A 277,822-nucleotide genomic window follows, 5' to 3' on the forward strand; every position below is an offset into this window, starting at 1 on the left:
ACGAGGGGGCCAAACTTTCAGGGAAAAAGTTATTACATATTTATTTATACTTTCATCGACTTTTTACATCGTTCCTTGTAATAATCTGGAACAGAGAGGCGACGGAGCGTGGATGGAGGAATGTCACTAGTTTGTGTTTTAAAACCCACTTCACTACGAGAGCGTCATCATCGGTTCATCAATATTCAGTCCCATCAAATAAGCTACGACAAGGATTTTCTAAAATATAGACAGACATATAAAATTAGCATCTTTTTTTCAAACACTGGTGGAAGGTCTCTGGAATGACCATGGGGGGGGGTACAGGACACGCATACACAACAGCTTATACACACGGTCATCATGCTTGAACGAGACCTCATGTGAGTCTTTTTTTTTGTCTATTTGAGGTCCACATTAGAAACTACAACCACAAATGGTTCAAGAGATGCATTTTCCTTCAAAATAAAGGTCACTGACAAAGTGTTGATAGTCTGAAGGTGATTAAAAAGGACACAAGCGACGGTGGCGCCGAGCCTGGATCCACCATTGGGGGTGTGATCGGGTGAAGAGGGAACTGTTGCTGGCAGCAGGCAGATACGCTCACAAAAATGTGCATAAATCATTTATAGTGGTGATTTGTAAAAAGAAAAGACGCTAAGTCAATTTAGCTTAGCTAACCAAAGGCGTTGATCAAAGATCTGGTAATATTGATTGGCTGGCGAAAATAAGGCAACAAAAGAAAAGGAAGGACAGCGACAGAGGAAATAAAAAAGGTCTTTGGTGTTCTCCTGAACTGAGGACACAGAATTTACACAGCAGTTTCTCTGATACCGCACAACAGCTGACGCACTTCGGCTTTCCAAGAGAAAATAGTTCCCTGTGGCGGATATTGACTCTGGGATCAGGTTCACACTGACAGGACTAGTTGAATGTGTCAAAACAAAATGTTAAACGTCGTTACTTCAGAACTCCTGCACAGTGACATTCAAAATAAGAACCAAAATGCCCGACAAGTTTGATGCTGGAGTAAGAAGGAAGGACTTGTGCAACGCCGTCATGCATATCAGATCACTCAGCTTGAGCTGACACAAAGAGGGAACGAGGGCCTCCGTGTACTCTGGGCCGCAGAGCCGGTCAGAAAAGGATGCATACGCTTAAATGATTCCTGAAGAAATCCTTTCAACGCCCCCACGCTTGGAACGTTGACGCCGCGTGGTGCGTTCAAGGACCGCGCCGCATCCAGTTTGGGCCAGAGCTCGTGTCTCCTGGTGATATGACGTTTACCTGCATCGCCGTTCTGCATGGCGAGAATAGCACCACTCTGACGGATGACATCGCCTTGATCCACAGACGAGGAATCGTGGGGGGGGGGAGACGTGGGAGTTTGACCTAGTGCTGCCAGAACTCCCGGGACAAAGTGCTTCCTGTGAGTGGACACGACAGACGACATATGAAGATGTGTGGGGCTTTTCCTCAGGACTAAACCCGGAAGTCTCTTTTCTGGAGAGGGGAGGGGTCTATGTGGACTGGTCCTTCTGCAGAGCCGAGAGGTCGAGAGGAGGAGGGGCCCGGCCCCTCCACTCCTTCAGCTGCCCGTCCTTGAAGAGCAGGTTGCGGGCTGGCAGGGGGACCCCCGACTCCGCCTGTGGCTGGCTGAGAGGGTTGGAGACGCCGCTGTCCAGGTCGCAGGGCTGGACGCCGTCCTGCCAACGCAAGGACAACTGTCCACATCGATTGTCCACAAGACCACATCGGGGAGACATTAGCGGCTGAGGTTCAGCCTGGATCGAACAGTTGTTTTATTACCTGGAACGACTGAACGAAGCTCAGCACCCTCAGAGACAGTCTGCGGCTGGAGTGGAGGAGCTCTTGCAGGCTGGGAAAACAAAAGGCCGTGACTACCATATCGGCCTTTTCCACCTTTATAAAAGGTTTCGATCACGTGCTGAAGGCGCCCGGAGCTACGTCTCCTCCTTTTCTTTACCTTTCGCTGCTGCAGAGTTTGTGCGCGGCGATTTTTCGGCACACTTTGCGGTTGAGCTCCGAGCTGAAGAGGGGCATCCCGAAGCACAGCTCCAGAGGAACCCACTCGTCTTCAGAGGAGGGGGCTGGAAAAAGGGCAAAGTGGCAACACTGGAATCACCATTCTGGGTTTTTTTGCTTTTAAGCCAAAGAGTTTTCCTACTCTCTGTCTTTGCTTTGCCCTCCCCGTTGTTGTCCTCTGTCACGAGCTCGAAGGACTCCGTGCTGCCGTTGGTGTCTATGCCCCCGCCTAGATGAGTGTCCCCTTAAAGGACAAGTGGGGAACCTTGTGTCAGCATGAAGGAAGCTGAGAAGGACACAGTGAGGGAGCTCTGGGTCAGGGCTCTTACCCCGGCACTCGGTGCTGTCGCTGGGCCGGCGCCGGTGCCGGTTGTGGGAGCTGAGCATGGTGACGTAGCCACACTGACGCTTCAGGTCCACGTGTTCCTTCAGCTTCTGCAGGGCCTTGTGGGTGCACATGTTGGAGTAGGAGAACTCTGAAACCAGGAAAAGTTGAAATTATGGAACCTACAATTGGATCCCAGCAGGCAAATGCATTTAATGGAAGGACAGCTTGCATTATTCATATATATATAGAATGAAACCTTCAGAAACATGATGGAGGCAGGAAAATGTTCCGTTAAAATGAATCACCTGATTTTAGATCTTCCTCATCAAAGGGGAAAGCGATGTGCACTGTTTCTCCATGACCGTGCACGCCATGACCCTGAGCACACAAACATACCGTAGAGTTTATTTAAGAACAGAAACCACAATGTGTGTGTGTGTGTGTGTGTGTGTGGGTGTGTGTGTGGGTGGGTGTGTGGTCACCTGGATAAGCACGGCGGAATGAGTGAGGGCGTCGTTGAGCATCATCATCACGTTGGACGTAGGAACGACGCCGGGGTCGTGACCCCAGGAGGTGATCAACAGCCTGTCATAAACCTGGAAAAAGAAATCAAAAGAGGAGTCAACACTAGTGAAAGTGTCCGGGTTGCACAGCCACGGTGCACAACGTGACGGGATCAGGTCTAAACTCCAAGCTGGAAAGAGTCTGAAGAAAATCTGATGAAGAATCTGAGGGAAAAACTGCTCCTAAGCCTTAGGACCCATTTCCTGTTTAGGTGTGGTTGCTAGGATCCAGAGAGCGGCGTGTTGGCCGCGATGGTTGACACCTGGAGGGACGGCTCACCTCTACACATGGGTGAGCCATTGGCTCTCTTGGCCTGGTTACCTGGTGGCACTGAGGTTGTGTCTAGTTAGCCGACCTCTTCGTGCCTTGGCGACGAGTTAGGTACTTCGCTTTAAAGTTCAAAGTAGCTTTATTAACACCAGTGAGTCCACTATGAAAACAACTCAAGATGTACTTTATTCTTGGACATCTTGAGTTGTTTTCATAGTGGACTCACTGGCGTTAATAAAGCTACTTTGAACTTTAAAGCGTCATGTGTGGTCTAGACCTTTTCTCCTTCCTCTGAGCAGGGCTGTGGCAAAACCGTATAAAATTAGCGTTTTTAATTAATCATTCTGAAAGCACTGTTTATGTTCTGAGTGTGAGAAACAGCCAGATGCACGTTTCTGTTCACGGTGACATTTTCATCCCACTCCCCCCCACTGCTGATTTAATATACAGGGGCTTTTACATGATTCGCCCTGCTGAGCCTGGCATTATAGCTTCCTTTCTGGTTTCACTCAAAGTTTTCAGCTGACCTTTTAAATTACTTTTGCCTCTGAAGGCAGCAAAGGATTAACCAAGCTGCTGGCAACACTTTTTCCAGAGAATAACAATTCAAGAGAATAAAATCAGGTGAATTTTGCCAAGTTTAACCATTTTACACTACATATGATACAAATGTAATGATTTCTTTGATCAGTCTTGCTCCAAATTCCAAGAATGCTTTCAAAATTAAGTGGAAACTGAAGGTCCTTGATCGCACACTGCAGACACTTTGTTACTAATGAGAGGAACATTTGTTCGTTTGCTAACCTGGAATATCTCTGGTAATTTACGCAGCCTGGAACCTTTGGAGAGCAGCAGAGAGGGTGGGCCTTGGCCAGTCACGTGATACAGGTAGAGCTTGAACCAGATGGAGCTCACTTCAGGGATGGCCGGCCCAATGTGCTGCGGGGACAAAGAGGAGGGGGGGTCATGTTTGTGTGAGAGTAAACAAGCAGGGCTAATTTAATGGACATGCATCCTAGATCAATAAAGCAGGCATTCAGATAAAGAGGGGAAGAGTCGAGATTATTCTTCTGTTAGATCTCCTCCTTCAGACAAAGAAAACAAGAATGCTTTGAAAGCTGAACTGTGGCTAGCCTGAGGAGTTACTCGTCCCGCTCCTCTCCCCTCCTTCCCTGCCCATTTCCCTTGGTGTAGTTATGTTGTTGGAGGCAACTAGAGGCCCCACAAAGCATCCACACACAGCACCATAAATCAGTCTGAATGCACAACAGTGTACAGAAATAAAGCCGGTAACCCAAACATACATCTGTAAAGTAAATAAGGAAGGAGCCGACGTCCCGCTCGCCGTTCCCCCCAGTAAAACCGGCTCTGCTGGGGACTCCTACCTGAGGTGTGCAGCTGCTGATGGGTCTGATTTCATTGCTAAGCGGCGCCATGGACACCAGCAGTTTGTAGTTCTTGTTGAGGACGCGGCTGCAGGTGGCCTGGTCCAGACCCAGCAGGCTCTCACAGCGCAGCATATCCAAGGGGAACCCTGGTGTGGAGAGAAAAGGGAGAGGTTGCATGAGCAACTCCACTGACACCTGCAACTGGAAACGCTGTGTCCGCTCAGCGCTGAATGAAGTGGCCCATCACGTTTCTACGAGGGAATGACAAAAATGCGTGTGAATTCATAGGTACCTATATTTGGGATCTCGGGTCCTTGGTCCTGAGTGAGTTCTTTGTTGTAACGCAGGAAGAGGATGGTATTTTTCAGGGTCAAAGCGTGGTCAAAGTAACGCTGGGCCTCGCCTTCTGCTGTGCTCTCCACCTGCAAAGATGCCAGAGAACAAGTGAGCGAGTGATCGCGCACACGTCAGGTCTGGATGAGTTTGCCCATCGTTATCCTCTGGACCGATGCGTCCCCCCTTTTCCCGCTTCCAGTGCAGGTCTCACCTTCTCCAGCTCGGCCAGGAAGCTGTCCAGGGTCTCGTCTGACAGCTTGCCCACCTCAAACATGGTCACCGCATGGCTCTTCAGATTCTGATTGAAAGGCAAAGTCCACAGAGGACTCGAGACGGCTGCTTTATATCGATGCCTCTGTCATGCAACATCGTCCACTCACCGGAGACAGGTTCCCCATCATGAGGAAGGCTGTGAGGGTGGAGTCAAAGAGGAAGGCGATCCTCTTTGTGGGTGCAGCTGGGATGCTCAGGCTGCTTACGCTGCCTGTGTCTGCTGCAGAGACATTGCGCAACTCCATAAATGCAACGCTTTCAGAGGACAGATAATAGCTCGCAGACAAATTTGATGAGAATAGCCAGGGGTAAGGGGGTAGGACACCAGAAGAGCTGTCTTAGCAAACATAATATGTTTTAATGATGCAGTAATGCAAGAATGGACTTCAAAAATGCAACGGTGCTTTCTGAGGGATTAATTAGTATTTCTGTCTCTTCTAAAATAAGGCTCAGGAAGGGATTCTTGCCATTCAGAAGTGGTATTACTAATGTACAGAGTACTCAGAAAAGTGTATACAGCAAAGCAGACCTTGATCCTCCAGGCTGGTAGTGTCTGTGTCGGTGGCTGAGGAGCCGCCTTCCATGACAGGGCTTCCCTGTTCCCAGGACAGCAGCATCTTTTGAGGGTCCATAGTGCTCCTAACCCAGAGGAGGTAAAACAAAAGCGGTTTCATACGGTCTGAAAATGAGTTAGCGTAAGGACAGTTCCAGGAAAAGTGTGATTGTTTCCCCCTGAGCTGAAACAAGACTGAGAATCTTTAAGTAGGACATTCAATCACGAGATGGCAGATAGCTGATGCTGGGTGCTGGAGCAGGCAGCACATACTTGAGCCTGTTGACAGATGGAGCATTCTTCCAGGTCGGGTGGAGCTGGTCTGAGCTGAACACCTGACCCTTCTTCACGGCGAAGCCGAGGCGGCAGTACATGGAGACAGCATTCTGTTCCAACACAGGAGAAACCAAGTGACTTTCACCATGGTGCTACCTGAGGCACTCCACATTTCTGTATCATAGGAAGCACAGTAAGTGACTTTCAGAAGGCCTAAAGACAGTGTTACAAGAAAAAGTTCAACTCCAATCCAATGAACAATGCTCCGAGTTCCCTCACGCGTCTCAATCACCTCTGAATGCTTTCGCCTGGTGAATTATGCTTTCAGTGAGTCCTTTCAAGTGCTGCTTTTCAGTGGCAAGAATGAGACGCGGTTGAGTGAAGAGAGTTCAGCTATTTACACTGCAGGTCATAAAAGTTAGAAGGATTTTGTGTCTATGATGGAGATTTAGAAACTGCAGAAAACTGGGTCAAGCCTGAGCACCAGTTCACCAAGAACGGTACTGCTAAGCACTCTTGTGGAGCCATGGGTATAACCAGCCATGGGTGAATCTGAGCTGTGTGTGGGTGAGTGTGTGTGTGTGTGTGTGTGTGTGCGTGTGACAGAGAGAGCGTGAGAGAGAATCTACCTCTGAACACATTTTGGTCTGTGTCCTTTTTCCAGGCATTCCTCATACATTCTTTTTTTTTTAAATCAATCTTAAACTTTAGAATTGTACCTCAGTCCAATAAAGACTCACCTTCACTAAATCCAGGTCAATCTCCAGCACATTTGCAAGCTAGAAATAGGGAAAAGGGTGATAAAAGTCAGGAAAAAGGACAAACAAACAACACAGGAGCTATGATGAACTAAACTACACAAAGCAACAGTGGAAATGACAGTAAGGTTACTACGACAACACCGTGTTTTCTAGTGTCAATAATAATCCCACAGCATTCCGGTGCAGGAGCCCATTAAGGCACATTTGTAGCACTTACCTCTGCAACATTTGTCTGCTCGTCAATAGACACAAATATTTTGTATAGAAGCGTCTCGAAGTAGTCTCCCTGCACACGGTTCATGACAAAGCCTTCCAGTGGGGGGACTGAAGGACAAAAACAATGAGGACAAACAGCAAACACTCAGAAGAGGATGCGCTTTACACTGCAATCAATTCTGTTCCCTTCTTCTAATGGAATTTTAATAACTAGATTAGGCACTGCTCCACAACTGATCACTCTTTTTTCCCCCCAACTAATGACGCCAGCTTGTATTTCCCCAAGTTATAATTTAGCTCCATGCAGCGTTTAATTGTTAAAGTAATAACTCTATCTACATCACACACAAACATAAACACACACACACACACACAATGATGTACCTGAGATGCAGCTATCGTCAGATATGGGAACATCCACGTAGATAAATCCTCGGTTGTACAAACCTTGGGCAAAAAAGCAGGCAGATAATTAATCCCTGTCTCGGTAATCCACATAATTACTATAGCAACAAAATCCAATAGCATCACAGCGGCCATGTGGAGAAATCAAATTGTATCTTACGAAACAAACAATTTAGTTTCTGAACATCTTGTTGTGCAAGACAGGAAATGTATGAGCAGCAGCAGCGGGTGGAAAAAATGAAATCAATAGACTCATTAGAACAACTTGGACTCAAATTGCTCCGAGCTGCCACTTTAACTGGTGTTTGTTCCCCCTGCAGCAGCTCCAGCTCCACAGACGGAGGTTCATCACAGTCAAACCTTCCTCTAATTAATATTTAAACTGCATGCGCACAGCCTCCATCCCCCTGCTTCATCTTTCATAACGCAAGCTGATGAAAATCTATCAGCTCTGGAGTCAGCTTTGTGATTTCTTCAACTTATATCAAAATCCCTTCATTGCTGTTTAGAAATGAGAGCTTCAGACATCAGCTCAAGTGATCAAGCTACCTTACGTGCACCTGAAGTGACAGCAAAGCTTGTTCTAAGAAGCGAGAAAGTCCTCACTATGGGTGCTTTTATTGCGTCACTTGTTGTGATGACGCAATTCCACCATTTTTAAATCTAATTTATTCATCCGTATGTTGGGGAAAAACGGTAAAATAAGCGATATAATAAACTGTAATTTTAACACGCCTGTTCGTGGCTTGACACCGTCTGAGTACGTGTGACAGACACTCACTTAAGACAACGTTGTACTCCATCGATCCAGCCAGCTGGGGACCAGAATCGATCATCTTATCGATGGCTTTCTTCTCTGCCGGAGAGCAGATCTGCAGTGACACAAATCCAACGCATCAGAGCCCACGTGTGGTTGATTCCGTGGATTTTAGAACAGTTAAATGATACCATAATTAGAATTTCAGTGTGTTTTGTAGCCAGTTGAATTTGACGGCTGTTTGCTGTGTGTGAGATGACGTCTGCACGTGTAGCGTAGCAGAAGCTAATGAGATGGTCAGATGTTGAGTCTGTTTGGGAACTTTGATAAAACATCTCGGCCGAATTAGATAAAATAATAACTTGAAAGTTCCTCCAATCTGAAAAGGAAGTGATCAAATGTATCACTCACCCTGATGTCATCCTCAGTTATGAAGCCTGCCTGTGCAACCCACCACGGCTCCACCGAGATTTCCACCGGTTTGGCTGGTAGAAGGTCCCTTGCTGTCTTTCTGCGGAAGAATTTCTAAGAAAGACACAAATCATCAGGGTCAACTTTATTTATTCATATCTGTCTTTTTCAATCAATATTCTCTGTTGGTGCTCTACAGAAAACCAGAAAATGAAGCCTTGAACAACCACCAGCAGCATGAAAAACTCCCTTTTGAACAGGAAGAAACCTGTTAAAAACATGAGCGGAACCTCCTGCTGATGGCTCCTGGACATAACTGTTGGATATTTATGAAAGGCACGATGGCAAAACATTCTATTAACAATTAAGGGTCGATCTCAGCAAGAGGCAGGACTGGACCCATACACCCACACCCCAGAACAATTCTCTTATTTATGGCCATGAAGTTTTTAGCAAGTTGGTTGATGAGAAAAGAGAGAACTAGCTTACTTTGGAGGACCTGCACTGGTTCATCAGGTCAATATACTGGTTTCTTCCGATCCCAAGCAAGCGCAGGCCTGTAGATGTAGTGGAAATAAACAAGCCTCAGTAACTGGTCATCTATACTTAACCTCCAAAATGGTGATGAGGAGAGGGAACACTGCCTGTATGTAGTAATCAAGAGCCAAAACAATAATAAATGATCACGAAAAGTCCAATTTTAGCATCATTAGTGGAAATGTGTGAAAAATTCAGCCCCAGTTCCCACTGTGTCATCTTCTCCAGCCTGTGACTTGCAGCCATGGAGCAGACAGAGCAAAAGGTTCTGGGCTGGCAGCCAGAGCAGTCTAGGCCCAAATCGGATTTTTTTGGATTGAACGCAGCAGAGCCGTGCACGGGCAGAATACGTTTCACCGAGACATGGCGTGCAAAACATCCCCCCACATAAACGCCTCTCTCACATCTACCACACATTCAAAGCTCCGGTGGAGGAGAAAGACGTGCACCCTGCGTGCGTGCCAGCCTGCCGGCAGCCTTCTGTCCCCACAGCGTGAGGGTCCTGTCCTGACTGGACACAAATATAAATATCTCATCATGAGAAATGAGAAACAGGATTCAAGGAAAAAAGCAAGAAAAAGGTGATTTTCCTTATTTCCCCCCTAATAATCTGTCAAAAGTAAGATGTTTATTTAAAAACTGAAGTGGGTCCTCTGCTGTGGATGCCAGCATGTTGCTCTGCCATGTTTCTGAGGTAGCCTGGGTGCAGGAGAAGCCTCACACAAGTGTTGGTAAAAGACAAATAAAGGAGAGCAGGAAAGGCTGAAGCCTTATAAAGCTTTAGATGGCTTTCCCTGTTTGTCCCACCATTAAAGTTTAGCTTGGAGGGTTTGTTTTCAGAAGGAACAGTCGCCTCTGGTGACAAACAAGGTGACTTTTTCAAACTGCTGAAAGTCTCTCGCTGCACACACGCCTGTAAAAGGCTGTGCTAATGCACCGTGTCTGTGGTGCGAGTGCAAAAATACTATCCAATTGCAATCCCATGACAAACGCACATCCACTTTTATGCCAAGTGTAAATGACAGTGAGCGAGAACGCCAGAGTTAGGTTACAGACAACCTCGGGGAGAGAATAGAGCTGCAAGAGGTGAAACTCACAGTCAGCAGCCGTGAAGTTTGGCAGGGAGTCGTAACTCTTCTCACTGTTCATTATGTCCTGGAGGTTAAAACACACACAGATCATATCTCACATGTCACACTATATCGAACCATACACACATATCATATCACATGTCCATGAGGGAGACAGAGAAGGAAAAGGCAGAATTAACCTATTTTCTGCTTTTGCTCCTTTCTACACGCTTGCTTTTAATTTATAATAGGATTAGAGGAACTTGGCATCCAGACTGATTCCTACTCCCCGTTTTCATTAAGTGCTTAAAATGGATTAATATAACATGCAATAGCCTTCAGCAATTTAGTGGCCACAATTAAAGCTCATTCAGAGGAAAAATAAAGTGAGCTTAAAAAGCTTAAAAGAGCTCAGCATGAAGTAAAAATGGTGTTAAAATAAAACAGGATGTCTGCAACAAAATTAAAAATGGAGGCTAGCAACACAACAATGTGATTTCTAAAAGTTTGGAATATGATTTTTTTTTTTGGCATAATCAAGCAGCAAAAGAAAGGCAGCAAATGACTCATTTTTAGCAAATAAATAAATAAATGAATGAACAGATGGGCTCGGTAACATAGCTGAGTATGTCAGACGTTTGAAGAACCTCCTGCTAACGTTCAAAAAAAGAAAAGGAAAACTGACAGACTGGTTCTGCGTGAGCTCCGCTGTGTCAGCAGCAAACACACCAAGTTTATCAAACTGAGGCCAAACTGGCCACTGAGTAAGCAGCAACGCCTTTTTCTGTCCTGGGATCAGTTTCCCAGTGGAACACAGGCTTCCAAACTGCAGATCAACCTACATACAATGACTGAATATACCTATACGTTTGTTTCAAACGCCGCTGACCTTCAGTTTCTAGTGCATGACTCACTCATGCTGTTAACACTAAGCACACTGACGACATAATGACAGTACGGCTGGACAAAATGAGAGATTCACGATCATTCCATATTGATGAGCTAAAGCCCACAGCCCAATGATTAAACAGCTCAGTGGTATGAGAGAGCTATCGGTTTTTCCACTCAGGTTTATGAAAAGTTGCTTGCAGGCTTCTATTGCAAGACCTCCATCCTCATTCTGTTGTTCGATGCGGTGCTCACCTCCATTATTCCTACATAATATGAGAACGGAGTGACTCGCAGTCCTTTGACCATGATGTCAGAGAGGTGGTAGGGGTACAGCATCAGGTGGTCTCGGCTGTACTTCAGGAGCTCCTCGTAATACTTGCGCTCGTCCTTCCTCACATGGCGGACTGTTCAAGAGACACACAAAACCAGGGCAGATGTTTATGGTTTATGGTTTACATAATGGTTTACAATCCAGGTTTTTGGGGATTTTTTTTAAAGAATATTGGGTCTAATGTTGACATAGTAATAATAGAATCACATTTATAGTAAATTTAGACAAGTGCCACCAGGAACGGAGTCATAAAATTTATTTTTACGTGATTAGAGCTTAATATACCTTCTCCTTTAATGGGATAAGAGAGAAAACCAAGCCCACACAAGAACATGCAAACTCCACACTGCAAAGCAGCAAAACACTCCATATTTATGTTGCTGTTAGCTACCGCTTTTGATAAACCCAACACGACCAATTTAAAAAAAAAAAATCTTTAATTACCTTTAAAGGCCTCCAGGATGGGTATTAGCGACATCTAGTGGTGGGAACTGGGATTGAACGACCTGTATATGTGACCTCAACTATTTTTTTTCCCCAATATCAGAGAATCTATGGTGGCTTATGGTGAAGGAAATATGTTCCTATATTTTTGATTCAATGTATACATGTTAAAGAGGTGCTCGAATTTAATTGGAGAACTTGCAGGCTGGTCAATAGCAGCATTGCCTATTTATTGAAGGAACCTCTGACACACTCCAGCAGGCATAATTAATCACCCAGGCTCCCTGCACCAACATAGGGTCTAACAGTGGGTCTGAGGAGATCATCCTGGTACCTCAGCACAGTCAAGGTACCCTTTGGCACCTAAGTAGAGGTCCGTGTGGTTCTCCAAGGACAATGCCTCCCCAGATCATGGTGTGTATTGATATGCCATCCTGGAAGAGTTTCACTACTTATGTCACTTGTGTCAGCAGCACACACTTTCTCGTGCTACCAGTAGTGGCCAGTGGCAAAATCCAAAATGAGGCATTCATCATCCAGAAAGGATGTGAAGGAGGTTTGTGGCAACCACCGGCAAAACGTTGTCTTGCCCCTTTTGTCACATGTTGTCTGTCCTATTTGCATAGGACCAAATGTAACCGATTCACATTCAGCAATAAAATGTTTGAGGAGTCCAATAAAAAATGTGTCTTTGAAATAGCCATTCTCACCTAAGTTATTGCGGAATCGCAGCTGATTCCGGATGCTGTACAACAGCACATGCTTCTCATATTCACGCTGGGAGTTTCCCAAACTCTGGAAGAAAAAAAACACAGCGTATATGAAAGGTGACAAAACTAGTGAAATTTCGATTTTAAGGAGAATCTATTTGAGTATATGCAAAAGAAACAGCAAAAATATCACATGACAATTGCACTGATGGGACCTAGATATGGGAAGGAAGACTGGGTGGGATCTGAATAAGTCAGCAAAACTATTGAGAAACAACATTTATTTCCCAAGTTACTTCCCAAGAACACACAGCAGCTATTTCACCAGAGCTGCACCCGGTATTAGATGTGGATAATTCTCACTGTTATTAAATTAGATTTCTCTAATATCAGTTCCAATAAATTGGACTAGGGATGCAAGTCCCACATCTCTCCTCTTTCTTCTGGAATCTGCAGATACAGAACGTGTGTAAAGCGTTGGAACAGCACATGCATGACACTGAAATCAGTGTCAAGAGAAGAAAAACTGGAACTTGAAGCATCATCCACCCAATGCACGACTATTTGCACAAACCAGGTGACACACAGATTCTCAGGCTTAATATGACTCCGGTCCACTGTTTTCAGTGAGGACAGGCGGGTTATTGTGCTGTATTTGCAATGACCCACGTCGGCTGCAGCACACACGCGGGGGAGGGGGGAATGGCATGACCAATTTACGCTGCAGGCTATTAAATTGGTTTGTATCTTAGGTTTCAGACCCTGCTGCATGCTCTGCTCCTGGATTTAAATGCACTATCTGAGGGGAGCATCCAGCCGCTAACATCATGTGGATGCGCCTATCGCACAATCAGTCATGTGACCGCAGTGAGGTTAGGCAGGGGCGGTATAGCTTCATGGGCTCCAACGCTGATGGTCGGTAACGACTCTAAAGCCGTTATGGCTGAAAGGTAAAATCTCTGCGACCCTGACAGCTGCCTGTCAAAGACAGACGGCACTGCGGTGACATTGACACATTCCTTCTCCGCTCCACCTCCCGGGACACAGCTGTGCCCCCCCCTGTCTGTCCCCCATTAAGCCCCCGTACCTGTTTGACATTAGCTGGGAGCTTGTTCCATGGATAATTCTGCCTGATGTGAAATTCCACGTCCGTGTTCATCGCTAGCTAGCTAGCAGGCTAAAAGCCGAATCCCTCGAGACGATCAGAAACGGGCCTGTGGGCAAGTCCTCGGTGACTTCACCCTCCCGAGACCCAACAGCGGAGAAGGGTGGCCCCTGAAACTAACGAATCTTTTCTCCGCGGATAATTTTCTTTTACAATTAACGACCACTTCCTTGTTGTATTTTCGAACCACCCGTTCGTCACGCTCGTGGCTACATTCGTCACTTCCGGCGGGGGCGTGGTCATGGATGTGAATGGAAGGTGGGCAAATGAGAAGTGATGGATTCTCATGTTGTCTCATTGTCATGGCGAAGGGGGGGTTTATCATCATCTACAGCCAGCTCTGTAGACATCACCAGCCTCCTAAAATAATGGCCAGTTATTCTATTAATTAGTTTGTTATTTATTTAGGGGAGTTACACATGAGCTCTACCATAACTCTCACTCACAATTTAAGAATAAATAAATGTCACACTGGCCAATTCTGCGAATTAGTGCTTTATTTAGATGCATCGTGCTCTTTTTAAAATTCTGTTGCCATATCTCTGCTACCTCATGAATACAATGCACGATATATACAGTACAATAAATATTTGAAATTATTTGGTGAATAGTTTACATAAGGGCTTCTCATTTGTTGCCTGAAATACTAACATATATAAATATTGAGCAGGCTAGTGCAAAAATAATGCTAGTATGACCATATAATAAGATTTGATATCAAGCAATATTTAAAAATGACTCAACTTTTCATTTTGGTGTGTGGTTTTGATGCAGTTTGTCATCAGGAAATCTTGATTTATTTATGATCTAATTGACTATTTATACTCTATATGAAATGTCAATCATTTCATGGCATTTCAGAACATGCAGTAGTGACTGATTGTATGCCGAGCCCCAAATTGGTTGCAAATAAGAAGCTGTCACCCGGGTGATTAGTAGACTTAGCGTTAATAATAGCTCACAGCGGGCTCATTACAAAATTCAGGTGGATGTAGATTGGGGGGGGGGGGGGGGGGTACAGTGGAAAAATAACTCCAGGTGTTACCAAATGAAGCAAATGGAGAGACGAATACAGCAGCGGCGACAGAGATGTTGCTACATGTTTCCATCACGACCGCTGAGAATTTGTAAAAATAGATACTTATGAGTCATAAAACAGCTACTTAACAACAGGTGCTTTGCAAGTTTGACTTGCTTGTATAAAACTGTATCTTGTTTGAATGCAAATGAGATATGTTTTAATTTAAGTGCTATAGCTTCTGTAAGTTAGTTCCAAATCTAAGCCCATGGTCCTCAGCTGGAAAATGATGGACTACAGCACAGTAGAGACCACAGTATGTTATTATCAGAGCCTTTCCCCTATATAAAAGGCAACAAGAATCCATCTTCTCCTTGTTTTCCTGGTGTCCAGCAGGATTTTTTCCAATCGATTTCTGAAACTGGGACCTGAGGGAAGCTGAAGGAGATTGTGGACTGTGTCTCCTCAGGCTCTATTTCTGCCACCGTGGGGTCTGTCGCACTCTCTTTGAGGTCACTTCCACCTTTCCATGTTTCTCCACACCAGATATGGCAGCTGAATTTGTGGCTGTGCCCCAAAAAAATCTCCATTTTTATGACACAGTTGTGATTTTAAGGACAGCCTGGAGTTTTAATTATCCAATCACTTTGTTGACAGCAGTCGTTGTTTATGTTTAATGTTTGAAAAACCCCTCACCCTAACCCAAAGGCAAAAGGAAACCAAGAAATGCCTGTTCTCAGCTCAGGATGGAGTATTCTCACTATAGGAGTCAATTTTAGTTTTCATTATGGGGGAAATGTTATGACACTCATGGCAGATTTCACCAGTGCGCTAGAATCCATGAAGCAAGGAAACGGGTTCATCCAGAGGGGAATTCCAGCGCTCTTCATTGGTGGGTCCTGACTGTCAGTGACATATATGACACCTTATTAGCCTTCCCACACACAACTGGGACACCAGACATATTGTATAGGACCAATATGGAGACTGACACTGCCATGAGGAAAATGTATTATCTATAGTGTCATACAGTTAACAACACCTCATATATATCTTTAATGTTTCTAGTATTTTAAGGTTGTTTTTTTTATATCTAGTCACACAGAATTGTATGATAAATTAGCTACCTAATTAACATAGACTAGGTAAAATCTAAAACTATGTTGCAACGTGTCATAAAACTTTTGACCAATGAGAGAATATTTCATCATTACTGTACACAGGTGTGACTCAGTTATTCTGCAAGACTGGTGAAGCAAAAGCTTTTTAAAGGAGCAGCCCATGTCCAATGTGTACTGACTGGTGTTTGCTGACTGTCTTTCCATAGAAACCAGTAAGTGAGGGTCAGAGAGGCTGCGACCAGGCCGAATTATTATTCAGCTTCTATTACCAGCCAGCCCAGAGACATGGTTCATGTCAAGCTCAATATTGTATTGCACATGATTATATTTTATAATATAATCTCTCTCTCGCTCTCATATTTATACTGGTATACAGTATATACAATTCTAAAATTGAAAAGTAAATTGACCTAAAAATTTTAATGAATTAAAAAAAAAAATTAAAACAATTTAAGTGACAGGGTTTATATTCTGTTTTTGATCACTCTCCTTTTTTAATGACTTTTTTGACAATTTAAGGTAGATCCTACAGATTGGTAGATCGTTTCAAGTACAGAGCGTGTCGTAAAAAAAAAAGTTTCATAAATTCTCAAGAAAATAAATCTAGCAATATTAGTTTATATAATCTTCTTTGAAAAAAGACAGGACTGTTTAAAATGTTCTAATAACCCTAAATATCAAATATGTTTACTTGTAATACACAAGTTCCTCCACACGGCGTCACTAAGAACACAAACAGCCAAACAGAAAGTCACATCTAATCTAAATCAAATAATATCAGCAAAAGTAAGAATTATGATCATTTTATTAGAATGTCTTTAAAAACAAACAGATCACAGGAAAGCATGCACACATTCCTTACAAACTGGTCATTATCAACAGGATTTCCCTGGAAACCAGGATCAGCGATCATTCGACTATCATAAAACTGTCATTAAGAATGTGCATTTGGGGATGTTCATCTCATTCAAGGGAATAAACAGTTGATAAAGCCTAGTGGATAACGGCTGTATTTTAGAAATAACCCTACATTCAAGCAGTGTTTTGTTTTGGCCATATTTGTTCAATTCTCAAGACCAACCTGCAGTCATTCAGGACTATTTTCCTTTTAAAAGGTACCCTGAAAGATGGCACTATGGATGCTTCCCCTTGAAAAACAGTTACTTTCTATTATTTCTCATTAAGACAAAACCAAACATTAACAATAAATTGGTCCAACAAAAGTGCAATCTGATCTTTGAAGCACAAATTAATACTGAGGTTTTTATAAACTTTACAGAACAGAGATAAAACCATAGACAAGAAACACAACATTAATAAAAAATTTCAAATAAAGAAATTCCAGTGGCAAATATTCTCAGAACATGATAAAATAATAATATACCTCTATACTTTTAGAGAATAATTTAAATTTAGAACAATATCTGTATAATATACAGTGTGTACAGATCTGTAACCCTGTATCTGGCTGCTTTGATTGCCCATCTTAGCAAGACACCGAACACTGGATTACATTAATATGTCTTCCACTGAGTTTATTGTAAATATGTACAAGAGCTCCATAACTACGAAGGCATTCAAAGAAAGAAAATACATTTTGGCACAGGCACCGATTTAAATGTACAATAAAACTAGCCGCAGAAACCCACCCAGAAAAATAATGTGACTTCTCTCACCCCTCGGTGTTCTGTTCATGACAGAACAGAAAAATATCCATATAAAGTGGCTAAAAAGTGGAGTAAAATTTGGCTTAATCATTGCTGGAAGAGTAAGAGAGGGAAAGGAGGGATCTGCCTCTACAGACCTGACAGCAGGGACTACAGTGCATTTCTGTCAAATGATAATCCGCTGTTTGATGTTTTTCTTCCTGAGCGCTAAGTAAACAGGAACTGGAAATGCTACTAACAAGAAGTTTGGAGTTGGACAACTCATAATACCAACTGTTAGCTTACTGGATGGCCCAAGCTCTTGAAACAATAGTAATTTTGACAGTTTAACTGATCAATTCCAATTTATAGAAACATGGATCTCGGCCTCGAGTGATCCTCTTGTGCCAACTCTTCCTGAGACGAAGTGCCAGACCCTCGACTGACCGGACCGGCTCTGCCGTCCCTGCGGACCAGTCGGCGTCAAAACTAGAGTTTGCTGGGGATGTTCTTGCCTTTCACGGAAGTGCTAAACGATGGCGCTCCTATACCTCGTTGATGGTGCGCTCAGATGGCATGAAGTTGACGGAGTGCGACGACGACATGTAGAAGGACTGGGTCTTCCGGTTGAGACGAGCGCGCTTGCTGGCTACGCACAGGCTGCGCTTGCTGGAGGAGATGATTTCTGTGATGAACTTCTTGCAGTCCACGCAGATCTCCATGGCGACCCAGTCCTCAGTCATCTCCTTGGGCAGCTCGAGCTCGTCCTGTGAACCGGCGTCCTTGCTGCCATGCTTAGACAACCTGCGGACAGAAGGGGGGGGACTCAGAACAGAATATTTGATTTTATCAGTGCATAAAAGGGGAAGGGACTTACTTGGAAACGCTTCTGCGGAGGCTGTGTCGGCTCTGAGAGGATCCAAACGGGTGCTTGTCCTGCTCGGCAGGTGCAGGTGCTCCACTCGCCCCTTCTTTAGCTGCAGTAACGGGTCCCAACGAATAAATGGGCAATGTTGAGTAGGGTTTGGACGGCAGTCGCATCTGAGGGTACACATATATGGAGCACGGTAGGGTGTTAATGGAGGAGCAGAGGGGGCGTAAGAGGCAGCAACGATCACAAAAGATGGTTTAAAAGAAGGAGTTTGGGAAACAGCCTCTTACCTTTTTCGAGCACTGGGAGCAAACAGGCCTGGAAATGATAAAAAGAAACTGCTAAGCTTAATGTTTATTAAGAGATGATACTTTAAGTCAAAGACATTTTAATTGAATTCCCCCTTGAAGTCAAGCGGGTGATTTTTACCTTTTGCAGAACTGACAGGTGTACGACCAGGTGAAAAGAGAAAACTTCTTGTTTCGACATGAAAAGCAAAGCTGGAAAAGGAGAAAAGATGAGGAGGTGTCAGTCTGAATGTGAGACCGTGAGTGACAGCGGAGAATTGTCCTGACGGCACCTTTCCCTTCTTGAGCGCAGTGTAGATGTCTTTATACTGCTGAAACTTCTCCAGCTCGGCCTTGACCAGGACCTGTCTGATGTGCATCACCTCCTCCACGGTGAGAGCCAGGCACTGCACAGGGTAGCAGAACTCCTCCTGCAGGACCAACCAGCATCAACCAACTACATCTTATACTTCAGTCCAGGAAACTTAAACAGTGACAACTGCGAGACATGAATGAGATCTGCTGCCAAGGAGACAAACACCCGGTGAATATGGTCGTGTTAAAGATTCCAAAAATACCACTAGAGAGAGATCATTGTAAAAACCAAGAGACCAAGCATGCAGCGAGGTGATGGAGGTGAAAACAGCAGCCTTTAACGTGCTATGGATGCTCTCCATCATCAGGGAGACTCCAATGGCGTTAAAATGCATGTTAATGCAACCCACCCACGGAAGATCTGCGCACCAGCAGCCTGATGTTTTTGACCGGTTTAGAAATACTGAGCTGTTAGTTCTTGCAGAATATTTCTAGAGCGGTCCATTTTGAGTTTAGGATATAGTGGCTTGTTTTTACGCCCCCACAGAACGACGTACCGTTCCCCACGGACCGCTGGTGGGATCCACCTGACCAGCACACAGAAGGCAACAACGCATTCAAACGCATTCCACAAGCCAATGACACGTAGCATGTTAGCTTCACAATCATTTCTTCAGAGACTTAAAATTACAAGCATGGCATGAAATCTAATTTCACAATAGAAGAGCTCATAACAGGAAGTCCCATGACAGGGAAGCATCAGATGGCATCCTTTTCAAAAACTGCACTATGACACGGCATCCTTCATCCCGTGACTTCTGCCCACTTGGTCGCAGACACAATGGATCTTACACAGTGCCCTTATTAAATCCAGAAATGGACAGAGGGAACCACTTTACCTTGGAGCCGGGATCCGTCCTCAGCTGCAGCATTATAGAAAAACATTAAGCAGTGGAGATCAGATGCTCGATCATTGTCAGCAATAAGAAATCAACAGAAATACTGAATATAACACTTCAATTCATGTAAGAAATGAACATGAATAATGAACCCATCAGTGATATCTGTGCGCTAGTGTTACCTTTTCTGTTCTTTAAAAAGTGTAGTTTGTGAAAAATATCCAGATCTGACTGCCCTCTGGAGTGGTAATTCTGGTCCTGTCCACCATTAAGCAGGCCAGTAGTAAACATTGACCAATTTCTTTCTGAGTCCTCCTGTCCTGTGCCTTCAATTACATCCCTCAACCTCAGTGGAATCACAGGACTGTGCAGAGCACCAGTGACCTCATGCTAAACAAATGAGCAGTCACAGGACCAGAGGACATGCTCGAGGTGTAGTGTCATCAGTCTGAAGCTTGCTGCATTCACTTTGGCATATAGAGACTTTAACATATGGTCTGATTGCTGCACACAGTCTATTCCCACCAAAATTAAATCATGCATCATTAAAGCTTGTTGTTTTCAGCTGTACTGTATCAGTGACGTTAGCACATACGAGGCGTTTCCTTGTGATTAGAGGAATGTTGACATCATCGGGTCACTCAACAGGTCTGATGTTTGGCTGTTTAACTGGTTTTATACAGGGTTTAAGAAGTATTTTAATAAAAATGGTTTCTCTAGTGAACATACCAAAGATTTGGAGGTTTGTCTCGATGGCCGCGAAAAGGGGAGAACAACAGTAGGGGCCTCCTTCTCGATAGAATGCCGCCTCTGTGAGGACTGACGCCTGTCTGACTGAGGTGGACCGGACATGGGCAGGAAGTTTGGAGGAGCTTGAGAGAGAAATCAAACCAAAATGAACTGCGATGGACTGCGAGTTGAGCATTCAGTGCGGGCTGGAGAGCTCTTACTTCGCTTCCCTATCATGGACTCGGGTGATGTGTCATCCCTGCTGCTCCGTGTCCCGTCCTCCTGTCAGTCAGAGCACACCCAAAATTAGCCGCACGAATCACGGTTGCTAAAAATCCCTCTGGTTCACGCCTATCAAATGGAGACTGAAGCTCCATCTCAACAAAATTAAAGATTTTACAGAAGAAAGCAAAGCTGACATCAACAGTTCCACAAGTCCCACATCTCACATCAGATTCTGAGCTGTCCAGCTCCGCCAGGGTCGGTGCTTTGAGAAGCCTCTTCCTCTGGCTCAGGGGCAGCGCGCCACCTGGACTCGGGCCCGTGGTCCCACTGGCCAAGGACTGGGTACTGACGGCCAACTTCCTGGACGCATCTGGAGTGTCTGCAGATGAAATGAATGAACTTGATCTTTCCATGGAAGGCTGGAAGGTGAGCGTACATGAAGTGAGCGAGGGCAAAACTTTCCTTCTTAGCTACATTAATTTAAAAATCTTAAGATTAACATTTGATGGTTTTTACAGCGACGTCGCAAAATATGGCGACAACATTGGGCATTCATTGATGACAATCAACACTAAGAAACATAAATGGCGGAAGGTTTTGTCGATTAAAATCTTCAACTCAAAGTAAATACCCATGAGTCACTGCTCAGTGGCATTACCTGAGCTGCGGAACAGGTCCTGAGGAGTGCTGATGCTTTTTCCAGCGCCTGTAAAACAACGTAACTTGAAATAAAACCATTCACACGGATAAAACACACCCACACACAGAAACCAATGGGAGAGTTTGACTATATGAGGCATCTGGCAGAGCAGGTGTGAGTCAAAGGAGTGAGGTGCAAAAGGAAATAATTCACACATAATAATAGGAAAATGGAGGAACGCACTAAGTGAGGAGAGGAGTATTAATGCGAGGTCACGGAGATGAAGATTATTCCCCTACATCGGTCTACAGTGTGGCTGTTGTGCAAGAATGCAGAGCAACCTTTTCTTTTAGTGACATAATCATTTTTAATATTTGACGGATTATGGTGACAATGCAGGACAGACTGGCTGCAGGGATGATCGCTAATCTCACCTAAACCATAAACCTCGTCGCCATACGCTCACTGCCAGCTGCGATACCCACAAATTTATACCATTCCAATCAATCTAGACATGCAGAAAAGTGGAAAATTACAGATTAAGATAACTGTTTCACACTGTGTGAGATTCAGCGCCACTCTGGGAACTCTTTGCCATCTTAATCTGTAAAAGTCACAGTGGTGCCTCACAAACAAGACACGAAAAAAACAGAGGTGTGCCTGTGTGCTTGTGCTAGCTGTAAAATAGCCGGGGATGGGAAACTGGCTACAACAACGGGAACAATGGGTGACGACAGACGTTACCTGATGAGTCAAAACTCTGCGACATGCTAAGAGGTCGCACGACTGACAGATATGCCGAAGTTTGGAGGAGAAAAAAGAAAGAGTATGTAAAAAAAAAAAGAGAAATATGAGGAGAAAAGAGTTAAAATGGACAGTAATGATAGGGAATAGTCCAAGGTCAGAGCTAAATAATCAGTACAAAACAATAATTTTCATGCATGATTATGAAATAACTCCTCCTTGTAACCATCATTCATTTCTATTACAAAATGGCACCTGTAACAAGACTATAATTGAGTGTGGTGAATCAGATAACTATGCATTTCAGAGGGATTATCCTTCATTCTTTCATTTTCTTTAGCGGAGGATGTAACCTTTCCCTTTCACCACCACCCACATTCTCACGCTCACGCTGGACTCTACCACCGTGGTGCCTGAGACAGGTCAACTGCTTCCTGTGTAACCACAGATCATTCATTTGTGGAGTGTAACTGCATTTGTTGTGGCAAACAACTGAGCACTGAGAGCTGCTCTGATAGTAATCCTTGTTAAACATTATGACGCTTTCACGTGATTGGATCAATACAGGAAGAGGGCTGTTAGGGTAATTCTGATGGATGTGGTTGAAGGAGAGGACGTTAGTGGTTTTTGAACTCTGAAGTGCTCGGGATCATAAAGTGCAGGCGCAGGAGATAAGATTGCGTCTCTGGTAATATTGCCAGTGTAGCATTAACACCTCTGCACGTACCCAGGCGGCTCCTGCGAATCAGGTCCGGCGAGACAGGCCTCAGCTTCCTCTCGGCTTTGATGCCCTCCAGCAGGCGCTCGTGAAGGCTCTGCGGACGCGGCGGGTGGGGTTTCAGCTTACGAGCCGAGACCTGGCGGCCACAGGAGATCGTCGCCGTGAGCGAGCGAAGCCTTTTTTTTGGCAACAATGAGAATTTCCCGCTAAATGACGGTAGCAGATACTCACGGGGTTGAGGGGCGGCCGTGATCTGATGAACTCCAGAATGATCTCATGGGCGCTTTTCTTTAACCGGGGTGGGATGTCTCCGTTCACCTGAAAGGACAACGTGCACAGCCGCCCAGAATCAAGATCTCGCTGCAGTGACAGCGAGACAGTTGATCCGGTTACATACTTACCATGACTTTTCGCAGCTTATAGCGTTTGGAGCGGATGTCGTCCATCAGCATTTCGTAGGGCGTCAGCTGGTACTCGATGGGCAGCGGGTTATACTGACGCTCCTGGACCTTCTTCAGCTTGACCCCGTCACGCAGGTTGCGCATCACCTGCACCCAGAACCTGGCCTGGGGTGGATGCTTTTATCAGCGTTATTGTAGAGATTCATCACAGTTAGAGCTCATTTATGTGCTCATTTAAGGTTCCTCTCACCCAGTCTGCGTTTTGAAGCTCGTCAAGATCTTTAACAGGTTCCTTCATGTCGCCTTCCATCCGACGCAGGTTCTGAAACACACACACACGAATAAGCCGGGCCAATATGACAGAATATTGTTTCTTAGGGTTAAGGTTAATTAAGGTTAATGGGAACCTGCTCACTGGACAGTGATCCAAACGGATTTTTAAACATCATGTTTTTCTGTTTATTTCCTCAGAACAAACATGAGAAGCTGAGAGGGATGTGGAAAAACGAGAACAGTGAAAGTCATTGACCGGCGTAATTTGCAAACATGTGTGCTTTACTGTGTATGGCTCCTCATTAGCAATTATCCGTAACATCGAGCGGTAGGGCCGAGCGGCCCCTACGACTGGAGGTCTCCACCCATAAGCTGCTTAAACCGCTGTAATACGCTTTTACCGCATTCTGTACATTACATAACCATCTTTGCATGAACCACGGCTGCCTGCACGCTTGCACTGGTGTGGCTGTGGTGGGATAAAGAAACGGTAACTCAGAGGCAGTAAATATAAAAAAGATGTGGCTGCATAGACTCAACTGAATTAGAGATGAAACGAGCCCAGAAAGAGTCCAAAAATATAGACCATCTAGAGGTTTTTCACCAGCTCTGCATTTTCTCTGACTGTAACTAAATATCGTACGTAATGAACCAAATAAACGAATCTTCTTGTTTGTGTGCCCCCATGTGAGCTCGTGCCCATGTAGAATATCATTTATTTGGAGTCTGATCGGTGCCGACTGCCTAACAGGCCGCGTGTGCACAGTCGCTGCAGTTCTGGACCGTTGCTAGTTCCTATAGCGCAGATTGGTTTGCATCCCCGATTTTAATCCAACTAACTGGCTATAGGACCCAAACCCAGGCTGACACTTCCTCATAGCTGCTCCGCGTCACCAAACCTTATCATTTCCTGCAAATCTCCGAATTCCTTTCATGGGTAGTTCCGTACTGATTGATCGGCCTTGTCGGCTGTGACTCATCAGCAGGCAGTAATCAGTTACCACGGTCATTAATCACAGCCCGCTGCTGTCATATGACAGAATGTCTCACCTCTTTTGCAGTCTTGATCTTCTCTAAAAAGGTGCATAGTTCCCTGGCTTCTGCAAAGAGGGCGCGACACACAGCCTGGTAATGGTTGGGGGCGTCTGATGGGCTGGGCAGGTGTGAAGAACATATCTGAGGAAGAAGAAAGGGAGGGAACCGCCTGATATATATTATGGCTTAAATTTTAGTCAACATTGCATATAGCAGCTTCCATCTGAAACACGTGCTTGGCATATTTCAGGGAAGCTGTGTAAACCAGGATGATGAACAGCATGAACCTGATTGTCAAGTCTGAGGGACAACAGCATAACAATCCATTTAAAGCCCTGTCAACAATGGAATTTGACTACAAACCTAATAAAGCATGTCAGAGCATTAATACCATGAAAAGGAAACCAGTTGCAATTTTGCACATTCTTCTGTTGGGTTTGGGTGACACAGCAGAAATGTCACCTTCCCTGTCCGGTTTACACCTAGTAGTACATTTATGGAGCCTGAGTGTTGATATTATGGTTATTCTGCTGCCTCAGCAGTTTCCATTGTTTCTGATAAACACGAGAAAAAAGGGAAACTAGAGGATGAATTCAAGAGGGAGATCTTTGGTGGGTGGATGGCAGCTCACACGGCTTCCTCGCTTCCATCGCTCCATTTTGCACAAGTAAAGAGCAATCCCAGTCGGCACATTCAGCACCAGAACTCTGGTGCCTCGGCGACCTCAGTGAATCCGAATTCTACCCCTTAGACCTTGTTTTCATTGGTGATGAGTGAAGGGTTGTCCCAGTTCTTCATATGGTGGAAACAAAGACAAAGCAAGACCTTACACTCATATTTCTTTCATCACAGATTGAATGGTTTGCTACTGCATTTTAATATTTAGCCACGTTTTCAATTGTTCTTTCCAATGAGCTAATGCATCTGCAGCTAAATATAGCTACACCAAAGGCAAATTGACTGCAAATTCCACCAGAACCTTGGCAACTATCGCTATTGGCGACGGCATGTTGACAGTGAGGCGTCGCTTCACTACTGCGACGTAGCGGTAGTCAAGTCCCCTTTCCTGAGGGGAATGTTTTGATCCCTCAGAGTGGCACGGGGAAGGGAGGAAAACATTCAGCCTTCAGGATTCAGCCTTCATCGCCTCACCCTTATCTTAGTGACCCCCTGCAATGACCCACGTGTCCTCGGCCTGACAGCGTGGACGGAAGATCAAGGAGGTGAGTTGACCAAAAGGGCAGTGGTAGCTTGGTCTGTTGGGGACTGAGGTGAGGCGCAGAGGGTTATGGGTTCAAGCCCCAGTGCAGACAAAACACAGAAGTTGGGGGGAGGTGCCAGAACACCTTTAGAGCCCTGCTGAGGTACCCTTGACAAAGGTACCGGACCCACAAATGCTCACATAGGGCACTGCAATGAAGTGATGACTTCGCCCATATGTGCACCCCTCCAATGACCCCAAAAGGGATAAAATGGTCTAGAAGAAGACGACAAATCGTCCAATTTAACCACATCACAGCAACAGATGCTGTTTACATTCAGCAAAGTAGAAAGGAAGGACTTTGGTCACCTTTGATAAAGAAAGTAGTGCCATGAAAATACGGAGAAGGGCCTTTACAAGATGGCCTCACTTTGGTGTGGGAGCTTACCGCGAGGATGTCCCGGTAGCTGCGGACGCTGCTGACCGAGCTGCCGGTGGTGGCGAGTACAGGTTCCTCTTCCTCTTCACACTCATCCTCCTCCTCCGTGGCCTCGTAGCCTTCATCGGGGCAGGGGTCGCTCTCGGTGTCTCCGGTGTTTGTCATCAGGTCTATCAGGCGCTCCAGCGGCGGGCTCAGTTCCCGCTCTTCATTTTCTTTGAGGCCGTAATCCAGAGCTTTGTAGATCATGACCCCCAGTGAGTCAATGACCTGACGGAGAGGGACAATATAAGACTGCAGATTTTTAACATTATCGTATCATGAGATAAATCCCATTCATGTGAAGGCCATAGGAAGGGCTGTATGACAAGGAACCCACGTCACAAAGCAAGAATTGCCCACTACTTGAGGCCGAAACTGACAGGATCCTGAGATTTCTGAGAGTAAAAAACAGATGAAGTCATAGTCATGTGACCTGGGGGTAGGAAGGTCTAAGCCTACACTGGACTTTTTACCTTTTTAACCTTTAATGAACAGCTTTTCATTGCAATTTCACTTGGTTTCCAATAAGGCCATAGAACCTGATTATTATCATAATCGGAGGACAATTTAATTTTGTTGGCTAAATCCAATTCATTTTGGACCTGAACTTGGTGGGAAAGGTAATAAAGACGCTTTGAGCTAAAGTGGGACACAAACTAACTTCCCTCAAAGATCACACGTGTCAGCACACGGGAAGAGCACGCAAGTCTGGAACATGTAGTGCAACCTTGTTTCTGCTGCGATGAAATGATAACCTGGACGTCTCGCTACAGGTGCTGTGTATTGTGAGCCGTTAATGAACAGAGTGTTCTTATCCTGAGAGGAATGTTGAAAAAGGGAGGCGTCCAAATAAAGGGCTGATGGGCACGGCTGCCTGTGGTAAAGGAGTGGCGCCACGGGAGGCCACCTGACATCTCTGACGGAGGCTGAGTATCTCAGGGAAAAACCACCACAGACCAGCGAGACACAATCTGAAACACTGTCCTCCCATGTCCCCTCTATAGGGACCCTAAAGCACTCCTGTTCACCGTTCTGTAAGTGTCAGACACTACACGAGTCCCCCGACACTAACCCACTGCTCCTAATCTCTCATGACTGTGTGAGTGTGTGCTTGCGTGAGTTGTACCACTGTTTGCCAGCCAACTGTGTGCAGTTGATAATCCCGTCCTAGGACAGAGGCGGAAAAAATCCCATTCTTCTCTCTCGTTACGTAACCTTATAATCTGCATGAAAACACCCCATGGAGGGTGGAGAACGCTGCAGTTTCATTCATGGTGGACGTGGGTGCAAAGGTTCGCAGCCGACCATGAATATTAACAACAAAGGCATCATCACCCAGGGTCCAACCATTACTCTTCGGAAACATGGGCAAGTTGTCATTTAGCAGATTTTAATTAAGCACCTGAACATGGCATCTTCCCCCAGGGTCTGGCTCTGGTGACACTATTATGGGATGCTGTTCATTAAGGGAACATGGCCGCAGACATGTGACACCTTGTTTTGCCATCATACAAAGCTGAGAAGCAGGAATGAGGAAGGGCACAAATGCAGATAAACAGTTAAGCAAGAAGAAGATCCAGAAAATCTACCATACGTCTGGTTGGGAAAAACATTTGGTACATTACAGCTGAGCAAAACTCGGCACCGCCCAGGAAATCAAACGTAGCTGCAACGGCTGACACACGTTTTCCTACACCAACGGTGGGGAAGCATCAACCTCAAATATTTTTGGGGCAGATGAATCATGTAGGTGTCAAAATGTGTGTAATATGAAGTCATGCTTTTATGATTGCACCCCATCTGACCTCACAACTGGCTTTTCTCATGCCCTGCAAACAAATAGTAACACTAGGCTCTTGCCTGACATCATTTCCCAGGCCATGAAGTGCTTCAGGCGTGTTTTTTCCAACAATGGCTCCTTTCATTGTCAAGCATCTCCATCTCCCATTATGTCCAGTGACGAATAAGCAGATGAATGTGTTGCTTCTGATTGCGAATAACCTCCAGTCTCCTGCAGGAACAATGTTGTTTTATACTAAATCAAGAAACCTGCTGGACGTCCTGCTGGTCCTGCTCATGGTTTCCCCCTGTTAAAAGCAAGGTTTTCCTGTTGTGACTGATGTTGTTGAGGCCTATTTATGTGTAGGCCTCACATACGGTTTGGCTCAGAATTGTGCTCATCACAGTTTTTGGCAGAGTTCAGGGCACGGCAAAATCTGTCAGCTAAACAGTCTTTCCGCATTTGCCGCAGCACATAGCACAGACTGTTACATAACTTGGGCTAAAAGCTAGAGGTCTTCCAAGGCAGGAGCTTTCAGAAACTCCAAGGGAAAAAAAAACCTGTGTTTTTATTTATGAGCAGTGAGCTGGAAGTGGTAGTATAAAGGTCGGTGGTGGTCAGGTGGGGACATTTCTTAAGAAAAAAAACCAAAAAAACAGCATCTCAAGATAGAGATCAAAACTGGCACAAGCTGAGACAACATGCTACATGGAGCCAATATCCCTGTTTTGCTATTTATTAGCAACCAAAGTTACTTTGCTGGGGTTTTAATGCAATAACACGCTGGAATTTCCAGCGCTCAGCGACAGATTTGACAGCTGAAAGAGGAAACTCAATTCATTTGTTCGCTGATAGATTTATTCTGTGGTGTGTGTAAATGGAGCTCAATAGTCGGTGAAGTGCATTCCTGTGGATTCGCGCAGGTTGTGAAATGTGTCTGTGTCCAGAAACGGAGCCCTCAGGGGCTGCAGAACCAGACACATAGATTCTTTTAAATGAAGCCGCCACTATCAGATAGTTCAGCCGATTGACCGAATAAAAGTGGGTCAACATTGAGTCCTCGGTGACTTTTAGGCTCGTGCAGCTGTCTACGATGACTCAATATGCTTTCCTTTGACGAGCATGACATTTCCAGACCTAACTGACACAAACGGTGCGAGCAGAGGGTGAAACTTTTGAAACAGTTAGATTCCCTCTTTAGGGAATTGGCTCGTGTGCGTGCTGGGGGAAAAAATGAGCAACTGGAACCTGAACAGAACTAACTGGAAATCTGTAATAGGATGCTACGACTAATCTCAGCGTAATCTTCACCTGCCGACAAAGTGGGTCAAGCTTATTCTGAAGGTTAAAAACAGAAGGCGAACTCCTGTTTGCAACTGCATCTCGTAAGATGAAGTTAGGAGAAGATTTAGGCTCTGACTAACAAGTTTAATGGAAAGGAACTAATTAAAATGCAGTTTGATCTCACCGATGATTAGATGGGCTTCTCTGACGTAAACCAGAGGAAATGGGTCGACCCAAGCTGGCGATTAACGCCAAAAGATTCAGTTGTGGAGACATATGGAGGGGAGGCTGACTGGGACACGCACTGGTGACAGTGAATAAATGGTAGCATACAAGCCTGTTAGCTCGTAGAGGTGTGGGGTGAACATGGCTCAGAGAGCGGCCATGAATCTCCATCAATGTCCAGGCTGTTTGCCGCCTGGTGCAACAAACACATGCATACTGTGCATGATCACATGAAGGGCAAAACAAACACAGGGAAGGCTCAGGCGTGCCCTGTTGACAGAGGTCTTTTTCTCTGTACACATAATAAAGCTGCACGTGCGATTACTCCTCCTAGTTTTATATAATCACCTCAGCTTTTTAAACCTCACCCCCCCCATGATCTCTTCAAGTGGTTTAATCATTATGGTGTTTGAAGTGTTGCACCATGCACTTCATCAGTCAAGGTGCAGTCCAGCTTACAGTTGTCGGAGAGTTGAAAAGGTTTGGATGCATATGCATTAAATGTCACAGAATACAAGCGGGTGGTTGATGGTTTCAAACTGGAGGAAAGGCTGGCACAAAACTCACCTCTAGTGACGTCGGCGGTGATGTGTATGTATCTGTAGAGACAGAAGAAAGACAGAGACGGTCAGCACAGCAAACAAGATGTAGCAATGGAGGCCCTAAAGAGAGAAGACTGAAACTAAAAAGGCAGCGAAAGCATATGAGACTGTTAAATTGGCTGAAAAACACACCAGTGAATGAAATTAGTCAGCAGCTACTGCTTAAGGAAGCGATCAACACCAGCTGCTCCATAAAACCTTCCTTAACTGGAATAAAGAAGGCAACGTTTCCTTGCCTGCTGGTGCTTCCCCCCCTTTTATTTGACATCAGTTCCCTCCTTACAGGGCACACCTTAACCTTTGATGGCTAATTGTGCACCAACTGTGACTGGGGCAAAAGGGAAACGCCGCCAAGTGTAATCACAGAGGTAAAAGTACAATCAGCCAGTGCATATAAACAGGTCCTGTAATGCTAATGCCTAGTGCTAATGCTGCACTGAGCGACACAGTTCCAGGGTCGAAACGTAATTACTCGTGGAAAAAAAACGTTTAATAGGATGTTTTCCCCCCACCCAGCTTAGAAAGAGGAGGAGAAAAACATAAACAGTCATCTACCAACGTTCATCAGAGAAACACTGGGCCCTCTGTTCTGTCCTGCAAAGGGGAGAAGGCTCAGTTACTTTTCTCTCCAAGGGAAAGTCTCAAGAGTGTATTTATTGATGGATTTAGAGTAAACAGCAGCCCCGCCGCTTAGAGAAATATCAACCCCCTCTGCTGCTGTTAAGGCTGCACAGACTGAGACACGTAGGACACCCGAATAAAACTCATTTTTGTATATTTTCCCACACCGCCATCCTCCAGTCCAATGCACAAAAACAGAAGGTTGTGTTCCGATTCGAGCTAATCGAATGACGTGTTAAACGGGTTAGGCTTTTTGAATAACATTACAGTTATAAATACCAGGCGCTCTGAATTCCTCCCTACTGTAGGCATGACTCACTGAAAATCAGCCCGTCCTCCGATGCAGCATTTAGAAGCAGGGGTGAGTATTGGAGGCCAGGTTGATTTAATAGCAGCATGTGCCTCACATCAGTTCGGCCGGGTTTAATTCTGTGCCCTGTGCATAACAAAATACAAATACCTGACATTCTAGAAGTAGTCAAGAGTCCACAACGACACAAGCAGCAAAACAGGAAGAGTGTAAACGAAGGAATGTACCCACATCGTGTCTTCTCGTCCTGGACTTTTGTCTTTACTTCACGCATTAGCTCTGTGTCAGTCTTTGAGAAATTTGTATGTTTTTAAAAGAGGAAAAAACCCTTATTTGTTGAGCTACTGTTTTCCACATGGGCTCATAGGGGTAAATATAGACAGTGTCAATCATTGGATCATTCAAAAGTGACCAGGGTATTCTGATGGGCCAAAATTTAGGGCAGTCTCCCAAAATACCCGAGTCAGACGGGAGCATCACACTCCCCGTGACCTCCCGACAGACTTCCAGGCTCCGCGATCATCGCAGTCAGTCTATTTCTGGGATTTGAGGTGTTTTGGGTTTTTTTTAGCAACGTTGACTGAATGTGGCGTTCACACACCCAGTTAACACTTGTGTTGTAAACATAAGCCAGGATTATGGAGAAGGGCGCTGCAGGGCCGGTTTGAGACATAGATATGGAAGGAATGGCATGAAACAGGATGGAAGAGAAAGAAAGGGACCAATAAGCTGCAAGGAGGAAGAAGACAAGACCTGGAGTCATAGGGCATCCACACCAAAGCCTCCTCCTCCTCCTGCTCCTGCTCCTCCTCACACCCAACCTTGTCTTTTAAATATCAGTGGAATGTACTGATGTCCTCTGAAAAACATTCTACAGACCTCAAAACCAGCCCTGCTGAAAACACCTCTGCATGATGAAGGCATGATAGACAACCCACTACTCTGCTATGTCCAGATCCACCCAGGTTGCCATGGAATCCTGCAGTTTCTTCAGCAGTTAAAACAGTTATGGAGTATATACGGCTCATATTAGTTGATATAAAACAGCTTTGTTTACCAAAACACCCCCAAAATGCTCAGTATTAGTGGAATTTTGCCAAGTATTACTGTCAATCTTCTGTCGACTGAATAATCACTTAATCTATTCATCAGATCTTGGTACATATGAAACTCGGTGATGTCAAATCTCCCTCATATGTAAGCCACACGAGCACCTGCTCTCCGCCCCAGGACCCTCCACACGTCACACGGAGGTGAACAGCCATATCTGACCACCCTCTGGCTGTTGATTTTGCTGAGGTGGTTGGTTGCGGGTGGATTGATTTGGACCTGGTTGCCTCTCAGGTGCTCTGCAGCCTGGAGGCATCTCATGGTTTCATGTTTACTGTAGCAGGCGCGGCTGCATCATCACAATCATCATCATCATCATCATCATCATCATCATCACCACCATCATCATCATCTCCAGCACTCGAGAGCAGCTTTGTTAACATATGAATAAGTCCTGAAAGGTGCTTTTGGTGTAATTATAAGCGCGAACACTCCCAGACTGTAAACAACAAATAACAGCACCGGCTGCTTGGTCTGCGGGGGCCACCGCGGAGCTATGCGGGGATCTGTGATGTATTATTAATAACCGCACTGGGCGACTGTAAACAAATTCACCACATGGCTGGAAGCAGACAGCCACAACAATATGGCCTCTATGGGGATGCTCCAAAGATTTGGCCCGTGAATGGAAGGAAAACGCTTCACAGCATAAATAAACTCCAACTAAGCTATCACACAGGATGAAAGCGTGGCTAAATCCTAAGATTTGGCCGGTGTCGGTTCATTTACCTGCGCTTCCGCTACAGTGCAATTTGACAGTCCCGTCCCTCCAGATCATCACATCCCCGGCTCCCTCGATTCTCCGCGGGTAGTCGATCGCCGAGGCGCCGGCAGATTTCAGGCTCTTCCTCCGCTGGATCTGCGCTAAAGTCCGGCAGCACTGGTAACACACTGCCCACGCCTGCTCCTCGTTTATGGGCTGGTTGTACAGGTTCAGGATTTCTTCCAGGGAAACCGGCGCGGCTCCGTCGTCGGGTTCCATGTTGATGTCCCGGTTGTTCGACTCGGGTGCGAGATCCCGAACGACGGCGGAGGAATTCAGCATCTCGTCGTCGGTGCCCGGTCGCTTTGCCATGTTTCACCTCTCTACGAGGGCCACATTGTGTTACGGGGGGGAAGCAAAGCAGCAACAGATTAATATTCCAGAAACAGACTCAAGGGAAGATGTTCCGCTGTCAACAGTTTGATGAGAGAAACGGGAGCAGCAGTCTGGCAGCAGGCTGCCAGCGTTGCCTACTCCTCAATAAGGAGGGTTCCTATTGGCTGCCCAAAAAAGGTAGGTCGATGACATCACATTCTAATTTGCATATTTTTCAATATGCGTTATAATGTCGAAATTATGAGCTAGAAAAATAAACTAAAAAAACCCTACCATAAATATGTTTTGAACTGCAAATGTCTTTTTTTAGTCCATTGAAATGGGTCAATTTACAGATATAAATACTTTGTAATCCGCATAAATAATTTTTGTCCTATTTAGTTGAAGGCTAACAGCAGTTTATGAATTATATCATGACTGGGTTTGCCATTCCATGCACTTTAGCAGAGGATGGAACACTATTTTAGATGCTACAACATCCTATACAACTCACAGTATGGAATATCATGGTTTGTAGTTCATGTAAAGCACCAAGAGACAATTTTGATTGCAACAGATGCTATATAAATAAAGACTGACTGATTGATTGATCATCGATCGATTGATTTGTAGTGATATAGAGGGCAGTTGCGGAACAGCGTAACAGTTGTAACATAGAATGTTGCTTTGAATGAAATTTCCTTCGACCCTTGATCCTTAAAATGTCAAATTTCGTATTTTTGTGTGACATTAGGTGCGAAGGTGAAAAAATTGTGTGACCTCACGTCAGCCGTTCCAGTGATTTATAAAGACTAAAAGTGCCGAACTAGTCTTAAATTTTCATTGTTATGCTGATGAAACTCAGCTATATCTATCCATGAAACCAGAGGAGACAGAGCAGTTAGTGAAGCTTCAGACCTGTCTTAAAGACTTAACGTCTTGGATGTCTTCAAATTTCCTTCTGCTTAACACAGGAAAAACTGAGGTCATGGTGTTTGGTCCTGAACCTCTCAGGGATAGATTAGATCACATGATCACTCTAGATAGTATCTCATTAACATCTAGTCTCTCTGGGAGGAATCTTGGAGTAATTTTTGACCAGAATCTGTCCTGCTATGGAACCAGCTCCCTGTCCAGGTACGGGAGGCTGTCTCTATCACTATTTTAAACATTAGGCTTAAAACCTACCTCTTTGAAAAAGCTTATTGTTACTAATTCTGTAGTTCCAGTTATTATCATAGACAGACAAATTATCATACTTAGGGGGTCGTCTAATCATTAGGTTAACATCTTAGTTATGCTGCTATAGGCCGAGGCTGCCGGGGTCCAGAAACATGATCACCTGACATGCCTCTGTCACCCCACTGGGTCATGGTTTCCTCTCCTCTCCTCTCCTCTCCTCTCCTCTCCTCTCCTCTCCTCTCCTCTCCTCTCCTAGTAGATCATTGATGATGTTGTTTCTTGTATAGTTTCTCTGCCCCCCCTGTGTATTCATCAATAGGTCTAGCCATCTTTATAGCTGTATGCTGGCCTGCCGACCTCTGACCCTGCTGACCCACTCTACTCTTATACCAGCAGCTTGTAGTATTAATGTATCTCTATGTTCTCTACCTATTCTCTCCTCTACCTGTCCTCCTCCCTCTCCTGTCTCTCTCTACCCAGCCCCCATCAGCAGGAGGGTCCCCCTACATGAGCCTGGTCCTGCTCTAGGTTTCTTCCTATCAAAGGGAGTTTTTCCTTGCCACTGTTGCTTGTTGGGGGTCAGGCCCTGGGATTCTGGAAAGCGCCTAGAAACAATTTTAATTGTAACAGACGCTATATAAATAAAGATTGATTGATTGATGGCAAATTTCTTCTGTGTCCATGTGAGGGTGACGTTAATTGTGATAGGGACTTGTCTCACAGGGATGGAAAATGTACAGATTTTAGTTTATAGTAGCAGATGAAAAAAGAAACACTGAGAGAAGGTTGTTGATTATTTTCTCTATAATTACTGTGGTGATTTACACTGAAAACACTGGTGAGAGCAACACATACAACATCTGCTAAGGATGATTGTGATGATGATTGTGCAGGATTAATTCAAAATAGTTGGTTACAAGTCGTTTGGGATATCCTGTGTATCTTTATCAAACATATCTTTAGCAGTTATTAGCTGTTTCCTGTCTGTTTTAGCAACTGTATACAAACTACTTATACATCAGCTATCTATCACTATTCCCCAGAAAGTTGGACTAAAACATCTTTTGCCTCTTAAATTATGTTAGTTTTGCAATGTTTTTATCTTCTAGGAATAAAATATTTGAAAAAACATATTAAATATTGTTACTCCAAGTTTGTGTGCAACAATAGGCAGAGTAAATGGGACAACGTAAAAATCGGTCAACTTTTCCTCAGGTACAACAAAGCAGGAATAGGTTCCCAAATAATAATTATACTAATTTAAATGCACCAATTTATTGTTTGATTTTCTGTAAACACTTTATGGTCTTGAAAAAAAACCCAGAAACTAATGTTTAAAATGAAATCAGCTTCCTTTATTGTAATTCAGGGTGAATATGTGATTGAAAGACCAGATGGGACTGTCCCCCAAACATATGTGTTCAGGGAGTCTGTTTCTCTCTTTCCCTGCCTGTGTATTTCCTTCTTCTTTTTAAAGCTTTTTGGCTGAACCTGGGCACAGCCATCGAGGTGGAGCAATGAGGCTCACCATCCTTCCCATCGGGCAGCTTCCTCTGAATAGTGGAATTATCATCATTTATCTGTGTGTCCGTCACTGGTGTCACCCTTGACTGAAATTTAGGCCGCTTGGAGTCGTGACAAGTTGGGTCGTCATCGTTAGAGTCACGATTTCTTTTCTGCCCTGTTTTTAACTGGCTCTCTTGGTTCAGCTGGGGGGTTTCACACTGCGACTGCAACGTCTGTCCATTTTCCTTGCTGGCAGTGACCTCTGGCTCTTCAGAGGTAGTCCCCACCCTTCAAGACACAAATACATGACTTAAATAATTATCTGAGATCCTGCAATTTTTTCAAATGTATAAATCAAAGGTTTTAGGACTGAAATGAATGATTTTTGTGTAGACTTACTCAGTGTTTGTCAGAAAACCATGATGCAGCAGTTGAGCTGGGGTAATGCGCGTAGCAGGATCTAGGTCAAGCATTTTCTTTAGCATGTCAACAAAAAGACCAAGTCCTAGATTTTCGCTGCCTTTAGTAGGGATGTCCTGGAACAAAAAAAAATTGATTTAAAGTAGCTAATTACTCTCTAAATATATTCTTTATGCTATAGAGAAAGGGTTGTTACATTGATGTGAATAACAAATTAAAACTGGAAAAACATACGCTTAAAATGTCATCCAGAGAATCCAGAAAATGATATGCTGTTGTTCCGTGGCATTTCTAAACAGATAACAGAAAAGGAGTTAAGGACAACAAAATAAACATTCCTACCTATTAATTTGGGAAAAAATTAGAGTCCGTAAGAAATATCTTAGACAAACTACCACAGACACCTTTAGTTTCCATGATCGATTCCCTGCGCACATATATTTCTTAAAGTATTGCTTCGTATTTATTCCTCCATCCAGCATTCGATTCGGAGGTTGACCTAGTAGGTCCACAATGCTTCTCATCTGTGGGTAAAGAAAACACCACGTCACAATATTCACCAAAGAAAAGTTTGTTGCAGAAAAGTTCAAAGAAAAGAATGAAGTAAACTCCAAATACTACAAATATACTTACCATTTCATACTCATTGTCCCCATCAAACAGCGAAATCCCCAGGTGTAACTTGGCAGCCAAACAGCCCAGAGACCACATGTCGACAGCCTCTGTCAATGGAAGACCCAGAAGGACCTCTGGAGACCTATAAAAGGGTGTTAATTTGCTTTTTACAATTGGTTATTTATAGATTTCCATGATTTTAAACATTTGTAAAAATAATTACCTGCAACAGAGGACCTGTATAACTGAGCCCTGTGGTACAGTGGAGGCAACAGTGGCAATTCCAAAGTCAATAAGTTTGACTCTGAAAGGCTGCTTTTCATGGTCCACTAACATAATATTGTCCAGCTTTATATCACAGTGAGTCAGTCCCACGCTCCTCAGCGATTGAAGTGCAATTGCAAGCTTAAAGCGAATAAAACACTTTCAGAATACTTTGTCAACATTAGATCAAAGGGCTATTAATAAAAAAGGAAGTGCAGTGAGACGTACCTGTTGGACAATAGATCTGATTGCCTTTAGAGGCAGAGGACGAAAATCGTTCTCCGCCATGTAGTCAAATAGACTTTTGTCCAGGTACTCGAAGACGAAGCAGAAATATCCTCTGTCAAAAAAGGCTGCGTGAACCTGGACAATGTTGCATTTTTCTGCATCCAGTCTTTGAAGCCTTAGCAGGGCTTGTATCTAAGGAGACAAATGTCAAGGTTCACCTTAATTAAACCACATACAGGGGCAAATAGGAACAAAAGTTGTTATTACATACTTCCTGCTCTACACAATCATAGTAATGTTCCTCTTTCTTCATGACTTTGACTGCCACAGTCTTGTTGTCTCTCAACCTTATACATTTGACTACTTTGCCAAATGCACCCTCTCCCAGAATGGACTGCACCAGATAATTGGTTTGTCTGGAATAGAGGATGCTTCCAATTTCCACTATGTTCTGCTCGTATGCGGAGGGATATGGACACCAATGTTGGTAGCTATGTTAGAAGAGAGAAGAAAAAAGATTAAGAAAAGTCTTCTTTAAAAATCAAAATGGAGTACAGAAACTCTAGGGAAACACTGATCTCATGACAAGTTGGAGTCATTATAAACTATCAAGCAGCTTCAGTATCACCTTAAGCTTCCCTCACTGCACAGTGCCCCATTTACCAAAGGACTAAGCCACCCTAACAACTGTATCCAAAGATATACGATGCCTGCTATTTCTCCCCTTACACCATTAAAATAACCCATAATTTCTAGTTTTGTCGCAGAAACTTTAAGAGCCGCTTCACTCATAAAGCTGCAGTAGAACAGCAATAAAAGGGATGTACGGGACTTCCGGTTGATTTGGGGACATGGGTTACGATTATATTTTTGTAGATCTTGTCTGCCAATTTTGTCTACCTATGTCTGCGGTCACTCTATTCTCAAAATAAAATTATTTCATGCTCATTTCCAAACAACAATATCAAATTTTCACCACACCTCGTGTGTGTGTGCATTGTCATGATTTTTTGTGCATGGAGAAGGATATATAATAAAAATATAACTTGTCCAATACTCAGACACTAAAATAATCATTAGAGAGAACGTCAATCAGGTCCACCATTTTGTCAACAACCTGCAATTTCTACAAGGCCAGACATTTATTTTTAGCTAATGTAAATTTCCTTGCCAAATAATTAAATTGATCAAAACTTACCAGTGTGCCATCTTTTGTGTAGTGCTGAGTAGTTTGTTTGTTAGGATTTTACAAACCAGAATATTTCCAAGCAGAATGAAACAGCCAAAGTTATTCCTATCTTAAAACCTTCTGGCAAACATGTAATTCAAATTGTCGACCAGTTTCTGTATTACCCCAATCCTTACAAATACTGCATAAAAATTACCAATGTTAAACTCTGTCCTTTCATACCAAAGCTCAAAGTCTATAAAATGGGCTTTTATTAAAATATATTTGTCTCAAATATCAGACATGTTCAAAGATCAAAGACATGATATCCCTTTACCCACAACCCCTCTGTCACCCTTTGTCATTTTGTAAAGTACTGGTAGGTTTAACAATAGAAAACTGTAGTTTGTGTGATAGTAGACTCTCCTCTCCTCATAGACTTCAATGGAAAATGATAAAATGGAGGGAAAATCCAAATCTCAAATCCCACTCATCTTAAACCAAGGCTGTATTGTAAATAAATGCTCCTATTTTAATTTTTTGGTTGGTATTGGTTTTGGTTTTAAAGGTTTTATGGGCAAAACTTAAGGGTACATATGGGTTAAATGTAGCGTTTAATGGATCATGGTGTCATATTAACGTCAGCCGCTCAGTGGCAGGAGAGAGAGAGCAGCAACATTGTTAAGTGGAGAAGAGAGGAGCACATGCCCTTCACTGGACTGTGATTATGCAAAAACAATATCGGACTCCATAGCATTCTCTGGTCCCCTCAACTGTCTGGCCAGCGAAGAAATGTTTAGTCTCATGTCGTCGCTTTGTCGCTCGCTGTCATCGTGGTGCCTCGAAAACCAGGTGGCCTTTATAGACAATTGGAACAGTTTTTGGGGAAAACCTGGTCTGATTAGGTGAGGCGGTGTCCATCCCACACGGGATGGTGCTTCTCTCATTTCTAGTAATCTGGCTAATTTTATTAGACCCAAAGTGACCTGACAATCCAGGGTCCAGACCAGGATACAGAGTTGTAGTCTTACACACCTCTCTGCTGCTTCCATAGAACCCTCATCCACCAACAGTAACATATTTAACACTATAGAGGTAGTCTCTGTTCCACGGTTAAAAGTTCACCAAGCACAGAGCAGGGGAGCGGTCAATCACCATAATCTTATTAAAATTAATACCAAAGCACAAATAGAATACACTAACAGCACAATTAAGTGTGGACTGTTAAATATTAGATTTCTTTTGTGTAAATCTCTGGTAGTGCACGACCTGATAGTGGATCATCACATTGATTTATTTTGTCTTACTGAGACCTGGCTTCAGGAGGAGGAGTATGTTAGCTTAAATGAATCTACTCCTCCTACCCATCTTAATTATCATATTCCTCGTGTTACTGGTCGAGGGGGAGGAGTGGCAGCGATCTATCACTCCAAGTTATTAATTAATCCTAGACCAAAACATGGCTCCAGTAAATTTGAAAGCCTGACTCTTGGCATCACCCATCTGAACTGGAAGGCAGAAAAGCCACTTCTGTTTGTAGTTGTATATCGGCCCCCTGCTGGGCCACATTCAGAGTTCCTGTCTGAGTTCTCTGACTTCTTATCTGACTTGGTCCTCAGAACAGATAAAGTCCTTATTATTGGAGACTTTAATATACATATAGACGTTATGGCTTCATTTCATTACTTGAGTCAGTTGGTTTCCTCCAGGAGATATACCAATCAACTCATAACTTCAACCACACCCTAGATCTAGTTCTGACTTATGGTGTTGAGGTAGAACATGTGTCAGTGTTCCCTCAGAACCCACTCCTGTCTGATCATTCTTTGATCACTTTTACATTTATGATTAAGGATTCTTCTATGCTCAGAGCACAGTCTTACTATAGCAGATGTCTTTCAGATAATGCTGTAGCTAAGTTTAAGGAAGTGATCCCTGTGCTGATCCCAGGACCACCGTGTTTTTCCCCAGGGATAAATCATTATAATCTTAGCCCTGCCGAGGTCGACTCTGTGGCTGAAGGTGCAACAACCACGTAACTCTTCTTCCCTTAGTGGTGAAGACTTCATGAGCTTCTTCACTGATAATGTTCTAGCTATCAGAGAGAAAGCTAACCAGGCCATTCCAACAACTGGACCATCACCAGATGTGCTGACTGTGGGAACATAAAGGGTCTCCAATAAGCCCTTAAACTCCTTCACTCCTATATATTTTTCTGAGGCATCTTCACTAATTCATAAATCCAAGTACACCACGTGTCTTTTAGATCCCATCCCAACACACCTGTTGAAGGATATTTTACTAATTAATAGGCAGCTCTATTATGGACCAGATCAATGGTTCTTTAGTGTCAGGTTATGTACCCCGGTCCTACAAGGTGGCAGTGATTAAGCCGTTGCTCAAAAAACCATCACTGGATCCTGATGTATTAGCAAATTACAGGCCAATATCCAACCTTCCTTTTATCTCTAAAGTTCTTGAGAAGGTGGCGGTGATTCAGTTACTGCAGCACCTGCAGAGGAACAGTCTGTTTGAGATGTTTCAGTCAGGCTTTAGAGCTCATCCCAGCACAGAAACAGGACTTCTTAAAGTTACTAATGATCTTCTTATAGCTTCAGATCATGGACTGGTTTCTATGCTGGTTCTGCTGGACCTCAGTACTGCTTTTGATACAGTTGATCACAGCATCCTGTTACAGAGACTGGAACATGTGATTGGGATCAAAGGGACAGCACTAGACTGGTTTAGATCATATTTATCTGATAGATACCAGTTTGCTCATGTCCATGGTGTTCCCTCCTCATACAGTAGGGTGAGCCATGGAGTTCCTCAAGGTTCTGTACTTGGACCAATCCTCTTCACCTTGTACATGCTTCCCTTAGGGAACATTATTCGGCAGCATGGGATCAATTTTCATTGTTATGCTGATGACACTCAGCTTTATTTATCCATGAAACCAGAGGAGACAGAGAAGTTAGTGAAGCTTCAGACCTGTCTTAAAGACATAAAGTCCTGGATGTCTTCAAATTTCCTCCTCCTTAACTCAGGAAAAACTGAGGTCATGGTGTTTGGTCCTGAACCTCTCAGGGATAGATTAGATCACATGATCACTCTAGATGGTATCTCATTAACATCTAGTCTCTCTGTGAGGAATCTAGGAGTAACCTTGACCAAAATCTCTCCTTCAACTCACACATTAAGTTAGTCTCTAGAAGTGCCTTTCTTCACCTGAGAAACATCACAAAGATCAGGAAGCTGCTGACGCGGCATGATGCTGAAAAGTTAGTCCATGCATTTGTTACTTCCAGGCTGGACTATTGTAATTCTTGATTATCAGGGTGTCCAAACAACTCTTTAAGAAGCCTCCAGCTGATCCAAAATGCTGCAGCCAGAGTTCTGACAGGTATTGACAAAAGAGATCACCTAACTCCTGTACTGGCGTCTCTTCATTGGCTGCCCATTAAATTTAGAATAATTTTTAAAACCCTTCTTTTGACCTATAAGGCCCTCAGAGGCCTAGCTCCATCCTACCTGGAGGAGCTAATGATACCTTATCAGCCCAATAGACCGCTCCGTTCTCAGAATTCTGGTCTCCTCTCCTCTCCTCTCTCCTCTCCTCTCCTCTCCTCTCCTCTCCTCTCCTCTCCTCTCCTCTCCTCTCTCTCTCTCTCTCTATCTCTCTCTCTCTCTCTCTCTCTCTCTCTCTCTCTCTCTCTCTCTCTCTCTCTCTATCTCTCTCTCTCTCTCTCTCTCTCTCTCTACCCAGCCCCACCATCAGCAGGAGGGTCCCCCTACATGAGCCTGGTCCTGCTCAAGGTTTCTTTCTGTTAAAGGGGAGTTTTTCCTTGCCACTGTTGCTTGTTGGGGGTCAGGCCCTGGGATTCTGGAAAGCGCCTAGAAACAATTTTAATTGTAACAGATGCTATATAAATAAAGATTGATTGATTGATGGCAAATTTCTTCTGTGTCCATGTGAGGGTGACATTAATTGTGATAGGGACTTGTCTCACAGGGATGGAAAATGTACAGATTTTAGTTTTTAGCAGTTTTTCAGTAGATGAAAAAAGAAACACTGAGAGAAGGTGGCTGATTATTTTCTGTATAATTACTATGGTGATTTACACTGAAAACACTGGTGAGAGCAACACATACATACAGAAATAATTCATATTTTTTATGTTTCATCTCTTTGTGTTATGGCTCACACAACGGGTAAAGATTGTCAAATGCGATTGCTTATTTCAGCGTGACAGTGATAAAACAATTTAAAATAATTTGAATTTTGATTTCACTCTGAAAGGCGTAGATTCACCTTTGCGCATGAGCGGTGCATCCCTGACTGTCCGCATGTAATAATGAATATAATTCATTTATTAAATCAACTTTTTTTTTATTTTTTATTTTTAGAAAATATGGTTTATTTCCGGTTTTTTTGGAAATAGCTCTACACATTACGTTTAAGGTGTTTTAAAATGGATTTGGTTTGCAGTTTCACTGTTCATAAGAAATGACAACAATCGCTCCCACAACAGTTTAATAGCAATTTTAATTCATTCAAGAAAATCGTGGCAGATCACAGGGTTTCAAATGTTTTCCACTGTAGGCTCGCTGTAACCCATTCCAACTCCTGACAAGCAACAGGTTTCACAAGCAGAAATGTGAGGTCAAACATTGCCACCAACAGCTTTGCCCTCCAATATCCGGAAGTATTCACAGGAAGTTCTTATGTTCAGTGGGTTTTTAAAGATGTTGCTGTGGTCCGTATATAAGCCCTCAATACGCCATTCATAAGGAAAATGCCGGAAAATGAATAATTAATACTGACGTATTCAATTAGTAAAGCATGTCTACGGCGCCATCTGCTGGTCAAATAATAATCTGACATAGAACAAACCTGAATCACCTCTTGAATTTACTTTTAGTGCAGTTCATCTGTTTCGATGTGTTCCACACAGGCAATATTTATGTACGGCCATCTTCTCGCAATGTGTGGCTGGATTGTCACAAACACTAAAACAAACCCATACTGTTTTGTACATGCAAAACAACACGCGAATGAAACACCGTCCTTGTAAACTGAACATAAACATACACCATTGGAGGGTTCCGATGAAGACAAATTGTAGGCACAAGCAGGTGTGTTAAACTCTTTATCTTGCGAAGGCTGGAAAATACAGTCTTCCTGCAGCTCTTCTAGCTGCAAACCTCTAAATCTCCATTTCTAAACAGCACTTTAGGGTCTTAAAACCACACAAACTGAGGTAATTGGCTCCCGTACTAGTGATCATATACAATTGAATGCATATACAGTACTTGCACAATTATTAAGCAGGTTCATCATGGAGGGCCCACACGCGCACCACACACGCACACAGTGCAGATAATGACTCCTTCGTTTCTGCTCTTCTTAAAATTGGCATATCACAGTATAGCACATGCCGTAGGGAAAGCCCTGTGGAGTTTGAGAACACGGTTCTGGAGCCACGTTCAGCTTCAGGCATGCATTTGCAATGGCACAAAAAGATGCAGCATCCCAAGACGTTTGGGCAGGAAACATATGCAGGTGCTTGCACTGCAAGTCCATGTCGGCGCACAGCTCGCCAAAGTCAAAAGCAAACAGCATCCACGGGTTTTTCCAGTAGATTCCCATCTTCTGCTGAACAGCGCACAGCTCTGGTCGTCTATCACCTCCTCGGCACAGTCTTGGCTTGTGTCCATCTCTGCTCAGACACATTCCATCGGTTCGGGATCTCCAGCGGCGCTCAGCCCGACGGTCTGGACGTCCTTAGACACAGCGCCAGCCTCCTTTGATGCCCTCCGTTTAGAGTCACGGGTGGTTTGCTGTGAAACGATGTGAGATTTTGCTTTTTTTGTTGTTGTTGTAACGAGTGTGTCATTTAAATGCCAGAACAGGGGACAGAGAGTGAGTGGGCAGAGGTGTCAGATGAGCCCTGACTCAGCTGAAGCTCGATTTTCAGCTCAACATTAAAAAAATAAAGCTGTATGGATGCAGGATGGAGTTGTAAAAGCCTAAAGCGAACAGGGAACAAAATGGTTTTATACTGAATTTCACTCTTTACCCCCAAATACGATTAACTTAAAATAAAAATCCAATTCGTTCAGAATAGTTATTTTATTTTATTCTATATTATCTCAGAATTCTCAAAAATCTCCCAAAATCTCTAAATTCTTGTAAGTGCCAAATTTTCTCCCTTAACGGTCATGACGCCATAAATTATTCTAAAATTAAGAGGCAGAAGTGTGACCTTAATCGTCCCAAAAGATCCTATATCCTAAGAACTAATAGTAGGCCATGCATTAATACATCTTTAAGACCCCTTTGACAGTACATTTTTTTAACATCAGATCATTTTTATTATCTAATTGGCTTAATTTTAGCTTTATATCATATGGATTGGGACTACTTTTTCCATCCGCCGCCTGTACCCTCAACTCAATAAAACCCATATTTTACTCAGTCTGACCTGTCCACCTAGAATATATAAGCATATTAATATTTCCTGCAGTATCGTGTGTAAGCACATCTCCTAAAACCTGGCTTCACCCACCTCAGTCAGAGATCGCCTTGGTCTCCTCTGGGGGTTGGAGCTGGAGGATGTGAGCGGCTGCTTCCCGCACTGGGTGCCGGTGGTCACCATCCTCTTCTCCCTCAGACTGCTCTCCAAAGCTTTACCTTATAAACCACAGTTCACCGACACTTGAAACACACACGGGCTGTTGTGCACTCTGCACTGGATGGTGATGGAGAGGACGCAGGAAGTTGACAGCTGCCTTTTCCTCTGAATATCATCGGCGTTATTTGAGCACATCTGCAGCATCGAACGTGTACTGCGAAAAGAAGATAAAAAAATAAAACAGCTCTTACCGTTTGCGAAAGATGCCTCTACGTCCGTGTTTGTGAGCCACGTCGATTCGGTTTCCCTGGTCCAGCTCTCATGGTACCTCGGCTCGATGATAGCGTCTGCCCGACTCCCTCCACAACCCATCTGGAAAAGCATCCAGGTGGAGGCGGGCGCGCCTCGACACGGCTCAGTTGGGCTCCCTACAGCCGCAGCATCCTGCTCGGATCGCCGCTGCAGCTACATCCGTGTTCGCGGCTACATCCGTGTTTGCTCCAGCCCTCCGCCCCCCTCCTCCCCCCCCCCTCCTCTCACCGCTGCTGCTGATGCTGGAGGAGGAGGAGGGAGGAAGAGGAGGCTCACAGACAACAGCTGATCTGCGCGCATCACAGACATGTGCGTCATGGGGGTGTGAAGGGGCTTCAAGGGTGGCCAACACTTTACAGCACTGTAACTTTATCTCACAAGGATTCAATTACTAATTAATGCCACATGATAATTTAGCAATGTTAGAAAGCAATAATATTGAAAGTTTATTTTAAGTATATACCAAAAGGAACTCAATATATTCATATTTCTAGATTTGATCCAATGATTCTATTTATTGACCAATAATAATCATCTCTTTACAACTCTGCTACGGGGGTTTTTACATAACAAAGCAAAAGTCCAGCATGATTCACATAGAATATCCATTTTATTCACATTTAATTTACATAGGATGTTGTTTTCAGACAGTATTTGCACATCAACCTATTGATTTTTACGGGTTCTCTAAATATATACGAGCACAGTCAGCAGACGTATTGCTTCTTTTTGCAGTGAAATGTCGCAGTATTTCACAGCGTTACAGCTCAAGGACCTGATGCTCAACATCTACACATGGACTCTTTTATATGGAGCTAAAAATCACGTCACTTTCAAAAACGGACAAACAGAAACATGGTCACTGATTTTCAAGGCTTTCAATAAATATTATATATAAGAAACAGATTTTTCTCCCCTTTCAATCCCAAAACTGGAACCACTTCTGTTACTTTAAATAAAGTCAAAAGGGGAAAAAAATGATAAAATGGATTTTCTTTGCAGAAAAGAATGAGCACGAGTCGTGTGTGGTGGAGAAGGAATGTGATGGATTCACATCTAAAAACACGAAGAGATCAACAACTTCATTGGTCAGGAACGTTTGTTCCCGAGGAGACAAGGATTTAAAGAGAAATGGAAAAAGGAAAACAGGAAGAAGCGGATGGTTTAAAAACAGCAGAAGTAGGGAATGGAAAAAAATGAAGCTTGGGTCTGTGAGGACGTCACGTCATCTGCAGCAGCAATCATCTAGACTTTAAAGTCCAGTAAGTTACAGTCGACCTTGTAGTAAACGTACGGGTAATACTCTTGCTGGCTCAGATTCAGTCCTGGGATGTCCATGGAGGCCTGCAGACACAAGAGAGAATTAGAATTACAACCAGTATAACCAGTGCTTTAAGAGGAAAACACTGATTATTCCACTGTTGGCAGGTAAATGAGGCAGCAGGAGGGCCGGCAGATGATTAAGTGATATATTCAAATATGAGAAATGTTGATGACTTTTTCTTGACCTTTGGAGGTCACAGGGAGGGTGCTGGACGTACGGGTGAAGGCAGCATGCACCCCTGAATGAGTTGCTCATCGCAGGACCCCATGTGAGCATTTTGGAGCTTGGTTCCTAGCTCAAGGGTACCTCGGCAGGGTACCCTGGCACCTTCCCCTGCTACCAGAACACACCCCATGTTTTGTCCGCACCGGGGCTCGAACCGTGAACCCTTCGCTTCTCAGCCCAGTCCCCTACAGACTGGACTTTTCGAACTTCATAGAAGGTGTCTCTCTAGTGAAAAACCTTGAAGCACCGATTATAGTGAAAACTTTATTACCATTTGGAACCCTACAACATAGACATTGACTTTAACCTGTATCACCATCCCCCCGGCAGTGGAAGCACGAGACACGGAAGGTAATCGCAGTGTGTTCCTGCAGAACTGAGCGGTTCTGCTTCCGACTTACATCAATGATGGCAGCGCTGCTGTCCAGGTGTTTGTACAGTTCATACAGCACCTCCCTCAGCTTCTTCATGTTCTTCTTGTGGGGCTGAAGCAGCATAGCCTGGAAGTTCACTGGCAGCCCGTATCTGACACGCACAAGAAAGGAAAGCAGCGATCAATATCTTAAATGTGAGGAACACCAGCATTCTCCTCTTCCCAGGCTGGCTCACCTTAACACGGACTCGACAAAGACGCGCAGTGCTTTTATATGAATCCACGCTATGAAGGCTTCGCTGAAATTTACCTTCAACCATCGAACCAAAGGCCCCTGCAGAGACAGAAGTTTTAATATCATTAGCAACGACTGCTGCGTCCTTAAAATAAGAGCTACATTTCTGTCCAAAGTACAGAGTTAAAACAGATTAAAAAGCACACATACAAACTGCTTCTTCTTGTCTGTGGACAAACGTGTCATCTCCTCTTTGTCTGCTTTCATCTCCACCTCATTGTACTGGAAATCACGCACCATGAACCTAGACACAGAGATCAACAGACGCTGAAGCACACACACATATGAAACGAGCTATCTAAACGCGCAGACAAAGAGATCCCGCTGGAGTGCTAATTGGAGAGGCGGACAAGGGCCGGGGATATCGTGTTTATTATGGAATACTTTTCAGAGCGTAACAAGCGCGTTGCATTGTAGTTAAATCTTCAGCAGGAAGCATGCGTCAATCATTACGTGACACTGCTAATTATGGCAGGACAGGCCAACAAGACAAACAAACAGAGCAGGGAAATAAATAGCATTTCCATCCCTTTAAATATTAAATAAAATATCACTTTACTTGTTTTCTCTGGCCTGGTGCCTGAAGTCGTCTATAGCCTTCCTGAAGAGCGTGACACTGAACAGGCCGCTGTCGTTGTCTTCGAACAGCAGCCTGGTGGAGACGTGAGGAGACCAGGCGTCAAAAACACACATTTAATAGGGACGATATGGGATGAATGTGAAACAAAGAAAAAACGAAAATCTAAAATAAGAAAGAAATTGTCTCTGGCCTTGCTGCACTGGCCAAAAATATTTCCCGCATAGCGATAATGTCCAGATAATAATGTGATAATGTGACACATGAGGTCCATACGTCTGACAGAGCTACAGGTTGCTAGGCTGCCACACTGCACTGAGCAGACATCACGCCTCAACTCATCTTGTCACGTTAGTAAAAAGGTCAACTGCTTTGCATAAAGATGGGTATAATTTTCCAATCTTTTAACAGGTCAAGCATAAAGTACTTTTAATTGTAGCCACAAAGATAAGAGGAAAAAATGTCATCATGGCAAAAGAAAAAACATAGATATGGTTTTTTTAAATACATCATTTTTACCAAAACAACAGTGCTTATCAGAATATTCTCAGGGCTATTTTAGGCCGGGTCCTTTCCTTGACCTTTTAACCTTTGGATCATGAAACGTATAAACAATAGCAATGTAACATGCACAATATTCAGTGTCCACCGGTTTTATGTTGAAGAACCAATGTGTATGATTTGGCGACATCTAGTGAAATACAAATTCTATTAGTTAAATGTGCCCTGAACACCTTCCAATTTCAAGAATGGAATTTATTTGGCATTTTACATTACAAAAGTGACTGATAATAACTGAGGAGTAATATTACACACAGCTGGAGACGTCTGCCAGGACTCTGAAGTGCATGAATCTAAGTTTAAAATTTGCAACCAAGGTTTAAAGTTTCCTCTCTGGAGACTTTTATAACTTAAATTTCCTTCTTCCTGATACCACTGGCAATTTGGGAAGTCCTCCAGTGGCTCCTGCAGCAAAACACCCACTCATCACAGCGCTGGCACCCTCGTGATTCATGTTTGAAATGGTGATTTTCAGATCCAGCGAGAATCAGGAGGCTACCATCAAACTTCTGCAACAGCAGAAGCTTCTTTGTGGTTTTGGATCCCCCCCTCCCCCCTCTGATGGACACCCTTTTTTGTTTACAGAGCAGTGGAAAAGATATTTTAATTTAATAAGGTTACTTTAATCACAATGTCCGTAAACAGCATAAATATTATCCTTCCAAAAGAGTGGATTTATCGGCCTTCCAATACAAAGGCCCCATTCACACATGCAGCCTATCCCAGCATTTTATATGGAAAGGGTCATGTGTGAATAATAGCCATGGAAGATTTTCTGGAAAATTTGCACTGGAAACGTCCCATGTCAAGACCGCACTACGCAGGAAAAAAACGTACAAATCAAAATGATCCTCATAACATCAGCCAAAGACTATATAACCTGAGCGCCCCCTGTATGGTTGATTAATCCTAAATGTAACAAATGTGAAGATGGAGTAATCCTTACTTAGTGGACCGTGGCACCACCATTTCTGCCAGGGTTTCATACGTCTTCTGCCAGTCCGCGTAATTTGTTCTATGGCGGAGGAACAATAAAGTTTATGATGAGTCTGATTAGTTTAGTTTATTTATTAAGAAAATACACTTCTGCTGCTGAGCTGTTGCACTATTATTCATTTGAATGTCTTTTTAAAAAACGACTTACTTTGGGACGACCACCAGCATGGTAATCAGGTACTCTGAGTCCAGCACAAAGTCCTCTTTCTTCACTATATCTGCCAAACTCCGGGTCAACAAGCTCCCCCTAAAGATACAAGTGTTCAGAGCTAGTAATGCATAAGGCCTATTTTTATAGCACATGGAGCTGCATACAGCCAATATCACGCATCTATGTTCTGGAAGGAAGAATTTTCTGATGTTCTGTATTAAAATGCAAGCGAGCATACAGGAAGTAGATAAAACACAACAGATCCAAGAGATTCTATCCATCATGTGGAAGTATTCCCATAACTCACGCATTTTTCCTCTCCAGGTTCTGCAGGTTTCCCTTTAAGTTGTTGTAGGCCGAAGCTCTGGCCTTCAGGTCACAGTCGATCTGAGAGGCTTGCTAAAAAAAAGAAGAGATAACCAGATAAAATATCAATTAAAAGCAGAGAAGCCGGCGAAATAGTGGAGGAATGCATGCGTGTTTATGCATAGACATGCTATAAATACCTTGGAGATGATTTCAGAGATGTTTTTCAGTGACTGCTTAATTGGATATTTGGCCATGTCCCACTGAAATCTGGTAATATAAGTAACCAGGTCAACTGTAAACACAGACCAAGAATGCGCATTAGTATTTACGAAAGCTGTCTACACAATTAACATTGAAACTCGTAGCTTGGTAAACACAGGGAGGAATGATACTGATAACCTCCGTTAGCAAGGAGGTTCTCCTGGACTTTGTCTCGGCTGTCCTCTAGAACATCAGCCATGTACTGAGCCACTTTCTTCACCACACTGAAAAAGAAAGCAGAGTAAAGAGAGGGTTCTAGGTGCTCACGTCCCTCACGACAGACATTTTATCCCTCATAGAATCTTACAGCAACCAAATGGATGCAGATGTTGACAGTTCATAAAGTTACCTTTCCACAAATGCATCCAGTTTAGCCAGTTCATCTGAGAGCCCTACTAACACATCCAGTGTCCCAACCTAAAATGAAAACGAAACACATCAAAACATTGAGCAGGGATTCCCTGTGGTTACCATCAAACAGAGAATGATTCACCTTAAGATCAGGGATGTTGAACTTGTTGTTAACAGAAAGGTTGTTGGATCGTGTGGTGGCCATCATCAGCTTGTCCCAGGTCTGCTGACATGTCTTCTCTCCAGGAGCAGAGATTAACCAGAATTCTGTCATGGCTGCTGGGAAGAAGCTTTTTCCACTTTGATGTGAAGAAATCACTGACGGTGTGGTGACAAAAGGAGGATTGAGACGGCTGTACAGCGGCAACACAATCTTATTTAGATCTAATAACACGTGAAAACTATCCAAAAGTAAACAAAATAGAGGGCTGATTGTTATCTGAACAAAATATATCTTATATCTTCACGCTGAAATATAGACTTTAAGCACTGCTGAACAAAAGAAAATGTACTATTAAATATATGTCAAAGTTATACTTTTTCCATGTACAGATTAGTAATATGTCACTTTAATTTTAAAACCTCAAAGGCCAATAATAATTTAAATGTTCCTATAATAGAAATTATGTTGTTTTACATTAGTCAACATTGTGCATATCTAAATAAAAAAAAGAGCTACTACAAATTCCAAAAAGTTTACAGTGTTCATATTTATTTTTTACATGAGGGGTACTTTTCCCACTGAAATACCCAGTTGTCCCTTTTTCTAATTTAGACATTTCTGTATCTGTGGATGGACATTAATCATGAGTGTGGACACTCACATGTCCATGTCTGACGAATGACTGTCACATGACCAGTTTCTGTTCTCGAAAAGAATTGAATACTAAATTCTAGCTCTGCGTTCATTATTACGGACGCGGATCTACCGTGGCTTCTCGTTAGGTTTGATTTTCTTTCTGTTGACTAAAAATACGAAGAGGCAACAAAATAAACTGATTGCAACGAGTGGTTAAATTCCCTGTTAGCTTGCTTGAGACAACAGCTTGTTTGCATTGCCATCTCACAATGTCACGACTACAACAATCGGTATAATATCGTACTCACCAACGGGATTAACGACTCCGACACCTGGCAAAAGCGATTTAATTCAATTAAATATTTGCAGCATCCATTCATCTAATAATAATTTCAGTAATAGGTTGTTGGATTTTTTTTGACTCAATGGTCCTACAAACGACAGGCTAACTTGGTCAGCTGATCAGGACCTTCGTTTTGCGCATGCGCATAGTCTAATGCTGCCTTCACGGACCAATGACTGCTGGTGTATTCCAGGGCACGAAATGACTTGGACCTTACTGACAATACATATTTGCTCACCTAAATTTCAGTAGTACGCTGATTTTCAGACAGCTATGGAAACATTTCAGCATTTTAAATGACTGTGCTATTTTATAAAGCACTGGGTAAGGCCATATGATTTTGTTTTTCATTTACTTGACAAAATGTGGCGTTAAGATCAGTGCTTGCCTTTGCAAGCAAAACATGAAAGCAGTTTTCATTAAAGAAGCTGAAAATGTCTTTTTCGTACACTCAAATACCTAAACTTTACAGTAAATAAAAAAGAAGAGGAATTCTGAAGTGGCAGAAAATGCATATGACCCTAAAGAGGTAAAATAAAAGCACAATTCCATAATACAAACCATAATACAAATAAACAAATGTCACAAAATACTGAGGAATGTATATCCAGCAGAAGTCAGTGTTTAATCTGTTGCAAACCCTGGCAAAATAGCTGCTTTCATGGGATTCAATCACGATCGTGGGTGTCAGTGCAGCTAACAACTTATTACCACTTTCCTGTAAGTGTACTATGTGAAATAGCCTAGAGTAACAGCTACATCTCAGCTGTCTTCTGTATGTTCTCGCTTGTGAGAGCAAGTTATCCATCAATGGAAAGTTTACGGTTACGTAACGCCAGAGACTTATCGGTCCGTCTGTGTCCACCCGGAAATACATATTTGGTGTGAGCGCACAGGATTTGTGAAAGCTCATTGGCGGAAGTAGCGACATGGCCCCGCCCACTAACCGTTGGTTGCCTTCTCCACTTCCCCTCACGGCTCAGTAGTTCTCCACCCATCAGCCGAAGAAGAAGAAGAAGACGACGACGTGAATCCAGCGACACTTGTCCGCTTAACTGAACATATGGCAAAAACGGGCCGTCTTCTTTCTTATATTGTTGTCCCCACTACTCTTTAAAAATTCCGCCGAAAAAGAGAAGACGATTTTCCAAAACATTCTGGCCGTTATCTCACGTAAGTAAAACGCAATGCACGGGTCGAGTTCCTTGGGTTCAGCAGGCGGACGTAACATGGCGGGCTAGTCTTTGCCGCACATAACGGCGCGATTGAATGATTCCAGTATTTTATGACGTGCTGTTAATAAAAATATGCGCGGATTTTAAAGCTACGTGGTTGTCTCATTCTGGGGTTTACGTGCATCTTATTTTAGAGCCGAGTTTGGTGGGTTTATTATCAAAATACAGCAATGTTGCTAACGTGTTCCTTCGACATGCTACATTCGTCTTGCCTAACATTAGCTGTTCTGTGTGTGGCTGCCATGGCGTTTCATATATCAATGTCCATGTTTTTTATTTTTAAATTCTTTTTACATTTAAAACACACACATTCTTACGGTGGCGTATATAGCAATGATATAACCTGTCAGCCGGAGACGTCGTTTCTACTAGAACACCTGGAAAGGTTTGTCGATATTAAGGTTTAAAAGAGGTACTCGTGACGTAATAGCTCAGCCATAAATCAAACAATACGTATTTAACGGGGTTTAAACTTAAGACACGTCAACAGAAGTTGCCAAACATATTGATCCATTAAAGTTTTTGCTCCGGCAGCAACTGTGTGGATGTACTTGTGTATAACTTTATAACGATGGGTTGGTAGTGACAACCTTTGACACGCTATTTGTCAGCTTGTGATCATCTATCCATATGATTTCTGTTGTTAGATAAATAATGATTTGTGTGTCTTTTGTATTTCAGGGCTCCCCAGTCTCTGCACAGGTGTATGAGCGCTATCCGGTGGGCCTAGGGGCGGCTCTTTACAGGGAGCACTTTGACTTCAACGCTGAGCCGCCTTGGGATCCTAGCTGATAGTGGGACAGGTCCATCTCCTGACTTGTCCATGTAAGTCACACAGAGTTCCTTGTGCACGGCTCGCTCTTCAGAAATGCACACAACTATGCCAAAGTCCAGGATCAGTGTTTTGGTTAACAAACTGGCGTTATGCAACGTTGATGTGTTTTAGTACATAGGGTGTTTTCAGTGTCATTTGGGCAAATGTGCAAAATCATTTTCAATGTCTTTTTAAATTAGGAGTCAAAGTTATTGCGTTTGTAATAATATCTGTTATGTCGATTAAGAAAAGTGACATTTTGTGATGCCCCCATCTTCACGCTTTATTGAAGATGTTCAAATTTCAATTAACCAGGTTCATAATTGTATCCAAGAACAAAATGGCACTAAGTTACGTGCTCAAATCAATGTAAAATCCCTGGCAGTTAACGGCCCTTCTCTCCTCTCTTTTCCAGTTTGTTGCATACCGGCAGGACCCCTTTGGCTCAGTCGTGACTTTTGAACTCGTTCTTTATGATTGTCGGCTTAGCGGAATACGGTTGAGATGAAAGGACTCACTGACAAACCCAACTACACTATTGAACTCCTTGAGGGAGGAGTAACTCTTGAAGATGTAATTGATGGACACATCTGTGAACAGACTCTGGTCAGTTTGGCAACACATTTTTAAAATCAGGTTCCAGTGAAATATTACCCAAATTATCTTCTCTTGATCAAATTTGGATGTACCTGTTGTTCCCCCCTGACATTTTTCCCCCCCATGCCTATCAGGTGGATAAGACTGCCTTTGTGGTGGGAGACCTGGGTGCGCTGATGCGTCAGCATGTGTGCTGGCAGAGCGTCTCGCCACTGCTCCAGCCCTATTTCCCAGTCAAGTGCAACAGTAGCCCTGCTGTGATTGAGGTGCTGGCCTCCTTGGGTCTGGGCTTTGTTTGTGTCAACAAGGTACATTTTTAACTTCCTACAATTAAGTAATCATTAACACATGCTGCACAGTGCTTCATCCTGTTATGAAAGCACAATTACAGTCACTCATTTAATTGCTTTTCAGATTAACTCTCACCTTTTCCAGTTATGCAACAGATTTGTTGCTTTTTTTGTTCGCTGTGTTTCGGGGTTTAGACACTCTGTTAATTTCTGTTTTTTATACCTAGGCTGAAATGAGTTTGGTGCTGGAGCACGGTGTTCCACCGGAAGCCATCATCTTGTCAGGTGTTTGCAAGCAGCAGGCGCACATCAAGTATGCAGCCAAGAACAACATTCAACACCTTGTGTGTGAAAACAAGGCCGAGCTGATCAAGATTTCCCGCCTGCACCCAAATGCAAAGTAAGGATTTTTGAGCGCTATTACTTTTTTTTTTTTAAAAGTTCTTTCACCCTGTACCTTTTGATTGCAGGTAAATTGGGTGTCTCATATTTTTGGGTAGAATGTGCCTTTAAGTTGGCGTCTCATTCCTGTTTTGATTGCTATTAGGTTACTGCTGCAGTTGTCCACCCAAGCCCATGCCGCAGAGACCAGCATGACCTTCGGCTTCTCTCTGAAGAGCGCTCGACACCTGCTTGAAGCAGCCAAGGAACTGGAACTCCAGGTGGTGGGTGTGTCCTTCCACATTCCCAGCTCCTGCCAAGACCTGCAAGAGGCCTACACCCACGCGCTGTCAGATGCTCGCTGTGTGTTTGACATGGGGGTATGTCAACAGATTGGGGTTCCAAAATTATGACTTTGCGCCAGATTTCCTTTAGGTTCATGATCTGATTGGACTTTCTTTGGGACTATTTGTTTAATGTTGCTGTTTAGGTGGATCTGGGCTTTAACATGAACCTTCTGGATATTGGTAGTGGATTTACTGGTTCAGAGTTCCAGCTCAGACAGGTATGGTTTCAGCTTGTCTTGTGGTTCTTGTATGTTTTTCTCTGAAAGTGGTAATATCACTAACAGAGTGTCAGTTTTATTTAGCAGTTTTTCGCATTTTATTCTCTTCTTTGATCATTAATTACGCAATGCATGACCATACATACTGGGCCTGCCTCTATTTTTGATATTTTAAGTGTAGGCTTTTATTTCAAAATAATTCAATATCTGAATATCCAAAATTGAACAGAATTTCGTTTTGAAAACATTCTAAAGCCTATTTTATGTGATCGCAGGTGGAGTCTGCACTCAAGCCTCTGCTAGACGCGTACTTCAGCCCACTGTCTGGTGTGCAAGTGTTGGCCCAACCAGGGAACTTCTACGTGGCCTCGGCTTTCTGTCTGGCCATCGCTGTCATCGGCAAAAAGATGGTGAACCACCACTGGGACAACTTGGCTCAAGGTGATTTCTCTGACTCAATGTTTTTCTTTGATCCATCACAAAATACTCCATTTCTGGATTTCTGACCCGGTGTTTTCATACAGGTGAGAACAATGAAGGTACCGAGTTCCTGTACTACATGAATGAAGGTGTTTATGGCCCATTCAGCTGCAAGCTGCTGGGAAATTCCATCTCTGCCCCATCAGTGCACAAGGTCAGTAGATCATCCCGATTCAGCCCCGTTCACACGCTCCTGAAGCATCAGATGGCGCTTCTCTTTTCAATATGGAAATGGGTCACGCATTTAGAGAAGCAGGGTCGGACTTGGGTTAGTATATGTATAATCGAGGACTGAATTTGGTTCCTGGTCTTTTCATATGCAGCCGAGGCTTTTGAAGCTGCAGGATCTTTAGGCACAGGCCGCGGGTGTCTGTTAAAATGCATTCCCTCTTAGGCTGGGCACATCTCCCCTGTCATTGAAAGACTAATAAATGAAAAGCCACCGGTATTTACATCCCACTACTGCGCAGCACCTTTGCACTAAGGAACCAGGATTGCTTTTACTAATGAAATGAGCCAACTGTGATAATAGGGGAAAGTGGTGTCTTCTGTCTGCACAGCGAGAAGGGCCTGGAAATCAGAATGGCACTATAAAAGAACTCAGGGGCACCCAAATTAGAGCAGACTGAAAATCCTCGGCCATGTATGGAGACCATCGCGTTGGTAGTTGATGTACATATCAGAGCGATGCTGGTAGATTGGTAATCGTTTGTCACTGTCGGCTGATGGCGACGCCTCGGTTTGTGTTGGTGGGGCAGATCAAACTAGAGCGATGGCTTCAGGGTAAGATCGTTTAAACGGCAGCTCCCCAGGCCGGCTGGGTCCTGTGACTGCATTCCTATATTAACTTGTTGCAAAAGTGCTTTGTGGCTTCCACGTGGTTGGAGATGACTTGACGATAGAGGAAATGTCCGTGGGTGGCGTATTCCTTATTTAGCTTGCCACTGCTGTGAAGAAAAGTCCAATCAGTAACGCTTCTTTGTTTCTTCTGTCCAGCATGTGCTTTCTGCTGAGGAGGCGCTGTACCCCAGCAGCTTGTGGGGTCCATCCTTGGACCAGTTGGATCATGTGGTGGAGCGCTGCCTCCTCCCTGAGCTCAGTGTCGGAGACTGGCTTCTATTCCCAAACATGGGAGCCTGTGGCTTGGAGGATTTCAATTCCCTCCAGCTGCCCGTCTATTACACGGTCTCCACCTCTGACTGGTAGGTCTGGTCCGTGTCAGCATGCCAGCAAAGCAGATGTATGAAGAATTTGGAGAGAACTCATTCCTGTCCTTGGTGTTTCCCACAGGTTTGAGATGCAGGAGGCTGGAGTAGCACTGGATAATGCCATGAAGAATTTCTCCATGGTTCAGTATAGTGCATAACTACCTTCTGGCCCCATCCTGGCTTACATTGCACAGCTCCTCCTCGGCCTCTGCTTTCATCTGCTTTGTGAAAGGAGAGGTCAGGCGAGTTAGCCAGGACCGGGGCTTAAATGTAGTCAACATTCCAGCCGTCTTGAGAAATGCCGTGCTCAGTTATTCCTCCCAGGAATTCGATCTTTTTATACCTCTGAATTGGATATAACCCTGGCCGTCACAAAGTTACTATTGAAGGTTTTCATTTCTGCTCCTCCCTCTGGACTGTAAAAAAGAAATCTGTCAGCTATAAAAGAACTCCGGATCAAATGACATTATGCAACAAAATGGACGACTCATTGGAGATGGGCCCCCGTGTCTCGGGGGTAGTTTGTTTCCTAAATCAAATTCAGTTTACAGAAAAAGTCTAATGAAATCATTTCTTTTCGATCAGTCATCTGTCATGTAAATCCTGTGTCTTTTCACAACAAATACATTTAGTCTGTAGAGGATTTAAGTGTCATATGGAATCTGTACTTTAAACTGCTCACTGTTCATCGTTTCTAATTGCAACATGATGTCACCTCCATACATTTTTATTTATTGGCCTCAGATCCTAGCGGGGCGTCTTCAGAGCCCCTCCTTTAGGTGGGCTCTCCCCAGGTGTTTTGCTCTGACCTGTCCAACAGTGTTTCCCTGATAACGTACTGAAGCGTTTCCTAATGCTCCACAGAAACTGCTGTGATTCCACTTCCTGACCTCACAGGTCTCCCAAAAAAAAGCACGATGCATCGTGGTGCACGCCCTGCTTTGAATAAAATGAAGTGAATCTGGGTTAAAAACAAAAAACAACATTGTTTTGGGCAAAATAAAAACCACATTTACCAATGCAGCTCTGGATTTTGAGATCTTTGATATGTTCTTACTTTTTATATATTCTAACCTGTGTTCAGTTATAATTTGGACCATTAGGAGCTTCTAAATTTCTAGAGGAAATGCTGACTTGGTTGTTTAAATAGCTCTGTATCAGCGCACACAACAGTAACAGGCCAGACTTTTCACGTCTCTGACGTTGTGAAGAGACGTAACGCAGTCGTGTACAGCAACATTTGAAGCGTCAACCAATGCAAACACCACCTAACAAAGGTGCAGTTTTTGAAGTTTTGTGCCCTTGTGTAACAAATGATTAATGTATTAATTACCTGCTTATCTAAGGCATCAATGGACCATAGCCTGTTTTTTGACTGTAAATTGTGCTTGTTAAAGTAATGAAAGTGATTAATTTAATACACTTCTGACCAAAATGCTCTTGCGTGTGTGTGTGTCTTTTTTTCTTTGCCCACTTGGTTGGTGGAATTCAATATTTTTTGATCTGAAATCAAAATTTCTTAAAGAGGCTAAACATATGTGAAAGTGTGTTCAAGTGTGAGGTTATAAGTCAAGTAACCACTTGGCGACATGACTTAACACATGATTGTGGTAATTAGGCAATTGGCCGTGTTGCTTAGCCTGAGAGGCTCTTTTAATCATAGCTGAGATGGGATATGAATGGAGGCTTTGACTGCAGATGTCTCTTTCACTCCATGTTTGAGAGCATGTTTAAAGACATGTTACATGATAGCAGTGGCAAGAAAAGCGGCCACTACCCTTTATAGGGCAGATGTTCCTGAAAACTGTCCAGTATCAGAATCCTACAGTTGCTCCTGATGCATGGTGGTTTACAAAGTATGGCGAAGTTAGCACCAACCACCTGAGTTAGCTCCATCGTTAAGTTTTTAGGCCTTACTCGATTGATGTGTGAGTAATGACATTTTCTTAATCAAATATGACTAACAAAATTTAGGCCTGTGGAAATTGGACCCCTTGATCATGTTTGGCAACTGTGGATGGTCTGGGAACGTTCAGCGCTAACTCGCGCACCAAATCAAATTATATACTCCTGCAAATAAATTTATCAGAAAGTATACATAGCTGTCACTGGCAAATTTACTCACTTTCCTGAGATTAGTTGCCGTGCTAACTGTTATTCTTGGGAAAGGTCAAGGCCACAATTCCAGCACTTCCTCGCTTGAGCGTAGGTGAGATAGCATGCTAGTGCTATAAACGTTATAGCCAAGTGTACATTATTCAGTTGGAGATTTAAGAGTTTAAGAAGCAATTACATATTTGATATCGCAAAACACAGAAACCAACAGTTAGCATACGCTAGAATGTGGTAGTAGCTGGTCAGTTTGTTTTTTGTTCTCTGCCATGGAGGTTATGTGGCAGTTAGTGGTTGACTGCCTGTTAGCAACAAAAATGTTGATAATGGGCCAGAGAACAGAGGAGTTCCGTTATGGCAGTGTTCCGTGTTCCTGAGGGACAGGGACTTGTGACATTCCGAATCCAAATGGGTTTGATCAAAAGCAACCTTCGTAATGTTGTATTGCTACTGCCTATATATAAATATATATACAAACTATACTACAAAACCAATACTGGTTAACTTGTAGTGATTTGTAAGTTCAACAACCTCCACAAGAGGGCGATTTAGAAGCTTCTCTCCGAGTGCTTTTCTAGTTTAAATTGCTTTAGTCTTGAACACCAAGCTAGCTAAAAGAGCAATTTTAGTTCCCCTCAATTATCAAAATGATGTCATTTTTAACTGGCTGAAAAATGTAGCATGATGTGACGTCACGACACAAGGACCGCCCATTTAGCCCATTTTTGAGACGCCTCATTGGTTAACCTTGGTCACATATCACGTGACCGTCTGGGGGCCTCGCAGTAGCCACGCCCCCATACCTAGCTATTCATTGTAGATCCCAGACGCTCTCTAAAGAACCACTTATTGCAGGAGATTTCAAAACAGGATCATCAGTTGGATCCGGCGGCACTCCGCAACCATGGATAACAGTCCTGGTAAAAGAAGAAAAACTTTTTTTCAGCTTTTAGTCACCAAAGACTCCCATTGGTCAGTTTGTGCGCTATGCAAATGAGGTCGGCTACGTCAGATCCTGAACTTAAGCGCCATTTTTTTCCTCAAAAGGGGAAGAAAGGGACAAAAGCAAGAGCAAAAAAAAAAAAAAACCAGAACTTCTATTGATGGCCCGCTGGTAACCGCGCACGCATTTGACAACATTCTTCACACCGCGGTGCGGGGACGGGATGTTGCCGGCGCTGGCGTGAGGATCCGCGGGCGCCACTGGGAGCGGACGCAGCTTACCGACGCACAGTTGAGGGCCGGAGGAAGTGGGGAAAACGTTGTTTGAGGGGGGGCACGGCGACGGCGAACGTTACCCGAGCTGCAGATCGGACGCGGTAAGATCCCGTGGTGCAGGTGTGCGCGGTTGGAGGCGGCGGCGACGTCGGGTTTGTCCCGGCGTTTGGCTGTCAGCATGGTGGGTGGTGGGGGGTGGGAGGAAGGCGTTTTTAATGAGGGCAGGAGTCACAGCAACTCCCTGGGTGGCATCGGTGCCAAAGGGGCCGGGGTGTGCACGCTTTTCTTGAAACAATTCAACATCGTGCAACTCCAGAAGTTTGTGTGAGCAGGAGGGTTGTTATTAACGTGCTGCACATCACTGCTGTGTTACTACATACTTACTACACGAGCCTCACTTCGCTCCCAGCAGGTTGGTTTGATAGGAAACTGGAGCCTTTCTGTTGCCTTTGGAAGAACTGCTGCTGGGTTGTTGGTGCGAACCCGCTGCACCCAGGAGGACTCAGGAGTGCTTCACTTTCTGTGTTTGATATCTGGCTCCAGCAGCCTGGTCCAGGACGCATGTTCCCTGGGTTTGAGGAGTTAACAACCTCCTGAGTGGCACTGAAGGGGGCCTGCTGGGCGTCTGCAGCCAGAGCTGCACCCTAAAGAGCCTCCTAAGAACATCAGTGCAGACTTTTCAACTAGAAATCAACAGTTTTGTCGCTTGATTCTTGGATTCGTACCAGTGCCGATGCCTTCTCCGATCCCATGAACTGGTGCCTCAGATAAACGGGATAAAAATGTGTTTTAAAAACTGTTTTTCATCAATCAGATCTGTCTACATTTCCAGGCAGTTTGTGGTGACTGTTGTCTTTTCTACAGGGATTTTTAATAATGTATCAGCTTCCTGTTGGAAACATTGAGAAGATCCGAAAGGCGCGCAAAGCTGTGAAAAACATCCTAAGCGAGATCGGTCTGGAGGACTGTCAAAACCTGCAAAAGGTACGCTGGTTTTAGAATGAGGAAGCCATTCTCTCCATTCCTCCCCGTTCTGGTGATGCTGTTTGGGTCTTGGGTGGGGGGTTGGAGTCGGAACCACCTGCTGTCTGAACTCTGATACACATCCAGGCCTCCCATGAGGATCGCTGTTTTTCTACTCACGGCTAACATGCTAACAGCGTCTGCTGCTTGCCTCGTGCACGGGCGGCCGGAGGAGCCTTCCTTTCCTAACTCGACTTGCTTGTGATTTTACGCTGCAGGAACTCAAGAAAAACTTGGAGAAAATCTCGGACGAAGATGAGGCGTTCGCTGAAACCAACTGGTACGACTTCACCCATGGATATGGTGGCAGACTGCACAAAAAAGTGAGGCTTGACGTTTTACTCCCCCACGGTGATACCGAGTTGATACCGGGTTGATTAACAATCGCTGTTTTGAATGTCCTCTGTTCAGTGGCCTTATCGATCTCAGTCCCTGTGCTGCAACGTTTGCAAGTACTCCTCGCAAAGCATCCACAACTTCAGGAACCACGTCTCGCGCTGCCACGCGGACATGCACGCGCTGTGCTCGCTGGCGTCCTGCTCCCAGTGCGTCTTTATCGGCCACCCCAGGATCGTCAAGAAGCACATCTTCTTCTTCCACAGTTCGCCCGCCGTCAGCGCGCCGGCGCGGAGGGAATGCTACAAGTGTCGAAAGTGCGCGTTCCCGAGCGCTTCTGTCTTCAACATGAAGAAGCACATCATCCTCAAACACTTGGAACATTTAGCAGAGCAGTATATCGGGTACAGACTGAACGAGCAGGGCAAAACCACCACCAAGATCTACTGCTGCAAGGTGTGCCGGGTGAACACTGGAACCCTCGACCAAATGCTGCACCACATGCTGGTCGAGCCCTCGCACTACTCGGTCAACGCGCAAGTTCAGAGTTTGATCTGCGAGAACAAGAATTACACCATCAAATCGGTGGCTAACGGGAACAACCTGTTTGTGACCTTTCCAAGCATCGCTCCGAAAACGCAGACACCTCAGATATTCAGCGGCAAGTCGTTGGTCTTGCCCAGCAACGGCCAAGCTGCGGGGACTGTTTTAGCCTTACAGCAGGTATCGGGAGCCACAAACAGCGCGACCCTCATCTGTACCCCCGGAACCAACCAAGCATTTCTTCCCCCCCAAGCATCGGCGCTGGTGCAGCTAGCCAGCGCAGAGGCTAAAGGTCTGCTCCGGCCTGGCGCCACCATCGCTCTCCAAAGTGCTTTGCCCCACGGGCCGTCCGTGGTCCAGCTTCCCACTGTGTCCAACGTGACTATAAAACAGGCGCCGGTGACCCTGACGCCGCAGCAGACTCTGAAACCGCAGAACGTTCTCCTCCCGTCGGCGTTGCAAGCTAACGTTGCAGCTGGACCTGCAACCGTGCCGAAGCCCGGCGTGGTCGCAAACAACGCGGCCAATCTCAAAGGGACCATGCTGACGTCGCAGTCTCTGCTGAGTCACCTGATCCCGACCGGTAACAGGGTGAACGGCCTGCCCACGTACACTTTTGCACCTCTGCAAGTCGCCGTGCCTACCTCTCCGAGTCCCCCCGTCAAAGCCGCCGAGCAGATCAACCCCAGCACACAAGCCAAGAAGTGGATTACCTGTCCTTTCTGCAACGAACTTTTCCCCTCTAACGTCTTCGACTTGCACGCAGAAGTCGCCCACCAGACAAAATCCAAAGCGTCCAGTTCGGAAAACGTGGCCGCGCGGGCGGCGTTTTTAAAGAAAATGCCAGACAAGACGATGAAATGCCTGACTTGCAAAATTCTGGTCTCGGAGAAGAGCATCTTCCAACACCTGCTGCACGGTCTGAGCTGTTTGCACTGCTCGGCGTTGTTCTTCTCAATCAAACAGCTCGTGGAGCACATAAAGCAGCACAATCCGACGAGCAAGGCGTACTGTGATTTTCTGAGGCAGAAGTACAAGATCCACTCGAAAAACGTGGGCGGGATCCTGTTCCCCCGCATCGATTTCCAGACCTCGGCGCCCAAAGAGATCCTGGGAGACGTGGAGGTCAATCTCGCCCTGGTAACCAATTCCCTGGAGCTGATGTACTTCAAGCTGCAGGCCATCGTCCAGCCGGAGATCTGCGCTGCTGCTGTCAAGATCAACAGTTCCTTCTGTCCCTTTTGTGACGAAAAGTTCCAGAACGAATCCAAACACATCGAGCACCTGAAACAGAAGCACTTCGTGGCCCCCACTATTCACGCCATCCTCAAGACCGAAGCCTTCAAATGCATATACTGCAACGGCGTGTACACGGGGAAGGTCACGCAGCAGGCCGTGATGCTCCACATTCAGCGTTGCCGTTGCTCCCCGAAGCCGTCGCAGCCGCCCAAAGTTGTCGCGGCGCCGCCGCAGCCGCAGCTGAAGCCGGTTCAGCCGCCCAGTCAGCCTTCTGGGCTTTATTTCCTCCAAGTGCCGCAAGGGATGACCGTCAAACAGACGCTGGTGTCGGCCCCCGTGATCCCAAAGGCGCAGCCCACGGAGACGGAAGCGGAGCGGCAGTCGAAGAGGAGGCTGGAGGCGGCGTTGAAGCAGGCCATCGAAGCCAACGCGCGGGAGCGAGAACACAAGGCCGCCATGCGTAAGAGGCGGGAGCAGGAGAAGGTCGGGGCTCCGCTGGAACCGGTGGTCCCCGTCGAGCCCCCGGTGAAGCTGCTGGCGGAGCCCAGCCAGCAGGACTCTCGCAGCAGTGAGGAGCGCAAAGACTTCATCTCCAAGTACTTCAACCTGAACCCGTACGTGACCCGAGTGGAGAGCGAGGAGCTGTGCAAGAGGTTGTCCCTCACCAAAGCGGAGCTGGTGGCCCTTTTCAGCAAGAAGCGCAGCAGGTGCATGAAGAGCCTCAAAAGGAACACGGCTGCCGTCCTCCTCGGCTTCAGCATGACGGAACTGGGCAGGGTCAAGCACAATCTCTTCGTCCCGGAACAGCACCCCGCTGACAGCTCGCCAACGGAACTCGCGGAGAAAGGCGGCGACGGCCCGGAACGGATGGAGAACGAAAATGAGAGGGGCGGCGAAGGGGAACAGGTGGAATGACTCCGTAGCCTCCTGAATGTAGAAGCTAAGAAAATGCAAATATTTATGTCCCCAGAATATAACGGACGTCAGATATGGCCTTTCTGTTCAGTTACTAGCAACGTTCCACCTGCGGCTCACTAAATATTCTCTAATGTACACATCAAGCGTGAGGGCAGTTTCTCCATGTAGCCTTTAGTTCATATAAGAGGTGAATAGAAAAGGTCCAGAGTTAATTTACATGTTAGCACAATGCTATGTTCTGATGCTACTTGAGAACAATATAAAGATGCAGAGTTATTGTTTCAGAAACTATGGTGTCGGACTGTTGAGGCAGGGTTGCATCTCAGTGGCTGGAGCTGCTTTCTTCTCTTTTGCACCGTTTATTTAAACCTAACCTCCAGTTTTTGTGTATTCGGAACTGTTGCCACCTTCGCCGTTTCTTCCACAAATTGGTTTTTACACACTTGAAGCTGTTTACTTGTTTGTCATGTTTACCTGCCCACGTCACCCCTTCCTTCACAGTTCCAACTCCCGCAGTGTCACGCCTCATATTGGAAGTTTGTTTTTCTCTTTAAGCTTCAGTTGTGACATTCACATTATTTGTTTTGCAGAATTAAAAAATTTGAAACCTCTCATGTCCTTGCATGAGCCTTTATATTGTCAGATTTGTGCCATTGTGAGGTCTAAATATTCACTCTGACTCTTGGAAATTTACCCAGAGAGACCCAACATATGATATTTAGCTGACTGTACACCGTCTGTTCTCCTGACAGCTATTTGTTTTTGTACTAAACATGTATTTTCTATAATTACTAGAGGGGAAACATTTTGGGAGAAATACACATTCTAATTATGTCCAAAGCCTTTGTGTTGTACAAAATAAAGTGGTTTTCTTTTATGGCAGCGTTTCTTTTCTTCAAGGATTTATTTGATATTTGTTGAAAGTAACAGGTGTGTTTCCTGCCTTAAATTTGGAAAATGTGAAAATTATAAATAACATGCGGAAAAACGTCATTTAATCAGACCCCCGAACAAATGTGTATTAATCTAGTCATTAAGTGCCTGTAGTACCATAATGTGGCCACACGATGGCGCTAACCCCATCTTTCCTATTAAAACATTATCTGGAATAAAATATGATTAGTAACAGGCAAGGTGATTGTGCAGTTGTGTTTAACAACTTTTTTCCAATGGTTTCAGAGGTTTCTGACAAAAAAAATACTTTGCTGGTAAAATAAACCAAAATCATGGCTTTGTTTTTAGCTGATCTAGGATGGATGGCCCGCTGTAGTTGTTGGTCTGGATCGCCTTCAGCTTCCTTAAGTACTCTGTGGGGAGTCCATTCTGCTCTGCTCCCATACACACCACCTAAATTAAAGATGCTTTTAGGCACACTCACATTGACTTTGGTGTCTTGTTTGAAAAGCAGCATTTACGCACCATTTTGTAATCGGGAGAAGGGAGACAAGCGTGGAAATTGTTGATCTGATAAGTCCTGCAGACTATAATTCCTTTATCGGTTTCCACTGACACCTCCAGTGGAGAATATAGTCCCCGGTCCACACCTTCCTGGCTGAAACCACAAAAATAATCATTCAGTGTTAGTTTAAAGGAAAATGTTAACATCTTCTGTCTGCTTCTCTGTCTCACTTGTCCAGGCTGGTGAGGTTTTCGTTGCTCAAAGTCCAAATGACCCCCCAAACTTCTGCCCCAGGGTGGAACTCAATGGTGGCAACTCCACCGTGCCACATGTGTTCTGCATGTTCGGCCCATAGGCCAAATTTCAGCTCATAGTCCTGCACAAACGCGCACAAAGGCTAAATGAAAACACAAAGTACTGGAACGAACCAGACTGAGGGGAAAAAAGACCAAACCATCCCTTTGATACATCTCAATATGCTTTAGGTTGTGACATCACGTTCACATCATTCATAACAATCGCATTGGAGAGTAATAGAAAAGTTTAAGAGTGGCACAAAAAGTTAAGGAATAACTACATATGCAACAACCAGTCTGAACCAGAAGACATTAAAATAAAATGTTTAAAAATCACCTTTAGGCGTCCGGTAGTGACAAATGATGCCGACGGGTTGGCCAATTCCAGCCTTTCCTTTAACAGGTTGCTCCCAAAAGCGAAGTACATGAAGCGGCCGCGGTCGGACATGTTGCTCCGTCACTCTGCGGGAACAGCTGATCTTTAAACGGCCGCTTCTGAGCACGCGGAAACAGCCAAGCGACATGTCAATGAACCACGGGGATGCGCGTGCGCCCCTTTGAAGTCCGACTTCCGTCACATCTCGCGACACTAGAAGGGTTTTTGAATCACCTTTTTTCCTTTGCTCATACAAAACTGGAGAACGAGCATTAAATAAGTAGAGAAGGTGCTTTTTTTCCCCAACTTTTACGGAAGCGTCGTTTGAAAGTATCTCGCAACATTTGTAGCTGACGCGATATTTAACTTACCAATTAAAACAGAAACCGAAAAACGAGCGCAGGAGGGAGGGATGTACCGATGCTCCCGCTTGTTCGTCCTCGACTTTGTGGAAAAACAAATCAAAGCTATTTTGAATGTAAACAGTGCAGGCGGGGACAAGAGACGCGTGTATTTCAAATTATTATTAATTGTCAAATTATCATAAATTCTCGTTTTTAACTCCACCTGCTCGCTTTTCTTCTTCTACGACAAAGAATCGCGCGTGCGCCCCCAGTGGACAGAAGCGGAATCGCACCAAAACAACCGCCACACTCCAGCGCACGTTTGGAGTAAACGCCATATAACCATTTACATCATATCAACTCCAAAAATGAAACGATTCTTCCCCTGGTTTCTGCTTTGGTATCGGGAGCCAAACCTTTGTTTGAAATACTGTACATGAAAAACAAAAAGTAATCATTTCTGGGTCGGTAGCAACATGATTCTCCGCATCTATTTTCTTTGCTTGTGCAACAGACTTAAATGCGCATTGATGGTAAAATACCAAAACATGACCATTTATTTACGTGTTTCCAAGGTCTGTATGTAGATTATTCACATTTAAAGCATTTAATTCAAATGTCTGTTACTTGAAATAAGTTCCACAAAAAACCTTTTTCTCCACATTTTTAATATAAAGATTTTGAACCATCATTAAAAAAAAAAAAGTAAGCAATGCTGCAAGAGCACAGTCAAAGGACTTTAATGTCAAAAAAACAGAACAAAAAAAAATGTACAAACAATGGGAGGCGAGACAGCACAAGTGAAGCCCATCGATTATCTCCGCGGGCCTCCCCGGCCTCGACCCCTTCCTCTGCCACGACCTCTGCCTCTGCCACGCCCACGGCCAGCCACTGTCAACAGACAGGTGATTGAATTATAACAATTATATAACAATTATAAACATTCAATTAAAAGTGTCACAATATTAACCAACTTAGTTGGCAGCATGAACCAAGCCAACCAAATCAGACATAAATCAGTGAAAGGAAGGACCAGATGCTTTTTAGGGTATTCCACCTAGCCAGTCCATCTGCTTTAAGCACAACTAAAATGCCAGTGTTTTTTGGTACTACACATCCCATCCATGAAAAGAAAAGGACCTATAAATACCAGAGCAAGCCATTCACGGTGAACACAATGTTGCATTATAATCATCTGTTTGGCTGAACATCTAACAAGGTACTTTTGTCTTGTTACAATTCCAACATTTTACATAATAGGGCCAACCATATTGACCAACACATTTAAAATATGAACACTTTGACCAGTCATTTTGTCATTCCTCAATGCTTAGAGAATTCTTACCCGCTTCCCTCTTTTTGGACTTGACCTTTGGCTCGATGTCCACGAGCAATGTGTCCAAAGGCAGACTGTCAGGCAGGATAAAGTAGCGAATATTGTTGCCCCGGATGCTCAGGGATTCCAGCTGTGTCGGCTCCCTGTTTTTCGGGGTCATCTTCACAGCCTTCAGGTGGGTATTCATGCTTACATCGACACCTGCATGACAAGAGGTAAATGAAATGTGTCTCATTTATTCTAGAAAATGTAAAAATGTCTGAGTCCCTATGATATATAACCATTGTCAGCAAGGTCGCATCAAGATCTGGTCAATTCAATTAATTATAGATGAATGACTCAAAGTTAACTTGATTTAAAAAATAGACACCAGTAGAGTGGAGTTCCCTTTCCCCATAAATAAGCTAATTAAGTGCATCAACGCTGCAGGATGCATCAATGTTGCACAATGTAGTGGAAACTTCACATCTAGCTGTGTTTGCAACCAACTGATAAATCTAAGAACACAAAAATCATCACATTTGAGCAGAAAAGAAACACTATTTACTTGTTCCCTGTATAAAAGAATCTTCTAAAGAGTGGGTAAATACATATAAATAAGGAAACTTTTCATTTTAATATGCAAAAGTTTAATATTGACTTTATTAGTCGATGCAACCTTACCTGTGATTGTGCCATGGACCTGTGTGCCATTCTTCAGCTCAATAGTCACCGTCTCATGGCTGAGTTTCATCAAAAACCTGTGTATAAAAAAATAAATAATAATAAATAACGAAATAGTGTGAAGCTTTTCACCTTTATCCTCACTTTGCAAAGAATTCTGTTTAACATTGTTTTGTGTTTTTAATGATCGATCCATCATCAGGCAGCTAGCTTAATCGCTTAGCTAAGGTAAGCTAGCGACTCAGCTATAACACCAAAACAACAACTACTAATATTGCTTAATGTTTGTCGTGACCGGGGACTGAGAAATAAACAAGTAAAATGTTTTATTAAATCGCTAATGGTCACCAAGAATAACTTTGTAAAGGTTAAAAAAGCAACATATCTGGTTTCTTGTGTTTCTACACTCAAATGCGTATGGGAAAACCTGCAATACTATTCAATAAAGAAAAAATCTAAACTGCAAACGGTATGTATATTTAGTTATTTACGATATCTGGCGTAAAAATGATCATAAACTATTGACTCTATTCATTCATTTGGCCTCTTCCCGCCTCAACGTCCTCTCGGCGTTTTACATCTATGTCCATCCAACAGAATGGCATGGTTTTTAACCATCGCGAATTGAACGATTCAATTAATTGGTCATGTTGGCTTCTACTCACCTTACTAGTTTCATGATGGCGAGAGATTTTATGGACAAATCTTCCACCAAAGAGAAAAATTACAGCGCCCAAACAAAACCGTAGGCCGCTGTTGTATGAGAATAGTTTCTGTCGCACTGATTATACGTCACCATCTCTAGTGAGCGCTTTTACTAACAGCGCCATCTACGGCGAGGAGGCGAACAGCAGTAGCGTTTCCCTTTTGAGGGTTACCAATAACAACGCAATGTAATATACTCTTGTTTATAACATCAGTAACTATCATGCCTGCACATAATAGTCGTTGCATCATTCAGGCATTAATACTGACATAAATCTTAAAATCAAACCTTTCAGGAAAATGTCAAAGTTGCACACTTGCAGGTCTTTTTATTTAGGGGAAACGTTGCACTGAGACGCCACTTACAGATTTGGCCACACATCAATCCTGATATGGCCCAACCAGGAATGTATCAAGTATTCTTTACGAGAGTGCAATTACATTTCTTAAAATGCTCCAACTGTTGAGGGGCTGTTGAAATATAAATCTGATCGATGGAGTACACACTGGCAATGGACAATATTTAAATCTAGAAATAAAGTAAAAATATTGATTTAAAACACCAGACTTAGTTCTTGAAGGACAAATGTGTGAATAACTGGGCGCAGATATACTGAACATGGTATTCAAGAAGCAACAAATTTCTCCGGGATGTTCAAAGTTCCATCCGGAGACCAAAAAGGTTCATTTCAGGGCACTAAACATAAGCTTGAGAATGGTCCACGTCTCTTGTATTAAATTTAGAAATCTGAGAAATGAATAATTGATTGCACATCACATTGTGAATTATTGGCTGCTTTCGGAAAGCTAGGGGAGTCGATTCTATGACATTCCCCTTCAATAGAATAGGTTTGCGTTTGGCCTGTTATGAAGCTCTGAAGTGATTATTCTATTATTATCAATGATTATTCTCACAAAGGCCTCCCAGCAACAACACGCATGTCATAAACCAGGCAGTGTTTTAATATTATGTAAACATTACAGTTGGCCAATGTTGAAGGACAAAACCACAAAAACATTCAGAGAAAAGTACAAATGTCAGTAACTTAGACGAAGAGTAAAATAAAATGGGCATGACGTCTGGGGACAGGAAGTAAAAATAATAATAATAATAATGTGCATGTAGAACAAGGTAAAGTGGTGTTGTCCCTTAACTTTGACCGATAATCTTTAAAATGTTGGGAGAGTATTTAATCTTTTCATGATTTTTCAACCATGTTTGTTGCATCATCCATTAGCAGACATTGTTAGTATGTAAAAAAAAATAAAAAAAATCTTAAAACCAGATCATCAGAATATCAGAATATCTTGCCTAAGAGTAGAATAACTAAAACCTTCCAAATATTGATTAAATGCTGTCAGTAAATTATGAATAATCATCTGCTCACTAAATAAATAATACATTTATGAAAGGCTTAATAAATACAAAACAATAAATACAAACGTGAGCAAAATAAAAAGGCACAAAGACCCGACAATTATGGCCTCGATGTTTTGAACAACAATGACGACAGCAGCAATCATGACCAAGGTCATGTGACTGCCAGCGTTTTGTTTTTCTGTCTGTTACCAGAATAACTCAGAAAGTTCTGACTGGATTGTAATGAAATTTTCAGGAAACGTTGATAGCGGGTCCAGGAAGTGCTCCTTACATTACAGTGATGTTCAAGATTCCACTTTGACCTTCAAGCAACCTGCTTTATTATTACCTGCTGAAAAAAACCTGTTTGGCAGAGGTCTGCACATTTGTGCATCTTTGTTGTTGTTGTCATTGTTCCCATCAATTATTAGTATATCATAAGCCTTCTGTTAAATAAATGTTAAAACAAGTCTTGAGTATACCTGATAAAAAGGGAGCCAGCAGGTTTTACTGTGATTCCATCAATGTGATTGAATTTCAGTGATGGAAAAAGCCCAATCGTTCATATGAACCGTTCGGTGTTCTGCGAGTCTGGAGGTTTTTGCACATTCTAACTGAGCCGGTGCAGATCAAATGAACAAAAGCTCATCCCTGAGGAAGAGAATAAGCAACAAATGAAAACCAGGAAGGGAGCAGGTCACTCGGCAACAAGCCCCCATGTTTCTCATCGTCTCATAGCTGGGACTGACTCAGAGAAGGTGTCTTCCTTCTTTACAGCCTGATAAAGGGGGGAAATATCAGTAGTGTTGGGCTTTAAAAAAAAAGCAGGCACAGCATCCGTTAAGATCAATAAAAAATGTTAAATTAGGCCCTCTGATTGTACAGTACGCTAAACAAAGTTACAGATATCCCCATGTCCGTCTTTCTGTCGGTGCTAAAAATGGATTGTGTTTACTGGGTTTGGACAAATCTAGATTTTAGTGTCATCAGCACCAAAACATTCATGATGAACTGAGAAGACAAGTACAAGAGAGGGAAGACAAATGAAATAAATAAATGAAATGTGCAGCATTTTATGATATCAGTAGCTTTCCTAACAATGTACTTGATTTTGACACTCATTCGGTTGAGTTAAGATAGTTGTGTCTGTTTGCAGATCAGACGAAAGCACTTAAAATGTGTATGACATCATGTAACACACTGGACAAGAACCTGCCGTTTGTCCTCTTTAGATGCAATATACACACACAGTTAACACTTCTCCAGCTTCATCTTTCATCAAAGCATTGCTCCTCGCGCCTCAGTTCTTTTTCTTCTAATACTCTCTTGCCCCCCCCTTCACCTACAGTCCCTGTCAGACCAGGTGTACTTGTTCCTCCCACTCTTCAGGGGACCGCTCCCCCTCCAGCTGAGGGTTGAATGCTAAATCTCGTTCTGTGGCGGTGGCAGTGTGCGCAGGACTGTTTCCGCAATGGGGGTGTGAATGTGTGTGTGTGTACGCTTCGTCCAGCGACAGTTCAGCAACACATCTTCCTTCTCCACCCTCTTCCACGGCCTTTTTGTTTTCCAGGTCCAGACTGCTGGGCCTTGAAGTCTTTGGACCCTCCACACTCAGAGCACCTGGACAGGGACTTGAAGACCCCGTGTCTGCTTCTGGCTCACCCTCCAGGGGCTGCCAGATTGGGACAGGGGTCACCTCCCTGGAGGCCTGGCTCTTGGACTCACCTTCAGTGTGTGTGTCGGGGGACGAGTCGCTTTCTGTTGTGGGCGGTGAAGGGATCAGGGCAAGGCTCTGAGGGTTGTTTTGGGGGTTGATGTTGTTGTTAAACCAGGCCATGATGTTGTCCAACAGCTGGGCGCTAGCTGCGGGGTCCAAGGATTCCAAACTCTGAGGGTCATTGGGGGAGAAAGGACCCCCCCGCGGGATCACAGGTGAAAGCAGATGCTCCGGCTCGAGCTCTGGAGACAGGAGGCACAACTGGGCAGGAGGCTGTAGGTCTGGTTGGGATGGCCGTTTGAGACCGTAGGCAGCAGGACGCCCCTGAGGGTTAGAGCTACTGTGTTCCTGTAAGTGGCTGTAAGAGCTGTCTGGTTTAGCAGTCCTGTCACACACAGCTGCATGCTCCTGCATATACGAACTTGGTTGGGCTAGATTTTGATTGCGGTCCGCCTCGACCATGTAACCAGTGGCATGACGGTAACCTTGCTCTTTGCTGGAAAAGCAAGGATCGGTGATGGCGAGGTGATCGAGCGCGTAAGGACTGCTCTGTGCATTCTCTTCTGGTCTATGGCTGCAGTTGCTGTAAGCAGGTTCGATATTATAAGGGCCAGCTGGTGTGCTGTGCACGTGGTGGGAGCAGCGCTGCACTTGTGCATGTGAATCCAGGTCATTAGTAGTGGTTATGTTCCCTAATTTCATAAGGCTGTCCCCAAGCTCCAGCAGCTCTGCGCTGAGAGTGGGAGGTGGCGGTGGGAGTGAAGTGGAGCGAGGGGACTGGTAATTGGAGTCTGTTCTGTTAGGGGGTCGAGGAGGATCAGAGAGAGAGGTTGTGAAAGAGGCGCCTCTGGCTCCTGCAGGAATGTCTGTGGCGAGCGAATGCAACGGAACGTCACCCAGGTGTCCCAGGTGACCCGATCTCTCATGTCCTCGGTCCACTCCACGCTCCAGCTCCACTCTCCCCTCCAGCCCTCTAACCAGGCAGTCGTCCAGACCCTGGTCTCGGCGTGACTCCTGAAGCGACAGCTGAATGGCCAGGAGGATATTTGGATCATCTTCATCCAGTGAACCTAGTGCTCGCCTGCGGCCTTCTCCTCTCTCCGGAGCTTCTGGAATAAAAGCCCACATGTTCAGGATAATGAAGGCAATTCTCCACCTAAAATCTGATACTCCAGTGCAAACCGTTTTCTTTTGTCTGGCAGTTTTCAACATTGTCCACACCTGTGTTGTCACTCCGCCTGCTGGTCTCTGGGGTGTTGCTGCTGCTTCTAAGGCTGTGCAGACTCAGCATGTCTCCTCTGCGGCGTGGCCGGTGCCTGCGACGGTACTCCTGCATCAAAACAAGTTTGGTTACTGAGAACAGCTCATTAAAGCTGCTTTACAGGTGCGGTTGCTATCCTTTAACAACACGAAACCTTTTGTCTGCTTCACAAAGCCTGAATTTCTTTGGTGTAATGTTAGACGAAGCAGGTTAGCACCAAACAAAGCTCTGGAAGCTACCAATGAAGTGCTTAGTGGAGTGGAAACCTTCCCTTCTGTCTTTAGTACAACTTCACTTGTCCGCTAGATTTACTGGAATATGCTGGAATCCAGCTCCACAATCCCTGAATGAGTTTAACCATCTTGAGATTTAAGCTTCTGAAGCAACTGCAGCCTATTACCTGTGACTGCCTGTCTCTTTCTCCTGCGCCCAGTACAGAATGGCGACTTCCCATCTTAGGACACAAGCCAGAGACATGGATTAGATATGAGGTCACAACGAGGGAAATTATTATTATTGGGTTTTAAGGGTTATTACTTCTAATCGATTCTTACCTCAGGAGAGGCAAATCCCAGGTATTCCCAGTCCCATGATCCACCAGGATAACTAAAGCAAAGGTCACAATGAAAAAAAGACCTTGCAGCAAAATATCTGATGTTGAAGTTCACATCAAAGTGATGTGTTCGTACTTTCTGCGTGGAGGTTCTGGAGAGTCGTTGGGAGCGACGCCACGGGCCACTGATGCTAGGAATTCCTGTCTCTTCTGTTGCACCAGGCGAGCGGCGCTGATTATCTTGTGGCACGGTGTTCTCAAGTACGGCCGGTTGACCTTCTGCGCCAGGTCCTCCACGACCATCTCTAGGTCGGTCTGTGGGAGGGGAAAAAGAGGACTGTGAATGGAAACTGAAAATGACCTGAAATTATTGTATTTACTACTAAATCCCTAAACAGTTAAGACCATTTTAGTCTGTGAAAACAAAATGGACCCGTGCAATATTTTTTGCATGTTTTGGCTCTGTTCTTTGTACTTTTGGCTTTAGCTTTAGATCTGTGTGAGCTATTTAATGCTGAAGTCTCTAGATGTCACTGGGAGGGCTTGTAAGCTCTTGGTCCTGCAGCAGATTGATAAATGCCATTGATATGCACTGGATTACCTGCATTAGCTCAAATATCTCTTTCTGAGTGCTGCCTTGCTGCAAGAAGAAGCCATAGGGGTAAGAGCACTTGAGGATACGTCGCGTCTTCAGCAGCTCACAAACACCATCCTCAATAAACCGCGTGTCCGGAGGAGTAGCTTCACCTGGACCAAACAAGAGTCAAGCCGCAAAGTTAGCAGAGCCAAAATGACCGTACTGTTATTAACAGGACTGTGCAGACCAGTGCTAAGCTCCGTACTGTATGTGAGAGACCTACGGCAAATGAAGGCTCTGCTCAGCTGTTCCATCTTCTCCTTGGCTGTTTTTAGCAGTTTCTGCTCCAGCTAGTTCATCAACACATGATGATCAGATATCTGGTTTTGATATGCAACTGAAAATGCTTTTCTAGAATCCAGCTGTGAAATATGGACGGAATACCTCATAACTGTGTTCATGGTTCTTGAAGCGAGTATAATAGTGCATGAAACGGTCCAGCTCCTGAAAACTTTTGTGCTTCTTTTCTGCCTATAATTACATTACAGTGTATGTATGAAAAAAACAAGTCCACGTTAAAGTAATGACAATGTTTGTTTTTCCCCAGTGTGGTTAGGGTAATTGTGATGATACCTCTTCGGTCATCTCCTTGGATTGCTCTTCTAGCTGCTGGATGACTTCATAGCGAGTACAGCGGTAATAGCCACCTGTTGAGGAGCTATGCTTCTTCCACTCTTCCAGGCAGATCCAGCAGAAGTCATACTTGCACTGCACCGAGACAGAGCAGATTCATATCAATGAATAATGAATTAGGCCCAGGAACAGATTTTCAAAAAATAACTACTGGTACATAAATAAAACATGTAGCTAAGAGAAACTACTGGACTGTTGGTACCTTGGCACACTGCATATGGTTGCAGCCCTCATTCTTCTGAATGGGTGACTTGCAGTTGGCACATGGTTTGGAGTTGGTCAGCAGCCAGAGGCAGTTAGCTGCATCTTCATAGGCCTCGCCAACACCTGCCACTGTGGGAAAACATGCAAGATAACCATCTCATAACATAATTACACACTTAACTGCCCCAGCGCATGGTTACAGTCTTTAATATCTTAAAGAAATGCTTTTAATCTAATTTACTGAGCCGCAACTAAAACTAAATGGAAATAAATCAGGACAACATCAGACATACACTCCTCAGGTTTCATCTCTTTGACTTTCTGGAGCCAGTTTCTCCACGTCTGACAGTCACAAGGTTCATGGGCTTCACCAAGGCACTCCCTGGGAGGGGGAACAATTATAAAGAAAATAAGATGAACTTAGACCCTCGTGCCAGTGACAGAGGCAATAAAATGTTTTACATCATCCAGCAGGAGGCATAATTAATTAGCTATTAAATACAATAACAACAAATCATCAGCTGTACCAGCAGAAGAGGTGACCTTTGCCACAATCGACGGCTGGGGACGGCAGCAGGGGGAAACTCTGGGGGTCACTGTCACCAGGGCCTGGTCGGGTTAGTCGCACCGCCCGCTCACATCGTGCTGCGGGACACCATCGAATGGCAGGATTGTTCTCTACAAAAGCCTGAAAAAAGAGGAAATACAAAGAGGCAAACACAACAATTAAAACTGCACAAATTAAAAAATAAATATGGAGTTCTTTTAGCTAAAACCACCGACAGCAGCATGAGCTTTTTACCTTGATGTCAAATTGCAAATAGCGTTGGTCCATCTCTCTGGAAACCACGCTCTCAATCACGTGCACTGGCACCAACTGATAGCACTCGTAGGCTGGGCAGAAGATATTATGAGCATCACCTTCCTGAATCTTGACGTTGAGGAACCCCTCCCAGCATGCTCTGCAGAACTCGTGTCCACAGGACATGTCCACTGGATCTTCAAACACCGAGATAGAGCAGAGACAGATTCCACACTGGAGGCAGAAAAACAAATGACAGAATAGTCACAATAATCCAAATCTAATGAAACATTGATTCAGCTTTGACATTTAAAGATTGTAGATATCTTCCTATGATCTTGAGTTGATACTAAAATTGATTAGCGCTTTGCAGGCAAATGTGTATCACCCACATTACTGTCTGTTGTTTGACAAGAGGCATAATCAATGCAAGCAAGCTGGACTTTTAACTCAACTGTCATCCTCAAATAAGGAATTAATCCAGAAATAAAGAGATAAATCAAATGGTGATCTGTTGAACTTGCAACCAGACGTGTCTTTTTATATGAAAAGACAAACAGTCCGTGCAAAAGCAGCTAAAGGATATGATGTTGTGAGGCAGGGCCGCAGCATGTCTGAAAGATTTAATTTTCAGATAAACAGAGGACATTTCAACTGTAATATCTAATAAATACAGCCGTAGGCTGTAGGAAGAACAAAAGCTCAGAGAGGGGAATGCATCCCCAGCTCCTCACCATGGACAGGCCTTCCTCCCCAGGTGTGAGGCAGCTGTCGGTTGGAGAAGTGAGTGTGAGAGTCAGAGGTGACCGCGGCGTCTTGGGGGTGCGAGGCGAAGGCAGCGTGTCCCAAGCGTTGTACCCGCAGGGCGGCGGGGGGGGGGCATCGCCACGCCTGAACGCTGGCAGCAGCCATCTGCATCCAACATCCAGGCTTCCAGGAGCTTTTCCCTGTCCCAATCTAAGAAAAAAAAGAGACACAGTTTAAGAGACTTTACTACGACAGTTAAAATAATGGTGTGAATAGCAGATTCTCTGAGCAGGCCTACACCCACCATGTGCTCGGAGCAGGGCCTCAGCAGTGAAGAGGGGCGCTTGCAGCATGTCTGCCGTCTCTACAATCAGCATGTCCTTTAGCCTGCGCAGGTCCTGAAGCTTGAGCCCCTCGTAAGGCTGAGACAGAGCGAGGTTAATGTTAGAGTGATAAGGAGCAATCATAAAATATGCAACTGGTTATCAATCAGATAATTTAAGAATGGTGACTCATACGTGGAGCCACTGTAATCAGCCAGATCCATCTAGAAAGATTACTCTGTTTAACATTTCATTCCTCATAAATATCAACACTGCTGTGTAGTAGTATTAACTCTAAATAACTCTAAATGCAAAGGGAATCCAGACAAAACTCTACCATCGACCTATTTATTCCTATCTATTTTTTCATGCTAATGTCAATTAGCCTGCTTTATCAGTTGTTTAACCAAAAACCACACCAGGATTTTCTTGTTTCTGATGTAACTGGAAGGACCAAAACCAGTCATCCATTGCAGTGTAAACAGGCGTGACCTGGTGTAAACAGTTCATTTGGAACAACTACTGTATGGCATCACAACACCGCCAGTCAATAATAACTGCCATTACACAAAAGAAATAAAGAGTTAAACGTTGAACATCCTCGAAATACCGAGATGAAGATCCCTTGAAGGACAACAACAAGCAAATAATGCAGCTTAAATGGGTCAGCAGGAAACCCCCAATTTTGTAACTGTGGTCTCACCTCCTTGTATTGCAGCAGGGTGCTTTCACTGTGTGTGTCTGCGTTTGACTGCCGACAGGATGAGGAGGAAAAAACCATCTGTGACTCCAGGCTCAGGGCCAGCTCAGTGTGGTGATGGCGTTCGGCATGGTCACACGGCGTCAGCTTTTCCTCATCCTCAACGAAAAGGTCTGCTTCGCTCTGAATCAGCAGCTAGATGGGAAGGCGGGGAATAAATGAACTCAAGGAATGTGAGGGGAAAACCTGAAACGGGCCCCACATGCTAAGTTGTAGACAAAAAAACCCAGGAAGCAACATTTTGTTTCATTTCCCTTCGATTCAGAAAGTCGATTTTTCTTGCAAATGCAAACACAGTAAAAGGCTTCACAAGCAAAGGAGGACGGGCCGCTTAGATGTAACAGTCATCAAACACAAAACAGGCACTGTTGATGCAAGAACTGGTCTGATATTGTCAGGCAGGTTTTGCTGGAAGAAACACGGTTGGCCGATCCAACTGATAAGTCTCCAGAAACAGCTCATCCCGATAGCGGAGGACACGGCTCCACGCGCTTTCTCTCACCTCCACACATATCTTCATGCCCGCGGCAGCAGCATAGTGCATGCAGGTGCTGTTGTGATTGTCGGTGGCGTTGACATTGGCCTTCTCATACTGGCCTCCCTCCAGTCTGGCACCCGTCCAGCTCAGGATCATCTGGTAATAGACAAACACCAATATACACCAATGTCAGCCTTACCAAGAACGTTGCTTCTGAGAGGAATACACCAGCTTTGGGCATGGAGGTTCTTTCTCCGTGCGCCGGTACCTGCAGACACTCTGCACGACGCTGCTCGTCCCTCTGGGGTCGGGCCAGTCGCGGTGACAGCGCTCCTTCTGACAACAGCAGTATCTGCGGTCCTTGGCACAGCACGTGGAGGCACGTTTCGTTGTGCACATTACGCTTGTTGGGATTCCCCTCTTTACTGAACAGGAAAGACCTGTGTGATGCAGATAATAAAGAAGAGGTTAACAGAATAACAACGTAAGGAGCTCAGAGTTTAAGGAGGAAATCGCATTAACAAAGAAGCTTAATTCTTAACTGCCTCTGATTGGGGCTACTGTTCGACCCATTTGCCTTGCCACGCTGAGCTCATTCTTCTGGGCGACAGTTTCGCCAAAAACCAACACATAAATATGGCGACACCTCAGGTATTTTTACAACACCGTAACATATTATTAAGAACCCCTGAAGTCTGGAGGTTCTAAACACCAGTAATGTGTTACGGTGTTGTAAAAATGTCGCATCATGTGTTTTTTGAAGGTTACATTTATCTTTGTAGAATAAAATCATCACCAAGACCAGGATGTAACCTTGCAGTTGCACTGATTTGCTGATATTTTGGAATATGAAACCCCCTCCTTTTCTGCTTTGGACATGGCAACAGCAGCAGCAGACAACGCTGACGCCTGAATGCCTATTGTCCATTCTTTAACCTATTCTTCCAGTGTTGTCCTGCTCTTCTGCTTTTGACCTCCTTGACAGCACAAGCCCCCTGCAGCCTCCTACTAATGATAGTGCACAGTCAATTCCCTGGCACAGCAATAATCGCTAATTATTCCCCTTTACCACAACCCTCACTGCCACCCCCACAACACAGCCCCGTGTTCAGGATGTATTGGTTTAATATCAGCGTATAAGGAGTAAAAGGCTAATGCACGCCACATGCTTAGTGCAGCTGTACAGTTCCAAAAGCAGCTGAACCAATCCTGATGATTCACAAAGCCAGCAACCTTCAAGGAAGGATGAGTAAAATAAGCTAGTTTGAGGAGTTCGACCCAAATGAAACAAAATGTCCTGTAGCCGGAAGACAATCCACAACAGAACAGGATGTTGTTTGGAAATGTCTAGTCCTATTTAAACAGGAAATCAATTGTTCACAGCTATTTACATATTTCCCTAATTGGCTTTGTGATTTCCGTAAAGGAAGGACTGCACTTCCTGACCTGTGACGACGCTGCACAAACAGACCCATTTCTGATTTCACATTAAGATGCACATTGGGAAGAGGCAGAAAACAGACTGCCTTCTGCAAGTATTTCAAGAATGTAAGGACTCTCCAACTGCTTGTGTCCAACTGAGCTGCTGGAACAAAGAAGCATTTCTTCTGATAAGTATCAGGAGCAGCAGGGCTGTCCAGCCTTCGTGGGGAAAGACATAAATAGAAAACCATTATTGACTGTTATGTTCACTCATCCTGACTCATTAGGCAGGTGAAGACAACGCCACCCCTTCCTCCAAAAAACATGAACAGGCACAGCTAAAGGGCCGACTCTTTTTTAAATACACTTCTCTGAGTCGCTGTAATACTGAGGGGAAAAAAAATCAGGCAAATAACAGAAAATGTTGAGTCGGAGGTCGTAAAGCTAATGAGTCACCGAGTCAGCTGTCGTGGTCACGGCCAGCCACCTGATTATCCCTGCGGGGGGTAAATTACACACTCGCACTTTGATCTTTGTTCTGTCGCTCACATGATGTTAAGACTCCGGAGCTTTCCTACACTGTTAAAACGGAACGGAGGAAGGAAATGCTCGCAGGTTACAGATGGCGTACAGCTGACAACGGTAAACAACGTACCAAAAAAAGACTGAAAGGAGCCTTTGTTCACAATCGTCTTACGGAAAAGCCAAACTTGGAGAAGAGTGTTGTCTACCTGAGCAGACGTGTCATCGCGTGGCGGCAGATGTAGTGTAGCGCCGTGTTGTGCTGGTACTGCTCGCCGTATGATGCATTTGGGTCCAGGCCTTCCCTGAACTGTGGATTTCCTTCATACAACTGCCAGGCCAGGCCCTCGTCGCCCCCCACCAGGGCCTTACGGAATTTAGTGGCTGTGTTGCCCATGGCTTCGAGCTTGATAAAGGCAGCAGCGGTGGCCCTTCAACCCGTCAAGTCCGTGCCCCCCCCCCCTTCTCCTCCTCGCCTGTTCACTACAGGTCACGACCTACAGCAACATGGTCCAACCTTTGCGTACCTGTAAATTATAAAAGGAGAACTTCATGTTAGAGGAAGGAAATTGGTGCATTAGAAAAGTTTCAAGAAAAAAAATAATGACACCTAATTGGAGCATTTTTAGGAATGTGAAGAAGTGCGGAGGGGGGGAAGGGGTGGAGTAAAAGAGCAGTTCAATCAATCAGAGCAGTAGAAAAGGGGAAAAAGCAAAAAGAGATGATTCTAAACAAGACAGATGAGGGTATTGATGTTCAATCAATCAATCTGTGAGCCAGTTGATAAAAGCATGGTCAATATTACCACAGCCGGCCACTGGGAGTGACTTATGAGGAATTTGAATATTTTATGCTGTTTACAATCCATAGTTTGATTGTCTGCCGCAAGAGATACTCCAGATTGAGCGGATGTTAAATCACATAGCAATGAAACACTTTACCAGAGCTTCCTGACTGCTACGGGCGATGTTTGAGGGTACGTCTCTGTGGAAGGGCCGCTGATGGAGGCAGCAGATTCTGGATACAGATGGCTGAGGGCTGGACAATTAACAAAGGCCCTCTTCGGCCCACTGGAAAACGTTGGTGCTTGCCAGTATAGTCGCTGTTTTGGAAATGTTCACTGTTGTGATCACTTCTTTAGATGCGCACCCACGTGTTCAGTGCCGCCAACTACTGGCCTGGAATGTGTACTACAGTCTATGGATGGTCGGAGATCACTTTTGCTACCCGGCCGTCTGGATGGAGACCTGTTTTACAGCAAACTCTGAATAATTCTTTGTGTAAACTATGTCTCAAATCCTTAATCATCATATCGTTGTTTGATTTCTGCAGGAGGCGCTTCAACGACTACGCTTTTTAGTGCCAATGGACCTTAACCTGCAGGGCTTCCTCACAGCCGAGGCTAACCTACCAGAAAACAGCACTAAAACAATGTCCTAATTTAAGCCTCAGTTCTTAATCTCCCTTGTAAATGTCGACAAGTAGCGGTGTAATTACTTTAAGAAAAAGGAACCGATGAGTGGAATTAAAGCACAAACCTGTGAAACGTTGCACCTGAATCATCATTTGAGTTTGCCTACTTCACATGCCCCATCTGTCACCTTTCTAAGCACACATTGACATAAACACACACCATTACATGCTGTAATAAGCCTTTGTGCAGCTGCATGTGTGTGTTGGGGACTTGAGGGTGTCATTACAGTCTTCATTCTGCAGCCATCTGTCTGGCCCCTCACAAAGAGCTTCTTTTAGCCTGGCTACAGTTGGCCACTGGCTGGCCAGGCCCAGCAACATTTGAATAGCATGGCTGGCTGCCTCCCATTTCTACGTGGGGGCAGAGAGGGACATAGTCATGGAAAACGCACACAGACAGACACCTCCAGGAGCACAGAAGCTGCCACCACAGGCAAATACAAGCCAACAGCTTCTCTTTTTTCCACCATCTCCTCCTGTGGCTATTCATATAGTGGGACTGTGTGGTTTAAGTATATCTGAAGGGGTGGCGGCGAAGGGTTGTTTCTATAGTTAATAGGTCAGTGCGTCTGCTTGGTACTCTGTTTTATGCACACTGGCTTATTTCCAGTTCACTTCACTTCTGAGTAGCACAGCAACTCACTGTTTCTCATACTAAATAAGGACAGCAAGTTTGGACGCAGACAAACTTTGGAATTCCATGAATTGCAAGTCTTGCTATTTGTAATTCTGTGTGCCTCTGCAACACAAGGCGCACAGGATACAATCCAGTTTGCAAAGATATACACTGTTTTTGAAGGTTTTTTTTTAACAGCTACAATTCAATATTCAGGACGGGCAAAGGTGATACAGGTTTTTCCCTTTTCCAACCATACATTTGTCCACTTGTCCCATTATATTATCCATAAATTCAACCTGGTATTGATGTAGATTCATACCACTGGTTACCATTACATGCCTCTAGCGCTGGTATTCCCCATTTTTGGAGATGTGGCAATACTGACTCACAAGAGTGAGATGAATGTTGTCTGATGAGTCTTGGTGACAGGAATTCAGGCCGTATCATGTGATTTCCTTGCTTAGCCTTTTAGTGTAAACGTTCACATTACATTTACATCTACAGGAACAGAATGTCAGGTAACAATTCTTGTCCGATTACACCGTCTGGTTCCCCCAAGCATGAAATGCATGAGAATCTATTTGCCGAATGATGTGATTGTAATTCCAAAGCGATAAATGGTGATGGGGACCCTTCAGCATGCTAATATTTGACCTTTTCCAGTAGACCCATTATACCCCAGACCAAATGATTGCCAAAGAGGGTTGACAAACGGAAAACTGGCAGAATCTTGGCAAAGCCGAGATGAGATAAGAGACGGCACCAATTGAAACACTATCAGCAGAAAGATGCATTATCGTTGCTCTTACGCTTTTCCCACCGGTCGCGGGGTTTCCATCAACCCTTTTCTCAATAAACTGCTTTTTATTTTCTTCTTTAAAATGGCGATACGTGTAAAAACAAGGTGGCTGCAACCCAACACTTTAACGGGCCACTACAGCATCGGCACGGCACCACGGTCAACGCTGCACACATGAAATACCCCAACTCTCGACCTTAGAGAAGCAATTTTACTGGGGTCTGGAGAGGTGAACTCAAATGTACCTTAAAATAAATCCAGGCACTCTGCACCATTTTAAACAACGTTCATCACAAAGATTAAAGGTTCCTTTTTTTTTGGTTTCACCACTTCTGCACATGACAGAAAGCCTTTTAATGGTCCTGTGACCTGCCACATGTGCAGCACGGATCACATTCTAAAAAGAAAGAAACCCTTACAGAACTGTAGATGATTTACAACTGTGAAAATAGCCAAAGCGCTGTGGCTGATTACTTTACAGAATTGCCACTGGCTGATAGACATCAAGAAAAACCCTTCAGTCATGGTTTGGGTGGATCACATTGGTGTGTAAACAGAGAAGTCAGGTTGTCAGAAAACACAAAACTTCATGCGACCAGACAGACAGAAGTTAGTTACTAGTGCAAAACGAGCTAGTTGACAGCAGATTAGACAAATATCCAGGTCAGAGCTCTTAAAATGTGTCAGCATGAAATGGAGCACCAAACAAACAGCGGTCGACTTCTTTCTACACATTTCTCTCCATGCGGCCCCCCTGGTTAAAGCTCCTTTGTTTAGCACACTGACAGAATGAATACACAACCCAACTCGAAAGGGAAATCTCAGTAGGTGTGCGGCTTCGCTTTCGGACGTGCTCTTTTACCTCTGATGTGACCGTGTTGCCGCGGCTGCCCGGGAGAACGTTAACACCCTTAGTTGCCTACCTTCGCCGAAGCTAGCCTGCCGACACTCTTTTAGGTTTACATCAGCGCGTTTTGTTAGCTTCAACTACCTCCCCACTAACAGAAAAACATGGAATCGCGTTTGGACTTACGCGTTCTGTTCACTTGGTCTCTTGCAACACATTGGGGAACCTTCGTAAATGGAGGGTCATCGTATCGCTGTCATTCGCATCTCTCGCCGCGGTCCAAATGAACCATTCTCCCTACCAGCAGCGCCCGGCAGGAGACGATAAAGATGTTGCTGCTGGGAGCGTAGGAGAAGCCTCAACTGTATCGCTTCATGTTGTGGCTGCCAAAGACGGACTGCGCATGCTCAGTACCAGCTCTTGCCTGATTGGTCCGACGCAAGATCGCTGCAGTCCCGAGGCGGAAGCGGATATGCGCGTTATAACATGTTTCCTCCAGTGGGTGGCGCTGTGTGGGGGCACCATCTGTGGTCCTTAATAGGCGGCCTCACGGTTGTCTGCGTCGTTTTCTTATCATATTTGAACACACATTATTTAATAACTTTGATCCTGAAACATTTCCCAATCCGATAAAATGTTTTTTATTCAGAAAAAAGCAATAAACAAGTAAGATAGTTCAGTTTCGCTTGCAGCAAACTCTCTTTGTTGGACAGCTAACTTTCACATTCATCTTTCTGGGAGCAAATGCCCATCTTGCAGGCCTCGCACAAAGAAGATTCATGTGGTTTGCTCCACCCCCTTCCGGAGTTGTCTGAATGGCCCCCATCATCGTCATCATCATCCTCATCATAGATATTCTTCCGTATTTTGCTGAACAGTCTTTGCAAGGTGCTTCTAACCACGTCCTCAGAAAAGCCCGGTAGCTCAAAGGTATCTTGGCAACGGCGGCAAGACTGTCCTAAGGGACGCATGATGACAATTCCTCGTTCACCCCTAAGTCGGTAGTGGAACAACACCGTCACTCGTGCTGAGGGCCAAGTCTTTCTACAGGAGCCACATTCAAAGCTGAGAAAAGAGAGGACGGTAGCATTAGAGAGGAGCAGTGTGATTTACATGTGTTTACATACATTTCATAGGAAAAATCAAGTTTTTTTTCTAAAAAGTGCCACCCACAAATTCCAATACTGCCTAGAGTGTCATTAATGTTTTTACACTGTACTGAAAATTAGTTAAAGCACTCTATTCTATCACCACACTTTCTGTTATGAAGTTGCAGTGCTTCAATACAAATATTTATCAGACTATTTTGTTTATTTGGGGGTGGGGGTTGTGGGGTGAGAAATTTGCAAAATGACTGTTAAACTGTAATTTTACAAGGCCATAAAAATGAAACAGGAAGAACTCAGAGGGCACATAAAAGGATATGGCAACAGTGAACTCTTCAGACCTGTTCATTGCACTCTTTATCAGATATCTTCAGGAGTTTAGAAACATACATACTTTCCATATACACTGGAGCAGAATATCTTCCAGCCTCTTCGCCTCTCAGCAGAATCGAGTTTGTTTGTCAGACTTGTGTAGTTAAAGTTCAGTCTCCACTGGTCTCCATAATCCAGCTCATCATCTTGGTCTAGAAGCTCGTTAAATATGTCCAGCCACAATCCAGGAACCCAGTCTGTAGGAGTGGGGAGAATAATAAATTAGATGAATTTGTGGATCTTTCGGGAGTAGCCTACTGTCTTTAAAAACAAATAAACAAACACACACACACACACCCTTCTTTCATTCCAATGCTGACAATAGTATATAAAATAACATAAAATAAATCTTCGTATTTAAAATGCATTTTACCTGAAGACCCAGTCATGTTGCTTGTTATGTTGTCAAAGAGGAATGAAAGTGGCTGAGAGAGGGACGGTGTTGTTTTGCAAGTAAATGATGTGGGGAAAACGAAACTTAAAATCGAGCCAGCGTGAGTCAGGTGATGTCACAAAATGTAGTTGTTTTATTTTTTTCGGAGGGGATTTTATTTTTTCCCCACTCTCCGGAGATGATTCTCCCAACTTGTGTACTAACCAGATGGCGGTACTAAAGAGAAGGCCAGTCTTTCAATTTCTGAAACAGCTCTTTTAATATTCATCATGGCACGTTTATATCATTATTATAACGTAATACATGCACTGAAATGCAGAGTGCACCTCAGCCCGTTAGGGGGCAGTATAACACATCTGATGGGTCACCAAAAGTCCCAGTTTTGTTTTGTTTGTCATGCCAGTAATGAAATGATGGGAATGTGCAGCAAATCTAAATATGTTGTTTAACTTGTGTCACGAACAGCTAGAAGTCTTGACATAGAAGTGACAAACAGGCGTGAACAAAGGTTCAGCTGTCTTGTCAGATTTTGTCATTGGTGACATTCCTCAAAGATTTGACGACAAGTTGCTTTCAAAACACATCCCTTTGTCAGCTCTGAACATAGTTGAAGGGATTTTCATACAGAAAGTACCCCCCTTGTAATCATTATTGTCATTTTATGGCTGCTGTAATTATAGCATCAGAATAACACCTCCTGGCTCTGTCTCGTCACACACACACACACACACCCTTCTTTCATTCCAATGCTGACAATAGTATATAAAATAACATAAAATAAATCTTCGTATTTAAAATGCATTTTACCTGAAGACCCAGTCATGTTGCTTGTTATGTTGTCAAAGAGGAATGAAAGTGGCTGAGAGAGGGACGGTGTTGTTTTGCAAGTAAATGATGTGGGGAAAACGAAACTTAAAATCGAGCCAGCGTGAGTCAGGTGATGTCACAAAATGTAGTTGTTTTATTTTTTTCGGAGGGGATTTTATTTTTTCCCCACTCTCCGGAGATGATTCTCCCAACTTGTGTACTAACCAGATGGCGGTACTAAAGAGAAGGCCAGTCTTTCAATTTCTGAAACAGCTCTTTTAATATTCATCATGGCACGTTTATATCATTATTATAACGTAATACATGCACTGAAATGCAGAGTGCACCTCAGCCCGTTAGGGGGCAGTATAACACATCTGATGGGTCACCAAAAGTCCCAGTTTTGTTTTGTTTGTCATGCCAGTAATGAAATGATGGGAATGTGCAGCAAATCTAAATAATATGTTGTTTAACTTGTGTCACGAACAGCTAGAAGTCTTGACATAGAAGTGACAAACAGGCGTGAACAAAGGTTCAGCTGTCTTGTCAGATTTTGTCATTGGTGACATTCCTCAAAGATTTGACGACAAGTTGCTTTCAAAACACATCCCTTTGTCAGCTCTGAACATAGTTGAAGGGATTTTCATACAGAAAGTACCCCCCTTGTAATCATTATTGTCATTTTATGGCTGCTGTAATTATAGCATCAGAATAACACCTCCTGGCTCTGTCTCGTCACACACACACACACACCCACACACACACACACACACACACACTGCTATGTGGACTTTGTTCCTGCCTGACACAGAACATTAAAGTAATACAGATTGTAGAGTCTGATGGGGTTTACATGACGCAACTATAGACTAATGAGGAAACGCACATGTTTAAGAATGCTCATACAGGTTTGTCAGGCTCCTCAGACTTTGAGAGGTGTAATTCCTTATCCAGCCACAAACCTCTAGCAACGCAATGCCATTTTGCTTATTGTACACAGATTAATACATCCCTACTTAAACACCATAATAATTTTCATTACAGTAGATTGAAGGTGGTTATGAACATATGCAGTGTTGTGTCACTTGTGGGTATGGCCACCCATGAATATACTGTATATTTCCCATACCTCCACACACACCCATGCACAACGACCTCATAACCTGGATATCGCAGGAATTTGTGTGTGTGTATTTTCTCCAGTCACAGGGGTGTAAAGATGACCTCAAAGCTCCAGGCTCTGCACAGTCACCTTATACTCAGGTGTGACATTACAGGCTGAGAAATATACGGGTGGAAAACTCCCAGTGCCACAGTAATGCAGGCTGGAAACAACCCCTATTGATCCAAATGTGGCCCTTTTGTTGAATACTTTGTACTACTGGCTTTTTGTTTATGATATTAGAAGTTATGATAGGAAATGATAATAAAGTCGACCCCCAGGCATCCCCAATGTCATGACAACGGAAAAACAGCTCATTCCTTCCAGTGCTTAGCAGATAACACCCAGATATGCCTTCCCTTAGGCCTTAAGATTCTACTGATGGCTTCTAAGAAGCATGACTGCAAGGCTTCTGGCCTCCCTTCATGGCTTCCTGTCAAGTTCAGGATTCCACTGTTTGTTTGTATCATTTAAATCATTTAAATCATTTAAATGTCTTGCACCATCATACGTGCCTGAACTCCTTCGGGTTTACACTCCAGCTGGAGCAGATAAGCTGCTCTTGGACATCCCAAACATGTTTGCCTTAAATCAGAAGGGATTTTATACAGTTGGATTGCTATATCAGTATATTTTACTGTTTTCTTGCATTGTACAGCACTTTGGTGAACTGTGTTTCTCCCTGGCACCTTAAGAGTAAATCGGTTGACTCTGCAAATACTATCCCTACGCCATTGCGGGTGCTTTCAATTCCGTGTCAATAAAGTTTTTTTGAAGCATCGCAGGAAACTGTGAACTTCGCTGCCGGCCCCATTGAAAGGCCAAGCAACCTGAACCCTGTCTGTGCTCGTACACCTGTTTAACGGCTGCCAGGTGACTCAGAGAGGGAGGAGCCTGAGGGGGGAGAGAGAGAGGGGGAGAGAGGGAGGGCAAGCAAGAGGTAGGTAGAGAAAGAGGAATGAAAGAGGGTGTGGTGACATGCCTTCAGCGCATTCCTTGGAGCGGCCGCACCTAGAGTTTGAGTGTCTGTGTACCTGCTAATGTTTGTTGTAGGGCTTCTTTTGTATATACGAAGACATATTTTTGATTTGATACAGGTCACACACACAAACACACACAGCGTTCATATTTGTCACTGCATGGTTACGATGCGTTCAGTTACTTTTAATTTCCTGTCGCATTTAGAGTCGCACATTTGTATGATTTAGGAACTCCCGTGAGCAAATCCGGAGCTCGGGGACTTAGAGCAACAATTTTCTGGTGCACGAGCACCAGAGCACACACACTCAAACAGGAGGCACACCCTTCAGGAACAGGACTGAACACACAGACAGAAGTGTGTGCTTATGAGAGAGCTTCGATCAGAAGGTCACGAAACAGGGTGTGTGCCATCAGATAGAGATGTTCAGGACAACAGATAGAGACGTTCAGGACAAAGGGCAACGCATATAATGTGCAAACATGCATTGAGGAGGTCAAGTGACGCATAAAAATCAAAAAGATTGACTAAAAGAGGCTAAACTTGTATAAAGGCATAACCTTTAGGTTGCTCGCTTAGACTAGTGTTAAACATTTGGATTTAATAAAGAACATGCTGTGTAATGAGAGCTTGGCCTCTTGACCCTCATCTACCTGTATGGCCAACATGGAGGAGACAAGCCTGAGTCAAAATGTCAGAAGAAAGGAAACACACAGCCTCCAGCAAGGACATTTTTCCATGAAGAAAGAGAGGAAAAAGAGATGATAGTCAACAAAATGTGTTTTTCCTGGAATGGAAGGGCAGCTGACTCATTTGCACAATATTCCTGTGGGGTTTCTCCGGAGAAACCAACGTGTAATTCATGTCAATAAATCATCAACCATTGCCGGTTTCTTTTTGGGTGAACCAGTTCAAGCACAGTTGAAGAAAATTTGCAAAACGACGTGAACTTGTGCGTTCAAGGTGCCAGAAGCGCGAAGCCAAAACCAACTAAAGCTATGACAGACTCGGGCAAAACTCGCTGAAACAGCACATTTTCAATCTTAACACAAAAAAAAAAAAAAAAAAATTCTAGCACTTTTAAACTATGCCATCGGAATTCAACTACCAATGGCCTTCTCCTTGCAGTGATGAGGAGTTTTGGGAGGAGTCACAGCGGTGGGAAAGCCCTGCCCCGGAGGAGCTGCTCCGTCCGTCCGCGCAAGTTAACGCTCCGTGCTGCTCCACAGCCGCGGCTCCCGAGGTCCTCACACCGCCGACACGACCGCTCCACCCGGGCCCCGGCGTCCGTGCGCCTTCCCCGCCTTCGCTGGATCAGATAGTGCGATCTGCGGACCCCGACCTGGAGTTTAGCGGACGCGATCCGGAGAATGTAAAAGTGCAACGGGAAGGAAGACGCACATCGGAGCTTTTTCCCCCCGTTGCTACATAAGACGAGAGCAAAGAAGGGTGGAAAGTCCGGAGGTACGGAATGGAACTACAGACCAACTTCTGCGAGTACACTTGGGAACAAAGGAACCCTTGTACAGAGGCTCTATTCTATTCTATTCTATTCTATTCTATTCTATTCTATTCTATTCTATTAACTAAAAGTTTCCTATCTCTAAGTATTGTTTCTTAGTTTTGTGGTTAACCTTCCCCATGGAGATGTCTATAAAAAAATTGTTCATCCAGGTGAGTGACCTGAGCAGTGCTGTTATAACAGGGTAACAAACACATGCTGAACGACACCTGCGTGGGCTGTCACCAGCCAAATAACATTTGTCCTGAGCTGTCGCTGTGGCTGTATTGTATGAGAAACTGCAGGTGATGAATGCCTGAGGCAGGTTTACAAGCACGACTGGGTAATGCACTGGTGGAACATTGCTGTGTGTAGCGCAGACGCAGCAATTTAGAGATAATGTCTAGGAGCTTGGTCTTCTCATCAGCCTGACACACCTGTAGCACCAAGTAGCATCAGATAATGTTGATTTCAACAGCTAATAGCTCAGAAGCTCCACCAGATGCAGACTTCTCCTCTGTTCCTTCAAAATGACTCACTGGGTCGAAATGGTCCAACATGTGGTTAGAATTTCAGGGGAAAGCTTGTAGTGCCAGCTTCTCTGTGCCTGTGCTTCTCATTGGAGATCCATCCTGTCACACTACCCACATGGCTGCATGGCTGCCCACGGCAGCTGCATGTGCACTCCCCATGTAGGAGAGAGGGGCCGAGAAGAAACTTCACTTTGCATTTATTGCTGGGATTTCCAATGCTGGTAGGACAGATGAGGACAGAGATTGTTTTTGTTGTCTTGGTCGTGCTGCTGCGGCGAGCAAATTAACAACACACAGTGTGAGTGGTCACATTGGGTGTCTCCCGTGCGCTATACATTAACCCAACCTTGAGATGTCTGTCGTGCCAGGCCACAGAGGGACGCGCCATGTTTGCTCTTGTACTTGTTTGTGCATTAATCTGACAGAAGTGGTATTTAACAGTTGTGACAGGAGCAGCAGGAGATTACTGGCTCGTCTCTCCAAACCTGTTTTTAGTTTCTGCTGTCGCCACTTTATTCGTGACAATTTAAGGAAGAACGTGAAGCAAGGCAGAGGGGACCAATCATAGCCTTTTATCTAACGAGGCGCGGTCAGATGATTCCAGATTGAAGTAATCTTTGAGCTAATTTCCAGAGAATTTCATTTCAGATTCCCATGGCGAGGCAGATAGTCCTTTTACTGCCCTCGGCCCTTTCGCTATTCCTCCTCTCCGACGCGAGGGTGCAGAGGCAAAGACGCTCACATGCCTTGTGAGCAAACACTGACTACATCTGAATATTCGGAGAGGTGCACCCGATGGTTTATTGTCTCAAACTGGTTTTGCTAATTGTGAAGCTAATGCAGGATAGTTTCATGCACAAAGCCTCACGACTGATAGAGGAACCGGTCGGGGGGGGGGGGGGGGGGGGGGGGGCATGGAAAGATGGTGAAAGATCCTGGTGATCATGAGGCATCTACAGTTGGATGTGCGCTGCTGTTGCTATAACAGCAAACAAGGCAGCAGGATTTGTTTAACTATGCAACAGTCAGCGAGGCGAGCTGCAGGAAAACCGCCGCTGCCTCTTTTTCACTAACCTTCGGTTGCTCCAGCAGGCGGGCGCACGTATCAGTTTACTGGCGTTCTCTGAGGTCGTCAGGTGTAAATGTTAGAAACTCATTTTGGAGCCGATCTGGCCCTGAGCTGCGAGATTTGCTTAACAAAAGAACAAAACCAAATGAGGCCGATGAAAGTACTGACGATCCACCCATTCTGTAAACCTGGCAGGATCGGGAGTATTCCACACGCGCTCTTAAATGTGGAACTTATAATTGTGAACAGTGTGCCACAGAGGCTGAGATTGCTAGAAGAAACGGCGGAAACAGGATGTCAGCCATTTTGTCAGCAGATGAATCACCACAGACCAGTATGCTGTGGGTTCTCTGCAGACTTGACCAGACTGGGTTCCCTGGTGACTCACCAGGCCTCTGCGTGCTTCTCCCAGTGAGTTGGAACTTGTACTCTTTCCTATCGGAATCAATCTCTGGGACCAAAAAAAAAAAAAAAAAAAACCAAACCAAAAAAACACATCACTTTTCTTCAGGTACAACCTTGCAGACACACCCACACAGAATTCCGTTGTGACACCACACACACGCAGAGACACACACACCCCGATCATGAAATCATGAAATCGATCAAATAAATTACGTAAGACTGGCTGATAAGGGTGGAAAAGCCACACAATTATTATACCACATTGTGCAAACGGAGCCTTCAATGCGTCAGAGAATCCATCCTGTCGTCCTCTGTGGGGATTGTAACGAAAACTGAGCGAATCTGCTGCGAAATGGAACCCACCCCGGGGGCGTTTGATCTCCGCAGCGATAGCCTGCCTGGATGTCACAAAATCATGAAAGGGTTCCAACCCCTCATTGTCCGGTGAACAGAATGGACTGCTGTGTTTCTATCTTACAAATATTCCTTTTTTTAAAAAAAAGAATGCGTTAATGAGTAATTAATGATAGAAACGCTAGCAAAGAAGACAACGATTCCATGTCAGGTTTTGTCTTTCAACTGAAATGAAACTTGGTGTGTAAATATTTACTTTACATCAATCTTTGCTCATAATTGACATCGGCATACGTCTATATACAAAAACCCTGTTCTGTTGTCCTTTTGCTCTACATCTGTCTACATTCTTTTTCACATGTTTCTGCATCTTAAGGAGCTCTGATAGAACTATTGCCTCGAAGGGAATTCTTTTTAGGCGGGTGGAACTGTTATATCTGTGCAGACTTCTCCATTAGGAGGAGAGGTGAGCTTGTAAAACTCACTATGCAGACTTTGACCCGACAACAATAAAGCCTTTGTTGTCGCTCTTCGCTCTTCCTCTCACCACCCTGAAGAACACTCAGCCAAAACACAATAGAGTAGCAGTTTCCTATTTAGTTGTACTTATAGAACAATATGACAAGTGTAGGATTAGGAGTAGGAGTAGGACAGACGGGCTTGCTTGCATCCACACGGATTTCTCACATGCTCTGACATGCGTGTGCACCCGGGCCGACACAGAACAGTACACACAGTCGTTAGACTTGACTTCCAACTCAACCACAGCTCGCTGCTGTTTACAGAGACGTAGAGAATTTATAACCTTTTCCCCGTTCACTCAACTCGTCTCCCTGATACTCCTTTTCACAGATTAGGCTGGATTTCTGACTCCACACCTCTGCAAACATGGCACATCGATCGCAGTCCTCTTCCATCGGCGACAACCCCCTCGACCCCAACTACCTCCCCCCGCATTACCGCGAGGAGTACCGCCTCGCTATCGACGCGTTGATAGAAAATGACACACAGGTAACTGTTTCAAGTCCGCTTTATGCTTGTGTGATTTGTTCACATAGGTTTTATACGTTATGTTAATTCTGGCATGTCTTCCTCCACGCCAGGGCTACTATGAATTCCTCCAGACTGAAGATGTGGTTAATTTTCTGGCGCAGCCTGAGATTGAGTTGATCAAAAACACAATTCAGACGCCCAACCTGTCGTCCAGCATGCCAGAGCTGACATATAATGAAATGGGTCAGGAGGAAGACGGCTCCTCTGATACGTATTGGCCCATTCAGTCTGACCTGGCTGCCCCGGGACTTGACTTGGGGTGGCCTCAGCACAGCTTTATAGGGAGCACAGAGGTCACCACACTGGTGAACCCGTCTGAACCAGAGATGCCGAGCATCAAGGAGCAGGCCAGGAGACTCATCAAGAGTGCGTGCCAAGTAAGTGGGGCATCAGAGTAAACGGATTAGAGTGTGGTGCATTGTGTGCTAATTTCTCCTCAATCTTTCGTGTTTGGTCTCTTGGTCAGGTCATTGCTGTGGTAATGGACACGTTCACAGATGTTGACATTTTTGCCGATCTCTTGGATGCAGCAAGACGTCACGTACCGGTTTACATTCTCCTGGACGAGCAGGATTCCTATCACTTTGTTTCTATGGTTCTCAACTGTAAAGTCAACTTAGACTCGATTCCTGTGAGTTGTCTTGCCACCTGTCCATCTACAGCTCGAGCTATTGCCCAAGCGATCTGTCCTCTAGTTGTACCACACTAACTGCACGGCTTTGGGATTTTATTTTACAGATGATGCGTGTCAGGACCGTGGCAGGAATAACTTATTATTCTCGGACAGGGAAATCGTTCAAAGGGCAGGTGAAAGACCGTTTCCTCTTGACTGACTGCAGGGCTGTACTCAGTGGCAACTACAGGTGAGACTTTGAATTCTGATCAGTAAAAACGCCAAGACCTTTCTGTCATTTCTGCTGTCAGCGTGAGTGCTTTAAAGTTGCTTTTGTAAACTATAATAATAAAACTAGAATAATGAGTTTAACATAATCTGAACACAGATTTTTATCTTCTGGGATTCGCCGTAATAACGCCATCTCTAAGGCCTATTTGGGGTTGAACGGCTTTTCTTTGCCTTCTGTGTCACTGCATTCTCATAGTCAGTCTGATCCCAGCTCGATTGTGTGGTACCTGTCTAATATTTACCATAAATTATATTCACCATTTTGCCCCATTTTCTTATAGTTTCATGTGGTCCTACGAGAAGATCCATCGCTGCATTGCCCACCTTTTCCTCGGGGAGCTGGTTACATCCTTTGATGAAGAGTTTCGAATTCTCTATGCTCAGTCAGAGCCCCTAGTGATCGATCCGTCTGGTGCACTTGCTATTGTTGACAACCACGGCTCCAATAACAGCTATGGCAGCCAGTTTGGTTTGAAGAGGACCCAGTCATTGCGTAACCCACTAGGATACCGCAGGCCGCATGAGATTACTTCCACCCTTTCCTTTGGAGACCCCGAGCGCAACCGTGCCCTGCCTTTTCGGCGGAATGACCCGTTTCGTCAGACCATTGAACCGGTATCTGGGCTCATGATTGGAAAGTATTCCCAGCAGCAGTTTCGGGTGCAGCAGTCTTACCTGGAACAGGGGCGATCGATAGTTTCCAGGCAGATGGAGCTGAGCTCCAGTGCCTACAAGCGACACAGCTACGCGGAGGGAACTCAAGAAAGTTATGCATCTTCAAGGCAATACATGAAGTGCAGGGTCATGAATAATCTGGATGAGACAGACTTCCAAAGGTAATCGACTCCTCAATACATCCAGATCTGTAGCTTATTCTCAGCATCTCGTTTCACCACATCTTTACAGGTAACATATAAACACTGTATTTTCATTACAGGGACCAGACCCAAAGTAGTCTTTACTACAATGAAGACCCTGTCTCAGGTTTGGGCCATGGACAGTATGACAGACATCGGGGTCTTCCCCCACATCTCACCACTGACCAGTATTCAGAGTCCAGTTTTCGCTCAGATCCAGAGCCTCTACCTGGAAGTTATGGAAGGGACTACTTTTCATCACAGGACCTGGGAGGACCTGAAGGGCATCGTGGACCTCCATTAGCTGGGAGATATGGAGGAGGATCCTCCCACAAGAGGCCAAGCATAGGTCAAACTTATGCCTGTCAGAGCTCACCTACGCAGCCCCACTCTCCGGAGAAGAAACAGTTTCTTAAAGAATGTGATCAAGGCAATGATCAGGATGCAGATCTGAGGCACGGCCTAAGAAACTGGAGAATCCACTCCTATCTCAGCACTTATGAGGACAGTGGAGACGAAGGTCTGCCTCAACCGATGGGCCCTGATGCCTTTGAGGATCCTCCAGTGTCTCAGCCAGTGAATACGACTGACAATTCAGGACTCAACTTTGTCGTGAATGAGCCACCGACTGTGCCTCCCAAACCCAGACCAGATGTTCTGAGACCACGTTTCGGGAAGCCTGTATTGTCTGAGAACAAAAGTAGAAACTCTCCTCCAACAACCATGGATGTGCATCCAACAGGCGGTGACTTGAAGCCATTCGTACCTGAGAAAAGAGAGAGGGAATGGACGAGGGAAATTGATAGAGAAAAAGAGAGGAGTAGAGGAAAGGATGTGGGTTTGCACATGGAGGTGAAAGAGGCTCCCGATCTCCTCTTGTCCAAGCACGAGTCGTTCCGAACGCGCATTAATCCGCTCCTTCAACGTAGCTCCCGCTTGCGATCTTCACTTATTTTCTCATCCTCCAAGGCGGAGATGCACAACAGCGGCCTGGGCCTAAAGCCTGCCTCGGAGGAAGATGAACAGTTAGACTCGGTGCGCACGTCTTCGATCGTAGCCCAAATTCTAGAGAAGCGCAGGGTTCGTGAGCCCTTTGAGTGGAGGAAGAGGGCTGAGGAAAAGAACAAGGAGCATGTCCAGGAGAAAGATGGAAAAGAAGAGAAGGAACCACAGCGAGAGAAAAATGAAGCCCAGTTTAAAGATGAGAATAAAACCAAAGAGGAGCCTCAAAAAACTCGGACCGAGATTCAATCAACCTTAGAGAAACCTGAAGACACCACCCCGTCGTCTCTCAGCAAGACTGACTCCACCCCTCAACAGTATATCAAAGATCTGATTGCCAAGAGAAAAGCCTCAAAAATGGAGGCAGAATCCTTAATGAAAGCTCCAGAACCTGCGGAAAAAAAGCCAGACATGACAAATAAACCTCTCTTGAAGTCGGGGGTGACTCCAAGCACCCCAAGTGTATCCATTCCTTCAGGAGATACTGAACCAAAGAAGGTAGACGTCTCTGCAAAACTGTCGGACCTTGCTCAAAGACATTCGGTTAGTTCTTCAAAACCGCCCATGACCACTCCAAAACCTTCTGCGAGCTACCTGAAACCTGTAGAGACAACTCAACCCAGCAAAGAAGAGACTTCATCCGAAGGCCAAAAGAAGGATATATTCAAGTCCCTGAAGCCACTTTCTTCACCCAAGATCTTCAAGAAGGCCCCCTTGAAGCTGAAAGCGCTGCATCCACGTCACGTTTCCTGTGGTGAGGAGATCCTGACCACAGACGCAACAGATGCAGAGAAGAGCGAACTTAAAAAGAACCGCACGCAAAGTTCTTCGACTTTGCCACGTGACGACTATAAGGAAGCGCACAAAATGATGGGTTCCAATACATCTATCAACACGTTGGGTGAGGGAAAGGCTGAGGGTAAGAAGCACTGGCTGAAGGGAATCTTGGGCTCCAAGGATAAAGACAAAAAATCTTCAGCAGATGATAAAGCCAGGAACATAGTTATAGAAGTCACTGATGAAACAGGCAAAAGCCAGGGTCCATCGGCTAAAGAAGCAGGATCCACCATCACTGACCAAACTACTACTAGCAACAAGACTTCGATGGGTGTGTCCGGCACCAGTCGGTACCAGTCGGCCACCAGCTCGATCATATTCAGCAGTAACCTCAGAGATGACACCAAAGTCATCCTAGAGCAGATCTCAGCTCACGGCCAGAAGAACCGAGCAGAGCTGGCAGAAACTGCCGAGGACAGAGGTGGCGACAGCGTGGGAAAAGCGTTTGAAAGGAACAACTCCATGAAAGTGAGCAGGTTTCTGCGGCCGCAGGGCAACATCCAGGAGCGGGAGGGGCTGCTGAAGAGGATCGAGAGTCTGAGAAAGGAGAAGAAAGTCTACAGCCGCTTTGAGGTAGTCTGTTGCTCTAATGAATATTTAAAATCAGTAAAAGCGGTTACTTTTGGAATAAAAATGACATGACTATAGAAATAACCCAACAGTTTTTGATATGGTCACATAGGAGTTGGGTTTAGACCCATAATGTGACAGAACTGTAGTCTCCTGTACAGTTACAGGAATAAAATAAGGATCTGCACACCTCCAAAAAGTTAGATCCCCCCCCCCCCGTTTGTTGTAATAATCTCCTAGTCTTGTTTCTCATCTTTGAAAATAACATTTTGATGACAAGCTGTACACAAATATGCTAATATGTAACCAGTTGTCATTTTAAATACCTTTTATGTTGATTACATCTTGGCGCTTTTACCAGTTAAAGTGTCGTACTGGCCTCAAAATTTCAAGATATTTCACACCGGTGTTGTCTTATTGTGTTGACAGATGGGCAATAACCTCGGCTAAAGAAGGATGGCGGAGCGACCTTTCACGCAGGAAATGATCAAAAAAAGACTCAGTGTGCCAACAACACCATCAAAGTACCTCCTAGGCTCCACAAGTCGGCCTTTCCTGGATTTTCTCACCAAGAAGTCAAACTTGAAAACACATTTAAAAATACTGAGAACTTTTTAGTCAACGGCTTTAGAATGTTGCTGTTGCCAAGACCTGGTACAACTTTTACGGTGACTTGAACGAAGAAGAGCGACTCCGCTGGTTTTATGGACATGTTTTGAGACTAGGTAGGGCCACTTGCCTATGAACAGGCTGGGCTGCACGTGACTGAACAGGAATTAGAAAGACTATAAGAAACATGGTGGATTTTGAGAGAAAGAGATGATTGTGATTGAACGTGATGGTATGTGGCATTGTTAGAACAGTGCTGTTGATGTCCTGGCCTGTGAGTGCGTGGCTGGAACTTGCCTGAAACTGAATCTTTGTGAATTCGCTGTGTGCCAATGTTCTCCCAGAGATTTGCCAAAGCTGGAAAATGACTATTCTTCAAAAGAGAACATTATGCACCTTTCTAAAGGTGTGAACACCCTTCTCAGGGCAGAAAATGTCAATAGGCATTCAAATTCCACAGATAAAAGAATGGTGTTATAAAAACAATCCTAATCTTTGTATCATGTCATGTAAATAAAAGGTGTAAATAACAACACAAGCTATTTTTCTCCACTGTAAGGAGTCATACCTACAGGAAACGTCCTCGGGCTTTTCTACTCTGGGGGACCGGAGAAGAGCCTTGCCTCCTCACATAACTGCAGAGATCTACCTACCCTGTGCAGGCCTTCTGCCTACTGTGTAAACACAATCAAATCAAAGATTTAGCGATGCGATTGTGCAAAACACATCCCAAGCTGCTTCACAGCACGGTTGGATATCAAAGTGCTGTTTCTACAGCATAAATCAAAGAGATAATGTATCATTTTACCTCAGGGTTTGTCCTTTTTCTGTACATGCAAACATCTCGGTGGTCCTCTAAAGCAGGTTGTGATCACTTTACTGTTAATGTGTATTATTGATGTAAATATGTGTTCATAACTAAAATGCCTAATTGGTATTAATTAGAAGGGGACTAATCACAGGGTTGTCGTAATATTTTTATTTTAGTATCAAATTTTGTTTGAAATATTTTCAGTGTTCTCTTGAAACGTACAACAAATACACATTGTGTGTGTATTGTGCAGTTATTGTACTTTCCCCCCATTACTGCATCTTTAAAATTGACAAGTAAAACTCATTTGAAAATATAACACAAATAATTTTATTTGTAGTGACTATAAACATTTGCATCATGCTCGATCAACAGATTCACTACGTCGATCTACAGAACTCTTAACTGACTAAACAAGTCACAAAATCTAAAATATTCTGGAGAATTGCATCAAGCAAGGCTTGTTTTGCAAAGAAAAACTGTATTCCAACTCACAGAACTCAACAATAGAACAAAAACAGTAATAACACCGGAAAGACAAGTCACAACCATAAAATACTGATTTTATCTGAACCAGTCTGACATACTTGACCTATCACCTCTGATTTGAGGACCTCCAGCTAAAGAGATGCAGTTTATTCCTCCTGAGTCTTAGCAGTTGCTTCCAGCTGCTTCACCTGTTCCAGCTCCTCATTAAGTTGGCACAACCGGGCGATTTTTGCCTGTTCTATAAACACGAGCCACAAATAATCACATATTCATGAATAAGCAAACTCTTCAAACACTTTAATGGACTTACCGACTGATAACAGCTGATTGTTTGTAGTCTCAGCACGCTTTATTTCATTTGGGAGGTTTTTTAAAGACTAGAAAAAAAGATCCATATATTTAAAGTTAAATAATACTGGGAATATTGTTATATTCATGATACAACATACAAACATGGACTCCAAAAACTTATGCTGCTCTATCAGGTCAAGAAGTTGATTTTCAAGCTTCACTCTGCAAATTAAAAAAGGCACAAAGACACAAAATTGTGTGACGTTTATAAGGTTACACTCTGAAATCTAATCCACAACAATAAAAATACCGTTGTTTCTGTAATTTTAGATGTAATTCCTGGATTTCACACTTGTACTGTTCCAGGACATCACAGTGCAACTTGCTCAGGTTCATCTGCCTGAAAAATATGCTCCTGTCAGTATCAATAAAATATGAAATTTAAAAGTACCACCTAATGCTCACAATACTTGGGCAAATCAAGGCATACACTATAAGTAATTTACAAGCAGTTTATTATGTTGTATACATTAACATGCCTATGAGGTAAACAATTAAACATAAATAAGATTGAATAAACAACATATATCAGCTTAAATATATTCAAACATTGAGTCGCCAAGGTTCTGTTTCTGTATAATTTCTGCCTTCCCAGGGTGGCAACACCATAATGATAAACCCATCAACCTTAAATATTTATTATTCTGTGGATAGGATATGGCGAAATAACGGAATACAGCGAAATGCTGCCACCTAGTGTTGGATATAAGAAACACTTGAAAAGTCTTGAGCTCGCTTTGGTTCTCTGTAAATAAGTGGGGGGAATCTAACTTACTTGGCACAATCCTGCCCGGTCTCTTCACATTGGAACTCTATCGTTTTGAACAGCTCTAAAGACAAAATTCAGTTATTAGGCTATGTGCCAACATCATATATATCAGCTATGTTATGATAGAGATGATGACTGTGTTGTGATATAGTCACATAATCTAGACAGTCAGTCTGTGCTGTTTGTTGCTTGTAGCCCAAAGCAACCCAATTTGTTGTAAGCAACTATGCATGTACCTTCTTTTTGCTTATGGATTTCTTCTAGTTGGTGAACTTTTATTTCCACTGTAAAAAATAAATAAATGAGTAACTAAACTTATTGACAACAATTCTAAGGAGAGACAATGATTATACTTGGATTTATGACTTACACGTGTGCAACTCCTCTTGCAGAGAGTCACAAGTACAAGTAAGCTCAGAAATTTCTATATCAAGATTGCTTTCACCTGAAACACAAATCAAATAAAAATGGCAAAGAGAACCACACAGCTAATTGACTGATATATCCAGATATTGTTAGTCACACGTTTGATCAGAATGGGTCATGAAGGGTGTTGCTGTTCCCAACATGACAGAGGACATATAATCATTCCTCATGCTGCCTCCATTCATCATTTTCTGCAACTTCATTTCTGAAGTAACAGGTAAGGATATACCTCACTGAAGATAGAGAAGCCTTCCGTGGGAAACGCTTATGCACATTGGGACCAGCTAGTTAAGTAATGGTTTTACATCCAGCTAATAGTGACTTACATAAACGCATATATTGTTTAAAAGGAGTGTTAGGAATTCAATATTGTCTATTCTATTCGAATCTGACGCAATTCTCTCTCATTATTCCCAATTAACTCGTACGGAAGTGCGTCTTTATTAGCATATTACAGGACTATGAGTCTTTCCATTGGTTGATTCCCTAAACTGTTTCTATCGATCTTTAAATTACAATATTTGAAAGGTTGTTACATTGTGCGTATACAGTGGATCTTTAAGAACAAATGCATATATTTTCTGAGATTATTTCTGGCAAATAATGTAAGATTACAAAATGAAAACACGTTACGACCGGAAGCGGAACAGTGTCGCACTAATTTCCCTCCTACTCTAGCCGTACTCTCTTGACATTCGTTCCTGTACAAAGTGTGACGTTACTTAATAAACTTGAAGACATACGCGTACTTTTCCATCATGAAATAATTATTCCTCTTTTCCCTCACGGTTTCATATGAATATATTTCGCTGTTGAATGGGACTCGATGATTTAACATTTAACACATAAAAAAATTCAAACATTACCTTTTTGTAGAGATCTTAATGTACACATCAATTCTTCGACTTTGGGTGCTTTATCAGTTCCATCTGACAGCAGAGTAGAATTTATTCGAGCCGTAATTTGGGGTTTTCCTTATTTGTTTCATTTGTGGTTATTGAAATAGTGACTCAAACTAACCTTCATTAAGACGGAGAATGCTTACCAGGTCTTCCATGTTGAATTCTGTTACAGAAATTAAAACGGTCACTTATTTTTGACCTCCCAAACGGAATCGCAGATTTTTAACACGTGTTAGCAAATTAGGTTATGGTGTATATTTAAGTTAACCCAATTGTTTAAATTGCAGGAATAGTTTATAATTTTTTTTGCAATAAATATAAATAGAAGTTTAATATGTTGATCACTAAAGCCAAAAGTTTCCAACATAAAAGCTATGTACTCTACTGAAACCTATGCTAGCTGGCTAATATTTGAGATAACAAAACGATTCTAAAATTAACTGTCAAATCTCTCAAATTTACTAACAAATTAAAGGTGAAGTATGAGGCAACACATTAGATGTAAAAACAGACATTTTAAGGACTTATTACCAAATATGCGTACTCTTAACTTCTTCAGCTAATGGGATGTCATTACTACTGGAATAACGGTTGTTTTTTTTTTTTTTTAATTTATTTTAAAATAGCCTACATATAAAACAAAGCGGTATCTAAGAAAAATATCCTAATATGTAGTACACCTACACTATCAAAGATAAAGATTTGTTAAACGTTTGCAGATAAGAATTTATTTACAAATTATTACCCTGTTAATGCTTGACGACGGGGTAGATGCGGTCAACGACTGGCGAAATAAAAGTGCGCAACAGATGAATTTCATCACATATATGTATACATTTCTAATGAAGTCGGGCGTCGCATACGTTTTTAACGCATTTACAACGTAATCAGCCGAACCATAAATAAACAAAACGCCAAGATACTTTTAAACGTGTCATCTTTAATGTAATGCAAAAAGCAGAGTAGGGGCATGTAGTTGCAGTTAATGCAAATGTGCAATGCAAACAGACCTACGACGCCCCAAGAATTACTTAAATAATCATCAAACTGCTAAAGTGTTCTATACACACATACCCGTTAGAACACAATAGTTAAAAAGATAATCTAAATACCGTTTATCTCCAGAACTAGAACACAGGTACAGTGTGTATTAACAGTACATACAAATAAACTGGGTCATGCAAAGTGAAAACAATTGAAACAATAGTTATTCAGTAACAATGCTTAGAGTTCGTTTTAATTCAAGTTTTGTGTCTGCTGATTTAAAACACTAACCCCTTGATATTATTTGACACTTGTGCATGAAATTTCCAAAATAACTCAAACTCAATAAATATTTAAATTAAATATTCACCATTTCCTTCACATATAAGCCTATCCATTCACAAGTTGAAACACATGGACCAAAAAAAAAAAAGCATTAGAAACTTCTTCACATGTTCTAAAGAAAATAAATACAACTTAGCAGTAATATCATGATGGAAAAAAAAAATGAAAAGGGGAATATCTTCCTCTTGAGATGTGTGTGTGTGTGTGGAGAGAGAGAGAGAGAGAGAGAGAGAGAGAACATATATAAACATGAATCAATACTTGTAATTTATACATACAACATTCAGTTTTCCATCAAAATGTCTTTATTAAGTTACTGGAAAAGCAAACTTCTGTCATCAGAGAATATCCTTTCCCAAGCTATGCAGCTGAATTTAAAAAATAATTAAAACAAAAAAAATCACTCCAGCATGCCTTTCAATGGTCTGTGGCGTACTGTGTTGTATACAGTAAACATGTAACTAGTTACAGCTGTCAAAAGCAGGCAAGAATTACTGACGGTTCTATATATGCATCACAGCAGAAGGTGGGTGTCCAGTGTTGCCATGCACACTTGCTTAACGCCAGTCAGCTGAAGAGAAAAGACGCATTTGTAGAAAGAAACAGGCGGACTGAAGGAGGTGGTTAATTTCACTCACTAGTTTTATCATCACTACAGGAACAGGTTTCCTTGGATATTGACTACAACCGTTTCACAATCTCTGCAGCAGTGAAAGGCTGATTCTCACCCAGAGCCAAACACCTTTTAAACCACATGCTGACCCAAACTGAAAGCTAGTTATTTATACTGTTTAACCATTTGTGTTAATAGAAGCAGAAAGTTAGATTAAGCAGAGTGGTGACAGTTGAGTAAATTACATATTTACATCATCTAGTCAGCAGTAGGTCTGGGTAAATTTCCTGTTTAATTTGATCAATTCAATTTTATTTACACAGCGTCCGTTACAATTAAAATTGCCTCCAGATGATTTAGAGAAACCCAGAGACTGACCCCCAACAAGCAGCTTTAGCAAGAAGCCCTCCCTTTAACAGGAAGAAGAACCGCAGGAGACCATCCTGCTGATGGCTGGCTGGGTAAAGGAGAAGGGGGGAAAACAGAAAAGGGGAAGGAAAGATGACCAAAGGTATAGCAAAAGGGAACTTTACCATCACAACCAAATGAGGCGATTGCTTTCCCATTTTGTTGTCTTGAAGTTGCACCTTTATTCCCGGGAGCGTCCCACAATAGACAGGATGTAGATGAAAATTTGGATGATATCAGTATACAGGTTGAGGGCAGCAAAAATGTATTCCTCTGGACTCAGGGACAGGTTCTTGTTGCCCAGGAGAAGCTGGGTGTCAACAGCCAAAAACTGCAAATGAAAGAAAAGCAAGAATAGGGTTGGCATATCTATAAATGTATACATAGGTGGTCTTATAATATGACGTGTCCATATTCTTTCCTTTGGTCATTTAATAAAGATTAAGTATTTTTAAGTCTCTTTGAAGGGCTTATTCCTTAAAGAGAGACAGTGCAGCACAAGCATGAAAAATAAAGCTACTCAAAAGAACAGCTGTGGTGACACCTGGTGAACCTGCAAGGAGGACAACGCCTCTGAAACTCACACAGGTGAAAAGCAGGGCCCCCAAGGATGCGTAGACAAGGTGGAGGATCTTGTTGCGGATAAAGATGCAGAGGATCGAGAAGAGGAACAGAACAATCAGGCACACAAAAAGTACGCCGTGGCAGGATGTGAAGTCATATTTGCTCTGTGGTTAAAAGACAAAAAAGTATTTTAACCAAATGCAATCTTCAAAAGTTTAAAAAGCATGAACAAAGAGCATGTGGATCCCTCAATATACAATATAACTTAATTATTTAAGTTGGTTGTGGGTGCTGACCTGAAGTGAGAAGATGACAACAGTGAAGCAGACCACTGCTGTGATGCCCACCGCCATGACGACGGTGTCTGTGTCGTAGAAGCTGGCGATCATGCCCACCATGTAGGAGAGGCTCAGCGTTAAGATGGACTGCAAGGCACAGAAACCGGTACGTGTGTGAAGTGACGCTGATGTAAATGCTGCTTGTCGTTTGCTCAAACCCTTACCAGTGCAATCAAGTTCCACGGGTGCTTACGGCGGAAGTCTCCACAGCAGCTGAGGACTATCAGAGAGACGAAGAAGACTGCATAGGAAACATAATACAGGTACGGATACTGCCGAACAAATCTCTTGGCATCGTCCACGAAGGTGAAGACGGCAACGAAGGAGAATGTGACCAGAAGCTGCACTGTGAGCACCATGAACACCTGAGGGAACGCAAGATATACTGCATAAGAACCAGTTTCAATCAATGTTCAACCAGCTAAACACGTTTTAGAAACAAGATCTTATTGACCAGCATTATAGTGACAATCATCAAATTACTAGTTTTATGCAAATATTGCATTTATGACACATTTTGCATCAATGTGCAGCCAAACAAACAACATACTTTTCTGATAAAGGCTTGCCGGATGCTTTTGTCTTCAAAACCAGAGTTGGTGAACTCGTCGTTATCATAGTAATTCGGAGGCACGTCTCCATGGTAACCAGGGCTGCCAATATTTCCTGAACAAAAGGCAATAACAGAACAACAGATGCGTTTCAACTGCAGGAACTTTGGGGAAATTTACTCAGTTTTAATCAACACAGAAATGTAGACAGGTACAGCTTACAGCGATAGATCAGGGGGAAAAAATGTCATGTAGGCAGAACTCCATAACTGCACGGAGGAGTAGGAAATCATATTCTCTTAGAATATTTCAGTGCCTCAGCCCCTTCCATGTTCACCTCCTTCCTCGTTGACATTATGATTTTTTCCTATTGGTGGCTCGCCTGGATAATGTCATGGTCAAAACTGTCATGTGACAACTACACGTAGAAGGAAACTCATGACGTCGCCGCGGGGTCCTACCCCACAGTGGAGACATGACCATCAAGAGGGCCAAGTGAGATGTTTCTGTAAAGTTTCTGCCCCCAGTATTTACCAGAAACTTCCGCAGTGGAAAAGCAGCTGAAGGTTTATGTTCATTTCTGTCCACCCTGATGGCCAAACTCTGTTGCAACTTTTTTGTGTATGAAGCCACCCTGACATCATAACTCACCCATAGGGTCGCTGGCAAAGCCTTGCTGTCCAGGTCCATGCTGGTAAGGGCCCTGAGGGTAGGGTCCCTGTGGGTAGGGCATCTGAGGGTAGGGGCCAGGTGCATAACCTGGGCCCACAGGAGGGAAGCCTGGCTGTCCATAGTCGGCTGCTGGTTGGTAAGGACCTCCGGGGCCTTGGCTGTAGTTGGGAGGAGGCACAACGAAACCTGGCTGAGGAGGACCGTAAACACTTTGATGAAGTGGGTTGGTCTCACCCATGATTGGGTATGTGTTCTTGTCCTGGGCCATGGTGCAATCCAAGGCTCAAACTGCTAACAATCTGTGAGAAGATGATAATCAGAATTTAGACTGAATTTCACAAACACACAGTCAAATTTTCAGTAAAACATTTTGCACTGCAATGAGTTTAAATGATTATTCTGGAACGCTATAAAATTTTAATTGAAGATGCAAAGAAGAATGGCTTAATGGGATTGTGGGAGAGAAATCTTGGACAATCAGGCCGCAGGGGATCAGCGGCATAAAATATAAGGCACTGCAGGATATGACTGCTGGATCAGCCACCACTCTATACTGAAGAGGCAATGACAGAGCCTTAACGTAGTGGAAGAGTTTAAATATCTAGGAGTGGTTGTTGACACTAATTTATCATTTAAAGCACACATTTTTCAAATAAAATCACAAATATTAAATTGAACTTGTCAAATTTTTATCACATTAAATCTGGTACATGTACAGGACTACAAAGTCCTCCAGGTTGGAAGGGATAACAGAGGTGACATCATCATTTGAAAAAATGACACAAGAACAATATTGAAAATGAAGGTAGGACTGCCAACTGGAAAACTTTGTTCATAGTGGTGGTGTGGAGTTTTTGGGCAGGGAAGGCTGGTGGGGCAGATCGGAGGAGTTAGCAAATACTGGGTACCTGAGCATAGTTGCCGTAGAAATATGCAGACAAATTGGATATAAACACATGTCAAAGTTGTTCACATTTCTATTGATGATAAAGCAACTGTTAGAGGCACATCTAGCAGCTAGTTGAATCGTGCTTCACTTACTGCTGCCTCAAGAATAAGGTTTCAACCATTCTTTAAATATCCAAATTTGGACATTTATGTGTAGGGAATTCTGGATTTACAAACACAGTTTTTCGTACTTTGTATTTCTTCCTATAGTTGCTGAGAGAGTTAATTAATTAATTAATCGATGTTAGTCAGAGAATGCAGCCTTAATACCATGCATGTAAAAAATGTAATAAATATGTAAAGCACCCTGAATCAAAGCTCCTGATGCTTTTATCTTCAGAGTTGTTTCAACAATAGAGCCAGCAATGGGTTGAGCTGCCTTGGCCACGCTAAAGCTAATGACTTCCCACACCTGGACATCTGCAAAGCATGACTCCACACTCACAGAAGCAAGAAACATTCCCTAATTAACGTAAAAGGTGTGAAAGGCAAATGCTCAGTTGCCTTTTTTTTAAATTTACATGAATTCCTGTGCATCCATTTGTTGACAGGTTGGATAAAATCTTTTGCAGACTGTGTGTAGCCCTACCCTTATTCTCCACCCCACTGGATTAGTTATGCAACACTGCCACTGTGTATAAAACACTGGCAAACACACACTCCAGTGTGCGATCCTGTGTGTCCTGATCCTGTCCGTCCATCATAAGGAGGATGCAGTGAAAGGACAGACACTAGATTTGGCTCTGCTTCACACTAAAAAGATAACGATCATAACAGAAAACAACCCAATCCCCTCACAGCTTTCTGAACAAAAATGATTGTGCAATGGGAGCAGAGAGGACAGTTTTTGTGAACTGCGGTTTTGTGAACTGAAAATTAGTTTCTCTTTTGGGACGTTTTCAGCATAATCAGCACAGGTTTATCATGTGAGCTGACATGAACCAGATCAATAGTTCTGCAGCCATAGCTTCACAAACAAGTCTGACCCCCGAGTGTGACAGAAACCGTGAATGCATGTGATCCCCTCCCTGTCTAATGTCCATATAAATGATCTAAGCCTGACATTCAGGAAGTATATCATGCAGAAAATGCAATCAAGCTGACCTAAACTGTGAAATGGATTCAAAGTAGGTATTGCTAAACTGTTGAAAAATACTCGGTGTTTCTATAAATGAAACAAAAAATGACGAGGATTCAAGTTTGCGTTCTAATTGAATATTAAACATCATTCGGCAATAAAATCTGTTAAGAAAAATTTGGAAAGGAGTAAATATTAGTATTCAAAGGTGTTTACTTATTTTTTGATTGTTGTCCAGCTCTTGTGTAATATACTGTTAACACAACAACAAAACTACTTATTTTACCCCCTTAAATGCCTTAAAAAGCAGTGCTCCAGCCTCAGTGCACCTTTCCATGAATTCTGGTGGTATTTATCACTAAAGGATTTGAGCTCCCTGAGCTAACCAGAGGGCCATGTAACACAACTAGGCAAGCACAATACCTTGACCAACCCATTTGCATCACACTCTGTGCATGCCTGAGCAACATTGGAAAACACCGTGACACCACAGGAACATCCGGACAAAGCAGGGAGGCCTATACCAGTGAGGGTGTTAACTTGAGGCCTCAAAACAACAGCGACAAACAGTTGACGCTTCTAGCGGAGATTCAAATGGTCTGTTGAAAGAAACTGGCAGATGTTTCACCTCCCATCCCAGAACTATAGATAACCAACTACACAAATATCTCATTCATAGTCTGCTACAGTCGGCAGTTTCAGCTAAATGAAAGTCTAAACACAAGTATAAGCACAGCAGATTCACCTGCTGGGTTCCACAAAAAGTGCTTTTTGTACGACGTGGCATAACAGATTCCTATTAAAAATATTTTTTCTTTGCATTGCCGCTTCTGTCCTTGTGTTTTTTTAATATTGGCCCCTTGTTCAGAAAGGACCGTTAGGCCTGACTATCTTGCAGGGGTTGTTATTTCCACGGCTGCAACAAATGCAATATAAATGCAATACAAATGCAATATAAATAGAAATTCAACAAGCTTGGACACAGTCTGCCTATATGTGCTACAATGAATGACAAGTTAAAAGCTCTACATGGAATAAAATTAAAAACAGCGATCCGGTCTTAACACAATCGATTTCTGGTTAGAGGTGATGCACAGCAAAAAACCAACGCAGAACCACGACTCCCACACCCATACGCCCGCAGCGGGCCTCGGCTCCACGGTCATACCCCGGCGGACAGACCTCCATCTAGGCCTCGCCAGCGCAGAAATACGGCCATCTGTTATTTTACCACAGCACCGAATAAAAGCCGATACTGCCAGCATGATGACGATCGACGATGCTGAACGCAGCCTTGCTCATCGCCATGATGGACGATGGATGCTGAGTTAAATTGATCAATTATGGATAAAGCTCACCCGCCCACAAGCCGACTCTAACAGCCGCGCCCCTCCCTCCCCAAACGCATTTATTTATCCACCTAAAGCTCACTGCACCACGCCACGGAATGTTCCGCTCACGCTGCCATGTTTTCGCATTTTAATTGTACGATTGCGCGTGGCGTGGTAGCCGCGATAGAAGCGAGCCGGCCGGGCGCGCGCCTACAGCACAGATGAATAAACCGACGGGTTCAAACGCGCCGTCGGCGCGCGCTGACACTTGCCTGGTTCCGAGCAGCTGCCGACAGAAGCTCTTCGTCGTTATCCTCCTCCTCCTCCTCTCGAAACGTCTGAGCCGGGTCGACTCGCGAGCGGATGACGACACCGCCACCGGTCGTCACGTGACGAGCGCGAGTCCCCGTTCTGTCAGCGTTTCGCGCAAACAAACAGCGACAGGTATCGCCTGCTCCTTTATAAGCGTTATAAAAGAGTCTTAAACTGACGTCACATCGACCGCTCGTGAGTGTGATGACGCCTATAGCTCAGATTTCTCTGGTTAATCTACGTATATAACATTAAAGGGGAAAAAGGATTAAGGGAATACGTTTAAAATTGAGGGAAAGAGGTTTAAAATTTTTAAAACTAATCCATGCACAAATAAAGGTCTGGCCCTTATTTAAACCAAATATTTAAAGTGTTGACATGACAAGACAAGCCAGTCTGGCCAGCTTAACTTTATTATACATGAAAGACCTACATTAAAACACGTATCTAGTTCTCCATAGAGCTAAACTCAAATGACCTCGAGTAAAAAACTTTAACATTTGACCATTTAATGTCACTGTCTGATCCCACTCCCCTAAGTTTCCCAATGCATACTCAGTATTGCATGACTGTTTTGTTATGCTATCTATGTCTTGAAATATAAACATTTGGGAAAAAATACCATATGACTAACATATAAACATAAAAATACATATGATTGATAAATTGTAGATGACTCTTAAAAGGCTTTAATTTCCAGGTTTATAACCATTGAGGTAATTTATCTGAAAAATAAAAAACAAAAAAGTGCTATGCTACATTCTACTTGATGTTGCATCAGTACATTACGAAGTTATATAAATGACAATTTTTACAAATATAAATAAATTGTCATTGTCAACAGCTATGATCTACATAGTTTCACAAACAGTCACTTGTCTTCCAGTGTGAAATTCCCCGGTCACAGGAGGAAAATATGTATTTTAAATGCCCAATGTTATCACATGGCAGCAACTACTGGCGGTAAGGCTGGCTCCGCAGCAGATTGTCCAGGTCACTCTTGTTGATAGTACCATAAGCTTGTGTGTAGCTGCCCAGTTTGGCTCGAGGGTCACCTGCAGCTGCCACGTTACAGTTGCTCTGGAAAACCTTCTTGCTAAACCTTACTGTTGGCCGAACTTGCGAGTTGGAACGTTGGTTCTGCAAGGGGGGGAGAAACAGTGATATCCTTATATTCGATTTCTAAAAAATAATCAAAAAATCGGTATTTCACCCTGCATGTTCTGTGTTGGGGCGCACTCACCAGCTGTGCAGATGTGACCTGTATCCCGGAGGTCAGGGGTGTCTCATCTTTGCGAACCAGTGGGTTGTTTTGGGTTTGGTTTAGGGCCGACGAGAAGGCACGGTTGTGGGAGGCGGGTGCCGATCGACCACGTTGCAGGATCTGGTCCATAGACTTGTGTAAAACGGAATTTTAAAAAATAACAAAACAGGTTGAAAATCACACGCATGACAAGGAACTGTCAAAGTATGTCTTTTCAAAGGGATTTTTTTTTTTTTTACACAAACATGAATTAAAAGGGGGGCGGCACGGTGGTGTGGTGGTTAGCACTGTTGCCTCACAGCAAGAAGGCCCCGGGTTCGATCCCCGGTTGGGATTGATTGGGGTCTTTCTGTGTGGAGTTTGCATGTTCTCCCTGTGCCTGTGTGGGTTCTCTCCGGTACTCCGGCTTCCTCCCACAGTTCAAAGACATGCATGATTGGGGATTAGGCTAATTGGAAACTCTAAAATTGCCCGTAGGTGTGAGTGTGAGAGAGAATGGTTGTGTGTCTATATGTGTTAGCCCTGCGATTGACTGGCGTCCAGTCCAGGCTGTACCCTGCCTCCGCCCATTGTGCTGGGATAGGCTCCAGTCCCCCCGCGACCCTCAGTGGAGGGGAAAAGTGGTAGAAAATGAATGAGTGAGAGTGAATTAAAAGGACTAATGCGTGTTGCTTACACCAGTGGCGCCCTCTGTCGGTGATGATGTTGCATTTCTATTACTGTTCTGCTCCGTTAGTCTACCATTGGCTGCAGTCGAGTTGCAGTGATGAGCTGGACCAACTGGACTCCGAACAAAGCCATCTGAATGGAAGATTAAAGATATTACTATTTTTAAAAAAATCCTTAATCAAAAATTTCTGATTTAAATAAGGCAGAATCCAATAAATGACAATTTAAAAAGCATATTTTTAGGTTAGCGCTGCAGATGATCACGCACTTGGGGCGTGTGTGATGGGATTGTATGTGAGTTTTCCAAGGCCAGGGCCAACTAACGGACTCATCCTCTCCACAGCAGGCGGGGTTGACACGTGCATGGGTCCAGCTTTAGGGATGGACGTATGTTTGTGATGTACTTTCTCTTCAAGGTCATTGTCAATGTTCCCATTTGCTGCCTCTGAACCATTTCCTTCCTTGTCTGTGGCACTGGGGTTCTCCCCACTGCTGCTGTCTTTTTTCTGGATTAGTTTGAGCATGCTCTGATTAGTCCTTCTCTCCAACATCATCTGCAAAGAATGAAAAAATCATTAAAAAAAAAAAATCATTATAAATAAATATAATCATTATAAAACATGTTTTTCAAACTAGGTCAGGGCTCTGCTTGTACCTCATAAAGCTTGTTGCGGTACTGAACAACAGATAATTGTACAGCATCGTCCACTGGCAGTATTACGTCATAGTTAAGAGCTGGCTCTTTGGCTGGATTGTGAAACCTTCAGGGACAAGAAAATGCATTCATGAATTAATGGCACATCTTCATAATGATCTTATGGGTTATCAAAACCTTGTTAGTAACATCCATATAATTGTTTTGGTTTTTAATCATCGATACCTCGACACATATGGGTGCTGGAGAGCTTGCTCAGCTGTCAGCCGCTTGTCTGGGTTGAAAACAAGCAAACCTTTCAAAAGGTCCAGAGCATCCGGGGGAACAGATGGTTGGAGAAGATCCTGTAAAGGCACTTGTGGTCTGGTGAAAGAAGAGAGATTTTTAAATAGAGCTTTCTAGTTTAAGCACTTGTGAGATCTTAAATCGCTCTTAAGGCAACACAGATGTGTAATCCATCCTTTCTTACTTCAATAACATCCTCTGAATCACCGAGGAGCCATATTCAGATCTGATTGCCATAATGTCTGAAAAATAAACATAAATTAATAAAATCACATGAAAGCTCTGTACTCAAATGAAAAGGTCAGTTGTTTTTGACTGCATCTTGTCACCTTCTGGGCTTGGGTGAGGTATGGCACTCATGATCTTTTCGATTTGGTTGATAGTGGAAGTCCCAGGAAACAGAGCTTTACCCTGAAGCATCTCTCCCAGGATGCAGCCCAGACTCCACATGTCCACACCTTTAGTGTACCTTTGGACAACAGATACTGACTCACAATTGACTTGGAAAACACCATCATCAGCCGTTTTGGATGTAACAAATGGCGACGGCACCTCGCGGATCCCAGCAGAATCTCGGGAGCTCGGTACCAGCGAGTGGCCACGTACTCCGTCAGCGCTGGATTACAGCTGTCCTCTTGGAATTGTTTAAGTGATCTGGCTAGACCAAAATCACAGAGCTTGACTACACAGTCGGTGTCTAACAGCACGTTGGATGGCTGTTTGGAATACATGAGAAAAGGATACTTATCACCGGGCCAGACAGCTGAAATCTCACACTAAGTGGCAGCTTGTTGCCTTTTAGCACGAATATTCCAAAAATATTTCAAGACTACATCTGTCTCTGCTGATGTACCTTTTGGTCCCTGTGGATAACATTTCCTGAATGCAGGTATTTAAGAGCTTTTAAAAGTTGGTACATCACATAACGTTTGTGAATGTCTTTCAGTAAAGTGCCCTTCTTTATCACGGCATGCAGGTCCGTATCTGAAAAGGAAATTAAAACAAAAATACACCAGTTACATCAAGACCTATACCATAATCTAAACAAGCCCTAACATACATAATAAACTGTTGCAATTGAACAGAATGTAGTATAATAAACTCCTCACTTTGTCAACAAAGAAATCAACCTGTCTCAAGGGTCACTGTCAATACACTTCTAAACATCCAAATCTTATGTCGACAGTTATATTTAATAATATCTTTAATATCATTTTAGTGGTTGTAAAAAGGGAACCAGGAACTCGACGGGTAAGGAACCTCTGCAGTAAGAGGACTACCAAGCAAAGCTCCTCAACATACTGCAACACATTTCCTCATGCACTTAATTACTGCTTGTACAAAGGTGGAATTTGCTGCAAAGTAAAAGAGGCCAAGTGGCTGAGCAAGTTGGCAATGCAGCCAACACACACTCACAGACACACACTCACTGCCAATTCAAGTAAGACTGCAGTCACTGTTGCCTTTACTCACCCATTTGAAGTCTGAGCATTAAACAACACTCACCCATATACTCAAAAATGAGGTAAATATCTTTATCATTCTGGGCTCTGATGACATTTAGGAGTTTGACAATGTTGGGATGATCTCCAAATTCCTGCCGGCAAAAAGATCACGTTTAGTATCAGAAACTCAAGAAAGCCCTGTCTGGTCAGGAATTTCTAGTGTTGGGTCAACACTGGGAAACAACCAGGTAAAGATTTTAACAGTAGTTATGCAAGCATGTGTGGCAGCAGAGTGCACAGAGCGCCACGTGAATGTAGGTCAGCAACAGGGAAGTGCTGCAGAACGGCCATAATGGAGAAATTCAGTGGAACAAACTTATCAAAGAAAGGAGTTAACTGTTGTGTTCTTATGGAGGGAATAAACTTACCTGGAGGAACATGATTTCCCTGAAGGTCCTCTGAAATATGAAGGAAAATAGCAGACGAATAAGAGAAACAAGCTGCCTTAAAACAGGTAAATGCCACCGTCATGTCCAGTTAAACCAGCCAAAATATAAATACATATTTGCTTGAAGTCGTGTATTTAGAGGAGGTTGCAAGTTAAAATCCTTTCAAACCGGATGTTCACGCAAGAAAAGGAAAAGGGGAAAATAATGACTAAGACTTTATTACCGGTAAGTAAATGAATGACTTGGCTGTATTAAACACACACCTGAGCATCAGTCCTGTTCCTGAAAGCATCAAAGATCTTCTTCACAGCCACAATCTCACCGGTCTTTCTATCAATCGCCTTCCAAACAATGCCGTAAGCCTGAAACAGATGGAACACTGGTGTCAAAACACCATTTTGACTGAACTCCATTAAAAATGAGGCAGTGTTGGAATACTGGTGGGATTCATTATAACATCTCAAATGTCAGGACACCTCTATGCATACTGGTAGATGCCTTTTTGGTAACCGTTCACTTATGAAAAATCTGTCCCTCTAATCCTGATTTTCCATTGTTATCCCTCCAAGGGTCTAAAGTCCTGACTATAAATATAAAGAGGTGATGATGGAAGCTGTGAAATCAAGCATAACATGAGGCATCAGAGCACACTGTTATTGTTGATAGAGCATTACTGTCACTGGAGCCAGTGTATCAGGTGCACAATGTCCTGGCATCCCTGCAGCTGTTGTCCAAGAGAAAACCCTCCAAACTTGACACGTCACTTTAAAAGAAAGAGGATGTGGCTTTTTCCGGAGCTATAAAAGTGGTTTCTGAGCTGCCGAGGGACATGGGTCAGGTGTTTTATTTTCCTCCCTCAAGCGTCTCTCCTGTCCCAAAAGGCGAGTGTAAACAGGTTCTGCAGCAGTGCAACACATATCTCTGCGGACAACAGGTTAGTTAAGTCTGACATGAGAACACGGACAGAGAGCACAAATGTTCTTCGCATGAGCAGATTGTGGTGCCAAAGTAAATAAACCCTGCAAAAAAAACAACAAAAAAACCCCTAACAAACACTGAATGCTAATTGAATTTGGTCCGTTGGAGGACTAAAGTCGCCATTAATGTTTGTATAGTTAAAGGAAGGGGCTGGGATGACATTGGTAGAGTTTTTCCGATGGCAGCATGTTTTAATTCATACCCGAAGCTTGGAAAGGGTTAGGCATAAATCCGGAGTAATTCAGGCCAAACGGGACTCACCCCTTTTCCTAATCTTTTCTTGATTTCATACTTGAGGGAAATGTGCTCCTCCACCTCTGACACTTTCGCCGATTCGTATTTGTCGCTCATTTTCCTAAATGGTTGGCACTTGTGTTCACACTGGAAGCCCCATCATTATCTTGAGAAGTTCCTCCGTATCAACGACTGTGAGTGGACCCGATCCTGCAGCGAGGTCGCGTGAAGCGGAAGTTTTCTTCTTCTTCTTTTCTTATTATTAGCGGGAGTCGTTACTCGGTGCGTGTCCAGAAGCAGCGGGATCCGTTTTCATCCAATATTTTCGCCTGTAGTCAGGTGACAGAGCCCGGCGCTCTCCCCTGAGGTTGCTCTCTGTGTCCCGGTCCTTGAATCCGACAGCAAACACAGCTTCCATAGAGTTTCACAATTTCCGTTGTCATGGCAACGAATAAGCTTCCTGCCTGTTCTTAAAGGGCCGCCGCACCAACGCTGCCATAAAGGCCCACACTTGTTAGGCGGAGGTTAAACAACCGATTACACCTGCTAATAATTGAAAGTTCTACTTTCAGTTATTACCTTAGATCACCAATAGCCAGTCAAGTGACACATATAAAACAGTGTTTTTCCTGAATTTTTCAATCTGACTAAAGGGTACATGCTAAAATACTCTGATAATCGGACATAGCTAAGAACCTACAGGTCATATAAGTGAAATTATTAGCTGTCAGTAAATGTCTGAACTGAGTTTTAAACTTTTGTTTAGTAGTTTACTGTATCTTTCTAAACAGAATGACATCCCATTGACATCGTAGTTCTATACAAATGAAATGTGAATAAAGTGATTTCATGGGTCACAGCCCTCAAACACAAGGGTCATGAGACAGGTGGTCAGGCTGATACAGTTACTCAGCTAATGCAAACAATTCCATTTAAAAACCGTTGCTACGCCCAATATTATACTCCAGATGAAACACATATGAAACTTCTTTTTCTGGAGATACAAATACTGCATTTTGTAAAAGACAGGCAGTACAGATGTATCTGGAGGCAGATTTTTTATTTTATTTCTAAAAAGGTGTTCCATGCTCTTGTTTAAAAATCCTATTATATACAACAATAAACTCTAATATGTTTTCCCTAATGGTATGTCTGAGATGAGAGATGTTTAGCTAGTAAAATAAGGACAGGGTATTTGCACTTCCATCCTGATCACTCACAACAGCAAAACCCTCAAGGAAACATTGATTTGGTACAAATTCTTTCTCAATACCATGCATTACCATTACTGGATCCAAATGATTTTTATAGCATTTATTCTGATTAGAGTGGCTAACATTCACCTACTCATAGCCTACAATTTATCAATACACATTCTACAGTACAAGTGTGTTTCAAAATTAACAGCTGGAACAATGAACAACAAATATTCATCTCACACCAAGAACAGGTAGTTACTGAATATATTTTGGGTATGAAAAAGAAAGAAAATCTATATTTATTTCAAAAATACAAAGGCTTTGGGTGAACTGGTCATTGCCAGGTATAACAATTGTATCCTGCGTCATTATAGTTGCTTTGCCCAACATAAATATAAAATTAGAACTTTTTTGATACCCTATTACAAAGTTAGAAATACACCATTTCGTCAAGAGTAAACAACCAATGATAAAGGGGACTTATCACATAGGTTTGGATAGAAATGGAGTGCCAGAACATCTCACAGCACCAGAGAGACTGACGTGGAAGGCGGCAGGCGGACTATCAAAGTGGACACACGGAGCACAGAACTGTCTCCCTTCCAACAGCCACAGAGAAAAATCAGAGTTGTCATTATAACTTAATATATATAAGAATCAGATGAGTTCCTTGTTGCACTAATGCTTTAGGAGGAGTGGAGGAAGCGGTTGAAGGCATTGTAGGCGGACTCCAGATCAAAGAGCATCTGGCGTACCTGACTGTCATCCAGCTCATCAGAGGCCGACATGCTGCTGAGGGTGGTCAACCTGGACGAATGAACAGCAGGGGCAAAATGACCGGACAAAAAGGTGTTAAAGATACTTTAGCAAAATCTATATAACAAAACAGTCTTTGTTTGGGAAATAAAGTGAGGCTTGAAAGTAAGAATCAGTATCCTTAACAATAATGTGACAATTGCTAATATTTTGATCTCAATTATTTATCCCAACAGTCTTTTATGGATCTGTGCAAATATTGGCTCACGAACTGTAAATGTACCTCAGTCACAGTTACATTTTAGTTATACGGAACATCCTTATTTTACCAGGTCTGTCTTGAATCACTCCCATTAAAATTCTGAGAATTATCTTCAATACAAATCTTTTTTAATCAGAAGTCAAGTGAACAGTAAATATTTCAGCATTCACTGAATGAGTATAATTCACTGGAAGGTATAACTGCTTACAAATTGCATGCATAGCACTGGGCACCTGGAGAGCAACAATAAACACTGAACTGGATGGCAAAATGTAACGAACCAGAGGCTGACTTTGTCCTTTGCTTCAGAATCTGGAGGCATGTTGCTCATTCTGTTCATGGTCTCCATCAGTTCCCGCAGGTCCGGTTGGATCTGGACATTAAAACCAATGTGACAACTGGATATTATTATCTGTTTAAACTTCAGCATGTGCAGTGGATTGAATGTTACCTCATCCATGGCCCTTATCTCCAGTCTCAGCTTGTCCATCACAGTAATGAATAGCTGAGAGCCACAAAAGGGGAGAGAGAATGTGAGATAAGGTTCAGATAAATATTTTCCAAATTCCACTCTCAGCAGCAAGAGACATCGTTTCTGTGTCAACGAAAAGAACTGGCAGTCCTTGGCCTGCAATGTTGGCAGTGAACCCAGCTGGCAACGTGCCGTCACTTTGCTGACCAGAGGTCAAACCAAATTAAATGAAACTGCTAAAACCACTTACTGCTTGCACTGAACACACAAATCACTTTTAGAAAAGAAATTGCTGCAACAATTTCATTATTATTCTGGCAGCAGGAAAGACATGGGGTAAAATAAAATAAAGTTACATACTGAAACTATATCAGCAATGCAGCGGTTTAGGTTGCCTTTGTCGTCCTTTATGGTGATTGGTCGATCCTCCTTGATCCTCTCCATAGCTAAAGGACAGTCAAGCTGTGAAGCAAAAAGAAAAGATGCTCTAAACCCAAACCCATAAGGGTGTAAAATCAGAGCTCCATTTTATAACTCACTCGATACTTCCTGCAAAAATCATCTATGGAGCCCACATCAGATCCCTGCACCTGTTTGAACGCAGCCTTGTACTGTACCAAGAGTCTGGAACAGGAAGCAGTGTACCTGAAAGACACGTCACATAATTCCATCTGGAGCATTAGTATTAATTTAAAACATACAATAAAAATATAATTGCAACCTACTCATTTGGTGTGACACAGTCTTTGATATAAGCTTTCTCCAGAGCCTGAAGGGTCTTGACAACAGCAAATAACTCCGCCATGTTATCGTACCTTGGGAAAATTCAGTTCTGGTGTTAACATCTCAAATGCTGATTGTATGCAATTAAAAATGATGTAGGCTGTCACTTACTTTTCTCGTTCTCTTGCATTTTTGTATAATTTCACTTCCTAAAAGAGTTAATGATCATTCATGGTGAAAGAATAGCACTTCATGCATGTCTACTTTAATCAGAAGTCTAATTTTCAATGCCAACATAAAACCCAACATAAAATCAAAGAAATAATTTAAAATAACGTACAAAACACTACTTACCTCATATAATTCAGGTTTATTAGGGGCGGCTGTGAGAGACAATGACAGCCTTTAAGAAAGCCTTATTATCTTTTACTGTTAAAAGAATTCTGCACAAATTCAATACATGAATGCAGATATTTATTGAATTTGATGTCTTACCTCCTCCCACTCCTGCAGCTGGTATCCCATGAAACATTATGTTCATATATTAGTGCTTGATCTGAAAAACAAGTGATATCCGAATAATTTGACAAAAACAAATGACATGATCATTTCTTAGTCACAAAAAATAATTTAGTAATACCTTTGAAACTGAATTTTCGTACACCAATTAAATTTACAATGACTGCAAATTGCTTCTACTCTACATATATGGTAACTAGATCATATGACAATAATAACAGTAATGACAATACTGGTGCTTATAGTAATAAATGTAATACACGTTGAAGAACAATCACCCTCACCACAAGGACGATCTTACTCAGTTAATCCCAGGTTTAATGTATATAGGCCATAAGAAAGATTTCAGGTTCAGTTGCGTCACTACATTTTAGCGAAAGCAAGTTTGTCAGTTGTTTAGGGGTAACGGGTAGTGACATTCCTAGGTGCCCGAAACAAATTTACAACTGACTTTCTTTTCAATCCAGTCTTAAGTAAAACGTTTATTTTTTTCCCCCTCTGTGTATGCTTAGTCTCTTAAGACATGTCAGCTACAACGAAATTAGCTATCAAAGCTAGCCCATAAGCGTTTCCTCCTTCGTATATGAAAACTGGGCTGGACCGGTGGGTTTATACCCGCTACATTTTATATTATTCACAATTAGCGCGGAAATACATGTGCTAAAACCCACGTTACTTAATAATCTGTCGTTAATAGGAAAAATAATAGGAGTTTTCTTACCCTCTCGGCAAATGAGATCTGACGTCAATGTAAACACTCCCTTCCGTGAGGACCAAAATACGTCAAAATATTGGTGCCCTTCATGCCTAAATGAAAAGAATAAAACACAAAATAAAGTATGTTGCTTGTATCGATACGCCAAACACGACAAGTGTTAGCGTTTCATGTTTTATTAGCTACATGGATATTCATTCTGAATCTTAAAATATGCCATATTAATTATTTCTACAGGCATATATCAGAGGCAGCGCTCTTGTTTGGCTCATCCGTCAAGGCGCCAGACTCAAACAATTGCCAATATTATGGCGAACATCTGAAGAAAAGCTCTATTTAACATAACATTTACGCTCATGTAGGTTAAAGAAGAGCTGAAAACCTTAGGAATCTTCATTTGACCTGTTCAGAAATTTACATTTTTAAAAAAAGAAAAAAAAATTGCAGTTATCAAACAAACAATATACGGCAAGTGCCGATGTTTTTGTTATCTAATAATTGTTGTTAGGTTTTCCTACATCAACCTTTTAATCTCCACCATGAAAACCTCCAAACCAACACAGAAGAAATCTGATCAAGAAAAATGTGGCGTTTGGCTTGACGCTGCGGAGCTGAAAGGAAAAGCTAAACAGGTCAGTCAATTGTCACGAATATAGCATCATATCATGTGTGTTATGGTTTGTCTGGTCGTTAAACAACAAAAATATATTAACATCTTCATATTAGTGTTTCTGAGACTGTCAAAACGGTCCTTCAATAATGATATTTTTCTGCATCCAGAAACGACTTGCTCGTCCCATTTCCAAACTGTTAAACCCTTTCCTTGGAGGTGGCGGATACAATGTCGCTGTGGCTCTTAACTTCACTCAAACCAAACTTGAAATGCCAAAAACCAGACAAAGCTCTATATCATCCTACTTCTCCCCCCAGCACAAAGGTATGTTGCATACATTTCCCATTGTGATTGTTCTCCGCAGTTAACAATTTAGGTGTAAATAACATTCTTTTATGGAATCATCCCAAAAGTTGTCAAGAAGATCTCCACTTCCGAGGAGGCGGTGACACCCCCAGCTTCGGTTTCAAATGCACATTCGCCTGCAACGCGTGGGACAAAAAGGTGTCGTGAAATTGATCTGGAGGCCAAGAACTGTGACCCTGCGTGGCTTCATACCCTGGAAGGTAAAAGTGTTGATGAAGCAGAGGTGTGGCAGGAGCAGACAGGAAATGCTCAAAACAAGAACAATGACAGGCACTTAAAAATGATCCAGTCACCACAACGTAAGCAAAGAGTTTCCATCAATTCCTTGTTGCTGGATGAGAAAGAACCTCCGCTAAGAGCATGGAGTCAGGACCCTCTTTTCACCTTCAGTGAGTGTTCGCAAGGGGAATCATATCTAAAAGAACAGAACAACATTACAGAAAAGGACCTTAGCCCATCAGAGGCCTGGGGTGCTCATCTGGATGGAGTAGCAACCACCTCCACCCAGAAATCTTTAAAACACAGCCAACCCTCTCCGCTGGATGACGACAAAGAAAACATGTTTGGCCCTTTTAGCTCCCCAAATAAACACTCAACTTATCCTTCAAATCGTAAATTTGCACCTACACCGTATATTCCAGTACACCCACAGGAGACGGTTGACTCCCAGTTCACGTGGACAAAACCCAGAAGCTCTCCTATCAAAAGAACCCATCTGTCCTGCAAAGTGATGGACGAGGACAGTCTGGCCATGCTGTTCACCCAAGACTCTGAAGGTTTCAGAGTGATGGCGCATAGAAGTACACAAGAACGGAGTCCGCTTAAGGATCAGAGTAACATCAACCCTGGGATGTCAAGAATGAGCAGTTGCAAATCCCTGCTGGAGGAGGAGGAGATGCTTTTTACTCAAGACTCTCAGGGAAATCTGGTGATCAAACACTGACAGGAACTGTGCAAACATCTTCATCCAGCGCTACAACAGTGTAACTGATTTACATGTAGCTACTTTTCACCCGTAGAGCTGTTCAGTTGTATATATTTATTATAAAAAAGACAATAATGCACAACACGTTCTACCTGATTGTCAGCGTCTAACAAGCAAGAATTATTTTAATTTTAAGTGGAAAATACAAGTTGTATTGTTCAAAATGAAGATTAAAGTTTTGTAAGGCGATAAATTGTGAATACAATCTTATTGCTGGTGACACATGCTACATAATACAAAGAAATACAGGGTGACAGGTACAGGAAGAGCTCAGAAAATTAGGGCTGTCATTAACATTTTAACATGTATCAATATAGTGAGATACTGGATTAGAAGCATTCACAGAAATGAGTAGCCATTTAAAAAAAAACCCTAATTAGTTGGTTATCTAGAGCTCCATGTATAGTATAACATGATTTATTCTTTGACATTACTGAGTGAAATACAATTTATGCTACAAGTGCTTTCGGAGGTAACTACAATATATAAAAATACACAGAAATGCTATACTTAACACTGTAATCTGGAAAGGAACATTCCTGTGTGGTCTCGAAATCATTATTAAAAATCCATCAATGACCAAATAGAATTAAAATGTATGAGGAAAACTGAAAAACACTGGGTCAGTGTGATGTATCCTGAGCTCTTCATGGGATTTTGCTTCAAAGTGCTAAAAGGATCAATCAGGACCGACTACAGCAACAACAACACCTACTGCTACTCCCCTCAGAACCTGCATACGTCTCCTTTATCCTAATGAAAGCCAGGTGGAACTATGGTGTGATAGAACAATTAGCCCGCTATCTCCGTGGGTTCTGTCACCAGTTTGGAGCCGTTCCAGACGGTCTTGAATTGTTCCGGTACAGGAAACTCTTTCTGTAGAACAGAGGAAATAATTTTCACTGGTAAAAGTATCTGGAAAACAAAAGACTGAGCTCACTCCAACACTCACAAATTCATCATCATCTTGTGGTACGAGGATGTTCATCTCAGAGCTCTTGGCGCTGACGATGTCACAGTGGAGGGACTCCTTGCTCAGGTAGACCTGGCAGCCCTCGGACTTGTTGATGGAAATGGTGGGAACTTTTCCCAAAACCTTCAGGAAAACATTCAGCAAAAAAGGTCAGGTACGCATCGCAGTCTGCACACGTTCAAAACATTCAGAAACAATCTCAAAGAACATTTCACAATTTAAAAAAAAGTCCAGGAATTTGAAACCTTAATTAATATTTTCATATCTAATGTAGGTTTTACTAGATGTGTAAAACTGTTATACACTTAGCAAACATGTATATCGTCTTAAATTACTAAAAGTCAATTTAGGAAAGTGGCGGGAAAGGACTACACTACCCAGAATCCCCAAGTATTACAGCTTCTAATTGACAGAGCCTGTTGGAATCCTGTGCAGTCAGTATTGGTAGTAATATATACACGTACAATAAAAAACTGCACTATCTGGAATCACAAAGCATTGTTGGAATTATAATTGTGATTCCGGATCAACCTCATTAAGCTGTGTAAAATATTTATCAGTTAAAGCAACTGCAGTTGCGGTTTGCATTCATGGCAGTCTTAATTCTAATAACAGAGTCTTTTTCTCACCTGTAACTGAACCGACTTTGAATTTATAATCTCCACAATCCCAACCACGTTCTCAAACACCAGTCCCAGCTTCTTACAGTTGTCTAAAACATGTGAGAGGATGCAAAGGAACATCAGAATTGGGAATCGTGGCGACATTTCTTTTGGTGTATTTTACGAGGGAGCTCACCTACAATGATGGAATTAATTTTCCCTTTAATCTGCAGGGTGCAGCTATTACAGCTAAAGATGTAAGCTACTTGTTTCAGCTCTGTCTCCTCGATCAGCAGGTCATGTTTCTGCTCAAAGTTCTCCTGCAACCAGAAGAGATGACAGATCACCCACAACAATCTGCAGAGTGTTGTCGCTCCTCTGTATTCCTGTTGACATTTCACACACCACTCTCCACTTCTTCCCCTCAAGCTCCAGCAAAGCGGGTCTTTTCTGGGTAACTGGTCGGGGAGTATTCGCAGTCTTAGGGGTCTTTGTCTTGATGGGTGTTGCTTGCACACGTAGATTGGGATTCTTGTGGGTCTTTCGGTCATCTGATATATGCTTCAGGCCTTGCGATGAAAAATACCAAACAAAAAGTTATCAGAAACATCAAATTGCATTAATCTAATTTGCTACATTCACACTATGTTTTCATCTTCTTCTTATTCCTTATCTCCTACCTTTAGTGATATCCATGCCCTGGTTTAGCTGGGCAAACAGAGCTGAATGCTGGGCCCCAGCACTGCCCATCTGGGACTGGGACTCTTCGTTAGTGAAGACAGGAGGAGGACCAGGTGGAGGAGGTGGGGGACAGGGAGCACTAGGGGCAGTGGTGATATCAGACAGAAAAGGAGGTGCAATAGGACCCTGGAAAGCCAAAGAATGTTAAATGTAAATTTAACAGTGTGCTGTGATTTGCTGCTGTGGACAAACAGCACTACTAGCTAATCGTGTAGTACCCAGAACGTCCAGCAGGGGGTAGTACTGCGTCTATAATAACTAACCTCAAAATAAAGAAGTAGTTTAATTTCCGTCAAGGGCGATTCAAGGACTTACCTTTAGAATTGACTTTGTATTGTTCCACCTAATATATACCTTGTTTAATGGTAACTTCACTCTAATAATCATTTTTGGACATGGTTGCATTAAACCCGTGAATAAAACGTTTCTTTTAAATGCATGCTCAACACATGCTGTTTCAGAAGGGTCTCTATGTACAGAAGACCTCTATCTTTGACACACAAGTGTGTATTCAACTGATGAACCAGAGACAACTGATGAACCATGCAGAGACATTAATCCACCCCCACCTCTCTGTACACTGTACACACACGCACACGATCTGAAGTCTGCAACAGTTGCCAGACACACACTTCTCATGGGGGCTAAACTGTCATTTTATGCACTTCTGGATACAGCTGATACGACTTGACCTTTGACATGATGCACATGTGCTGTGGATATAAATTAACAGTCCAGAGTGGTGATCTGTCACACTAAAAACATTTCACTGGACCACGAGCGACTGTAAAACTGACTGTTTGAACCGTCTGGCTCAATCCGGAATATTTACCAGTAATTGTACTTAATTTAAACTCCAGTTCCAGCACCTTAGCTATAAGTATTGGCTATTTATGTCATGGACATCTAGGTGAAGGTTGGACATTAAAATTAAAAAAAAGTTTAAATGAAAAGTAGGACGGACAGCAAGAATTCAGGGGTGATGGCATAAAATAATGCTTCTGGGGTTCCAATTCAGTATGTGCCTCCACGTTTCAGTCATCATATGTCAGAGCGTGTCACCAAATCCTGATCTGAGCAGCAGATGATGGTTCAGAATGAGGGACCAGTCCTGCCGTTTAGGTTACGGTGCAGTGTGTGTGTGTGTGTGTGTACAGAGCCTTTGTGGGGGTTTTTTCCAAAGAAAACCTCCATTCAAGACCCCCTGAGTACCACCTGTTAGTAGCGCACACTCCTGGCCTTGTACGCGTACAGTTGTGCTCAGCCGTTCGACAGCTGGGACAACAGCTGACACGCGCGGCTGCTTCTCCCTCTTATGTTTCTGCGTTTAGAAAACAGCTGTCCAACATCCGTTTTTCCTTACGCAGTTTAAAGTCACAAATTTGTTGGCCGAAATCATTAAAAACTGGGGGTCAGTCACTTATAATTTTATTTCAATGTACTTCAATTTATGTGAATTGGGGACATTTAGGTGTGAAAAGTAGTGCTGCAAAGCTGATTTTTCCTGTAGCTTTATGCTGCCTCTGCTCTGAGCTAACAAATCGAACTGATAACATGACAAAATGCTAACACAGCCAGAAAGACATTGCACCACATGACTGGGAGAGACTTTTTTGTGCTAAGGAACTAATTCCTTCACCGAATAAAACCTTTTGCTATCAAGAAAGGGGTTCAAGTGTGTGTTGATGGATGTGGTTTCCAGTTATCATAGTGGAATCTATTCATTCACTCATTCATGCTCTTAGGGAGTTTATCTAACCACTCTACCACTAAAAATGGAAAAAATGACATACTGTACAAATAGTCCAAATAAAAACAGTTAAATCAATAAATTGTATTGAGAGCTGTCTGAAATCTGATAAGAAAAGGGGGTGAATGACTGCTTAAAATACAAACACTGTTGGGGTTTAGCCTCTTCTTTCAGGAAGCACAATCATACTCACTGTCTTGCTCCACATCAGTCCTGTAGTGTGGTGCTCTTTGATAAACGCCTGCAACTCTGTCCAGACTGACAGGTAGGAACTCACCCAGTCTACATGGCGCCTGTCACTGGGACAAAACAGATCATTAAGATGAGAATAAATCAACCTTTAAATAATCTAAACAAATCAACTCAATCTATACAGGCTTCCTAAACAGAAGTAGAGAGAAAAGGTTGTTTAAGTGTTACTAAATTTGGCAAACTGCTTTTGTACTTTTATTCAACTTTGCGCTATGGATATGAAGTTAAGCAGTAGGGCACCATGGGAGTTGTAGTCTCATCACTAAAGACCCACAACTGAAAGTGAAAAGATGGTGCAGTTTTCAATGTGAAGACAATCTGCGCCTTTAGATACATGATTATAATTGCACAGCTTTAAAAGTAACCTTGAAGGATAATCTAATTCATCTGCGACATGTTTAATCTTTGTGAACATACGTTTCTTTATAGTCTTTCAACACTCTGTTGGTGTAAAAAGTGGCGGCATCTTTCATCTCCTTCACATAAGGACCCGGCTTTTGATTCTGCCAAAAAACAAAATGAAAGTTTATAAGTAGGCACTGATTTTAACTTAGGTGGGACAGAAACACTGTGTAGCCATGTGCCTCCCTGACAGCACTGAGAAGACCCAGAGAGGAAAATCTGTAATCTTTATCTAAATGGTCTTCAGACATAAACTTAAGGAAAGAGATCAGGTTTGATTTGGTGATGAGAAGAAACAGAAACAGATGGAGGGCGATGTCAACCACTGGAGTGTGGAAGACGTCTGTGTTTCATTTATCAGTGTGTGAGATCTGGTTGCATCTACTGTCTATTGGTGTGAACGCTTGCATTCTTCCTCACCACAGCCACCCAGCCCAGAGCTGGGATACTCTCACTGATGGCTGAAAGGTGGTTAAAGAGGCTACTGCCGCGATTCCTTTCTCTGAAGTTCTGGATCTCCTGGATATGATCCGAAATCGGCTTCAGCAAATCGTGAAGCTCCATCTGCGTGTGAAGGGGAAGAAGAGGCAGAGGAGTTAGTGTAGGAGAACGGCTGATGGAGCAACATTCTATAGGCAAGGATTGACTGGAGGGGATGACCGTTTGGGACAATCCCAGCCCGCCCCTCCTCCCAGTCCCCAGCCCATTCTAGTGGAACCTCCAGTGCTCAGCTTTAGCTCTTCTCCTGTTTCCCCTCCCCATCGTTCCATTCCTACAAACATTCCTGGGTTCACGGGGAGATCCCTCTGTCCATGTAAAGGCATATGGCTTCTCCAGTGTTTACACTTCACCTATCCCAACCCCGTGTGCATGTATCCAGGAACACGGCGTCTCATCTGCGAACCTCTGTCCAAGTTTTGTGTCCAGCGCTGAACCTAGCGCTGCGGAACATGTTTTGAGTTATCTTGATTAGCACCAAGAGCGTAAAATGATGCTCTATGGCTCATTACATGTTTTATTTAATATAGGCTCCTGCAGTTAAGAATCAGTAGGCATACAGAAATCCTCCACGGCACCATAAAAACACACTTGCTGACACAACCCAGGTCTAATGAAGCTTCTGGGTTGGATTCTGGGGTTTCTGAGAGTGACCTTGTGGACGGTGTGACCTTGAACACTCAACTGATGAGAGCTTAAATTTGACTGCAGAAAATGAAAAATAGTTTGGAACTTTTCCATCCTGACGCACAGTGAAGACAGACGCATAAACTGTTGGTGGCGAGACAGAGAAAAGTGCAGATAAGAAGGAAACCTTGTGAGCATGTTCAAAAAGAAAAATTGGCAGTGGACCCTCAAATCTAATCTATAAATATTTACGAATCGAGAAGGGGGACCAATTTTTCCATGTAGCTTTCAGCGTATTTCAAACACCAAAGCTATATTTCTGCTGCTGACAGCAGCGCTAGACTTGCGCTTATATATGGACATGATATAGACTGCAACTGTCGGCTAATACGGTTAGCATGCTACTTGTTACTGTCGCTACTGGGGTTAAAAAGTTGCTGCTCTGAAGTGAGCCGAGTTAAACCGGCTCAGCCAAACAGCTTCTGGGAGCAAATGTTTGACTATATAGATAATAAATGGACTGAGGCAGACACACATAGAATGAGTTCACAAAAGGATCAAAAGTGTCTGCTCGCATTATTTGATGGGCAGCGAATGTGCTCAGTGTGCTACAATAGCATTCACCTCCTATACAAGCAGCGGATCAAAGAGAGGGAACTGTGATGATGTGACAGGTCTTCTACTGGAATCTGGTTGAAAAGTGGGAAAAGTCTGCGCTGCAAAGTGTGTTAAAAGAGCAAAAACCAAGAGCACAGAGGCACAGGCTGACCCGAGGTTATACGAGAAAGGCTGATGTTTTTGCTCCTACTCACTTTTGTCTGAGTTTCTCTCTCTCTTTCTCTCTCTCTCTCTCACACACACACACACATAAACACACACACTTGCACACTGACAACAGGCTCAAATATAGAACATGCCCATAAAAAGTCAAAGAGCACAACAGAGCTGTGTTGCAGAGAAAGACCAGAAGTTTGTGTGCTTAAACACAATCTCTCTCTCTTTCTCTACGTGTGTTTGCATGTGTGTATGTGTACTGCTGGTCAGACTCACACACACTCTTATGTCTGATTTGTATTAAGGACTACAGATAAGGAAAGTCAGGAGTGCGTCTCTGTGTTGTTTGTGTCTGTGTGTTGTTCACAGAGGTCCATACTTTGTGTATGTATGTGTGTGTGTGTGTGTGTGTGTGTGTATGTGTGTGTGTGTGTGGTGTGTGTGTGTGTATGTGTGTGTGGTGTGTGTGGTGTGCGCATGTGTGTCTTGACCCACACGCTGTACCTTACTGAAAATACAAAAGCTCTGATTGCATTAGCTTTGGCGTGACAATGCCGGCCCTCACCAAAAGTTTATTTTTAAAGTTCTCCTTCCGAGTTTATTGGTTGGCATAGCAACTACAAATCCCACAAGTCCTGAACAGCTCCGCCAGGACCAAAAATCCACATCGGACAGTTTTTGTTGAATTAATCTAATTTTGTAGTGTCCAGTGAATTGGCACAGTATACACAGACTGCAGGGAGGAGGAAAAACATGAAATCTCCCAGTCCCATCCCATAATCACTGTAAGTAAAATACATTACTTTCTAAGGCAAGTTGCAAACAGCACTATGCGCTAAAAAGATATTTTCAGACGGGCCGACTGCAAAAACCTGCGCTCTTGCATTCCTGACAAAACCTGAGGGCTCTTGTCGTCACCTCTCAACCAATGACCTGAAAAACAGAGAGTAATCACTTCCTGACACACACACACGCGCACACACAAAGAAGGCCAACGGGATGATATCAGCTCTCTCTCCCTCTCCCTCACACACAAACACACACTCGCAGATTTCCTCCCACCCCTGTGTCTCTATACGTGAACATGCTGAGAATGTGTTGTATTAGCGTTTTCGCAGTCAAAGAGCGATGTAATCCCTCCATGAACAGCCCATCCTGCAGGGGAACACAGGAGGGGAGGCTACAGGCCGACACGCTGGACTCAGATGCCCTTTTCCATCTTCTCCTGCCGTTTGTGTCTACATAGGTTTTATTTTTCTTGTGAATAGAATCAAACCCAAATGCAAACAACATGAGCTGCTGTATGATAAATATTTTGATGTGTAACTGTGCTAAACTGGCGGCTTTAAGAAGAAAATCTAAAATGGCGGCAGGGAAAGAAGGTTCTGCTTAAGTTGTTGCGATTGGAGTTGTCCTCATGTAGTGTTCTGAGGAAGGGCCCTCACCACTGAGCTCTCGGTCCCCTTGGGAGGCTACTAGCAGCCCATTAAAGGAAACACTTCTAGTGCACAAAGCCAAGCCAAGAGGCTGGCCAGGAGGCTGATGTTTTCTCCATTTTTCTGGGGAAATCGGAGAACAAATCCGTAAACAGCCATAACAGAGACTGAGACGGGAAGAGATGGCAGCTAGTGGTGGCTCCGCAACATGAACTGGGCTGGAAACTGGAGCTGCATGCATGAAGGCCAGTGGCTGCTTTGGCAACAGGTAAAGTGGTAAAAATCACTCAATGGAACAATGTGTGACTCTCAGGTGAGACAAACAGCAGAAAAGCTACATTTAATCCCTATAATCTTCAATCGTTTGACAAAAAAAAATAAAACTGTGCATGCCAGCATGTCATACCTGTGCAGGTTCCTGGTGCGTTGTAACCATCTTTAGGAACCTTCTCTGGGTATGAAGGGCATTGCTCACCATCTCAGCCTGTGCATCACATAATAAACAGCAGTCATACAGGAGAAGTTGAGAGGATTCCTCTCAGTTTCTTTTTGATGGGAGTTTTCTGTGTTCTCTCATTCTTCTCACACTGCGTTGGCAGTGAATCTGTCATAAAAGTGAAAGTATGCACACACACACACACACACACACACACACACACACACACACACACAGGGTTATTCCCAGCCAGCTGTGTGTTTGCAGGGCCAGGGGAACCACCACGGCAGCTCATTGTCCATACAAGGAGCACTTGTGCTTTTAAAAAAAAAAAAAAAGACCTGTGTCTCTAACACACACTCCTCTGACATTTCATCCTATGCTGGAGATCTTTTCTCACTGCACAAAAAAGTGACACAACATGGTTTTGCTAATGTTTCTTAAAATCTGCTCTTTTGTAAGGAGCTGTCAAAAACAGTCAGATCATTCAGTCCCGGTGTTGAGTCTTTGCTAAACGGAGGTTCTCCACTTTCCTGAACCAGTGTCAGACAATTCTGTCTTTCGAGAAGAGAGGAGAGCGCATTATTGATCTTAATGTATTTGTAGGCTTTCGCTCTCTGAACGGCAGCTTGTAAAAAATCACGACCTGTGACTCTATCAACATTTCAACTCCCCTCCTTCTCGCTGTTGAGCTGAAAGATCAACAAATCTAACACAACTTACATGTTTCTCCACCTCGTCTCCGATGGCTTGGCTGATCTTCAGGTACTCCGTCAGGGGTCCGTTCAGGATGAGGTCGAACGCCTCCATAGCCTGGGAAAAATCTTTACACACACACAGGGACAAACTTGCAGCGTGACTCAAACGATAGCGGGATTCGGTTCTCTCTGCTCTTTTCATTTCTGAACGGAGACTTGCCTCCATCGACGCCGTTCACGCAGCCTCCGTTCGCCACGCCGCTGGACTCCTGCATGGTGACGGATAACTTTTCCAGGCGCGTCACAGTTCGCTCCAAGCGCTCCATCAAACCTTCCATGTTTACGGACCTAAAAACAAAAGCAGACGTGGTCTCTCTGCCTTTAAGCATCTTGAGCGAACAAACATTTATTACAACATATAAGGTTCACTGTAATGAATCCCACCAAATACTGCAAAGCATGTCATACATTCCACTAGTCATGTACAATGCTCGATATAATCATTTAATTATATCAGACTTCAGATGTTGCTAATTAAATTACAAACACAACTGACATATATATTAGAAATAAACTGACAGCACCCATAAGTAGCCATAGTGACCAGTTATATGCTTTACTGAGGCAACACAGGCTCATTTCCAAATTACGTGTCAACAGACTGGAATTCAATCCAGCAACCACCACACACTTACTCGCGCTAGGTCTCACACACTTGCTAATCTGACACCCCACACCTCATGTTCAACACACAATCCAGGACTGTGAGTAATCATTCGTTTAATAAAAACAAAAAAAATCCCAAGATGTCTCCCTGTCGGAAGGTCGTCTTTGGTGCCTGTGTATGATCTAAATAACTGTGTCTGTTGTGTTATGAGCTGCGAGCTGTAAACATGTCCTGATAGCCGTCATGGAGTCACCTCCCTGGAGAAACGGCTCCCAGCTGCCAGAATCCTGCTGCAGGACTCAGCTGCTATTTCTGCTCTCCAGGTCAGACATGTTCTTAAAAAAGAACCGGGTTCCTGGACAGATGATCATGCATATAAAACAAGGAGGTCTGCATGACGTAACCTCTATCCCTTCAGTTATCATTTCCCTAGATCTTATCTCTAAACGATAATCACGGGAAGAAAATCCCGAGACAGTGCTGGCTGTAATCTCCTTGACAACATGAGCGTGCCGCCAACCGCTTTTCACAAGTATCAGAGAAAGGAAACCACCAGATCAGGATAAGCCAGGGCAAAAACATCAACAAGAAGACCACATCATTTATCTTTAAAAAAGAAATTTCCTGTCTGATGGACTAAATAGATACTGATAGACTTTGAGGGGACGTCCCTCCCCAGTCACTGCAGACAGACGGTCACTGTCGTCCACTACCTCGAAACCCCCACCAACAGCTGAGGAAACACACGTGTTGCTGCAGTGGAGAGATACCACTGACCAGTGTGTGTCTGCTCAACTTTCTCTCCTGGTATCTGATCTTTGGGGGCTATATTGAGCTGGAGCCTGCCAGCTGCTGCTATGGGCCTGTTGAAAGTAGACACAATCCTGACATAATGATACAATCAGTGCATATTGAGCATGAAAATCATCTGTCTCTGTCTGTCACAATGACTTGATCAGAATCTAGAACTTGTCCTTATAGGCTCTTGCAGGCTGCAGGTGTCCTCGCACAGGTTCTCACGGATGAGCTGACTTCAACAACATGGCGTGACAGCTGACAGAACTTCCCCCCTCAAATCTGTTCGTGCTCCGTCACCCCAGAAACAAACACAGACATATCAGGAGTTAGCAAAAAGCCAAACGGTGCGTTCACGTCCCTGCTAAAGAATCCATGCAGCACCGGAAGCAGGTGACGCACATACGCGATCTCCGCAACCGTCTCCTCCACCGCCGCACATTCAAAACTATACGTTTAGAATTTAATCAGCGAGCTACGGAGGAGAAATAACTCACCCTTTTCTGTCTTTTTTGTCCTTCACTTTTTGTCGATATTTGGACTCTTGTTGTGAGTCTCCCCTCGGATGGAGTCTGCGTCCAGCTGCCTTGCGGTCCCGTCCTGCCTCCTCACGCCGTCACCAGCGACACTCTTCCGCCATGTCCTAATTAAGCAACTCGGGTGAAACGGAGCCTCAAAGCAACCAGAGACAGCGACCCGGTGTCGCAGTATGTCCTCTGAGACCGACGGGCAGTTATAGACAAAATGGCAGCCCCGGAGAGCCTAAAAATAAATGAGCATTTGACGCTGTCTTGTTGGATATGTGGGTGTATCCGATCCGAACCTGTCCCATCAGATAAACTCCCCAGGCCGAGGTTAAAAGCCTCCTTCCCATCTAAACTAAAAAAGGATAGAGTAAACGTAACATCTAATCTAATCTAGATTTAAATTACAAATACAAACTGTGAACTAAATTCTATATTTTCTCACACTTGAACTAATTTACGAAACTACGCAAGTGATCTCATGAACCTTAGCCGCCATTTTTTTAAAAGGCCGAAAGACACAATTTACGTTTTTACATTTGTAAAGAAGAAAGTGGAGAGTGTAACTGATGTTTAATGACATGTTTACTTGTAAAATATACTGTATGTCAAATCCAGGCAATTATATACATATATAACGCAGAGGAAGGCAGATTTCAAACAAGTGCTAACTGCAGCCATGAAGGCTAATGGTGTAATAATTAGAATCCTATTTTTAAGACATGTACTAACATTGCTTGTACAATATGAGGCATTGTTTTGTTGTTTCTGTCTACAGTGTGACTATTATGATTAAGATTAAAGTTCTTATTTACACTTCCTGTTTTATGTTATGTCTGTTGCTTAGGTGCTCCTCCAAGACACTCAAGAGTTGAGAAAACAGAGAAATCTTAACATTCTTCATACCATAACTTTTTTAATTATTGCCAGCATTAATCATTGATGAAATGGGCCCCAGGAAACTTTATTTGCCTGAATTGTATGAGCTGTGGGTTTTGGCTGTAAGGTGAGAGCCCATTCTGTGTTCGATGAGTCATGGAAGAATGCCATTCATCATATGGCACATGTGACAGACAAGAGATAGGAAAGCTCTAAATTCTATATGATTTAATGATTTAAATGGACCCTTTTGTGATAACAGCACATTTCATACCAGAACTGTTTCATTGTGTTTCCTGACAACCGCAGCAGATGTCTTTGTATTCAAGATAGGAAGTTTAACAGTGGCTGTGCAGGTAAACATCAGACAATCCATGAAGCAATCATCTCGATGAAGCCTGTAAAACAATGATCTTTTCTATATCTTATGCCTGTTTTTCAGAGCCAAGCAACAAAATATAAATAACTGACTTCAGCCTGATGATTTTTGAAGCTCGTGTCCATTCCTATCAATCCATGTTTGGATAGCATATAAATGGACTAAACCATTGTAAGAAAACCTGCAGTCTGTGGCAGGATTAACCTTCGAGAAAACAAATGTCACAGAGTCATATAGAACGTTTTATTTCATATTTGAATAAATGATTATGAAATTCTGAAGGTTTATTATCAACAGGACCTTTGCATTTATTTCATAACAATTTACATGCCTTCATCTAGCGACAATGAAAAGCTTCCTTAGAAATATTTTTGTCTTTTTTTTTTTCATATTTCCCTTGTAAGAAATAATTCAAGTATAAAACAATCCCAACAGTGTAAAATAGCCCATCTGATGAATATTAAGCAGACAAAGAACAACTACGGAAACCTTGATGACGACTATACATTCTATTGGAGAAAGCAGCATTCTTCCTTGTTTTTTATGACATTTATTATCATTGTTTTCCTCTCTTCTAAACACAGAAGAGGCAGAGTACAACCTGCAAACATGGCTGCATTTAAAGTCTCCCCTATAAAAAGCATGAAGGCATTAAGCAAATATGTAATGTCGAAAATTTAGAAATAAAGAAAAGTACAGTGCACATAACATAATCTTAAATAACAACATTGTTGGTTGAGTATGTTAATGATAATCATAATAAAATAATAATATAACTACTAAAGCTAATCAATAACTTATATATGCCTTGAGATGAGTACATAATATTAATACAGTACCGCCACTAAGTCTCTACTCTCAGAGCGTCAACATGGTCAACCCTCAAAAATAAATATCTTAAATAGATTTCTCTCTTTTTTTCTTTTTTTTCTCCCTATTTAAATAGCAGTATAATTGAAAGGCACACAGACCAACATAACACCAAGAGTCAACCCCCCCTCGGCTCTCTCTCTCCACCCCACCTGTTGGTCTTGACAGACATGAGGCAGGCCAGTTGTTGGGGTGGCTTAGGTGTGTGTGTGTGTGTGTGTGTGTGTGTGTACCTGACACCAGACTAGAACAGTACAAAGGTGGAAGTGCTGACAGCTGCAGGCCTGAATGGCTGCAGGGGTGTGTGTGTTTGGGGGGGGTCCCTCTGCCATGGGGCTCTGTGTAAGTCAGTTCCCAAATGGGCCCAGCCAGGGATTAAAATGTGACAGCTCAACAAACGAGCACGAGCGATGCGTTCTTTCCAGAGTGATCTGTCTGTGTGGTGCTCTGGAGCAGCTCTGCCCCCCCCCCACCAACAGCAGCTGTTCGTGCTTTCTTTCTCTCTTTTTTTCTGTCCATCCCGGAGCCACAGAGAAACACAAGTGTGCTGCTTTTGTGTTTGACTGCTAAATGTGCAACTCTGGACGCATGTGTCGCACATGCGAGCGAAGCGACGTGGCAAAGCAGTTTCTCATTGTCTGGAGCCATTTTCACCCCCACCCCTCCCTCCTTTTATCAGTGCATTTGTTTTGTTTGCCAAGTCCCTCTTTAGTCCAAGGTTCGAGTCAGACTGAATAACATTGTCAGTTTTTTTTGTTTCTTTTCTCTGTCCCGGTGAGTTGCGAGCTTTGCACAGGTCAAGAGGTCGAGACACAGCATAAAAAGAGGGGACATTCAGCATCAGGAAGGTTAAAAAAAAGTAGTACTTCAAATATGTGTGACATGACGAGTTGCAACTCTGACTTCCTGACAGAGGTCACATAGCTAACACTTTGGAAAGGTTCCATTTCCCTGATCGTCAGAAAATATTCCAAAAGATGCACTTGAAAAGACAAAAAGAGCCCCAAAAATGTAACAGAAACAATAATAAATATTAATATTATAAGGTCATCAAAGAACCCCAAATGCTTGTAGAAACACAAGTTAAAAAATGAAACAAACAAAAAAAAAGAACATTTCCTAAAGACAGCAATATGACTCAAAAGTCTTAGTTGAACATCTACAGCAAACACAGGGATTAGTTCCTGCATTTTGTCTCTAAAAATAATAACTATACTACAATAATAATATAATAATTAATAATAGTATAAAGTTATAACAAGAGGAAATCACTTTCATTATTTGTTCTGTGAATTTTTTATATTTTCTAGCTTTTTGGTTGAAGCACAGCAAGTTGGAAAGTTACTGTAAAAGTTTCCAACCTCACCATCATCATCACAACCACCACCACCACCACCATCATCATCATCATCATCACCTCTTTAAAGGTACTCTGCCTCTGAGCTGCTGACACACCCATCCATACGGATCCCTCTTCTTTCTTTCCTTTCACTGTTCACGACCGGACGCCGCGGCCAGGCTCGGCCCTCTGGGGTGCCGCGTGTCTGGGCTGGTGCAGCGGCTGCTATTGCATGCGGTCAGTCTGCAGCTGCTGCGGCTGGTACTGACCGAAGGCTGCCGCTGCGGCCGCGGCCGAACCCGGAGCAGCTGTGGCTAAAGGCTGCTGGACCGCATAGCCGTAGCCAGTCGCGGCCACATAGCCGTAGCGGCGGGGGATGCGGCGTAGGGGTACTGCTCATAAGCAGCAGCGGCCGCAGCACTCGCGGCAGCTGCAGAATACTGAGCGTATGCAGCCCCGGTGTAGTCGATGTAGGGGGAGGAGGCCGTGGCGGGTGCAGTGGGCGCAGGTTGCACATGAGGGATGACCACGCTGGGCTGTACGAAGGCTTGAGGGTACACATAGTGGGCTGGGATGCTGCAAAACACACATATGAGAAGTTAGTTCCATTCAGACCCTCCAAAAATTCAAATCTATCGCTTTCAAGGTCCCGTCCTCACGGCCCGAGACTGACGCCCCACTGAAGAAGACAGGAAGTGCCTACTGGTGCTGACCAGACCAACATAGGGTTGCCAAAATAGAAATATTACAGTGAAAATAAAACTGGAAAATAGTCGAACGGAACGGAATATGCACCCAAATGCTTTGCTTTGATGACGGGTGACTGCTTCATGGATACTGATCTGCTTTTGACTTGATTGTTCAGTCTAAATGGGGGGGGGGGGGCAGTAAAAGAGAGGTGGCAGGGGCCTGTAACCTGCTATTGGTTTTGATGGTTACACGTGGATGTGGCAACAACGCCATCCTGCTCGCTGCTGTGGAGCAAGAGGCATGGGGAGGAGTCGGCGAGGCTTACAGTGTCCGTGTTGGGGGTGGGGGGACATGAGCCAAGGGAAGCATTGTGAAAATGTCACGGCCACTTTGACAGCTGGACAGTTTTCAAAAAGCGACACTGCTGGCCACTTCCCCCTCTGTGTCGGCACAATGAGCCAGGGAGGTAGAGCGGGAGGGGGTGGGGGGGACTAGGCTCCGCAGCCAGAGGGATGTTTTCATTAAATAAACAATTATGAACAATGAGCACATTCTGCCCTGCATGACATAGCCTTACACCCCCCCCCCCCACACACACACACAGACTCTATAAGGTCTGGAAACTGCAAGCATCAGGGGATTTTCTTCTTTTTTAAACGTCGCCCCGCTGATTTAGAAGAACCTTCCCGGCTTTAGGTCTCTGGAGTGTCTGATTAACCCTCCCCCCACTCTAGAGACAAAAGCTGAGTCTGATGAGGCCTGATTGGAACATACAGGTGTTGAAAAATCTAAATAAATTAAAACAACTGAAATATACATAAAGGACTGTGAGAGCGGAGGTGCAGAAATTGTGAAAGCCGGGATCTATCGTGGCAACCCTATTGTGAGCACTCCATTGTCCAATCCAACCCCACATTTCAACCCAAAACAGTGCACAAGAAAAACAAACAAGAGCAAGCCACCAGAGAGGAAGAAATATATTTTAAAATAATGATGACTGGTTACAAAAGAAGCAACAGGAGAACGACAAAAAAGGACAAAACGCACACACGAACACACTCGCGCGCACACATGCACAGGGGAGACAAATTTCAAATTGAATGTTGTTTTCTCTAAGAGTTTTTCCCAACGGTGATGGGAAACTCCCCGTCCAGACGCTCTTGGCTGAGACAACACAGCTGAAGCCAGCACGGATTCGAAGTACGCCACCTCCGAATGTGGATGGAGAAGAATCCCCCAAACGACATCATGCACGTGGCAAAAACGTGCAAACGCAATAATAAATGCATTAATCCGTCCATGTATGTGGAAAGTATTTTTAAAAGTAAATTTGACTGTATCCAACGCTCTCGATGGTCCTTTCTTAATTCTTAATAGTGGGTATAACTAGGCTGTTATCAACCACACACGCACACACACACACACACACACAAACGCACACACACACATGCACACTAGGTGACCTAGAATCATAAAATCTGCCTCTCTTTAGCCCCGATCCTCTGAGAGAAGGGGAGATCTGGCCTCTCCGCCACTTGTTATCTGAATCCTGGAATGTTGTGTTCACACAGTCCAGTGGTCAGTGAAGTTCAGGGCTAAATAAAGGTTCCTCTCCATCGTGTGACGTGTCTGCAAAGTCCAACGGCAGGAAGACGTGTGAAATCAACCGGCCTTTGATGGAGTTTCTGTTTTGTTTCCTAGTCATCATTAAAGGACAGTTTGCCCAGAAATCACCTCAAAACTCTACGATCTACAACTACGAGTTCATGAAAACACATTTCTGGAGGTACATAGCTGCAGGAACTGAGAAACATTTTAGGTTGGAATCCACAGCTAAACTGGAGAGCATCAGTGACGTGTGAAGCTACACAAAATAGCATTATTGCCCTGTTCTTGTATTTTGTTAAGACTCAATCAGAACTATATAACTGGACAGTATTAGTGATAAACTGACAACATTAAGCTTTTTCACTGCTACTTGTATAGAATGAAGAATGAGACTAGTTCAAATATACGTCTGTTCATGCAGCTCTAACCCTGATTACATGGCCCCTGCTCTTACATGACAGATAGAGATGGTCCTCTCACGAGACCCCCGTCCTGCCCCCACAGCTCACCAGTGTTGCCTGCGACTGCAGTGTCAGCATTCAGGGCTTTGTGCGGCACAATGGGGGCAATTGTTTCCCCTAACACCTCGAGCCCATGTGACGAAAGCACATAGAGAATGGGAGCGAGACAGACATCCTGACATCTGCCTGTGTCGCCTCAGAGACATGCAAACAGACAAACACTGTAGGGACACGGGATCGCTCCACAAATCGAAGTCCGCTCGCAGGGATGCACGTGTGTGACTGACGGTACATGATTTCACACATAATTGTAAAATAGTCACTTTACTAATGCTGAGAGCGTGGGCGGTTATTTTGCAGCGATAAAATAAGAAAATGGGGTAAAGGTGAGGTGTTGGGAGGGGAGCAAAATAAAGTCACACAGAAAATTCACCACTCACTCCAACAAGACAGGCCAGGAAAAGAAACGAAACAAACAAAAATTTGCTCCTTTCTTAGAAAAGTTAATTATCTTCTCAGAAAAGGGAAATAAAAAAAAGAAAAAAAAACACCTCAAAATTTCAATCAATTAGCTTTTTTTCTTTGGTCATTAGAGTAAGAAAGCACACGGTTTAGCTAACAACACCACTTCATAACCACACAAAGCTCTAAACTCTATTAAAGTACAATAAAACAAAATCAAACCCCACGTACATGCTTCTATAATCACCATTTTGAGAGCTTGTATGTGTGTGCGAGTCTACAGGTAATTCCTTTCTCTGATCTGTGACTATGTTCGCGGAGCTACTCCACCAACCAGCACTGTTAGCTTAACCGAGAGCGAGCCTGTCGAACCAGAGAAAGATAGACAACATTGAGTCAGACTGGAAGGTTCCATCATTGTCCACTTAGCACAAACACACAAATAACTATAAACACTGGCGCACGCACTGCCATCAACTAGCGAGCCTAGACAGGGCAGTTTGACTGGCTGCGGTGGACAACGCTGCACACAACCTAACGTCCACCTGCTATCAGCCGTTATCTATGTTAAAACAGCTGAACTCTAAACTGAAAAAAAAACAACCTGAACGATACAGAAATGTCACTAACGGTACTTACCCATAAGGCCTCTGGATGAAAGCAGGGTGAATCTGGGGAATGCCGAAGGTAAAACCTGCAAATAAGGAAAAGGTTGAAGTCAGATCTTTCATTCGTGACCTCCAACCATATTCTTAGGTCACAATACAAACAAACCAGAATTAATGGAGCATACTCATACTCTTATGGTTTGGCAGGGGTGGCTGCATTAGTGCTTTTATAAAGGACCTTGTCTTTACCTGGCTGCATCACCCGCGGCTTGGCCCCCAGGTAGGCCAGGTTGACGTTGGCCTTCCGGCCGTCAATGATCGGGTTTGGGTCTTTGCAGGCGCGGTCGGCGGCCGAGCGGTCTGCCATTGTCACCTGAGAGAGGCGAAGGAACGCAGAGAGTGAGACCCCTGTAGTTAGACAGTTTGAAGAATGGAAGTGTGACACGTGGTGGCGTTTCAGGCTTTTCTCGCTCCTTTTACAGACTTCCCTGAGCGTTGGCCCAGATCTCAGTTTACATATCAGAAAGAGCTTTACATCATCTGTTGACAATGTGTCACAGTTAACTTTGAGGAGGTCATCGGGGCCTCTTTAGCCGTTGCTGCCATGTCAGCTCATCCAAAACTGTTACTGACACAAGTTAAAACACGTTGACAGATACTGAGAGAATTGCATCGCAACTAATGTCAAAACCAAGAAAAGATGAATGAGTGTTTAAACATTATACTGCTAAAGAAAAGCTTTCTTTGGGGGAAAAAGAAACAGAATCTGTGTTTCATGCTGAGTTGCAGCAACGAGCTGAAGCTGTTAACAGCTTTTGGCTAAACAAAACCAATGAAACCAGTGTAGAAACCAGTGAGGTTTTTTCTTTCAGCCCACCAGACCTGTCAATGCGAGTGAGGTCAGCGCACAATCAAACGTGTCAGGGCGCATACCAGACGTTATATGTCGGCGGGGTAGCGGCAGGGCTAAATGAGGCTTGACTAAACGCCAGCATCCCGAGAAAATGCAATTAATCGTGATGGTGGAAGGGCGAACGGGGCTTTAACAGAAGGCGCGTGGTTCCAGGGTTTCCGCCTACACGTGCGTAAAAAAGCGCTTTCTGCGTAAAAGCGGGAGACTCGGCGTTCAGCGCAGGGTACTTACGAAGCCGTAACCCCTCGACTTGCCGGTCTGTCTGTCGGTGATGACCACCGCTTCTTCAATCTCACCAAACACCTCAAAATATTTCCTGAGACTTGAATCTGTGGTGTGGTAAGGAAGACCCCCGACAAAGATCTTGGTGTAGGTCGTGTCCTTCTGCGTGGTGTGCATCGTTAGTGCAAATCACAATAAACAACGTGGAAAAAAAGAGGAATAGTGCAATGTCTCCTTATCAGTGGATACTTTGGATGAAGGGAGCGGAGCTGGCTCTGGAACTTTTCCCAGAAGAAACAGAACAAAAAGTCGACAAGAAAAATGAAGCCTTGAGGTAGATGGATCTTCCGACACTTTAGAGGAGAGTCTGGAGCGGATTTTTCCCAGAGCGACCATCAGGTGTTCCCAGCTCTTCTTGGTGAGTCTGCTCTCTAACTAAAATAGATTTTGGGTCCCATTCCTTAAAGCCATTCGTTTAACTCCACCCAGTTGTTCAGTCCACCTCTGCTCCGCCCACCGGCGCGCAAACAGCTGGAAAAGCTGCAGCTACAGTGTGAAACCCTAGAGATCCCCAGGAAGGTCCAGCTTTAGACGGGTAGACTGGTCTCCAAATAAACCCCCTGAAATGATTCCTTTTTAAACAAATAGCAACATATTAAGATTATTTTTTTTACATTGTGTAAGAATACGCGTATTTATTGACCATACGAATATATTTAACGTATTGTACAATCGTTTTGTTGTACTTAACAGTGCGCATCAACTTCTTTTTGAATAAAAATGTCCTTGAGCATTAGTGTGACGTGTTAGACTTAAAACAACGCATTCCTATACATCGCAAATACGATTCCATACATTCACAGTACAAAGCAGAGTAAATCTGCACATTTTTACTGCACATCAAGCATGATTTCAGAGTTACACAGCTGGTTCTTGTCTCAGCCCAATGACAGACGTGCACCAGCAGCAGTGAGCAGACAGACAGACAGACAGACAGACAGACAGACAGACGACAGACAGACAGACAGGTGCAGCTCTCAGACAGGCAGTAGTCCACCCATAGAGGACGCGGCGGGAGTTGGACACGTTCCTCTCGGCGTGCCCGCACATAAGGCGTACGTCGGGAATGAATTAAACTCCAAATTTAACAACGTGAATCTCCTAATTTCTTTCTGTGGCCACCAATATGCCTCGATTAAATACTGTGAGTTACAAATGCGCCGTGCGTAAAGATTTACGCGCGGCGAAGATGAAACCCATCAACTCCCCAAGACACTGTCTCTGAACATCTAATATTCTACAGTAATGCCTCTTTTCACCTGGCTGACTGATGAGCTGAGGCCCCACCTGACAGGTCGGTGAGTGTTTGACCTCCAGTAAGATGAAAAGTACCTGGAGTCAGTCTTGGCGACTCCAGATCCATCTGGGTGCCAGCGTTGCCCCACGTGAGCGCACGCCATTTTTCAGAGAGGCAAGACATCCATGAAGCTCAAAGCACCCCCCCCCCCACCCAGCACTTTCCATGATCTGATGTTCTTGTAAACGAGCAGCAGAGGAATCACAAAGAAACGCAACCCGATAGAATCGCCTTTCTGTTTTATTCATGCCGGCACACGCGCCTTTAAGTCGGTCTGTCTGGCCACAAAAAGGTGCGTGTTATCGAATTTCCAAGGCTCAACAATAAGGATCAGCTCAGGTTGCCCTTCTGCTCACCAACAGGCTGACTGATCTTATTTCTATATATTAATGGCTGAACTTGGGCCGTGGATTACACACGAATGGGTCCAATCCGGATCCTATGGAATTTGGGCATATTTATCAGTAACAAAAAGTCTGAGAGCTTGTAAATCGCAACCTTGCACCTGACAGAAAGAGAAAAGGGCCAATGTTTGACTGTGGAACAGCTTAACACAGCTCTGTCGCACGTTCCACCGATCATATAGATGCGTGCATGGATCAAATCAATGAAATCAAAGAGGATAAATGGTTTAGGTGCTAGTAAATGACAAAGCAGAAGGAGATCGAACAGGTAATGAACTTTATTGGTCAAATAATGACCTTTTTTATAGGGCTCAGTGCCGTCTGAAAGTGATCAGTTCAATAACGCTGAAACAGCGCCATCTACTGACCATAATAGATATACCTCTAAGAGATCAGTTAAAATAGTATTGACCTATTTAAAAAAAATACGTTTTTACCCATTAACACACACCTATATAAATCGAACTCCAAGCAATGAAGCATTTAATGCATTATCGTGATGTATGTTGAACAACTTCACTGTCTGCTGTAAATAATTTACTTTCTCTTGTCTGTCATGATTAGATGTTAAACTGTTTCTTTGTCCTCTGGACTCAGACATCATTCATCAGCTCCACCACCTGGGTCAACTCTTCCTCCTCTCCATCACTATCCTCACTCCCTCCCTGAGACCTTCCCATCTCTCCCTGCTCTTTACGCTCTCTGACATCGGGTGAACTCCCTCCCACGCGCTCCTCGCCCTCGGCCTCTTCGCGTTCGATCTGGCTGAAGGACGTTACGTCTAAAAGGTCCGGAGAGATGCGCTCGTCTGTCCATGCCACAGGCGCGTTGGTCGCGTCCTCGTCAGCGTCAGAGATGATGGTGGGGGCGGGGACACGCACACGGGCTGACTTGGCCCTTAGACGGGTCTTTATCTCATTTTCTCTTAACTACGAGAGAGAAACAGAAAGATGAAAACAAGTCGATTCCAGAGCGGGTGCACACAAGCGCACGCAATACCTTGCGTCTCTCCTCCACAAGTCTCATCTTTTCCTCGCACTTTTCTCTGCTGGGGAGGCTTTGTTTTCTGGCGGCCTTCAGGGACTCCAGTCTTGCTGGAGGTCTTCGTCTGACCGCCTCTCCGTCATCTAACTAAGGCAGGACAAAACAACATAAAGAGCCACAATCTTAAACACTTCAACGATAGCTAATATATTTGTAGGCTCCAGCTTTGTGTAGCAGGTACCTACCATGATACTGTAGGCCTCTCCTGCAACACTGTCCCTCTGTCCCACTGGTATGATCCCCTCGTTCTCCAGCTCCTCCAGGATCTCACTGGACTGCAGCTGGATGTCTGAACAATAGACAAAAGCATAAACTTTGAGTGCACTACATTTTTCATTTTTTAACTTTTATTCGGGGCGAATAAACTCACCATCTTGCCTGTTTCTGTCGAGCACACCGTCCGTGACACTTGTTAAATTAGGTTTTCCTGGGACGACTCCAGGTAACGCCGAGACGTGTCCATCCTCTATCACCACCCCGCTGTCCGCTGTGCCCTTTGAGACGGCCGAATCCCCGCGGCCGTCGAGTTTAAATCCTGTCTCATCCTAACAAACTTGCAGCATTAATACAGCAACACTGTTTAATGTATAACTCTATAATGCCATGGTGATATCTTTGTTGTTATCAACTCAGTAGCTCAGTAACAATAATCACTGACAACAAGACAAAGATTATACATTAAAGTGTATTAACATTTTAACAATGTACTTACAATAAGAATGTTTGCAATAATCTTTACTTGATTGAGTTTTTACTGTTACATTTTTGTAGAAATATTACGATTGTGGATGTTAATTTGAAATCAATTGTTGTTAATTAAAACGTTTTCAGTAAACGGAAGTAACACAGTCATAGGTGACTGCACCGGAAGTGACAAAATATTTAAAATTCTGACCAAAAGTAAGATAAATTCGCTGTTTTTGTATAAAACTGTAATTGCATGTTCAAATATTTCTACCGTGGTGACATGGTGTATTTTGATTGAAAATTCTTTAAAAAGATTCGCAAAAAAACAACTTCTGGAGGGGACTAATTGTGAAGGTGACACAGATTGCACTTGGAACAACTCTTCTAAATGTTTAAATCAAGATTAAAGCGTTATTATAAATGTATTGTATTGTTTGTTTGTTTTTTAAACTGTCGAGCAGAATAGACTGCATTTATTTCCAGCTGACTTGTTTTTAAAGGCCCCAATATTTCATGATTTTAGCTGTGTCAGCGCCTACCTCGGACCCCTTCACGTCCGCGGCTCTCAGAGCTTGTACGGAAGTCTCGGAGGACCAGCTGCACCCCATGTCCGCTAGCATTAACGTCGTCAAAGTCCATAAAAGTCACACATATATCCGAATCAATCACACGTCTGCGAAATTATTCCAAGGTATCTAGTGAGGCCCGCATTCCTTTAAAGGCAGTTTCTACGGAGCCGGTGCGTAGCTAAGGCCCGTTGCTACAATAAATCTGACCCGGTCAGAGATGACAGGCCGGAACAAGTGGCGAGGGACGGATAACACAAACTTCACCCCGCACCGCTCGGTTTAAGTCATTACGGGAACACTAAATCACATCAGGGTAGTTTTAGAGTTTTTCAAGACAATTATTGGATGTCACTTCCCTTTTATGTCATTAGTTGGTAGATTTGAGATGAACTGAATTCCAATTGAATGCAACTTTATTTATACAGCGTGCGATTACAATCGAGATCGCCTAGAGGTGAACACAAATCCAATTAATGAAACTGACAGAACAAGTGGAAAGTTTATTTGTTTTTATAGTTTTATTGATGTAATTACCCATGGTATTTATTTTATCACTCATCCAATAATCATGGCTTTAAAATTAAACTGACTTCCTCAACATCCAAAGTCACCCTTGTCCATTTAAACACGCAATAGAAAAATATATACTTATTACTTTGTACAATACTGGTTTTGGTCCAAACAAAAGTGGATCAGAAAAGCCAATATACCTTTAGTCATTAAAGGCTCTCCAATTTGCATTTAAGCTACTTTTAAATGGATTTGGGCAACTTTGAATATAGGAACTTACATAATAAATTCTAAAGAGAAAAATGCTGAATGCAGAGTTGGTAACACAAAAATTCAACTGCACAGATTAAAAAAAAAAAAATCACTATTTACAGGTTTTTGTGATAATATTGAAAGGCCAATTAAGAGAGCGATAAAGAGGAAGAGGCAAAGAGAGGAGAGTATAAGGTCTGCAGAGGAGAGAGGAAAGAAGAGAGAGACAACAGGGCACAGAAGCAGTAGTGGAACGAATCAGAGGGCAAAACATGTAACAGTTGAACATTAGAATTTACAAAGTCCTATTGGGAGATGAACAAGGGCGTCCATCCTCCGCAGTGCACCGATACGTTTTTTCCCCTCTCCCATTCCCACCCTCTTTCCTTCCTCCCTAGGGGTTTTTTTGTTTGTTTTAAACATTCATTTGCTCGCTGGCCTGTGGTGGTGCCAGTTAGCATCCCAGTCGTTCACTTTCCATACAGGCGACACACGACCTCAGCATGTACAAAGTTCCAAACACACCTTAAGTCTGTACATAAGAGGAGAAAAAGAAAAAAAACATCACAAGCACGCTGCATTCACCACAGACCGTTGCACGCTCACCTCTGTACATACAGCAAACCGCACAGACACCGTGGATACATCTCCAGTCCTGTTTTCAGGATGAACACTGGAGATCTGCCGCCCCATCTCACAGACGCTCTGCATAAACTGCTCACCCACACTATTAAGATTTTGTGTACACACGCATCCTCAGTTTTGCCTTTTTATTACAAAAAGTCACGCCTCGCTTCTACTAGACATCTGCCGGTGTGAAAAATAGATCTGACTGCCCTGCTTGCTGCCCATGGTGTTCTTCTGAGGGTCCATATTTGTGATTCAGCTAGTTGTTATTCAGTTTGGTCTTTCAAATTTATTTTCATGGAAACGTCCAGTGGGGTGTTATCATACATGAACGACTTGAGTCAATGTGAAAAACTCTGAATATTCAGTAAAGCTAACAGCTAAAACAAGCCCAGCTCTTCACCGTGAACATAAGGTGGTCTCCACCCTAGAGCCTCCTTTACATGTCCAAATATTTCTTTGTCTATTTGTCCAGTTGACACCTTCGGAGGACGTCTTCAGGGAGAGATAAGTCACAATCGAGTCCGTTATTTCAGTCTGCTACACACAGTGTTACTTCCGCCGTCTCACAGCCATCTTGATCTTGCGCCCAGCTATCGCTTGCTGTCCAGCTGGAGGGGCAGTAAAAGACTTTGTCGAACTGGAAGAAAGAAGTTCGCCATCATTACAGTCACGGAGTGCTGAAAAACTTGCTAACATTGCAGCAAAAGTGCACAAATATGCCCAACCTACCCGATATTGAAGGAGGGGGCTTGTGCAAAGTTGAATCCAGGCCCAGCGGCTCCAGTCTGGGGTGGGATGGCTGGGTTGGCAGGGGGGGCAGGAGATGCAGCTCCTCCCGCACCGAAAGTAAAAACACCTGAAGTGTTGTTCGTGGCTCCAAATCCACTGGCTCCAAACTGGAAGCCTCCGCCTGTTGAACACAACACATCGATGCCTAAACAAGGATGCAGATGAAAATAAACGCAACTGTGACAGATGCCCACCTGCTGATGAATTAGCATTTGCCCCAAATGCAGGGGTGGAGTTGGCCTGCTGTCCAAAGACAGGAGTGGGATTGGGATTAGGATTGGCTCCAAAAGTGGGGGGGGATTGGGAAGGCGGTGCTGTGAAAGGAGATCCAAATGAGCCGAAAGAAGGAGCCTGACTGGCCCCGAATCCACCAGATGGCGCTGAACTGAATGTAAATGGGGATGAAGCTGCAGATGGAGCTGAAAGAGGAAACAAAAGGTGTAAATACCAAAGAGGCGACAGCGGAATGACTCTTCAAACGCTTCGGACTGCAAACCTGAGGATGAGGTCACAGAGGGAGCAACTGCTCCGAAGCCAAAAGCTGGAGCAGCAGCAGGAGGAGCAGCAGCAGCGTTGGCAGAAGCACCAAACATGAAGGGCTGCGCCGGAGCCGGAGCCGCCGTAGAATTGGGTGGGGCGGCAGATGGAGCTGAAGGCTGGCTGTCCTGACTCTTGCCAAAGACGAAGGCGGTCTTTGCTGGAGGACCGTCGCCGGAGCTCGTCGCCGTCTGACCAAACACGAAGGTGCTGGAAGCTGCCGATGGAGCTGGAGCCTGACTGGAGGCGGTGCTGCTACCAAACAGACTCGGGGTTGTGATGGAGGAAGAGGACGCCACGGCGGCGGCGGCGGCAGCGGTTGTGGTGGCGGCGGCGGCGACCGAGTTTGTCGGATTACCAAACACAAAAGAAAATGCTGGTTTTGGAGCAGTCGAAGAATCTGTTGGGGGAGGGGGGTTACAACATTTGATTATGGTGCGTTCAGCAGCCTAACAATACACGTGCAAAAATGAGAACAGAGCCAGAAATGTTCTCCCACCTGGGGCACTTTGTCCAAAGGTAAAGGCAGCTTTTGGAGGTTCCGTGGCGGTCGTTTCACTCGTGTCTGCCGCCTTGCCAAATGAAAAAACGGGCGGAGGTTGTTCCGCTGGAGCACTGGGCTTCCCGAAGGTAAAACCTCCTTTAGCGGCCGGTGCTGGTGCTGCGTTCACATCTTTGTTAGCGCCGCCGAAAACAAAACCCGATGGAGCCGGGGACTGGGCGGCCTCCTTTTCCTCCGGCTTCCCAAAGGTAAAGGTGGGAGCGGCTGGCTCCTTCGTCGGTAACGACCCAAAAACAGAGCTCGCCTGTGGGGCTGGAGCTGCTGGTGACTCGCCCAATCTGGCAAACACGGAGGCTTTGGTGGCCGCTGTGGTGGTGGTGGCAGTTGCATTGGCATCTGACACGCTGTCATTTGTTGTCACACCGTCGCTCTTTTCTTGAGGAGCAGCAGCAGCAGGAGCTGCACTGGTCGATGACGTGGTGGCGTGTGGGGGTTTGTCGTCAGGTTTAGTCGCTCCGAAGCTGAAGCCGCTCTTAATTTCCGCGTTCGATGAGCCTGTTCCAAACACGATTCCACCGCTATTTCCAAACTTGAACCCAGAGGCTGCGGCCGGTTCGGATGTTTTGTCATCGCTTGAAGCAGTTCCGAATTTAAAGCCCTCGGACGAGCCGGCAAATTTGAACCCCGAAGAGGCAGCGCTGTCTTGAGAAGCGGTTTCTGATGAAGCGCTTCCGAAGGGTACTCCAAATTTGAATCCCGTCGGTGCTGCAGAGGAGTCTCCGAATGATCCCCCGAACTTGAAACCTTCAGACGCTGAACCAGTGATGATCTCTGTTGTTCCAAATTTAAAACCTCCAGAGTTTGAGGTAGAGGAGCCAAAAGTGGAGGATGATGAAGCCCCTCCAGCTGGTAAAACACACAAAAACAAGAAACAAATAAATGATTAGGTCAGTCTAAGGCACTAGCTCGGGCTAACGCTGCTATTAAGGGACTTTACTTTTCCCTTTGGGATCCACTTGAGCTCCAGGTTTGGGTGTCTGACAGGCGACACACTCCACATCAGCAGCCTTGTTCTGCACAAGACAGACGTCACAATCCCAGGAACCCTCTGGCTTCTTGAATGCCTCCCCGAACCCCAAAACCGGAGCACTGCTGGCTGGTGTCGAGGCCCCCGCTGCGGCCTCTGTGGTCGCCCCTGTTTCAGAAATGATAGGAAGCAAATGGGAGTACCGCTTGTTGAAACACAGCCTCAACACCACAAAGATGAGCCATTACCTGGTTTAGTGTTCATGCAGGCCACACACTTTGTGGCCTCTGCTTTGTTCTCCACCATACACGTGTCACATTCCCATGCACCTTCGGCCTTTTTGAACTTGTCTCCAAATCCCGCAAAGCCTGTAGAAACGGGGGGTGCAGGGGCGGCTTCAGCTTTAATGGCTGAGAAGGCAGACGGGATAGTCAGTGAGGTTTTCAGCCCCGTTCCTGGTTTGGCTGTTTCACAGGCCACACATTTTACTGCATCAGCTTTATTCCTAACTAGACATGTGTCACAGTCCCAGGTCCCCACAGGTTTGGCGAACACTGCGGCGAATCCTGCGGTTGTTGTTGAGGTCGTGCTGCTGCTCTCCAGCCCGACTGAGGTGGCGGTTGATGGTTTATTGTCCAGTTGTGTGGATGAGGAGGAATTAGGCTGAGGAGTCATACAGCAAACACACTTTTTGTCTGATGGTTTGTTCTGCACTAAGCAGGCGTCGCAGGTCCACCCTGGGGGTGGTTTGAACAGATCACCGAACCCTGCTGAAGAACTGAGGGCAGAGGTGGTTGTGATGGCGGTGGTGGGGGGCGGCGAGGCAGTGGTCTGCTGTGGAGCGTCGTCCGGGCAAGGGCCCGTCTGAACCGCAGAGGTGAAGCCTGCACGGACAACAGAGAACCAATTTTAAATAAAGAAGGATCAAAATAACATCAATATGTCGTTTTACTGCATCTAACCAGGTGTTTTAAGAAGATCCAGCACGCTGCCCTGCTTCAGGGTCTTGGCTGGTTTAAAAAGACCATCAGATTCTACTGTGCTTTTGCAGGGCGCTGACTTCACTGGAAAAATCCCAAAACAAAACAGGCTTTTTAAGACCACAAGACTGCAGAACTGTTATTTCTGATCAAATGAAATCTAAAGATCATATAAATCTCACAGAATTTTACTTTAACTTGAGGCTAATAGGGAATTGATGAGAAGTATCACCTGCCACTTTGGAATTGGCCAGTTTTCCATTAGACATGGAAGGACCCTTTGCTACAGGTGCACTAAAGGTAAATCCAGCCTACGTAGGAAACAAAATTGTTATGCATGTTAATATTGTGAGGACAATCCCACATTATCACTTGGCGTAACCCACAGGTACGTGTGCACTTACGGACGGAGAAATAGGAGTGCTAGCAGGAGCTGCTTTCACAATCGGAGAAGAGAATGTAAAAGGTACAGAGGGAGAAGATGAAGCTGCAGGTGTCTCCTGAAGAAGAATGGGAACGACAGTCAGACCGGTGAGAGTATCGGCATCAAAGGAGCATTCTAAAAGCTTCTAATCACTGAATCAGTGCTCGACATTTTAAGCAATAACTGAAGAAGCATATGTAATACATACAAACTTAGCACCGGCGCTGCAACGAATGACACAATTCAACTGACCACATGTGCTCGACATAGACCTCCAGCTATCGGAAGACTTAAACATAATAAATGTACGCACTGTCAAACAATATGTGACATTTCTTCAAGTGATGGCTGCTCCCAGTAGGAGCATTATTACATCTCACTGTTATTACTTAATCAAAGTTTCTTGTTACATGCAACGCCAGGTTCTGCCAGTCTCCCTCAAGTTCTTATTATGTCAAACCTATTCTGTAATGCAGATGAGGATGGTGGTACTACCGCTTAACACCAGAAGAGGGCAGCAGAATTTCAGGGCTGATATGCAGACACCTGCTGTACGTCTTTAACAAGATAGTGACCTAATTCAGAGAATTAACAAGAAGGTGAACACAGACCATCATAGTGAGCACTTCCTTTACAGGAGTAACTGTGATGCTTGAGGAGTTGCCGATGGCCGAAGCTGGTAGAGGGGAGGTGAAGCTGAAGGTGGGCAAAGCGGAGGTGCTGATGGGAAGGGAAACGGTTGGAAGGTCCGGCAACTCGGGCTGCTGAAATCGATATCAAGACGGGTTTACTCTCAAGTCCCAGGCAACAAAACCTAATAAATACCTCTGAACATGATGTGGAGCACACTTTTTCTCCTGATCCTGAGACAATACTTAAGTGCATCACTACATATTTCTTTCCACTATTTTTATTCAAAGGTGTTTATATGTATTTTTTGTAATCAAAGTTTTTTTTTTTGAGATGCAGAAACTTCACCCCGTCTTCTTCGTGCCGTTTCATGGACACGCGTGCAGAGGATCGCTCTCGTTTCATCTTGCCACCTCCGAAAGTCACGCTGTTGGCGGCAGGCGTGCTGGATAAAGGATAGGCCGGGGCGCTGTACCCCATTGTGCTGCCACAGGAGATTAAAAATATTGTTTGTTACTCAATAAAACTGGTGGGACTGTGGTGAAAATCCAAACTGAACATTTCTGACACCTCACTAACATAACCCTCTCACCTTTGAGATGGTCGAGGGGATATTTCAGGTAGTTGTGGTGATTGTCTTGTAGGCTAAAAAGGATGGTAAGGAAGACATCGGGTCAGTGTGAAGCTCCACCTCAGTGTGTTGTAGTTAAGGAACGACGCTATAAGAGCACCGTGTTTCTAACCGTCTCCGCTGGGGCCTTGTCCAGAGGCCTGCCTCCTCCTCCAGGAGTCAAAGTGGGTCTAAAGGACATGGAGCGGTTTCTTGCCGTGGCTGCTACAGAAGGAACTAGCAATTTTTGAACAGGTGGGAGGTTGGTGTCCATCTGATGTTTAAGAAAACAAACACATCAGAATCCACAAAGTCAACAGCTGCATACAAGCAAAGACCAAACGCTCACATCCACAGAACAAGCAACATGTTCTTTCCCTGCTGGATAAAACAGAGAAAACCCTCATTTGGAGACAGCTGCATCCACCACAACTGCACCTGTCCCACACATCACGGGCCAGTGGCCAGGACGTTGGGACACGCTCAGTTCCCACTCAACTGTAACCTAAACGTGTGTCCTGTCCATAACCTTCCCCCCATTTCACCAAGTCTTAACCTGGAAACAGACCTTTGAAGGGGTGAGAATCATTCAGAATGTCCTCACTTTTCTAGCAAAATTCACTTTGGTTCTCGCTGGGTAGCATGTACCAGAACAAACAGGAACACACTTAAACACACACACACTGACAGGAAGATAAGCCACAACAAATGCTGCTGGGCTTGCACAAAGACATGACTGTAATACCGATGGCCTCTACCCAGTGAGGCAGGTGTGGACTTCTGTTAACGTGGACGCGTTGTGAAAAGACTTGCACATTGGTACTCACGCGTTTCTTTTTTGCCTGTGAACGGGGCACATCTGGAATCATGCTGTCTAACGTCTGCAAGGGGAAAAAGTGATGTGAGACGCCGCCGTTATCGCAATCAAGATGTGCTACGCAAGATTCTCTCTGTCATTGTGTAGTTAGTGAATACTGCCATGTTTGTGATGCGATTACATGCGCTTATATTGGAAAATGAGCTCTTACTGTGGACAGAGGAGATGAAGCAGATGCTGGGATTCTCCTGGCATCCTGCAGAAGAAAAACGCAGTTTTCATTTAAGCAGACAAGTCAGCGGCAAATCTAAAAGAAATATAGGACAGAGTGGTGTGTGTGTGTGTGTGCTCACAGCAAGAGGACTTGACATGCGCTCCAAAGACTGGAGGATGCGTCTGGCTGTGGCACTGGTCACTCCACAGGGCTGAACACCAGCAGGCTTGGCCTTGATCTGTCTCCTCACTGGGGGCTACAGGTCAGAATAAACCTTAATTCAGCGCTGTGCCATCTGAACGGGTCATTTCTTTAAAGGATACCACACAAGACGAGATAACCAGTGGGCTCCGGACCGGTTATAGCCATAATATTAACATAGTGCACATATCCACACTTGAGATCATGCTGTTGGCTCACGCTGCAGGTGCTTTCAAGAATTTAGAACAGTTTAAAAATACCTGGTATGGTGTTCCAGGGCGATTACGGGAGCTCCTGGCTGCAGCGGCGCCGCCGTATGTCGTCTTCCCTGGGTAGAAGGATGAATCTCCCAGCTGACTGGAGTTCAGCACCGTGTTGTTAAAGGATGTCTAAACACCAAACGGGAAGAAAAGTTTTAGCAACTCAAAACAACAGACTTGCACACGTGTGAGCTACACTCTTCCTTACATTAGAGGATGTTCCAAACACTGACAGGTTGAAAGAAGGCCTTTTCAGACTGGACTGGGATGGCTGAGGCCCAGTGTGGCTTCTGTCCATCTCTGGAGACCAAAGCTGGGGAAGTGATGCAGTCTTTGATGTGGGAACATCTACAGGAAAGAGAATTAACCAGAAATAGGATGAAAAATGCATACGAGACTAAAATTCTAAGAATGGGGCACATAGAAATGTGACAATAAGGTTAGGGCAAACTTTAATTACCTTTGTCAGATGCTCGGGAGGAGAAGCCACTAGTTGTGGAGATGTTATCGTCTTCATGCTGTGAGAGGTTGTCCTTGATTTCTTTGATCAAGGAGAAGCCTGTTGTGAACGGGCCAGGAGCTGAGGAGGTGGAGGGCGGTGAGAAGAGGCTGTTGGAAGGGCCCAGGCTCGGGGATGCCGCATCCAGCGGGGTCAAGTGGAGGTGGGAGCGATTCAACGGAGGGCGGGAGAGAACAAACTCATGAAAATTCAGGGAGGCTCGGCTGGTTGTGGGTTCTAGGGTGGATACAAATTGGTGTTTAGAGCAATGCAGGTATATAGATGATTTAACCCTTCACATTTTTGATTAGACCAAACATTATTCACCTGTGTTACTGGTGCTTGGCTCTGGGGAGTCGCGTCCATCAACAGGGGGGGCTTCTTCGTTCCCATTAGGAGGCTGCGGTGGTGATGGTGAGAGCTGGCAGTTTTGATCTCTTCCCTCTTCAGTCCCTCCTCCTTCGGGACCGTCTTCATTCTTAAAGTATTTTTGTAGCCAGGAAGGAACGATGCTCTTAACTGTGTCCGTCACTCGACTGATGAGGCCAGACTGCTGCTGGGGGAAGACAGAACAGGAAGGATAAAGTGACTAAACTCACAGCAAGAACACGTGACCTGATGAGACATTCCCCACCACCTTTAAACAGACAGAAAGACTTCATACCAATATGCAAACACGCATCACTTAAATAAAACGTTTACATGCAGACCTGAAATATTCCTAGAACAGACTCACAGTTCACTGCACAAAGCATTTGTTCTTCAACTGCAACACAAACACACCCCCAGCCAAGACAAAACAGAACTGGGTCATAGGCTGCGTTTGCAGCCTGTAAAGCAGAGCAACTGGCCCGCTCCGCTGTTAGCTTTCAACTGGTGGAACATGGGAAATTCACGCACCATGAAAGTTTAGAACAAAATCAGAAGGGATGCAAAAAAGCCTGTATTTCTAAAACCTGTGAGCGCCTGTGGAAAAGAACACAGTTAAGGTTTATGCTTCTTGCAGCTCCACCTGCAGGATTCTCCATAAGCAACGTTCTTCAGAACATGCTAACAGATGTTAGCATTAAGACCAAGCACAGGCCTGGAAGGTTTTCTTTAGCGTTGAAATATTTAAGGAAATCGAAGAACTGCAGATTGTCAAATCATTTACTTTTCTCCTCTTTAACTTCTTCCGAATGATTGTTTAACATTAAGCCTAGGTTTTGGGTTTGAGGCTAAATTCCGTCTTGTTATTAAAATAAAAACTAGCCTTGTAGCATTTTAAAGAGGGAAAGCAAACACCTCAGAGGGTTTTAACCACTGCTAAACTTAAACGGGTCGTTTAACGTTAACCAACCAAGATGTGCAGCACTATGTTGTCAAGAGCAACCATCCCAACCACCAGTCTGGGCTCTTCCATGAGAGTAGAATGAATTCACTGGTGGTCCAATACACCATGAATGAATGGACCCAACACTTAATGTGATCATACATGGCGTGTCAGAGGATCACACCACTGGAAAGGCCTAATCATTCAACCTGCCTTTACCACTGGAACGCCCTAAGCTGAAAAACAAGTGGACAGAAGTCATTTAAACCTTTCACCCGCTCCATAAATGAAGAGCTGCTTGATTGCAGGCGGATGTGGAGTGGAAGCACGGCACAAGAACGCCATCCAACCCATTCAGAGGAATGGAGGACAAATCTCTCAACAACAGGATTAAGAAGCTATTAAGATCTGACAAACAGCATGTTCACTGGCTTCAATCAAATGAAGTGCTTGAATACCAGAGACACTTGCTGTTTCCCCCCTTTGTGCTCACCTCCAACCAGCAAAACACTCAAGACGTATATTTTGATTGGCCCTTTTGCTTTCATGTCCAGATCACCCACAAAATATCCACCAACAAAATGCAGGTGTTTTTTTTTTAAAAGAATGGGATCACAATGTAATATGCAGTATTAGTTTGCAAACTCGGGTAATCAGCATTCCTTGAAAATATGGCAAAATATCTCACATTTATGCATATATATTCATCTAAAAGTCAAGCTGTGGCAGTGCAAATGTTCCAGAGTGATGTGGGTGGAAATCTAAGCAATTTACCCGCAGTTCCTAATGGAAATGACAAGAAATTGCCTCATTTAATCTATCTACAAGTGTCAAATCCCGTCCTAAAACAATTCCCATCGACCTCTATGACAATTAAAAACGATGCTGAATAAAAGGGTGCGATTTTATGTGACCAAGACACGTCTTGGCAATTGCTGAGATAATGGATTCATCTTGAAGTTAAGTGTTAGTTAAATAGCAAGAGGGAGCCAGGCAACCATGTGGGTTCCCTACAGGCAATGTTTCCTGCGCAATCCAACTGGCCGCGATTTGGCTAACGTGGGGCTAGACTAAGGTCGCTAATAATTCCACCCTTCAAGACAACAGGACAAAAATATTAAATTGATGGCACTATCGCGTATGACACGGACGAAATACAGGAGCAGGTGATCATGTCACCTTAGTCGAAGCCAATGTAATACCTTCAAAGTTCAGACAACAATGAGTTGATCCACACTGCTAGCCTTTCAGTAAGCTTTAGCTGTGTGAGCTAACACTCATTAGCTTTCCGCTAAGTGGCTAACAGCTAAAGGGTTACTAATGTGGCTCATGTTTACCATTTCAAGGTGTCCTGCGTACTTCTATCGATAATTCAATAGGGGTTAACTAGTAAAATCGACTTGTTGTGCTCTCATATGACCTGTCAAGTTCGTTAAATTCCACTAAGTTATATGCTAGGTTGCTTGTTCACTACCATTTTAAAAACAAGCTAGTCGCGCGTGGAGGCCACGAGCGCTAACGGCAGGCCATGAAATGTCTTCAACAAAGCAAAAACAACGACGAAGCGATTGTGGCATTTTATCCAACGTAACTCCATCGACTCGTACTTAAATCATAAAATCTGCTAGTGAATTTACCTGTTTATTCTTGGCGTAAGGTTTAGTAGCGATATGATATCTCCTGCTTCTGATTTTCCCTCCACCCGTGGCCGCCATCGCGCTTTCATCTGAGTGTCTGTCGGGTTTCAGCGCCGGATAGCTGTCATCCAAGACAGCGGCAGTCGCCGAGGGATCATGGGAAATGTAGTTTCTTACCGCAACAAAGGCAGGAGGCTGGACCCGAGTACAGAAGAGAGTAGATCTCTGAACTTTCTGTTTAGTACATTGTGCTTTCTTGAGGACCTCTTAATAAACATTTGGTAACCTGCGTGTTTTACTCTAACGTCAAAATTATTTAATTTTGAAATTTGGGACGCAAAAGCTATGATTTCACCATTTTATTGCTTTTAAGGTCCGAGATAAGGCCCGACACCATCCTATTATCTATCAGGCACAAAGCAATAGATTAGTACCGTAGTTATTTAGATAACAGGACCAAGTGTCCAATATATTCATTACAATTTTTGTGTAAGTAATTTAAATGAAAAACAAACAAAATTTAAGTCCCTATGCAAACATCTTTATTAAGTATACAAAAACAAGCAAACTAAAACACATAAAATCACACAGTAAAATTAGTATTGCATTAAAGGCTACAATTGATTTTTTAAAAGTGTTTGTAGTCTGACATTTCAAGCATAGCAAAGAATGAAAACAATTAAATTTTTGAGCAAGGAAAGTATTAAAGCATCCTTATAAATGAATTGGCAACAACATAAGATTGGTCGACACAACAAAAACATCAACCTAAATTAAATGGAATTTAATTGCCACAACCCCAAAAAAATGATTATCTTCCATGTTTGAATGAATAATAGCAGAGTTGTACACAGCACACCTCTTATTACAATGACAAAAACGATGTGCATTTCAAGAATGTCCAAACTAAGACTTAAACATCAAGGCTCAGCAATCTAGTGTGTCTCTGTGGAAACATGATCAGGCAATAAGGTTTGACAACAACAAAAAGAATTTGGGAGTGTACTGGTACATAAAAATGTAATCACTGACCTTCACTTCACCTGCTTGGTGTTTTAGGTCAGTTAGTGTCACCCTTTTAAAAATCAAAAATTGAAGGATGGAACAACACTACATTTTTATTTGTATTTACCTTCAGTATCTCCACAGTTGCTTTTCTGTTGTGGGATTTATTTCCGTCTTGTCCACCCAAACACGTTTGGCTCTTTCCCTCCTGAGCTGTATGGCAACCTCCCAGTCCCAGTGTTTACTGTATATCATACATACCTGACACAGGTGAGTTTGCATTTTAGACACCTTCCCCCCACACCCACCCCCACTTATGTGCAGTGCCAAATGAAAAAAAAACAAAAACTTAAGGGTGTAGTGTTGAGCACACAATGTTCGGTCGTGCAGTGCAAAAACAGGTTAGTATAAATATATCAAAAGGTGATGAGGACTGTAAATCCAACTACAGTGCAAGGTCTTAAAATTATTAAAAACACTGGGTGAGTTACAATGCTGGGGCTAGCGGGCCAGCTTTTACAGTGCAAACGTTGCCATCTCTCCAAATTCTAATGCAAAGTTCTCACCTGTTTAGTTGTCACTTTAAAGTTGACAATATTCAGAAGACAATTTATACACTTGTTATGCAGCATTTAAAAAAAAAATCAGATAATTCTTCAAAGAATCCGTACCCACGTTATTAAAGCCTATTTGTGCTTTGCTTCAGACTCTGACAGACAATAGGTCAGTTTGAGAGGCGTAATATAACTAATTATGTCTGTGTTCTGCTTTCAAACACCAATTACTCTGTAGAAGAAAGCAGCATATACTATTGTTGTTATGGAGGCTGATAGAGGTTACTCAGTTTGTTGACTGACGCTTCTCCCCACAGCTTAAAGCAGATCTGTTCCTCCTCCTATGTTTTGTGGGCTGCACGTTGCTCTCCGAATCCTGCTGAGCTATGGAGGAAAAAAAAAAATACCACATTGATGTTAAACAGAGAGCAGCATTTACAGGAAGCTCTCCAGCTTGTCTTGACACTAACCTGCAACGTATTTCCTGGCAACTCTACATGAGGCGACAACACTGTGGTCATCACAGTCCTCGCTTTGGGCGTAACAGGTCTGCAAACACACAGATTTTTCAATGCCTGCTTTTTCCCTATAAAAACTCTTTAAGTGCAGCATTTTTTTGGACTGACTATTAAAACACAAATAAAGTAACAGCGACTTACCTTCATTTTGTTTTGCTCATACCACACCATTCCATATAAACATAGAAGTGTGATGAGTGCCTAAAATGTAATACACAATATGATACCCATTATTTTGTGAACATAGAGATTTCAGATGAGGCAATTTTCTACTTACGAGGCAGAGCAGCCACAGGAGGACGGAGCGAATTTGAGTCTTGGAAAATAAATCGTGACCAAATTTCACACAAGCAAGAGCCTCAAGGAAAGCAATGGCCCTGAAATGTAAAATTACAAGAGATCAATTAGTGGATGGAATGAATTGTTTGGTAGTAGTTTATTTGGTAGTGGCGCCCCCTAAAGGAAAACCGGGGGTCACTGCAACGGGCTTCTCCATCGATTCATTCTATTTTATGCAGTTCATATGTTCTCATCTTTACTGGAAATCAGGCTCATTATTCTGCTACGACAGGTGTGTTCATGGTTTAAAGGGTAAATACAAAGGTTAGATTTAAGAACAGACTTGGTGTCTGTACCTCTGACTCGTTACCATGGAAACTGAAGCAGACCCAGCACATTGGCAGTTTTAGGTATGAGATTAGGTCAGTAGGACCATGTGAATCCAATTTTGAATTTTATAAACCACTTTACATTCATTGATAAATATAGAATTATACCTGTATTTGGGCCATTTCTTTAAATATTTTTGGGCTAAATGTACAATGTTATTTGAACTAGCATGATGCTGTTTTTGTTTCAGTTTCATCACAAATATGTTTGTGTTTGGGGGATAAGAGCAAATACAATATATATTAAACATATATAACATAAAACATATAAAAAAGTTATTTAAAAATGCAATAGATAACTATTATAATGCTAATAAAACAGGTTGTGGACCAGGTATAAATCACAGATGTCACAAACTTACCCAAACACCCAGCACTGTGTCCCCACTCGTTTACACTGAGTGTCTGTAAGGTACGCATAATATTGTCTGGAATGGGATGAACAAAGAAATATGCACTAGTCACACAAAATCTTCACATTCTGAACAGACTTAAATGCCAAACAAATTTCAAAACAGCATCCAAAACAATGGAATAAATGATACCTTACAATAATGGCACTGTATGTATATCAAGTATACCACCTTCATTGGTAATAAGTATGGCGTAAATTTGGCATACCGTACAGTTGGTGCTGTAATGACTCCAATGAGCAGGATACGACACCAGCTGAGAGGGTGAGAGGCCTGGAAGATGAAGATGTGCTTCAGGAAGAATGTGTTCAACTCAGTCAGCTGAAAAAATGAAGCATAAAATACAGACAGAAATAAAATAATGTCTTGGGCAACAGATATAATTTCATTCATTGTCTTAAAAAGATAACAATATATTTTGTTACAATCCTATAAATTGTGTGTGTGTGTGTGTGTGTGTAGCAATACAATACCTGCCAAAGGATCATAAAGAGATAGATCCCAGCTACCCTCTGAGAGGAGGACTTTGGATCCAACCAGCGCACATACGTCCAGCTTGCTGGCGTGAACTGGAGCACGACTCGCTTTATTTTTCCTGTTGTGGAATGGATTTCCCTGGGGAGAGCATGCACACTTTTGAGGATTGTCCAAAAGAGAAACTACAGGAGTACCCAGAAACATGCTTCTCTATAACATAAAAGAAAATTTATGTTAAAAGTGAGTCTCACTGACTTAATGCTTGCCCAGCTGTAGGTTCTCATCTCCAGGAATCGACAGACGGTCATGCCCAGCCAGATGCCACCTCCATTACACAACAGTATATCCAATATTACCTGATCCCACCAGCACTCTGCAAAGTTTGGCAGCAGGTGCATGAAGAACAACTGTGAAAACAAAGGAAATGCATGTGTTCCAAGTGGTATGTCACCAAATGGCAGAAATCGAAAGAAAAAGCTTTCAGATCAATTTAAGCAGATTGTTTGGGCTAAATTTCTCAACAACTGCTTGTCTCAAACATGCATAATACCTCAGTGAGTTCCCATGTGATGCTGATAGTCCAGCAGAGGCCGTAGCTACGAATGAGCAGAGCCTTCATGGCCCAGCCTCCAAAGTGGCCGAAGGCAAATATGTCAAAATGGCTCAAGATCCGCTCCCATGTTATCACTGTGCAGTTCACAGCATATTCCTGGAAAATTGAAGGTTGATTGGTGCCTAAAATGTTGACTGGTGAGTTAGAAAATCAAGCAGAACAAAGAGAGAGCCATTCTGACCATCACATCAGCTTCTCTTGTAGCGTAGCGCAAAGTTGGGTCCAACCAGTACATCAGAGTCTTTACTTGGTCCCAGTTGAGAAAAATGAGAAAGACAAGAAATAAGAAGTACATGACACTCAGTCCTAGGAGGAGAAAGCAAAGAAAGTGACGTTAAAAAAAAAGAATTAATGCAGTTTATTTCACTATCAATTCAAAGTTCCAAGTTGTAATTGAACACTCACCAAACACCATTCTCCACACAGCAGGATGAGGTCTGGTAAATGGTCCTGATGAGGGCACAATGAATGAATTTGTACTACATTGATAGTGAAAAGAGCTAAATTTAATGACACCAACATTCATGAAGTTTAAACTCACTCTAACTACCGGAAAATGTTAGAAACATCACACTTTCCTTAATCCTACAAATAAAAGCTGTTTTTTTTTTTGTATAATCACCCAAATAATAATTTGCCAATGTGACTAATTACTTTGTCGAAAGAATGAAACGGGAACCATCAATGAAAACCGCTCGCACATCTTTGCATTAAGTATTTGCAACTTCAGCTGCTTTAACTTGAATAAACACGATGACAGTGATCATGATAGCAGCACCTCCAATTCTTTCTCTTACCATTCGGAAAAGCCAGGACACTGATGACCAAAAAGAAGGAGACAACCACCAAAAGACCAACTCGGAGGTTATTGTCAGAGTTCTCATCATTCCTGCAATATTAAAAACAATGGAGAGCTTGTATTCCCAACTACTGACCTCCGAGTTTCCTATTCAGTGCGTAGCATGGCACTTTAATACTTTCAACTTTTAAAGTGTGTGGAATTCATTACTTTGAGAGGAAACAGTAATTTACCTGGCAAAGGCAAAGTACATGAGGCTGAGCACGGTCACTGTCAGGAGCGTGATAGTGTGAGGTTTGTAGAAGAACTCGATACTGATGTCGTCCACTTGTTGCTCGTTTATCATTCGGAAGTGTAACTTGTGGCTGACAATATCCTTCCTAGATGTTGAAGGACTCGCTGTAGCTGCCATGTCACCCCTGGAGGAAACCTTCCTGATTTAAACTAAAAATATTAAAACTTAAAATTGTCAAAAAGGGGAAAATGATGCAGGGAGTTCACCGGGAACGAAACCTGGAAGGTGGACTAAACCATAGCGCTAATGGTCAACGTTCCATTTTTGAAAATACATTCTATTTTTTCCCAAAAATAACAACACAAATCCTCAGTAAGTATAAATCTATCTTTTTAACGTATCATAATATGGATGTTTTGAATACGAATAAATATGTATTTTGGACGAGTGACCCCCATAAAATGTCTTACTGTGGTACCGCCCGTAGTAGCACTTCCGCTAAGTCCCTCCATTAATACACACGTGAAGCAGATTGACATTGATGACAGCGAGGTCTTGAGAATTAATTGATTTGATCAACCAGTTGTGAGTATCGAATAAACGTCAAACGTAATATAATAACCCTAACATTTATGCCGGATAACGTTTTCTATTGTTAACGCATGATATAGCAAAGCAACTCAAGCTAGCCTCCAAGTGAGCACTGTCAACTATCTGCATTATTTTGTATCATTACAGTGATACAGAGGTCATATTGTTCTACACACAATTAACTAAATTAGCTAGAAGATAATATGTTGATATATTATTACCCCACAAAATTACTGTAAACGAAAGCTATGTAGTGTATTAAGTCATATTGTGTGTACTTCATATATAAGTCTAATTTATAGTAACTCATTCATTATTTGCCAACAAACATCCTTAGAAACATCAACAGATAAACTTGAGCTTATATTGGTAACATTGTGACTCCAGTTGTGTTGATAATGTCAGTTGTTTTGATGATTTTAGTAATCTAAAGAGAAGCTATTGTTTACATCAGATTGTGAATCTTTTTAAATTGAAAATAATATGCAATTTCTCTGAAATCTCAAGAATCTTTCTCACAGAATCAGCATGGCTTCACCCTGCATGCAGCTCTGTTTGCAGTGCAGAAGATTTCTCCTCTCAAAGCCGGTGGCCAGTGGCTGGCTCTATCACACCACAGTTTCAAATTCCTCTGCAAAAGTCCTTCATGGATCCCTGGTTGTCAGGTGGACTCACAAAACAACTCAGACACGACATCAATGGATGCAACAGATTCTATGTTTCAGTGGTTTTGCTGTCAGACATCTATCAACGGATACTAAAGGGAAGGAAGGTGTTGAAGAATTGTCAATAACTGATTTTGTATCATACAAGAGTCCTCTGTTACCAGTCAGAGATGCTGTTCCTGTTAGCCAGGTGCCTTTAGGTAAGTATTGGTCCGGTGTTTACCATAAAGAAAGTAATTAGAATTCAGATTTAAATTATTACTAGTGAGTTAAACAAATAATACATCTATATTTGCATTTTTCTTACCAGATCTGGATACACCAGAATATTCTGCATTAGAAGTTATTGATGATGATGAGGCACTCGGTATAGCTGTTCCTCCTCCCTTGCCTCCATCCTCCACCTCTCTTCGAGACTATGTTGACCATTCTGAAACGCTCAGCAAACTGGTAGAACTGGGTAATAGTTCTGTATATTAAGCTGAATCGTCGTATATCATGGCCTGATGATGCTTTTTGGATTTGTACATTAGTGATCATTCTCTTAATGCAGGTGTAAATCTGTGGAAACTTGAGCAAAGGCCCAATGTGGGTTCCATGTTGCTGAAGCTCAATTTTGACACAGATGTGGCTCCGAAGCTATTATTTCTCAAAGACATTGGAGTGGATGGATCCCGATTTGGCTATATCATCACACACAATCCTTTCCTTCTGACGGAGAACCTGGTTAATCTGCAGGCCAGGTAAATGTTAGATGGCTATATTTTATTATAATTTAGGCTAAAAAAACCCACAAAACAACATACACTGATAATGGCCATTAGCTTTCTTCTAACAATGTTCTCTTCATTGTTCTTTGCAAAGGGTGAACTATCTCAAGTCAAAGAATTTCAGTGCTGAGATTGTTGCCTCCATGGTGTCCAGAGCTCCATATCTGCTTAACTTCAGTGTGAAGAGGCTGGACAACAGACTTGGCTTCTTTCAGAATCAGCTCAGCCTGAGTGCCTTGAATGTAAATGACTCTTACCCCACATTGTGAGTCCTTCAATTAAGGAAAAACAAACAAAAAACTAAAAGTTTTATCTTGTCAGACACGGGACGTTGTAAGTCGTCTGCCCAGACTACTGTGTGGAAGTTTGGAGCCCATTAAGGAAAATCTAAAGGTAGGAGACGCCAGAAAATAGAGTTAAAAATAGAGGAGAAGGCATTGAGCGCATTTCTTTTTTGGTAAATGTCATTCACAGGTGTGTGAAATAGAGTTTGGCTTCAAGAAAAATGAGATCCAACACATGGTCACTGTTGTCCCAAAGGTGCTAACTGCTAATAAAAGGAAGCTGACACAGATATTTGACTACATCCACAATACCATGAAAGTTCCCCACCACTTAATTGCCAAGTTCCCGCAGGTATCTTTATTTTAAAAAAATAAATATTTAATTTGCACTCAATCTGAGCATATTGTGTATCTAAATATTTTCTATACTATTTACTCCTACAGGTCCTAAATTCCAAGTTCTTGCGTATCAGAGAGCGACACTTGTTCCTCGAGTACCTTAGAAAGGCTCAATATGATCCTGCCCTGCCCAACTACATCTCTCTGGACCGTTTAGTGTCTTTGCCTGATGAGACTTTTTGTACAGATGTGGCCTCGGCCACAGTGGAAGATTTTTATTTGTTCCAAAAAACGCTTTGATTCACAGTGAAAATTAGAAACCTTGGCCTCAGTTGGTCAAAAACATACACATAAATGTACATATATTTGCAAATGTGTCATTACTGTTGTAAATGTGATGTTTTAATAAAAATAAAACATGTAATGTATATCAATAATTTTTATGGATTTCTATACTTCCTGTTGATAGGTCTGCACTGGTTAACAAATATTAAAGCTGTGCACTGAATTAACTTATAATGCAATAAGAGGTGTATATAAAATGTGTTGGAAAAGAATGATAAACTAAGAATTGCCTGGATTCTAGTAAGAATTTTAAAATTGTATTTTTACAACCCACCAAGTTTTGTGTCACTGAACTCAACATTGGTAGCAATTGAGCATCTCGACATACAAAAAAGATATCACTCCACAGCAAGGTTTGTAATGTTCAAAATAATCGAAAGTTACCGAAAAGCCGATTAATAAATGAATGGAGGGTATCTAACTGCATTATTTAAATGTACTGGAGGCAAGAGTAAAAAGATTTAATGTCTGATCGTTGGTTGTAAATACGCATTTTTGACGTTTTGATGAGAAAAAAAACAACTTAATATTTACAATAATTAAGGGTGGAATTACGCAACTCCAGCCTTCAAGTCGTCTACCCACAATGCATCACGGTCGTTCCCAGTAAAGATGGCGTCGAGGGCACCGGGTAACTGAATAATGCTCTTTTCTAATATTTCCTGTATATTTAGATAGTGAACATGATTCTGACGGCTAATGAGTTACATTTTTAAACAACAATATACTTGATATCGTGGCTTATTGATATTTGTCCGGCTGATTGCACTTTTGTGAACCTGACTTGTGTGTCCTTTAATGTCCCTGTGCTAACCAATGCTAAAGGTAGTTAGCGTCAACATTCTGACATGTCATTCGCTTTTCTGCTGTTCACACTTTATTAAATGGTTAAATATTGGACGTTACCTTAATGATGTTTGGCTCTTATACACGTAACCTGACAGTAATGTCTCATGTGAATAACAGAATATGTCAGGTGAGGACAAATGCATTTAAAATCCTATCGTGTCATATTAAACAACATATTTCGCATACACATATTCTCTTTCTGAAATGGGACTGAAGGTACATGAATTCAGCTGATTTTCATGTTGTCTGTAGTTATTTGGTCAACTGCATGAGGAAGTGTTTATGTATCTTTTCCCCAACTCAGTTGCAGATAATCTCGATGCTCCCAAGAAGAGTTTTTAATGCATTTTTCTTCTCTTGTCGTGTTTACAGTTGCGTCAGGCCGACTCCTGCTTGGATTCCGCAAATGGTATTACAACATGTGCGGCTTCAATAAACTTGGTAAGCTCCAACAATAATTATGTGTTGACAACAAAGGGTCAGGCCTTTTGAAACGACTGCTTAAAAGATCCCCAAAATGGAAGCGTCTTCCAATCCCTCACTGTTGTGCGTGTTTTTGTTAAGGTCTGATGCGAGATGACACAGTTTATGAAGATGCCGATGTAAAGGAGGCCCTGAGAAGGCTTCCAGAAGACCAGTTCAATGACAGGTTGTTCAGGATCCAGAGATCCCTGGATCTTTCCATGAAGCAACAAATTCTGCCCAAAGACCAGTGGACAAAATATGAAGAGGTTTGATATTGCTGTTGGACTATTTTCTAATTATAAACCTCTTTACTTTATAACCTGCTGTGTATCATCATGTATATCATCTTGAGATTAATTTTATAAATATCCTGTATACTATGTTATTCATAACAAACAAATTTTCTTTGGCTCTCGCCAGTCTAATCTGAATCATCCAACAGTTAAGCAAAGGTCATGCAAAGAGTTTGGAATTTGCACTTGATTTAACTAATTAGCATTTGTATATCACCTCCTTCCGCATCCTTCAAAATGCCGATAACTCGGTCCAACATTTTATGCTTACGCTGTCGGAGGCATTTTGTGTAAACAGTTAGGATGAATTTTAACTGATTTATTTATTCAAATTTTAAGGCAAATGTAAAATTAAATACACAACTATTGTTTAGCACTAAAATCAACCTGTCTACCTCAAGGAATCTAGAATAATCTTAATTGTCTCTCTGTTCAGTTGATAAATCCCAATTTTCTTCCATGTTTTTGCCAGGACGTCCGCTACCTGTCACCATACCTGGATGAGGTCATCCGAGAGAGAAAAGAGAAAGAGGAGTGGATGAAGAAATAGATTATTCCTAGTCAAAAGTGTCGGTCCTTGTGTTTGGTGGTGCATGGACAAAACCATGTTGTAATATTTAAAAATAATAATGTGATCCGTTTAACACCGTGCCCAATAAACAAATGTAAATTTTGGAAAACCTGTAAGTGTGTCCCTTTTTAAGTGTGATAAAATGGCCATCTTTTATCAATCAGTTTTATTGAAATTGTAAAATTCAAAGCTTTACAAAGCTTCTGTGATACCTTCATGGTTATTTGGAACATTTTGAATATAGGCACAACAGCACTTACTATCTTGTTTATAAAGTTATAGTATCTTTACTGACAACCTGTTCAGCTTATGTAGCAAACTCCAAAAATAGATTAAAAAAAACCCAACAACTCTTGCTTATAATCATTCCAGTCTATATAAATATAAATGCATTAAGCTCTTTGATGAATTCATCCACTTGATGCAGCAACAGGAAGTCGTGTTAGCTATCTTTATGAGCCTGTGACCTTCTGTTGTCCACATCTGTGATGGTTTCTATCAAGCCACCAACAACGCTGTTAAATGCTTTCAGCATCGACACTCCCAGTTCATTGCTGGTTTCACTGATGTCTGGGTCATATGCTCCTGTGAGTGGTGTGCACACCTCCACCCTCCCTCTTCCAGCTCCCTCCAGGATGCCCTTGAGCTGCTCTCTGACCTCCTCAAACAGCTCCCTGTTGTACTGCAGGAGCACAGAATCCTCCGGTGGGTAAGTGACATCCTCGGAGTAGCACTCGGGAGGAACTGGTACCTCTACGTGCTTCAGCTTCGGAAAGCCTGCGGACAGTACGGAGAATAACCTCTTCAGGGCTGCTGAGCTCAGCGGGTTTCCCAGGAGTTTCAGCTCCTCAAGCCCCTGACAGAAACTCAGGGCACTAATGAAGGCGTCCATGTTCTCGTCCTTTATGTTGCACTCTTCAAGAGTCAGGCCGGCCAGCGTGGACGAGCAACGGCTGAGCAGCTTGTGGAAACAGGTGGAGAAGGAGCTGAAGATGTCGTGGCCGCTGATGTCCAAGCGGACCAGAGCCTCGCTGTGGAGGCTGTTGGAGAGGTAGGTCATGTCAAGACGGTTCAGGCGACAGTTGGCCAGCTCCAAGCACTGCAGCGCAGTGTTAAGAGGACTGCGTAAGGAAAACAAAGGAAGGAAGATACGTTATGTGCTGAAAAACACCTGTAGGAAGTTGTAATCTGCACGTGTAGCTACTCGCCTCAGCAGTCTGCGCAACTGTCCAGTTAGAGTGGAGAAACCAATATAGAGCTCTGTTAGGTTGCTGAGTCGGGCTAGCAGATTTCCAATGGTGACCAGCAGATCATCATCTGAACCCAGCCTCCTCACATCCAGGGCTCCAGCCGGCAGGGTCAAAGACCGCAACGCGGGGAAGTCCACCCGGGAGAGCAGCACCTCCAGGTGTGCCGCTTCCAGGGGGACGTTGTGCACCACCTCCAGCTTCGAAATTGATTCAGGTTTTGCCAGACGCAGAATGTAGAACAGGTTCTTGAGAGCGAGCGAGTCGGCGCGGAAACTGACGAAGCGAAGCTTCAGTGGACAGTAGGGCATGAGGAGGAAGACCTGAGTCACCAGGTCGTAGTTACGACCTGTGATGAAGCCGTTGAACCGGACATCGATAGCCGTTTCAAAGGCGGACTCAGACACATCGCTGGCTTGCATGGCCGCGACGGTCTCATAGCACATTTGGGTCAGGAACTGGGTCCTCCCCCAGCGACCTAGGGTCGACTGGCACGGGCAGACTTGGTGCTCGATATCCTTCAGAGTGGTCAGGTCCACCACATGCAGGCACTTGGCATAGGTCCATGGAGGAGACAACACATAATCCTTTAGAAGACAAGATGAAATTAGTTTAAGGTGCTCGGATAGTTCTGATCATAGTAAACAAAGAAAGTAATGGATGCTGCTGCTGATTAAGAAGGCCTTTTTTTAGACATTTAAAGTACCTTTAAGCCAGTCAAAATGGCTGTCAGACACAGCCGGCAGGTACGGGAGGTCAGATCCATGTGACAATCTGATGTCTCTCCCAGGAGATTCTGAAGGTTCAGCTCAGGTAGAGGCCAAGCCTGGACCAGGTCATGCAGCAAGTTAGTCTGCTCGTGGAGGTAGCAGGCCTTGAAGAGAAGTGGGTAGAGATTAAATGACACCCAGTGGAGATTCTCCCGAGCACTGGTGCCAGATTGGACGAAGCCCTCGGCAGCAAGGAATCGCAGCGACTTCATGTTTCCGTCAGCTCGGAGTAGCGTGAGTCCCGCATCTGCTGTCTGTTTGCCTCAGTCAAGCCTGCTGCAGGGTACAGGAGGTCTCTGGTAGGTACGAGTTAGAAGGTTATTTATAGAAACAGCTGTCTCACACCCTTCGTCCAGGACAGTTTCTATTTACAAACACTGCCTGAGATTATTGGGGACATTTTGTATTTCAGCACCAGGAAAACCTGGCAACATGCAGAGGCCTCTTGAGGTCTCTGTGCAGGAACTGTTTCTACAGCATAGAGTTTAACGCCAATTTCTATAGGAAATATCTAAACAAGCCAATGGGAGACACGCATTTGAAACAACTTTATGCACAAAGTGGAATAGACACTTCTGACAGGCTTTTGTGAGCCTCCTAACAACCCAAACCAAATTAAACTACCAATCCATATAGATTCAATAATAAAATTAGTATCTGGGCCTAATACATTGCAGTTAATTATTTCTACCAATAGATGGCGCCCAATGACAACAATAGATAACCAGATGAGCCGTTTGGTTACTACAGCACTTCCATCTGGTTGGCTATTTTGTAGCATGCTGAGGTTTATCAGATCTTCCCAACCAAAAATTCATTCAAACATTTTCTGAAAAATCTACCAAAAGACATAAAGCTCCGCATGGTAATGAAGCCTCTTCCCCATAATCATGAAACAGTCATTGACTTGCGGGCGTTACTAAGACATTATCATGTGTGGAAAATCTCCAATTTGGTGAAACGGGAGCCACGGGCAATGATTCTAATGTGCTGTGCAGATAAGATGTGGCATACGGACCAGTGGGGGGGGGGGGGGGAGCCATGAAAATCATTTTGTTCTGATATTTTCATGACAGTCAGCTCCTGAATGGACCTGACCTTCTGAGGTCGTTGGAAGATAAGAAAATAAACACTGACTAAAGGTTGTAGCAACTAACCCTCTTCCCCATAATCATGAAACGGTTATTGACTTGCTTGACTTGTGGTGAAATATCGTTAATTGCATTATTATATTATTGCTATTCTAATAAAAGTAGAAGAGAGTAGTTTCGTATGTAATACAAGAAGGATTAAAAGTGGGAAAGTGGAGAGTGGGAACGGGTCTGTGTGTGAGCATGTTCAGTAAGGAGGACAAAACAATAATGTGTGATGTCTGCTTAGGTTTGGCTAATCACGCCTGTGCGCCTCTGAGTATGCTGAGAACCGCTCCAAGGTAGTCAAAGAAGCCTCAGCATCCACATGGCCTTGGACATGTGTGATACGGTACCGTGGTAAAAAAAAAGTGTAGCCAAAACATGAGCAATGTGACTCGGGGAGCATAAACTGGCCCCCGCCTGTGTGAGTAGTGTAGCTGATGCCGTCTATGTAACTAAGATACGCCTCCTGCTGTGTAACCATGTCTGTATTTTAATCAAAAGAGACAGGAGTAGAGTGGGAGTCTCCGGGTCAGATCGGAGGGCGACTCTCCAAGGTGAAAAGGTACTTCGAAGTTTGGTCTCAACTTGTGTGGTGAACTTTGTTGGTGCGCCTGCCTGAATACACTTCTGAGGACTCGAGTAAGGATTCGACGACAATTTGGTGACCCCCGACGTGATCTGCTCCAGACGAGAGTAGGACAGGCGCACACGTCAAAGGTCCGGATCGACCGGTCCTCGGCATCATTCTGAAAGGGCCCGACTAAAAGGTGAGCACTGCCTGTCAAATCGAAAGTGCTGGATGATGTCAAGTGAACCGCGTTGATCGCTAAAATTTGAAAACGAGTAAAGAGAGGCGTTTGGCCGTTTTGAACAAAAAGTAACCACAAGTTGACAAAATTTGGTGGACCGACAGATAGCGGTCTGAAAACAAGGTAGACGTTGCATCCGCCGTGGTGAACGGTCGAATCATGGCTGAGATACAGCAGAATGGGGGCGAGGGGCCCCATGATGGTTGGCTCTCAAAACTGTTTAAACGACAGATGGCCACAACAACGGCTGGTGAAAAGGAGGACATGGTAAAAAAGCAAAAAAAGTTTCAGGACAAGTACGGAGTCAGATTCGCAGGGCAAGGAGATGAGGGAAAGGCCTTACAAATAATGTTGAATATCGTAGCTGAAAATAAAAGGGAGAATGACAAGTATGACGCGGAATTGGCGAGTGCAAGTATGTGGAAAAAGCGGAATTTAAGGGATAAAATGAAAGACGCGGATGAAATGATGTGCATGGCGCAACACCTACGTGATGCTGCAGTTTATGAAACGCACCCTCACAATCAACAGACTATGAGCGCTAAGAAAGAGGAAACGAACGCACCAAGCGCACCTCCACGTTATGACGTAGGGGGGCAAGCACTGTACCCGGTGTTGGCAGGAGCAAATATCGTCGTGGTCGGAGGAGAGTTGCAGTTTGAAGAAGGAGCAGTAGGTGGCGGCAGAGGACCGGGGATAGAAAAGGCAATGGCCAAGTTGATGGTGAGAGAATCGGGACAGGCTGCGGCCTGGTCTCCACATAACCCGTTCGCACTGCGCCCCCTGCAGGATGGTGGACAGGGCGACGGTTGGCTGGCTGCGCAGTGGAGGATGCTAGATGAACAACAAAAACTGCCGGGCATGGTGGAAGACATGAACCGTCGGTTAGCTAGGATTGAGAACATGTTGGTGAGGACCAGGGACGAGGGCGGAGCTAAGACACGGAGGAAACTCAGGTGTAGATGTAGGGAGGAGGATGAGAGTGAGAGTGAGGATGAGGAAGAAGGCACTGGAGGCAGAGTGAAGGCATGTGACGGGCTGACGCTCAACTGGGAGCCGCCCCCACGGCAGGCGGCCCCCACACTAACACTGGCGCCACTTTCGTGGAACCCCCCACAGGATAAGGCCACGAGTCAATCAGAAGCTCCAGCCCCTCCCCCCCAGGGAGTTGGACCTGTAACCAGGTCACGAACGGAAGGAGCTGTCGGAGGACAGTATCCCCCGGTGGCCGCGCCAGGAGGGGGAGCCCCTCAGTATATACCATGGAAACTATATGATTTAACAGCCCTGCGGAACGAGCTGCCTCCGCTTCCCGATGGAGCATCGCCGTGGATAGCAGCCTTCAAGGCACTGACAATGGGCGTGCCCTTGGTACTGGGGTATGTCCGCATGGTTGTAGATGCATGTGTTGGATTAGAGAAGCTTGCCTTAGTGGAGCAGACGGCGGGCACTGCAGTGCGAGGGGGCAACAGAGCACCAGACAATGCACCATTCGCAGACCACGCCAGCGCTTTCTGCGACGCTATGAGATTACACTTCCCAATTAGCACGGCTGCCATCGAAGGTTTTGGCCATCGCTGGAGGAATGACGGTTCCATGACTCCAGAGTCTTGGCTGCATGAGGCCCACCAGAAATGGTTAAAGATGACGGGTGAGGCCCCAGTTGATGGTACCCCTGTGATGATGATGCTCAAAGACAAACTATTGAATAACGTCCCACGACCAGTAAAAGAAAAACTTTTAGATAATCCTCTAGTGGCTGGCGCACCGTGGCCCCAGTGGTCACAGTGTCTGATCACCCTGCTACAGAAACACTGGGAAAAGACACAGCAGCAGGTGCAATCACAACAAGCATCGGCTAACACCTTAGTGCAGATTCAGCTAGAACAGGCTAAAAAAACAGGCAAAAAGAACCCAGGAAGTGAGAATCCTACAACTCAGGCCTCACTAAGGGTGGCCCTCCAGGATGTGGTGCAGCAGGCCCCACCCTCAAACAATCAATGGGGACAAAACCGTTGGAGGCGACGGGGAGGACGAGGAGGCCCACGTCCGGGTGACAGGTGTAACAGCTGCGGTAGGTTCGGGCACTGGGCGAGGGAGTGCAGGGTTCGTGGGAGTCCCGGGAGTGGGGGTCCAAGAGACTCACAGGGGGAAAGGATGGTACTACGTTATTACAGCATCAGTCTTGACAGGAGCAGAAATAATTATGGGTTTTACTGATATGGGAGACCGGGCAATGGGCAAGTGCTACTTATTGGTCATAGTAGACGCCTGCTCTGGATGGCCCGAGGCGTATCCTCGGAGGATGCGGCAGCAATAAAGAAAGCATTGGTGAACCATTTCATACCAACACACTGGTTCCCTAGAACAATCCGGTCCGACAATGGATCTCATTTTAAGAACAAACACCTTAGAGAAGTAGAGACTGCAATGGGAATCAAACACAAATTTGGCACAGTTTACCACCCTCAATCACAAGGGAAGGTGGAACGAATGAACTCTAGCATCAAGACCATCATGAAGGAAACGGGACTAAACTGGGTGGAAGCCCTCCTGTTGGCCCTCATGACAATTAGGCACACTGTAAATAGTTCCAGTTTGAAGGAAGGGGCGACACCTGGTTCCACCTCTCGCAGTGGGCCAAGGTACCGAAAACCGCAGACGTGAAAGGGAGCAGCAAGGGGTCTGCGACGTCAGAAACCCCCAACGCGCAACAGGTGAAGTGCTAGTAACCTCTCCCTGCAACGGCAACGATGGACGCGATGGAGCTGGAACCCCGCTGGAAGAGGAGGAGGTGGAGGAACATCTGGACCCAGAATCAACATCAGGACGACGCTCATCGGGATGAACGCCGAAGTGGAGACGACCGTCTCGCGGATGCTGGTCGAATGGTTTATGGACAATATGCATGTCTGCTTTGCTTTGGTTTGCTTTGCTTTGGGCTGTTGCAATCTTTGCATCTATAGTGATATATGTAGCTGTGCATAGGTGTGGAATGCTAACTCAGAAGAACAGATCATTGATGGAGTGGAAAGGGTTGATTTTTTCTATACTTACTTCCTTAGCTGTTTTACAGCTATTATTGTTACGTGTGGCTGCTGTTGTATCCCATGTATCCGAGCTTTGTGTGTACGCTTTATTACTGCTACTGTAGAAAAGGGATCCACCGATCCCAAGATGATAATGCCTCTCCTGTCGGCCTCTGAAGAAGGAGAAGAAGAGGACGGACAACGAGAAGAATGGATGTGATCTCTACTTAGAGATCAACGGGGGGAATGTGGTGAAATATCATTAATTGCATTATTATATTATTGCTATTCTAATAAAAGTAGAAGAGAGTAGTTTTGTATGTAATACGAGAAGGATTAAAAGTGGGAAAAGTGGAAAGTGGGAATGTGGAAAGTGGGAACGGGTCTGTGTGTGAGCATGTTTAGTAAGGAGGACAGAAACAATAATGTGTGATGTCTGCTTCGGTTAGGCTAGTCAGGCCTGTGAGTATGCTGAGAATGTAGTCAAAGAAGCCTCAGCATCCACATGGCCTTGGACATGTGTGATACGGTACCGTGGTAAAAAAAATGTGTAGCCAAAACATGAGCAATGTGACTCGGGGAGCATAAACTGGCCCCCGCCTGTGTGAGTAGTGTAGCTGATGCCGTCTATGTAACTAAGATACGCCTCCTGCTGTGTAACCATGTCTGTATTTTAATAAAAAGAGACAACGCAGGGGTAGAGTGGGAGTCTCCGGGTCAGCGCGGCAGAGTACGTGTTTGATCGGGGGGCGACTCTCCAAGGTGAAAAGGTACTTCGAAGTCTGGTCTCAACTTGTGGTGAACTTTGTTGGTGCGCCTGCCTGAATACACTTCTGAGGACTCGAGGAAGGATTCGACGACAGAGACACGCATTTGAAACAACTTTGTGCACAAAGTGGAATAGACACTTCTGACAGGCTTTTGTGAGCCTCCTAACAACCCAAACCAAATTAAACTACCAAGCCATATAAATTCAATAATAAAATTAGTATCTGGGCCTAATACATTGCAGTTAATTATTTCTACCAATAGATGGCGCCCAATGACAACAATAGATAACCAGATGAGCCGTTTGGTTACTACAGCACTTCCATCTGGTTGGCTATTTTGTAGCATGCTGAGGTTTATCAGATCTTCCCAACCAAAAATTCATTCAAACATTTTCTGAAAAATCTACCAAAAGACATAAAGCTCCGCATGGTAATGAAGCCTCTTCCCCATAATCATGAAACAGTCATTGACTTGCGGGCGTTACTAAGACATTATCATGTGTGGAAAATCTCCAATTTGGTGAAACGGGAGCCACGGGCAATGATTCTAATGTGCTGTGCAGATAAGATGTGGCATACGGACCAGTATGGGGGGGGGGAGCCATGAAAATCATTTTGTTCTGATATTTTCATGACAGTCAGCTCCTGAATGGACCTGACCTTCTGAGGTCGTTGGAAGATAAGAAAATAAACACTGACTAAAGGTTGTAGCAACTTGTTGTCCAGCACACCAGCGAAGCCGGGGTCCTTGTGCAAGCATGTGCGCGCTGCTGCGGCTGTATGTCCTTGTCACAACATGTTTGTCATGCGCCCTGTTATGTTCTGGTGCAGTGACAGCATCAGTTAGCTGCCTGAGAGACATCAGGGATCATGTTCGCAGCGCCACCAGCGAGAGGGGCCCAAGACACGGAGCCAGCCACGGGGCTCCGGGAGGAGATACTGTCAGGGAGTTTAGGGTGGCAACATATGGTTTCTGACAGAGGAGCGCCTGACTGTGGCCAGGCGGGAGCCAGAGAAGGACTGGTTCCTGATTGGAGTGACAACTGTCAGTGTGTGTGTGTTTGTGTGTGTGTTGGTCGGGTTTAACTGTGTATGTGAAGTCATTTGAGGTTTTCATCACATTGTGGGCCCAATCACGATGACAGCCACAGAAGGAAAATTTCAGTATAACCTGAGGTCGATTTAGTTAAAGTAGATTGATTTCAGTGTGCAGAAAACTGTGTGTGTGTGTGTGTTTTGTTAAACAGTCCATATCGGATACCAAACTACATATTCTCCAAGCAAAGTGAGGACATTTTTTGAACTGGAGGAAATTTGTCGAGTCTTCTTAACCTCAAATAACCTTTGAGGATCAAGAGGTTTTAAGGTTGAGGTTAGAATTGGGTTTTTACACAGGTTTAAGGGTCATGGGGAATGCATTAGGTTATTACAGTAGGTCTATGAAAGTCTTCACAATGATAGAGGTACAAGAATGTGTGTGTGTGTGTGTGTGTGTGTGTGTATTTGCTCCATATTGAGCACCCAAATATTCTACTAAACTGAGGACATTTTTCCCCAAGTGGGACCATTTTGCTGGTCCTCATAACTTCAAAGGACTGTTTAAGGATTAAGTCCTGTTTTAAAGTTCAGGTTAGAATTGGGTTGAGTGGACGGTTATGTTTAAGGAATTATTTAGGTTTAGGTTAGGGAACTGGGTAATGTTTATGAAAGTCAAGGATGTGTGTGCAAAACCACTCTCTTTACTTGCAAATGAGAGAAAATCAAAGCTATTAGGTATTTATTTTACATCCACTTTTACAACACTTTCAACATTTTAGGAGTAACTTGTAATTTCACTTTCATAGAAAATGAAATACAAGCAAATGAATCAGGAGTGAATAATGAACAATATCATGGAATGATGCTGTAAAACTTTTTAGTGCCTTTCACAAGTTGACGATTCTTTGACCCGACCTTTAACTGTAAAGTTTGTGGTTATTTCATACAAACTTGCATCTTTTTCATGCTTGTAGAAAGAGGTGGCTGGATCAGTCGCTGAGGCAGAACTCTTGAAAATGAAATAAAAGTCACAAGGCTCCCAGCATGGAAACACACAGCCGACAGCTGCGGCACAATGTTTTCCTATTTACACTTACAGACATTTAATTTATTGTTTTTTAGCATGTTGCGTTGCAGACTTCGCAGCGCTGTCTCCAACAGGTAGAGCCTGGTGATAATAGCCACACATTTACAAGTCAAAATATTTGATTCCATGAATTTATATATGCAACAGAAAAAAAGAAAAGAAAAAAGATATCTGTCTCATCTTTCAGTCTGTTGGAGCAATAGTTAAACTTTCAATTCAAGGCCAAAGGTTTTTTTTTCTTTCTTTAGAATCATCATCACAGCCTGCTTTAAAGATGAAATGTGACATCTGAGGCGAAGGCGCACGCAGGAAGAAAAAGACACATCCATCAAATTAACACACAGTAATGTCTTCCTGGTCTGGTTCCCAGCATCAGTGATTTATCAATGCAAAGCTAATAGCATCAATATGAATCTAACTAAAAATCAATATTTCATTACCTAATTGTTAGTGGGAATGAAGAAGGATGATTGTGAGGAGACGGCGGTGGAGAGCATCTGGAGTTCACAGAGACATCTGGAGGACAAACTCAAACAGGAAGTGCACGCTGGGTGACACCAGCGAGGAAGAAACGAGCACGTGTGCGCTGAAGGCAGGAGCGCCGCTGCTTCCACTTGAAATTCCCCTTCGATTTTTAAATCCAATCAGATCAGACGCGCAGTTCCCTGAACCGTCTCTGGGAAAGATTTCTTTACGTTCCCAACACAGGAATTAAGAAATCAGTGTTTTATAAAAAAACAGAGGAAATAACAGACAGACAGGTATTAAAAACAGGTCCCCCGTCGTAACCCATCTAAAGGAAATATGAAACAAGAAAGCTAAGAGCAATTTTGAACAAAGTAAAATAAAAAAAACAAAAAACACACAATGCTACACGACTTTCTACAAATATGTGTCAGACTTCAGCTTCAGTAGGCGACGGATGCTCAAATAGAATGTTTACGTGTTATTTCCTGAGCTGAACCGTGTTACCAGGGTTGTGTGTGTGTGTGTGTGTGTGTGTGTGTGTGTATTCTTTATGTCCCTGCGTCAAAGGAAATGAATTAAGCGGAGGTATGAATGCTTCTGCTCAACACATCAGTCAGGAGGAGGCCTCTTTGCTTTATGGTGCAAAGAGAGCAAGCTCAGCAGCTTCAGCGGAAAACAGCAACGAAAACTCATACATCTGCTCGCAAATTTGTAAAGACGCCTCTTTGCTGTGCCCGGTGCATGAAAATACATCAGCGGCTTTGATTTGTTTTAGATATCAATGTAATTATTTAAGAAAAGAATGAGAACAGTGAGCCGATGGTGGGAATTCAGTGTGATCTTGAACTGCGATTTTGTCTAATTCAGCATCTTCCTGCATTAAAAAAGGGCTTATTGTGCTTCCTTCAGCAGTTCCTGTGAAGGTGAGGAAGATTCCTGCTGTGATGAGTTCTTAAAGTCAGGGACACATAATGGAGGCAGTGACATTAAAGAAAGTATCAGAGCATCCTTCTCTGGTCTCTAAAACATATTCCGGAACTATAAATAGACTTAAAGGGACGGACCTTCCCTCTGAAAACGCTCACGCTTGGGTTCAGAGGACGAGGAGAATTCATTGTAGAACTCACTCCCACGTACTCCCCAAGCTTCTCTTCTCCTGGTAAACATGAAAATGAACAAGCTGCGGCACCTTTCAACACATCTTTGTTTCTTTAAATCAACAGGAAGTGCAAAAGATTCAAAATGGATTCCACAGGGGGAAGAAATGGTTGCCAAAACCGCCTGACCGAGATGGAGCCTGATTCTAAGTAACAACATGAAAGGTTCTCCACATTACTCTCTGTCTCCCAAGTGTCATCGAGTTCACGTCGAAACCATAAACGCCCCGAACAGTTCCGGGCCAGCAGGGCAGCAGTGGTGACAAGATGTAAGTTCAAGGCACGTCTGACTCTTCTGGCTCTCAGATGTTTGCATTCCACCACGGTAGGAGTAAGTATAACACAAGTTGCATGTAAAAGTTGCCTCTAACTGGGGGTTTGTGTTCCGCTGGCGGCTTTTAAAGCTAAATATTCCTACTTTTCAGCCGTTTCTATACGAGCGAGGCCACGGCTTCGTGTCAAATGTTGAATTGATAACGATATATGTGAGATGTGAGCAGGTTCCCGGTTCATTTCTGGGCTCTGATGACCAGTCGAGCTGCTGAGCTGGGCTCCAGAACCACCACGACCCTAATTAGGATTAATCGGCAGTGAAAACACGATGAATGAACGGAGTTAATAAGATAAGCCCGAGTTAACAGTAACCAATCACAATCCTGTCGGGTTCGATGTCCCCAAATTTAGTTAGAAAGTTCCTCGCTGACATTACAGAGCCCCTGCTGCAGAACCCACCACCCTATGCAGCAGTTGGAGAGAAGACTCTTAGGTAAGGTCTTATTTGTCCTGTCAAAGGTCTCATGGCGCGCTGACACCCGTTAATGTTTGTGTAATTAATGAAATGGCTCTTTACGGGCTTTGACTCAGCAGCGGCGAGCATTAAAGAGGGGTTTGGGTTTAATTACTGCAGAGCAGAGAACATGGAAACAAGGTCCAGGAACTGGGAAGAAGCCAGACTGCTCCACCGTGGAGCACTAATAACACGTCACGCTGACAGAGACGAGCCTCCTCTCTACCTTGTTGTATCGATCTCCCATCTCACTGTTAATAGTGCTGTTAAACAGCTCTCGGCTCTTTACTGTCTCCAGGCCCACTTAACAATAAAGCTCCCTCTTATCTTTTCAAAAGCCTCAGAGGTGTTCAGACGGCCGAGAGGGGCGTAAACTGCTGCCGCTGGAGTTATAGAGCCACCCGTCTGCCTTTAAAGCCTCTATGAAAAACATTTTTTTTCTCCTGTGGGGGTCAATGAAAACATTCTTATATTATAAAGCTTGGTTTATATTTTAAAGAATTAATGCGATAAATAAAGTGGGTTCGCGTGACTTGAATGGATCAAAACCTGCCCTTTGTATGCGGCACCACTCAGGGAAGAACTGGGAGAACTGGGAGTAATTTGCCACAATTTTTAGAGTCTTGTCGCAAAGCTGAAAGGCGCTGCGTCTGCCTGCCCCGAGCATGCTGGGATATGAAAGAGAAAAGCTGTTTTTTGTTATTACAGGAGGGCGTTTTTGAAACTGACTTGATAGTCTGAGCGTGGCTCCTCTTTTTTCCTTTCCTGGGCAGGAAAAACAACATTTGAGGAACCAAACAAGAGTGTAAACGTGATGTTTGCTGCGTTTGATTCCGCCGACGCCTCAGGAAGGATTCTCTGTCTTTGGTGGTGTGGCTTTGAGAAGAGGCTTCTCAAAGGCCTGCGCTGTTTTTTTTTCCTCTCCCGCTTTCCTTTCTTGTCGCAAGACAACATTTTATTTCTACTGATATTAGTCGGTTTGAAGACGTAGACGCTCGCTTCACGCCAGAAGATGCATTTCAGGCTGTTTCGCTGCTCACTGCCAGACTAATTTACTGCAGTTGTTGTTAAACCCAGTTTGGATGGTTGCAGGTCGCTTTTTTAATATCTGTTTTCCCCCCTGCTGTCCACTGAATAAATATTTGTCTTCAGTAGATGTGCTAAAAACTACTTTTTGGTCTGTATTATAATGACTGAAAAAAACAGAATAACAACTTTTTTGTGGGTCAATTTTTCCAGCTTAACTCAAAATCTGATGTGAAAGCTGTGTTAGTGCTGCTCATGTCCTGCCTGTTAGCCACCATAATCAAATACTCTTAAACATTTTTAATTGCAGTACTATTATTAATCTCATGTATTTATTTTTTGCTTCAGGACTATATTGACACCATTTTTAATTTCTCGGGATACTGTCTCACTGGACAAACTTACTCTTGCAACCCCTCTTCAGCCTCATTGAGAAACACCAAACCCTTCATTCATTCATTCATTCATTCATTCATTCATTCATTCATTCATTCATTCATTCATTCATTCATTCATTCATTCATTCAAAGGAAGCGTTTCAGTCCTGCACAGTGATCTATCCTGTCTACTGGTATGAAATACCTTGAACTGGCTTTGGTTCAACCTACATGGACCAACCAGTAAATTTAACCAATGAATTATGTGATATAAAATGTTAACACAATTATAGAAGTCAGATCTACAGCGTTCGCTCGAGTCCAGTGTGTAAAACAATATTTCTGGCCCAGCTGGGCTGTGCTGCTGAACTGGTTTTCAGGTGTTCCACCATAAAATGACACCCCCCCCCCCCCCGCCCCACACACACACACCCCCGTTATTTATCACCCCGGCGAGTTCCGGCTGTGAAACGCAGGTGCTCCGACTGTGCTCGTGCAGTGTTTCCAAATGATTCATAATCTCTGCTGAGTCGGCGCTTTACCTGAACACGGACATTTTTCACCAGAAATGTGCAGGATAACGGCTCTGTCCTGAATCAGGGCTTTGCTGAAAGTGGCAATCACGTTGCAGGATTAGTCCTCCTAATTTGCAGAAGGACATGAGTCCTCCTTAAGCAGGAGAACGGTGCATTTATGGAATCTTCTCATTTCTTTGGATTTGACTGAGCCTTAATTAAAAGAGCAGAAGATCTGAAAATCTGCGCAAAACTTCACCTCTTCACGACACCTCTTGATGAAAGGTGCTCATTCACATTTCTTGTGCAACAATTCCAGGTTCTCCTGATCGTGCACACATGTGACGCTGGTGCTGATGTAAAAACGACACCGTCACAGGTTGTTTCCATGTCACCCTCAGATCAGATCACTACCACCACTTCGCCGATGGGCTGCAGCGGCAGGGCTACCAGTAGGCTTACTGGTTTAACAGCAGGGACCAGCATCAGGAAATCAGATTACCAAAGTGTGTAACTGATTCGTAACTGTCTTTTGTCAAGGGTGTAATAAATAAGCCATGCAGCCCCATAAACTCAACTATATTCTTGTCTTGTGTCATAAGCTCAACTATATTCCAGGATATCACATGTGTGCACAATATGGAGGAGGACACCAAGAAATACTCTGCGTCCATAAAGCTTTGCTGTTGTTGCAGCATTCATGGATGAGAGTTTTGTGTCCTGAAGCCATGGCAACGTGTCCTAACATCCATACTCATCCTGCCATCAAGAAAGGAAACACTGGTGCCAAGCCAGCTTACAATCACAATACGATGCACAACGAACACAGAAAAGCCTCGGGGAGGCGGAAGAAATCTTCAAAATGATAGTTTAGCTGATGTAGCTACTGGGGTAGCACAGATACAGTACTTGCAAGTCAATACATACACTTTTTTTTTGTTGCTATTTATCAAACTTTTAAATTCAGCATGGACTCCACAAGGTCCTGATTATCTTCAAAGTTTCACCTACACCTGAAAGTAGTGTTGACATGTAGTTTCATGTCAAATTCTTCACATATAACGACGGTAAAGATGTAAATTGGGACTATCAAATGCATCATTTTCTCAAAGCTTTAAAAGTGGAATTGCACATTCAGTTATTTTGAGTGATTTTTTTTTTTTGGCGGGTTATTAATATTCTTTTTATCCATGTCTCCATCCCGCAATCTAAAATGTAAAAAGTGCGGATCAAAAGATGGCCTGACAAGTCTCCCGCTAGCTTCCTGTGTCTATCAACAACAACAAAAACAGGATACATAAAAAATGATCTAGAGTGCCTTCATTCTGTGCACTCGAATTAATACTTGATCCCTTCAAATATATATATATATAAAAACACCACAAAAACAGTGGTGATCCTGTAAGAGGTGACTGATATTCAAATGTTTAGACTGCTAAACAAAGATGAGTATGCTCTTTGATCAAGATGCCCGGATGCACATTTGTGAACAGAGCGACACGTTGTTTTAATGCAACATTCATCAGAGTCCCCCGATGATGACTGGCGTCCATCTGTCGTAGTGATTCCGGCTGTAAAATCCCACATGACCTCACGTCCTGTGGAGCACATAGTCATACAGGGACTCAGCACATTACAGTCAAATGATATTTACAGTCTGCTTTATGTCCTGCGCTGGTTCCAATCTCTCTGCAGCCTCCTTTCAATTGTCTCCAGCTTAATTGCTTTACTGCCCCCCGAATATCCTCCTCTCCAACTCTCCCATTCTCTCTCTCACTCTCTCTGTCACACACACACACACACACACAGACACACACACACACGGTATCTGGCCTTGAGTTAGGCAGGGCAGCTGCAAAAGGCCTCACTGACGCATCCTGACGAGAAGTGACAGCTCTCTGTATCACTCGCTGACAATGACAGCTGACAGATGGATACCTCACACACACACACACACACACACACACACACACACCATTGCAGGGAGAGAGGGAGAGGAAGAGAGAGGGGGAGGGACAGAGGAAAAGATGATTCTCCTGCATTATCCTCTCGCTGCGGCGTGAGCACGCAGTAGGAGCTCGTGTCATGCCAACGCACAGCTCTCATGATCTCAGACACAATCAGATGTATGCAAACACCCACGCACGGCGAGAATAAACTGGAGTCATGACAATCAGAGGCAAAAGGCCAAAGGAATGACCTCGATATTGGAGAATAAGCTTGTGTTTTTACTGATCCCTGTGGGTGGTGACTGCTAAAGGAATCAGACGAGCTTTGCCCACTGTACTGCTTTTACGATGCTTTAATGTGTTTGGAACAACTCAAAAGACCAAATGAACAAAGGCGAAAGCATGCTCTTCTTCTTCCTTCACGCTTTCACCAGCTTTTTTCCCACATCGTCTCCAACGTGACTTGTGAATGTAAAGATATACAGTATATCGTTGTCAGCTCAGTGGAGTCAGAAGCATTGGCAAGTTGCCTTTCAAGAATGCTGTCAAGCTGCGTGAGGTTGACATGTTCTTCTGCATTAATGTTGTTTTTAAAAAAAAAAAAATTAAGTAAATTGCGCTCGCTGCTTTAAATATTTTATTGTCATCAGTAGAACAGTCTTTTGCAGTAATTTGTGATTTTAAATAGTGGAAATCAAATTTTTTATTATTTACTGATTCACAATCACAACAAACACACATTGTCAGAGATGAGGACTAATCTACATTTCCTTATGGCTCTTCATGAAATCATAGTTACCAAGCCTCTCCTCTCCTCTCCTCTCCTCTCCTCTCCTCTCCTCTCCTCTCCTCTCCTCTCCTCCCCTCTTCTCTCCTCTCCTCTCCTCTCCTCTCCTCCCCTCTCTTCAGTTTGTAAGTCATTGTTTGATGTCATTAACACCTTTTTCCTTGTATAGTTCTGTGCCCCCCCTCTCTTTCTGTCTCTCTCCCTGTATCTACCTACAGGTATCTCTGACCCCACTAAACAGCACAGTCTTCTTCACAAAGGATAAAACATTTGCATGAATGATGTATGTGTCTGTTCTTGCCCTCTTTTTTCCATACATCCAGCACTAGGGACCCCCCTCAAATATGAGCCTGGTCCTGCTGGAGGTTTCTTCGTGTTTAAAGGGGAATTTTTTCTGTCACTCTTGCTTGTTTGAGGGTTGTTTGGGTTTCTGTAAAGCAACTACAGACAATGTTGATTTTAAGAGACAGTCTATAGATAAAGATGAACTGAATTTATTAACATTGAGAATTTGTTAGTAATTCAAAAAAGTTCAATAAAAAAACTTAAAATCTTCATGTTTTGATCTAAATTCCTTTGGAATTTTACTGAAAACTCATAAGTTGATAATCATGTCTTAAATATAGAAGATGAAGCATTTGATCTCTGAACTCTACCACCAATTAGACTGGATTTTTGTCTATGAGTGCAGCAGCAGGCTGCTGGTAAGTTCACCGGTTTAACAGCAGGAACCGCGATTATTAAATAAATAGTGGAGATGAAAGAAAACACCGTGACAGTAAAGAATCACCAGAGAAAGCCAGGACAGCAGGGAAAAACCAAAATGGACACCTGGAGAATGCATGGCAAGAGCAGGCGCTTGTTCTTCAATCTGAAGAAAAAAGCACACCTTAAAAGTGCCCCGCTCTCCCTTCACAGCATCACGTGAAATTAAAAGTTTAAATCTGCCAGCGTGACTGCTGTAGACTCCCGTGTACTTTGCAAAATCAAATTTCACACCCCTCTAAGAGGCGCGTGGGGAGACGTTGGTGTTCAGGAGCAACATTTGATTGTAAGTTGGCACACTGGGAACATCTGTGCTGAGTCTGATTGAACTAATAAGCCCATGCCTGAAACCTTAAGTGACACTCTAAAATAGCAACAGTGTCAACACTCAAATGGCTGCCTCCACACCAAGGCGATGATGACATGAGTATTGTGTATAAGAGGTGAAGAGTATGGTAATGTTGTCAGTGCAGCCTGAGGCCTCTGAGCCATCATACAGCCAAAACAAGAACCCTGGTAATGCGCTGTCTCGTTACTGGCTGCCACGTATTCTGTCAGTCTTCCTAATGCCAGGCTGCTGCTCTGATTACTTCCTCTCCACTTCTTGCATCCCTCGCAGACTGTTTGACCTTTTAGAATTATGAAAAGTGATATTTATTTGTTTTTTCTAAAACAAACAAACCTAAAATCTTAAAACTCAGAGAAAGTGACAGCTGGACTCTCTTGTGATCATCATAATGGCAGATTCTCATTTACACGGTTGCTAAAGGCAATGCATTTTTATCAGAGGACCAAGTGTGATGGGTTCGAATGCCAGCCAGGAGGACCTAAAACCTCGCAACTATCTGCATCCACAAAGAGGCTCTCATGTGCGATCACATTAGAGGCTCAGCTCTGTGAAACCTGTTTTGACTGTCACCACAAAGGATGCAAGAACACACGAGCTGGAACTGAGCTCACAATTATGTTCATATTATCATACAAGATACAGTGTAGTCTCTCTCCAACTAGTGAACTAATGCTCTTCATCCTTGGTATTGGCTGTTGTCGCAGCATTGGTCAACTTTGTATAATATTATCCATTCTCATGTACTTACTTCTTATCTATAACATTTAATCATGAAATGGAGCATATGTGATACAGTTTTAAGTGGGTGGTGGTGTGCAACTCCATGCCAATTTAACATCCGACACAAAAAACTGCAGTTTTCATGGATGTGGTACAATGGGGGATGCATGCAATGACCTGACTTGGTCCTCACCCCCATTAAAGGCTGCGCCACTGATTCACTATAACATCCCACATTTTTGCCTCCCTTTGGGGTGAGAGTAACGAGACTTGGGGATGAAGAAACAGTCTGAGTTACAGTACTAGGGCATCTGGATGTGGTAAGGTACCTGTACACATATGCTCTAGGGCCTGAGAGTGCAGTCGATAGCAGTTGGGCAGGGGTGTTTATAAGTAACTTCCGACAAGACCATGACGGTATCACACACTGGTTGACCAGGCAGAGCGATTGTAGAGAAGTATTTTTATTCTTATCTCTGGGGTCCTGTTGATCCAACGTTCCATAGTCCACTCCAATGCCATAGAGACTGAGCTATTCCGTGCTGACACTCTGAAAGGGCCGGACCACTTCTCTAGTTAGGACAGGGAGGTCAACCCACACTAAATCACCTGGCTTATTCACTGTAGGATTCATACTAGTGCTTTCACTATGTGCTGGCTACCTCAATGTTATGTAAAACAGACTGAACCACAGCACAGTTTCCTGTAATACTAAACTAACATCATCACCTGGAGTACCAGGAGGGGCATAATAGCCAACAAGAGAGTTTCATTCTTTCATTTCGGAGAATGATGGCCCACTGTCAGTCAACACCAAGTGACCCGAGAGTATTTGCAACTCGGGGTCAGCGTTTTAATCTTGGATGGCAAACACATCCGACCTGATTGGTTGCACCCCCTGGGTGGTGTGGTGTTGGTGTCTTCAGCTGCCTCAGGATGGCAGGAAATGGAGTCAGTGTTGGCATGTTTTGGTCCTTGTCTATATTCCAATGTTCAGTCACAGGGATCAATCTCCATTGCCCTCCTGGCTCTATGATTTCAAATCAAATCATATCAAATCAAATCAAATCAAATCAAATCAAATCAAATCAATCTTTATTCATATAGCGTCTGTTACAATCAAATTGTTTCTAGGCGCTTTACAGAATCCCAGGGCCTAACCCCCAAGGGGGAGGAGGACAGGTAGAGGAGAGAATAGGTAGAGAACATAGAGATACATTAATACTACAAGCTGCTGGTATAAGAGTACAGTAGAGTGGGTCAGCAGGGTCAGAGGTCGGCAGGCCAGCATACAGCTATAAAGATGGCTAGACTTATTGATGAATACACAGGGGGGGCAGAGAAACTATACAAGAAACAACATCATCAATGATCTACTAGGAGAGGAGAGGAGAGGAGAGGAGAGGAGAGGAGAGGAGAGGAGAGGAGAGGAGAGAGAGGAGAGGAGAGGAGAGGAGAGGAGAGGAAACCATGACCCAGTGGGGTGACAGAGGCCTGTCAGGTGATCATCTTTCTGGACCCCGGCAGCCTCGGCCTATAGCAGCATAACTAAGATGTTAACCTAATAATTAGATGACTCCCTAATTATGATAATTTGTCTGTCTATGATAATAACTGGAACTACAGAATTAGTGATAATAAGCTTTTTCAAAGAGAAAGGTTTTAAGTCTAATATTAAAAGTAAAGATGGAGTCAGCCTCCCATACTTGCACAGGGAGCTGGTTCCACAGGAGGGTGGCCTGGTGGCTAAATGCTCGGCCCCCCATTCTACCTTTAAAGTTTCCGGGGGCCACAAGTAAACCAGCATTCTGAGAGCGGAGCGGTGAAGAGACGCCAGTACAGGAGTTATGTGATCTCTTTGGTCAATACCTGTCAGAACTCTAGCTGCAGCATTTTGGATCAGCTGGAGGCTTTTTACAGTTTTTTTAGACACCCCTGAAAATAAAGAATTACAATAGTCCAGCCTGGAAGTAACAAATGCATGGACTGACTTTTCAGCATTATGCCACCTTAATAGCTTCTTGATCTTTGTGATGTTTCTCAGGTGAAAAAAGGCACTTCTAGAGACTTTTTTAAAGTGTTAGTTAAAGGACAGATTTTGGTCAAAAGTAACTCCAAGATTCCTCCCAGAGAGGCTAGATGCTAATGAGATACCATCTAGAGTGATAATGTGATCTAATCTATCCCTGGGAGGTTCAGGAACAAACACCATGACCTCAGTTTTTCCTGAGTTAAGGAGAAGGAAATTTGAAGACATCCAAGACGTTAAGTCTTTAAGACAGGTCTGAAGCTTCACTAACTTCTCTGTCTCCTCTGGTTTCATGGATAAACACTGTATAGCTGAGTATCATCAGCATAACAATGAAAATTTATTCCATGCTGCATAAAAATGTTTCCTAAGGAAGCATGTACAAGGTGGGACTACTGTATGAAGAGGGAACACCATGGACATGAGCAAACTGGTATCTATCAGATAAATATGATCTAAACCAGTCTAGTGCTGTCCCTTTAATCCCAATCACATGTTCCAGTCTCTGTAACAGGATGCTGTGACCAACTGTATCAAAAGCAGTACTGAGGTCCAGCAGAACCAGCATAGAGACCAGTCCATGATCTGAAGCTATAAGAAGATCATTAGTAACTTTAAGAAGTGCTGTTTCTGTGTTGTGATGAGCTCTAAAGCCTGACTGAAACATCTCAAACAGGCTGTTTCTCTGCAGGTGCTCCAGTAACTGAGCCACCACCACCTTCTCAAGAATTGTAGAGATAAAAGGAAGGTTGGATATTGGCCTATAGTTTGCTAACACATCAGGATCCAGTGATGTTTTTTTAAGCAACGGCTCGCTGCCACCAACCTGTCACAATTGATCTGGTCCAGGATAGAACTGCCTATCATTGGTAAAATATCCTTCAACAGGTATGTTGGGATGGGATCTAAAAGACACGTGGTGGACTTGGATTTTGGAATTAGCGAAGACGCCTCAGAAAAATATATAGGAGTGAAGGAGGTTAAGGGCTTGTTGGAGAACCTGTATGTTCCCACAGTCAGCACATCTGGTGATGGTCCAGTTGTTGGGATGGCCTGGTTAGCTTTTTCTCTGATAGCTAGAACTTTGTCAGTGAAGAAGCTCATGAAGTCTTCACCACTAAGGGAAGAAGGGATACGTGGATCTAAAACACTGTGATTCTTGGTTAATTTGGTCACAGTGCTGAAAAGAAACCTGGGGTTATTCTGGTTTTCTTCAATTAAAGAATAATAATAAGCTGTTCCAGCCTTACGGAGGGCCTTTTGTAAACTACCAGTCTTTTCAGCCTACATGATTGCTATCTATTTTACAAGAATACCACTTCCTTTCTAGTCTTTGCTCTTTCTGCTTGAGGGTCATAGTGTGTGAATTATACCAGGGGGCGCACCTCCTATGATTTACTATTTTCTTTTTCAGGGGATCAACAGAATCAAGTGTGACTCTCACTGAGGCTGCTGCACCTTCAGCAAGAGATTCGATCTCGGCAGGGCTAAGATTATAATGATTGATCCCTGGAGAAGCACACGGTGGTCCTGGGATCAGCAGAGGGATCGCTTCCTTAAACTTAGCTACAGCATTATCTGAAAGACATCTGCTATAGTAAGACTGTGTTCTGAGCATAGAAGAATCCTTAATCATAAGTGTAAAAGTGATCAAAGAGTGATCTGACAGGAGTGGGTTCTGAGGGAACACTGACACATGTTCTACCTCAAAACCGTAAGTCAGAACTAGATCTAGGGTGTGGTTGAAGCTATGAGTTGATTGGTTTATCTGCTGGAGAAAACCAACTGACTCAAGTAATGAAATGAAGCCATAACGTCTATATGTATATTAAAGTCTCCAATAATAAAGACTTTATCTGTTCTGAGGACCAAGTCAGATAAGAAATCAGAGAACTCAGACAGGAACTCTGAATGTGGCCCAGGAGGGGGCCGATATACAACTACAAACAGAAGTGGCTTTTCTGTCCTCCAGTTCAGATGGGTGATGCCAAGAGTCAGGCTTTCAAATGAACTGGAGCCATGTTTTGGTCTAGGATTAATTAATAACTTGGAGTGATAGATTGCTGCCACTCCTTGACCAGTAACACGAGGAATATGATAATTAAGATGGGTAGGAGGAGTAGTTTTGTTTAAGCTAACATACTCCTCCTCCAGGTCTCAGTAAGACAGAATAAATCAATGTGATGACCCTCTATCAGGTCGTGCACTACCAGAGATTTACACAAAAGAGATCTAATATTTAACAGTCCACATTGAATTGTGCTGTTAGTGTATTCTGTTTGTGCTTTGGTATTAATTTTAATAAGTTTATGGTGATTGACCACTCCCCTGCTCTGTGCTTGGTGAACTTTTAATCGTGGAACACAGACTACCTCTATAGAGTTAAATGTGTTATTGTTGGTGGATGAGGGTTCTATGGAAACAGCAGAGAGGTGTGTAAGACCACAACTCTGTATCCTGGTCTGGCCGATGGTTTGTCAGGTCACTTTGGGGTCTAATAAATTTGGCCCAGTTACTAGAAATGAGAAAGGCACCGTGGGATGGACACCGTCTCTCCTAATCAGACCAGGTTTTCCCCAAAAACTGTTCCAATTGTCTATAAAGGCCACCTGGTTTTCGAGGCACCACGATGACAGCGAGCGACAAAGCGACGACATGAGACTAAACATTTCATCGCTGGCCAGACAGTTGAGGGGACCAGAGAATGCTATGGAGTCCGATATTGTTTTTGCGTAATCACAGTCCAGTGGAGGGCATATGTTCCTCTGTTCTCCACTTAACAATGTTGCTGCTCTCTCTCTCCTGCCACTGAGCGGCTGACGTTAATACAACACCTCGATGAGCAGTCCTTTAAACTCTACCCTAACGTTTGCCCATAAAACCCTTAAAATCAAAACCAATACTAACCAATAAATTAAAATAAGAGCATTTGTTTTCAATACAGCCTCGGTTTAAGATGAGTGGGCTTTGAGATTTGGATTTTCCCTCCATTTTGTCATTTTCCATTTAAGTCGATGGGGGAGAGGAGAGTCTACTATCACACAAACTACAGTTTTCTATTGTTAAACCTACCAGTACTTTATTGAATGACAAAGGGTGACAGAGGGGTTGTGGGTAAAGGGTTAGGGTTAACATATCTTTGGTCTTTGAACATAATAGACGGACAAATATATTTTCATAAAAGACAACTTTATAGACTTTGAGCTTTGGTATGAAAGGACAGAGTTTAACATTGGTAATTTTTATCCAGTATTTGTAAGGATTGGGATAATAGAGAAACCGGTCTACAATTTGAATTACATGTTTGCCACGAGGTTTTAAGATAGGAATAACTTTGGCTGTTTAATTCTGCTTGGAAATATTCTGGTTTGTAAAATCCTAACAAACAAACTACTCAGCACTACACAAAAGATGGCACACAGGTAAGTTTTGATCAATTCAATTCAATTTCGCATGAACATTTACATTAGCTAAAAATAAAATGTCTGGCCTTGAGATTGCAGGCTTTTGACAAAATGGTGGACCTGATTGACTTTCTCTGTAATGATTATTTTAGTGTCTGAGCATTGGACAAGCTATGTTTTTATTATATACCCTTACCCACCCTTACCCCCCCGTGGTGAAAAATTTGATATTATTGTTTGGAAATGAACATGAAATAATTTTATTTTGAGAACAGAGTGACAGCAGATATTGGTAGACAAAATTGAAGATCTACAAAAATGTCCCCAAATCAACCAGAAGTCCTGTATATCCCTATTATTGCTGTTCTACTGCAGCTTTATGAGTGAAGCGGCTCATAAAGTTTCTGCAACGAAACTAGAAATTATGGGTTATTTTAATGGTGTGAGAAGAAATATCAGGCATTGTATATCTTTGGATACAGTTGTTAGGGTGGCTTAGTCCTTTGGTAAATGGGGCACTGTGCAGTGAGGAGAAGCTTAAGGTGATCAATGATACTGAAGACGACCTTAATAAATTGCCTGTTATGCTTTATAATTAATAATGACTACAACTTGTCATGAGATAAGTGTTTCCCTAGAGTTTCTGTACTCTATTTTGATTTAAAGGGAGACGTCTCTTAATCTTTTTTCTTCTCTCTTCTAACATCAGCTACCGACATTTGAGTCCATATCCATCCGCAGACGAGCAGAACATAGTGGAAATTGGAAGCATCCTCTATTCAAGACAAACCAATTATCAGGTGCAGTCCATTCTGGGAGAAGGTGTATTTGGCAAAGTAGTCAAATGTATAAGGCTGAAAGACAAGAAGACTGTGGCAGTCAAAGTCATAAAGAAAGAAGGAAATTTCTATAATTGTGCAGAAAAGGAAGTATGTACAACAACTTTTGTTCCTATTTGCCGTTGTGTGTGGTTTGATTAAGGTGAACCTTGACATTTGTCTCCTTAGATACAAGCCCTGCTAAAGCTTAAAAGCCTGGATCCAGAAATATGCAACATTGTCCAAATTCACGCAGCCTTTTTTGACAGAGGATATTTCTGCTTCGTCTTCGAGTACCTGGACAAAAGTCTCTCTGACTTCATGAAGGAGAACAATTTTTGTCCTCTGCCTCTAAACGCAATCAGATATATTGTCCAACAGGTACGTCTCACTGCACTTCCTTTTTCATTAATAGCCCTTTGATCTAATGTTGACAAAGTATTCTGAAAGTGTTTTATTCGCTTTAAGCTTGCAATTGCACTTCAATCGCTGAGGAGCGTGGGACTGACTCACTGTGATATAAAGCTGGACAATATTATGTTAGTGGACCATGAAAAGCAGCCTTTCAGAGTCAAACTTATTGACTTTGGCCTTGCCAGGGTGGCATCCACTATACCACAGGGCTCAGTTATACAGGCCCGCTGTTACAGGTAATTATTTTTTACAAATGTTTAAATCATGGAAATCTATAAATAACCAACTGTAAAAAGCAAATTAACATCCTTTTATAGGTCTCCAGAGGTCCTTTTGGGTCTTCCGTTGACAGAGGCTGTCGACATGTGGTCTCTGGGCTGTTTGGTTGGAAGATTACACCTTGGGTATCGGCTATTTGATGGGAACAATGAGTATGACATGGTAAGTATATTTGTAGTTTACTTCATTCATTTCTTTAAACTTTTCTGCAACAAAGTTTTTTTTGGTGAATATTGTGACGTGGTGTTTTCTTTACCCACAGATGAGGAGCATTGTGGAGCTACTAGGTCAACCTCCGAATAGTATGCTGGATGCAGGAATAAATACAAAGCAATACTTTAAGAAAAGCTTGTGGGCATGGAATCGATCATGGAAACTAAAGGTATCTGTGGTAGTTTGTCTAAGATATTTCTTACGGGCTCTAATTTTTCCCAAATTAATAGGTAGGAATATTTATTTTGTTGTCCTTAACTCCTTTTCTGTTATCTGTTTAGAAATGCCACGGAACAACAGCATATCATTTTCTGGATTCTCTGGATGACATTTTAAGCGTATGTTTTTCCAGTTTTAATTTGTTATTCACATCAATGTAACAACGGTTACTCTGTAGCGTAAAGAATATATTTAATATTGAATATATGTAATTAGCTACTTTAAATCAATTTTTATTGTTCCAGGCCTTCCCTACTAAAGACAGTGAAAATCCAGGACTTGGTCTTTTTGTTGACATGTTGAAGAAAATGCTTGACCTAGATCCTGCTACGCGCATTACCCCAGCTCAACTATTGCAACATGGTTTTCTGACAAACACTGAGTAAGTCTACACAAAGATCATTCATTTCAGTCCTAAAACCTTTGATTTATACATTTGAAAAAATTGAAGGATCTCAGATAATTATTTAAGTCAAGTATTTGTTGTCTTGAAGGGTGGGGACTACCTCTGAAGAGCTAGAGGTTACTGGCTGGCAGACTTTACAGTTGCAGTGTGAAAACCCCCAGCAGAACCAAGACAGCCAGTTAAAAACAGGGCAGAAAAGAAATCGTGACTCTAAAGATGACATCCCAACTTGTCACGACTCCAAGCGGCCTAAATTTCAGTCAAGGGTGACACCAATGACGGACACACAGATAAATGCTGATAATTCCACCGTTCAGAGGAAGCTGCCTGATGGGAAGGATGGTGGGCCTCATTGCTCAACTCGATGGCCGTGCCCAGCCAAAAAGCTTTGAAAAGAAGAAGCAAATACACAGGCAGGAAAAGAGAGAAAAAGTAACTGACTCCCTGAACACAATGTATGTTTGGGGGACAGTCCCATCTGGTCTTTCAATCACATATTCACCCTGAATTACAATAAAGGAAGCTGATTTCATTATTTTAAACATTAGTTTCTGTTTTTTTCAAGACCATAAAGTGTTTACAGAAAATCAAACAACTAATTGGTGCATTCAAATTAATATAATTATTATTTGGGAACCTATTCCTGCTTTGTTGTACCTGAGGAAAAGTTGACCGATTTTTACGTTGTCCCATTTACTCTGCCTATTGTTGCGCACAAACTTGGAGTAACAATATTTAATATGTTTTTTCAAATATTTTATTCTTAGAAGATAAAAACATTGCAAAACTAACATAATTTAAGAGGCAAAAGATGTTTTAGTCCAACTTTCTGGGCAATAGTGATATAGCTGATGTATAAGTAGTTTGTATACAGTTGCTAAAACAGACAGGAAACAGCTAATAAGATAAGATAAGATATGTTTGATAAAGATACACAGGATATCCCAAACGACTTGTAACCAATTATTTTGAATTAATCCTGCACAATCATCAACACAATCATCCTTAGCAGATGTTGTATGTGTTGCTCTCACCAGTGTTTTCAGTGTAAATCACCACGGTAATTATACAGAAAATAATCAACAACCTTCTCTCAGTGTTTCTTTTTTCATCTGCTACTATAAACTAAAATTTGTACATTTTCTATCCCTGTGAGACAAGTCCCTATCACAATTAATGTCACCCTCATGTGGACACGGAAGAAATTTGCCATGGAACCTAATCACAAAAGGTCATGTTGGTGAGTGAAGAACAGATTAAATTAGCATAGTAGAAGATACGGAAACTGATTTCTGTCAAATCACAGTGTTTCACAATTATAATATGTTAATAAGTCCTTTCATTAAGGAAGCTGATTGCAGTTCACAGATGAAATCATCCGATGAGAGACACCTGGGAAAATGGTGATAAAACTCAAAATCAAAAGTTGTGCATTTGCTTCGAGCTTTATCTTCAGTTTGGCTGTTTTTTCCATTTTAATTCTCATTTGCTACTTTAACAGGAAGATGATGAGTACTTTAAAGTCATGTGGTCTTTAAAAAGCAAAATTGAACAGGCCCAACAAATGCAACCACTTTTTATGGAGCAGCAGAAAAAGTTTCCATACTTTTGCCATATGGAATTTGTATGAGTGAGGAAAGACAGCAGATTATGACAGATTTATCCCTGATTTCTTTATTTTGAAATAGAGCAACTAATACTGCAGGACCCTAAATGCAACACGATGCTAAAGCAAAACCGATAATCGCAGTTTAATAAGGCTGGAAAAAATCTTGTACACAGGTGAAGCTGTGTGGGATTTCACTATTTGTAATGATTCAGGAACAAAACACACTCAGACGGCAAAGTCACAACACGCGTAAACTGGGCAGTACGGTGTGGAACGTTATCGCACCTGTTAGAATTTGCATGATAAAGCCCATTTCTGGAAGAATCGGGCTGATACATCAGAGTAAAAGCAGAAATGCCGAGTGTAAAAAACCTTCTAGCAAAATTGTGTCTCTATTTGATTCATATTTACATCTAATTGATATAATTAGACCTGTGTGGGTAGAATCTCCTCTGCAGTGCATTTTCCTCACCCCTCCGTGATGAGTGACACACGGGGAAGAAAAGCAGACGTAGGTGTGAGCAGAACAAAGATTGTTTGCATAATCGTGCTGCCGTGGACAAATCAGTTTCACCTCAAGGTGAAACTGATTTGTACATCAGCGTTTTATATGTATCTCAAACTGTAATCGTGTGGTTTAAGGGTGAGTTTAGAATAATCATTTCATCACCATTTTCAATCATCAGTTTTAAAATGTATGATCCAATTCACACTAATAAACACATTTTGACTGTCAGTTTCTCCATTTGCCTTCTAAAATCTTCAGTACTTGAGAACTTTGTCAGCTAGTATTTCTAGGAATGGGCGGCTTCTTTATATTTTGCCAAATAGGAGAGAGTTCTGGTGTAATTTATTATTTTGTCAATGACCCCACAAAGTTTAAGCCGATCCAAAAAGCTCCCAGCCTGATTGAAAGACTGGCAGTTACCGAAAAGGGCTGCGGCGATGATGGCGATGTTAAATGGCACTTGACTGTGACAAGAAGCAAATGGAGGGGATTAACATGAGCCAGTGAGCTACAGAATGAATATATGTTCAAACCTCATTTGAAGTGGCATCTGTGACATTGCCATGCCAATTTAGAGAGAATTCAATCTGCCCGGCATCAACTCGCTGAAACCGTGATTGGACTTTTGAAGAGACCAATTTGTGAGTGCAGTCGGGCCTCTTTGTGATTATGATCCCATATCTGTATTTATTCTCAAGCTTCGGCCGTATTCTCAACTCCATCAGCACTCAAATTAGCCTTTCTTATCAAGTATTTGAGGGAAGATTAGAATATAATACAGTCTATCACTTTGAGAGGCAGGGTTAATGTTTGCCAGGATGTTTGAGAGGTTATCAGCTGTCGGTACAAATTGCTAGAAAGTTGATGAAGTCTGTGTTTCATTTGTGACCAGCAGTTAATCCAATGTACCAGATTTGTATTCTGGAATGAATTATTTTTGATAAGCCTGCCAACCCTTCTTCATCGGTTTCATGCACGTTTTCACAGTCCATAAATGTCATCGTCTTTTTTCCGTAGCGCAGATAGTTTCCAACGTCCAAACCTACCAGAGTATTTACAGTTCGTTCATCGAGAAACCCTCAGGCTTCTAAATAAAAGCTACCTTACGGACAATCCATTACTTAATGCGTTTGAGTATAACTCCTTCCTCAGCTAGCTAAATTAGCTGAGCACAGTTGGAAAGCGCTACAGACAGATGATTATCATGGTATGTTAATGGTACGTACATTATGACCACTGACAAGTGGATAACACTGATTACCTCATCATCACAGCGCCTGGAATTTATGAGGCAACAAATGAAGATTTTGTCCTCAGAGCTGATGTGTTAGAACTAGTGGCCAGGTTGTGTTGGCTGGACAACTAAGTAAGGTCATCTTTAAACTCATGAACCAGTGGAGGGGTCACGGGCGACTGAGGCTGTTTGCTGCATGTGGGGGCTGGGCGGGGCCGACTGGTCCCATCCAGTCACTGCTGGTTTTGATAGAAAGGCGTCAGAATACAAAGTGCATCAAAATCTGTTGCGTACGAAACTGATGAATCACATTTTCTAAGCAGCTGAAGCCACAGTGTTCAGGAAGTGCAGCCATGTTATCTGCTTGTAATTCCCTGAAACTACCCAGGAGTCAGATACAGCATCAGCTCCTTGTGTTTGACCAAGTACAGACAGATTTCGCCATCGAAACTTAAGCCTTGGGATAATGCCAGCTAAACTAATATCTGCATGCCAATATGTATATCCACTTTCTAAATTCATGTGTGTTGGCCTTAACAAGAGAAATAGGACCATTATTTGTGTTTGTATTGGTAAGGTTTCTAGACGAGGAGGGGGAAAAAGTAAAGGTTGTTAAGTTGAAAGTACTTTGGATGAGTTTCATCAGACGTGGCATGAAGTCCTGTGTCGTTGTCTCGTGCTTTGATTATTATGATGAATGATTATCATCTTTCTTGCTCTCACAGGGTGGCAGAGTCCAGAGCTTTTTTTTTTTTTTTTGGGAGGACTATTATCTCTCATCTGTTTGTGCAAATGGCACTTTAATGCTTCAGAAGAGATGCATCTGAATAACATTAGAATAACTGGACGTGAAAGAGGGGATTCAGTCTGGTGGGGGCACCATGTTAAAACCAGTGTGTGTGTGTGTGTGTGTGTGCAAGTGTGTGATGCGTGCAGGAGAGCTTGTGTATATCCTGTCATATGATAAATGTTCTCTCTCTTATAATCTATGTGCTTCAAAATATGATGTATGTGAGGATGAACTTTGAATTATAACCTAAAGAGTGACTCATTAATCTTCTGACTTTGGTGGGGAGCGGACCAGAGGAATCATTCTGCGTGTTTATGTTTTATGAATAATGCAATATTGTGACTGGTCAGGTGAATCTGGGCACACAAGCCAACAACAAACAGCTCTGTTCTCTGGAGCTAAACGTGAGGATGTAAGACAGTGGACATGGATTGTGTCTCAGAGCTGATCTCAGAGCTCTGCTGTTAAGTGCTATATTTTACTGATAAAGTACAGTAGAACTCATTGCTTGCAAGTCATCTGGCACCACAGTGATGTTATTAAATGCAGATTCATGAATTAAATGGATGAGTAGAGATGAAAAGATATTCCCTTAGCGTGCCTCTGGTACCTTCTTCAGTGAAACCACCAATTGCGTCCAACTACCTTCAAGAGATTTTATCAAACCTACAACATTCTATAGAAATATACACAGAAATTAACAGGAAAAACATAAAGATACACTATTTATTGTCGATATCTAGAGGCTAGTAAAAGTGCACGCTTCAGCACTAATTAAAGGAGTCTAACAAAAATCTAAATTATTGCATGTTCCTAATGCCAAATAGTAGCACAGTAAATGAGCAAAAGCAATACTATCTTATCTCTTCTATATTGCTTAAAATATTACAAATATGTAACATGTTAGTTCTTCAGATAAGGTCATTCAACCAAAGTTAAACAACAAGGTTTTTTTTTTTAAATTTGAAAATCAAAGTAGATTTTCTCTTATTTCACTCATGCGGTGTGCAACTAAATGCCTTCATCGCAGTGAAGCGCTGCTGTTACAGTCATTGCGAACAAAAAAACGCGCCTCATTAAAATTTTACAGTCATTTATGCATCTTCTGCATCAATTATTGTTTCCCGCCGGGAGCATGCGAAAAGACGGGTGGTGGTCTACTGCAGCAGTTTGGAATAGTCATTTAGGTCCGGAGGCCCCAGCGGTGTCCTCAACCTGAGTGACAAAATCCTTTTCAAAGGGAAATGTGAAGGCGTACCAAGTTATCAGGTGAGCGCAGACGCGGCGTAAGAGGTGATTTACTGAGCAGGCTACGTGTCACCGGGGCTTTCTTTGTTTCCCCGAGGTCTGATTTGAACTTAAATTGCTTCTGTGAGGACTCGACTCAGCTTCTCATTATGTTGCCCCTCCTACATCTGGAACAATAAGGCGCCTCGTGTACTGTGCTCTACTGTATCCTCAAATGTTAATGCCCTCATTCTTCACCTTGTGACCGCATATGTCACAGCATTTCATTAGGACCATAAAGCAGAGGAGAAAACATTCACACAAATCAAGTAGATTTTAGTCTGCGTACAAGTCACAGATGGCTCCTGCTATGCAAAATCCTACCTGAGGTACACACTCTTGCCGTGTTCCCACACAGTTAGTCAATTCCTCTCCTCTTTCTGTCCTTTCTCTGCTCTATCCCTCTTCCTCCTGGCTACTCATCAATACGGTCCCCTATTGGAGCTTGATCCTGCCCAGCAATTCTTCCTCTTAAAGGGAGGTTTTCCTGCTACTGTTGAATGTTAGCCTAACTAAAGGGCCTATTCACTTTCCCAATTATGAATCTACACTATATATGAGACAGGACACGTGCTATGACATCAGTGTGTGAAGTCTAAAGCAGTTCCTAAGCAGGTTTTTACTATTTCAGGAGCTGCCGCAGAGCTCTGGCACAAAAAGGCAAAGGTGGATTTGCACAATCAATATTAAATGAACCTTTGTGCCTCACGATTTCTACTCGTGCTGTCGCTGTGTGTGGGGTGTAACATGGCAGCGCTGTTTTTCCGCTGTGCAGTGTTTGCGATGGGTATGAGATGGGGTGATAATGATGTTGCCATTTAACTCTGCAGGGAAGAGAACAAATGCGTTTCTAAAATTATTACAGCAACTTCGTCTGAAAATACAAAGTGACACGTAAAAAGATGGAAAACTGAAAATACCAGAAACAGCCAGATGGTAAAAATAAACCAAAAATATCTCTAAAGATGATTTTTGCTGAGTCTGAAACCAATGCATCAAGGATCCCCCTGGTGGTAGGTTGCGATATTACTCCTTATACCTCCCTGGTGACAGTGTGGAGGTATCACTGTCTATTTCTACAGATTACCCAGCTCCTTACTCTAACCACCCCAACAAACTCCCCAACCTTAACCTAAACCCATCATACCCTTGAAATTAAAATCAGGTTCTAACCCTCAAACAGTCCCTTGAAACAGCAAAATGTACCCACATTAATCACATGTCCCCAGTTTGCAAGTAGAATGATGCTGAATGGTGCCCAATATGTCGTAAATGTGAGAACACACACACACACACACACACACAACAACGTGCAGTCTGGTGACCCACTGCTATCATGTGAAACGAGATAGAGAGGGATAAAGCAGGATGGAAAGTATACATTAACAAACTTGTAACTGCTAGCCGAATGCCTCTCGCCCTGCACGCGAGCAGCCAGACAGCCATAACCAGATACATCAAGCACACATTACATCCCTATACCCTGAGTATTTACTCTGCCATCCCGGCAGAAAGATTAGTTTAGCTGGAGAGTTGATTTATGGACGACAGAAAGTAATCCCTTCTTGTCCTGCCTGCTGTAGCCGTGCCTCCTCCTTCGCCACAGCGCTGAGCTTACACAGTCTGAAAGCCCTTGATACCGTGTTCGCCCTAAGGTGTAATGTTTGATAATATAACTACTGCTTCTGTCACCCGGACCCCCCACCCCATATGCACCCGCAGCCAAGCCTCCACCCCCCACAAATACATTACAGCTGTACAATGCTTTGAGATTTATGAGGAGGCGGTGGCGCAGGAGGGAGAGAGTTAGAGTGAGAATATGCATTGATTGAAAGCCCCAGATAGTCCCATCCAATCCCGCCCCAAAGAACATCAGTTATTTTGCATCCTGACACAGCGATTGATAACTCGTAAATGTGTGCGGGGATGACAAATGCAGATGGAAACCGACTCTGACAAAAATGATAACTGCATCGGTCTCGAGGGGGTGACGGAGGTGGAGGCGGGATGCTGCTTAAAATATTTAATAATTGATATGGAGGCAGCGAGATGCTGTTTGACCCTGGAGGAGTGTGAATGTCATCAGAAAATTGGCAAGACTTTGAAGTGAAATGCATTAATGATGCATGTGTGCGCGTGTGCACGCGTGTGTGTTTGTGTTTGCAGAGGAGGCTGAGAGGTTCGACTCTGTAATGGTCACTTTGCTCTGTTTGTCTTCGGGATTATGAATATTTTTTTTCAACTCCCCCCCAAGGCTGTGAAGTGTTCAAACAAGTTTCATGTATGCAGCCGTGTTTTTGCCCTGATTTAACAACACAGAAACTGTCTCCTCGATCGAACAATGGTGTGGCGACAGTCCTCACAGCCTCACAGAAATCTATCATTTTTGATTAAAAAAAAAAAGAGGCTCAACAGTGTTTTTTTTAATCATTACCAATGGAATGCAAAAATACTAGTGTCTGGCATTTGTCCAGCACTGTTTGTGTCATCATACTCACAAAAGAGCTTCAACGCTGCTCCTGAAACCACTTTAGAGCAGCATGATACCCCCCTTTGAGCTGAGAAGGTGACAGAGAAAGAATTTCAGCCAGGTGGAGGTATTTTAAAATAAACAAAGGTGACAAAAGTGAAGCCAGCCTTAAAATATCTGCAGCAAAAGTGTCAGGCGGAGACCTGAAAACCAATGAAAGCACTTTGTTGGTCCATAGGAAAGGACGAGATTTTTCTCTGAGTGGTCATAAATGGTCAGTATGTTTAGTCAGGCCACATTTTTAGCTTTGACTCGTTTAACTGGACTGTTTTCTTTGGACATTACAGGGCTCAACAATAGTCAATAGCAAGCTAGCAAGTTAGCAACCCACATGTAATCTGGCAAGACAATGGGCAAAGTTGCAAATTTGTATTCAACACAATTTCTCTCTGCTGTTTTCACTGTTTCCACGCTCTGACTCAGGATTGGGCGCATTATAATAATTCTTCTTTTTATGTGTCATGTAAGCCTACTGAATGTACAAAATGTAACAATTTTACATTATCTGTGCTATGTAAGTTTATCACATCGAACATTATCAAAGTCCCCTCACTTAAAAGGTTGCCCTAATGTTGATATAAAGGCGCCCCCTGTTAATACGCTTCATATCACACTGTGATACCTGACATGTGAATTTGTCTCCATATGGTGCACGGTGCACCCCTGCGGTGGACACAGTGGGACGCCGGACCTTTTTAAAGCCCCTGATCACCTCTCAAACCTTCAGCAGAATGGCCCCTCAAAAGAGTCTAATGTCTCGTTTTTGGCATTAGGACAAATCAGTTTCAGGAGTTCAGTCCTGAAGCATTTCAATCCTCTTACGTGAGTCTGATGTCTGATAAGAAACAGACAGTTAAGACGCTCCAATCAACAAAGTGCAGGAGATTACAGGGCTGTACAAAATGTCTATTCAAGGATACATTTTCACTCTATGCATTCACAGATATTGCAGCCCCACAGCTGCGGACCTCTGACCCCACTGACCCGCTTAGTTCTAGTTTTGATATCTCAGTGTATTTAATGTATTTGCATGATATATGTCTTTTCCTCTCTCTACCTGTCCTCCCCCTTCTGCTGCTTTTCTGCCCAGTGGCCATCAGCAGGAGGGTCCGCCGTATGATCCTGGTCCTGCTCAAGGTTTCTTCATGTTAAAAGGGAGTTTTTCCTCTGCACGGGTGCTTGTTGGATGTCAGGCGCTGGATTTCTGTAAAGCACCTAGAAACAATTTTGATTTTAACAACCTAGTTATGAGCCAGTGTCTTGGTCAGGGGTTCAAAGTGGGTCTCAGCTAGTATGTTTGTGTTAAGGGGAAACTGGAGAAAACACATTCAGGCACGAGAAGAGCTTCCATCCAACTTCTGGGATTTACGAGGTAACAACTGCGCCATCATAGACTCCAGATGGAAATGATCACTATGTCCTTCTGGAGAAAGAAGGAACTAAATATGTTCACTTGATAATGAGATCACTTGCAAAAAATTCTGATTAAAGCTGGACTGATGTTCCTCAGAAGTTACTTCAAGCTTTCTTTCCTAATGTGTCTGACAAGGCCTCCTACCCCCAGAAGAAGGGGTGAAGAAGCAGAGGAGAGGGAGCCGTCGGGGATGCGACGAGACGTTAAAACATTTCAAATGAAAGGTGCGTCAGAAGAGCTTGTCAGTGCATTAACGCCAAGATTAAAGGGGTCTCGGTGTCTTCTGTCGGGTTCAAGGGAGACTGCACGAGGATTTGCTCAGGCTTTTAAATACCTCTGTCGACTAAGATTCAAACAAACATTTCCACAATAATTACAAGTTGACTTTTCTTCCTCCTGGAGCAGAAGGTAAAACAGTCTCAAGTCAAACCGCCACATTGTCAGCATAAGTACCCGGTGCTGTTTATTAAAAATAAAATGGAGACCATTATTCGCTCATTAGGACACATGGCATTGAACACATAATGCTAGCATATTAATGTCCCCTCTGAGTGGAAGACGAATAAGGTATTTAGTTCAGGTATTAGTTTTGAAATGAGTGCGCCATTGCTTGTAATCCAGAATAGGCAGCCATGCCAAAGTTGGTTCTCGAAGGTATGCTGCTTATAGAGTTGACGTTTTGTACTCAATTTGCACTTTGCACTAAAAGTGTACTTGAAAAGTTACTTTTTGTACTTATTTCGTTTTTATTGTAGCTTTTTTTCTCTTTCTTAATTGTATGGGAGCCATCAGCTGTCATCTCTGTCTCCATCTCCGAGTCAGGCGCACAGAAACAGGAAGTCAGACGGCCTCCAGGCTCCACATTCTTCTGTTTATAAGTAAGTCCATAGTTCTAACGGTGCCAATAAATGTGGTATTTGTCTACAAATAAACGAAATAAGTAAGGTATGGATTACAGGTTAATAGAACTGGTGTAATAATGAATGTAAATACACTTAAAATATTGCTTTGGTTAATGTTTGTTGTCAGATGTAGTTTTGAACCTTTGTACAAAGTGAATTAACATTCACTTTGAAAAGCTTCAGCCTCTGGAAACGTTAGCATACAAATTTATACTTTTCATCTTCTTTATTTGAACATTTTGCCCACATATTCCATGTAAGTATATGATTTATGGCCTGCATGGAGTCAGAAATGTAGATTATTGCTCCACAAGGCATATATAGAAACCTTTGAGTTATATTTTGTTTTGTTTTCTTTGTCAACCAGGAGAATAACAATATTAATGTTATGTTTCAGGAAAATAAAAGTGCATATTGGGATATATCACTTGCTTTCACAGCATTTACATGAATGAAAGCAAAAAAATAAACACCAACCAAACACACGGACATATCTTTCCTGCAGTAAATAAAGAAAAGGCAGGAGGAAATAACCCAGATGATGCTAAGCTACTTACTGTAAACACTGCCCCCCCCTTTGTTGACCGACACAAGGACGTACACACGTCGTGAGGACGAGGACAAAGAGACAATGAATCAAGAGTGCACAGAAAGAAACCAAAATGGCTGAAAATTGATTTCAAGTTCTGTCAGGAGCACTGCAGAAAAAAAACCCACACACACACACACCACACACACACACACACATACAAAACAACACCTCTCACAAGCTGCCTGGAGAAAACAAAACTGTGCCATTAAAAATATAATAGGATTATCGTTTCTGTTTGTTTGTCACGGTGGATCAAGAAAATTACAGTTAAGAGAAGAGCTTAGAGCCACATTGTTATCGCCGCTTCAGAAAGCGAGGCCCAGACACGGACCATTTACATATTCATTTGCTGCTTTTGAAATTCACCTTTATAATTAGTCACCGCACAGCGCTCTCTTAGTATCAGCAAACACCTTGACACCCTGACACATCAGCTGCTGCACACTTAACACGGGCTCATCAAACAGCAGGAAAGTTACACAACAGCGATGCGTGTCGGAGTGACGTCTGAGTGGGAGGAAGAGAGATGAAAGGGAGAGGAGCACCCGGGAAGGCTAGCAGTGGCTCCCCAGGTTGTGGGAGCTGTGTTTGTTAGGTTTGTTTATTTGTTAGCATGAGGAATGAGGGGGGAAAGACAGACAAGCTGCTGCAGCGCTGGTTTAGATCCAATAATGTGTGGCTTTGTCGGGTCTTTACGGTTCACGCTGGCTTCAGAGGAAAGGCAGAACAGCTTACAGTGACACCACGGTGATGCAGTGAAAAATGCAGATTGAAATGTATATAATGCTACATTAGCCTGAGCCTGGAATCTATCTCTAAATAAGGTCAAAACCTCTTCAAAAGCATAAATCCCCCACTTAGTTACCAATATTATAATTATCAAGTCCACTCAAATGGTGGCGGATAACTATGCACATTAATGATGCACACATGCATCATTAATGCATTTCACTTCAAAGTCTTGCCAATTTTCTGATGACACTAGTCAATTAATATGCAATTTTAATCTTAATTAAGGTAAGTTAACACATGCATTTAGTGACAGTCTCACTAACTAGTGAAGCTCAGGACCATCAAGATAAACCACTTTATGTAAATCATTGGCCCCCTTGTTGGGAGGTTTGAGTTTAAGAGGACGCATAAGCAACAAACAACCAATATAAAGTTGTTTCTTCATATTTCACCTTGTGTCATGAGTGTTTTTGGCCCTGACAAAAGGAGAGCATTAGTACTTCACTGTGAATAATCTGATTTCAACACTTGAATCATCGGAAAACCCGCATTAATCCAAATCTATGGAGACCCGAAGCATGATCCTTGAGGTGCCCCTTTTGGCATCCGCTTTTGACGTTGGAAACGCGGCTGGTTCATATTGAGTAAGCCTGCGTTTGGCGAGTCTCATCTGAATTTCACAGTAAAGTGCTCTGACGCACGACATGTGGGGCTTTCTAGCTCCAACCGTAGACTATATATACACCCAACATATGCATACATTAGCGAGGTGTCAGGCCTGGCATTGATATTTATTGAACCGTTCTCACATGGAGGGACAGTACATGAGGAACGGTACCTGTCACGTCAGCTGTGTGATAAGCTGGAGGCAGAACCAGAGGGAGCGTCTTTACTGACGGCGGGAACATGTGGCGTTTTACTGCCACGCCGCCCTGTTAGAGGTCAAGGTGCAGAACATTGATTTTGTGTGTAAAATCCCTGTGAAGGAATGTTCATGTCATCCAGCGCTGAGATGAAATTTAAAAGCACTCTTTCGGGGATACGGTCACATCTGGCGGAGGCTGACAGCTGCCGCTCAAACCGCCTCCGACGGCGAGCTGCAGAGCTGACTTCCTCCGTTATGTTCCGATGATGCTCGCAGACGTGGAGCTAATGAGCGAAAGCGGCAGAAAGACACATGGCGCCAGTGTCCTCATGTGGACACGGGTCACGGTGACGCGGCGCTGATGAAGCCCGCGGCTGAAGCGGAGTCGCACAAAGTAGCTGCAGTCGGATGTGCGGCTCTGCAGCCGAACGCCGGCTGCGGGATGGAAAAGATTAAGTACGAGCAGCTGAGCGTGAAGTCTTTCAGGGCTTCCTATTGTTACCAGCAGCATCTTTTTTAATGGTAAATTTACATTCATTTGTGGAACAATAGTGTAAATCTGTGCTTTCTTCGCTGATATTCACACTTATGTAAGAGTGTGAAGCAGGGTGTCCTCGCTCTTTTAATGCACCAATAAATTTCATTTTCGTCCTGTAATTCCCTCATCAAAGGGGCGATTTCAGTTTATTTATAACACCCCCGCGTCAGGGACACCAACAGATGTGGACACTGTTTCAGCAGAATTTCCTTTCTGCAGCTTTGCACAGGTTGGACTTGTTATGTAATCTATCTAAAATAGATTGCACAGATTTGGTTAATCACACATTCTGTTATGAATGAATTTTAAACACATAAAAAAAGACCAATATCTGAAGTTGTAACCATTTCCAGCACATGACATCTTTATGTATTGATGTCATACATATTATTGATGAAAATCCAGTTTATTCAAAGGATCTAAATGAATAATGAATCAAGATGTTGACACTTTGACTTTGTTTATCTCATTTGGACTTAAAACAGTAATTGGCTGCATTTAATGTAACTTTGCTCAAAGGCCAAAACCCAAACGCTTGGAACCTGGTTGCTGGCCGTAGCGGTGCGTGAACCGAGCACTGTTCTGACATCGCATCTCAAGTCGAACCGAAAATACCTCCAATTCTATCAGCTGTCAGCCAACAAACGTGGCGCCACCTGTTCCAAGAGATTTAGCTGGGATGTCCCTGCAGTGGAAAACAGCCACTTCACCGTGAAACCAAACTTGTTTTATTCTTAGGGTCTGCACTTTCTGACATGTTTGATGTGTTTGTGCGTCTCGCTCCGGTGTGCACGTACGTCGCTAATACACCTGTGTGTGTGTGTGTGTGTACAGTAAAGGGGGGATCTCTCTGTGGTGTTGTCGTGTTGCTACATTTCTTGCTGACAGGTCTGATCAGAAAGTGATGACAGCCTATGATTGTCAAAACGCCTGCCAGTGAGTGGCAGATCAGCTTTGGCTCGGCCTTATTTTCCACTTCCCTTCCCCCTGGTTCTGTCACGTCTCTTTTCCCAGCGGCGGGGTTGGTGTGACGCGGAGAGAAGGTAAGGAGAGCGCTGTAGAGGTGGCGCGCGGAGCTCAATCACAGCGTGCCGTGTTCGGGCCGCTGTGGATGTCACGCAATAATACTCCCACGATGTGGAGAAGCGAGCCAGAGAGTGACAGTGTGGGAGTTAAACCGGGAGTTGCAGCGCTGAGTTTTGGCGAGCGCCTTGACAAACAAAGCTCTTTGCATTGTGCGCTGGACAGGTATGACAGGAGCAATATGTGAAGTTTGACTTAAAGAAGGCTGGAAAAGGTGCACAGCAGACAGGACACCTTTTATTTACAGCTTAAATTTTGCTTAAAATCAGCAAAATCTCTAGTTTAACCCAAAATATGAGGAGGTAATTGCTGTTTTTTTCCCCTCGTTTCGCCTCCATCCAGAGATCATGCTTTTAAACTAAATATAGAGGCTAAACAGATGGCAGGTTTTAATGAGAGGAAAAACTTTGGATATGTTTTTGCATTGGAAGCAAATTTCTCTAACTGACCAGTTCATTAAGCTCATCATCAATGATGGGACACAACTTGCCACCAAAACCAAAATCGGCCCCGCATCCGCTCTCTCCAGATGTGAGCAGCCTCGTGTATGATCGCATCTGTCGGGCCGTGCTTGCCTCATCAAGCTAACTCATCACATTAGCGCAGTTTAGTAGAAAGTCCACACTCGTCTCCGTTCCGCTGCTCCTCCACCGCCCTCCCGCCATTCTCTCATCACTCATTTGTGGCTGCGATCATGATGGTTGGATAACCGCTAATTAAAGACATGTCAGATGTGCGTCAGCGAGAGCGAGAAAAATAAAATCTTCATCGCAAGAGAGCCAGCGAGCGAGCTTGTGTTGCAGATCCGGGACGCAACTTACCCTCGGTGGAAATGTTAAGCAAGGCAAAAGTGACAGGCCAACATCCATCCGCCTCCTCAACTTGTCTATTTATATGTGCATTCATATTCATGAGCTATTGGACCATGTGCCATTGGATGCATTTAGCGTTATTGGAGAAACAGAATCTCAGTCCTCTTCCTGGCAACTGACAGAGAAAGATTGCAGTGCCCAAGTGACAAAGGACTGGCAGGGCTGGTACTAAATCACTGCGGTGACGCGGGCAATGAAAGCTGGATCTCATCCTTGGACTTGTAAAAATGACTTTACCCTTCACTCTGGGCATTAAGTGGATTGCTGATTCCTCTATAAACACATTCCTTAACGGTGCGTTCGAGGGGCCGTCGGAAGCAGAAGAACAGATTACGTGACGATTAGGAAGAGCACGGCTAACTTACAGGCTAACCTTTATGCGCAGAGCTGTGCGTGTTTGTGTGCTGGAGTTTCGGTCCCTTACCTGTGAATTAGCTCGTGTTGAATGAAGCTAAAATCGAAATGCAACGAATCCATCTGCACATGGAAGAACAGGAAGCAAACACCAGTAAATTGATGACGTTGCCCTGGATTGACAGCAATATTTTCAAAAATGTCAAGAGTTGCAGCTTCTAATCCAGGCGTGCACACGTGTTTTTCGAGCCCACGGCGCTCTCGCAGTTTATCACACTAATTCTGAAGCCAGGGTGATTCACAGAAATGCCAGAGGCAGAGGTTAAATAAAAATACCCCCATTATAGCCAACGCTGAGGAAATTGCGATGCTTTAAGGTGAATTCATTTGTTGGACGGGATTCATTTATAAAATGCTTGATTTATCAGATCAGAAAACCCTCTTCGGGACTAGAATTACAATTTCCTGCTTTTCTTTCGGTCTTTCCCTCCCCTCTCTCATGCCCCCAGGCCTCTCCGTGCACGCCTTTTCGTCGGTTCCTCCCTCCAGCCGCTGACAGTGGCGCTGCCTCTGCATAATGCGGATGCGGCTGCTGTAGGTCGAATGAAGCTTCCTTCGACATGTGTCAGCAGCTCGCCGAGTAGGTTTGGACTAATGATGGCGCGGCGGCCGGCCCACTGCCCCTCAGCATATGCCCACTCTCTCACATGTGTGTCAACGCGTGCGTGTGCGCGCGCAAGGGGTGGCAGGGTTCGTCATGCTGATTAAAAGAACCCCCCCTCCTCTTCATCACAAAGCCCCTCTGAAAAAGACAGCGGGGAACATGAACCACTGTCAGGTTGGCCCAGATGAGGACACAAGATCCGTGTCACCTGAATTTACCGGCCTAATATGACAGCCCAGTGGTGATCCCTTGTCTGGGACGTGTCACATTCGCAGACTTTGGGCTTATTCTCATGCAAATGATGTCAGGACTGGAGAGAATGTGAATGAGACTCGTCACATCGTCCGACGGGCTAAACCCAAGCACATGACGGTGGCTCCTCCGGGTGAAATCAACACGGATTTTTGACATTCGCACCTGGCCACCGACACTGGGAATAGTTCCAAATAATGAGGGATTTGTGCACTACTGGTACAACATATTTACCCTTTCTGAGGACCTAAATAGCACAAACCCAAACTCCAGTGGGACTATACAGCCTGTTATTAAACACCTCCCCACAACAGCTACTGAGAGCGCCGTCATTGTCATTCATTCTTCATCAAAATACACACATTAGCCACCCAAACAAATCCCTGTAGAACAATTAAAACTCAAAGAAACAAGCTGCCTTTCTACATCAATTTATTAAACAAAAAACCCGAATGATTACAGCGTCCGTTATTGAATTACGCACTCGAATCTTTCATTATTCGCGATGCTGCTGTCGCACACTTGACAGCACACCTGTGGGCTTCACGGCAATATCTAAAAAAAAGTTCGATAGATCCTTAAAGACACTTCATCTGCTCAGCAGTTTGACAGCCGTCATCATTCTCGAAAGAGCCCGCTTTGTCACTTCTCCATTCTTCAAGAGCCTCTCGCTCGGCCTGATAAATTATGTCGTCTGTATCTTCCAAAACAAGGCTCGTTCCTGACAGGTACACGATGCTCCACCGCAATGGTTTCCGACGCCTGTGGATCTCAGCGGGGACAGACGCATCAACGAGCGATCGGATTGAACTCTCTGTCCATGACGAGGGATCCCAGGAGAGCTGATACCTTCAGCTTTTCTCTCGTATGAAGCCACGAGTTGAGATACCGTCAAAAATCAAGTGTATGATAAACATTTTTTCTCTTTCTAAAGTCCCTTGCAGCGCTGCTGACAGCAGCCCTGTGTATCAATAAGACAAACACTGGGGCGAGGACTTTATTTTCCTGGAGAAATGAAACTTTGGAGCTGATATTTTGCTGCAGACACAACCAGACATACTCATGAAACATGGTGGAACATTGTTGGCAGTAGCAAAACAAGAGGTTGAGGCCAAAGGTGATGCCGCACAGTCAATTTATGTTGTGTTTGCTTGAAAGCCAATGAGTTTGAGAGAACAAGCCAAAACATTGTCTGCCTGACAAATTCATATGTGTAACCTTTGTATCCATGGGGACAACGACACTTAAAAAAGTACCAGATTCCTAATAGAGACTATTTTTAAAAGTAATTAATAAGAAGTTATTTAAGTATTATATTTTTTATATTTTATATGTACACACTTGCTTCACTGCAACTTAAAGCATCTCAGTACAATCTGGTTGAATCTTAAAAGAAATACACTGTAAAAAACAATTAAAAAATCCTATAACCTAAAGCTGCAGTGTGGGATTTCTGTCGCCCTCTCCTGGGAGCGACAGTAATTGCACACCCATACTGCCATGCCTGTCGCCCAGATTTGTTGCTATGGTTGCGCCATATTTCTGCGCTGGCTCCCAGCCGGTCCCAAAATAAGAGCCACGGTTGTATATTCTTCCATTTTTCTTCTTTTTGGTGCACATATTGCTCAACTTTCTGAGTCTTGCGCTCCCGCATGTGGTCGCCTGTCACGTGACTTTATTTAACGTGACTCTTCTGCGCATTTCTAATGGCTCTTTATTCTTCTCTGCCAAACTGAGCACACTGTGCAGCCCTGGAACTCCATTGTTTCTTGGGGAAAATGCCTCAGGCTAACGTTCAAGAGATGCGTGGGGTGGGAGCATGTCGACTTAAATACCTTCAGTGGAGACATGCCATGGCCTCTTTTATCAGGTGTCTCACTAGCAGAACTATAAAGCTTAGCTCTCCGTTAAACCAAAGTCAAATCATGCTCTTTTTTTTTTTGACGCTGTTGTATTAAGTTTTCATCCTGCCCTGGATTATGTCTCTATTTGAAATACCCTCACCCACTTGGAGTTGGTCGCCTTTTTGAATTGAGAACTTAACTTAATTTACCAGCATATGTGCCAACATGTACTATTAAGGCGCAAGAATAGAAACCTTCAGTCATTTGCTCCTTGTATAGCAATTTGGAAATTTAATCAGATTTCCAAAGTCACAATTTTGATAACAAAATATATATTAGCAGGAAAAGAACTGGACTAATTCCCATAAAAATAATTGATTGTTTACGCAGATGTTGGTACAAGTTTAATATAGGAACTTTTCATCATTTGAATGAAGATGTGGTTGACGCACGGAAAAATTTTATTTTTAATGGTGATCTTTGGAAGTGGGTCGGTCAATGTGGGGCATCCTAAATGTATCCAGAATGCCTTTTGGCTGTAGTTAATACCAATGTGATAACATGTGATTGAGAGCTAAAATAACCACACATAGCATTGAATCCTTTCTCAAAGTTGAGTCCTCTCCATGCTCACGATGACACGATGCTCTCGAGGATGTGGATTCTCAGCTAAATAACTAGCAGTGTGGCTAACTCTATGAGTAGCTCCAACTTATCCTAGTTACCCCCTGAGCAGAAGGTGCCAAAAAACATGCTATTGTTAGCTTAGCATAAGATGCCTGGGAAAGCAAGGCCAATCTTCTGCAAATTGCCCAGATTGCTAATGTCTGTGGCTCATGGCAAGAAACTCACAATGTTCTCTCAGTGGGTTCTGGACACGGTCCAGCGTGAGCTGCAGCACGTTTAAGAAGGGGAGAAATTCATGGAGATTTTAACAGGCCTGTCGTGTCCCAATTTGGCCAGCCCGAAAAATAAAGTGGTTGTGCTGGTAAAACTCGCGTAGCCTCGACGAGAAGAGAAACGTCTCCTAAAATCAAAATAAAAATGCCACTACTGGAAAAGGGAAAAATCACTGTAATACAGAGCACAGAATGCGATATTGTTATCTTTCTTTTTGTGCATTTGACTCAATTTCACACACAGAATTGCTCAGACAACACCAGTTTGTTCCAAGACATGGAGTTTATTTTACAACTGATAATAAAAGAATGCCATTTTTAATCCTGATGGAAACAAAAAACAAAACTGGAATCCATCGCTGTGTGAGAATTTCTTTTTCTCCCCCCACTGTTATGTACAGCACCTCACATCAGAGCAGATACCAGTAAAGTTCTGTCATTTGATGTAAACCACATTGAAGGACCCACTTTTCACTGAAAAATGACACTGTGGTCCAACAAGAATCTTATGTACATTTCAGCCCCGCCCGACAGCTTTTGTCTACAAAATAACATCATATAAATGCACACAGTACAAATATGTTAAACTGTTAAGAGCCAGATATGCTGACATACATGTATACATACCTGCTGATTATTGATACAATTAATCTTAAACTTCATTTTACAACTGTAGCTTCACAATAATAAAATTGGCAGGCTACTAACAGAAATACTATACATGTTGAATGGACCAAGAAATTAGATTTTACTTCAGAAAGAAATATTCTAGATATTTTGTGACATTTTCTTTCTTTTTTTTTGTTTTAATGGAAAATACAAAACAGTATCATATGGAGAGCTGCATACTGCCATGTTGATTAGAACTCAATAGGGTGATGTTTTCACTTTTACCCCATTTATGTCTTCATCAATGTACACTTATTTAAAGTGCTAAACTCATCTTAAACTTTTCTTCACATGGCAAACAATATACAAACATCTATGTCCATAACTTGTTAAACAGGGATACAAGCTCACTGTTTTTTTATTTTTTATAAAAAGAAACATGCACAAACTCATAAATAATAAGCAACGGGTGTTGAAATATAGTCCTTAAAAAAAATCTGTGATCAAAATAAAAGCATAGTCCAGTTTTAAAACAACAAATGGACTCTTCCCAAAGGCTCAGATAAGTTGCAGTGCATTAGGAAAGCAACAATCAATGACTACACAGTGCCACGGCAGCTGCACCCCATGTGGCACTTTAGTCACCGAAAATATGAGTTAATAATGTAGCTAGAAGCTTCTGCAATGTGAGGACGCGTCCTCTCTATATATGGTATGTAGTATGTATGTAGTATCAAAGCTACCATGTTGTGTGCTAACAACACTGGTGGCCCTGTCTCTAATGACAGATTGCAGCTTAGAGTTATAGTGCAACGGTAACCTGTCCTGCTTTCAGCGTTTTCTTCATTGTTTGTCAAATTCTTTCACAAAGATAAGATGGTCCTCTGGGGACTTGCCGTGTGTCTTGCAAAGGTGCAGTTTGATTGCATGTTTGCTGACAAATGTCCGATTGCACAGTCTGCACTGATGGATCGAGCCGGTGTCTTCTTCCGTCAGTCCAGAGGAGCCGAGAGTCCTATCCTCCATTCTGCCGACTGCCTGCTGCTCTAATATATCTATGGAAAGCTTTGAAAGGTCCTTCAGGGTGAACCCAAGGTGGGACTCCAAATGATGGATGTAGGAAGAGGGAGTCCTGAACTGGGAAGCACAGTCACTGCACAAAAACAGAGGTTGGCCAGAGTCAATATTTTTTAGGAATTTAGTCCCCCCTGTCCTCTTTAACTGGTACTTGACATTGGCCAGCCAATGTGAGATAGTAGTCATGGACAGACCAGTGAATTTACATATGTGGACCCTCTCTTGAGGTCCCAAGTCACTAATCACAAACTTTCCATCTGGAGTCTCCTTCAGACTCGAGGCAAACTGGGCCTGCAGTATTAGAAGGTGTTGGGGATTCCAGTTTGACTGTCTGCCTTTCCGTCTCTGAATGGGAGACAGTTCCTCCAAATTGTCATCTAAAGTACAGCCGTCCAGGTCCGATTTTTCAGAGATGGAAGAAGGAGTTGTTGACTTTGGTGTCAAACGGCCAGTTAGATTTTTGACCATGTCGGAAATATCCATCAAAGCGTTTTCCCGCAGAGCCGGAGACGACGTCTGTGAATTTTTGCAAACTGCTTTGCTGTTGTTGACTCTGTCGTTGCTGTTTGGAACAGAAACAGCCCTGGTTGTACTTGAATCTGAGTGTCTGGATTTGGTCAAATCCATGGGCTGGTCATCGTCGTCCTGGTTCTGGCTCAAAGGCTCTGCTGACTTCATGTGCACAGAGTTGGCGTTCATCTTGTAAAGCATTGCGAAGGGGTCTATGAAAGGGGTGGTCACCTTTGCAGCTTTACCCAAGTGGCTGTTCATTATGGACTGCAGGGCACTGAGAGGGCTGACAAGTGGTTGTTCGGTTGAGTGATCAGTAATGATGCTCAGGTTACTGCATCCATTGCTTAGAGGGCTTTTTGGTGACTTGGCTTCGCTCTTCATCAGGGTTTCTGATTTGCTCTCTGTCTGCTCTCCTTCTCTGCCTCTTGACTCACTCTTGATATCGACTACAGAATTTTTCGCCACCTTTGAGAGGTTTTCTAGATCGGGTGAAGACCGTCTGTCCTTTGGGTTCGGCAAAGGAGATTTTGCCAATTTGCATTTGTTGTCTGGGAATTTGTCATCCTTTTCATTCTTTGCTGAAGTTTTCCCTGTCACCTTCTCCACTAGCTCTTCCATGGCCAGAACATTGCTCCTATGGCTTGGGGGCGGGGATGGGCTGGTTGGCGAATGGATCAGAGTGCTTAAATCAGCAGACAGGACCTTTAGACTGTTGCTGCTGAACAAAGGTTGAACCTGTGCACCTGAGGGCAAGATGGACTTCAAGGATCCGTGGAGCTGATAGGCAGCGTGGATGCTGGGATATCCACCCCAGGTTGGTGTGCCTGTTTGAGCCTTGCTGATTGCACTTGAAACAGTGTTCTCTAAAGACTTTAAGATGTCCAAGCCCCCTTTGGGAGTTTCTTCCAAGTCTTCCTCTCTCAAGTATTGGTAAGATTTGGTCTTGTGTTGTTTATCAGGCTTTTCAGTTGGATCTTCTTTCTCCTCTTTTATATTTTTCTGAGGTTCCTTGGTCTCCATTTTCTCCTCCACTGCTTCTTCATTTTTCTTTTTTTCACTCTCCTCATCGGGACTGGAAGGCTGCCCTGGGGAGTTGGGCTGTGACTTCCCATTGCTTGCTGGGAGTCGTGTCGTAGTTGGTGGAAGAGGAATTGATTGGAATTTCTCCTCAATAACTGAATCGAAAACCAACTGTTTACCCTTTTTAGAGGCTGAATTGGTCACCTTAAGGAAGTGTCCTGTGACCATCATGTGCGCTGTGAGTTGCTGCAGAGTGTCGTGTGAACTTCCGCATTCCATGCATTTGAGAATTTGTGCCTTGCGTGCTTCAAACTGCCACGTGTAACTGGCACCATTCTGGTAACCGTATCGATTGTTTGGCGTGACATAAGGATTGGCCACTTTTTGGTCTTTAGGAGGTTCTCCTAAGAGTATGCCAGAGGAGATAGACTCTGGCGAGCTCGGAGACATCATGTCTTGGAATGCTCTTTTTTTGGTTGTAGGTACCAGCTTGGAGGTGAGCGCTGGCATTGGTTCTTTTAGAGGCACTTTCTGATAGTGTTTTGTTTTGATCATGTGAACACTGAGGTCTTGCAGCGATTCGAAAGAGTGCCCACAGTACATGCATTTGAGGACTTTCTGGGCATCTTCTTTGCCCTCCATCTCCATCAGGGACCTCTTCCGTGGCTTGGACCACTTCTTGCTTCTGTCATCATCAGCATCCTTGTTGTCATCGCGGTAGTGGCCCGTCTCATTCATATGCACTGTGAGGCCTACCAAAGTGTCGTAGGCTGCGCTACAGTCCTTACACCTAAACTTGCTGGCCCCTGTAAACACAGGGCCGTACAGCTTATTATTTTGCCTGTAAAGCTGGACAGTGCTGAAAAGGCTAGGCTCTGGAAGGAGTTGGTATGTGGTCTGCTGTAAGGTTTTTGCCAATGCTGCCTGGTGCCAGTCATAAGCCAGTCCGCCCGCGCTGCTTGAGCTTACACTTGTACCACTGGTGCTGTTGCTGGACACTGTTCTAGTGGTAGTACTGCTGGTGCTAATAATATTAGTGCTTGAGGCATTGGAAGTGTTGCATCTGCTCTTCAGATGAATGTTGCCTGGGCTGTGGCTGTTCAGGAAGCCATTACGAGCTTTATGATTGGTAACGTTGCCATTGCTAGCGGCATCATTGTGCCCCTGCTTATGCTTAAGCATGTCCACAGCCATGCTGGACCAGGAGGCATCAGAGATCAGGCTTGCATAGACAGCTTTCATTTGTGCCAGACTGTCTTGCACAGAGAGGCCATTGATGGACTCTGTGCTTGCCCCTAACGTCTCCTTTATCTTTTCTTGGTCGCTAATGGAGGAAGCTGCCTTAAGATCCAGCATTTGATCGCTGGTCGTACTGAGCGGGGAGGCATAGCCAGCATCGGGGTTCGTCCCATTGCTGAGGGGAGAGTTCTGGCAGCTGTAATGATCTTTTGCATCCTCTTCATCATTGAAAAGAAAATCTGCGTCTTGACCATCCAGCGAGAGGCCGTCATCTTGCAGAGGTTCCTCTTCATCAATCTTATCTTTGAAATTGTCCTCAGGTCCATAGGCTGCAAGAAAAACAGAGGAGAGAAACGGTGGCGTTAGATGAGTTGATGATTGTATTTTCTGGTACTTTAGAATGAAACCCGTCGTGCATTCACCACAGTTACTATGTAAACAATCCTACAGCATTGTGATAAGTACCAAACATTCATATATTTGAACTGGCAGTCCCCCTTAGTGCAATGAATGAAAGCATCAATTCTTAAACCAAGGTAAATAAGAGAAAAAGATGGGGGAAAAAAGGCTTCCATATGAGAGAGAGAGAACACAGAATCCTGCATGTAGCTGCAGTATCTGTTCTCCCATGGTATACAAAGCCCAGATATATTACTGACTTTGATTTGCTCAATAAGTCCAGCATGTCACATATAATATGGATTCACAAGTAAGAGATAGTGGTAGAGAGATGCCAGCTGCCTCGGGCTTGCCAAGCCACAGTTGGCTGGAGTCAACTTGGCATCGACTGTGGAAGTTCTCACAGCGTGACGCTAGGAAATGGCCAGTGGACATGACAAGCTGTGTTGTTACTGCTTACGCTCCCCGAGTACTCCCGGCTTCAAATGTGCCATTTTAAACGAACACGTGGCGTTTTACAGTATAGCGGTGGAAAATGGCCGCCGTTCCTTCTTGTCATTTTTCCGTTCACTTCTTTCATCAATAATTAAATTTATCCCCCGATGACAAAATAAATCACAGAATAAGAAAATGACTGGAAAAAATAGACTACACTGGAAATATTTAAAGGTTTACACCCGAGCCGGGAAGCAGATTAATAGGGAATATTAGAGGCAGCTTCCCCTTTTCAGTCCTCCAAAGATGCATGTCTAAAGTGCCAGAATCAGTCTCCACCGAGGAGGCAGATGTGCTGTCAGCTTCAAACAGCATGTAGCTCTCCATCCCATAATCGGAATGGACGTGATACCTGATGTTTGCGAGGTGCCAGTTACTACTGCCTGGGAAACGCTGAAGGTTCAGCAGCTGCAGCCCTCTGCTTTGTGTGCATTTAAAGGCATATTTGTGCGAGGGAAAAACAAAAAATACCCCCCCCCCCCGCAAGCACTCAAAATAAAACCTTACCCTTTCTAATTAAACCCTTCTGAAGCTTTTAATTACACAAGATGAAAACATTCACTCTACTCGACCACTAAATTAGTAGATGTTAACCCTTTTGCGACTGCAGCTGCACGGTTTCTTTCAACCTGCCCATCAAGACGAAGCTCACTGTATTGAAATAAATGCAAGACTAAACCTATTCAGAGTCAATGTGGTGGAGTTTAAGACAAAGCAGCTTAGCTGACGACGTGAGGGAAACCTGACAGCAGTACAAACGCGCGCGCGTGCACGGGTTCACGCGCCGAGACTAACACTAAATTCCCGTCCTTCCCCGCCAGCCTCCGTATGTTGCCTTGACAGGCGTCAGTGTCAGGAGTGTGTCAGTGTCAGCCCGCGGTGTCAGTGTCCACGCAAACAAGCAGCGAGAGCGGCGGGAGGGAGGGGAAGTAACAACAACAAACACAAGTCAGCTCCCCCACTCCTGGCCGAGCCTCCTCCTCTTCCTCCTTCACCATCTGTGTCAGAAAAGCTGCGGGTGCCACCGCCGGCTAATAAGGCAATCAGAGATGGAAAAGATGCTGACACGGCGGCTTTCGAGCGTCACTCAGAACAAAAGAGGAAGAGGAGAGGGAGGCAGAGAGGGATGGGGAGGGGATTAAACCGGGGTGGAGGGGGTGGGGGTGGGGGAGTGGAGGTGTCTGTTGTGGTTGTCAGTCAAAAACATAAGCCCACTTTGTGTTGTCAAGCAGCACGGGCAATAGAGAAGTTCCGAAAAGACGCGGAAAAGAGGCGCCGTCGGTGCGCCTCAGCCCGGAACACGTGAGAGAGAAGTTACAGGGCGACAAAACCGAGATCTCAGGTGAAAAAGAGAGAGAGAGTCAGGAATTCCACATTAGACATAGGTGTGGCCGATCGCTCGTGTCGGGTATCTGTCGGGGGGGGGAGCCATCTGCGTGGGGAGAGGAGCCTGTCACCATTGTTGTGCCCAGAGTCCAGGATTTCCTGCTGCAGACAGGTGACACCACAGTGGGAGTCCCTGACAACACACACACACACACACACGCACAAACACACTTAACAAAACAATTGGGAGATCTTCTTGATGGTAAAAAGGCACAGAAATGTGACAATATTGATGTAAAATTTGTGCTAAGCTGAACCCTGACTGACTACTGGACTGGTCATTTGCATATGAACGCCTGAGTTTTAGCATCAGACGACACCAATAACTGATCCAACAACAACAAATGAAATAAACTAGCATCTAAGAGGCTCTGTGAGTGAAGATAGATGGCATCTAATGGGATGTGTATGAACTTAAAACACAATAAAAAGGAAAGCCAATGAAATGAAACAGCAAAAATCCCAGTATTTTTGAATGGAACCAGTCCAAACAAATAATCCAAGTCAGATCAGTTGAGTTGCTTCCTGCAAACCCCAAACACCCCCCCCCTTCCAACCCTTCTTCATTTATTCATGTTGTCTCGTTGAAGAGGGCAATCCTGCCTCTCATTTGCGGCGCTAATGTCCAATTCCGCCAGCTTTCACCCAGCTGATTTACCCGGCGTGTCCGGGCGCTGCCTCTGGAGCCGGGCGCCCGGCGAAGGCTCCCTCACACCGTTTAGCGACCCTTCAAAACTGGAGCTCCGGCGTGGCAGTCTTATTTCTCTCCCCCGTTTCGCTTTGTCACCGGCCCCTCTATTCCCTGCCACTCACCTCTGATGGCTTTGGACAGGCCTGATCAGTGTGTGTCATTGACCTGTACGGTGTGCATGAGTGTGTGCGCGTTTCAGCAGAGAGAAGGCTGTAAATAAAATGACATTATTATTTCCTCTGTCCTATCATGTAGAAAAGCCAATTATGGTGATGCTTAGTATGTCAGGCAATCTATGTCTCTCCTTGCTCCCCCCTGTCCTCTTCATTCTTGCCATTTTTCCCCCTCTTTCTTGTTGCCCTGGTTTCGAGGGACCTGACAATCTCTTTAGACTTCTCTGTGGACATGGCGAGGCGCTCGTCTTTAGCCTTGACACAACTTTTCTGATTAACACTTCTTACTTCAGTCTATCTTTATACTTTCTTCTTTAGCGACGCCCAAAATGAAGCCACTGCCACTAGTTACTTAATTGACGGTTTCTGTAGCTTTGCAGAAATCCAAACCATTAAAATCTCATTGCTGTTTATAAAATGACTTGGACGCAACTCTGCACTTTGCCTCATTTAGCACGCACGATCTGAGCGTTCTAATTGAGAGCTAATGCTAATTTAACTACTGCTAATTTAAACATGCCCCCAATTCACTGCTCTGACCCGTGTCTACAGCTGGAGCTTACCTGCTCTGTCACTGTTTGATGCTGCACATTAACGAGTTGTAATAATGAAGAAATTTGAGTCAGACAGTTTTAGACTTTGATGCTCCAAAACAGGAAGAGGGACCTGCAGGAGAGGAGCCAATTCTGGTGCCATCTTCCACCCCTCTGGTTCCCCAGACGTCATGACAACTACATTTAGCCAAAAAAGATGAGGAACTCTAGAATTTTGGCTTCACCTTCGATTACTTCTTGAATTGTTACCACAGAAACCTCCTGTAATTCATAATATAACCCACATCTTATTTGGCCAGGCAAAAAAAAGCCCACCTAGCATCCCCCTGCCATGGCCCCCACCCTTCTCTAGCCCACATAGAACAGAGCACCATATGGCACAATAGCTCCAGGGCTTCTGAAAGCTTGTGTGTTGTACAAATCCACCTTCTCAGCTTCCACGATGCTTTCCGGTCGAGGAAATCAAAACAGGAGTTTGCTCCTCATGCTAGCAGCTAGCAGAGTTGGCTTTTTAAGTCCTATTTCCTGTTCATGCACAGAATTTGTGTTCCTGTCTGGATTCAATAAAGAAGACACATTAAATTAAATTACCTTTTCCTCAACTTTCGGACAGTCCTGAGGGCTTTCAAACATGTTCCAAGTAATTTGCAATTACTTGAACTCATATTATGCTAATAGCCTTTTTAAATGGGTCACATAGGCAATGCATTTTACCCCTGGCTAAGCTTCATTAGGCCACTCTGAGTACAGTATGTGTTCAACAGAGAGGGAGCAAATGATAACTGCTCGCCGAACAGATTAGAGATGAAACCAACAGCTAAAGAAAATAATTTCCAGATATCGTTCGAATTGCTTTGCAGTGGCCGTTCCTGTTTTATTTTTTTGTTTCCCCCCTGCCTCTTTTGCCCATTTCCTCATATCTCCCAGAGCCAGTTTTGACACGCCATGACAGTGACTGCGGTCTATAAATCACCCTTTTCCCTGAACTGTCAGTGCCTGCTTGCTCTGAGATGAAACAACAGCCATTAGCTCATCGGCACTACCGACTCCAGCCCCCTTTTCTGCTTGGCTTTCCTGCCAAAGCCCCCACACCCAGCAATCGAACGCAGTTCAGTGCTTTTCAAACCATCTGGTTTGTTTTCAGGCAAAGTACGATATAGAATCGCTAACGCTAATTAAAGATGATATGAGTGAGATTTACGCAACCAATGCCAGGCTCTGATTCAAGGCAAACTCCATCAGGCATTTGTTAAATAGAGCCAAGCCAATATGATCACATCTTTTCATTTCATTCTGTTTTTTTAAAAGCATTCCGTCAGTTTTCCGTTTAAAGACAATTTAATGTATTTAATAACGTTCTTCGCGACATTCCCAGGAAGAGACAAGAGGTGTCACCTAAATTGAAAGAATTTTAAAGGGTCCAGGCTACCAAAGTAACATTTCTTCCCTTTATAGATGCCATCTATTGAGTTCACCTGCATTGCCACTGACAGTGGAGCTTCCTCTGACTAAACAACAGCTGCTCCCATTGCCTAGCAACAACCAGTTGATGGATGACCCCAAAGATGGATAATTACCATAAATCACTATGGTTGTGTGGAGAATAGAAGCAGAAAATCATTGAAGGCAAAAACAAGCGACAGTTTAAACCGGGATGCGTGGTGATTTGGTTAACTTTGCAGAAAAGAGTCGGTGGCTGGAAAGAGCTGGTGGGCGACCGCTAAATTCAGCAGATTTGTCTATTAGGAACGTTTTTCTTTTTTTTTTTTGCCTTTTTCTTTCCGAGGTTCTCTCTCGCGTTTCAGGCAGAATGAATGGGGGCTGTTAAATGAAACCTGATGAACTGACTAATGGGACAAAACCTGTCCTAAAGAAGCAAAGTGGGCAGCGGAAGGAAGAAAGGAAGCAGCAGAGAATGAATGACGGCAACAATGATGAGTTCAGCGCTGCGAGGAAACCGGGAAGAGGGGCCACAAAGGAAGCGTGTTTACCGTCTGAACGTACATGTATGGCGTGTACTTGTGTGTCTCTGTTTGTATACCAGTAACAAAGGGTAGGGAGGAAGAGAAAACAGCGCTGGGAATAAATAAAATGTCAGAAAAGAAGAAGACCCTGGGCCAATATGGGGTCATAACCCGAACAGCTCTGTCCAACAAAGTCTAGTTGCACAATACACTATCAATCAACCCACTCCATGCTGTCAGACCTCCCCTCAATTCAACAAGACCATCCATTTTGGGGCGAAACACCGAACAGGAAACTCGAGGACAGACAGAAAAATAGAGAGTAGCCATTGGACACAGATGTTGTGTGAACCCAATGCTAATACTTCCATAGCATGGTTACCTTTTACAGTAGGTATGAAATTCATTATCAAGTGAATCCACATTTGGGTTAAAGGTTTAAATGTATTTGTTTGTGTTTTTGGTGTCATCAGATTGTAGATTTAGTCCTAAACGTCTGCTGTATTTGTGACAAGCTTGTCACAGCTGCACGCAGCTTCAGGAAGTCTCCGCCTGGGGCGATTAGCTCAGCGCTGCAGACTGACATAGCTTCAGTCACATAAAGACTTCCTACGTACTCTCCGCAGAGTGGGAGCGCCCGCTCCTGGGACGCTCCCAGTGCACGCTCCCAGTGCACGCTGCGATGCTGCAGCTGGAGAAACACATCGAACACAATCGGGGTAGATTAGCTGCTGCTAATGCATCCTGTGGCATTTTGGGGTTGAAGGTCAGCGGCCGGGGCGGCTTTATTTTGTCGAATTCAAACGTCAAAATTGACCAAAAGTGGAAGTGAAACTTTTGTGCGGGGTCACATGGTCACCTGAGAGCAAATCGAATGACTGGCATCCCTGTGAGGTTTATGTAGACTGTCCAAGGCGAAAGCACAAGCACGCTCATGCATGCTTGAAAAAACAAGCCAAGAACCAGATATGCATCACAGGACTGAAAAAATAAAAAAGCAGGGACTCGACTTGATGAGCACAGGTCCTCGGAGACCTGACTCACATCCCTCCCCCAACATAAACAATGACAGACAAAGAAATTAGAACTTTAAAAACCATAAAGTCACTTCAGGGAAATTAATTAGATTCACAAAGCCTCCAGGCACAGGGCTGCTCAGGACAACAAAAATGTCCCTGAACATTTTAGTGCTTTTAACCGCACGCGTCTTCGGGGAAATACCGGCGGGCCATTATACTTTATGCATCGCCACATTCTCTCTCTCGTTCTGCCCGTTCCTGTGACGAGTGAGCGCCGCAGTCTGGACAGCGTCGCGCCGCTCCGTTTCAACCCTCGTTTGGCATTAAAAGCGTGATGAGCGGCATGGTGGGACAACAAAAACAAAACCAAAAATCCATGCAACACAAGCATAGCTTGCAGCACTACTCTCTGGTGTTTCCATCTGCGCTTGCGAGGAGTTCTTTTTCCACCCTTTTTCCCAACGACTGTGGTGATAAAGCGACAAAAGAAGAAATGATAGGAGGGAGGAGGGATTAGTGGCTGAAAAAGAGTCCCTGGAGAAAGTCAGTAAATTATGTGTTCTCAAAGTGGACGAGTATCAGTAACCATCTCGCTCTAATTGCAACTGTGTGTGACTATGCACGCCTGTGTGTGTGTGTGTGTGTGTGTGTGTGTGTGCGTGAGGGTGCACAATGGCTATGAACAGCTTCACAGTCAGAGGGAGAGAGACAGGAAGAGAGGAAGCAATCCTTCAACAGAGCACAATATCAGACTGCGGACAGACAACTAACGGCTGGAAGGTTCTGGAAAAAAAAAAGAAAAGAAAAAAAAAGAGAAAAGGCCTGCCTCCCTCACATTTCAGCTCCCGGTGCCGCCTCCTAAAGTGCCCTCCATCTCACACTTACACACATAAATGGCACCATAACTCCATATCCGCAATCAATCTGGGCTATGAAGACGCATCCATCTTCAGTAATGTTAATGGGAGGGTTCGGAGAGGTTGGCGGCGGAGGTGGGGGGGTGGAGGACGGGGGTAAACCAGAGGGTACGTGACTGCAGAGCTGACCTCGCAGCACTGTGAGCTAATCCGGCCTGCGCGCGCAATAAAACAGCACAGGGGTAAATGAATAAAAAGCAGGAACAGAGTTATGCCGCTGCGTGTGCTCGCGTTGACGCGCTTCGCCTCTGCGTCGGGGGGTCAGGTGTGTGTGTGTGTGTGTGCGGGGGGGTGAGAGACTGATGGCTGTCAGCTTTCATCTGGCAGAGAAAATAAATTAGGCTTATGAAGACAAATGAACAGAGGGAGTGAATGGGGGTGGAGTGGAGAGAGGAAAAGGGGGATGTTGTGAGTATGTGGCTGCGTGGATTTGGCTGTTGCCAAGAAAGAGAGTTTCTTCTCTTTATTAAAAAGGACGGGCACATAGACGGGCCCGCTGCTGGCAACAGGAGACGCTTTAGCTCCATGTACCCCCCCACCCCCCCACTCTTTCCTTTCTTTGAACTTTCTTTACAGCTTTGGCGTCGCTTCGTTTGGTTTGTTTCCTCCGCCCGTGTGTCGGCGTCAGCGTGTATCCATGTGTGTTCTATCTCTGCAGATTTGTCAGTGTCTATCCCGTGACACGCTCCCCTCGCTGCGAGTGGAGGGGCGCTCTCCGGGGGCTTTGTCACGCGGCGGTCTGTTCTGTTCCTGGGGCCTGGCGCCCCTCGTTTGATAAATGACACATGTCATTCTGTCAGCCCCTGCCATCCGGGCTGGGAGGCCCCGAGCTGATGTATGGCCGCCCAGGCTAAAGGAAATCAGGGTGTTTTGGCAGCCTACTGAGAACATGGCCCTTATAAAGGGAATGTGTGTGTGTGTGTGTGTGTGTGTGCATGTGTGTGCCTGTCTGTCCGTCATACTGACTGAATGTTTAATTGTGTGTATATGCGACTATTAGTGAGTGTCCGTGTCTCGCCGAGCGAGTATTTGTGCGTGCGTGTGCATGCTCTCAACCTGTCAAGCGGACGGGCAGAGGGAGACAAATCATCGCCATGGCCGCCCCAGCTGTTCCCCAAATTTGGTGCGAGGAGGAGAACGAAGGGGGGGGGGGGGGCGCTTGTCGTTTGAGTTTTAAACGGCTGATGCTTCCCAGAAACGGGAATGAGTGAGAGGACAAGTGGAGCTCAGCAAACACACACACACACACACACACACACACACACACACACACATGCGCCCGTGTGCTGAAGCAAATGTGTAATGTTGCAGTAGGAACCGGGCCAGCACCAGAAGGAAGCGACAGAAAACCAGAGTGGTTTTCGTGTAAACAAGCATCAGGCGTGGGGATGAAGCGTTCACACCTGAGCTCAGTAAAACGCAAAAGGCTGGCTGTGTTTTCCGACTTTACGAGAGGCGCCGCTCCTTGCAAATGTGCTGAACGTGCACGCTCCTGAAGGCCTGGATCCAGCCACGGCGGTCCCGCTAACCGTCCTGTCCAGCTGTAGCGCCGGCCCAGCCCGACGGGCTCCTTAAAAAGTGCATTTTTGCGAAGCGACTCGTCGGAACAGGACCGCTCCAGACCTCCAGAGGAATCGCCCTCATCTCTCCTTGTCCTCCTGCACACGGAGGTTTCCTCGTCCCACCTGAATGATATGAACTCTGTTTGACCCCCTTTGATTGGATGCTGGCTGAAACACCCCCCTCCAGCCTCTCCCACGGAAAAGAAGCGGGAAAAGGGGAAAAAAATAGCGTCATTAAGCTGTGAGTGATGAGTGGCAGCCATGGGTGACATCCCCCCCTTTCGTTCTTCCCCCACTAACTGCTTTCACTGTCTCTCTTTTTTCTCCCCCTTTGCCTTGGTGTTCTCTCCCTTTTTCATGTCTCTCTCCATCCCTCAACCCCTCTAGTCATTTCTCTTTCACCCCTCTGTTGTTTTGCCTCCTCTTTTTCCACTCCCCCCCTTCTTTTTTCTTCCCTGGCTCTTTTTTGTCTGCTGTCACTCTTTTTCTCCTCCTTTTTTTTCCAGCCTCTTACGCCCCTCCTCGCGCGCACACACAATAGCTCCTCGCTCGGCCCTGTCTAGCTCTCTTGCCTCGGCCGTGAAGACGCGCCGTCCCTCCATACAAAATAGATTCCAACGATCATGAGGAGGGGCTCCACGTTTTCATCTGGTCACGATTGCGGGGCTGGTGCTGCAGGCGCTATGCTAAAGTGTTAGCTTCCATCAAGACTTTTTTTAGATGGCTCATTCAAGTCGTTTGAGGACGGTCCAGCAGTGGGTGGATAAATGAACAACTCCACCTCTGCCAGCTAACTCAGACAGCTTCTCCTGGGTCACGTAGAGTAATCGTGCTGATTTTTTGGTGGAATCTGAGTGGGGGTTGATCCCAGCTTGAGAATGGGCAGCTGTATGAAAATCCGAGACAGTCCTCATTGTAGCAGTTGCTGTACACATAAAGTTGAATAGCAATTTGCTAATTGGTAAAATGAAGCAGACGCGCTTCTGGGTCAGTGGAAACTTGTTCCTGTTTTGCCTCTGCGCTGTTTCCACACCCACAAAAAACAACCAAAAATGTGACCATATTAAAATTACATATAAATAAGTGTTGACCTATAGTTTGAGACACCAAAGACGAGTAGCAGATGCTCAGGTGGGCTGCAGGTCCCCAAATACCCTGCAGCTCACATGTTGAAGCTAGCGTGTAACCGGAGTTTATTCAGCCAGAATCACAGACTCGGTGAGCTGTGTGAGTGATGTGGGAGACATTCGGGTGTACAAGAGACCCCCTGCTGTCGTCCTGGAGACAGACGACTTATAGAAAGCTTAGCCCGTACCCCCTCCCAGGGACTGTCAGTGTCTGAGACGAAACGACGGCTCAAGAAAGATTTAGGGGAATTTTTTTTCTTGCCAGGGCAGCATGTGGTGCTGCTAAATGGATCGGCATCCCGAGACATTATATCCTCTTTCAACTGCCCATCACGCCGACAACTGTTGCGTGTGTGTTTACCCCCGAGCGGATGATGGCCGGTGGGCTCCTTTTGAATGAAAGGCTCCAACAGAACCCAGCAACAAAATGCGCTTTGATTCTCCTCCTGGTCAGCTAGCTTTATGGCTAACTGATGGCTCTTGGAAATTACATGACAGTCATGTGTTTCGACTTCAAAGAGGGTGATAGGAAACCGAAAATTTCTGTGACCTTTCGAATTTTTAAATAAGCTAGAAGGGTGACTGCAGGAGGGGGTTAAAACCAGACTACTGAACACACAAAAGAAGAGGAATAGGAGAACAAGGCCAGCAGTCCTGACAGGGAATTACACTCTTTTCCAGACACCGAGTTCATGTTCTTGTAACCAGTTCACTGGCTCCTGAGCATCCGGCGAGGAAGAGCGATAGATGAGGGCAAGAGACAGGGAGGAAGATGAAAGCAAACATGAGCAGGCTGCAGGAGAATTGAGTCGGTACCAAAGAGATTGATGACAGATAGGACAATGAGAAAAGGCTTATGGAGGACGCGAAGAGGGGCCCGAAAACCATACGAGGGGGCCGAGATAAAAATGAAGAGGTGAGGGGAGGAAAGAGAGATGGCACGCCGTGCCGCTGCGGCGCGACCTTCCCCGCCGTCCACCTCCAAGGACAAAGTGTCATCTGTTAACTGTATCTATTCCCCCATGACTCATCTGCAGCGAGAAAGCATCCAAAAAAGATATTCATTGCTTCTCAGCCCACCTTATCAGTTAAACAAACACTCCTTTGGGGAAGGAAATTTCTGCCAGACTTTTGTCTAATTGCATGGTTTGGATGTGCTGAGGCCAGCAATTATCCCTCGCAATGTAGCATAAAAGAAGCTGCTTTTTTTACTCGAGTGCTGATAAAGTGAAATACTTCTGGGTACCGCTAGGAATACACACTCATTCTTCGAGCAATCGAAAATAGAATAAAATGATGCAAGTGTCCATTACAGAACTCATTCTTCTGTTGTGAACCTAAATGACTTTGCTGTTATAATATTCACTCACAACATCCTGCAGCAGTCAGAGGCTCTGATTTCTCTTTTTGTCAAGCCTTCCTGCAAAATGCCGGTATTATTATTCCCTCCCGAGATAAACAGGAGGCAACGGTGAGACCTGAGCTCAGGTTACGTTACACGGTTCCAAATTTCAATGTAATATGTCAATATGAGTCCGCTCAGATTCCCGTTTACACGAGAAAAACCTGCTGGAAAATGTATCGCTTTTCACTGTTTTCGAGAAGTAAGGCTTTCAGACGGGAATATTTTGAAAATGAGTGATGTGAACACTCGAATGCTGTAGTTTCCCTGCCAGGCCACTAGTTGGCAGTGTGTTTTGTGCCTGTGCGTCACAAAACTTTTGGTTTCTCCATTTACGGGGACTGAAAACACTATTTCTGTGTAAAGGGACGGTCGATACTTGAGATATTTGCTGTTTCCACCTGAAAATGTAAAGACTGAAAGAGAACACCCTGATTTAATGTGGATCTTCAATGTGTTTCCAACTTAATTAGGTCATTATAGGCAGTGGTAGGGATCAGATCTGTACGTCTTTAGCTAAAGTGTCTCATGTCGTTTTAATTAGTAGCCCGTTATGTTGAGGTACAAAACGGGAAGGAAAATTCTTTAATTTTCTACAAGCACAATGTTGTTACATGAGACTGAATCCTAATTGACCTCCAGCATTGTCTCTTTTTTGTGTTCACCTGGCAACACAGCAGCTTTACGTGCTGGCGTGTCTGCACCATAGGCACATGGAATTAGCAGCTAATACCACGAGGGTGAGATTAGCTGCCCTGCTGTGAATCAATGGGCAAAATAATTGCTAATATGCTAAATATTGATTAGCCCTCCTGCCGTGCTCTCATTTTGTGGCCGCGATAGAGCCGCAGCAAGGGTAAAGTGTTACTTCTCAAAAGACACACGGACAGAACAGCAGGGTTGGGGGAGGGGGGCTCAGCAGCTATTCTTAATTGACACCTGTCAGCACAATGGCAACAATCACAGCTGCTGCTGAAGAACGTCCATCCAAGGCTTGTTCATCTGTCACTTCTGATATCGCTTCTTCACGCCGCTCCTTGCCGTCTACTTCTGCTCGTCCACACTGAGGCGTCCAGAGGAAACGCAACTTTGAAGACTAGTTTGGGCCTGGAAACGCAAACGTTGCAGCTTCGGGCAAGTCTGATGGCAGCTGCAGCATCTGTCCTTAGTAGCTACAGTGCAACAATCGCAGACAGACCCTGATTCAAGCCAGTTGGAAATCCAAGATGGCCGCACGGCGTGTCGACTGTTGGCCAATTCATCTCATTTTTGTGTAATAAAATGAGTCGCACCAGCTGTATTTGGCAACTTCTACCAGTAGGCACCTTCAACTCGAACAAATTCCTCTTCAAGAATGAATAAAGGCATCATAAGATTAAAAAAATAGCAAAGCTTATTTTAAATTGTGGTTTTAGGCTAATTTGTAGATTTGTCACGTGTAATGTGACACACGCACGCACACAAAAGAAAGCAATTGTGCATGGTCTGGGTTTGTGGATTGTTGGTCAGCCCACCAGCGCTCGAACCCCCCTCAAGGCCATTAAAATCAACGGTTTCATTGTTATTATTCCTGTTTTTATTACGCAGGCATGTCGTACATTACAGCTTTTGTTGTGCAGCTGGTTTGAAATGAAGCCAAGGTTGGAAAAAAAAAAAAGAAACCCAGACACGACAAACAGGAGCAGGATGTGTTTATGAGCGTGGATGCTCATCAGCTCCATTCCCATCAAAACGACCTTGTTTTCGTTGCGTCGCCGAGGCTCCTTGCGCCACGCCCGAGTGAAACCCCAGGTTTTCCCGCTTCCTCTGATCCTCATTAGGCTCTCGGACAGTTATACCTTGCGGCTGCGGCGCCGAACGCCTTTACATCATCAGCCGGGCCTAATTCTCTCATATTTTCAATCCGAGCCTCTCGATTCCGTAAGAGCAGTCATCGATCTTCATTTGTCACTTAACCTCTACGAAGACGAGGACGCGGAATGTTAGCCGGGCGGGAGTGCGTATTAGTGCGTGTCTTTGATTTCCTGGAGGCCTCCCGCCTGCGACGCCACATGCAAATGAAACGGCGGGGGAAGCGGAGTGTGGGATCGCGAATGCATCCACGCGCTCCTTCAGTCAATGTCACCTGTTAATGACGCTTTCCACGCGCTGCCTTATCACACCATCAGCGTCACACACGGCCGGGTTGCACAAACCCCTCGCCTCTGCAGACACACATGCGGGACTTTTCACTTCTAATAACGCCTTTTCCTTGCACACGGCTCAACTGCGGCTCCTGGCGAAGGTCTTTCAACGCGAAGTTTGGCGAGCGGCTGACGTGCCCCATATCTGCAGCACAGTTACAGCCAGCGCCGCTTCTAGAAGTGTCCCTTTTTCTTTACCTATTAAGAAAACTAGCCGCGCTGCACGTGGAACTGTGGAGAGTGCGAGCACACACCCACGCTCAGACTCCAAACCTTGTTACGGGGCTGTTTGTGTCCAGCACAACATCGCTTCACATCTGTCAACCTCTGCTGTTGACTCTACACCAGAACAACCGGGGCTTCGCCTGTGAGAGGTGGCTAACACTGACTTGATTATATCGAGGCGGCTCGCAGACTTGACACCTCGCTGAATTTGTAAGCATTAATCGGAAGGGCCCTGTCACTGATCCGTCAGCTACCTGGATAATTAGGTACCGTGGCTAACGATGCTGTCGCGGAGAGGGGAAGCTCAACTTCTCCTTCCTTCAAGTCATAATTAAGAGGCTCCGTTAGCAACGAGGCAGCCATAGCAGCGGTACAGTGCTGGTGTTTGTGAGGTGTGGGTGGAGTTCAGTAAAGGCTCGCAACACAAAAGCCAGATGATTAAAATGTGGGAAACCCAAACATTTCTTTAATATGTAATATCATTTGAAGCATCTCTCAAACGACATCTGCACATCCTCCCTCCGTGGCCTGCGCTAATTCTGCCAGTCCAGATGCTGCTCTAAACGCTGTCAGGGGAGATGAGAATCCAGCAGTGGATCAAATGTTTCAGAAACTTTTAGACATCGGAGAGCGCTACCCTGCCTAATTCAACCTAACTAGCTACACAAGGACAAAGATGCTAATTCAAAACACCGCTTCATCCCCCTGTCGGGCTGTGCCTGCTCCTCCCTGTCAGTTGTGTTTAATAGCAAAGGGGTTTTATTTTCTACATATCCATATTTTTGCAGCTAGGCCTTTATAAATCCTGTGGAGTAAATTTCACATAGCATCGCACCATAATCACGCTGACATGTTGACTGATTAGTTGACAGATTCATTACTAAGTGTGTCAGTGTTTGATTTAAGATAGCGCGGCTGTCAAACTAAAAGCAGGAATAGAAACGCAGCAATGCGATTAATTATCCACCGGCGACCAAAAGTGAGACCTCGGTGTCAAAGCAAATGCAGAATTATGGCTTCTTTGTTTATCGCACACACAATATCTCACATTGCTGGTTAGCTTAGCTGTCATATGTATGTATTCTGTGTTGTTTTCTTCACATGGGGACAAGAATAGCTGCGTTTCTTTTTGTTCCGCGGCTTCTGTCAGACAGTAAAGCTGGTAAAAACTCAACTGGAAGCATTCAAGCAAAATAGTAATCAATGAATAGTGAGAAAATTGTTGCAGACACATGTTGTCTCTATTATAACCTCATGACCTCCCACACTCTTCGTCCTCTTCTACTTGATGTCAACCTGCTGTTTACCTTTCGGGGAACTACTCGAACACCTCTCCACGCAAGGCCGAAAAGAAAAGACGACAAATGACTGCAGCAAAATGCCGCCGCCGCTGCTCAGATTACACCGCGCCGAACTCAACGGCCAAGACTAACAGACGCGCTAATGAAGTTCCGAACGAAGGAACACTGACGTATTGTCACTGGTCATAAAGCAGATAGGCTGCAGCACCATTACAGGGTCTAAAATCATCACTGTGACTGATGAAACAGAGCCTGTTTCAAATGGCGTACAAAGAGCTATTGAAGCATCCCTCTCTCTCTCTCTCTCTTTTCTTTCAGTGCAACTCCAAAGTGACAAATCAAGGTTGGTGGAAATATCTGGAAATGCATGTAAAAATAGCCTTCCGTTTATAGGTGTGTGCGCCATTTCACAGAGGAAGCAGCCTCGAGCACACACACACACACACACACACACGCGCGTGCGCGCGAGCAGAAGTGTTAAGGCGTGTGGATCGCCTTTATGTCAGGAAGTGGAAACAATGAAACTGCTGTTGAGTTTGTCACAAAAACAGAAAATCTAATTAATACCAGCGTGCAAGCGAAACAGGCTGCAAAAACAGAGAGAAACAGCCCCCCCCCTCCAAACTTCTGATGCTCATTTCTCGGCCTTCACGCACGTTTCCCTCCATCCTTCACCGAAGCCTCGTGTCAATTCCGAATTACAGCCCCGCCGAGTTCAAAGTCTCTCTGTCACAACCTTGATTAGGTCTGCTTAACCTCACATTTCCATCGCCTGCTTAACATTCTACAGCTGTTTTATTCAGCTTTGGTCATTACTGTGCCAACTTCAAAGCCCCCCCCCCCCCCCCCCCCCGTCACTGGAAAACGCACGACAATCACGCACATCTCCTCGGACGTCAGGCGGACGTTCGATTCTGGACAAAAAACCAGATCGTTTCTGGCTTTTTGCTTTCATGACTGGCGCTTTTGTGGCAGCTCGACTGGGTTCGGACCGGCGTTTCCAGTGACCCAGTAGTGACTTTAGGTTTTATTTACTTGTTTATTACGCCTGAATCCCTGCCAAGGCTTCGGAATGCAAACATTTACTTCCTCCTCCCGAGAGGTCAAACAGGAGGGACCATCAAAGGTCGGCGCTCCACTTCACCCTGCAGCCGCCTGCTTCTGAGGGAGATGCCTCCCTGTGATCTCACCATGCCCCAGCACCTTCTCCCCCTCCCCCTCCTCTCGCCTTCCTCCTCCCCCCGACGGGTATTAATCGCAAACTATTTATCCTGCTTTAGAACTTTTCTTTCAATTTGTCTTTTCTTTGCTCCTGGGCAGGGGCAAAAAGTTATCCTTTGAGGGAGTCCGGCTGACGGGCGCATGCGTGTCTCCATGGTGAATGATTTACTGATGCTTATCTGGAATGAATAGATCAAAGGCAGTCACATGACAGGCGATCAATCAAGCATCAAATCAAAGATGGCAATCCCGGAGCGGAACGCAAGCTGAAAATATGCCACTTTTCTTTCTTTTCTCCCCCTTTCGTTTTTTTCCAAGCCGGCACCAGCACATCAAACACTTTAGCCTGTAAAAATGAGATAAGATGAGCTTTGTGTGGAGAACATGGAAGCTGGCAACTACAGCGGATGATCAGCTTTAAAGCGCTGCGGCTGAAGCGCATCTGAGCGCATTCATCTCTCACAGGCGGAATTGGCACCGATGCGTGACCGCGTAGAAAAACAATGATGCTGCCAGTCGAACGTGGCTCAGGCGAGCAGAAAAGCAACTTATTATGCGCCGCTGGAGAGTTGGGGAAAGTACGCGCAGCGGCGGAACCGCTGACATTATCGTCGCCGCGCGTCGAATGCGCAAAACTTCTGTTTGCGTGCACACCGTTGTTGTGTTTTCAGTTGGGGGAGGGGGTGGGGGTGTGTGTGTGTTTGTGTATGTGTGTGTTTATAGGGAGGGCCGGGGCTTACCTGATGACCGCCGCGGCGCTTGCTGCTTTCTCCTCGGCATGCTGCTGCAAGAGTTTCCACTTGACTTTTCATGCAGAGAACAAAATAGCGGACGAGCCGCGGAGGAACCGATGCAAGCAGATCAAATCACAGCCAGCAGCGTGTCCTCGGCTCTTCGGGCTGCTGCTTTAAAGTGTAGATCCCTGGCGAGGGTGGGAAAGTCTTTTTATTTTTGAATCGACGTGGGAGTGGAGCGTTGGGATCAGTCACTGCTGATCATCTTAAAATCAGTGTCCCGGTCAGAGAAAAATAAATAAATTGCGGTTCATTTAAAGCAAAAGGAGCTCGCCCGTTAACTTCTGCCGAGCACACAAACTCATCGCAGCTCGGGTCGGCGTGAAACTGGCGGAAAATCTGTGCGCAGATCTACCGAGGAGGGAGATCGGGAGAGTCGGGGCTCCTCGCCGCGTTTCCAGCAGAAAATATTTCACCAGCACTTCTTTTCCGTAGCTCTGTTCAAAGCCAAAGTCGACAAATCGGTGCTTTCCGCGTTGCACAAGAAGAAAATAATGAAAATTGAGTCCGAACTGCGCTCGGCGGCTCCAGGTGGCGGCTCCGCTCTCCGAGGCTCCGCTACGGTCTTTCGGGAGGAAATCAGGAAAAAAGAAAGGAAAGAGTGACACGTTAGTCGAGCTGGGTGTGAGTGTGTGTCAGTCTGTCAAGTGTGTGCGTGGAGAAAAGCCCGCAGCTCGCACACACACCCCGTCGCTTCCCCCCTGAAAACACCCCCGCGGATAATGAAATACTCACAGAGACGCCGTCCGTCCGATTGTCAACACGGACACTTGACGAATTTCACTGAAAGTCATCTGAAATCAGAGCCAGCGGGCCCGCCCTCTCAGCCGCAGTCTGCGGGGTATTGTTGTCCTGCTTGTCTTTTATTTATTGTTATTAGTATTTTTTTCTTTTATTCTAAGGAGCGCATCTAACGTCCTCGGGAATTCTCCGCAGTGAAATGTGCGCACGTCGGTGATGCGCCGTGCGTTCAGACAGCTTCCCCACTGATAGACAGACACATCCAGCTGCCTCTCCGGCCTCTCCTTTACTCCACCCCTCCACAAGCGTCACCCTGACAGTCAGAGCCCACCTGTCAATCTGCCGCTCTAATTGTTCGCCGCGGTGGCGCTCGTTGGAACGTGACGCGTAAAGTGCGCGTCGCCGCGATTTGCCAAACGGGATTAGACAGGTGTCTGGAAAAGTTTGCGAGTATTGTTTGCCAACGGAGGAGGTTTTAATGAGCTCTGGATTAAAACAAGTCTGCTAAATATTCGTTCCCTCCTAAATTAAAGCAAAAATACTCCACAAACTGGAACACGCAGGCTGATTGTGTCGATTTTAATAAACAGCGTAAAGTCTAAAACTAATCTGATAGCTGCGCACAGAGGATATATTCGTTTTAATAAACCCAAATTTTGCCCGGATCTCAGCTGCACTTGTGCCGACTGCCTCCAGCCAGCGTGCGGATCAGTTTTTCAGTCGGACTGAAAGTTTGCTCAGACGGGGATCTTTTCGGTGACCTCCTGAGCGGGACAAAGCAGGCTGCAGATCGATTCGTTACACCTTTTTAGTGAGCCTTCTGGTGAAGGGGAGGGGCTCTGCATGCACAAGAGGCTCCATTAATAGCTGCTCCATCCGAACTATTATCCACCCATAAAGTGTGCATATAGGACACACAACAATGTTGCCTCAAATCAGGCGAGAACCTTCTTTACTGCTCAGGAGAGCATTGGAGGAGGGACAAAAGGAGAATTTGGGTGACGTTGATTCCGAAAATGAGAGCCTTCGTCGGACTTTAGGACACCGTTCAGCGTCCCCGTCGGGCTTCGACTGCGTCTACACGATGGATTACAAACTTTGTGCCACCTTATCTGGTGAGTCCCCGCATTTACTTATTTTTTCTCGGCTGGAAAAAGTCGCTTTTACGCGCCCCCAGAAAAGACCGGCGCGTTTTCGGGCGCGGCATTTTAAACCCGCGGCGCAGACTGAGCAGAAAAGGTGCGTGAGGTCGCCTGATACGCGTTAAAGGAAACAGCAAGTACCGCCCCAACATCTGTCGATCCCCGTCCGTCAGAGCGGCCTGCCCGCTGATTGATGGAACCCACTTACGTCACCGATACTTCCGAATCCTGCGTCTGCAGCCAGACGGAAGAGTTGTTCTTCACCACCAGGAACGGGCATCACGAAAACGTGCTGAAAGCACAAGATCCCCATTTCTTCAAACACATTTTGTGTATTCTATATTATATTTTTAGTGTTCGTGGGTTGGTAGAAGACACGCACGACGCGCTGAAGGGGAAGTGATTCGGTCTTAAGGTCTCATTAAAATGACTTCAGCGTCTGTTAGAAAGTCTAATAGAAGATTCTGGCAGGAATCCTAATGTTTGGATCTTTAGGTCCGCGAGTAGAGTCGCTTCTCTCTGAAGGCTGAGCGGCCTCAGCACAGCCGAGGAGCCGGTGCAGGGTCTGATCCCGGGCCAGCAGGGGGGGACATGCACAGCACCGGCAGATCAGCGCGCACACACACACATTACGGTACTCCATTAGTCTCTGTTAATACTGTATTCATTTTCCCTAAGAACTACAAAAATCTACCAAAAAAACGAAGAAATTCTTTCTTTCTTTCTTTCTTTCTTTCTTTCTTTCTTTCTTTCTTTCTTTCTTTCTTTCTTTCTTTCTTTCTTTCTTTCTTTCTTTCTTTCCATAATTCCTATCTCTATATGTCAGAAATGCCAACAATCAGTCATAGATTAACAAAGAAAGGGATGACTCCATAAAAGTCACTTATTTTTATTAAATCTAAACTTTGCAGCCATGTTTATTCTATTTCTTATGTCATAACTGATCAGGATGCTTCCATCATAATATGGTTAATGTTCAAGGACTTGCCATCGCAGCACAAAGATCCCGACCGCCTCTGGGGCAGATGCGCTCCGTGTCCGTGTGCACAGGCAACATCTCCCCCGCCACCTTCAGCTTGTCGCCCCTCTCCCGTGCAACAGCGGCAGCGCCGCGCTGACACGCCGTCCTGTTTTCCTCGTCGTTCTGTGATGCGTGTGAGAACATCCATGTCGACGTCCAGAGTGTTTACAGATGTTTTTCTTAACTTTTCTTGGTTTTTCTTTATTTCTTTGCAGGGTCGACATCACAATCTGGGGAGAGTTCTTAACTCATCTTAACTGGATGATGGTGCAGTGTCAGCAGAGGTGAGGGACTTTATTGCACATGTCACAAATATCCTTCTCATTTCATTTGCTAAATATTCTAACTGTGATTATTTATATTTTCTATGGTTTACATATAATTATTGGAATGTGTGTGCCACTAATACTCATTTATACATTGCACATTAATGTAGCTGGATAAATTCAATAGTGGGACACAATTACAAATGTATAAAATGTTGCCTCGTGCGTGACTCAGCTGTAATACAATACTGGAAATTTCAAATTCCTGTTGAAACCCAGAAAACATTGTAAAATCCCAATAGAAGCTCTTAAAATGAATAAAACGGATTTGATGGCAGCCTCATAATTGTGTTTTGTTGAAATCCATGAGACAACTTTCTACATTAACCTTCCAAATATCCTCTGACACTAGCATGTAGCTATTGCATTAGCTTCCGTCCTCTTTCCTGCTCTCTTCAGGTGTCAGATCAGGCACATTTATCCAGATTTAATACTCAAAAATGAGCAGAAAACTGGCATCAGTGCAGTTTTCTGCCCCGCAAAAATACCCAGATCACACAACATCGATTCATATAACACAACAGCTGATAATAGTCACAAATGCACATGAGCTGCAGCCCAGACCTCTCTCGAGGGTCTGTGGTGTTTCCTCTACCATCGGTCGCGTTGGATTCTGCCACAGACTCCTGAACTTGTCTGCAAGTTCACATCTGGCGCGACGAGAGCTCCCAGCTTATGACGGCACCCCCCTTCGAGTAATCTTCAATCGATGATGGCTGCTATCGGATTCTAATCGACAGCCTGAATATAAGAATATATAATAAAGAATTAATAAAGGCCGGGCTCTAACTTTGACACGAGCTCCATCTCCACATCTATCAGATAAGGCTGCATAATTAAAATGCCAAGTGAGCTCGGAAGGAGCGGGAAAATGGCTTTTCCCACGTTTTAAAGAGATTTACTTTTCCGTGACGTGTTTAATGTGCGGACTTTTTCGAAAAAGGTACGTTGCTGTACTTCTGACAATGCAATTAAAGCTTTGTATTCCCCGACGCATTATTTTAGAGCGGCGAGACAGAGCGGAGGAAGCGGCGTGGGCTTGTTTATATGGACCACGTAGAGCAGAACGTGGAGCATCAGGGAGCGTCTCCTCGGTCTAAACACGAGACGGAGCCCGAAAAAAATCCCCCACCAGCTCGAACGTGACACATTTCACGTTTCCAAATACCAACCCGGCTGACACGCGCGTGCCGCCTGCCCTCTCCTCTTTTGCTTTGCCTTTTGTTTTCTTTGACACGTGCCCTCCAATTAGCATTTTTCAGCCATTACGGAGGAAAGAGAGGCAGTTTGTCTCATCAAGATCCCCAATTTTTAGATTTATTTTTATACTTCCATCGACATTCTTGAGCCTCCTGTTGAAAATGTAGCAATAATCATCGAATGGGAAACGTTCATAGTTCAGACAGTCGCAGTATTTTCCTCGATGCTAACAGGATCTTCACATCACAATTACCAGGAGCTTCATCTGGCGTTCGCCAGTTGTTGTCAGAATGAATTTGGAGCAATTAAAAAGTCTCAAATTTCCCTTTTTTCATGAGCGCGCCCAAGCCGTGAGGGTTATTTCCTTTGTCTGCGACATCCTGTAATCAGTTCAACATTTTCATTTTGCGAACGTTTCCATCACTTAATCACAGAAACGCGTTTCCAGGCGCACTTAACCGCGAGGACTTTGCCAGTTCTGGCGATTAATTGCGCGTCCCTGGAAGATGGTGTGCAAAATCTGTCTCAAAAGAGGTCCGGGGAGACTTCAGTGGCTCCTGCGACAGCGTCAAATTCCTAATCTTCTGCTTTTGTTCTAAATACACCCCCTCTCTCCCCCTCCCTTCCTCCACCACCACCTAAATCTGCAACTCTTAAATTGCCCAGATCTGCTGCAGGAAAAATCTGTCAGCGCCGCTGGTGTGCCGCGCAATAAAGGCGAAAACGCTTTTTAAAAAGGTGCTTCGGTGACATTAAAATGACTTGTGTGCACAGCGCATGTCTGTCTGTGCAGTTTGAGGCGTATATTTATGAATAGGAACCTTTAATTAGGGCCTGTGTTTCCTCCCTAGTCACATTGAGGGATGGTCCTCACCGACATTCATTAATGATAATCACCAAGAGCGATGGCGTAGCTACAGGCCACGTCTCCGGGGACCCAACACTTGAAAAGAAGCATTAAATTACACAGAGGGACTCTTTAATTGCAAAAAGGAAAATATATAGCCATCATTGTTAAATATGATCTTCTGTAAGCCTTTACTGGTTCAAGGATTTGTCTTTATCCTCAGACTTCCAAAGGAATCTCTCGGCAGATTTCTGCCATCGTTTTACCCTTTTTATCCCGAGCCCAAGCACAAATATTTGACGTGTTTGGAAAATTGCATTTTGCTGTAAATTCTGTTTTTGACGAGCTGCATTTCGAGGTTTTCGTGCCTTCTTCAGGAAAAATGCGAGGGAGGTGTAAACCAAGGTAACCAAATTTAACTTGACTGTTAGCGAAACCTAAATCTGACAGAAGCGTGTGCACGCCTGGGTCATAAAGGTCACCTTCACTAGGTTCTGTTCTTTTTTTCAGCCATTTTTGGACCATTTCAGAGGAAATCAAAGTTAATTAAAGTAAAAAGCAGTTTTAACTGATATTATTACTTGCGTCATCTGTAAATTATGTTTAAACTTTCACTTTAGTACCATTTCTTGCCGTATGTCTGAAATTTTGCTAGACAATTAGGGCCAAATGATATAAATTCATTGAAAAAGCAAAATAAAATGCACGAAAATTACTCATCACAATAATTTGTGTTTAGATGAAAGATCAGCACTTGTAAAAGTAAAACTCCCCTCTAAACACCCGCATGACCTCATCTTGTCTGTTAAACTTCCCACACTCTGGTTTATTGCAGATTATAATTCCAAATTTATAGCAGCATGCAACTGGGATAAATGGGAGTAGGAGGGCCACATTTGAAGAGACCACCCAACGAGAAGCTATTATCTAGTGCTGAGCAATAATCTGTCCAATTATGATTTACAAAGTAAGCAAAGATGTCAAGTGTAAAAGAATTTTCGGCCAAATGTTTCAAATTGAGTTGGTCTCTTAAAGAAAACCTCAATATTTGTCATTTAAAACTCTTTAGATTAAGCAAAGCCTTCTGCATCGCTCATCCTTAATGCCGACACACTGTTGCAAAAATTAGACGCAAATCTAAGGAAACAAGTTGCTTCCGTCAATCTTTGAGTGGTGTAACTGGGCTCACTGGCCGTGATCTCACTGTGTTCATTAATCTGTGTTGTGGCTGCAGCAGTGTTGGTTCGAATCCAGGTCATGGCAGCCTGTTTGTGGCTTAAACCTTGGCCCTTCCTCCAGGGTCTCCACTTTCTCCCTCAAAATAGCTGTTATTATATTTATTTCATCCCAATTAAACAGCAGTAATAATGTTTATAGACCATTCATTTCAACAACTACTGTCTATGATGGTTGGAATCAAAGCTAAAACTGAGCCAACTTAAATGGACCCTCTGTCCTGCTAACACATTTGGACATATACATGGTGAAATCAATTTAAAAATCACTTTAAAATATGATCCATTGGGAATTGGGATCTGCCCTGAGCAGATCACGCAGACAGGAAGTGGCTGAATAGATCCCATCATAAATCTGATCAAATTTCAAAATAAGACAAAAAGACAAAGAGAAAAAAACCCAAACAAAGCAAAGCATTCATTTGCTCTTCAAATTAAAAAAAGGGGGTTGATAAAAGGTCAAATACGAAACTTTGGAGTCAAAAAAAAGAAAATACTTGATGCTGTTGGCAGTGGATTGGACAGCAGAGCAAGTTCTCAGAGCTTCCCTCTCTTCTTTCATCGGTTATCCTCCCTTTCCTTCCTTACTTCCTCTCCACCTTGGAACCAAACCCAGAACTGTAACTCGGCCCCACGTCTATTTTTATATATTATTTGGGAGAGAGGGACTTCGCGGAGGTGAGAGTGGGCATGCTGGGATAGAAGGAGGGTTAGGGGCGGGGTCACGATGCTCCATTAATCAAAAAGAATGACACCCGTGTCGTCCCTGACAACCATCCTGACTGCTCCCCTCCTCCTTCATCCCACTCAAACAGGACAACTTTAGTGATGAGGAGGGTGAAGTCAGGGGAGGCGGCGCAGGGGGTTTTATTAATCAAGTGTCTCAGATTAATTGTTATGAAGTGTCACCTATAAATTCTCCATTTGGATTTAATAATCTTGGAGGTAGACTTAACAATCTCTGTCGTGATTTGAGTTTTATTGAAGAGTCTGTAGAGGGAGGGCGGCGGCGGCGGCGTGCGTGTGTGTGGGGGGGAGGGGTGTGTGTGTGCAGTGACACAAATAGCTTCTCAGCGGACAGTCCCTCTCAGCATGACAGTTATGAAATACAATTATCAGCAAGATCTGCTTAAGAATTCATCAACTGCACCTCTGCCTTCCAAGGAGAGGAGGTGAAAAAAAACCTCCTACACAACGAGCAAAGTCTTCAGTGGGGGGGCTTCTCGCAACCATCACTTCGGTTTGTGTTCGACACCCCGTTAAAAACAGCGAAGGCACGCGCGTTGCTTTGAGAGGCCCCACGCGTGACGTCTCCTGAAAAATCAGGAAGCAATCAGGGAATATGGTAAATGACAAATGCAAATCAGGGAGCGAGCGAGGAGCTTGTCTGAGACGTATCGCCCGTTGGTTTGCATCAGGGTCAGTAATAGCTGTTAATCTCCCCCCGCGCAGTGAAAATATACTGTCACCCAATCGTGCAAACACCCCGTCGGCTCTCGCATGCAACCGAATCATAAAACGCAAACGGTTTCAATCAATTGTCATCTAATTGCAGTCATATGTAGTGAAAGGAACAAAGGACGGCCACAGTGTAGGTTGACAGTATGCATGAAATTAGCATAGTTTTGCATATTGCAATGACATTAATGTTAGTTTTATTGGAGGCTTATGTTGTATATATGTGCTCGCTCGCGCACGTGGGGATTTGCACTAGAAAGGACGCAGAAAGCAGCGCGTGGTTGTTGTGGAATCGGTTCCCGCCACCAACGATGCTAATTTCTGGCTGCCAATGCACCGCGTGCGATTGTACCTGTGGACATTTTTGTCTTTGCAAGCTGTTCAGTTAAGAAAAATAATCACCTCAGGCGCCACAAACCATCTCAGGAAAAGGTAACATCATTTATTTATTTATTTATTTATTCTGGAAACGCTTGTTAAACATGTGCTTTTAACCACACGTTCACCTCCAGCAGATATGGCTGTGATCAACGGCAGGAGCCGGATGGGCTGTAAACGTTTTAACCATGGTCCCGCATCAGGCAGCGGCTCGGACCATCCCTCACCGGCGCCCCAGCTCCTGCTTTAATCCCAGCCCATCTTCCTCCATCGGTAATTGCAGATGTCTGCTGGTGATGGGCGGCTTCTGAGGGGCTCCTTTTGGTTTGAAGCCCGTCTGTTTCTGCCGGCCGCGATCGCTAATTCAATGAGATGGTGGAGAAATGTTCAAATAATGTTGTGACACAGGGGCACCGCAGGGGGCCGCACTGCCGGCAACCCCTCGCTGTATTTACACACAGTATAATGTGATTAAGTCAAGAGGAGGGGAGCCAAGGACTGCATCACATATGTTAATTCTTTGACTTCCATGAGCTGAACGATGACTTTAAGAGGAAAGTGTAACACTTCATTAACTGCGCTTTTGATTCTTAAATCACGCTTGGCTTTTGAGTGAAAGGAAAATAGTTCATTTGAGTTGTGTGTTTTGACATTTCTGTAAATTCCGCCACACTTTAAAGACGTAACGTCAGATAAGCAAATTACTTTAAACCATATCTGCTTAAATCAACAGCAATTTGGGGTGTTTATGTCCATTTTCACTCTATTCATGTAAAAATATTACACATTTCTTCATGAAAATCAATAAAATGCTGACAATGAAGGCTTTATAATCTCCTGCGATGGTGAAAATATGATGCGACCCATTTTAAAAGGGATTAAAGGTGACAGACACAAATTCTTATTACAGAAATGGTTCATTTTCTTTTAGAACATTGGTCATATTTACGGAGTAACCGCATCATTGCTTCGGCCTCCGACCCAGAAAGCACCGCCGAATAACTTGCCACGATCTGTCTGGGAAAAGTTGGTGGTATTAACGTTGTCACGGCAACAACCTGCTTCCGCCATGACAGGAGCGACGGAGGAATCGTGATCACTGTTAATGCACCTACTGAGTAACGGTATGACACTTATTGTACTGATTTAAAAAAAAGATTGCCAATCCGCCCCTCCTTCCCCCTCCCACCCCTCCCTTCCTCTCTGGCTCCCTCTGTTCATTGCATCTGCCCCTGTGGTCAAGGACACCCGTATCAGTGGACGCCAGGGGAGGCCACATCCATCAGAGCACCATGGGTAATGGAATCAACCGGTGACAATGATCATCAGCACCGCAAACAATGGCCCATAAACATCCTGTGACAAGTGGTCAAATGTGGGGTGGGGGGCTGGGGGATGGTGTATGTGTGTGTGTGTGTGTTCATATGTGTCCTCGGGTGTGAGTTGTTCGGACAGAGGGAGGCGGTAACGCGAGGTGAAGCGGCGCCGCAGAGAAATAGCAAGGAAGATATCTCCCCCGGGGATGATGCAGCGGGCTGCTTCTGAAAACAAACATCTCCCCTGGGTCAGAGTTCCAACATGCCTGGACTCACTTTCAGAGTTCAATTCCTTTTCCCACATTACCGTCTATTATCGCTCTCTTTCAACAGTCTCCACGGACAACCTGAGATGGCCGTAAGTCACACCGTACGATCCCACAGTGATCAGGACGCTCCTCAGTTGTTATCGTTCACAAGTAGCCCAGTAAGCATCCTCATGGGCATCAGGGTTGAGCGGTGCAACACAGAACCTTCACACAAGAATCCCCCACCCCCACAAACACACACACGCACACACACACAGCTGATATGATATAATAATAAGCATATAATGCTTTTCTTAATGGGTATGTGGGCCATCTCTTTCATACAGCTGAGGTTATGATCACACACACACACACACACACACACACACACACACACACACACACACACACACACACACACACACAACCAATTAGAGAACAGTTGAACACAACCACTGACTACATTTTTCCTACTCTTTAAACTCAGCGTTGTTGCTAGCTGTCCGAAGTGTGTCTTGCAAGCTAGTAATGCACACATGCACGTCCGCGCGCACACACCTACACACACACATGCACAGACTTTAATTAGCCATCATTTGTCTCAGCTTTCCCTCTTTCCCACTGTTTATCGAAACATCAGCTTTGACATCGACCAATTAGTGCAATGAAATAGTTTAAACCTCTAGAACAGTTGAAACAATACGAATAGGGAACGATGTTTGCAGAGGGTTCAAGGACTGGTGTGTGCGTTTGCGTGTGCGTGTGTGTCTGTATGTTTTGAGTTAAAAGGAATATCTTCCTTTGTACTCAAACAAAGAAGCATAGGAAGGACCGACAAAGCACAACACACATTTGCTAAACACATTTTATGTTTTCATCTATTGTTCCTTCAGTGTTATTTGTAATTTTATGGCCACACGGTTGTTTTCACATAAAATATGATAGCATCGTAAGCGAGGGTTGAAATGTTCTGTTTTTTGCCGATTGGGGGATAAATAAACCTGCGACTGGTGTCACCACATTAACAATGCAGTAGTCCGGGGCAACAGCGGGACGATCGCTGCTGCAGCCTTTTAATAATTGTCTCCAGATTCCAAATGAATAATCAGCCAACCTTCAGTGGAAGTACTCTTTGCCGTTGACTTGTGTAAAAAAAAAAAAAGAAAAATGCAGCTGAGAAGATATCATTAACAGTCTCTCCAAATTGAAACAGTCATCAAGAGCGCCTTTAAACATCTCCGGGAGCTTTTTGTTGAGTGCAAATGACATCTCGCTCATTTTGCTGGTGGCTACATGACTGATGTGCCGAATAAGAAAGTCCGTTTTGACGCTTTTGAAGGCTGCCGGTTTGAAGTATATGATTCTGAAGTGCCAGCATATGCTTAGCGAGATAAGTCATTTGACACACAGACATCACAGCCTGCAAATCTTTCGTCTGGCTGCCTGGAGTGTCCGTGCTGGCCGCCTTTTCAAGAACACTTTACAACTGTCACAACTGACTGTCAGCACGCAAATGACGCACGCAAATGAGCTCGTCACAGATTAAGACAGCTGTCATATAAAAAAATAGAAATTCATCTGCACTAAAAATACCACTAATGTTATTTTTTTTTAACGTTGGGCAATTTGAAAATTAATTTGCTATTTAAGAACCAAAGAAACCCCCCATGTATGAGTTGGTTTTATTCATAAGAGTAATTAAATTAAGTGCTCATCCTCAGGAGAGAAGCTAGATTTGAAGCCGGGATCATTGAAAGCAGCACGGCAATAACAGCTGACACGACAGCGTAGCTCCTCCTGATGCTTTGAATAAGATGGAAATACAACCACATGGGCACAACGGTGACACGGCGTGTGCGTGCTTACACGTAAACACCATAAGGAGGAAGAGGAGGAAGAGGTCAGCGCGGCAGAGGAAGTCACAGACATCGTGGCACTTCTTTGGCAGCGTCACGCCGGTGTATCTGCCATCTCACACACACCCTCGTCTTTGTACATTTGCGTGCCATTTACAGACATCATACCTTACCAGCCCCACCAAATCCCTGAGCCCGACCTTCACTTATAACCAATTCTAACCTCAACCTCAAACCATTTGCTAATAAAATAAAGCTTTTGGCACTCAATATGTAGCAAATATAAGAAAAGACACACGTTACATGAGTTTCTGTCCTCCCTGTTTCCATAGGAAGATTCTGAAGATTCCGATGGAGAAGTCCATCACAGCAGCACTGTCTCATCCCGAATCACATCTTATTACAGAAGTTACCACTGCCTGTCTGATCCTGCAGCTGGAATTTTTTCCTACATGCGTTTGCTTTAAGACATAATGGATGAAACATTTGTGATGGAACTAAGAATAGCCGCCCCACTAAACAGCGTTATCAGGTGAAATATCTGCTGTTACAAGCTCACAGCGAGGGATGTTTGCACTGGAGCAGCAGAACACACGACGCCCAGCTGAGGTCGAGACGTCAGGGTCACAGCTGCTGCCATCAGCGATCACCCTGAACAAACTTGACACACTTTTCTGTGACGAGCATCTGTGAGTCAAATAAAATCCGCTCTGTTACAACATTGTTAATAACATGACTTGTTTCTGTGACACTCACACCATGAATATTGCATTAAACACATCAGACACAACAGCTGAGCTAGATCAGTTAACACTGGGCTCGTGTTAACAGTTGTCAGTTAAGATAACTTCATACTTTGTTAGCTAACAGCAGTAATCAGATTATGGGCAATATCTTATTCCACTTTCTTCTGCAAAAAAATCATAAAATCGTAAGTGACATAGTAGCAACATGAGAGTAAGACAAATGTTAACAATCAAGGCAGCCCGCAGATGAAAGTTGACCAAGAGCCACTTGTGGCCCCTCTCCTCCGCTTGAGTCTAACATCGCTACTTTATGTCACTAAGGGATCCAATAAGCTGTCAAACAGGTTTCCTGATGAGCACATTTCTGAAGGGCATTTAAACATGTCAAATTGGAGCATTGCAATCATGAGATCATTCCACTGCTGAGAAAAGCTTGAGGAAAAATGATAAGCGGAACATTAACTCCCCCGTCAAGTTACTGAGACCTCCTTCGTTCTAAGTGAATATATGAAACAACACCTCATTTAAACGCACGTCAAATATTGTACGCAGTGATGTACGCCAGCTTGTTGTAGCCACGCAGATGGTTGACGGTTCGGATCTGAGGCCTGTTTTTGTACAGCCTGACCTCCTCAGAATCAAGTGGTGGGCAGACTGGGAACAGCCTGAGTTTATCGCGCCAGCTGATTCGTGGGTGTGAAATCCAGCTGGTGCGAGATATGAGAAACATACACCCAGGAAACAGAACAATCATAAATATAAACAACGAGCGGTAAGTAGCGCGAATAGAGCAAACGAGACTAATCTTTTTAATTCATGGTTTAAGATGTTCTTTAATTGACATGATGCAGTTCCCGAATGTTCCTCCAATTTAAAACTGGCAAATGAGTACTTGAACATTATTAGGGGCATATGAGGGGGTGGACATCGCATCAATTTTTTAAGGTCCTGTCGATTTAAAGTCCTATTAACATATGCCGGTCTTAATAAATTATCTCTGTACTATTGTAAAAAAAAATTAAGCACAATTCTCCAACTTTATGAGCCTCTAAAGGTGAAGGCCACGCATATTAAATCGTTCATGCACCATGAACTTTTGAGGTACGCTACAATAGGTTATATAATTAATTTCGGCTGTGATCTTCAAGTCGTATATTCTCAACACGAGGACGGTCGTCCTTTGGCTGAGGAGGTTGTAAAACTGTAGGGAAACTTACAACGAGGTTCAGAGTTCAACTTTGCTGAAGCCACGTCTGAAACAGAAGAAGGAATAAAGAAGTGTGGGGGGGGGGGGGGGGGGGGGGGTGAAGGGGGTGTTGTCTCATTATCAGCCACTTACATTATTAATTCATAAATTTAGTCAGTAGGTCAGACAAAAAGTTCCTGTGCTTCTTTAATGGTTGAAAAAGATCATATAGGTAATCATCTAGTCTACAGTAGATACACTCAACATGACACTTTTGGATTGGTCCTTTTTTTCTTAGAATATTAATGTATTATTTCCTAAAACACTCCATGATTCCATCCAAAAACTTTCCCCCAACCCCAAACTACCCTAGAAAGTAGTGGCCAGTTTGGGGGTGGGTAGGACTTTTCAGATTCCTTGGTATTCTTAAGGGGCGGAAATGAGCAAGATTATGGGATGTTCAGGGTCCACAACAGCCACCAAGGCTGTTGAATGAAAACACATCTCCCTCCTGCACCCTCAGGACCTTTGACATGTAATGGAAAGGAAAAATCACACAGATTACCATGATTTTATTTACCCTTGTAAATAAATTTATAGTATTTACAAAAATAAATCAGGAAGGGATTTGAACATGATCTGACTCCAGTGGAATCACTGAATCAACATTTGCCCCTGTTGCCTCTCAGCACATGACCGACACCCAACAGACACCGCAAGAAGGTTCAGTTCTTTTTCTCAGTCTTTCTTGTGCCTTTTTACAAGATTTATAAAAACAACCGAGTCTAACTCACATGTACTGTATGTGTGTGTGTGTTGATGCAGAGGGGGCCATGACATGCAACAATAGCATCCACCAATAGCACTGTCAAAGGACGCCATCTCTCTCGGATGTTAAAAGCTTTAAGAGCTGAGGCCTTGGTGACATCCGTAGCCTCTGGATGTCAAAGATGGTTGAAGACTTGAGAGGAGGCCTCTGTTTTAAAAATACTCTGTGTGGGTGTGAGGGTGCGCACGTCTCCGTGCAGCAAAAGTGACATTTGAGGGGCACTTTACAGAAACCAGCGGTTGCTAGGGATCTTCTATATCACCTAAAGAGCCTTTGTCAGTCATTGGAAAGCTGTCACCTTTCGGGGGGCAGATACGGTAGGGGGAGCCGGCTGACAGGTAGGAATTAATGAGAGGTGTATGACAGCGGACCCTCAGCGCTCTTGTGTATGTGTGTGTGTGTCTTTCAGAGTGCGTCCACGCGCCTGCGACTGAGGTCCTTTGTCTCAAGAGGATAAACCGATTTCTTTGTCGGCCTGATGCAGAGGAACAGTCAACGTTAGAGAGGCGGCAAAAAAGGCCCCAGAGGTTGCACGGTAACAGATAAAGCTTCGGATTTTAGTTTTGCATCCACCGCTCTCCCGTCTAAGTGTGCGGTTCATTGACATGACGACAGCGGCGGACAGCCTCAGCATGTTGTAGCTCTACCGACGTCCCTGGACACCCACGAGCGAGGGACATATTTACACTTGAATGTCTGACTGCGTGAGACAACAAGTGCATATTCTGGCAGAACAAGTGCAGAATGGCGAGAATGGGTGTGTGTGTGTTCACACACTGTTGGATCATGTGTTGCACATCAGAGTCCTGTCAGTGGTTCTCCATCTCTGCAGCCCAACATCACTCAAGTGTCACTTTAGCATCAAGTGTGTTTAAATTAAGTGTATTTCCTCAATATGTCGGGATTATTATTCATTATACAATACATGCAGTCATGTAGCTCATGATAGCATTTAGCTACACTCCCTATGCTATTGGTGGTGCTTCCTGTTTGTGTGGAGCAGACCTGAGAGACCATCCTTTCATCTAAATCACACATTTGACATTTTCTTCCCGATTAAAAAGTCACGGCTGCTCTGATAATTAGCGCTAAATGCAAGTAATTTGGCTTCTTTGCTTCCTCTTAACCATGGTGGCGGGTAAATATCATGATATGATGGATCTTTTTAAAAAAGCACCACAACCGGATAATTATTTTACTCCAACATTAACAATCAGCAATCCAACGCTCTCTATGTGCCGTTCTCGGGTCAGAGGCCTCAAAACCAATGAGAGAGGAAAATGTTTAAAAAAAGGGATTGAAAACTACAGCTCCCTTGAAATACAACACAACAGTTTCTGTTTAGCATTTTAAAATATTTAAATTGCAACAAGACTTGGAAGAATGCGGGGAGTTAAAGGAAAGCTTCTTTTCCATAACTTTAACTCTATTTTTGCTCTTATTCTCAGACAGAAGATGAGAAAAAAAACATTACGAATCAACATCTCTTTCAGAGAAGCCGCGTGCGCGTATATATATGTGTGTGTTTTCATTCGAGTCAGTAATTTCTGATTTTGATTTAAATAACCGAGCTCTCTGAGGAGCTGACATAAAACTGGAAAAAGAAGAAAGAGATGGAAGGAAAAAAAAGAAAAACAGCCTTCACCGAGTGAGTTTATCAGCTTGGCACCTGCTACTGGAACATTCTTGATGAACCAAAGGTTGTCTTCATTAAGCGCATTAATATTCATGACGCATGGTAATTTTGACACAGAAAAGGTCTTGGTAACCTTTTCTCGTGTGAGGAAATTCTTTTACTTCTCAAGGAAATTACAGTCCGGCAATGACTTAATTAATGCTCGCTTTCTTGGCCGCGGTTTGAGGGCCTGTCAGTTTGGCGCGGCGCTGGCTGTCAGGCACGCCGAGGGCGCCGGGAGAGACGGATTGAAGGCGGGCAAAAGACAGGAGAGGAGAAAAGATCGCAGGGAGACGGAGTCAACACGCTCTAACCCACAGAACACGGTAATAGGTTAGCATTTTGCTTTTATTTTTCAAATCTCATGCTGAAGTCTGACCTTTTTGACCTTTTGGGCTGTTGGACTTTTTGATTTATGGGGACCAGCAGTTGACCCAAAAAGATTAGACACACATTTATTTGTGGCTTTGAAATCCAGATTAAACACATTCCACAGACAGCAGAGATGCTATTTGCAACTGAGATTAATCTATCATTCCCCCCCCCAACACTAATTTAAACCAACCGTGCGAGGCTTACAGTCCTCGTTATTATCGCTAACACGATTCGAAGATCTACCGAATCGCCTCTTCCGAGCTGCTCAAACATTTGACAATTTTACAACAATGCTCCCGCTCGTTGTTTCCCTTTCAGCCACGTAACAACAGCCGCTAGACAGACCGCGGCAGTTTCCAATATGGTGAATCACCGCATGTCCTGCTGTAACGCCGGGCAGTAAAAAATGTGAACATAAGGCAGCATTTCCTTTATCATGTCCCATAAAAATAGCAATTTGCCCAAGCCCTTGTAGCACAATGTGGAAGGCGGTGTGTTTGGATGATAATGTTGAGATGACAGATCGTTCCATACAGGGAGGTTTCTCCGCTGTCGGCCTGCCCCGCGCAATAAATCGCAAAGGAGGACCAAAAGAGGGAGAAAAAGGAGGGAGTCGCTGGAAATGAAAGAGGAGGGAGGGCGAGGGGAGCGTCAACGAGGAATGACGATCTGGGGTCAGCGGTGTTGCTGGCTGCATTAGGCTACGGAACATAAATACTGTCAGGGCGTACGCGTCTAAAAAGAAAAAATGCACTTGATTCTGGGAATTTGCTGCTTTGGTCAACAAAAAGACTCCAAATTGCTCCTATGTGGGAGAGATGGATGGATGGATGGATGTGTGATGGATGGATGGATGAAAGGATGGATGGATGGATGTGTGAATGGATGGATGGATGATGGATGGATGGATGGATGTGTGAATGGAGGGATGGATGGATGGATGGATGGATGGATGATGGATGGATGGATGTGTGGATGGATGGATTGATGATGGATGTGTGAATGGATGGATGGACGGATGATGGATGGATGACATTAGAACTTAAACAGCTCCATAATGCAGTTTGTTTACCTTCCATGAATCTATCGTCAGGTAAACATTTCACTAGTCACTTAATAGATTAATATATATGTTGAAACCAATATTGCTCATGGATCTGCAGGGCAACAGTTGAAAATGTAGATGTCATTGAGTGGGATACTGAAGTCGTGTTGTCAAAGTAGTGTGTGTGTGTGTGTGTGTGCTTTGTTGCTTTGGTCGCATTCACCGATGCTCTGGTCGGTCTCAACGGCGTCCATCAGCAGTTTATTCCCGTCAGTTCTCTCACCTGGGCCACTGTGGTCTAATCACAGCGTGGAATGATGTCTAATAAGATATTCCTGTGCCTTTGGCTGCAGGAAACGTGTGTGTGTGTGTGTGTGTGTGTGTGTGATGGGCCCAGACTGACATTTCCTCAGCATCAGAATCCCTGTGTGAACCACGGTGCCCGAGCTGCTTGGGTATTAGGAACTCCAAACGTTTGGCCTGCGACCAACATCTTGACCTCCTTGGCTGCCTTCTTTTCTATCTCGTGACCCTTGGAAGCATATGTTGTGTTTTCAGATCGTCCTGAACATTGCTGTGCCTATTTCAGGGAGTGGGCTGTCATTTTCTAACAGATACAAATAAAAAACCCATTAACTCACCTCATGAGTATGAGTCCATTCTTTCATAGATTATCTCATCTATTTTTTTTCTCTCCTTGTTTTCCTTTGTTTAGTTCATTTCCTGTTTTACTTTGATAGTCCTGCCCTCTTGTTGTGTGTCTATACTTACTTCCTCCCTTCTTCTTTTCCCACTTAATTTAATTTCCCTTATGTGTCTCACCTGTGTCTGGTTGTTGCTCCACCCTCTTGTGTATAAAAGCCCCTAGTGGTGGCTGCATGTAAATATTACTTATTGGATGAAAAAAATAGAAAGAAAAGCTTTACTGTAGCTGATCATTGTTTTAAGTTACCCTCCTATAAACAAAAAAGAAAAATCCATCATTAGGTATGCATCACACCTGAAATAACCAAATTATGTTAGTTTGACAAAAAACACAAGTTCAAAAGTAAATGTAAACCTGTTAGTTCAACTAAAATGGGAGTTCTTAAGGTCAAAACAAACCCAGATATCGCTGTTAGAAGCAGATCAACTCCAGCATGTTTACATCCCAGTCTGACTGAAACAGGACGAGATGTTCTGCGCTGCTCCTCTGTGACTGGGGAGCTTCTAAAAAGGTCGCGGTCTTTGGGGTCAGGGGTCAGCTGAAAATGACCCAACACTAAGAGTGCATATTTATACTGGTAAAAGTATCGCAAAAGCGTTTACCAAAGACCTTCATTTGGCCGATGACGCTCACCTGTAGTGAAAAATGAACGTGGCATCTTCCTTTTGTGCCTTTTCCTGCCATCATCTGTCCTTCCGGCTGTCTTCCTCCCTCTTCATCTCTCTGCCCCCCTCCCTCCCTTCCGCCTTGTATCTGTCTGCCATTAGGCAGATAGTTGCTAGTCTCATCTGTATCGTGTCTACGGCCGTCCCCACAGGAGCACCTCGCAGTTGCTCGCTTAAGGATTCAGGAGCCACAGCCCCGTCCCACTCGCCGGTCCCATGGATCAAACTGACACTTGGTCAGCATCAGCACATTATGAACTATGGCCACCTGCCACTGCAGACACATTGTTCCCTCTGTAGTAATGTGGGGAATATAGAGGGACCTGGCCGACTCAACCTGCTGACAGCTTATTCTCGCTCTTATCTCCTCCTCGGTGCACGCGCCTCGGAGAGTGGATGGTAGGCCTGCGTTAAGATGCCTGCATCCTGACCTTTACCCGGGATTCAAATAGATGTGGGCGTAGTTTTGCTGAGGTGAGGTTGACTGGCGATGGTGGTCATCGTAGAGGAAAGTCAAGGTCGTGTCATATCTGGAATTTTAAGTTTGTCTCTTCCAGGCCGTATGAAAGCCTCCACCAGTCACTTTGCTTTATGTACGATTAGATTTAGCAAAGGCGCTGATCCAGATTCAGACCCGACTGGCATCTGGCTGCCCCGAATTATTCAACCGGCCATAAAGCAGGCTGTCGGATAGCTGCGCCCTACAATGCACGTGAGCACAATTTATTTGGGTTTTCATCATAATGATGCAATCTCCAGTGAAGGAGATTAAAAAAAATGACCTAATTTCCCAAGATGAATCAGAGCAACACAGACGCAATCCATTTCTTTTATTCCCTATCTTTTAAAAAAAGCACACACGCGGGGTGAGGGAGACAAATGCACTTCTGTCTCGACCGCGAAGAAAAAAAGAGGAAAATCTCGGAACTGGACTTGCTAACGGATCCTGCCGTTAGCGCCCTCAGCCCTCTCAGGACCCCAGATCCCATTGACACCTTTCATGTATGACCAGGTGGAACTTCTCCCACTGAATAATGAAACAGGTGATTAAAGTGACTGATGTGTGGCCATTTATTCTCCCAGGCCTCCTGTTTAATGCTGCCATTAGGTTCTTGTGTCCAAACTTAGCTCATCAAATGGCCTCATTTAGGGTGAACTGGCGCTGTGCAGTATATTGAGGGGAAATTGAGGGGCACTTCACATCATCCACATTTGGCTTTAAACATTTAAATTAACTGTAACAGGACAGGATGATATGCAGAAGAGAAATTGAACTCTATTCCTTCAAACATTTTTCTATAATAATGCTAATAATAATAATAATAATGAATTATGTCCACAGCTCATGGCTGTCAGTCCTGTCTACCAAAAGTGGAGCCTAAGTGGACGAGAGACCCCAACGTGTCACTAAGATTTGGCTACTACCAGCAGCTAAATGTGCTAATGGCCTTGCTAATGCATTAGTATTCACTGGTGGCTTGAGTGCACGTACGTGCAGCCGCGTGCGTCAATGGAGCGCCCCCAGCATGCCATTCAGGCGTAAATCAGACATTTTAGATTCCATCATTTGACAGTTCTACAACATAACTTCGAGTTTTACAGCCTTCCATTTGCTGCCTTACTCTACTGTAATTGATCCCAAAACATCTTGATTTTCAGGTGTTCTCCTCATATCCGTCTCCTCCTATAGCCCAAATGGATGACCTGCCCAGGGTGTATCCTGTGTGTCCGTGCGGTAGGGATCATCCGTAACTTACTTGTTGGCTCCCACTGCGGCGGCTCTATATTCAGCTCATTGTCAGCCGGTAAAATGACGAAGAATTTCACAGCTGGGTTCTAAAGCCAAAGACCTGACATCCTACCTCTGGCGTCTCTCAGTGGGACACAGTACACTCTTGTGGAAAGATGGAGAAACCTGACGCAAGGCTTTGAAAGCAGCAATTAGCACTCCTGGTGGTCTGCACGCCACTTTTTTTTTTTTTTACTTTGCCCATTCTCTTCTTCCACTTCCTCTTGGGAACAGCTGTTAAGGGATACAATTAATTTTTTGACACAAAAATGAAAGCGTTAATTCACCTGTGATAATTAGAGCTATTCTTACCGCATGTTGATGAACGTAAAAATGCAGTGTTTATTTATTAATTAATTTCCGCCCCGCCGTCGGAGCGGAGCTCCCATAATTGTGTGATCTCGACTTAAGACAGAAGTCTCAAAGGGACTAGATTATAGACCTGCCTGGCAGTAATGAAAGATTGTCACAAAAAATGTTCTGAAAAGTTTCAGCATCTTCACTTTGAGGGTTCTTTTTAAAATAAAATGGGTCTGAAGTGTTTGATGGTAAAGGCCTATGCTGGGAAGAAAAAAAGATGTTCAGAATCCAACAACATGCTGATGGGATGTATAATCTTTTACATCCTGAGCTGATTGAAAACGCATCGCTCTGTTGTAACACCATCTTCCTGTTTGCAGGATGAAAGGATGACGCTTGTATCGGGAGGGGAAAAACAAAGGGAGAAAATGTTGGAATGTGCTTTTGCCATTACTGTAATTATCCGCCGCAACTGCCCGCATAAATAAGTAAATAATGTAAAGATGAAATGCACCGAGGACGCATTATGACCCAATCTGTCAGGCTGGTTTGATTGGTGGTCGGGGACGTATAACACCAACGTGTCCTCCAGCCAATAACCACATAACTCATGTGCCACCCAGAGGCTCGCCTCCTTCATTAGCATCCCTGGTGACACTCTCATTACGGTGCATTGTTGGATTGAGTTTGGACCAGTACACACATGTCAGGGCACCGTCAAGAAATTAGGCCTTCTTAAACTGGAATCGATAGTTAAACTACGGCGGGAAGCGTTGTCGCCACATTTTCTGCTGCAAACCGAGGCACTAATGAAAGGACAGTTGGACTGGGATGGACAGGACAGATGAGTGATGAGGCCACATGTTGAACGGTCCACTCGCCCAGAACCAGCCAGAGATATGAGGCACTCATCCACCCGCTGTTTCTTATAGGCAAGAGGGACACAAAAGCAACAGCCTGCCGTAAAAACAGTCTGGCGGTGAGCCGTCACCGTCACCGAGAAGTGGTCTCCAAGCACTTCTGATTCAGTCAGCCAACACAATCACTGTCCAGCCTTGCCCGTCCCGTTCCATCTTGTCCGGCGGACGCATAAAGGCAGCCATCTTAAATCATGTCTCGCGGCGCACATCTAATGAGTACTGAGCCTCTGCATATTTCAACATTAATTCATTAGAGGCGGGGATTGTGAGGAGCGGCGGGTCGGGATGGGGGGGTCGAATTTAGCAGCAGCGGGGAGAATCCTCGGTGCACTCTGATTAAGGCCGTTATGTTTTATAGAAGCCATTTTTCAATGCCTCCTCTGACAGCACTTGAGGTTATTAAATTGCAGGCTTCAAGGAAAGAGTGAGAGAGCGAGACAACGTACGGCAGGAAGGGGAGAGAGAGAGAGGGGGGAATGAGAGATCATGGGTGGAAAGACAGATAGACTGTGGAGAGAGAAAAAGAACGATTAACAATAGCGAGGAGACAGGTTGCCAGGTCCTCTTTGCCTACTGATAAAATGAACTTCTTGTGATTTGTTTGTGTGTTTGTGTGTTACCTGTGCTTTCTGGGGTTATCTGTATCCGAGGGGACAGGAGTGTGCGTGCGTGCGCGCACGTGTTGTACTGTAGAACTGAAGATGGCTATTTCCTCCCTTGTCAGTTGTGATACAGGGATTGGATGAAGATTACTCGTAGAAGACACGATTATGTCCACTGAACGACCTTGAATCAGATCTCTCAGGGGTAATACGTCACATTCACGCGCCGACAAATTTGCACAATTTACACAGGTTTATGGAGAAGAATCAGGTAGCTGCTGGAAGTGTATTTGTGTGTGAGATTACCCGTAACAAGCTAAAGAAAGGTTTATTTCGGAGTAAAAATAGCATTTTTTTCCCTGCTGCGCTGCTTTAATGTTCCTCAGAAGACAATCTGAGGATCAACCTGGACGTGACTATCTTGCTGCTTCTCTGCCGTCTGTGCTGCCAAAACTGTCCCGCAGTTTTATTCTTTCCAACAAATATGCCACTCAGGTGTTGTACCTCGGTGCCCCCGCAGGTTAGGGTTACAGTTCGGACAACAGAGCGTCTGGGGTTTTATTCACAGTCAGCAAGTTTAATTTATGTTACACTTCACATGATTCCAAACTCTTTTTGTAGCCATTCCAAGGCCTTTTCAAGGCCCTGCTTGTCATTCCATCCACATCTCTCCCTGCTTACAGAACATTAAAATCACTGACCAGTTTGCTCACAGTCATGGTCGCTACCCTGGTCATGTGATAAAATAGGGCTGCTGTTGTTGTGGCGTACCTCAGTTTTCATTGACTCCTGGAGGAAAAACTCCTCAGCAAGTGTTGAGTGATGTTGATCAGGAGGAAAAAGGGTCCTTTGTTTAATAACCTCCGTGGTACCACGCTAATCTGGAGTTTGCGCCTTGAGGAGACGAGCGTACGGGTTGTGAAAAGAGGAAGTAAGAGACCGGAGGAACATGTTCTGGAAGTGGCGGTACACTGCTCCAGAGATGTTCCACGGGCAGAAGCCTGATGTAGTTCCATTAACACACTAATCAACACAGTACGCAACCAGTCACAAATCTTCATGCAAGTCCTCATTCCAACATGCGCTCGGCCGGAGATGAAATGATGACCTGAACAATGAATGCTTGAGTTAATACACAGTGGCAGTTCGTCTCGGCCTGGATCTCTTTCAGGCTCCAAAAACCAAGGCTGCTCAGTGCCAGGCAGGTCCGCAGATTGAGTCATCAAGTCCGGACTGCTGTTGCTTTACACCCACACACTCGCAGCTCAGGGCTATTTGAGTCTCTAATCGAGCTGGTGTTCATGTTTTTGAACTGTGGGGAGGAAACATGAGAAAAGACCCAGGACCGATGAGACCACGGTGCCGCCCAGGTATTAATCGCCAAAGAATATCTGTCCTACTCATCTTAATCAGTTGTAAAAATCAATCATGAGCAGCCGCGTTGTATTTGGCAATGCATCATTGTCCAAAACGGCACAAAAAAAGATTAAAAACTGATCAATACGAGGCTCCGGGAGGTGAGCAGGTTGGAGATGGAATGAAGGAGACCAATTTGGGTGGGATCAAAGTGATGAGACAGAATGTTTGTAGTGTTCAGAAGCAGAGAGGATGGGAGGAGACGAGGAAAGGGGAAATAAAAGACAGTGCGGAGTGTCAGGTATAGAGAAAGGCTCTCACAGGCTAAATGACGCTTGATTCCCTGGATATTTGGGCTCTCCCCGGGGACTCAGTCCTCGTTGCTCGGCAGTGACGATTTGAGACGCTCCCCGAGGGAAACAACAACCGAACGAGGCAGATGAGCTTTTACAGCGTTTGAGACTGACAGACGGTCGGTGTCGCGCGTTCCCCTGAACTCAGCATTTGAAGTCAGCCCGCTGCCAGACTCACGTTACAAACAATAAGATCAGATTTTTTAATCAGCCAGATTTCAATTTTGGAGCGCCTCGATTCTCATTTTGGGGGGCCTCCAAAATAGCAACAGACGTAGCAGAATAGAAAATAGTGCAACGGCTGGGAAAAAAAGAGATTTTTTTTAAATTTTATTTTGAAGTGACAATGCCAATTCATCTCCTCTGCTCCAAATTTCTGAAGGACAGAACATCTCATGTCCATCCACGCTCTTGTTTGCCAGGCAGCATGGCTGGAAAACTGCCTGTCACATTCTGGTTGGAAATTATGATTTAAACTTAAAAAAATAAATACCCCCCCTCACAAAAAAAACAAACCCTCAATATGTGCAAATTAGCGATGTAGATTCGTTCTGATTTTAGAAAACTGAATTCAAAGATAGGAAGTAAAAAGCAGCGAGCTCTCTGGCAGCGGCTGATGCATTTCCAAGTCTCACTGATGGTGGAGAAGATCAAAAGAAAGAGCCAAACAGAGCGACATACACACGGAGAGTAATAAAAATTCATTGAATCTCCTCCACTAGCTAAAATGGATGGTGGCAGCGGGGTCATATTGCATCTGTGCAGATGGGGTCAGAGGTCATGTAAAGTTGTATGAGAAGACAGTATGCTTTCATGCATCATGTAGCAGATAAAGATTTTTGGGGTCGAGACAGAGCGGTGGTTATGGCCGCCGTTAAGCAAACAGCGGCGTTAAGGATGGATCTCTGGAGCCCCCATCTGATTTGCTAAAACCAGCGAGAGACGTTGTAACACAAAAGAAATAATATGGCATCTAAATTTCTCCCCCCTCCTCATATTCCATAAAAGTATGCAGTAACATCAAATTTCTTACAGAAATAGAGCGCATATAGCAAAGAACACAAGCCAACTGTGTGAACAGATGTCCCACTCACCTCTAACAAAGCTTATTATTAATAAAACGTGGAAGCTAACGCTAACATCTGTAAGATCTGGGCAGCTTTTATCCATCCAGCTCACTAGCTACCCTCCCACCCAGTGATAACTGGCATTTCGGTGTGTTTAAATGAGGGAAAGAGACAAAGAGATTGCATTTGTAAGATTTCAAAGACCTTCCGCCCACTTTTGTACTGGCCCATCCACCCTGCCGCAGCAGTGAAACTGATATCTGATTGACAGTATTTTGTAAATCACTGTTATTATCGTCGCCGTACCGCCGGCAATTTTTAGAAATAAAAGCGTCGGTGCTGGAGAGGTGGTATCTGTGAGCAGCGCGTTAGCGTGATGGGAGAGAATGATAGAAAAGGGGAAACATTGTGGAGCAACAAGAGTTAGAAAGCCATTCATTTCATGTCTTCACATTGTATTCAAATAGACCTGACCTATTTCTTGTTTGATGCCAGACCCTATTTCACATGATCCACCAACAAGCCCAGAGCGATTACTCCAACACAAGTGGCATGAACTTGACATGGGGCCCGAAAGCGTTCATATACCTCCCTGGCCCGGGGCCGCAGTTTGTCATAACACGGGGAATTATGTATTATGCCTGCGCCTGGTGATGACATCACAATAGCAGGATGAAATATAAGCTCTGATATGGCTTGCTGATTGTGGGGAGCTGCGAGGGCTTTCATTAAAAACAGCATATCGCTCATAAAAAGATTAGAGCTGGACAGCTGTTTCCTGATAGCATGAGGCTTCTGTAGTGGCCCTGTGTAAACAGGAACACCTGAAAAAATATAGAAAATATTCCAGCACTTGTGTTGTACAGCTGTGCAGTTTCTACAGCAACTTCTATTAGCAGTTATTTATTAATACAAGTGACTGCAATGTTTAACATTCTCTGTAAATTAAGCAACAGAATCAACCGTACTGTCATATACGTGAATGTTTACATCGCTGAAATGCACGTAACAGTAGCTGAATGTGAGACTGGATGTGGATGATTCTTTTGTTCAAAGCTGATTTTGAAATTTCCAAGCGCCTTTTTTGATCCTCTTAATCCCTAAACATATCATGGCCTATATCACCTTCTCCTGGCTGTTCCACACACGACAACGGTTTTTAAAAGTGTGTCACCTAAATTAAAGATGTCATCAACTTTGAATTTTAATGGCAAGTGTGTTAATATTTTCAAACAGTGACTAAAATATGAGTTGCGAGGTTGAGGGCATTTTAGCGTGCTGCAGAAATAATTCAGAGGTAACACAATGTTAGCTCAGTGTTCATGGTTTCTTTGTGTTCATTCACAATATTGAACATTACGTACAACCCCATTACGTACTAGTGAACAATATTATGTTTACTTCAGGAAAAGACTCCAAATACCCGCAAATAATCAATCCTGCATGAAAGACAGACGCCATGATTTTTACATCCCGTTTACACAAGAACAACTTGCTGAAATCGGTGATTTCAACAAGAAGTGACAAACGAAACATTAAAAGTGCTGTCATTTGCATGCCAGGCCACTAGCTGGCAGTGTGCTTTGTGTGAGGCGACAGACACCACAATGTACACGCACACCTAAAAAGTATTGACTACAACCGTATTGTGAAGGCTCCAAAATTGTTTGTACAGAAGTGGAGCCTATTTTGGCACCTTCAGGGTCCACAAACGTTGTTTCGGTCTAAACAGCCAGTCGAGACATGACAACAGTTTACCATATCCAGCTAAAAACATTGTCATGGAAACCGTGCCATAGCTGGATCGCACTTGGTTCCCTTAATCAACCTGAATAATTAGTATTTTTAGGCTTTATTTATTTATTTAGAATTTGGAGCTGCTTTTCTCTTTTCCAGCCTGATCTCATTCCTCTGCAACCCCCACGCTGAGCCGCAAATAATGGAAAAAATATGTTCTGCAGCAGACAAACAAAAGGAAAACATGATATCCTGATTGTTTAAGAATAAGGGGGGTGTACAGGTGCCATTTCTAATTTGGAGGGAGAGGCCGTAGGAGGACGGCCTTGAAAAGCAGCTGGAATCAGCCTGATACACTCGAGCAGCATCAAAGTCTCTTTAGCTTGTTGTTTCATCAAAGGTGTTGTCGTCGCTCGGCTCCGGCTGTCTGCGAGTGCGCTGCGAGGGTGTCACTCCCGCTATAAGTTTCAGCAAATCGTGGCATGAAAGAAAAATATACCCCTGCATCCGCACACTTCCTCGAACGTCGCAATGTTTGCGCAAGGAAATGAAAAGTGAAAGAAGGCAGTCACACAGCGTTTTATTATTTCTGCCTCTGTCAGTGGGACGGGTGCAGAATGTGACATTTAAATAGCGTTTGAACGCTTCGGCCCGCGACGCTGCCGCTTCGGTAAATCGGCTCCATTTGCTCACTGTTTGAGTTCAGAGCCTCCAAAAACAACAGCATCACCGAAACACTGTAAAGGGAAGACGTGCAGGATGTGTTAAAGTTCTGTACCTTAAGGCAGCAACATGTCCTCCTGCCAAGGGGTCCCGCATATCAATAAATAGAAAATGTACTTTTTCTGTTTTTTAAAAGAACCCTTTACAAAAGTGTTGTAATGGATGGGCTGAACTGACGAGTGTAGGAACACGATCATTGCACTCCTTTCTTATTGGAACCGATTTAATTGTAACACAGAGGGTAGAAAAATAACTTTATTGATAAAATTGTCCTTTTTTATTGCGTTGAATGCTTCTAAAGCACCAATTTAAGTCGTATCCCAGATGTCTTGGCTTTATTCTAGTGAAACTGGACATCGTGTCTACTCTTATGTCGATGACACTTTGTTATAATGTGTTTTTAAATTTTTTTTATTTACTCCTGAGGACGATTACACTTCATACCACAGATTCTTAAACCCGGCAAATACCTCATATCAAACACTATAACACAAATATTCTGGAGTTCTCCTGTTTATTTCTAATATGTTTCCTTCAGCCATCAACAAACCTTTCCAAACCCGCTATCGCAAAGCTCCACAACGACAACGGGAGGCCAGAAAAAATAAATTGCCCATGTAGATAGTGGGGAAACTGTCCAAAATTGAGAACAAAGATAACACTGCAAAATAAAGAGAGAAAAAAGAAAGGACAGAGGGAGACGTGGCCATTACAGGAGCACCTCATCACCGATGGTTGCATGTGTCGGGAAGAGAAAGGAAAGGCCCGGCCGGAAGACAATGGCTTTGGACAGGCACACAATAGCTTCATTAGCGGGTTCACATTATCAGGTCATTGGAGATAGAGGGGAAATATCAGAGCGGACACATTCAAACGATGCCCATCGCGGCTGCCTGCCAACCTGGTGAGCGCTAGCTTCAGGTGTTTGCATTCGGCAACGCTTTAAGTTGGCAGTGATGGGAAATAATTGTATGGTGGAGATGTGAGAATGGATGTTTATAGCCATGTTCTTCCTTGTCGTCCTCACTATCAGCTTCTAGATGGAAGGTTACAGGTTGTTAACAACATGGCAGCCATCTGGACCCCTTTGCCAGCAGGGGTTGCATAAATAATAACTTCTTACGGCTTATTTGTCTGCTGTTGTGCGCGTTCATGCATGCGTGAGTGTGTGGCCTGCAACTGAATATATTAGAAACAACGCTGTTTTTGACAGCACGGTGGTGCAGCGTGTTCCAGTCCAGGTTGGGTCCGTTTGAGAAAGACCAAAGTTCGTTTCTGTTCTTTCAGCAGATGTGAGATCTCATCTGAAGAAACAAGCGGACTCCTGACCACCTGAAATATGTGGGTTTAGGGACAGGAAGTGAACCAGACTGAGGAAGTGAGCTAAAGAGAGGAAGTGAACCAGACTGAGGAAGTGAGCTAAAGAGAGGAAGTGAACCAGACTGAGGAAGTGAGCTAAAGAGAGGAAGTGAACCAGATTATGGAAGTGAACTAAAGAGAGGAAGTGAACCAGACTGAGGAAGTGAACCAAAGAGAGGAAGTGAACCAGACTGAGGAAGTGAACTAGAGCAACAACAGTACACATCTGAAGGAGCAACTAGCACAGGCAACAAAAGTGGGAGAATGCCAATTCTTCCTCTGGCTTTTTCCAATTTAATCATTGCCAATTTTGAACAGTACTGTGTGAGTGTGTGCTCTGTGATGACTGATGACTTGTCCCAGATTTGTTCCTGATTCTTGCCCAGTGACTGCTGGGATAGATTCCAGCACCCCATGACCCTGATTAGGAGTATGTGGTGGTTAACTGGATGGATGGATGGATGGATGGATGGATGGATGGATGGATGGATGGATGGATGGATGGATGGACGGATGGATGGATGGATGGATGACATCAGACTTACACATCAGTCCTCTCTTTGCAGTGAATACCTCCGTGCGACATCCTTCTAGGGCACCGAGCAGCTTATCGATCAGATTGATCAATCACGGCTCGGCAGGCCGGCCTCTGAGTTCCCCCTCCACACATGTTCTCCAGCATCAGGGGAGCTGTCATACAACACTTAAAATCAATTACCCTAATTAGCCCCGCAGCCCCCATGTGGCACTCCCCACTGTACTCAAACCCACAAATGATGCAGCATGTGAAGGAAAGCAGTTCGACTCCTGCCAGGCTAATTAAAAAAGGGAAGCTGACATTTTTAAAGATTAACACAGCTTCATCTGCAGACAATGGCAGAAACAAGTCCTGACAAATATAGTTATCCCAACACAGACGATTATGGGTTCACGTAAGACAATTTTTACGTAAATCTGCTCAAAATCCAAACCTGATTACTTTGTTAAGAGCAGTAGTAATTAATATATTTACCTTTTTCTTTCTGTTCCTGCTCCTAAAGGACAGACAAGAACATGTTTGAAACAAAATTAACTATTCACTGTGAAAATTAACCACTCTAAAGTGCACGTTGGCTAATAAACACAACCATAAGTGTGCCCACTGACTCTTCCTGTTCAGTGACGTGTGATCTATCAGGTAATAACGACACTTTCAGACTGAGATCACACCTGCCGTCTCGGTTCTGGTCTCTGCAGTTTTGACCTTTTTTCCTTGTTTGCAGCGACATTCGTGCACTCTCGCTCAAGAGAGGTGTAATGGCTGCTACATTTTCACCGTGTCGACGGTGCATAAATGGGGTGTGACACTCCGCCGCGTGCTATTGTGGACGCTTGCTGTGTTCAATGCAAATGAGTCATTATCAGAAACCACACACACACACACACACACACACACACACACGCACCATTTGACCAGCAGTCCAATCAGAAATACCTTTGTCGATTTTCTTGTTTCATGTAACTGACATGATATAATCTAAAATCAAAAACAGGGACTAAACCAAACCAACTTTTTGCTGCTATTTTTCTCAGAACATATGAATTTCTTTATTGACATTGTCCAACTATAGTAAAGAGAGGCGTTTTAGACAGAACAGAGGGGGCCTTTTAGACAAATATAAAGACACAGTTTCTAACGTGCAAAGTTGTTTTATTCAGTTTTAGTGGAGGCAGCATGAGTTCAACAAGAAATTGTGCCCGGATACTGGGAAAAAGACAACAAATAAATAATACAAACAAAAAATAAATATGTGCACATACAATATCCCTTTCTACAGTATGTCTACTCACATACAGTAACAGATTTACTTACAGTAGCTCATATTACGGCACCAAATCTCCATAAATGGCCTATAATCAATAAAATCAAAACTATTATGCAACCTTGCACTCAGTAACCGCAACTAATAAATGTTAAAACATCACATCGCAGTGTCGGCACATATGGAACTGTGTTTTGTGCTTTTGCCAGTAACAATGAGCTCTGTCCCCAGGTAGAGTCACGTGACACCGTGCTAATGGAATTATGAGCCGAGTTTTAATCAGAGCCATTACGCTGATTGCACGATGCCTGAGAGACTGGAGCAAAACAGTTACATGCTAGTCTTAAATTCCTTGAGTGAGTCCATCAGTGGAGTTTATCATTCAGACAGCCTAATGCACAAAGGCTTTTGCCATTTACTGTTTTTGTCATTGGTGATATTCATCTGGTTATAAATGGAGCTGTCAACGTAATGCTAGGAAGGATCACGCTAACCCCCATTTACCAATCTCTTCGTCAAGTCCCAAAGGGTGGAGCTTTGATTACTCTCGCAATTAGCGGTGTCAACCTTCCCTGTGAATTAAGTATTCAGGTTTGTGTTTTCAAACCAATTAGCCCACTCTCTGCTGTGACTTGTTGATTAATTATAGATATTTAGTTAGAAAACGGGAACATTAATTATTAATAAAACATTGAATTACGTGGCATAATTACGCACAGGATTTTTTCCCCTTTCTTTTCCACATCTTCGTTCCCATTTTGACAATCTCCGACTGTTTCTGACACGTGACAGAGCTGAAAGAACGTGACCTTGGCTCACGTGAAAAAGGCATTGAAATCATTACCAAGGGTCTTCGGAGAAAGTGTTTGATCTGTCAGCAAGTTGCCGTTAAGTGCTGAACGTTAATACACACTCAAAATCCAAAATCAATGGGCTCTTTGAAACCTGTTGTACTGATCCTCTGAGAAGACTCTATTCATCACTCATTTATGGCTACATGCTATGAAATGAGGTAATGGCATTTATGGGTATTTACAGATGACATGTTGAGTCCTTAAATAATATTTATTGCGTCCGCCACTCCGCTGCTATTGCAGCCAGTGTCCTTGCTCAGATGATAAAGCAGACATGTGGTCATATATCCAAGGAAAAGTGTAATTTATTGCAAGGTCAAGGAGGTTATAGCACGTTTTAGCGCCAGAAAAACTGAATGCACAAGCCTGCGAGAGAGACTTTCCATTCTTCAATGCGGAAGACTGAAGTCTTTTTGAAAAGAATGTTGCTGACTGTTGTTGGGGAACGGAATTGTGGTTACTGCTTTCATTTTGGCAGGTCTGCGAAGAGTGAGAAGCTACGCTAATCCAAATATTTGTCTTTGCCGAGGCCGCGTCAGTTGGACGCTGAAATCAAGTGTGAAACAAAGCTTCCGCTTTCTTCTGTATCTGGGTGGGGGGGGAAGACTGCATTCTTAGCAGAATTCAGCTGGGTGATTGATGCGGTGGGTGTACTGCACTTCCACGCCATCAGCGTAACATCTTGAGGGAAACGAGAGGGACAAAGACTGAGGCGTCAGTTGCTGTTTCGCTCATTTTGCTTGGTGTTTATTGATGCATTTCACAGCACATTTCAGTAACCAAAGAGACCGAGATGAGATAAGGAGATTACTGCACTTATTATAATCATCACTGAACGGCTCCAAATTTGCATCGGCGTGCAGTTTATCGCCCTGGGATGAGGCTTACAATAGCACGTTAGCTCATAACCACAGGTAAATCTGAGTGACAGCTGTAAAATGTAGCAGCTAATGGAATGCTAAACTCAGGCAAAATGCCCGAGGAAATGCAGCTTCACCGGGATCCTTTACTTAATAAACAAAATATTTAAAGAGCTTAGAGATAAAACTACCCCAACAAAACACCGCGTTAAACTAGCACCTTCACATTCAATTTGGAATATCAAACATTGACAACAAATTGCGTTAAAGTGTGTATAAAGACCAAATAAACGAAATGCTTGTTCTCTAAATGCACCTTTTATGATCAATTTGATTTTCTGTTTAACCAGGACAATAAATAATGTTTATTTATGCTGTTTGTCAGTCCAGAAAATGAAGCCTCAGGCTTCACACATGATAGATGAATATCAATGAATATTAATGTCAGTCCTAACATGTCCATAATGCATGCACACATAGGCTGGGTTTAAAGGGAAGGGCGTCAACGTGTCATTAAAGATTCATCTAAAGTTTAGCTTTTTCTTGTGAAATTCAACTAATACTCTAAATGAAACGGGGATCGTTTGTCAGATGCTTTTGGGTCTCAACAAGCTTGATTTGACGAGCCCGGACAGAGGACGGGTTGACATAATGCAGAACCACACAGGTCAAAATATCACCTTCATGAAAACATTAAATGTGCTGCAAAGATGGCAACGATTTATGGCCGTGAGTTCGCTTACATCACTGAGAGCCTTTCAAAGACAGATATTGTATTTCTCCACTTGTTCCATTTCCATTTATTTCAGGCATAAAATGGGAATAAATCAGCCCCCCCCTCTTCTCTTATAAAGCACAATAATTCCTGAAAAGACCAAGTTTGGGCTTTGTAACTGTCAGGGAGATATACCTCCGCTAATGAAAATGTTCGGTCAAGCCAATTAAAGTCGAGCCATTTTGTCTTTGTGTCTTCTCCTTTCTCCACAATTAATTAAATGTGGTTATAAAAAGAATATTCATGTGGTCTGAATGCCTGCAGAAGACCTCGCTGCTCACGAACTACGGTTGAATTACTCTGATGTCAATGAGGCTGATGTGTGAGGTTTAGGTGTGAGATTGCCCTTTTTTTAAAATAAAAAAAAGAGAAAAAAAACAAAACTCTGTGGTTTAATACAATTACCAATGCTGCATGAACGTGAATGACTTCGGCAAATGTCGCATGTTGTGGATATGAATAATATAGGAACCTAATCACCTGTCGTCACATGTTTCTAATTGTCCTTACAGAGATCCACTCGGTTCTCAGCATTAATCAAACTCAAACCTTTGTTCTTTCAAGGGCCGGTTGGAAATGAAAATGAATAAATCCCCAATTAGGTAGTAATTCAATGTCAGTACTTGTGTACAGTGCGATGTGCATGAAAACAATGAATACAAGTCAAGTGAAATATCCTTAAAAAGCCAGTTGTCTGTCCATTCATCACATATTCTTCAGGATCCGCTTCTACAAAAGGCCCTGCAGGTGAAACCATACTTCGGACTCGTCTTCAGTGACGACTAAAAACATCCTCCCACAAACACAGTGTAGTCAGGACTTTGAAAAGGCTTGAGGCTGAAGTTAGCCTTCAATTTGTAGCTTCCTATTTGGCAGTTAAGGAGGAAGTTAAGGGGAAATAATCCAGGAAATCGATATTTAAATCCTTTTAAATGGTTGGATCGCTGGGCACTTATACATCATTGTAACAATCTGATCACGAGTGATCAGGTTATTCAAGTCGTTGCATAAACAGCACTACCGCCATAAAGTTCAGCAGATATCTGATTAAGAGAAATCTGACTGATGCTCATTCACCAGTTTTACATCAATATTGTGCCCTGAATGAAATCTGATAAATGGACTGAAACGTGTCGACCAGGGCGACAAGATAAAGCTACAGGTCGTCCAGTGTTTCCCGGTCGTCACCTGGTTAGGATGACACTTCAAACACGAGGCTTCTTATTTTAATAAGCAGCATCAGGTGCCCAGTATGGACAGTACAGAGCTCCCAGTCTCACCACAGGGCTATTTAATATTATTAAGATCATTTGTCTGGATCTCTCCTGCTTCAACGGACGCTGTGAGGATGACATATTAATAAATGACCCCGAGTGTCTCTTTGGCACAGGCTTGTTCCTCATCTGCCCCCTCAGCCTCATCAGCAATTCACGTGCGAAGACTTGCGTCCAATCCCCAAAAGGGACGGGGGGGACCGCGATTTATTTCCCTGCAGGTCCGTACTCTGTCTGCGGTTGTTTGCACTGTAGGGGACAAATTCAATTCATTCCTGCGACAAGGAAGCCGTGATACCTGAAAATAAAGAGAGTGGGAGGAGAGGAGGTGGGGGAGATAAGAAAGTGATGCTATCCAGAAGAAGACAAAGAAATAAAGAGGAAAACAAAGGTTTTCTTATGGGTCGGGGGGGAATATCAGTGATATAGGAACAGAGAGCAGAGAAATATGTTCTTGCTCCCATGGAGCTGAGAAATTTGGAGCGGTTCACGCAGAAAAGCTGAGATGTCGTCATCCCTGCTAGCATAAAGAGTGAACAGCGATGGCTCCTTCTGAGGGGCGGTTATATTCACATATATACATGTTAATGGCTTGATTTTCTTGGCAAGACGTAGCCTGGACACAATGTGTGACGTGGCTGTAATGAGGGCTTTGTGAGGACTTCCCAGGAGTTCGACACAAAAAGTGGTATGAAACCTCCTAAATTTGCTCTTGCAACAGCGCTAACAGCTGCGCCGCTGCGCACTTTGTGCAGTGTCTAACAACCTTAAACTTGTGTCCAAAGTGTGGACCAGTCCCGCACCTCTCTGCAACACAACCTCCTTCTCCTCCATCGGATGCCTCACCGATGAGCTGTCGCGTTAATAACACCGTGCTCGTATTCAAAAGTTCTGTCAAGAGCTAAAGAAAGATTGAGCGCTCTCGCCACACTGAGGCTAAGATTAAAGACGTGTCCCGCTGACATTGTTAAAAGTTTATGAAAATATATGAATCCTCAAATGTCATTGGCTGCCGGGCCTCCCGACTCCCGCACAGTTCCGGGACAAAAATCAGTGCTTTAATCAAAATGATTGAATACGGCGAGCCGAATTCTGGGATGTGAAGAAGAGCAGGTGAGGGTTGACGAAGACGTGTCTCCCATGTGTATGAGTCTGTCCAAGTCAGGGGTCTGAGTTCATTCTTAGTGCACATGCAGGGAGCAATTCATCAAATCAAGGTACGTCACGGCTTCACCCGGATACACAGGATTCAACCGTGACTCCGAAATATTCACAAACACAGAATAGAGGAAACTCATCTCCCGTTTATCCAGTTTTTGACGAGTCTATTGTCAGATATCAAACCTAACGGGCTTTATTTATTAGCATTAGCATGCTAATGTGAGCGTGCTGTGTTTTCCATTAGTTAGTACAAAAATTAGATAAATATTGACATGGGTCTCCTCCAGAATGAACTATGGTTCCTCACGCTGGAAACATGAGAACTCATTGGGAAGTTTTAATCCTAATTTTCTAATATAACTAGATCATCAGCAAACCTCTGGAAACTCTGGAGTGGAAACAGCTGTTTCCTCAACACTCATCCTTTTAAAACATCATCATATCTGGCTAAATTCAATAGATTTGCTCAGATTTCTGGTGAAAACTGGCTTTCTTTGATACAAATGTTCTCGTCCAGAGTGGAAGTACACATCCAAGGTGAGGTTAGCAGGTGGACTCATTCTCACAGGCAGACTGTTGAGAGCTGGGGGGATTCGGACCTGGGACGAGGTGAATGATTGAGCGCCGTGGGCCAGCAGCGGTCGTCCCGTCTGCTCTATCCTGCGCTATTCCATCATCGACACATTTAGGCTTTAGGGAGTCTTTACAGAAGGAGGACACGGATCTGCTGCACCTGTTCCCCCCGATGGGTGCTGCTCTGTCCCTGACCTGGGAGGTTGGTGGGCTTTTTTCCCCTCTTTTTTGGTCATTTTCATGGTCACCAGTCTATGTGACAGGGTTTCATGTACATTCGGCCATGTCAAACCTGCCATGTTGATCACGTGGAGATTTTTTTGTTATTTTTTTACATTTTTCTCTTCACCAAAAAACCAAAATGTGGCCAGATTATTTTAATAGCAGTGTTCTTTTCACTCTGCCTCCCGTCTGGCTGCCAGACTTCACAAATCAAGAGAATTGTCAGTGATAACAGGGAATATAATAGCCATCTTTTCCCATCATTTATAAATACATTAAAATGTAGAATTATTTTTTCCTGCAATAAGAACTATCCTCATTTACATGTAATGCTCCTCCGCACTCCCAATTAGGGCAACAAAGAAAGTGGTAATTGCAGATTAAAAACTAGAATGCTATATGTAATCGCATGGATCAAAACACAATTAAAACTTCATCTCAACCTGTTATAGCTCGCTGATGAGGCCAACCTCCCCTCCCTGATCTTAATACTTTAAATCATATAAGGGAGGGTCGCTTGCCGACGGACAGATGAAAACACCTCTTGCACCCAACAGTAAATTAATCGCGCCAATTATTCACCACCAAGAGACATTTAATGCAAGCCTTTAGAGAAACGAAAGCCGGGCACTCAAATCCTCTCATTTGTAATTGGCTGTCTACTTCAATAATTGATTGGAACAAATGTGAAATGGATGAGAGGGTCTAAGTGTTCTCCATCACACGCTTTCTGGTTCAGCAAGTTCACAGACGACTGCTCAAAAGGAGTCCCACTGCACAGATTTGGCTGATTTTTACACCATCTGATTGCTGCGGATGAGGAAGGAAGAGCAGGCAGCCATTAATATGATAAGAGGGTCCAGTGGATCGTCTGGATCTGCGCACAGCTGAAAGTCAACATTTCAGACTCAATTAAATCGTGTGTTACCGTAGCGCCACGGATTGTGAAGAGGCGTGTTTAAACACATGTTCAAGCTCCAACTCGACCAGAGGACGGAGCAGAACATCAGCTGGTGATACGGACGTGAGGATCTGACCCGATTGCTTCCGAATGCTGTTTTGTTTTCGTCTCTTGGATCGATAATCCTTAAACACGAGGGTCATTCCATCATTCTGAGGACCTCTTCACTTTGATTCGCTTCTTATGGATTTTATAAACGCTGAGATTGAGCATGTGCATACTCTGAAAAGTTGCTTTCCTTCTCTTCACAGGAAGAATCCGTCAATAGTCATTAGTAAATTTCTAATTTGTGCATCTTTGTGTTTTCTGTGAAAATCAAGATGTTCTGAGATGGTGAAGTCAAATTAAATCCAACATCCTTGGTGTTTATTTTATTTTTACACCAAATGGGATGTAAAAGGACAGAAATCTTAAAAGGACAGAAATCTAAAGGCCTAAATGAATGTGTAATTCTGCTCATTTAATTCAATCTGTGCTACAACAAAATTAAAAATATAAAAATAATAAGTAAAAACAATGTAGAGTCAGTTGAGAGGTCTTCCTGAATGTTGCCAGGTCACATGACCTACCAGGAAGTCATCTGCAAAGATGCAGCCTATTTTACATCCACAAATATCAATTAGCCTTTCAAATGTAAGAAGTATTGGACATGCGCGATTGCAGTCTTCTTAAAATGCATCTGAGCAGGAGAAAACTCAGTTTAATCTGAGTGAATTCAAACACTGTAGTGTTTTATTGACGTAGAAAAGTAACAGCTGTCCCAGAAGGTGTCATGGTTGGTTCAAGTTAGCGAAACACAAACAAGGGACTGCTGTGGTGCACCGGTCCTCTAAAAACAGGTTCAACCTCCTGAATCACAGAGGTGCTCGCGGCGAAACGACCGGACTCAAAGGCAAAGAGAGTAGTTTACACTTTAAAAAGGACAGAACGGAACCGCGACACTTTGTCTTCCATTTGGCCCTTAACTGGAGCGTCACGTCGCTAAAATTTTAATGCTCTTCTTTCTCATCTACTGTGCTGTCACTGCAGAAGAAGATCCTCGCTCAGTAATGCATGATGGGAAAGAGAAAGCAGGTGCTGAAATGATCCCCTTTCATGTTGAATAATTGCGGCGACACCCCTCCACCCTCCCACCCACAGTTGCTTAGCAAATCCTCCCCACAATCCTCCCTGGTGCCGCCGCCGCGCTTCCCATCCACCTGCCAGGGGCTAAACACAAGTCCATCCATCACGGCACCACTTGACAAATACATTCCATAATAGAAGTTTATTTTTTATGGGAGGCTGAATCAGAGGCCTTCCCATGCATACGAAAATGTGTCAGAGTTATTTATGAGACCTGCTGAAAAGCACAATATGTCATATCAAACTCCTATTTTCCCGCTCCCGCCTGGACGTCGCCTGTCAATATCGCTGCAGCTATCAATAATGTGGAACACCGGCAGAGATAAAGCCCTGCGGAGCTGTGGGTCAGACGGAAGAACGTCCTCTGCTGCCGCTCGGAAAACACACACACACACGCACACACACACGCAGAGATAAGTCCTCACACACACAGACAAGCAGAGCAAGCATAAATATTTCCAAAAGAAACTCGTTCCTTCCTCTTTTTACGCACAATACAGCCATCATCAGGCTCCGTTACTTATGGAAACTTCTTCCTGTTCCGCCATGTTTGCAAGGATGTTCGCTGTTCACCTGTGGGTGCAACGGTTGCCCGAATGGAATTCAATGCATTGACGGCCTCATCTGTCTCAGGGTGTCCACTTAAATGAATTCACCGATGCGCCCTTTAATTCCATCCTCAAATCCAAGTCGAGCAACATATTAATTGAAATCGAACACCGAGGCCGCAGTTCACCTTGGACGCTCCGTGTGGAGGCGCGCTCCGATAGCGTCACTTCGTTAATGATCCTGTGAGATCTTTGTGCCCCAGTGAGAGATGCCAGGTGTAAACTTTACATTCTCGGGTGCTCACAAAAGTAAATGAATGTAAAATAACTGACGTGTGCACTAAAAATAAGTAGTTCTACATGGTAGTTCTCAAGCAAGCTCAAGCAGGATTTCATTAACTTCTACTAATTATCTGAGTCTGTCCCAGAAATTTGCTTCAAATTGACAAAGTTGCCTCTTGTGGATGATTACAAGCGTAAACACGACCAGGTGACTCTTTGTTTTAAACAAATCAGGAGGCGAAGGCGTTCAGCCCGCTGCAGTATGTGGGAAATGGAACTCTTCCCAAAGTGTGTGTATTCAGAAAGACGTTTGTCCCGTCCCGCTTTGCTGAAATTAAAATGATCTCTGCTGAGCTTTGTGAGGCTGTGCC

General features: G+C 43.8%; 26 protein-coding genes, 1 long non-coding RNA gene and 1 other non-coding gene across 54 annotated transcripts; 7 read left to right on the forward strand and 21 right to left on the reverse strand.

Annotated features, from left to right (window-relative positions):
* Positions 1-15: 15 nt before the first annotated feature.
* fam91a1 (family with sequence similarity 91 member A1) lies at positions 16-13,940 on the reverse strand. Of its 2 annotated transcripts, none has more exons than XM_057020747.1 (24): positions 13,634-13,940; positions 12,547-12,631; positions 11,314-11,465; positions 10,198-10,255; positions 9,053-9,120; positions 8,564-8,677; positions 8,177-8,267; positions 7,375-7,437; positions 6,992-7,098; positions 6,754-6,792; positions 6,011-6,123; positions 5,714-5,823; positions 5,292-5,401; positions 5,123-5,209; positions 4,868-4,997; positions 4,573-4,721; positions 3,992-4,126; positions 2,836-2,949; positions 2,659-2,731; positions 2,355-2,501; positions 2,168-2,269; positions 1,967-2,090; positions 1,789-1,858; positions 16-1,685 (listed from the first exon to the last, which is right to left on the reverse strand). In XM_057020747.1, exons 1-24 carry the CDS (start codon positions 13,703-13,705, stop codon positions 1,500-1,502), a joined length of 2,499 nt encoding a protein of 832 aa, XP_056876727.1. In that variant the 5' UTR covers positions 13,706-13,940; the 3' UTR covers positions 16-1,499. The 2 variants fall into 2 exon arrangements, with proteins under 2 accessions (XP_056876727.1, XP_056876726.1); XM_057020746.1 differs by having other exon boundaries at positions 5,292-5,404.
* Positions 13,941-16,637: 2,697 nt separating this feature from the next.
* spire1a (spire-type actin nucleation factor 1a) lies at positions 16,638-33,483 on the reverse strand. 10 transcript variants are annotated; one of them, XM_057020629.1, is made up of 19 exons: positions 32,980-33,483; positions 30,175-30,206; positions 26,286-26,546; positions 24,652-24,777; positions 23,579-23,650; positions 23,329-23,505; positions 23,159-23,245; positions 22,934-23,063; positions 21,481-21,528; positions 21,047-21,201; positions 20,819-20,879; positions 20,598-20,740; positions 19,869-19,892; positions 19,527-19,556; positions 18,948-19,085; positions 18,797-18,867; positions 18,658-18,685; positions 18,374-18,537; positions 16,638-18,300 (listed from the first exon to the last, which is right to left on the reverse strand). In XM_057020629.1, exons 1-19 carry the CDS (start codon positions 33,323-33,325, stop codon positions 18,042-18,044), a joined length of 2,352 nt encoding a protein of 783 aa, XP_056876609.1. In that variant the 5' UTR covers positions 33,326-33,483; the 3' UTR covers positions 16,638-18,041. The 10 variants fall into 10 exon arrangements, with proteins under 10 accessions (XP_056876609.1, XP_056876607.1, XP_056876606.1 ...); XM_057020627.1 differs by having other exon boundaries at positions 23,329-23,493; positions 26,286-26,570; XM_057020626.1 differs by having other exon boundaries at positions 26,286-26,570.
* A 2,360-nt stretch (positions 33,484-35,843) lies between these two features.
* LOC130518175 (homeodomain-interacting protein kinase 1-like) lies at positions 35,844-38,104 on the reverse strand. The gene is made up of 8 exons (XM_057020573.1): positions 37,815-38,104; positions 37,544-37,735; positions 37,275-37,456; positions 37,070-37,193; positions 36,841-36,960; positions 36,671-36,727; positions 36,416-36,552; positions 35,844-36,304 (listed from the first exon to the last, which is right to left on the reverse strand). The coding sequence occupies exons 1-8, from the start codon at positions 37,854-37,856 to the stop codon at positions 35,932-35,934; spliced, it is 1,227 nt and encodes a 408-aa protein (XP_056876553.1). The 5' UTR covers positions 37,857-38,104; the 3' UTR covers positions 35,844-35,931.
* Positions 38,105-43,238: 5,134 nt separating this feature from the next.
* si:ch211-215i13.3 (brain and acute leukemia cytoplasmic protein) lies at positions 43,239-45,881 on the reverse strand. The gene is made up of 3 exons (XM_057020098.1): positions 45,598-45,881; positions 45,281-45,405; positions 43,239-44,552 (listed from the first exon to the last, which is right to left on the reverse strand). Exons 1-3 carry the CDS (start codon positions 45,728-45,730, stop codon positions 44,436-44,438), a joined length of 375 nt encoding a protein of 124 aa, XP_056876078.1. The 5' UTR covers positions 45,731-45,881; the 3' UTR covers positions 43,239-44,435.
* A 368-nt stretch (positions 45,882-46,249) lies between these two features.
* Positions 46,250-52,380, reverse strand: LOC130517896 (V-type proton ATPase subunit C 1-A). Of its 2 annotated transcripts, none has more exons than XM_057020094.1 (13): positions 52,189-52,380; positions 51,224-51,399; positions 51,080-51,147; positions 50,869-50,954; positions 50,667-50,761; positions 50,468-50,559; positions 50,158-50,256; positions 49,960-50,028; positions 48,435-48,527; positions 48,026-48,119; positions 47,817-47,914; positions 47,609-47,732; positions 46,250-47,002 (listed from the first exon to the last, which is right to left on the reverse strand). In XM_057020094.1, exons 2-13 carry the CDS (start codon positions 51,353-51,355, stop codon positions 46,904-46,906), a joined length of 1,149 nt encoding a protein of 382 aa, XP_056876074.1. In that variant the 5' UTR covers positions 51,356-51,399; positions 52,189-52,380; the 3' UTR covers positions 46,250-46,903. The 2 variants fall into 2 exon arrangements, with proteins under 2 accessions (XP_056876074.1, XP_056876075.1); XM_057020095.1 differs by having other exon boundaries at positions 51,224-51,434; positions 52,189-52,359.
* Positions 52,381-53,200: 820 nt separating this feature from the next.
* Positions 53,201-59,228, forward strand: azin1b (antizyme inhibitor 1b). The gene is made up of 11 exons (XM_057020093.1): positions 53,201-53,396; positions 54,140-54,283; positions 54,688-54,878; positions 55,004-55,177; positions 55,387-55,559; positions 55,707-55,920; positions 56,031-56,105; positions 56,381-56,546; positions 56,630-56,739; positions 57,582-57,787; positions 57,876-59,228. The coding sequence occupies exons 3-11, from the start codon at positions 54,777-54,779 to the stop codon at positions 57,949-57,951; spliced, it is 1,296 nt and encodes a 431-aa protein (XP_056876073.1). The 5' UTR covers positions 53,201-53,396; positions 54,140-54,283; positions 54,688-54,776; the 3' UTR covers positions 57,952-59,228.
* A 1,633-nt stretch (positions 59,229-60,861) lies between these two features.
* Positions 60,862-66,059, forward strand: adnp2b (ADNP homeobox 2b). Its single transcript, XM_057020092.1, has 4 exons — positions 60,862-61,224; positions 61,988-62,107; positions 62,365-62,469; positions 62,558-66,059. Exons 2-4 carry the CDS (start codon positions 62,000-62,002, stop codon positions 65,177-65,179), a joined length of 2,835 nt encoding a protein of 944 aa, XP_056876072.1. The 5' UTR covers positions 60,862-61,224; positions 61,988-61,999; the 3' UTR covers positions 65,180-66,059.
* An 8-nt stretch (positions 66,060-66,067) lies between these two features.
* ggcta (gamma-glutamylcyclotransferase a) lies at positions 66,068-67,789 on the reverse strand. 2 transcript variants are annotated; one of them, XM_057020097.1, is made up of 5 exons: positions 67,625-67,789; positions 67,215-67,339; positions 66,812-66,957; positions 66,602-66,734; positions 66,068-66,529 (listed from the first exon to the last, which is right to left on the reverse strand). In XM_057020097.1, exons 2-5 carry the CDS (start codon positions 67,323-67,325, stop codon positions 66,407-66,409), a joined length of 513 nt encoding a protein of 170 aa, XP_056876077.1. In that variant the 5' UTR covers positions 67,326-67,339; positions 67,625-67,789; the 3' UTR covers positions 66,068-66,406. The 2 variants fall into 2 exon arrangements, with proteins under 2 accessions (XP_056876077.1, XP_056876076.1); XM_057020096.1 differs by lacking the exon at positions 67,625-67,789 and having other exon boundaries at positions 67,215-67,470.
* Positions 67,790-68,246: 457 nt separating this feature from the next.
* Positions 68,247-70,422, reverse strand: snrpd1 (small nuclear ribonucleoprotein D1 polypeptide). Of its 2 annotated transcripts, none has more exons than XM_057020099.1 (4): positions 70,262-70,422; positions 69,597-69,673; positions 68,943-69,134; positions 68,247-68,488 (listed from the first exon to the last, which is right to left on the reverse strand). In XM_057020099.1, the coding sequence occupies exons 1-4, from the start codon at positions 70,273-70,275 to the stop codon at positions 68,412-68,414; spliced, it is 360 nt and encodes a 119-aa protein (XP_056876079.1). In that variant the 5' UTR covers positions 70,276-70,422; the 3' UTR covers positions 68,247-68,411. The 2 variants fall into 2 exon arrangements, with proteins under 2 accessions (XP_056876079.1, XP_056876080.1); XM_057020100.1 differs by having other exon boundaries at positions 68,432-68,808; positions 68,878-69,134.
* A 188-nt stretch (positions 70,423-70,610) lies between these two features.
* LOC130518108 (ankyrin repeat and IBR domain-containing protein 1-like) lies at positions 70,611-85,862 on the reverse strand. The gene is given in 21 exon segments (XM_057020458.1): positions 70,611-74,487; positions 74,600-74,708; positions 75,040-75,093; positions 75,194-75,245; positions 75,329-75,507; positions 75,794-75,939; positions 76,053-76,119; positions 76,214-76,300; positions 76,403-76,537; positions 76,665-76,795; positions 76,960-77,048; positions 77,194-77,354; positions 77,469-77,702; positions 78,203-78,346; positions 78,349-78,425; positions 78,520-78,637; positions 79,242-79,433; positions 79,801-79,932; positions 80,045-80,216; positions 81,930-82,247; positions 85,645-85,862. Coding segments are annotated over 20 exon segments (3,939 nt in total). The 5' UTR covers positions 82,118-82,247; positions 85,645-85,862; the 3' UTR covers positions 70,611-73,015.
* Positions 85,863-86,075: 213 nt separating this feature from the next.
* On the reverse strand, positions 86,076-87,464 carry LOC130518109 (receptor-transporting protein 3-like). The gene is made up of 3 exons (XM_057020459.1): positions 87,310-87,464; positions 86,959-87,133; positions 86,076-86,523 (listed from the first exon to the last, which is right to left on the reverse strand). The coding sequence occupies exons 1-3, from the start codon at positions 87,323-87,325 to the stop codon at positions 86,172-86,174; spliced, it is 543 nt and encodes a 180-aa protein (XP_056876439.1). The 5' UTR covers positions 87,326-87,464; the 3' UTR covers positions 86,076-86,171.
* A 3,952-nt stretch (positions 87,465-91,416) lies between these two features.
* Positions 91,417-100,510, forward strand: fam83hb (family with sequence similarity 83 member Hb). Of its 2 annotated transcripts, XM_057020237.1 has the most exons (9): positions 91,417-91,742; positions 93,631-93,792; positions 94,993-95,151; positions 95,244-95,570; positions 95,660-95,824; positions 95,932-96,056; positions 96,379-96,933; positions 97,035-99,366; positions 99,793-100,510. In XM_057020237.1, exons 3-9 carry the CDS (start codon positions 95,029-95,031, stop codon positions 99,811-99,813), a joined length of 3,648 nt encoding a protein of 1,215 aa, XP_056876217.1. In that variant the 5' UTR covers positions 91,417-91,742; positions 93,631-93,792; positions 94,993-95,028; the 3' UTR covers positions 99,814-100,510. The 2 variants fall into 2 exon arrangements, with proteins under 2 accessions (XP_056876217.1, XP_056876216.1); XM_057020236.1 differs by lacking the exon at positions 93,631-93,792 and having other exon boundaries at positions 91,418-91,742.
* Positions 100,511-100,931: 421 nt separating this feature from the next.
* On the reverse strand, positions 100,932-104,556 carry si:ch211-199g17.9 (uncharacterized protein LOC108180085 homolog). 2 transcript variants are annotated; one of them, XM_057020242.1, is made up of 10 exons: positions 104,466-104,556; positions 103,839-103,883; positions 103,685-103,747; positions 102,763-102,837; positions 102,629-102,676; positions 102,399-102,453; positions 101,874-101,963; positions 101,722-101,785; positions 101,583-101,649; positions 100,932-101,510 (listed from the first exon to the last, which is right to left on the reverse strand). In XM_057020242.1, the coding sequence occupies exons 2-10, from the start codon at positions 103,873-103,875 to the stop codon at positions 101,419-101,421; spliced, it is 591 nt and encodes a 196-aa protein (XP_056876222.1). In that variant the 5' UTR covers positions 103,876-103,883; positions 104,466-104,556; the 3' UTR covers positions 100,932-101,418. The 2 variants fall into 2 exon arrangements, with proteins under 2 accessions (XP_056876222.1, XP_056876224.1); XM_057020244.1 differs by lacking the exon at positions 104,466-104,556 and adding an exon at positions 104,252-104,301.
* On the reverse strand, positions 102,923-103,058 carry LOC130518831 (U8 small nucleolar RNA). The gene has a single exon (XR_008948144.1). It is a non-coding gene; the product is annotated as a U8 small nucleolar RNA (small nucleolar RNA).
* Positions 104,557-104,640: 84 nt separating the features above from the next.
* grinaa (glutamate receptor, ionotropic, N-methyl D-aspartate-associated protein 1a (glutamate binding)) lies at positions 104,641-111,991 on the reverse strand. Of its 4 annotated transcripts, XR_008947884.1 has the most exons (8): positions 111,825-111,991; positions 108,175-108,494; positions 107,523-107,638; positions 107,137-107,337; positions 106,931-107,059; positions 106,655-106,798; positions 106,196-106,401; positions 104,641-105,620 (listed from the first exon to the last, which is right to left on the reverse strand). XR_008947884.1 is itself a non-coding variant. In XM_057020239.1 (7 exons), the coding sequence occupies exons 2-7, from the start codon at positions 108,461-108,463 to the stop codon at positions 106,252-106,254; spliced, it is 1,029 nt and encodes a 342-aa protein (XP_056876219.1). In that variant the 5' UTR covers positions 108,464-108,494; positions 111,825-111,991; the 3' UTR covers positions 104,641-106,251. The 4 variants fall into 4 exon arrangements, 3 of the variants coding, with proteins under 3 accessions (XP_056876219.1, XP_056876221.1, XP_056876220.1); XM_057020239.1 differs by having other exon boundaries at positions 104,641-106,401; XM_057020241.1 differs by lacking the exon at positions 111,825-111,991 and adding an exon at positions 111,404-111,561 and having other exon boundaries at positions 104,641-106,401.
* A 268-nt stretch (positions 111,992-112,259) lies between these two features.
* mapk15 (mitogen-activated protein kinase 15) lies at positions 112,260-118,277 on the reverse strand. Its single transcript, XM_057020238.1, has 14 exons — positions 117,871-118,277; positions 116,895-116,993; positions 116,611-116,640; positions 116,244-116,334; positions 115,591-115,721; positions 115,290-115,453; positions 115,067-115,206; positions 114,922-114,979; positions 114,678-114,815; positions 114,453-114,558; positions 114,066-114,351; positions 113,805-113,929; positions 113,108-113,260; positions 112,260-113,004 (listed from the first exon to the last, which is right to left on the reverse strand). Exons 1-14 carry the CDS (start codon positions 117,958-117,960, stop codon positions 112,819-112,821), a joined length of 1,797 nt encoding a protein of 598 aa, XP_056876218.1. The 5' UTR covers positions 117,961-118,277; the 3' UTR covers positions 112,260-112,818.
* Positions 118,278-118,886: 609 nt separating this feature from the next.
* vps28 (VPS28 subunit of ESCRT-I) lies at positions 118,887-122,570 on the reverse strand. Of its 2 annotated transcripts, none has more exons than XM_057020047.1 (10): positions 122,496-122,570; positions 121,751-121,811; positions 121,610-121,638; positions 121,427-121,464; positions 121,258-121,347; positions 121,072-121,177; positions 120,893-120,994; positions 120,512-120,565; positions 120,342-120,433; positions 118,887-119,849 (listed from the first exon to the last, which is right to left on the reverse strand). In XM_057020047.1, the coding sequence occupies exons 2-10, from the start codon at positions 121,794-121,796 to the stop codon at positions 119,729-119,731; spliced, it is 678 nt and encodes a 225-aa protein (XP_056876027.1). In that variant the 5' UTR covers positions 121,797-121,811; positions 122,496-122,570; the 3' UTR covers positions 118,887-119,728. The 2 variants fall into 2 exon arrangements, with proteins under 2 accessions (XP_056876027.1, XP_056876028.1); XM_057020048.1 differs by lacking the exon at positions 122,496-122,570 and adding an exon at positions 122,059-122,422.
* Positions 122,571-122,738: 168 nt separating this feature from the next.
* LOC130517866 (aurora kinase A and ninein-interacting protein) lies at positions 122,739-124,646 on the forward strand. Its single transcript, XM_057020044.1, has 3 exons — positions 122,739-123,121; positions 123,270-123,426; positions 123,516-124,646. Exons 1-3 carry the CDS (start codon positions 123,029-123,031, stop codon positions 124,409-124,411), a joined length of 1,146 nt encoding a protein of 381 aa, XP_056876024.1. The 5' UTR covers positions 122,739-123,028; the 3' UTR covers positions 124,412-124,646.
* Positions 124,489-135,916, reverse strand: cap2 (cyclase associated actin cytoskeleton regulatory protein 2). Its single transcript, XM_057020043.1, has 13 exons — positions 135,602-135,916; positions 133,863-133,990; positions 133,668-133,768; positions 132,915-132,992; positions 129,594-129,737; positions 129,189-129,274; positions 128,713-128,818; positions 126,709-126,895; positions 126,434-126,597; positions 126,225-126,348; positions 126,056-126,138; positions 125,406-125,549; positions 124,489-125,329 (listed from the first exon to the last, which is right to left on the reverse strand). The coding sequence occupies exons 2-13, from the start codon at positions 133,978-133,980 to the stop codon at positions 125,246-125,248; spliced, it is 1,419 nt and encodes a 472-aa protein (XP_056876023.1). The 5' UTR covers positions 133,981-133,990; positions 135,602-135,916; the 3' UTR covers positions 124,489-125,245.
* Positions 135,917-137,115: 1,199 nt separating this feature from the next.
* rbm24a (RNA binding motif protein 24a) lies at positions 137,116-144,694 on the reverse strand. The gene is given in 5 exon segments (XM_057020046.1): positions 137,116-139,454; positions 139,457-139,671; positions 142,956-143,010; positions 143,174-143,297; positions 144,069-144,694. Coding segments are annotated over 5 exon segments (696 nt in total). The 5' UTR covers positions 144,237-144,694; the 3' UTR covers positions 137,116-139,320.
* A 1,386-nt stretch (positions 144,695-146,080) lies between these two features.
* stmnd1 (stathmin domain containing 1) lies at positions 146,081-148,490 on the reverse strand. Its single transcript, XM_057020045.1, has 5 exons — positions 148,091-148,490; positions 147,235-147,409; positions 147,050-147,153; positions 146,820-146,951; positions 146,081-146,749 (listed from the first exon to the last, which is right to left on the reverse strand). Exons 1-5 carry the CDS (start codon positions 148,169-148,171, stop codon positions 146,414-146,416), a joined length of 828 nt encoding a protein of 275 aa, XP_056876025.1. The 5' UTR covers positions 148,172-148,490; the 3' UTR covers positions 146,081-146,413.
* A 129-nt stretch (positions 148,491-148,619) lies between these two features.
* On the reverse strand, positions 148,620-160,094 carry nup153 (nucleoporin 153). Of its 5 annotated transcripts, none has more exons than XM_057020039.1 (22): positions 159,952-160,094; positions 157,330-157,558; positions 156,964-157,239; positions 156,712-156,851; positions 156,504-156,632; positions 156,182-156,298; positions 156,040-156,084; positions 155,839-155,892; positions 155,145-155,285; positions 154,994-155,046; positions 154,750-154,885; positions 154,383-154,532; positions 153,752-153,847; positions 153,580-153,658; positions 153,330-153,431; positions 152,616-153,251; positions 152,338-152,535; positions 151,338-152,246; positions 150,798-151,238; positions 150,496-150,720; positions 150,242-150,422; positions 148,620-150,149 (listed from the first exon to the last, which is right to left on the reverse strand). In XM_057020039.1, the coding sequence occupies exons 1-22, from the start codon at positions 160,027-160,029 to the stop codon at positions 150,062-150,064; spliced, it is 4,503 nt and encodes a 1,500-aa protein (XP_056876019.1). In that variant the 5' UTR covers positions 160,030-160,094; the 3' UTR covers positions 148,620-150,061. The 5 variants fall into 5 exon arrangements, with proteins under 5 accessions (XP_056876019.1, XP_056876020.1, XP_056876017.1 ...); XM_057020040.1 differs by having other exon boundaries at positions 151,338-152,240; positions 154,383-154,535; XM_057020037.1 differs by having other exon boundaries at positions 154,383-154,535.
* A 382-nt stretch (positions 160,095-160,476) lies between these two features.
* Positions 160,477-165,546, reverse strand: ptdss1b (phosphatidylserine synthase 1b). The gene is made up of 13 exons (XM_057021145.1): positions 165,232-165,546; positions 164,997-165,088; positions 164,605-164,649; positions 164,381-164,505; positions 164,137-164,295; positions 163,842-163,993; positions 163,583-163,724; positions 163,318-163,430; positions 163,059-163,124; positions 162,306-162,405; positions 162,170-162,229; positions 161,981-162,059; positions 160,477-161,894 (listed from the first exon to the last, which is right to left on the reverse strand). Exons 1-13 carry the CDS (start codon positions 165,408-165,410, stop codon positions 161,797-161,799), a joined length of 1,410 nt encoding a protein of 469 aa, XP_056877125.1. The 5' UTR covers positions 165,411-165,546; the 3' UTR covers positions 160,477-161,796.
* A 172-nt stretch (positions 165,547-165,718) lies between these two features.
* mterf3 (mitochondrial transcription termination factor 3) lies at positions 165,719-168,319 on the forward strand. 2 transcript variants are annotated; one of them, XM_057020772.1, is made up of 8 exons: positions 165,719-165,818; positions 166,346-166,689; positions 166,800-166,949; positions 167,043-167,232; positions 167,354-167,501; positions 167,581-167,652; positions 167,734-167,895; positions 167,988-168,319. In XM_057020772.1, the coding sequence occupies exons 2-8, from the start codon at positions 166,353-166,355 to the stop codon at positions 168,180-168,182; spliced, it is 1,254 nt and encodes a 417-aa protein (XP_056876752.1). In that variant the 5' UTR covers positions 165,719-165,818; positions 166,346-166,352; the 3' UTR covers positions 168,183-168,319. The 2 variants fall into 2 exon arrangements, with proteins under 2 accessions (XP_056876752.1, XP_056876751.1); XM_057020771.1 differs by having other exon boundaries at positions 165,726-165,818; positions 166,332-166,689.
* Positions 168,320-168,780: 461 nt separating this feature from the next.
* LOC130518297 (cytochrome b-c1 complex subunit 7) lies at positions 168,781-170,514 on the forward strand. Its single transcript, XM_057020773.1, has 4 exons — positions 168,781-168,858; positions 169,449-169,517; positions 169,641-169,807; positions 170,307-170,514. Exons 1-4 carry the CDS (start codon positions 168,840-168,842, stop codon positions 170,382-170,384), a joined length of 333 nt encoding a protein of 110 aa, XP_056876753.1. The 5' UTR covers positions 168,781-168,839; the 3' UTR covers positions 170,385-170,514.
* A 42-nt stretch (positions 170,515-170,556) lies between these two features.
* Positions 170,557-172,844, reverse strand: lrrc14b (leucine rich repeat containing 14B). Its single transcript, XM_057020770.1, has 3 exons — positions 172,359-172,844; positions 171,614-172,239; positions 170,557-171,526 (listed from the first exon to the last, which is right to left on the reverse strand). Exons 1-3 carry the CDS (start codon positions 172,632-172,634, stop codon positions 170,848-170,850), a joined length of 1,581 nt encoding a protein of 526 aa, XP_056876750.1. The 5' UTR covers positions 172,635-172,844; the 3' UTR covers positions 170,557-170,847.
* A 43,362-nt stretch (positions 172,845-216,206) lies between these two features.
* On the reverse strand, positions 216,207-238,872 carry tshz1 (teashirt zinc finger homeobox 1). Its single transcript, XM_057020616.1, has 3 exons — positions 238,549-238,872; positions 237,760-238,378; positions 216,207-220,729 (listed from the first exon to the last, which is right to left on the reverse strand). The coding sequence occupies exons 2-3, from the start codon at positions 237,797-237,799 to the stop codon at positions 217,395-217,397; spliced, it is 3,375 nt and encodes a 1,124-aa protein (XP_056876596.1). The 5' UTR covers positions 237,800-238,378; positions 238,549-238,872; the 3' UTR covers positions 216,207-217,394.
* Positions 238,873-238,971: 99 nt separating this feature from the next.
* Positions 238,972-250,300, forward strand: LOC130518203 (uncharacterized). Of its 3 annotated transcripts, none has more exons than XR_008947960.1 (4): positions 238,972-239,669; positions 240,933-247,725; positions 247,811-247,904; positions 249,914-250,300. It is a non-coding gene; the product is annotated as an uncharacterized LOC130518203 (long non-coding RNA). The 3 variants fall into 3 exon arrangements; XR_008947961.1 differs by having other exon boundaries at positions 240,933-241,001; positions 241,154-247,904; XR_008947959.1 differs by having other exon boundaries at positions 240,933-247,904.
* The last annotated feature ends 27,522 nt before the right edge of the window (positions 250,301-277,822 follow it).

This window comes from Takifugu flavidus, chromosome 21 (genome assembly GCF_003711565.1).
Source record: "Takifugu flavidus isolate HTHZ2018 chromosome 21, ASM371156v2, whole genome shotgun sequence".
In the NCBI taxonomy this organism is placed as follows: Eukaryota; Metazoa; Chordata; class Actinopteri; order Tetraodontiformes; family Tetraodontidae; genus Takifugu; species Takifugu flavidus.

Excerpts from the sequence above, each read along its gene's own strand:
- fam91a1 (XM_057020746.1), bottom strand. The coding sequence starts at position 13,705 with ATGAACACGGACGTGGAATTTCACATCAGGCAGAATTATCCATGGAAC. Across the intron at positions 7,438-8,176 it reads GGAGTACAACGTTGTCTTAA|GTTTGTACAACCGAGGATTT; the intron begins GTGAGTGTCTGT and ends TTTTTGCCCAAG. Across the intron at positions 1,686-1,788 it reads GCTTCGTTCAGTCGTTCCAG|GACGGCGTCCAGCCCTGCGA; the intron begins GTAATAAAACAA and ends TTGCGTTGGCAG.
- spire1a (XM_057020626.1), bottom strand. The coding sequence starts at position 33,325 with ATGGCAAAGCGACCGGGCACCGACGACGAGATGCTGAATTCCTCCGCC. Across the intron at positions 23,506-23,578 it reads AGCTTCAAAACGCAGACTGG|CATCCACCCCAGGCCAGGTT; the intron begins GTGAGAGGAACC and ends CGCTGATAAAAG. Across the intron at positions 18,868-18,947 it reads CTGCGCTCAAGAAGGGAAAG|CTTTGCTTTTCATGTCGAAA; the intron begins GTGCCGTCAGGA and ends CTCCTTTTCCAG.
- LOC130518175 (XM_057020573.1), bottom strand. The coding sequence starts at position 37,856 with ATGAAGAAAGAGGAACATTACTATGATTGTGTAGAGCAGGAA. Across the intron at positions 37,194-37,274 it reads ATACAGGTCCTCTGTTGCAG|GTCTCCAGAGGTCCTTCTGG; the intron begins GTAATTATTTTT and ends ACCCTTTTATAG. Across the intron at positions 36,305-36,415 it reads GGTTTTCTGACAAACACTGA|GGTGGGGACTACCTCTGAAG; the intron begins GTAAGTCTACAC and ends TGTGTCTTGAAG.
- si:ch211-215i13.3 (XM_057020098.1), bottom strand. The coding sequence starts at position 45,730 with ATGCTTTTCCAGATGGGTTGTGGAGGGAGTCGGGCAGACGCTATCATC. Across the intron at positions 45,406-45,597 it reads AGAGGCATCTTTCGCAAACG|GTAAAGCTTTGGAGAGCAGT; the intron begins GTAAGAGCTGTT and ends GTGGTTTATAAG. Across the intron at positions 44,553-45,280 it reads CAAGGCGATCTCTGACTGAG|CAAACCACCCGTGACTCTAA; the intron begins GTGGGTGAAGCC and ends ATCGTTTCACAG.
- LOC130517896 (XM_057020094.1), bottom strand. The coding sequence starts at position 51,355 with ATGACAGAATTCTGGTTAATCTCTGCTCCTGGAGAGAAGACATGTCAG. Across the intron at positions 50,560-50,666 it reads TCTCTGAAATCATCTCCAAG|CAAGCCTCTCAGATCGACTG; the intron begins GTATTTATAGCA and ends TCTTTTTTTTAG. Across the intron at positions 48,528-49,959 it reads GTGGTGCCACGGTCCACTAA|GCTGCTGTTCGAAGACAACG; the intron begins GTAAGGATTACT and ends CGTCTCCACCAG.
- azin1b (XM_057020093.1), top strand. The coding sequence starts at position 54,777 with ATGAAAGGACTCACTGACAAACCCAACTACACTATTGAACTCCTTGAG. Across the intron at positions 55,178-55,386 it reads GCTTTGTTTGTGTCAACAAG|GCTGAAATGAGTTTGGTGCT; the intron begins GTACATTTTTAA and ends TTTTATACCTAG. Across the intron at positions 56,106-56,380 it reads CAGAGTTCCAGCTCAGACAG|GTGGAGTCTGCACTCAAGCC; the intron begins GTATGGTTTCAG and ends ATGTGATCGCAG.
- adnp2b (XM_057020092.1), top strand. The coding sequence starts at position 62,000 with ATGTATCAGCTTCCTGTTGGAAACATTGAGAAGATCCGAAAGGCGCGC. Across the intron at positions 62,108-62,364 it reads ACTGTCAAAACCTGCAAAAG|GAACTCAAGAAAAACTTGGA; the intron begins GTACGCTGGTTT and ends TTTACGCTGCAG. Across the intron at positions 62,470-62,557 it reads GTGGCAGACTGCACAAAAAA|TGGCCTTATCGATCTCAGTC; the intron begins GTGAGGCTTGAC and ends TCCTCTGTTCAG.
- ggcta (XM_057020097.1), bottom strand. The coding sequence starts at position 67,325 with ATGTCCGACCGCGGCCGCTTCATGTACTTCGCTTTTGGGAGCAACCTG. Across the intron at positions 66,958-67,214 it reads TCACTACCGGACGCCTAAAG|GACTATGAGCTGAAATTTGG; the intron begins GTGATTTTTAAA and ends GCGTTTGTGCAG. Across the intron at positions 66,735-66,811 it reads AACCTCACCAGCCTGGACAA|CCAGGAAGGTGTGGACCGGG; the intron begins GTGAGACAGAGA and ends TTGTGGTTTCAG.
- snrpd1 (XM_057020099.1), bottom strand. Across the intron at positions 69,135-69,596 it reads GGTCCATGGCACAATCACAG|GTGTCGATGTAAGCATGAAT; the intron begins GTAAGGTTGCAT and ends CTTGTCATGCAG. Across the intron at positions 68,489-68,942 it reads GTCCAAAAAGAGGGAAGCGG|TGGCTGGCCGTGGGCGTGGC; the intron begins GTAAGAATTCTC and ends GTCTGTTGACAG.
- LOC130518109 (XM_057020459.1), bottom strand. Across the intron at positions 86,524-86,958 it reads TGCTCCAGTGTATATGGAAA|CTTTGAATGTGGCTCCTGTA; the intron begins GTATGTATGTTT and ends CTCTTTTCTCAG.
- fam83hb (XM_057020237.1), top strand. The coding sequence starts at position 95,029 with ATGGCACATCGATCGCAGTCCTCTTCCATCGGCGACAACCCCCTCGAC. Across the intron at positions 95,152-95,243 it reads TGATAGAAAATGACACACAG|GGCTACTATGAATTCCTCCA; the intron begins GTAACTGTTTCA and ends CCTCCACGCCAG. Across the intron at positions 95,571-95,659 it reads TCATCAAGAGTGCGTGCCAA|GTCATTGCTGTGGTAATGGA; the intron begins GTAAGTGGGGCA and ends TCTCTTGGTCAG.
- si:ch211-199g17.9 (XM_057020242.1), bottom strand. The coding sequence starts at position 103,875 with ATGGAAGACCTGGTAAGCATTCTCCGTCTTAATGAAG. Across the intron at positions 103,748-103,838 it reads CATTCTCCGTCTTAATGAAG|ATGGAACTGATAAAGCACCC; the intron begins GTTAGTTTGAGT and ends CTCTGCTGTCAG. Across the intron at positions 101,786-101,873 it reads CTAAAATTACAGAAACAACG|AGTGAAGCTTGAAAATCAAC; the intron begins GTATTTTTATTG and ends TTTAATTTGCAG.
- grinaa (XM_057020239.1), bottom strand. The coding sequence starts at position 108,463 with ATGGCCCAGGACAAGAACACATACCCAATCATGGGTGAGACCAACCCA. Across the intron at positions 107,639-108,174 it reads CTTTGCCAGCGACCCTATGG|GAAATATTGGCAGCCCTGGT; the intron begins GTGAGTTATGAT and ends CCTTTTGTTCAG. Across the intron at positions 106,402-106,654 it reads GGGCCCTGCTTTTCACCTGT|TTTTTGGCTGTTGACACCCA; the intron begins GTGAGTTTCAGA and ends TTTCATTTGCAG.
- mapk15 (XM_057020238.1), bottom strand. The coding sequence starts at position 117,960 with ATGAGCGACAAATACGAATCGGCGAAAGTGTCAGAGGTGGAGGAGCAC. Across the intron at positions 116,641-116,894 it reads GGAACAGGACTGATGCTCAG|AGGACCTTCAGGGAAATCAT; the intron begins GTGTGTGTTTAA and ends TTCATATTTCAG. Across the intron at positions 115,207-115,289 it reads ATTCTGCTGGGATCCGCGAG|GTACACTAAAGGTGTGGACA; the intron begins GTGCCGTCGCCA and ends TGTTGTCCAAAG.
- vps28 (XM_057020047.1), bottom strand. The coding sequence starts at position 121,796 with ATGAACATAATGTTTCATGGGATACCAGCTGCAGGAGTGGGAGGAG. Across the intron at positions 120,995-121,071 it reads ATTTTTGCAGGAAGTATCGA|CTTGACTGTCCTTTAGCTAT; the intron begins GTGAGTTATAAA and ends TTTGCTTCACAG. Across the intron at positions 120,434-120,511 it reads AGATAAGGGCCATGGATGAG|ATCCAACCGGACCTGCGGGA; the intron begins GTAACATTCAAT and ends TTTAATGTCCAG.
- LOC130517866 (XM_057020044.1), top strand. The coding sequence starts at position 123,029 with ATGAAAACCTCCAAACCAACACAGAAGAAATCTGATCAAGAAAAATGT. Across the intron at positions 123,122-123,269 it reads TGAAAGGAAAAGCTAAACAG|AAACGACTTGCTCGTCCCAT; the intron begins GTCAGTCAATTG and ends TTCTGCATCCAG. Across the intron at positions 123,427-123,515 it reads CTTCTCCCCCCAGCACAAAG|TTGTCAAGAAGATCTCCACT; the intron begins GTATGTTGCATA and ends TCATCCCAAAAG.
- cap2 (XM_057020043.1), bottom strand. The coding sequence starts at position 133,980 with ATGGAAGGTTTGATGGAGCGCTTGGAGCGAACTGTGACGCGCCTGGAA. Across the intron at positions 129,275-129,593 it reads CTCTGGGCTGGGTGGCTGTG|AATCAAAAGCCGGGTCCTTA; the intron begins GTGAGGAAGAAT and ends GTTTTTTGGCAG. Across the intron at positions 125,330-125,405 it reads CACAAGATGATGATGAATTT|AAAGAGTTTCCTGTACCGGA; the intron begins GTGAGTGTTGGA and ends TCTGTTCTACAG.
- stmnd1 (XM_057020045.1), bottom strand. The coding sequence starts at position 148,171 with ATGCTAGCGGACATGGGGTGCAGCTGGTCCTCCGAGACTTCCGTACAA. Across the intron at positions 146,952-147,049 it reads GAGAGGCCTACAGTATCATG|TTAGATGACGGAGAGGCGGT; the intron begins GTAGGTACCTGC and ends GTCCTGCCTTAG. Across the intron at positions 146,750-146,819 it reads TTGTGGAGGAGAGACGCAAG|TTAAGAGAAAATGAGATAAA; the intron begins GTATTGCGTGCG and ends TCTCTCTCGTAG.
- nup153 (XM_057020037.1), bottom strand. The coding sequence starts at position 160,029 with ATGGCGGCCACGGGTGGAGGGAAAATCAGAAGCAGGAGATATCATATC. Across the intron at positions 150,721-150,797 it reads CTCTGTGACCTCATCCTCAG|CTCCATCTGCAGCTTCATCC; the intron begins GTTTGCAGTCCG and ends TTCCTCTTTCAG. Across the intron at positions 150,150-150,241 it reads GCCCCCTCCTTCAATATCGG|TTCGACAAAGTCTTTTACTG; the intron begins GTAGGTTGGGCA and ends TCTTTCTTCCAG.
- ptdss1b (XM_057021145.1), bottom strand. The coding sequence starts at position 165,410 with ATGGCAGCTACAGCGAGTCCTTCAACATCTAGGAAGGATATTGTCAGC. Across the intron at positions 164,296-164,380 it reads CAAGAGAAGCTGATGTGATG|GAATATGCTGTGAACTGCAC; the intron begins GTCAGAATGGCT and ends TCAATTTTCCAG. Across the intron at positions 163,125-163,317 it reads ATTACAGCACCAACTGTACG|ACAATATTATGCGTACCTTA; the intron begins GTATGCCAAATT and ends ATCCCATTCCAG.
- mterf3 (XM_057020772.1), top strand. The coding sequence starts at position 166,353 with ATGGCTTCACCCTGCATGCAGCTCTGTTTGCAGTGCAGAAGATTTCTC. Across the intron at positions 167,653-167,733 it reads CCATTAAGGAAAATCTAAAG|GTGTGTGAAATAGAGTTTGG; the intron begins GTAGGAGACGCC and ends TGTCATTCACAG. Across the intron at positions 167,896-167,987 it reads TAATTGCCAAGTTCCCGCAG|GTCCTAAATTCCAAGTTCTT; the intron begins GTATCTTTATTT and ends TTACTCCTACAG.
- LOC130518297 (XM_057020773.1), top strand. Across the intron at positions 169,518-169,640 it reads GTGCGGCTTCAATAAACTTG|GTCTGATGCGAGATGACACA; the intron begins GTAAGCTCCAAC and ends GTTTTTGTTAAG. Across the intron at positions 169,808-170,306 it reads AGTGGACAAAATATGAAGAG|GACGTCCGCTACCTGTCACC; the intron begins GTTTGATATTGC and ends TGTTTTTGCCAG.
- lrrc14b (XM_057020770.1), bottom strand. The coding sequence starts at position 172,634 with ATGAAGTCGCTGCGATTCCTTGCTGCCGAGGGCTTCGTCCAATCTGGC. Across the intron at positions 172,240-172,358 it reads CCATTTTGACTGGCTTAAAG|GATTATGTGTTGTCTCCTCC; the intron begins GTACTTTAAATG and ends TGTCTTCTAAAG. Across the intron at positions 171,527-171,613 it reads CAGTTGCGCAGACTGCTGAG|TCCTCTTAACACTGCGCTGC; the intron begins GCGAGTAGCTAC and ends TTCCTTACGCAG.
- tshz1 (XM_057020616.1), bottom strand. The coding sequence starts at position 237,799 with ATGCCGAGGAGAAAGCAGCAAGCGCCGCGGCGGTCATCAG. Across the intron at positions 220,730-237,759 it reads AGCGCCGCGGCGGTCATCAG|CCTATGGACCTGAGGACAAT; the intron begins GTAAGCCCCGGC and ends TTTTTCTTGCAG.